The 288358-nt window shown below is 34.0% G+C and overlaps 18 protein-coding genes and 2 long non-coding RNA genes across 54 annotated transcripts; 12 read left to right on the forward strand and 8 right to left on the reverse strand.

The window, feature by feature from the left end:
• Positions 1–330: 330 nt before the first annotated feature.
• LOC105347391 (ATP-binding cassette sub-family G member 1) lies at positions 331–13532 on the forward strand. 2 transcript variants are annotated; one of them, XM_034447136.2, is made up of 14 exons: positions 331–644; positions 1874–1991; positions 2434–2623; positions 3543–3688; positions 4318–4441; positions 4778–4892; positions 5146–5429; positions 5788–5805; positions 8064–8162; positions 8385–8553; positions 8727–8827; positions 9076–9231; positions 10562–10680; positions 11166–13532. In XM_034447136.2, exons 1-14 carry the CDS (start codon positions 428–430, stop codon positions 11389–11391), a joined length of 2082 nt encoding a protein of 693 aa, XP_034303027.2. In that variant the 5' UTR covers positions 331–427; the 3' UTR covers positions 11392–13532. The 2 variants fall into 2 exon arrangements, with proteins under 2 accessions (XP_034303027.2, XP_034303028.2); XM_034447137.2 differs by lacking the exon at positions 5788–5805 and having other exon boundaries at positions 332–644.
• A 7135-nt stretch (positions 13533–20667) lies between these two features.
• LOC105347333 (abasic site processing protein HMCES) lies at positions 20668–29935 on the reverse strand. 2 transcript variants are annotated; one of them, XM_066074649.1, is made up of 10 exons: positions 29797–29935; positions 29539–29698; positions 25371–25508; positions 24861–25088; positions 24388–24701; positions 23844–23908; positions 23601–23681; positions 23179–23244; positions 22890–22999; positions 20668–21526 (listed from the first exon to the last, which is right to left on the reverse strand). In XM_066074649.1, exons 2-10 carry the CDS (start codon positions 29556–29558, stop codon positions 21415–21417), a joined length of 1134 nt encoding a protein of 377 aa, XP_065930721.1. In that variant the 5' UTR covers positions 29559–29698; positions 29797–29935; the 3' UTR covers positions 20668–21414. The 2 variants fall into 2 exon arrangements, with proteins under 2 accessions (XP_065930721.1, XP_065930723.1); XM_066074651.1 differs by having other exon boundaries at positions 29539–29716; positions 29797–29917.
• A 78-nt stretch (positions 29936–30013) lies between these two features.
• On the forward strand, positions 30014–46211 carry LOC105347392 (serine/threonine-protein kinase N2). Its single transcript, XM_034447138.2, has 21 exons — positions 30014–30155; positions 31373–31688; positions 33299–33390; positions 33843–34011; positions 34525–34679; positions 34998–35242; positions 35554–35705; positions 40507–40616; positions 40827–40970; positions 41076–41151; positions 41236–41367; positions 42034–42191; positions 42337–42548; positions 42788–42860; positions 43146–43325; positions 43442–43593; positions 43977–44196; positions 44551–44658; positions 44750–44830; positions 45004–45063; positions 45344–46211. Exons 1-21 carry the CDS (start codon positions 30123–30125, stop codon positions 45485–45487), a joined length of 3012 nt encoding a protein of 1003 aa, XP_034303029.2. The 5' UTR covers positions 30014–30122; the 3' UTR covers positions 45488–46211.
• An 8303-nt stretch (positions 46212–54514) lies between these two features.
• Positions 54515–56996, reverse strand: LOC105347334 (large subunit GTPase 1 homolog). The gene has a single exon (XM_066074655.1). The coding sequence runs from the start codon at positions 56938–56940 to the stop codon at positions 55033–55035; it is 1908 nt and encodes a 635-aa protein (XP_065930727.1). The 5' UTR covers positions 56941–56996; the 3' UTR covers positions 54515–55032.
• Positions 56997–57233: 237 nt separating this feature from the next.
• Positions 57234–69929, forward strand: LOC105347335 (hyaluronan mediated motility receptor). Of its 2 annotated transcripts, XM_020074966.3 has the most exons (20): positions 57234–57394; positions 57589–57684; positions 59867–59943; positions 60073–60162; positions 61252–61440; positions 61528–61729; positions 61901–62013; positions 62500–62678; positions 62768–62854; positions 63627–63743; positions 63901–63971; positions 64157–64305; positions 64425–66409; positions 66554–66667; positions 66784–66918; positions 67110–67201; positions 67498–67631; positions 67776–67938; positions 68408–68512; positions 69458–69929. In XM_020074966.3, the coding sequence occupies exons 1-20, from the start codon at positions 57349–57351 to the stop codon at positions 69502–69504; spliced, it is 4191 nt and encodes a 1396-aa protein (XP_019930525.3). In that variant the 5' UTR covers positions 57234–57348; the 3' UTR covers positions 69505–69929. The 2 variants fall into 2 exon arrangements, with proteins under 2 accessions (XP_019930525.3, XP_011454666.3); XM_011456364.4 differs by lacking the exon at positions 68408–68512.
• Positions 69930–71026: 1097 nt separating this feature from the next.
• On the reverse strand, positions 71027–83122 carry LOC105336004 (centromere protein J). 2 transcript variants are annotated; one of them, XM_066074652.1, is made up of 3 exons: positions 83007–83112; positions 82203–82269; positions 71027–76787 (listed from the first exon to the last, which is right to left on the reverse strand). In XM_066074652.1, exon 3 carries the CDS (start codon positions 76654–76656, stop codon positions 72550–72552), a length of 4107 nt encoding a protein of 1368 aa, XP_065930724.1. In that variant the 5' UTR covers positions 76657–76787; positions 82203–82269; positions 83007–83112; the 3' UTR covers positions 71027–72549. The 2 variants fall into 2 exon arrangements, with proteins under 2 accessions (XP_065930724.1, XP_034303033.2); XM_034447142.2 differs by lacking the exon at positions 82203–82269 and having other exon boundaries at positions 83007–83122.
• A 139-nt stretch (positions 83123–83261) lies between these two features.
• On the forward strand, positions 83262–104217 carry LOC105317975 (uncharacterized). Of its 2 annotated transcripts, XM_066074653.1 has the most exons (10): positions 83262–83346; positions 86410–86619; positions 88556–88747; positions 92659–92841; positions 97918–98335; positions 98933–99344; positions 100532–100730; positions 100926–101033; positions 102106–102207; positions 102581–104217. In XM_066074653.1, exons 1-10 carry the CDS (start codon positions 83344–83346, stop codon positions 102866–102868), a joined length of 2115 nt encoding a protein of 704 aa, XP_065930725.1. In that variant the 5' UTR covers positions 83262–83343; the 3' UTR covers positions 102869–104217. The 2 variants fall into 2 exon arrangements, with proteins under 2 accessions (XP_065930725.1, XP_065930726.1); XM_066074654.1 differs by lacking the exon at positions 100926–101033.
• Positions 104218–104760: 543 nt separating this feature from the next.
• On the reverse strand, positions 104761–106084 carry LOC136272608 (variable charge X-linked protein 3B-like). Its single transcript, XM_066074364.1, has 3 exons — positions 105975–106084; positions 105205–105530; positions 104761–104924 (listed from the first exon to the last, which is right to left on the reverse strand). The coding sequence occupies exons 1-3, from the start codon at positions 106082–106084 to the stop codon at positions 104761–104763; spliced, it is 600 nt and encodes a 199-aa protein (XP_065930436.1).
• Positions 106085–107434: 1350 nt separating this feature from the next.
• Positions 107435–109766, forward strand: LOC105317976 (neuronal acetylcholine receptor subunit alpha-6). Its single transcript, XM_011414798.4, has one exon. The coding sequence runs from the start codon at positions 107959–107961 to the stop codon at positions 109372–109374; it is 1416 nt and encodes a 471-aa protein (XP_011413100.2). The 5' UTR covers positions 107435–107958; the 3' UTR covers positions 109375–109766.
• Positions 109767–110575: 809 nt separating this feature from the next.
• On the reverse strand, positions 110576–124065 carry LOC105317977 (uncharacterized). Of its 13 annotated transcripts, none has more exons than XM_011414801.4 (18): positions 123930–124065; positions 122196–122417; positions 121914–122058; positions 121469–121678; positions 121230–121335; positions 120681–120704; positions 119674–119777; positions 118578–118643; positions 117914–118263; positions 117467–117586; positions 117209–117354; positions 116918–116968; positions 116278–116331; positions 115712–115738; positions 114303–114582; positions 114028–114048; positions 111487–112392; positions 110576–111374 (listed from the first exon to the last, which is right to left on the reverse strand). In XM_011414801.4, the coding sequence occupies exons 2-18, from the start codon at positions 122371–122373 to the stop codon at positions 110857–110859; spliced, it is 3306 nt and encodes a 1101-aa protein (XP_011413103.3). In that variant the 5' UTR covers positions 122374–122417; positions 123930–124065; the 3' UTR covers positions 110576–110856. The 13 variants fall into 13 exon arrangements, with proteins under 13 accessions (XP_011413103.3, XP_011413101.3, XP_011413105.3 ...); XM_011414799.4 differs by having other exon boundaries at positions 117467–117589; XM_011414803.4 differs by lacking the exon at positions 120681–120704 and having other exon boundaries at positions 117467–117589.
• A 28-nt stretch (positions 124066–124093) lies between these two features.
• LOC105317978 (endophilin-B1) lies at positions 124094–142916 on the forward strand. 7 transcript variants are annotated; one of them, XM_011414810.4, is made up of 12 exons: positions 124094–124244; positions 127412–127553; positions 127901–128029; positions 130668–130801; positions 133662–133751; positions 134552–134593; positions 136062–136088; positions 138304–138321; positions 139110–139199; positions 139478–139578; positions 140705–140918; positions 141534–142916. In XM_011414810.4, exons 1-12 carry the CDS (start codon positions 124167–124169, stop codon positions 141639–141641), a joined length of 1173 nt encoding a protein of 390 aa, XP_011413112.2. In that variant the 5' UTR covers positions 124094–124166; the 3' UTR covers positions 141642–142916. The 7 variants fall into 7 exon arrangements, with proteins under 7 accessions (XP_011413112.2, XP_011413113.2, XP_011413114.2 ...); XM_011414811.4 differs by lacking the exon at positions 138304–138321; XM_011414812.4 differs by lacking the exon at positions 136062–136088.
• Positions 142917–144377: 1461 nt separating this feature from the next.
• Positions 144378–150531, forward strand: LOC105317979 (fibrinolytic enzyme, isozyme C). Its single transcript, XM_011414819.4, has 6 exons — positions 144378–144504; positions 145056–145248; positions 149016–149103; positions 149347–149515; positions 150047–150195; positions 150332–150531. Exons 1-6 carry the CDS (start codon positions 144393–144395, stop codon positions 150482–150484), a joined length of 864 nt encoding a protein of 287 aa, XP_011413121.1. The 5' UTR covers positions 144378–144392; the 3' UTR covers positions 150485–150531.
• Positions 150532–152019: 1488 nt separating this feature from the next.
• LOC105317980 (uncharacterized) lies at positions 152020–162910 on the forward strand. 2 transcript variants are annotated; one of them, XM_011414820.4, is made up of 2 exons: positions 152020–152221; positions 161843–162910. In XM_011414820.4, exon 2 carries the CDS (start codon positions 161843–161845, stop codon positions 162650–162652), a length of 810 nt encoding a protein of 269 aa, XP_011413122.3. In that variant the 5' UTR covers positions 152020–152221; the 3' UTR covers positions 162653–162910. The 2 variants fall into 2 exon arrangements, with proteins under 2 accessions (XP_011413122.3, XP_011413123.3); XM_011414821.4 differs by lacking the exon at positions 152020–152221 and adding an exon at positions 155856–156139.
• Positions 162911–171299: 8389 nt separating this feature from the next.
• LOC136272666 (uncharacterized) lies at positions 171300–171564 on the reverse strand. The gene is made up of 2 exons (XR_010710658.1): positions 171459–171564; positions 171300–171361 (listed from the first exon to the last, which is right to left on the reverse strand). It is a non-coding gene; the product is annotated as an uncharacterized lncRNA (long non-coding RNA).
• A 330-nt stretch (positions 171565–171894) lies between these two features.
• LOC105317981 (uncharacterized) lies at positions 171895–205765 on the forward strand. 4 transcript variants are annotated; one of them, XM_066074659.1, is made up of 21 exons: positions 171895–171960; positions 178381–178472; positions 179009–179120; positions 179376–179506; positions 179649–179690; positions 180486–180559; positions 183692–183815; positions 185112–185223; positions 185385–185515; positions 185637–185687; positions 187114–187220; positions 189428–189551; positions 190403–190514; positions 193076–193206; positions 193328–193369; positions 198096–198169; positions 199895–200018; positions 202610–202721; positions 202871–203001; positions 204140–204213; positions 204373–205765. In XM_066074659.1, exons 2-21 carry the CDS (start codon positions 178385–178387, stop codon positions 204475–204477), a joined length of 2001 nt encoding a protein of 666 aa, XP_065930731.1. In that variant the 5' UTR covers positions 171895–171960; positions 178381–178384; the 3' UTR covers positions 204478–205765. The 4 variants fall into 4 exon arrangements, with proteins under 4 accessions (XP_065930731.1, XP_034303042.2, XP_065930733.1 ...); XM_034447151.2 differs by having other exon boundaries at positions 185637–185678; XM_066074661.1 differs by lacking the exon at positions 193328–193369.
• LOC105332963 (uncharacterized) lies at positions 173852–177566 on the forward strand. 2 transcript variants are annotated; one of them, XM_066074656.1, is made up of 5 exons: positions 173852–175333; positions 175661–175813; positions 175996–176164; positions 176472–176774; positions 176906–177566. In XM_066074656.1, the coding sequence occupies exons 1-5, from the start codon at positions 174103–174105 to the stop codon at positions 177216–177218; spliced, it is 2169 nt and encodes a 722-aa protein (XP_065930728.1). In that variant the 5' UTR covers positions 173852–174102; the 3' UTR covers positions 177219–177566. The 2 variants fall into 2 exon arrangements, with proteins under 2 accessions (XP_065930728.1, XP_065930729.1); XM_066074657.1 differs by having other exon boundaries at positions 176868–177084.
• Positions 205766–212510: 6745 nt separating the features above from the next.
• LOC105319256 (centrosomal protein of 164 kDa) lies at positions 212511–233254 on the forward strand. Of its 7 annotated transcripts, none has more exons than XM_066074664.1 (36): positions 212511–212652; positions 214650–214765; positions 214946–215057; positions 215176–215306; positions 215458–215499; positions 215638–215711; positions 215810–215941; positions 217569–217730; positions 217928–218002; positions 218193–218279; positions 218398–218534; positions 219294–219332; positions 219773–219887; positions 220083–220180; positions 220868–220999; positions 221629–221746; positions 221837–222013; positions 222511–222630; positions 223415–223537; positions 223870–224013; positions 224780–224863; positions 225005–225073; positions 225189–225382; positions 225485–225669; positions 226003–226061; positions 226155–226249; positions 226604–226757; positions 226908–226955; positions 227631–227801; positions 227962–228094; positions 228402–228560; positions 228678–228798; positions 228884–228972; positions 229107–229176; positions 230771–230935; positions 232128–233254. In XM_066074664.1, the coding sequence occupies exons 2-36, from the start codon at positions 214681–214683 to the stop codon at positions 232261–232263; spliced, it is 4035 nt and encodes a 1344-aa protein (XP_065930736.1). In that variant the 5' UTR covers positions 212511–212652; positions 214650–214680; the 3' UTR covers positions 232264–233254. The 7 variants fall into 7 exon arrangements, with proteins under 7 accessions (XP_065930736.1, XP_065930737.1, XP_065930740.1 ...); XM_066074665.1 differs by having other exon boundaries at positions 218404–218534; XM_066074668.1 differs by having other exon boundaries at positions 231529–232270.
• A 7674-nt stretch (positions 233255–240928) lies between these two features.
• Positions 240929–242411, reverse strand: LOC105317983 (putative ankyrin repeat protein RF_0381). The gene is made up of 3 exons (XM_011414825.4): positions 242009–242411; positions 241716–241814; positions 240929–241583 (listed from the first exon to the last, which is right to left on the reverse strand). The coding sequence occupies exons 1-3, from the start codon at positions 242322–242324 to the stop codon at positions 241207–241209; spliced, it is 792 nt and encodes a 263-aa protein (XP_011413127.2). The 5' UTR covers positions 242325–242411; the 3' UTR covers positions 240929–241206.
• A 15021-nt stretch (positions 242412–257432) lies between these two features.
• LOC136272667 (ankyrin repeat-containing protein DDB_G0279043-like) lies at positions 257433–261668 on the reverse strand. Its single transcript, XM_066074671.1, has 3 exons — positions 261063–261668; positions 258765–258863; positions 257433–258166 (listed from the first exon to the last, which is right to left on the reverse strand). Exons 1-3 carry the CDS (start codon positions 261361–261363, stop codon positions 257799–257801), a joined length of 768 nt encoding a protein of 255 aa, XP_065930743.1. The 5' UTR covers positions 261364–261668; the 3' UTR covers positions 257433–257798.
• On the forward strand, positions 261195–263526 carry LOC136272668 (uncharacterized). The gene is made up of 4 exons (XR_010710660.1): positions 261195–261325; positions 261781–261879; positions 262358–262439; positions 263366–263526. It is a non-coding gene; the product is annotated as an uncharacterized lncRNA (long non-coding RNA).
• Positions 263527–288358: the final 24832 nt, after the last annotated feature.

Below are 288358 nucleotides of genomic sequence, written 5' to 3' on the forward strand. Positions count from 1 at the left end.
ATAGGCACAAATTAATTCTTTTATAAAAAAGGAAAATCGACTCGTGATAAAACCCGAAAAGCCTTTATTCTGAATGATCTCGACCGAGGCCTTCCGAAAGAGATCACCTGACATTTGTTTTCATTTTCAGACTATTCCATTTTAAGGTGGCACAAAATCTACATATCGAAAGAATTATTTTTCTTTTGAGTTACGAAATTGTTATTACATTCAATGTTTTGATACAATATCATCTTTATAAAAATCAAAGAAGAATATCTTGTTAAAAAAGAAAAAAATATCTTTAAAATTTATTTTTAATCCTAATCCCCCCTGATATTTGGAATAACACGTGTACTAAAGGGTCTGAAGGACAAAGACGATATGGTCCAATATGGCCTCTGATTAACGCCTGAACAATAGTGAAATCTTATAAAAAGGATAAAAGATGGCAGAGTTATTGTCAGTTCAAGTACATATACCCCCGACGTCTAAATTATTCACCGAAAAAAGTAGCAAAAAATCATCATTGGACAGCGTTAATCGTGCTGGACGAGACAGACCCGTTGATCATGGAACTTTTGCCCAGTTATCAAAGAAAAGAGCCGCGAGTGTGGAGTTTAAGGACCTTATTTACCAAGTCAGAGATGGGGGAAGGCATACAGGTAAGTTAAAGTTTGGTCTAAGACACAAAGTGTAGGTAAAACGTACGATATGTTAAAACCATACCGAATCCTTCAGCTGATCCTTATGTGAAGCCCATCAGCCAGCTGTCAGCTGTTCGGGATTTGTAAATTTATAATTACTCAGTAGTGCAGATTTTTTTCAAGACATTGATTTAAATTACCAAGGTGTTTGCTATTTAGTATGCTCTCTCTCTCTCTCTCTCTCTCTCTCTCTCTCTCTCTCTCTCTCTCTCTCTCTCTCTCTCTCTCTCTCTCTCTCTCTCTCTCTCTCTCTCTCTCTCTCTCAGTATATAGTATGGGAGCTGTTTCAGGTAGAAGTAGTATGTCCCAGGTTACCGGCCGTTTCTGTCACATTTTGTGAAATAAAACACATCTCTGTCAAAAACGTACAATTACAATAAAAGTCCTCCCACAATTTTTCAACATTATGATACAGGTTATATCAGGTACTTTCATGTTGGAAATAAAGAATCCCCATAGACATTTTATATTTAGCTACATTCTTCAACCAGACAAACACAAGGGGGCATTTCAATTAAGAAATCGTGTGATTTTTTCATTCTAGTCAGTAGTGTATGAATATTTTTTGTGCCCTGATGTATCCCTAATTCATTTCTCCTGCTACAAAGAAAGATTTACTTTTTTACTAGAGAAAATTATTAAAAAAACAAAACTAGAAGGTTTTTCAAAGCATGTGAATATGTAAGTCTATGGGTACATATAGAGCTACAAGTATGTTTACATGTACACGTACCAAAACTTGGTTACTAGACAAGTGTACATATACAAGAACATGTAAAATAATTAGATTTAACATTTTCAAAATGTTCATTTTACTCTCAATGTATGTTAAACAGACTGTTAAACAATTTCAGTTTATGAATTTGACCAAACCCAAAGCACAGTAGTCTTCATTTGCTGAACATAAATAACGTCTAATAAACACTAAGTCTATATCTTTATTTAAAAATCTTACAAGTTTTTACCTCTGTGTACTTTTGATTTTACAAGTTATGTATAACTTGTAAAATTATGCGGTATGCAGAAATAAAGATGTAATACACAAATAGTTTAACTACTCATATCCCCCTCTCCCTGGTTCGCCTCTCGGGAGAAAAATAAAAAAAATAGAACTTGAAACATTTCATTTCAATTTTTATTTTGCTTTAGTTGTAACTTTTGGAATTAAAACTTTGTATTTTCTGCAGGACCAAAGACCATTCTGAAGTCTATATCGGGGGAGTTTCGTTCCGGAGAACTGACGGCCATTATGGGACCATCTGGAGCAGGCAAATCGTCTCTCATGAATATATTGGCTGGATATAGGTAACCAATCTCTTGCTTTTATTCTACTTCTGTTGTTGACAATTTGCCAATACACACCCATAATTCACTAGGGTATACTAAAGTTGTTCAATGTTGATGAACATTGCCAAGGAGTCAGCTTACCACCGAATTATTTTTATAATCTGCCTATTAAACTCTACTTTCATTTTAGGAATCAGGTTTTTTTAAAAAAAAATTATTTTATTATAATGATATAAAAAGAATTAGATCCTGCTTATTGTTGGGCCTTTAACAATTGATTGGTTATGGTTAAACATGCAAGAATCATCATTTCAAACTTTGAAATTGACAATAGTTTGTCAATCTGCTACTTCTTTTTAAATTTCATCAGAAAACAAATTTGCAGTACCAAATATGTAAGACAGATAGATATCTGTGTTTTGTCTCACAACAAACTTAAATGCGACTCTATTTTATGTAGAACTCTGAACGTGACTGGAAAGATTCACGTGAAAGGCAAGGATCGAGATCTACGAACGTTTCGGAAGATTTCTTGTTACATCATGCAGGACGATCACCTGCTTCCTCACCTGAGTGTGGAGGAGTCCATGATGTGCTCAGCCAACCTGAAACTGACCGAGAAAATGTCCAGCCGTGAAAAAGAGGAGAGGGTCAGTCACTGAATGAGTACAATAAACGGATAGAAATGGATTATCATGAAGGATAGTTATCCATCGTATCCAATCAAGCTTTCTTTTATAACATCCCATTGGCTAATGAAGAATATATGGTAGATTAAGTACATGAATTGATTTATAAAACATGTTAAGTAATGATATGTTGATAAGATCGCGGAACATTAACTGGCAAGATTGGAAATATACAGCTTACGTCAATTTCACCTGTTACAGTCAAAACATATGAAATGGGTGGGAACAAATTGACGCGGACGTCTGAGAAAACATTGGATTGAAATTGTAGCTAAAGTAAGTGTATCAGTGAAGACTGATTCTCTGAAGTCATCGGACAACACTTTGCTTTGGGTATAATCTCTCTCGAATTTGGATCTTCTCATATTTGCTGATTATATACTTATTAATTAAATGAAATGTTTTTCAATCGCTTTGCTGATACTAAATAAAATGCGTTTGGATCGCATAACTTATATAGCAAGTTAGAAACACTGAGGTGGATTGAAAATACACTTCCTGTAACTACAGTTTCAATCCAATGTTTTCTCAGATGTCCACATCAGTTTGTTCCCGCCCATATCAAAAGTTTTGACTGTAACAGGTGAAATTGACATAAGCTGCATATTTCCAATCTTGCCAGTTAATGTTCCGCCATCTTATCAAATAGAAATAGTGGTTGAATAATTTCTTAAAATGTACTTGTATGGAAAAATGGTGCTAGTCTGAACTCAAAAGGTCAATCTTTATGTGCACACTTACTGTAGTGTGTTTAAATACAGGAAGTTTGAAAGAAATAGAAGCTCACCAGGATCTATAGCAACAGGGAAGAGATGTCGGGGGTTAACACTCACATTTACATCATTTCCTAGGCTTAATGTAATTCCTCTGATGTTTACAGGTTGACGAGATCTTGGACACTCTCGGACTGCTGGAGACAAAGAAAACAAGAACCAGCAACTTGTCCGGAGGGCAGAGGAAGCGCCTGTCCATAGCCCTGGAGCTGGTCAACAACCCACCCCTCATGTTCTTTGATGAACCCACCAGGTCCGTACTATATAACACAGTCAGTCAGAAAAAACACCTCATTTTCAAGTACTTGTATTGCATAACAGACAGCCCTAAATATCAATTCTGAGATGTACCTGTAAATATAGAGTATTATTAATGAACTCAACATTTAACTTCCTAGAAATTAAGTCTTTCTGACAAATTTTTAAACAAAAATATATTCAGTTATTTTCCTTCTAAACATGCTAAACAGTATTTAAATTAATTTAGTTTAATTAATAGAATATAAATCATACTTTAAAGTCATGCATTTTGAACCGTGTTATAATAGTAAACAAAACAGGAAATTGACTTTGGCATGCTTTAGAAACCCACTTGAAATTAATACGCACTTGTTCCACCTTTTTTTCAGCAACACTGATATGTTCAGAGGTTAATAATGGGCACACCTTTTAAGTACATGTAGTAGTAGGTGTCTGAATAAAAATCGAACTTCTGTAAATAGTCTATTTTCTTTAAATCTGTTGTTATTCAATGACATGAAAAAACAATTTTTATATGAGCTTTGTTGAGCCAATAACATCTTTTGGTATAGAATTGCCTTCAAAGCCTTGCTTCTTCCTCTGTGTTTTGGTGTATTGTAGCATTGTGTTATTGTGTTTCAGTGGGTTGGACAGTGCCTCCTGCTTCCAGTGTGTGTCCCTCCTGAAGTCACTAGCAGCCGGCGGTAGGACCATTATCTGTACCATCCACCAGCCCAGTGCCAAACTCTTTGAGATGTTTGATCATGTAAGGACATCAATACATGACTTAAACTGATGTTGATGTATTATAATTGAGTTATATGTAGAAAAACACAACAGAAATTATTTATGTTGAATACATATGTAGCAAGTCTGTTATTTCTTTGTAATAAAGCAACTGAGAATCCTTGTTTATAAAATCATTCTATTGTACCGTGAAACAGTGATCCCTTCCTGCATAAACTGTCACACACTAATAGTGCTTGTACTGTATACCTAGTGCTTGTACTGTATATATTTCTCTTGAAATGATGTGCAAGTAGAGAATGGCAAAAACAAGAAGAGTTGCATCCTCCTGATATAATGGCCTGTTCTGTTACAGTTGTACATGCTTGCGGAGGGAAACTGCATCTACCGTGGAACCACCAAGGATCTGGTCCCCTACCTCTCCTCCCAGGGGCTGATGTGTCCCCAGTACCACAACCCAGCTGATTATGGTCAGTGTCAGGGAGTCATTAATTTTCAAACCCAACAGATTGATTAAGGGTCTTAATAAAACATTTAACATGTAAATTGTTTTCTAGACTTCTTAGAGTTTGCATGTAAAATGTTTTGAAAGCCTGTAATATCTCTTGTTAGAGAATATCAAGTCTATAGTCTGAAGATGATATAGTGTAGAATATCCAGTCTTTATTCTGAAGATGATACATAAATAGTGTATAACCACCAGTTTACTTTTTTTCAAAACAGCCATGGAAGTGGCTTCAGGGGAATATGGAGAAGAAAAGGTATCGAAGCTGATCAATTCAATACACAATGGGCATTGTGAGGAGATAGCGAGGAGAAACGCCAAACTGGAGGAGGGAAGCAGGACCCCCTCACCTCCTGCCACCCCCAACAATAATACTCAGGGAAACGGGGTCATTCCCACCACACCTCAGGATCCGGAGAAACAGAGTCTACTTGAGAGTGAGAACTTCACCAACGGCAAAGTGGTCCACTACAACGGGTCACTGAAGGGCAAGAAAGACCAGGTACGTGTACCACTTCTCTTAGTGAGAAAATGTTTCTACTATAAGAGTTCTGAAGTTCTACACAGGAAAATGGACCACTGACAAAAAGAATTTGGTCTATGTAGAATTGCTAGTTGGAGGATAGGAAATAGTCCTTAACCAGCTTACTGTGGCAGGCATTTCTCTGCCTGTTTTGTTTGATGCAGGTGATGGTTTTAACTTCAAAACATTTCATGGATTTTACATAGACTGACTCAAGCATTGACTTATAACCAAGAATGCTTATTAACTGATTTTATAATGTGTTAAAGTTTGAGAAAATATATCTGCAAATTGCTGCCGACTTTGAGTGCCTACCTAATTTTGCAAACATTTACAGGACTCAGATTCTACGGAGGTTTGTACCGCCACATGTCTAACTCAGCTTGGTGTTAGTAAAGCATTTTCTGCGCTCAACTCTAACTCTAATCCATTGTCAAACTAAATGGTGCTGGTTTAGTTTCCTGTCTCAATTATTCATACTTTACATAGAAATATGTTATACCCAATATTTATTAATTCCATTTTCATCATTAATTTTCCACCCGAGAAAGTGAGGGTTTTGTTTGAAGTTACATGCATTAGTATATTTTATGATTTAGTTTAATTATCATTATCTCCTCCTAAAGAGAGACTGACCTTGTATGTTTCATGCATGAACAGCTTCCACCTGTAAATAGCTATAGTAGCAAGATGGTCCAGAGTAAGTAGCTGGTGTTTGTAGCTTTATATGTGAATCCTCAGAGGGTGGCAGGGATCTAGAAATATTTGTGAAGGGGGCACCTAGTACTGTCCCAGACTGTACAGAAATGTCTTTGACTATTGCAGAATGCTAGATCATGTAGATCACCTAATTAAGACGCTCAGACTGAACCAAATGCTATATTGTTTAGATCTTATCAAGTAATGTTTAGTTGTAAATCTCTGTAGCTGTTAAGTTTACGTTAACAATTTTGCATATATCAGCCTGACATCCACTGTAAACAAATGGTTTATACTGAAGCCATAATCACTAATTAACGTGACACTTGCACTTGTCAATGTCTAATTCCATACATAACCTGTACAGGCACTGTCTATTTATTTTGATGTTAATAAAACAAGAAATACTTAAACACAGTGAAATCTGTAGAAGTGTTAATGAGTAAAAACAAACATTTGTTTTGTTTTGAGCTGCAGAATTCAATTTGTGTTTATTCTCTGTGATAATTTTACATGCACTCTGATAATTTTACATGCATTACATGTGTAGTGATTCCCCAGTCAGATTCATCCCAGAATAAACATGATGTCATACAGTCAGCTGGTGTAACACCTGTTTTGTCTCAGCTAGCAATGTAGATTGGACCATTCATTCTATTGGGCCTCCCTTTGTTTTATCTTTATATTGTCCCACAGTTGAAGCTGCTGTTATATTTTTTTCTAGTTTGTCTTAAACTGCATTGCCTCCATTTTTTTATTGGCTAGCCAAAAGCTGTTCTTATGGTGTTTTTTTTGTTCTTGGATTGCCCCTATTTAGTTTTGCTGCAGTAGAGTCTGCATGTGAATAAGGCTCAGTGCATCTGCTGCCTTTTATTGATTTTAGTGTGATGAATTTTTAGCATGTACTCCCCTCAGAAAACTCGAAGGAATATCCCCTGCCTTAATCTTTATCACCGTATGTATAGGGTATTCCCAGCATTAATCTTAATCACAGTGTGTATCGGGTATTCCCTACCAAAATCTTTATCACAGTGGGTATGGGGTATTCCCTACCAAAATCTTTATCACAGTGGGTATGGGGTATTCCCTACCAAAATCTTTATCACAGTGGGTATGGGGTATTCCCTACCAAAATCTTTATCACAGTGTGTATTGGGCATTCCCTACCGAAATCTTTTATCACAGTGGGTATGGGGTATTTCCTGCCCAAATCTTTATCACAGTGTGTATGGGGTATTCCCTGCCCAAATCTTTATCACAGTGGGTATGGGGTATTCCCTGCCCAAACCTTTATCACAGTGTGTATGGGGTATTCCCTGCCCAAATCTATCACAGTGTGTATGGGGTATTAGTTTCTAGGTCTCCCTGTTCTGCACAATGCCTGTATTATCACTGGAAAATACTGACTAGGTGAAGAATTAACAAAGTTATATACCTAGCCCTAGTACATGAATTTATATACCTGGTATGTTACTAGATCTTTAACAGATTTGTATCCTCGAGACTTATTTATACATGTATTATAAAACGCTTAAGATTTGTCATTCAGTAAAGAGAAGCTAATGTAAAGAACTTGAAAATGAAAAGTTTGAGGTCAGGAAATTCCCTCTAGAGCTGTAGTGTTTTACACTGAAGACACGCTACTGTCGCATCACTTAATCAATGGGTCTAAAGTACATATCCACTCAATTGTAAGGGAGTAGGTTTGTACTTTCATTGTGACAATGAACAGTAGGAATTATTTCAGGTTTTGATATTTTATTCTTATTTCTTAGTGTGATATAGCATTAAATGTTTTGTCAAAGAAAATTGAATGTGCATCATATTATAATACAATTGTTCTTGTTACAAGTTAAAATGATATCAACAGATCAAAGAATTTTGAACATGAGGTGTGAATCTAAATCTTTGTAGGATGTACAAGACTTGGAATGTCACACCTTTGCCACCAGCTGTTTTACACAGTTCAGAATTCTGTTTGTGCGGACACTCCTGTCCATCCTCAGGGATACAGTATGTACAGTTTATACAAATTCATGTCCCAAGTTTGATTACTTAACAACGATGTAATGTGGGTTATTTTCTCCGGATCATATCTTAAAAAGCCTCTGCATGCCCTTTTTATGTCTCTTAGCAAAAAAATATGCAAAGACACATTATTTTCCATTAATTAAAGTCATCTTGTTTTAAAATTGCCTCTTAAGAATTTTCATTAATGACCTGTACAAATTTTAGACATTGACTCGGCTGCGTTTGATCTCTCACCTGACTGTGGGCATTCTGATTGGTCTGTTGTACCTGGGGATTGGGAACGAGGCCAGTAAATGGCTGAACAACGCAAGCTTCCTCTTCTTCTGCATGCTCTTCCTAATGTTCACAGCACTGATGCCGACAGTCATGACTTGTGAGTAATTCCTGGTTACTACAATGCAGCCATGTGATATGATTAAAAGTTACTGTACCTGTATTAGAAAGAACCTGATTTTCAGTTATATGTTGATGTCAAAATAAAATCTGTAAATTAACCGTAATGTGCTGGAGGATAATTCCTAAGCAGTCTATGTTTGTGTGTTTTAGTTCCCATTGAGATGGCTGTGTTTGTGAGGGAACATCTGAACTACTGGTACAGTGTGAAGGCCTACTACCTGGCAAAGACAATGGCCGACATGCCCTTCCAGGTGGGTGTACACCTGTATAAGTCATAAGCAATTAGACAAATTGGTCTAGAAAAGAGGGTTTGAATGTGCCAATTCCTTTAAACTACAATAAACTTTTAGTCACAAAATGAATGCATGCTTTTTTTTATATTTGCTCTTTGATACAGAATTGATACCCTAGATTATAGTTTTGTTTTCATCATGCTTGAATTTTAACCAGTCCGAGATTCCTGTTACTTATTAACTCTCTGGCCCGTTTATGTTAACAGATCGTCTTCCCGCTGGTTTACGGCAGCATTGTGTACTGGATGACATCCCAGCCGAGCGACTTTTCACGGTTCGTCATGTTCCTGACCCTAGCCACACAAACGTCACTGGTGGCCCAGTCGCTCGGACTACTCATTGGGGCAGCCACCTCACTACAGGTAATTTACTCAAACCTAGAGCAAACATTGCACCTTTACAAAGCTAAGTTTAAACACCTATTTTTACACTGTAGACGTTTATGTAAAATCATTAATTTTCATGGGCTAAAATTTTCATATGATTGATACATAATTCTACAGCTTCAAAAAAGAATAAACGATACTGAATGTTTTATTCTTAGTTGGTGGAAATCTAAGCAGCCCTTATTATTTTCCCTTTTTCTGACATATTTACCTTACATGTATTTACCATTTACATCAAATTTAAGATGTTTGCTATACCAACATCTTGTAAAATTAAATCATTGTTTAAAAACAGGTTTTTCTTGACATACACATGATAAGCTTGTATAAAAAATTAAAATACAAAAAACAATGAAGAATTTGAATACCTTAGGTTTTCTTTAGGTAAAAAAATATAATGGTCAATTACTTTCTCACAAATGTTGCCTTTGATTTTATATGATATTATATAAATAGTGCCTGGTTAGGAGGGTAACTGTTGAAATTGACACCCCGAGACAACCATTGTAAACTGACGTGAAGCGGAGGTTGACAATGGTTTTTGAGGGGTGTCAATTTCAACAGTTACCCTCTCAAACAGGCACTTTTTTTTCATTATACTAAATTTCTTAATTTTAAAGAAAATTTTACTGCTTTTATTATAGCATTGAATCATGATTTTTTGAAGTATACACTCTCATAACTGCAGCGGTGTGTGCATACAAATTGAGTAACGCGCGTTAGCGCGTTATGAAAATTTGTATGCACACACCGCTGCAGTTATGAGAGTGTATACTTCAAAAAATCATGATTTGATGCTTATATTTACATTTTTTTAACTTCTTGCCTTTTCTGCAAATGTGATTCATACCTTAGAATTCCTCTCTTATCCTAAGGGTAAGTTAATATTAATGGAAGAGCCACAGTAACAGCCACAAGCGTGAACTTTGATTTTCGCTTGTGACGTTGCAGTTTACAGCGTTCAACGTTTGTGACGTCATAATAAAACTCGTCAATTTGACCTTTGACTACTTGTTGCATTTAGAGGCATTTAAACATCATGGAATTTAATGGAAAAACACAGTAGAATGTAAATATATAGAGATGAAGTGAATTCTACGGTGAACCGTACATGCATAATTTACGCTCATGAAATATTTCGTTGTGTTACCCGTTGCCAAGTGTGTTGCTTACGCTGAGGGTAATAAAACAGATTACCAACTGCGTCTAATCCAATCAGATTTCAGTATTTAACATGAAAGTATAATATAATTTTTTGAGATTAGAACATGTAACTGGAGCTACATGTGTTAGACTGTGTTTGTAGGTGTCAGTGTTCCTGGGACCAGTTACAGCCATCCCCATCCTGCTGTTCAGTGGATTCTTTGTCAACTTTGATACAATACCAGTTTACCTCCAGTGGCTTTCATATATATCCTACGTCAGGTATATCAATTTCTTATTCAGCTACATATTAATATAGTGGGTGGCTTAATTTGATAGCATATTGGTGATTTTATCATTGTACATCTGTGCCCTCAATGTTTTTAATATCACCTTTCATCAATATTGATTAATGAAACATGATGCTACATGATGTCACAAAAATGAATTATCCTTATTTTAGAATAAATTGTTTAAGACAAAGAAACATATGACCTGCATATATTTGTAAATTTTCTTCGGAGATGAAGGATGTACCTGTACCAGATTGAACCTTTTCACTCAAATATGTTTTCGAAACCATTATTTTATCGATGTCTTTATTACCCCAAAACATTGCTTGTTAAATGTAAATATGTCCTTTCCTTGATCTTTGATCATTTGCGCAAGGGATATCATTTATGAGCTTGCTGACAGTACCTCTAGTTTGAGACAGGTACTCTGTAGATGTTAGGCTTGACCTTTGACCTGTTTTGGTTGTTTTATAGGTACTCCTTTGAAGGAGTTCTGCAGGCTATTTATGGATTTGACAGGGACACTTTGGAGTGTGAGAAACAACCCTGCTACTTCAGTAAACCAGAGGAAATTCTGCAGCAGATGGATGTTCAAGATGCCAAATTCTACATCGACTTCATTGTGCTGTGTGCTTTCTTTGTTATCCTCAGAATCGGCTGTTACTTCGTATTGAGATGGAGAGTCAAGGCTGAACGATGAGGAACCAAGGGGATTTTTATTCAAGACAAAATCGAAAAGACACTGTGTTGTACAATGGTGATATATTGTTATTTGACAGAATTGTTTTACATATACATGTATATTAACCTCATGTTTAACAAGATCATTACATTTTGTTTATAATCGGAGGAGAAACATGTATGTAGCTACAAACACACAAATTGAACAGTGTTAATTGATGTGTTTAAATAAGGGTTGGAAAATAAGAAATCAAAGTATACAATAAGGATGAAATATTTAAAAGCTATGAAATACATTCTTGTTTTGCTTATGTCTCATCATATTATTGATTATCATCCCAGTAATTGTTTTTTGATAAAAAAAATTTAGGTAGGGGGGAGGGTTGTCAGTATGAGCTTTATTCATTACATTATATAATTGATATTTTTTTTTCTTTTTGTTAAGATTTCATGAACTGTTAACGAATGGCATATCTTCTAGTCAAGTGCAGTAACACATGATATTGTTTTGAAAAAAAATTGCTAGTGGTAATGATAAGTTATTATCTTATCTTTAATAAATTTCAATTTTCATCTCACATTTGAAATCATTATATTAATACATGTTGTATCTATGTTTTACTTCGCTTTGCAATTTGTGTACAGGTCTGTCTCTGTATTACATATGTCAATCAAACGAAGCACTGGCGCGCGAGGCCAATTTTAACCGTCATCGTAATCTTGAAGAGAATCATGTCTGTAAACTATCTTGTTTAATGTTTATATACATGTGCATGTGTGGTTATTTTGATATTTTTGCAGTGCTTAACATATAACTCTTTTTTAGTTGGAAGATTGGTTAATTTTTTATATTGTTAACTATTGTGTTTTTCTTTATTTTCATTGTTAAGTTATTTTAAATTAAAACTTATTTCTTGGGTTAGCGGAAAAAAGACATATACTCATTGGATCTTTGTTGTTTGTGTATATTTTCTGATAACCAATGATTGTTTGATGATTTTGATTTAAGATAGTTATTGATATTGAATTGTAATTGATTAGTTAAGGATATGTCACCATTCAAAAAACATATATAGTTTAATACTGCATGGTTAATATCACAAAAAGCAATTATTGTAGACGCTAAACAGGCATGGATTTGTTCACACAACATAACTATCTTGTCATTGTACTCCACTTATTGTTTCGATGTAGACATCATGTTTTTGTGGTCAGCCGGATTGACTACATGTATTACTTGTCTTTTGATTTTCTAATTATTTGTCATTACTCTCCACATTTCAACCTTACATTCAGTATTATTGCTTCATTTTCATGCTCTTCACCAATTTGATTTATAGTTGATTTTACCACAGATACATACAAATTTTTCAGAATGGTTGATTAGAGATTTTACACACTTGATCTACCTTTTAAAGTGACAATGACAAAATTTTTTATTTGCGTATGATGATGTACATGTAGAAAAGAAATCTTTATTTTTTCTTGCTGTATTGATTTGACATTTCGATGATTCTTTCTACATGTATTAACTATTACAATTTAAAGGAGGGCTAGTTTCAAGGGTTGTCAATTTTCCACAGGTTCATAAGGACAGAATTAGGCAGATTTTCTTGAGAATGCACCATTAGTAAGATTTGACTATTTCACGATTTGTTGTTAGGGTGTATGTGAAGAATGAGGGTATCCACAAGTCTTTGACAAAGAAACTGTAGTTTTCCAAATCAAGAGTAGCTTAGAATTCTTTTTTCGATCTGCTGCTTTTATGCCAGTCAGTGTGTCTTAGTTCAGGAAATAGAATGATATCTACACTTTTAGATTGTAGCTGTTAGTTGAATTAAGCCTGCTTCCATGTGTTGAGCTTGGAATATAACTCAAAATAACAAACTCCCAGAAGCAGCTTGTGATACATACACACCTTTACTTTTTTCATCTGAGTGTTGTCTGTGATAACAAAAACTGTTATAAAGTGCAATCTTTTTATAAGGTTTCTTTTGTTTATTTTCAACTTGAAATCATTGTTTTCAGCAAATGTTGAAATCTGTTAATGTTAACAGGTCATTTAGAAGTGCTTTTGAGTTAAGACAGTGGTTCTCTGAGAACTGGATATTGAAAAAAATTCTGTATTTTGTCTTTTCAAATAAAATGATAATAATGAAATATGATGTTGTCATATTTTGAGAAGATCTAACTTCCATACTTGTGATGGATGACTATTGAGATGTTACTTTTATGTACTGGAAATAGATACAGCAAAACTTGTTTAGTAATTTCGGATGTATATAGTGAAGTTTTATTAAGTTCCTGGCAAAATTCATAACAAATCCTAGCATTTTTTAATGCTATAACAAATGTGGTTATACAGATGCAGGGTATTGATTTTGAGTCCCGTAGACAGAAAAATAACAAACTTAACACCTTTTGCAGCTAATTCAAATTGGTTTATAATTTTAAAACTTAGGATACCAATTGACACAGTTGTTTGGAATATTACATAAATCCTTCAATTTTTCATTCGATTATTTTAAGTTTCCAAAGAGAATTTTATTTTATGCTTTAATTAGCAGAAAACAAAAAACATTAAGTAGTGGAAATGAACAATCCCCTGCTGCATCAAGTTCTGAGGATAAATAGTTAAAAGTTACTTCAGGTTTTGGTGATGAATATTAATTTGAGATGTAACTCCAAATAATGGGGATGAACTCTGAGAAACTATATCAAGCAATGGTGATGAACAGTAAACGTTTACATCAAGTCAGATTATGAACACTGCAATGTAACATCAAGTATTGATAATGAAAAGTGAGATGTAACATCAAGTATTGATGATGGCCAGTGAGATATAACATCAAGTACTGATGGTGAACAGTGAGATGTAACATCAAGTACTGGGGATGGCCAGTGAGATGTAACATCCAAGTACTGGTGATGAATAGTGAGATGTAACATCAAGTACTGATGATGGCCAGTGAGATGTAACATCAAGTCCTGGTGATGAACAGTGAGATGTAACATCAAGTACTGATGGTGAACAGTGAGATGTAACATCAAGTACTGGTGATGGCCAGTGAGATGTAACATGAAGTACTGGTGATGAATAGTGAGATGTAACATCAAGTATTGAAGATGGCCAGTGATATGTAACATCAAGTACTGGTGATGAACAGTGAGATGTAACATCAAGTACTGGTGGTGAACAGTGAGATGTAACATCAAGTATTGATAATGAACAGTGAGATGTAACATCAAGTACTGGTGATGGCCAGTGAGATGTACCATTAAGTACTGATGATGAACAGTGAGATGTAACATCAAATATTGATGGTGAACAGTGAGATGTAACATCAGGTACTGGTGATGAACAGTGAGATGTAACATCAAGTACTGGTGATGAACAGTGAGATGTAACATCAAGTATTGATGATGGACAGAGAGATGTAACATCAAGTACTGATGGTGAACAGTGAGATGTAATATCAAATATTGATGATGAATAGTGAGATGTAACATCAAGTACTGGTGATGAACAGTGAGATGTAACATCAGGTATTGATGATTGACAGAGAGATGTAACATCAAGTACTGATGGTGAACAGTGAGATGTAATATCAAATATTGATGATGAATAGTGAGATGTAACATCAAGGTCTGATGGTGAACAGTGAGATGAAACATCAAGTACTGGTGATGGCCAGTGAGATGTAACATCAAGTCCTGGTGATGAACAGTGAGATGTAACATCAAGTACTGATGGTGAACAGTGAGATGTAACATCAAGTACTGGTGATGGCCAGTGACATTTAACATGAAGTACTGGTGATGAATAGTGAGATGTAACATCAAGTATTGAAGATGGCCAGTGAGATGTAACATCAAGTACTGGTGATGAACAGTGAGATGTAACATCAAGTATTGATAATGAACAGTGAGATGTAACATCAAGTACTGGTGATGAACAGTGAGATGTAACATCAAATATTGATGATGAATAGTGAGATGTAACATGAAGTACTGATGGTGAACAGTGAGATGTAACATCAAGTACTGGTGATGAACAGTGAGATGTAACATCAAGTACTGGTGATGAATAGTGAGATGTAACATCAAGTATTGATGATGGACAGAGAGATGTAACATCAAGTACTGATGGTGAACAGTGAGATGTAATATCAAATATTGATGATGAATAGTGAGATGTAACATCAAGGTCTCATGGTGAACAGTGAGATGAAACATCAAGTACTGGTGATGAACAGTGAGATGAAACATCAATTGTGATGAACAGTGAGATATAACATCAGGTACTGGAATGTTCAATAAGGAACTGGTTATGAACAGTTAGAGGGAAAATATAGTACTGATGATGTTACATCTAGTACTGATGATAAACATGAGAGGCAACATCAAGCACTGATGATAGACAGTGAGATTTATCATTAGGAATGGGTTATAAACAGTGAGATGCAAAATCAAGTACTGATGATAAACAGTGAGATGCAACATCAAGTATTAGTGATGAACAGTGAGATGCAACATCAAGTATTAGTGATGAACAGTGAGATGTAACATCAAGTACTAGTGATGAACAGTGAGATGTAACATCAGGTACTGATAATGAACAGTGAGATGTAACATCAAGTATTGATGATGGCCAGTGAACATTTATATACTGGTGATGAACAGTGAGATGTAACATCAAGTACTGGAATGGACAGTAAAAATTTATATCAAGTACTGATGATGGACAGAGAGATGTAACATCAAGTACTGGTGATGGCCAGTAAGATGTAACATCAAGTCCTGGTGATGAACAGTGAGATGTAACATCAAGTACTGATGGTGAACAGTGAGATGTAACATCAAGTACTGGTGATGGCCAGTGAGATGTAACATCAAGTACTGGTGATGGCCAGTGAGATGTAACATCAAGTATTGATGATGGACAGAGAGATGTAACATTAAGTACTGGTGATGAACAGTGAGATGTAACATCAAGTACTGGTGATTAGCAGCGAGATGCAACATCAATACTGGTGATGGCTTGAGAGATGTATCATCAAATTCTTGTGATTAACTGTGAGATATGACATTTGGAACTGGTTATGAACAGTGAGATGAAACATCTTTGGGTGTCATTTTTAACTGTTACCCTTCCAAACAGGCACTTTTATATATTGGTGATGAACAGTGATATAATACATTAAGTAAAGGTAATGAACTTTGGGATGTTACAGCAAGTACTAGTGATGGATATTGATAGATGTACAATCAAGTACTGGTGATAATTGTGAGAAATAATTTAAAGTGCTGGGAATAATTGCGAGATGTTACTTAAAATGCTTGAACTAAGCCTATAGTGCACACTATCACATTAATAATGAATGTTCCTGGTGCAATAATATTTTCATCACTGGTTCAAAGGCAAGACATTGGACTTTTTTTTTCAAATATACCCTGGTAGTTCTTTAGTATGTTTTTTATCAAAATGCACAACCAAAACTGGTCCACGAAATTAGTAGTTTTAATTCACTATTTCTTGACTGCTGCTGGAAAGCTTATCAGGTCCTGTATAAAGAAGTATATGTATACAAGAACCTCCTACATCAGAGAGGCTTCTCAAACACCTGTATATGTATACAAGAACCTCCTACACCTGAGAAGCTTCTCAAACACCTGTATAAGTATACAAGAACCTCCTACACTTGAGAGGCTTCTCAAACACCTGTATATGTATCCTCGGAGGTCCATGAGTCGTTACCCTAAGAATGTCTTCCACTTTAATCACTTAATGAAAATTTTGACACTAAATTATTAATAGCATATCTAAAGTACATCTATTTCTTAGTAAATAAACAAAACTATGAGGCCAAAACAATCTAAACATTAGTTAATAATGGACAATAGTGCTAACAATAACAAATTGCACAATATAGCAAATTATGAAAATAAATTATAAATATTTTATAACAAATTGAACAATATAGCCTAATAAACCGAAACACATTAACATCGGACGCTTTAAAAAAAACTGTAGTCTCTGGGTCAACTTTATTGATGCCTTTTTCACTGAAATTTTCATGTTCTTTAACCATTTTGTATGCATTTGTGAAATGTGTTGGGGAATACATTCTGTTATTGTTTCTTTTTGGAAACGGGATTAACCTAACAATAACACAAAACAAACTTCAAATGGTATAAGGAACTTTACTTCTTGTAACTTAAAATTATCCTTGTTTGGCCTTGAATATTTAAATCAGATCACATGAATTTCATTGACTGGATGTCAAGAAAAGAGACAACCGCTGTTATATTCTTAAATTTTAGGTTTAGACAAGTATTTGGCCATTTTCATCTGTAACTTTATTTGGGAATAAGAAATCTCAGCAATAGTTGAAAATAAAATTTGAAATAAAAAATGTTACCTTTTTTGATCACATTATCGGCTGATGTATAGTAAGAAGTGATGTCACATATCGTAGTAATTTTTTTTTTTCACGGAATGCCTAGCCTAGAACCTAATCTCGAGAAATACGCGGAGAAAACAAAAGGGACACGACTCAGGGACTGTAGCGAATTTAGGACCTTCGACGATATACAAGAACCTCCTTCACTTTAGAGGCTTCTCAAACACCTGTATATGTATACAAGAACCTCCTACATCTGAGAGGCTTCTCAAACACCTGTATATGTATACAGGACCCTCCTACACTTGAGAGGCTTCTCTAACACCTGTATATGTATACAAGAACCTCCTCCACTTGATAGGCTTCTCAAACACCTGTATATGTATACAGGAACCTCCTACACTTGAGCGGCCTCTCCAACACCTGTATATGTATAAAAGGCTTCTCAAACACCTGTATAAGTATACAAGAACCTCCTACATCTGAGAGGCTTCTCAAACACCTGTATATGTATACAAGAATCTCCTACACTTGAGCGGCTTCTCAAACACCTGTATATGTATACAAAAACCTCCTACATTTGAGAGGCTTCTCTAACACCTGTATATGTATACAGGAATCTCCTACACATAGAGAGGCTTCTCAAACACCTGTTTATGTATACAAGAACCTCCTACACTTGAGAGGCTTCTCAAACACCTGTATATGTATACAAGGCTTCTCAAACACCTGTATATGTATACAAAGCTTCTCAAACACCTGTATAAGTATACAAGAACCTCTTACATCTGAGAGGCTTCTCAAACACCTGTATATGTATACAAGAACCTCCTCCACTTGATAGGCTTCTCAAACACCTGTATATGTATACAGGAACCTCCTACACTTGAGCAGCTTCTCAAACACCTGTATATGTATACAAGGCTTCTCAAACACCTGTATAAGTATACAAGAACCTCCTACATCTGAGAGGCTTCTCAAACACCTGTATATGTATACAGGAACCTCCTACACTTGAGAGGCTTCTCAAACACCTGTATATGTATACAAGAACCTCCTACACTTGTGAGGCTTCTTAAACACCTGTATAAGTATACAAGAACCTCCTACACCTGAGAGGCTTCTCAAACACCTGTAAAAGTATACAAGAACCTCCTACACCTGAGAGGCTTCTCTAACACCTGTATATGTATACAAGAACCTCCTACACTTGAGAGGCTTCTCTAACACCTGTTTATGTATACAAGAACCTCCTACACCTGAGAGGCTTCTCAAACCCCTGTATAAGTATACAAGAACCTCCTACACCTGACAGGCTTCTCTAACACCTGTATATGTATACAAGAACCTCTTACATCTGAGAGGCTTCTCAAACACCTGTATATGTATACAAGAACCTCCTCCACTTGATAGGCTTCTCAAACACCTGTATATGTATACAGGAACCTCCTACACTTGAGCAGCTTCTCAAACACCTGTATATGTATACAAGGCTTCTCAAACACCTGTATAAGTATACAAGAACCTCCTACATCTGAGAGGCTTCTCAAACACCTGTATATGTATACAGGAACCTCCTACACTTGAGAGGCTTCTCAAACACCTGTATATGTATACAAGAACCTCCTACACTTGTGAGGCTTCTTAAACACCTGTATAAGTATACAAGAACCTCCTACACCTGAGAGGCTTCTCAAACACCTGTATATGTATACAAGAACCTCCTACACTTGAGAGGCTTCTCAAACACCTGTATATGTATACAAGAACCTCCTACATCTGAGAGGCTTCTCAAACACCTGTATATGTATACAGGAATCTCCTACACCTGAGAGGCTTCTCAAACACCTGTAAAAGTATACAAGAACCTCCTACACCTGAGAGGCTTCTCTAACACCTGTATATGTATACAAGAACCTCCTACACTTGAGAGGCTTCTCTAACACCTGTTTATGTATACAAGAACCTCCTACACCTGAGAGGCTTCTCAAACCCCTGTATAAGTATACAAGAACCTCCTACACCTGACAGGCTTCTCTAACACCTGTATATGTATACAAGAACCTCCTACAATTGAGAGGCTTCTCAAACACCTGTATATATACAAGAACCTCCTAAAGAACCCCCTACACTTGAGAGGCTTCTCAAACACCTGTATATGTATACAAGAACCTCCTACACTTGAGAGGCTTCTCAAACACCTGTATATGTATACAAGAACCTCCTACATCTGAGAGGCTTTTCTAACACCTTTATATGTATACAAGAACCTCCTACACTTGAGAGGCTTCTCAAACACCTGTATAAGTATATAAGAACCTCCTACACCTGAGAGGCTTCTCAAACACCTGTATATATATACAAGACTTCTCAAACACCTGTATATGTATACAAGAACCTCCTACACTTGAAAGGCTTCTCACACATCTGTATATGTATACAAGAACCTCCTACATCTGAGAGGCTTTTCTAACACCTTTATATGTATACAAGAACCTCCTACAGTTGCCAGGCTTCTCAAACACCTGTATAAGTATACAAGAACCTCCTACACCTGAGAGGCTTCTCAAACACCTGTATATGTATACAAGGCTTCTCAAACACCTGTATATGTATACAAGAACCTCCCACACCTGAGAGGCTTCTCAAACACCTGTATAAGTATACAAGAACCTCCTACATCTGAGAGGCTTCTCAAACACCTGTATATGTATACAAGAACCTCCTACACTTGAGAGGCTTCTCAAACACCTGTATATGTATACAAGAACCTCCTACACTTGAGAGGCTTCTCAAACACCTGTATAAGTATACAGGAACCTCCTACACCTGAGAGGCTTCTCAAACACCTGTATAGTGGCTTTGTTTATCTGTGATAACACTGAAACACATTTGAAAATAAATGTTTATTGCATTTCAACAATTGGTTATGTACTTTCAGAACAACGGGTTTTTTAACAAAGAGCTTGGCCAGGCAACCATCAATTGAAAGTTTCATTTGACAAACACATTAGTGACAATACCATCCTGTGGAATTGATGTATAAACTAAAAACAGTCATTAGTACAAGTGCATGTTCAGACACACTTAGATTACTTGATAAACAAGATTCTTGTCCCAGATATAACTGTATAAGTCATACAAATACTTATGTATAATACTGAAGGAAAACTTTCAATCATTTAACAAATGTAAACTGTAGAAAAGACAATGATTGCAAAGGAATCCTTATGCTCTGGCCAATACAAAATGAAAAACAGCACCGGTTGTGCCTACATTTGAAATAACATATTAAAGCAAATCAACATACATACATGTAACAATCTTGGGAACACCTTTTTTATTTAACACTGGATTGCCAGTCTGATGGATTGCCAGTCTGATGCTGTATAATACATGGTTGGTCCAGGCCATTTCACAGGTTTTACATGAATGCATTCCTTTTCTTTGTTTTCCTATCGTTAGTCTTTCAAAAATGTGGAACAATCACAGCCTCACTCTGGCCCCATTTTCATCCGTTTAGATGGGGGTTCCCTCTATCGTCACTGAGGCTCTGTTTTGATCCGTTTAGATGGGGGTTCCCTCTATTGTCACTCTTGCTCCGTTTTGATCCGTTTAGATGGGGGTTCCCTCTATTGTCACTGAGGCTCTGTTTTGATCCGTTTAGATGGGGGTTCATTTGACTGTTCCTTTTTCCCCTTGGAGAGCCACTTCATCATCAGGTTACTGCTCGGGGTAGACTTGGGCTTCCTGTGGCAAGTAAAGGTACACACTAAGATCAGTCCAAACCTCAGAACTACTCACAAAAATATGTGATCTGTATGTTTGGTACAGAGTAATAGACTTATGAAATGTCTATAGATTTGATAGTCTGTTGGTATAGGGGTACTTAACATGCTTGAGGTTTGTTCGATCTTTGTTATGTGGTAATACACTTACATGAGATCTATAGGTTTGTTTGTTCTTTGTTATGTGGTAATACACTTACGTGAGATCTATAGGTTTGTTTGCTCTTTGTTTATATGGTAATACACTTACGTGAGATCTATAGGTTTGTTCAGTCTTTGTTATGTGGTAATACACTTACGTGAGATCTATAGGTTTGTTCGATCTTTGTTATGTGGTAATACACTTTCGTGAGATCTATAGGTTTGTTTGCTCTTTGTTTATATGGTAATACACTTACGTGAGATCTATAGGTTTGTTTGCTCTTTGTTTATATGGTAATACACTTACGTGGGATCTATAGGTTTGTTCAGTCTGTGTTATGTGGTAATACACTTACGTGGGATCTATAGCTTTGTTCAGTCTTTGTTATGTGGTAATACACTTACGTGAGATCTATAGGTTTGTTTGCTCTTTGTTTATATGGTAATACACTTACGTGAGATCTATAGGTTTGTTCAGTCTGTGTTATATGGTAATACACTTACGTGAGATCTATAGGTTTGTTCAGTCTGTGTTATATGGTAATACACTTATGTGAGATCTATAGGTTTGTTCAGTCTATGTTATGTGGTAATACACTTACGTGAGATCTATAGGTTTGTTCAGTCTATGTTATATGTATGTGGTAATACACTTACGTGAGATCTATAGGTTTGTTCAGTCTGTGTTATATGGTAATACACTTACGTGGGATCTATAGGTTTGTTCAGTCTTTGTTTATATGGTAATACACTTATGTGAGATCTATAGGTTTGTTTGCTCTTTGTTATGTGGTAATACACTTACGTGAGATCTATAGGTTTGGTACAGTCTTTGTTATGTGGTAATACACTTATGTGAGATCTATAGGTTTGTTCAGTCTTTGTTTATATGGTAATACACTTACGTGACATCTATAGGTTTGTTCAGTCTTTGTTATGTGGTAATACACCTAAGTGAGATCTATAGGTTTGTTCAGTCTTTGTTATGTGGTAATACACTTACGTGAGATCTATAGGTTTGTTCAGTCTATGTCATGTGGTAATACACTTACGTGAGATCTATAGGTTTATGTGGTAATACACTAACGCGAGATCTATAGGTTTGTTTGCTCTTTGTTTCGGGTAATACACTTACGTGAGATCTATAGGTTTGTTCAGTCTTTGTTATGTGGTAATACACTTACGTGAGATCTATAGGTTTGGTGCAGTCTGGACTCTTATTCCGGGAATTGTTCACTATGTCAGATACTGGATGCATCTGAATTTCTTCAGTGGCTCTGATATTATTGACAGCCTTAAAGAGATAAATCAAAATTCTGTAAACATATCTCTTAAAGGTGTTTCCAAACTGCTAGTATTCAATTTCAAACAATGAAAATCACTCAGTAATCTGGGATATAAATTTACATTCATATGTATACTAGATATTTCTGAAGTGCCTAAGAACACAGTCAAGAACAATCAGACTTGTACCTTTTCCAGTGGAACATTCTCCGAGTCTAACCATTCTTGAACTTCTTTGTCGGTCAGCAATAAAGCCTGACAATAAATCATGAGGCTCTCAATATTCAAAAGAACTTAACAAATTTTCTCTATCAAAGTTTCATATGGGTAAAACATGCATACTAATTATACTTTCATGTTAAATACTGAAATCTGATTGGTTCAGACACAGTTTATAATCCATTCTATTACTCTCAGCGTTTGCAACAAACTTGGCAACTGATAACAAGAATTGTTACATGCGCGTAAATTATGCAAATACAGTTCGCAGTAGAATTAATGTCATTCATTTTTTTTTTTTTTTATTAAAAATTGACATTCAGTATCATTAAATAAATTTTTTTTTAATATGTTCCATGCTCTATGCACAGATTTCTGGTTCCAAGACTTACTGGCATTCTGTGGTGGACTTTCATCATTGCCGGTGAAGACTCGACAGTGATAACGCTATAGGAGAGGACTGGAGGAGAGCCCTGTAATACAGACAGGGGTCATTTGTTGTTTTTTAAATAGAAAGGGGCCTGTGGCATCAGAATCAGGTAAAACCAGCATTTGGTCATTTGGGAAAAACTAGCATAGTATATATCGATTATGGGCTATAAAGCTATAAATCATAAAGGCCCTGAAACACTCACATCACTGGATTTCCAGACATCGAACACCCCCGCCATTGTCATCAGTCTCTTTGTTTTATCCCCTCCTGCAAAGAATGATAAAACACACATTAAAAACATCTGTCCAACATCTGCAGCCACCTCACATGTTGACCAATATAATAGTTGTGAAAATCTTTTGTTAATGATCTTAAACTATCTAGTCTGACTTGTAAGGTTACGGTATCTTGGATAGTTCAAATGTTAAGACTTAGTAGAGTCTATAAATCAAAGTCGTATGAAGAACAAAATACTGTAACCTTCATTGTGGGTGTACAGATAAATGCACATAATTTCTTTACGCAAATGAATATGCATACAATGTATATTTTTCATACTTGAAAATTCATAGCTATAGAACATGTAAACTTATCTCCATCATTAATAGCCATTGGAAGATATGGTATCAAAACATCTTGCAGCTCAGGCAAGATACATGTAAGTACAATGAACTAAGGATCTTTTAAAAGTTCTAAAGAAAAGTCAACATGCAATGTGCTTTAACTGATAGAAGATAACTGCTGACCTTTGTGTGCCTGGTGGTCTTTATCAGTTCCATTAAGTTCTGTCTTTATTTCTTTTTTCAACAATACATCAGCAGGATTAAGGGAACTTGTGTCTGCTGGACATTCACTGCCTCCTTCCTGTTCCAAGTTTTCTTTTTCTTCTTTTACAATGCCCAGATTGGAGTCTCTCTCCAATTTTACACTAACCCCGTTTTCTTCTTTCTTGACTTTCAGACAGGAAGAGTTAGTTTCTCTTTCATCAGTGTCCTTTTTGTCAGGAAAATAAATAAAGTAGGGCTGTTTCTTTGCCTGGTCCCTCTTCCACTCAAAAAATCTGAAGAATGGGGAAAAAAACTGGATGAAAAATAAGAAATTACATACATATTTAATATACTTCAGCACTGACTTCTACAGCTAATATAATCTGTTTAAACCTCAGTGAACCTGTATGTGAGATAAGACATGGACATTAAATTCCCTCTGATTCACTTACCCATCGGCCAGCACCACACATCGCCGCCCTCGCTGCAGTGGAACCTTGTAAGTCGGTTTCTCCAGCATGCTCTCGGAACGACAGTTGTTGGTTTCATAGCTAACCTTTTTTGGGGATCCTTTGTGCCAGGAAGGGATCAGTCCCCACTGCATGGGCTGAACCACCCTCTCTGTGGACACTGCATCATCCTCTGTACCAAATCTATGATGACTGGAGATGATAACTGGTCTAAAAAACACATGCTCTAGTCATTAGCAAACATGCAATTAAAACATCATTCCTTAATGCACATAATTTATAGTCACAGATAGATACATGTATAAATATCCAATTCTTCTTTTTTTTGGGGGGGGGGGGGGCTTACCAAAAGACACTTTTATCATTTAGTGTTAAGCTTATTCTTGAAATATGACATTAACACCAATACATAGTTTCAATGTGGTGCGAAGCTCTCCATCTATTTCTTAAAGATTTTTATCAACATTCTTTCGGGACACTTGTCAGACTTACGTGTGGGCCCCTGGAGCCACATTGTGACTGGGGTAATATTTCTGACCCCCAGGTGGGTCCCTCCACTGAGGCTCCTGTCTGCCCCCACTGTGACTGCTGTAGCTACATGACCGGCAGATCTCATCAGGGGCCAGGGTACTGAAACCAGAATAAGGTGGCTAGAATCACAATACATATGGATAGTACCTGCTAGAATCACAATATATGTGTATAATGGCTGTTTGAATCACAATATTGTGAATAGTGGCTGCTTGAATCACAATACATGTTGATATTGGCTGCTAGAATCACAATGAAAGTGTATAGTGGCTGCTAGATTCACAATAAATATGGATAGTGGCTGCTAGAATCACAATACATGTGGACAGTGGCTGCTAGATTCACAATAAATGTGGATTGCGGCTGCTAGATTCACAATAAATGTGGATAGTGGCTGCTAGAATCACAATACATGTGGATATTGACTGCTAGATTCACAATAAATATGGATAGTGGCTGCTAAAATCACAATATATGTGGATTGTGGTGCTAGATTCACAATAAGTGGATAGTGGCTGCTTGAATCAGAATAAATGTGGATGGTGGCTGCTAGAAACACAATTATATATATATATATATATATATACATATTGATGTTAAAAATAGGAGATTCATGGGCTCTATTACTAACCTAAACAACAGTTTATTTGACCCAAATATATATTGCTACCTAGCTTAACTACAGTCAAACTTCATGATCTAGATGGGTCTCTTTAAAAACTTGGATATCCAAGTATTCGAGATATCGAGGGTAAAATACTTAAAAATAAGTGGTCGGGACTTACATATCACTTCAACATATCCATTGTATTTGGGATATCAGTTCAAGTGTATATCAAATACAATACAATGGTATGACAGAAATGGATTTTATGTTCTTTTTGAGAATTGTTTTGTTAATTGTATTCATTTTTATGATGAATTTTGACCCCATTAGGATTCTTTCAGACCTCTGGGGGAATCATGGGTTTAAATAAAATTAAATCCATGAATTATAAAGAAGTTTTTGCAACAGTTTGGATATTAAAGATGGGTTCGTTCAAGAGAGGTTAAAAAAAACAATCAACAACCTTTTCAGTCATTTCCAATCATCTCCCTTGCCAATCTGTGTCTGAAGTTTAATTACTGCTCTAGAGAAATGAGCTGACTATCACCTTAAATGGATATATATATATAAGAAAACCTAGTTACTTTGAAAATCAATTTATACCATCCATTGTTGAATAACAATGGGCAAACTGTATCAGATTTTTGGTGGCTGCCATTGACAGGCCTCTCAAGCCATTGATTGGGCAACAGCTAATAACCAGCTACACATAACACTGATGGCAATAGCAGACAGTAACATTACACTTATCTCTAAGCAAGGAAGAATCGGGAGAAAATTAGTTTATCGCCAATTACTGACCAGTTATCTTTACAGTGATAATTACCACATCTTACTTTCAGTGTTTACACTACAATATTTAACAAATATCTTCAACTGTAAATTTATTTCTATTTCGTGTTATCTAAAGCATGTATCTCAAGACTACTCCCCAATCTAAACATCCCAAGGAGAACACGCTGTCTATCATACCCACTTTAAGAGGAAACCCATGTAACCAGGGGGAGCTGGGGCTCTGATGTACAGATTTATGTCAGATAGAAATGGAAATATACTCCTATATATAAGATAAAAAACAGTAGCAATATAACAGCACTTCCTTTCTCCTTCATACATGTTCTATTGTTTACCTGTCTTGGGGAATATAAAGCATACCAACTTTTCTAGCACTTTTACATCTAAGTGATGGGTGCTTCAGAGATTGTGATTCTTTGCACTTTCCACATAATTACTGCTCCTGCATGACCCAATTTTATTGACCTTGACAGAGACAGAGACCTTGACCCATGATTACTTATTGTCTACCATTATTCAAAAACCAAATAAAGGAGTTGTGATTAAAATAATGATCTTGGGTTTTTGGAATGAATCATTCTCAACAGTGATGGTCATCTCTGTCAGGTCTCAATCAGATATATGACATCATAATTTGACAACCACATGATGTATCAATACAAGAGAGTACAAACTATAAAGAACAGTCGGTTCTTATTGTTAGTCAATATAAATCAACCATCACCAACTTTCTCTGAACTATTAAAATATTAATCCTTTTAAGCTAAGACAGCTCAACTGCCCAACATATTTTTTGAACCTGTTATTTCATCTGAACTACCATTCCTTCATCACAGTAGGAATTCTGACCCAGATTTAATTCTTATCAGTTATTACCAGTAGTTTTTGAAGGATTTTATTAATGATAACGGAATGATAACTTTACACTACATCAATTGCAATGGAACCAAATCTTCCAGTGGGGTGTATATAAACAATCCCTTGTACATCAAATACAGCACAATTACACACATTGCTTTCTAAGTTGCTCTCTCATCATCAAAGTTCTCCAGCCCAATTACTTTGATGATTTCAAGATAATCAGTGCAAGCATCACAATGGATTATCTGCTGTATTCTTTTATGCATGTAACAAAGCTTTGGAATGCTGAATACAAAACAGTGCTTACAGACTTCATTATAACTGACTTTGTCTGAGTATCTGGAAGCTAAAAGGGTTCAAACATATATTCTCAGCTTCAGTACACTTAAATTAAGCCTAGCTGAATGTGTCATTATACCCGAGACGGTTGACCTAGAAAAGAAGAGGGTCATCTATAGTACCATTACATATCTGAAATTGGAGGACGAGCAGAAGTTCTAAGGAGAGAGATCACAAAGGACACAAATTAAACAGGGGACATTACCCAAATAATCAGATGAAATATAACTAACTGTACCATAAGAATTCAGTCAATTCCATTATACAGAAACATAGCCTGATATTTCAAATTGGTTTTCTTGAATAAATTAATGTTACACTGCACTTCTTAAAAATGGACAATGCATGTGAACAACCAATGAAAATGGCTCAGGGTTCATTCAACTGGTTTGAGGTCTATTTAGTTGGCGAAAAAAATTCTAAAAATAACATTTTATGAACTGAAAAAATCATTATACATTTAAACTCATCATATTTTGGTTTGCTGGTGTATCTTGTAATCAACCTTATCTCTGTTTAGCAACACACTCATATAAATAATTAGATTACTAACAAGATATCTGTGAGCCAATGCTCACTAGTGAGTAGTGATACCCCCGCCCTGATGTGAATATACAAAATAAGCATAGGCAACATTCAACAACAAGTTGACATTAAATTTGGTAAAAAAAAAAAAAAAAAAAAATCCCACCATGTGGCATGCCATAACAAATGGTGTGTTAAAATTTCAAGCATATGATATGCCATTTATAGTTGCTGCGAAACCATTGACAACAATTTAGACAAAAAATAAAATTGTCATTTAACAGGAAGTTGATGGCTTATTGGTCCATTAACGAACCCCATCATATGGCAAAATTTGGTTGAAAATTTAGGCCAAAAAAAAAGTCATCATTTAATTAATAACAGGTAGTTGATGTCTGATTGGTAAAAAATGAATCTCACCATATATGGCATTTCTTAACACAGTGTGTTAAAATTTCAGGCATCTGTGATAAATAGTTGCTGAGATATCTTTAAAAAAAAATCTGTTACAGACAGTGGGTGGGGCAATAGGCTATTCCGTTTATATTTCTATACCACTTATAAGATCGTTGTCACTATAAATGAAAAATAATTGCAGGTCTGTATATAATTCCCTGTTTGAGAAAATATCAAACATTGCTACAATATGTTTAAAAAATAAGGTTAATCTATCCAAAACTAACACAAGTTTTTGTGCACCATAATTGCAGTTTTTACTATTGGAGGCACTGTCACCGAGCTCCCAACTCGGCTCTCCGAATTATTTCAGACCGCGAGATACAGACCTGCAACTAAATAATAGAAATTTCCTTCTCTTGGCTTACAAAGTTTATCATGTTAGGGAATAGATATCTTATAGGGCCTGCTCTGTGTAAAGCTTTGTTATTCCTTTGAATGGATTACAGTCCTGGATAGGTCCTTTCTAAAATGACAGGTGGGGCACCAATGTTTAAATTACCTATGACATGCAATGATATTTCATACAAAGAAAGTTCAATATACCATGCAGTCCTCCCACACATGATACGCTTTGCTACTGTGTAGGATCGAAGGATTACTCATCAAATCCAATGATTCACCGTCCCAATCAGTCAGCGTATGAAAATTTCCCGCCAAATTTACTTTCCATAAACTGACCGAATCAATCTTGATGAAAATAGCGCTAGAAAAACAAAAAATTCTGTCATCATTCTATGCCATGTGTTCTGATTTCAAATATTGACATATATATTTACAAAAACACCAAAATGTCCATCTCACTTGTTTGTTGACTTCGCCCACGTGTTTATTCCCGAAGCCTAGCATAGATGTAAAATGAATTGTGATTGGTTTACTCAATTCGCGACCTTGTCACGTGTTATTGCATGTCGGATCAGTGGAAAATGTCTGACGAGAGGCAAAGAAGATGAAATATATTTCGCGTCCTTACGCTTGCAGATTTATATTATATTTGTAAATTATGCATGAAACGAAAATACATAATTGACGGTTTCATGATTAAAACCGGTCTTTGAGAGGGGAAGTTTCGTTGCCTAATATTTTACCTCGTCTCGGAAACTCATTTCCTTGTCAGAAAAACAACAAAGATGGCGACAGACTCGGGCACCTCCTACTATCAGGTAAATACAGATTTAAAGTTCGATCAGTGTGTGACTTAATTAATTCGTAAACTATATAAACAAAAATTCTGGAAACTGTGTATAACGGCTGTTCTAAGAACCGTGTTTACCTCTGATGACTCCGCCCCGACCCTCCCTAGCTTAGGCCTACGTACGTTAGCTTATTTTGGAACCACCAGAGCGCTGTGGGGTAGGGGGGTATACACATATCACGATGTTACGTGCATCAAATAATCTTATATTGAGGGACTGGAAGTGTTCAAGTTTTGTGTGAAGACAAAGCCAAGATTAATTTGATGATTTCATAAAGTGAAGGTGTAAGAATTGCTTTTCTACTGGTTCATTTGCTTTAGAAATTAAACTATGAATAATTATTATATGTCTTTAAGATGACACTTCCTGGAATTGGTAAATAAGGTGATGATGAGTCAATTGAATTCCAATGTACCATAATACTACATAGATAGATTCATTTCACTGTTGACTCATTTTTTAAAAGCCATTCACAGTACTTCAGGATATGGATTTACATGACCAGTGAATTGTTAGATTGGTGCAAGGTGATATAGAGAATTGTTCATTCCTTATCAAGAAATAATTTTCCATACATGTTGAACTGAGCTGAAAGTTGAGATAATTCTATGAAATCAAAATCAGAAATATGATAAATATTGTGAATATGTACTTGTCACATCCAAACATTATGCTTGTAAATTAGTGTATTATTCAGTATTATTATTTATTGACCTTGCCTAATATAAGGAAACAGTGTGTTGTATCGTGTATTTAAACACAATGATATTTGAACCGCTATTTTGTATACTTTATTGATATGATACAACATGACACTGATACTTTGACACACCATGAACGACTGATACATGTAGATATAAAAGACACTTAAGTCAGCAGGAAATATTTGGAAGAGTCGCTCTAATTTTTATCTCTAAGAGTATGTGTCATATTAAATGTATTTCCTTAAAATGTTAAGATATTGGATAATTTTCTTTCTGAACTAAATGAATTAAAAATTAAATACATGTGCAGGACAAAATTTCTGTTTTAAGAAAAACTTAACTCAGTATCATGTTTTTCCATTTTAGTATGTTAAGAATTTAACATCACTGATTCAATTGGCAGTTGAACCAAACATTTTGTTCAGATTTAGTCAGTAAAGTTACATAAATAGTTATGTCATTGTTAATTGTTTTAAACAGGGAGGTGCCGTGGTCAACTCGTACACCGAGATAGGAAAGAGGTTTGGGTTTGACCCCAGCTTAACTGAGTTTGACCTTCAGCAGAGGCTGGAGGAGATGAGGGAACATCTCAAAAAGGAAATTAGAAAAGAGATGAAGATCAAGGAAGGGGCAGAAAAGTTAAAGGAGGCCACCACCGACAAGAAGAGTTTATCTGATGTCCAGAGCATCGTGAAGAAGTCAAACAATAAGCTGAAGGAGCTTCAGACTGACCTCCAGGAAATTAACGCCTATCTATTGGTGTCCAACAGTACCAGTTTTCATGATTCTCTCGCAGGTAATGTCTGAAATCTAACATCTACCATTTCTAGTCTATTCTTTGGAGTGAAAAATTATTTCTTCTTAATTAGAACCATTTGAACAAGAGCTTGGACTTTGGGTAGTTGTTTCAAAAAGCAATGTGACTGACATAGGCCTGTCTATTTCATTGTAGGCCACTCAGTCATATATCTTTGAAATCAACAAGATTTGTCTGGCTTTTTAGCTATGACTATGCAATCAGTGTAAATTTTGCTTGAAACCAGTGTCATTTTTAACTTGCTTTGAGGCACGATATAGATAGTTTTGTGCCACTAAAAGTCCAAGGGCTTAGGCCTGGTTAAAATGGCTCTAATAATCTTCTGATCAATTAGCCAGGGTCAGTTTTTCATTATGTTATTAATAAATTAATTTGTTTCTCTGAATCCCTGCAGTTAATTTACCATTTGCATTGTAAAATGTAATAAAGAAAAATAAATTGGAGATAGATATGTATATAGGTGTTGCAAACGTTGATATGTGTACATCCAATAAGATTTTAATAATATACAGATTGAATATTTCCATATTTAGACACCACATGAAGTATTTTAACCGAAACCTAGTAGTTGTTAGTTAAACATGAGAGAATTGCCGGTGTAAGATATACTGATTCCCTAAGAGGCACTGACACACAAGCTACTTCAGTTGTCTGTAAATAACACTGCATCCTTGCTCTGTTTTATTTTACTCCTTATGTTTTATTACCACTTGAGCGAGTTAAAGTCAATAGATGTCCATAAGACATTAGAGGGGCTTAAAAACATCATAGACAGCCCACTTTGATAGGTCAGCACTGGTCAACAGATTATAAAATTCATTGTGGCAAACTTTTTTTTTTACAGTAATAATATGTGGTATGCAGAATGATTATATTGGGATTTTATCAATATATTATATTTTGTGCATTGTTGCAAGTTTGGAAACACAAGTGTTGCATCCACTGACATGTATTGATCCTGTATGTACTGAATAGATGCTTTGTATTGTTGGAGAAGACACTATTGGATTTTTAAAAATATCTGTTATGCAATATGACGATCCTCCCATTTTTCGTCCGTTTGTGACAGATTAGCTAGTTGTGTCTGGTGTTGTCTATTGATTGTAAGAACTTCTTAATTGAAAGTTTGATGATTATAGCATTTATGCAGCCTAAGGAAAATTTCCTTTTTTCACTCTTCCCCATGTTTTGGAAGGAAAAAAAAAATCGGACAGCAAATAAATGTCACTTTGAAATGTTTAGATATAAGATTTAATATGGATTTTTTTAGTTTCAAGGTTTACAGGATAAACTGATTATAATTCATAAATTTTACTAAAATCAGTACTTAATCACCTCTAAATTGCCTTCCCAATACATGCACTATGTGCCCTTAAAAAAGTGAGAAGAGTTATAATGAAAAAGAACCACTTAGTGACTACCAGTATGCAATGATAACAGAATATTTACAGCTAATATATTCTAACAGCAAATACATTAATGAGAGAGTTTTCTGTAGTAACTTGGTAGATACATTTATAAAGTAAATATAACCCCATCTATGATGTGATATCTGTTTCAGTGTTATAAATCTCTTGTTTTATATTTAGAAGACAAAGATCGAGAAAAAGATGCTGGTGATATGGACCCCGTATCTCAGAGGCTTACATCACTGCAGAAACAGTACAACATTGAAAATAAGGTGAGTCCTGAAGTCATAAACACAGTGACATTACAATCAAGATCAATCTCAATGCATAACGATTGTGTCATCAAAATCAAGATGAGAACTCTGACATCATCAGAACTCACAACAGAAACATTTAGATATCAGGATAACTTATAGCAGGTACGTTGTGACATCAAAGTCAAAATGGGGACTTGATACAATTAAGGCAGGACATAAATCGATACAGAAATATTTGCAATCAACTTAATAGACCTTACATAATACAATGCCAGTTAATTTTATTTAAAAAGAGGTCATCTCTAAAAGGGGTCTCAGCAAGATTATTGACTTAAACTGCATCGTGTATCTTTTTGTCATCAAATTACATACTACAACATTGACTTCAGGATCTACATAGCTGGGAATAATATGATTAACATTTACGTAGATATGAGATGTGACAACATGTTTTGATTTGTTGACAGGTTAAACAGGGAGCAGAAAACATGATCAATATGTACAGCAGTGGGAACTTCCGGGACAAAAAGATGCTCGCTGAGGCCCAGCAGATGTTGTCAGATGCCAAAACCAAGATGGAAATTATCAGAATGCAGATTCTGAAAGTCACTCAGGATGCAACCAATATGGATGATGGTAAATTCTGTCTGGAAACTGATATTGATGATTGACAAACTCTTCAATTAGTCTGAACTTTCCCCTGTGAAATACCTAAATATGTAATGGCATTCAAAATTAATTAGCCTGATGATTGGTACAAATGAGCTAACTCTTCCATCCATTTCCTTTTATGAAACACATCATTTTTGTCAATACACGTACTAGTTCTTTAAGGTATTCTGTCTGATACAAATGATTTATTAATTTTCCCATCCAACTCCTTTATAAAATACTCCAATATGTACAGGTATTCAAAATTGATGGTGTTAATTGAGTGTTGACACATGGCTCTCTATTTTAAATAAGCTCTAAGCATCTTCTGTACTGTGCATGTAAAATGCACATTAATTAGTCTTTGACATTGAATGTGATTGGGTTCTAATCCCATATCCAGAGTAACCCCAGCATCAGTATACAAACCTGACAGCACAATTCAAGACTTCAATAGCCTATGACCAAGTAAATTAAATCGGTTCCCTCTGATTGCAGCAAGTCAGCGGTGCGAGGTGCTGTCTCCTCTGGAGCTAAGAATCGAGGAGTTGCGACATCATTTCAGGATCGAGTCAGCTGTCCAGGAGGGAGCTAAGAACGTGATGAAGCTTCTTCAGAACAGCAAGTCGCCGGACAGCAAGGCCCTGAAAGAGGTACAGCAGCAGCTACACCATCTCACCAAATCACATAGGATCTCACACTCACATTATAACATTATAATAGTGTTACATCATATATTTCTTTGTTGATCTTTTGTATAAATCCATATTCATTCTAAACAAATGTATATATAAGTACATGTATATTCATACATATCAGTTTTCATGAATATTTAGTTTATTATTCAAAAGTCAAAATAAAATATTGTTCTTTGGTTTAGATATTAATTGAATGTGACTTTAAATACAACAGATTTTTTTTAGTTTATTTATTATATGTAACTTTTCATTGTCATCATCATTAATTTTCAGGCAACCCTGAAATTACAAGAATCAAGTCAAAAACTTGAGCTGTTACGAATCTCCCTGGAAAATCGGTGCAATGAACTTGAACCCAAGTCTAAAAAAATTGAAATGTTAAAGAAGGAGTTGGACACTATTACTGTGTCCCCTGGTTACGCGTCCAAAGACAACACATTAACGCGGGATTCCTCCAAGTCACAAAATTCCTCGCCATTCTCCAAGGCAGCGGCCATTACCGGCAAATTGGAGGTTAGGTAAGTGCCCAGAGGGAAGATTAGGTAATGCAGCAAATGATGCATTATCTTTCTCACGCGATGATATTCATACTACATGTAGTACGTTGTTTTCAGCCTCTATTATTGAAAACGTTTTTATGGTTTTGCTATTGTATGGTTTTTTTATTTATTCGTGAAGTGCAGTTTTTATATGCTCCAGTTTTAAATTTATCAAACAGAGTATTGCAAATGGAGACTGTGCTAGTGTCTAGCACTGACAATGGCTTCCTCAGACTTATTACCTGTACATTGTACATAAGGTCCAACTTAGTCCTGTATTTTGTCCATAGGCTTGTGGGGTGCCAAGGTTTACTAGAAGACATTCCTGGAAGAAAAAAAGACAACCTTCAACTTCTCCTGTCAAGTCCTGGTGAAAGCAAAAGTTTACTCAGGTCCAAGCGTAGCAGCACCAAGACCTACACTGTCAAAGAGGAGTTGTCAAGTTAGTGTTGTATAGAACTAAAGTCGAGTCAATCAGTATAAGATATTAAGGAGGTGGGATGGTCATTATATCAACCATCACATCTACCTTAAAATTTTAGATCTAATTTTTTATCCATATACTATAATTTCATAAAAAAGCAATTTCTGATATTTGATATTTAAAATTTAAATGTTCTTCTTCATGCCTACCACTCATGATGAATATATATGCTAACAGTTTTGTTGTTCTCAGAATTTGATTCCTCTATTTATGGGTGGGATTTTATTTTGGGTTATGTAATCAGGAAATTTGTTACAAAATATGTGCACTCGACACTTGATATTGAGAGTGTTTACATGTGCCACTACAAGGAAGCATTTGTTCACGTAGACATACTAGTAATGCATCCAGTATATGCTCAAAGTAGAGTGGGACAATAAGACTAGTTTTACATACACATACATGTATGTAGTCTAACTATGCCAAAAAAAGGCTACCTAAAGAGGAAGCTGGAGGGATCAATGGCATCAAGTCGGTGCTTGTCATTTGATATTACTCTGGAGTGTGTCTCCTTCTGAGTTACATAATTTGTGATATCTGATTATCTGTGCAACACAAGCTATATCATGCTGAAATGTACGATGGATAGGAAGGAAAACTATGTACAGTCTAACATACTGCATTTAATTAACCAGTCAAGTGATTTCTAAAAAGCCTATTTATACCAGGTGGTCTCTTAAAGGAAATCATTTTCAGCAGTTGTATACGAATACATAAGCATTTTTTATTTAACAAAGTTTTAAATCATTTTTACACATATATTCATTGGTCAGAATGATTTTGTTCTGTAAGTTTTTTTTTTGTTTTTTTTTTAATGTTTTTGAAATTTTTTTTTTAATAAAGTATACACAACCCCAAAAAAAAGTCATGCTCAAAAATTACATGTTTCATGTCTTTATCATATCATTTTAAAGCTTATTGGTTTCAGGGATCGACATTAACGGTTGTCCGATTGCCCGGGGCAAGTAAAATCTCTATTCGGGCAAGTGAAACTCTGGTTAGACTTGTCCGATCGGGCAAGTAAAATTTCTGATTAAAAGTACGTCTTGTTTTGGTTACAAATAATTTTTATCATAAAATCAACATCCTTTCCGAATTGGAACTCTTCAGTCTTCTGTTACCTTAGCGTTTAACTTTAAGTAAGTCGTTCCATATGACATTCTTGTTACATTGATTTACAGATCGCGCGAATTTATATCCATGTGCTCGATGACAGTTTTTTTCTTCATATTACGGTATGTGCTGTCACGATAAAGAGCCAAACCATGTGCATGTCGCGATATTATGAATGCATTTGTCGTACGACTTAATTATTTCACAAACACGTGTGTTGATGGAAACGAAGATAGTTCGGTTTTATTAAACGTCATGGCATTGCAGTCTTCTCTTTTTAAATGTATTGGGGGAAACAAAATTAAAGTAAATCAAAAGAATCAAAAGAGTCTACTGAAAATTAAAAAAAATACGAACTTAAAAGAAAACGGGGATTTGTTGATTCTTGGAAAACTGATTATCAAGATCCACTTGCCTATGTACTGTAGATTAACATTATTGGCATATTACTACTTGTTTATATCAATAAAATTGATTTACAGTGTGTTTAACTTTTTCTTCTTACTAAATTCGGGCAACCAAGTTTAAGATTCGGGCATGTCAAAATTTGAGTTCACTTGCCCGAAGGGCAAGTGAATTTAAAAGTTAATGTCTATCCCTGGGTTTACATATTATATCAATAGTTTAATACATATAAAGTCATTATTTTCATGTGATTATAATTGGCACAAAAACACTTTTTAGGGTCTTCCGTTTCCAACGGAAGACCCTCTTGTTATTCTATTGTTTCTTTTTATTATTATTATTATTAAGGTCTTCCGTTTCCAACGGAAGACCTTCTTGTTATTGCTTTGTTTCTGTTTCCCTTATTATTATTCTTCTTTTTTTTTCTTACGCATTTTTGTGCACGCGAGTTCTCGGGAACGGCTTGACTGATTTTAATGAAACTTTCAGAACTTACACATATTGATCTGAACCTTATTGGAAATTTTTTATATTGATGACGTCATTTCCGTTTTAAAGATATTGACGTTTTTACGATATTTAAAGGGTTGGCTTGTCCGGTGATTTTCTCCTAAACGAAAACAGATATTTGATTCAAATTTTCAGGGTTTGTAGACCTATGATTGTAGATATGACAGAAGCATTTTCATTGTTTTGTGACAAAAAACACCGAAGCTCGCCTGAGCCTAAAAATTGAGATAAAAAGCGTCATGATTTTTTTGTGGTTTTCTTTGAATATCTTTTTTCTCAAAAGTATTTTGTTAAGACTTGTAGAACAAAAAAACTCTAAAAAGTCAAGAGCTTTCATTTGACATCATGGAAAAGGGGCTGGCCCTTTAAATTAAGGGCCGAAAGGGCTCTAAAGTATTCAAACAATATCTTTTTACTGTGAAATATTTTGTAATACTTTATAGAAGCAATTATGTTCATCGTAATGTTATGTACCTATACATGACAATTGTTTACTCTTTTGTTACGTAATTACGGATTTTAAGGGGCCGGCAGTCCGAAATTTTGATCTTATATATCTGAAAATGGAGAGAAATTTTGAAAAGCAATGTTGAAGAAAAGATGCTCCAAATAATGTCGTTAAGAATTTGCAACCATAATTTGTTTGTTATTCGGTCCCTAACAGGAGTTATAGGGTCGGCCCCTAAAACGATTTCTTCCAGATATCTCTAGAATTGTATATAATTTCTACATACTTGTTGAAAAAAATGTGTTTGAAATGACAAGAGCTTCCTTTTCACACCAAGAAAAAGGGGCTGGTCCTTCAAATTAGGGGCCGATAGAGTTCTAAAGTCTTTTAATCATAACTAATAATTGTGAAATATTTTGTAATACATTACAGAAGCAATTATGTTAATCGAAATGTTATGTACTTTTACATGAAAATTGTTTACTCCTATGTTCCTTAATTAGGGATTTTAAGGGACCAGAAGTCCGACATTTTGATCTTCAATATCTCAAAATAAAAAAAAATTTGAAAAGCAGTATTCAACAATATGTAACCATAACTTTATTTGTTAATAACTTCCTAAAAGGAGTTATAAAGGTTGGCCCCTAAAATGATCTTCTCCAGATTTCTCTTGAACGGTACATACTTTCTAAACACTTGTTGAACAAAATGTGTGTAAAATGAGTAGAGCTTTCTTTTCACATCAAGAAAAGGGGCTGGTCCTTCGATTAGGGGCCGTTAAGGCTCTAAAGTCTTTTAACCATAACTTTTAATTATGAAATATTTAGTAATACATTACAGAGGCAATTATGTTAATCGAAATGTGATGTACCTATACACGAAAATTGTTTACACCTATGTTCCTTAATTAGGGATTTTAAGGGACCAGAAGTCCAACATTTTGATCTTCAATATCTCAAAATAAAAAAAAAATTGAAAAGCAGTATTCAACAATATGTAACCATAACTTTAGTCCGAACTTATTATCAACGTCCCAAAATAAAAAAAATAAATGAATTTTAAGAAGAAATATTGAACAAAACACGCAAAAAAAAATGAGGTTAACAATCTGCAACCAAAACTTGTTTGTTATCCATTCCCACGATCTCTTCCAGATAAATCAAGAACGGTAACAAATTTTTAAACTTTTTACACAAAATGTATTGAATTCAAAAGACCTCTTATTTGATATCAAATAAAATGGGGTTGGTCCCTCAGTAGTGATCCAATGGGGTGTATAATCCTTCACCCATCGCTCTTTTAGATCACATCTGCATTTCTTGATATGTTTCGTTGATGAAGATGAAAGGCAAGGTCATTTCCTCTTCTAAAAATCGGACGGAAGACCTCCTCGTTGCTCGCAACGAGATCATGTCTAGTTATTATTCTTTTTCTTTATTTTTCTGACTTTTTTAAACCTTTATACCTCAAAAAGTTTTCAACGGATTTACATGAAACTTTCAGAGATTATGGAACATCAATGTCCCTCAAAGATGTTAATTTTTTAACAACAACGTCACTTCCGTTTTTACGTTACGTCAATTTTTAAATTTTAAAAAAGTGATTTTGTCCAGGGCGTTTTTCAAAAACGCTTCAAGATAGAGACTTGGAATATTCTGTGTTGAAGCATTGATCGTTTTTATTTGGACATAAGGCTGGATTTTAGTTTCCGTCATTTCCGGTCCAAACCGGAAGTGTTTTAAAATTTTCGATTTTTCGAATTTTTCGTTTTAATTTCAAATGTTTACGAGATTTGTAGAGTTGGTCATGCTGAATACGAAACCCGAAATCCGTTTGAAAATCGGACGATGCATTACAGAGATATCGGGGTTTAAAAATTGATTTTTCCGGAAATTTTGATTCCGCGTCCTTGGTTTAAAAAATAGCGTAATGTTCAAAGCAAAATTAACTCGTACCAAAAATAATTGCTAAGTCGTACTTGAACACATTCGGATTTTTTTTGTTAAGTCGTTCTTAAAATCGGAAAGGTTTTTGTTAAGTCGTACTTTAAATCATTCGTATTTTGTTAAGTCTTACCAGGAATATTCGATTTTTTCATCTTTTTATCTAAGTAATTCTTGTTATTGGTTTAAGAGCTCTGCTTCTTACAGGAACTTCCAGCTTTACTTCCAACATTAACGGAAGACCCACTCGTTGCTTTGCAACGAGCTTTGCTCTAGTTGCAGTCAAATATTGACTTAATAGTTATTTAGTAATACTTATTATATATATGTGATGTTTTAGGTGAGGTGATGGCGGTTGTGAAACTAGACAACCTACAGGTGGCCCAGACTAGCTGGAAGTCTCACAGTCAGCAGTGCTGGGATAATAGAATTAGTATAGAACTTGATAGGGTAAGCCAATCATGTAAAGCAGTATTTGTATAGAATAGGCTGGATAAAACTCAATTCCTTACTATAACACGCAAGTTTATGAATTAGGTTAATATTGTAATAATGATTTTGACCAGTATACCAGAAAATTTTATTTGTATGTACACTGGACAACTAAACAGTGATTGTATGAACATTACATTGTAATAACACACCTTTCTCTGTCTGCAGTCTAGAGAATTAGAAATAGCAATATACTGGCGGGACTGGAGACAGATGGCAGCTATCAAGTTCCTGCGTCTGGAGGACTTCCTGGATAACCAGCGCCACGGAATGGCCATCCATCTGGAGCCGCAGGGAATCCTGTTCGCTGAGGTCCGTCTCTTACTCTTGCCAATACCCGTCTTATTCATGTTTCAGTGTTTGATTTGCATGTTTTGAGTGCTGTCCCATATGCATGTATGCACATTATCATTTCAGATTACATTTTTAAATCCTTCTTTGTCCAGAAGGCCAAAGCTACAAAGACAGAGAAAAATATTCCCCAAGCACAAAGGTAGAGATAGTTTGGTTTATACAAAAACACCTACTTAGATACGATGTCATTGATGTGTACTGTAAGATGTGGTTTTGTATTTAGGAAAGGATATTTTGAGAGCTAAGCAAGTGAATATCAATGTGGCTACTTGGGGTCGTCTCATGAAAAGGTCGCTGCCTCAGCAATGTGTGGACTCCAATGCACTCACCCCACCTACACAGATTACCTCCCCTGGTATGCATTCAATATCCAAGTGAATCAATTTGACATTACCTTAAGATACATGTACTTTTTCAGAATATGCTCAGGACGTTGATTAGATTTATACAGTAAAACTTGGTTTTAGCGAAGTCCTAGGGACCAATGGAATTACTTCGTTATATCCGTAATTCGTCATATCTGTATGACGAATTCGTAATAATATATACAGCGAATTCACTATATACATGTTCTTTCACTAGACAAAAATGTTTGCTAATTGAGGCTCAAACAGAAATACATTACGTTAATACCTTCAATAATCGGATTGTGAATTGAAAAAATTGTATGAAAATAAGTTCATTCAAACTATTTTGTTAAATAATAGTGCAAACTTTTTTAAACTGTAAAGTAATTCGTTATAAAGGTGTTAAATATTGTTATTATTCACCTCTACGGGACTCCAAATCAGTTCGCTATATCCATAAATTTGTTATATCCGAATTCGTTATAACCGTAAAATTTTGCACAAATTTGTTACGAATTTCACCGGGGACACACAAAAAACTTCGCTATATCCGAGAATTCGCTATATCCGTGTTCGTACTAATCAAGTTTTACTGTACATATATATCTGATGGTTGATTGTCACAAGGTGTAAAGGTGAAGACTCTGCTCTGTACTGTCTGTATATTTTGACAGGCATTATGGCATCAGACAGGGGGCCCCCTATTCACCAGATTAATTTTGAGCCAACTGAGGAGAGACCACCACGGATGCCTGATTCTTCCCCACCTTCCATACTTTATGCACAAAAAGAATTCACCACACCCCCTCACCAGCAGGAGCGAGCTGTACAGGTACTGCAACAAGAATAAGATAAATAGAAAAAGAGAGATACAGAGAAACTTACTCAATAGTCCTAGCAATCTTGTCAACAGACAATCTTATCATGAGAAACGGAATAAATTACAGTTTGACCAGCAGATTTACTTGTTATTACAGGACGCCTTGAAATCTTTTGATTTTCTGCCCGACGACCAGTCCAGTGTGATTGATCTGGACAACTTGGAACCTAAACCCTCTAATGCCCGGCCCGTGTCTTACAAGGACTACCGAGCGCCCTCACCCCCCACAGCCCAGCCCCGCCCTGCCTCAACGGCGGTGATGGAAACCCCCAAGTCTTCCAGACAACAATCTTATGCAGTTGAACCAGAGTAGGTTTACTTTCACTTCTTCACTTGTGAAGTTCTGTATTTATGCTTTTTATTATTTTATTCTTTCTTTTGTGCTTATCATCCTGTCACTCTTTGTCAGAAACTCACTACTCCATGCATGCTGATTTCCATGACCTTTATTTGCTATTACAGTGACTGTGGTTGTTCTTTGATCCTATTATTGTAAGGAACTGTACCAGCACCAACTTATCTTGGCTACTTTTTTTTTTATTACGCAGCTATTCAAGCCAGCATGTGAACATGGATGAGTTCAGGCCAATAAGTGTACTGGGAAGAGGGCATTTCGGAAAAGTAGGAATCTTTGCTACTGAATGCTTTCTTGTGTGTTTGTTGATGTCTTAGAATTTATAAAGCTTCTTAAATAGTAGTATATGTATAAATGTCTGTATATAGATATATGTCTTTGTCATTCTTAAATATATATTTCATGAGTTTCCTGATTATGATTATCCACTGAGTTATTTTGTGGTAAATTCCATTCTTTATTACGGTAGGAATGGATAGTCTTTAAATCGGAGGCAATTGAATTACAGGTGTCCTTAATGATTTTCTGAAATATTAATTCCTCTCTGATAGGTTATCTTGGCGGAGTACAAAAATACCAATGAATATTATGCCTTGAAAGCTTTGAAGAAACCAGACATCATCGCTCGGGATGAAGTGGAAAGCTTGATGTCTGAAAAGAGAATATTTGAAGTTATTAATTCCATGCGACATCCATTCCTTGTTAATTTATTTGCTTGTTTCCAAACTGAGGTAGTATTTTAAATCCCAAAGTACAATGTAAAACTCACATCTTACTCTGAATTTTATTTGATCAATAAATGATTACTTTGATATGTAGCCTATAATGCTGTGAGGTTTGATTTCAGGCTCACGTTGTTTTTGTGATGGAGTATGCCTGTGGTGGTGATTTGATGATGCACATTCACAGTGACGTCTTCTCAGAGCCTCGGACTGTGTTCTACTCGGGTTGTGTGGTTCTGGGGCTTCAATACCTACATGAACATAATATTGTGTACAGGTAAGTCAACACCTCTCAAAAAAAAAATTCATAGAATAAACTGCAGTATAGATTTAACTTTGTTTTTGTCATTTCTCATCAGAAAGAGTAAATGAGATTTTTAACAGGAAATATTAGAATGTTATTCTTAAGTCACTATTTAAGAGGTGATTAGGGAGACAGTGGTCAAGTATCCAGAACTTGGGGAGAGAGCTTAATAAGTTTTGGAAATTGTGCTCGTCCCATTGAGTTTTATACAATAAAAAATATTTAAACCAAACCATCAGAACTTGTGCCAGATCCCAGTTGTTTAGTAGTTCAATAAAAAAATGTTTTTACAATAAAGTTGTTTTTGTGTTGATTAGGCTATTGTAATTACATATCATAGGTTCTCTACTTTCCAGAGATTTGAAATTAGATAACTTACTGTTGGATCAGGAAGGCTACTTAAAAATTGCTGACTTTGGGTTGTGCAAGGAGGGGATGGGTTTTGGGGACAGAACGAGTACGTTTTGTGGCACCCCCGAGTTCCTGGCCCCTGAGGTGCTGACGGAGACCTCCTACACGAGGTCTGTGGACTGGTGGGGCCTAGGTGTTCTTATCTTTGAAATGTTGGTGGGAGAGGTAAGTGAAGATTGTAGACCAGGAACTTGTTACTCTCACATAGGATTGATTTATGTAGACCAGGAACTTGTTACTCTCGCAAAGGATTGATTTAAACAGCTGGATGGCTGTGGCTCTTCTTAACAAGATGAGCATTGTTAAAAAGTATAGGAAAATATTGAAATTTCAAAGCTAAAATATCTTAAATATTATTTTAAAATTTGATAATAGTTTAATAACTTAAAATTCATGCCTTAAATGTTAATGTAGATCTGATGGGTAGTATTTTGACCAGTGTTCACTGTAAATTATAAACTGTTGTTTGGTTACACATATGGGTTTGTCGTTTGTATTTCTGCCTGTTTCACTTTTCAGTCACCATTCCCTGGAGATGATGAAGAAGAGGTGTTTGACAGTATTGTGAATGAAGAAGTCAGATACCCCCGCTTCTTGTCAACAGAATCCATTGCCATCATGAGAAGGGTGTGTGCCATTGTATTGTTCGCTTTATGTATGTTCTTGCTTCTGTAATTGGTCACTTTGTGAAGCAATCTCTTTGTTTTTCCCATTGCAGCTTCTAAGACGGAATCCTGATCGCCGCTTGGGATCCAGTGAGAGAGATGCAGAAGACGTCAAGAAGCAAGCTTTCTTCAGGGTTAGTTTTGTTACTGTGTACTATCCAAAATTTTTCTTAATATTGAAGTAATCTTGCTTTACACTAGATTAGTGGATTAAACATCTATAATGCTTAAGGTGAATCCTGGATTTCCTTGTTGTTTTATTCCATTGGAATTATTAGATATGATTTTGTGTTTGTATCTGTTGTAGAATTTATCTTGGGATGACCTGCTGATGAAGAAAGTCAAGCCTCCATTTGTTCCCACTGTGGTGAGTTTATGATTGCAAAGTACCGGTACTAATACACCGAGTAGTACATTTGTATTCTACTACATTGTGGTGGTCAATAACAGAATTACTATAACATTATCTTATCAATATTGTTTTAATGCTCAATTTTTATGTCTTAATTTTATGCATTCAGAATTTTTATTTAACTTAATTCCATTTATTCTTGTGTTGCAAAGTATCTTTAAATAACTGTTGGACATGGCATATAATTCATTTTATATTTTATACTTATTTTGACCTGGATTTTCTGTTTTTGTAGAAATATTCTGAGGATGTGAGCAATTTTGATGAAGAGTTTACTCAAGAGAAACCCGTGCTAACTCCTGCCAAAGACCGCAAATCTTTATCTGCTGAAGATCAATTACAGTTTAGAGACTTTAACTACATTGCTGATTGGTGCTAGCATTGTGACAAAGTTCAAAGGTCACTTAGCCTCTGCTTCAGTATTTCTTCCAAGATGTATGTTGCCAGCATTTTTCACTGGCATTGATCAAGCAAGTAGGGAAAACAGCAATAAGGATTAATATATTGCTAACACTGTGAATGATGCTTGGATCTAATGCCTCTAAGTATTATATGTTAGGACAAAAACTGCTTTCATGTTGAAGATAAAATAACAAGCATATGTGCACTTGACATTTCTCGCTCCTAAACCTGAACAAATTCACACTGACCCCTCTGTATCATTGTCATTAGTTCTGGAGCAGGGATGTCCATCGTTACTGTATGTTTATTTCTGTATCTACAGGGAATAAATTAACTCCAAAGAGTTGTGCAAATCTACAAGGGTTTAAATGTTGGTGCATTTAGTCATAATATAGGTAGGGACTATACAAGAGTGTGAGAGGGCCGCCCCTGGGTTAGATGATCCCTGGGTGCATGGTCTTTGTGAGGAATTCTTCCCCCCTTACTGTGATATTTGTGTAGTCTTTGGATGTGTGTGTGTGAATCACAGTATCTGTGTACTTACACGGGAGCCAACTAATGAATGAAGTGAATACCTGGAGATATCAACAGACAAGTAGAGCATTAGATTTGTACACACTACATTATGATTGTTGCTACTGAGGGAATTCATTGCCCAGTTATTTTATTGGGAATTATTATGAATAAAATAAATAACCTTATTCAATTGTTGTCTATTATTTAATGCGACTGGAGACCAACTGATTGCGTTGTGACAATTAGTTCTAATTAGGCAGTACCATGCACTGGATGTTTATTGGAACACACCGTTTATTGATATATATTAATTAATCATTATTGTGAACACATCAAGTTCCTGAAGAGAGATTTATATACTGTAGGTACAAAAATAATTCATGCATTACAATTCTGAAATTTGCATTATTGTTTTCTGGAATTAAAATAAAAACAGTGTTCGCCAAATGTTACGAACGTCGTAACAATCGTCGTAGATTGTGTACTTCTTTACTTTTTCTGAGTACTAAATATGAACACCTAAGAAGGGGGGTCTACATATTACAAGGTTTTATAATGAGTCTTCAGGCACGTAGCACCGTTTTTGAAATGGGACAGAGTTGTCCAAAATATCTTTACAAGCAAAAATAATTTTTTTACGAAAAAAAGCAACTTGTCTAAAATCATGAAAATGCTAATCTGAGGTTGGGGTAGCGTAGTATACCAATAAATTTAATTTCACTGTTCATTTCCTTATTTTTTTTCAATTTTAAAGGGTCCCCAAAAAGGAGGGGCCAACTTCATAATTAATAAAGAAAATGTTTTCTGCGACGGAAAGTGCATCCAGCCGCCCCTCCCCCCCCCCCCCCCGAATTCTACGTGCCTGATATATATATGCATGAAGATTTAATTCGGGCTTTTTATAAGGTTGTAGCATGTTTGTCCGCGTGAGGTGTAATGAAAAATAATAAAGAATTGAAATCGTTCATCGGGTGAATTGACAAGTCGGACCCCTTAGCTGTAATGAGTATTATATGCATCTGCGTGACACCATGTACTGACCCAAAGTATGTAAATGGTGAAAATTTAACAAAGTATCTTTTTTTTATTGTTAAATGGAGTGTATTTTTAAAGACTAATAATATTACATATTTACCAACAAAAATGGCAAATTTATGATACAAACAAATAATTGTTCCCTAGGATAATTTAGGGCTATCGGATCAACAGCTTTAATGTTGAAATATATATTTTTGTGTTATAAGTGTACTTTTATATTAAGGTGCTGGAATATATGATTTCCAAAAGTTGGACTTACAAAATATGAACAAAATTTCCACTTATGAAATCATACATATGTACTTCAATATAAAGTTGTGATATAATTAGGTAAAAGGTTCCAATATGAACTTGAAACAAACAAAAAATAGGATGAAACTAACAGTTAACACAAACAAAATTAAAACAAAACAGTATATCGAGTACGTGTTATGCGGAAAGAGTTAATAAAATTGATACCGGTATTAAGAGCTTAAAATTGACATGATTAGATTCATGTTGCTCAGTGGGGATTCTGCGATGTTTTAACAAGAAGGCTTACAGCCAACAACGATTGGCATTTATTTTAATATTAAATTTACTGCTACGAAATGTTGTGTCGACATACGGTAGACCATTGTTGCTTACGGTACAATGAATATAATATATTTAAAACAAGAGGCCCATGGGCCACATCGCTCACCTCAGGAACACTGGTAGATAAAATCAGCTTATGGAGTCATAATACACATTATCTGGACAATGTACAATAATACATGTAGATCCTGTATGAATAAAATCCATTTTTCCCCCTGGATATTCTTATGTTTATAACCATTAGTCTCTTTTCTAACAGGATGATTTTATAGTCATATCACATGTTGAGCATTGCAGTTCTCAAAAAGATCCTTAACAATTGTTTATATATGGGATATAAAGCTACATCAAACTCTGAACCTTCTTATGAGGCCGAAGCTTGTCCTGGAGCCAAAGTCTTAACAATGATAAAGAATCATCTGGCTGATTAGTTTCTGAGAAGAAGATTTCTAAAGATTTACTCTATATATTCCTATGTAAAACTTTGACCCGCACCCTACACCTGGGGGTCATGATTTTCACAACTTTGAATCTACACTACCTGAGGATACTTCCACACAAGTTTCAGCTTTCCTGGCTGATTAGTTTCTGAGAAAAAGAATTTTAAAGATTTACTCTATATATATTCCTATATAAAACCTCGACCCCCCATTGTGCCCCAACCTATCCCCAGGGGGTCATGATTTTCACAACTTTGAATCTACACTACCTGAGGATGCTTCCACACAAGTTTCAGCTTTCCTGGCTGATTAGTTTCTGAGAAGAAGATTTTTAAAGATTTACTCTATATATTCCTATGTAAAACTTTGACCCCCACCCCATTTTGGCCCCACCCTATACAAAAGGGGTGTGGCCCTTCATTTTCACAACTTTGAATCCCCTTTGCCTAAGGATGATTTGTGTCAAGTTTAGTTGAAATTGGCCTGGTAGTTCTTGAGAAGATGTTGAAAATGTGAAAAGTTTACGGACAGACGGACGACAGACAAAATGTGATCAGAAAAGCTCACTTGAACTTTCAGCTCAGGTGAGCTAAAAATACATTGACACACATAGGCAGTGATGTAAACTGGGTCAACTTTGGGTTGATTTAGGCTTCACAAAGAAGAGAACATTTATTTTGTTGAGCCAATTGTGCATAATATATAATGTATCTATTATTTATGGTTTTCCGATGGGGCCACTTCGACCTTCGCACTTTCGTCTTTAGGTTGAGGTGCGAAGTTGCGAAGGCGAAGGTGCGACGGCGAAGGAGCGAAAGTGCGAAGATGCGACGGCGAAGCACGAAGATGCGACGGCGAAAGTGCGAAGTTGCGAAGGCGAAGAAGCGATACTACTATCGCTCCTTCGCCATCGCAACTTAAATTCGCACTCTCGCCTTCGCATCTTCGCGCTTTCGCCTTCGCCTATTTATAATTGTGGAGCTCTCTATCGTTTAAAGACAATTTTAGCTGTATAAAAGGACATATGAGGCAGACGATGAACCTTTTAGAATTTATTTTCAACAGCCTACGCAGATCTATAACTTTTTCTAAGGGGGGGGGGGGGGTGTCGATGGATAATTATATTTGTTAGGGGGGGGGGGGGGGGTCCGAGACATATTTTGGAGATTTTATTATATATAATTAATAAAATTAAATTTCCCGGGCGGATGGGATCCGGATCCTCTTTCCCCCTTTACTGCATGTGTGAAGTTATTAATATTGATTTTTCCGGGGGGGGGCTCTCCCCTTCTTGATCCATACATGAGCAAGGAGTGTCGAATAATGAAATTAGAATGTTACTGTGTTTGATCCACGGTAAACAGACAGCTGGTAAGTGACAGGAGTCTGGAAGTGCATATGTATACATTATGGCGGACATTACATTTTATATGGAGTATATAATGATTAGGCATACACATTAAATATATATAAACATTCATAGTAAGCACAATGGCCTAGCGCATGCATACCAATAATATCCTAGATTAATCGGAAAACCTTGGCGAGTACGGTGCCTGCATCAAATTCTATGTAATCGACCGAGACTTTCTGAATGCTATCAAAAATGGCGAAGGCGAAAGTGCGAAGGCGAGAGTGCGAAGTAGCGAAGGCGAAGGAGCGATAGTAGTATCGCTCCTTCGCCCTCGCACCTTCGCACTTTCGCCGTCGCATCTTCGCACTTCGCCGTCGCATCTTCGCACTTTCGCTCCTTCGTCGTCGCACTCTCGCACTTTCGCCTTCGCAACTTCGCACTCTCGCATCTTCGACCTAAAGGCGAGAGTGCGAAGGTCGAAGTGGCCCCATCGGAACACCATAATTATTGTTCAATTACATATACATGCTGTCAACATTAAAAGGCATATAGTACTAATTATTTAGCAGCACATGATGCGAATATAAAACATATTACGATAAGGTACGTATCACTTGGTAAAGACAACATATGCCCATTTGATCAGAATAGTCAGCATTTGAAGACGAATTTACTTGAGCATAAAAAGACAATATTTTTTAGGAAAGATCATTCTAAGTTTTAAGAACTTGTGCCTAATCCCTTTGTTCACACCAGAAACAATTAAATATGTTCAAATCACACAATATACCGGTATCACCATATAATGAAGAAGTAAATGAACTCATTAAATGTAGATAATTATCATTCCGCGGAAAAGTATCGTAAAAAATAATCCATATAAGGCAGGCACACGGTGATTACAATTAAACAGTATTGAATGATCATCTTTTTTCGACACCGACCTTTACAATGACTTTGATTTCATTTCAAATTTAACTTTTTAAGGTAGCTTGATCAACATATAACATAGTTGAACTGTCATATAAATAACCCTTTGCAGATCTTAAAACTGTCAAGTTAAATGAACTACGTGTTTTTTCATTATTTTCCGGTTTCGACTTTCCCTATATGAACATGACTTCACTATTCCTTAATTCACGATTTCCATTTTCACCAAACTTCACTTACTGATACATGTATGTGCGTAGAATAATTAAGACAAGGTGCAGTTTTTATTCTAATATTGGACTAAAAATCAATGTATCATATTAGGCAGGATATTCATGTTTTATGGGAACATTTAAACAATAAAATGCTTTCAATTTTATTGTTTATATTAACATATTTCTTTAACTAATTAATAAATTGATTATGAAAAGTTAGTAAAATTCACTAAATTACTGTTAATGTACATAATACGTTAGCTAAAAGAAACAGCCAAATCGTCTCTTGTGAGACTTTGAGTCTGGCATCATCATGATTATTTCGTGCAGTCCGTGAGTTTACTTAGGTCGCTGTAGATTCAGACCAATCGATAAACAGGGCGTGTCAATTTCAGTCCTGTCACTTTCAGCTGCTGTAGATTTCGACCAATCGATAAATGCATGGGCGTGTAAATTTCAGTTTGGCTGTTTCTATAGAGCTATAAATTGACTATATTTTTCCGTAAGAAAAAGAGGAAATTATACATGGTAGATGTAAATATTTTTAGTTTAAATACTTTTTAAATATGTATATACGTTTTTTTCATACGCAACAATTTTCCTGTGTTGTGTAGTTGGAACTTTAGACAAACATTCTGAGTGCTGTGAAAATGATTGCCCGATACTATTGTTTTTGTCACATTACTGTGACCGATTAACTTGAGACCGTGCGTGGACCCCCACTGTGTCCCATCTCTTCGTCCCTGGAACTTTACCGGCCCTCACTCTCCACCTGTGTTTACCTGCCAAGTGATCACAATAGCATCACCTATGTGTTACCTTGACATTAGGAATGAAATAACATCGTCCTGGTCCCGAACAGCTGTTAGTGCTAGAGTGTTTTATCGAAGTTTCTAAAGATTCTAAGCATGTCGGAAACTTTAATCTCAACGCATGTATTTTAAAAAGGCAATTTCAAATCGAATGCAGTGCAATTTACAGTTTTTAAGACAACTGTGTGAAAGTTAGAGCCCTTTGGGACCCCTTTATGAGAGTTAAGCGTGAACTGTGGCACTTGGACACTGGTCAAACCTGGGAGCTTCTACTGTTACGGCAAATGCGCACCTAGCGCACCCTTTTAATATATTAAATTTTTCGAAGCTACTTCCGAGAACAAACAATATTGACCTGGGTTGAAAATTGACCTGGGACGATTTTCAACGTTGAAGGTTGATCCAGTGGGTACTTTTTCAACGTTGAAAATTGAGACGAAAAGTAGTGTAATTAATACCCTATATCAAATGTTCAACAGCTTGAATTTGTTCCCTTATATCTGATAACCTGCACCCGTTGAGAAGTTAATGACCTTGTTGAAAATTTCCAACTACAAAGTTTTGAACTGTCAGCTTTAACTGATCTTAATAAGTCTCTTTGAAAACTTTAGACAAGAACATGGATGAATAAGACGTGTAAACTGCTATAAAATTAAAATATCAACAAATCTCATACATTTTTTTAATTAAATTATTAAAAACAATGTAACTTTTACCATAGCATCGATTTATAATCCCTAAATGGAATAGGTTGATTCAGACTGGCGTACGTATGCGTGTCAAAACCTTAAATGTCATTTATAGAATGGGTCTGAGCTCCATATTTTTGCCATAGTCTATGTAAGGTTTAAAGGAAATCAAACGGATTTCAATCAACAAAAAATTTGGAGAGGTGACCCACTATACTTTAAAATGTCATTTTGTATCCCAACAATTGAACGTTTAAGATAATAATACAAGACCGTAAATTCGTGGTCGAAGTCGCATAAAGCATTTAAACGATAGAGTTTCAGTGGTTAGAGCACCGGATTTTAGGTTGTGAGTTCGATACCACCAAAACGTTAGAATTTATTTTTTTCTTCCCGTTTTTTTTAAATATTCAAAACTGAATTTAGTTATAAATTTTGCTTTTCTAAACTTGTATTATAACATAATCAAGTATATTTAGTCAGAAGATATTGAATTTGAAAATGTATTTTACGACTTAATTAATGGGCATCTGCGCTATCTTATTCCCCCATCTTCTCTTTGTGGTTAAGGGGGTATCATACATTTTTTAAGCCCTAGATAAAGCATTTGCATTAACGAAATTTTAAACTCTGAAAAATCAACAGGGAGGGGCTGCATTTAAAAAATGACACAGGGATAATTTTCAACCTGGGTCAAAATTCTTCGTTACGAACCCCCCCCCCCCCCCCACACACACACACACACATTTTCCACATAACACTTCAAACATATTATGAGGAATAAGAGACCTCAATGTTATGACGTATTGTAATCGTTGAAATAACCAATAAATTATTTATGTTTATACCCAGATGTAAATCTTGTTCAGTACGATATATCTAAACACAAATAAAGTAAAATTGTGTGGAATCACTGAAAAGATTAGTAACAATTCCTTTTAAAATGTGATGGTAATAACGAACTCTGATGAAGTAAATAGTCCGATAAATGAATTGGTGTTGAGAAATGAGTAAAAATAATAAAATGTACGACCTTTAAAACCAAATGTTTTAAAGTCTTAGTCCTAAATCTTTAAAATCATATTAGGTTTGGAAGTACATGTATTTGTCTTCACATAATTTCTTTAATTTATTGTTAATAGTCAATGGGTACATCTTATTCCTCTTAACTTGTCATAGGCGTTTTGCAAATTGTCTATATTTATTGTACCAATTAATTAGTATATATAAGAAATAAGGAATCATTCTTTGAGTATTATGAGCAAATAACTTCGGTCGGGGCGTGGTCAAATCCAATAAAGCCCGAAGGGCATTATGATAGATTTGACCACGCTCCGACCGAAATTATCACCTCATTATATTCAAAGAATGATTACTTATATTTGTATTATTTCCAATTTGTACACTTTAAAACACAATATTTTAAAACCACTATTTTTATTTAGCACATGCTATGTATTTCTACGCGGCGCAGCCAATACCGTTTTCCGCGCCGGTTATGCTATTATATAATAAGACACGCCCATTTTGTGCCACTCATGTTTTATTAAGTTATTGGGTTTTAGGTTTCAAAATTGATTCGTAATGTTATTACAGACAAAGACAGTTGAAAATGTAAATATTAGGGAATAAAGGATATGAGGAAATAAATCAAGGGGTTTTTAGGACTTTGTTATAACTAGGTTCTACTGTACGTGTGTAATTATTGTCTTCCAATTACTCTATTCTTATGATTTAATACAAGAATGTTTTAGTTTTCTACTGCTTCAATATTTGCCTATTTGTCTGTCTCTAAATTGTTCAGCATGCTGTGTGTTAAAAGTACAATGTATGGAACAGTAGTTTATATATCCATATTGTGAAATATTTCTAAACTTTGTATACTATTTTCCTTTTACAATTTTGACGTTTAACAGCATAGCCCAATAGGTTCAAGTGCCATATACTAAATCTGCAAGTCTTCAGTTCAAAATATGCTGGGGCTTTAACATTTTTTGTATTACAGTTAACTTCAGTAACTCAAACACAAACATCTCAAATAAAATGGATATGTTATCAGCCACATCAATATAATTTCTTGTTCATGGTACATAAATAGAATTGTGCAGACGATTACATTTTTGTTCTACTTGTTTCTGATTTATAAATTAAAAACCATTTAAAATGCGAAAAACAGCAGAAATAAAACAGCACAGAATTCCCTGGATGTGGGAAATTAATAATATTATTTGTATGGTTTTAATTAAAAACGAGCGTGCAGGGTCTCGATGAACAAGAAATTATACTGGTCAGTAGTGTGACCTTGATAGTGATTTGTAAGTCCCAACCACTTATACTTTCAGTCATTTACCCTTGACATCTCAAATACTCTGATATCTGAAAGTTTTTAACCAGTCCCATCTAGTTTGAGATAACAAGATTTGACTGTACTTATGTCAGAATTTTTCACTGATAAATACATTGTAAGGTCAAATACTATACAATTCAAAAATTGTAAGATGATGATTTAAATACTTCCATCAATATATTTCAAATCTCAAGGTACAATACCACCTTCAACATAATGAATAATTTAAATTATTACTTTTAGACAATCAACAACAACCGCTAAATAATGATTTCCAAAATATAAGATTTTAAAAGTATTTAACATGTACCGGGTAACTTGAATTTATTTTTTAAATGTTGACTTTTATCTATGCACATTTGATAAACATGTTTTGCAGTAAATATAAGCTATTTGTATACATGTAATTCAAATTTTGACAAATTGCCCTTGTCTCAAAATAAAATATCTATTAACAGTGCATTAACATGTAAAATTCAGTCATGTTCATTTAGCAATATCAGTGTCAGATAAAAAGCACTTGTTTTGATGTTCAATGAGTTTCTCCTAGTTTCATTGAACAATTATTTCAAATTTTACAAGTCAAACTGTCTTCTTAAGAAATTTCATTCTCCATCTTTGTACACTCTGCGCAGTTTTTCTCGTTTGCCTTTGTTATTGTGTTTCTTCCATGGTTTGCCGGCTATTGAGGTCATGCTGCCACTCATACTTCCTCCCCCCATACTAACTCCTCCCGTCTGACGTATGTTGACGGAGCCCTTTGAATGCATGCCCACATTTAACTTCTTAAAGAAGTCCTTATCCAGCTTGCTTTGGGAAGGAGTCGCCTCCTTAGGTTTCTTTTTTAACAAAGCACTTTGCTTCTCCCTAAGGTCTTTTGGAACTAACCCACAATCATGGAAATCTTCAGGATCTACATCAGGTGGAGGATGACAATAGAGCAAGCGTCCATTCACAAAGTCCTTGAGGATGTATCTTGCAGTTCGCGGGCAATCTGGGGTCCCATTTACAGCCATGTACCCCCTCATACTCCCGTAGGTTGTCAGTAGTTCCTCCGCAGTAGGAAGTCGATTAGGGTCTTCTCCTTCTGATGGAGGTGGAAGATTAATACCATACAAAGCCTCAAAGGTTGATCTTGGAATATAACTGCACACAAGGTTCACTGGGGGCCAATGGTCCCGCATCTGGTCAATAGGTAGAATTCCATTCACAATCAGTTCTGCTTTTGTTGACACAAATGAGGGGAATACAAGACCGGGACAATCACACAACATCAAATCACTCTCCACATAAAGCGTCTGGAAATGCTTGGTTCTCCCTGGGGTTGAAGATACAGGGACTTTCTTGGTTTTAAGGATGGCATTTATTGTTGAACTCTTCCCAACATTAGGGTAGCCTACCATTCCCACTGTAGTCTGTCCTTCTGTAACCTTTTCTCCTTGATGGATGCTCTTGAAATAATCCAGCAACTCCTCTGCATTAAAGACTTTCACATTGTTATTTAGACCACCAGATGCTTCAGCCCTAGTTGAACTATGGCTGAGTGCTGTTTCTAATTTGTCAATATCATTGACTTCATTGATTGCAGGTGATGCTGTCTCAGCTGATAGGACCTCACTCTCAACTCCGGTTTCTTCTTGTTGCTGATTTTCATTCTTTATATTGTTGGGGTCGTCCATCTCTTCATCTTCTTCTTCCTCTTCTTCCTCATCATAATCTTCCTCAAATTCCGGCTCTAAGATATTTTCTGCCTCTCTCTCTTCCCTCTCTGCTTTTTCATATCTCTCTGTTTCTTCTAGAGCAGACCAAAATGCCACTCGAGTTCCAGCTTTATCAAAATGTTCCTTCCACATTTCTCTCTGACTGTCACTCAAAAAATCTGCTTTATTGATCAGCAAAACATTAACTTTTCTGGAGTCAACTTCCTTGACATACTCTTCAAGATCAATACATTGGTACAGAAGAGGATTTCTGGCATCCACTACTTGAACAATAATGTCACTTCGCTCGATAACTCTCCATAACTGTCGCCAGAACTCAAGATTCTTTTCATATGGAGTCATGATAATGCCTTCAATTTCTTGCAAGGAAGACAGTCCTCTTCTCCATTGCAGAAAAGCTTCCTTCTCCATGTGATCCAGCTGTTCAGCTGTGGTACTCTCATCCCAATGGGGTCTTCTTGGAATCCGAAGTAAGGTTTCATGTTCCTTGTGTAACTGTTTAATTCGTTCCAGATCCTCGGGTTTTAGTCCTGTATGCTTTTGAGGATCTACAAATTGAATGTTAAGTTTCTCAGCTGCAAACTCTGTGCCAGCGAGTTCTGCAGTTGCCAGAAAATCGTCCAAGTTACTCTGTTCTGTGACGGACTGGAGGTTCAGTCTCCCCCAGTCATACCCATCCTGAAGCTCGCTGGTATGGAGGAAGGAGTCGTCACTCTTAACAACATTCCGTTTACCAAAACGATCCTTTATTATGGACCTTCCAAGATTTCCACTAGTTTTCTTTCTCCCCATTCTGTATATTATTTCACAACTACAACTACAAGTACCACATGTCAACAATGAAGATTTACAAAAAAAGAAGGACAACTCTTGTGGTTTAAAATTTTCTATTAATCTAAATAATGAATCTGTTTATTTATTTATTTTTTACTTGTATATGTCTGTTTTCAATTAAATTAAAGCCTTGATTATGATAGCTAAATTTACTAAACATCATATATTACACAATATTGATAATTTACGCAGCAATGTGTAAATGTTTTCGGAAATATTATCGTCGCCGACAGGTTTTAACAATCACTTTTATTTTTCCGGTCGCACCTGATTGGCTGAGATGAACAACGAAGGATTAGGTGATGGTCGTATTTGAACATTGGCGGCTACAATCACCGATGACAAAGTGAAGACCAGATCAGAAGAATGTCTTTCCCAAAAGCCAACCTCAAAAGGTTCAACGAGGTGTCGGGTAAGTCTGGAAAAGTTTGCATTTATTTGATAATGTTGATCTAGCGTGAAATCCATCTCGTAAAAATAATCACAGGATTTAAGACCCTATATAGAGGCTTGATCACAGGCGTTCACAGCTAAAAGACGAGAGTTTAATTCAATGACAGAAAATATGTTGATGATCGGAAATAAATGTTGATATGATTTTTTCAGGATGCGCCCCTCCTGTTGGTAGTTATGACCCAAAATTAGCACCAAAACAAGCAGGAGGAATCATTGATAAATCAGAAAGATTCAGACCTCCAAAAGGTAATTATAGATTTTCTTAGGTATGTATTTGATTAAGATAGTTGGTATAAGGACTTAAGTCTTGAATTCTGAATAAGGTTGGACAAAGTCTCAGCAAAGATTTCAGCTCGGCTTGATTATTCCATGTCTAAAAATTCAGCCTTAACATTGGTCGCTTGTTGAGTTTAAAATCGTAATGTGTATGTCTTGTCCACTTCAATTTTGCAGCATAATCATCCCTCCAATGAATCTTTTAATTTAAATCTGCATTTCTTATAATTATCTTATGACTCTTACATAATTTATACTGCTGGTATCTATGTATTGATTCTACCGTGTGTTCATTTTCACTCATTACCCAGTAGGGAAGCTTGAATGATGCTGGTGAGCAGTACTAAGTGCACATTAAAAATTATTGTTATATTCAGAAGTATATTCTCACTATATAACTCTCTAGAAGAATAGTCAATAACTGTAAGATTTTTAATATTGACCATCTAGGAATAATATCTAGAGAAAATTCCTTCCATTTCAAATGATTGCTTCTGATTCGTTGATTTGTACACGGTAACGTAAACAAATCGTTTCGTCTCCAAATTAAGGTGACGTAATAATAAGCAATCAGTCACGGCAAGTAAACAATGGACGCACAATGCGATTGTTTGCTATCATAACGGATCTAAGGATTTGCGAATTACTAGAAAGTAAATCAGTAGAACCTCTGAAGCTTGATTCCTATTGCGACAGAATATCAGCAGTGACTGGGTGATGCCAAGGTAACTTTGGAAATGGACTTTGCTCATAATTGAAGTGTGGATTTTATGTTCAGCTGAGTAAAATTATGATAATCTGCTTTCAAATCCTCTTTTAGTTTTAAGCTTGTTTCTTCATATAACAAAAAAAAAATGTTGACTGTGCTTTTCGGGAAAAATTGATTATATTAGCCCCCTTGGGTGGAATATATGCCTTCTTCTTCAAGTCGGGAAATATTTCGTTCCTCAGGGCTAAACTATATTGTGTATTCTCTTATACTTACAAAAGGAAATATAACTTTTAACCCTTATTTATTAATTTATCGAGGATGTTAATTTGTGGATGAGAGGTACCCTTAATATCCAGGAAAATTGAGCGACCATGAAATTGAATGATTCCACAGTAATCAATGTTGCACTCAACTCCAGTCAATATTTGTATAAAATAAAGCTTTCAAATGATTCTGAGGGAACTTTTTTTTAATAGAAAGGTACAATATAGCAGTTTAAATCAAAACAAATACCTGCTGGATAATTGTTGGAATAATCCTTTTCCTTGAGAGAAATGCACATAATATTAATAGTAATGATTGATAATTAGAATAATAATATTTGATCTGCAAAGTTAAAGTGAGCAACACTTAAAGATATTATGATTTTAGCCACAACAAACAACCAATGTTTAGGCTGAATTTTCAAATATGAATAATGAATGACTGTCCATGATTGGGCACAGCTCTCTATATGGTTGGTTCACTTGTGTTTGAGGGTCATACACATGAATGATATGTCTTCTATTTTACCTATCAAACAAAACTCAATTTTCATTTATTTTGCCTCACACTGTGGCTCCTCTGAAGAAAAACTGAAAGAACACTTTAAATCAACCAGTTTGGCATATTTTGTGGCAAGTTTACTGTATGAGACAACTTTTTTAAAACAATCTATGAGTCAGTTTGTGCTTGTGTGATCATAAGGAAAAAGTCTGAAATCAAATGCACCTATAAAGTTGCAAATTATTGACATGTTTTAGTGAGTCTTAAAAAGATTGATTTGATTCAAAATAAATCATGGCTTCATTCTTGGGACTCTACTTTTGGTTCTATCACCCATCTGTGCAAATGCAAAGCAATGAAACACTCTATTCGGTAAATAAAATATTGGTCCCATACAGGTGCTTGACCATGCAATGGAAGTAAAACAAAATCAAAACTTGCACACATAAGCATAGAAGAAAAAGGTCAATCACTGGCAAGCTTTACAATGGTCAACTTAGGATCTATTCTACATTGCTCATGTGTTTAGCATTTGCTTACATAATATACGAAGACAGAAGATATGGGTTGTTGTATGATTGTTTATATGCTTTCAATATCAAAAATATAATTGTACTATGTAATTTTTGGTAATGATGCATCAAAAATTTTTTTTTTACTTTTTTTGAATTCAAGATGGAGGATCAGACATGTTGGATACTCCCTCCAAGAAAAGAATCCCAAGTGATTCTATGTGCATCAACACCTCTGTTGTAAGTCAGATCTAGCATCATTTATTGCATTCTATAAAAGCACATCAATATTTTGTTCTTTGTTTAAAAAAAACCCATCAATATTTTTCTTCTTTGTAAAAATCATGATTTGAATCTCTATTTCTCAAGATTGATACTAGCATCCTGAAAACTAAAGCAAAGAAACCAGACCAGACTCCATCAGCTGAATTGGCAAAGATCAAAGAGCTTGAAAGAGAGGTAGGGAAACTGGGCATACAAAAGGTGGATAACAGTGTATGTTTTTAACTTTTATCATTTTCATAATGTGTGTTGTACTTTCATCAACCTACGGTTAACAGGACTCAAAGTAGGCTTTTGGTCACAGTCGCCAAATGACGACCTACCATAAATTTAACTTGCCATTTTCGAATTTATGTCCCCAGTAGTAAAACTCAATATAACATTCAGGCCCCGCCGTCACCAACATTTTTAAATCCCTCAGCTCAGTCCTCAACTCAAATCCTCAAAGGAAAAGTGCATGAATTTAAAGTAAAAAATCAGACTTGAGGCTGAGTAATGACTTGAGGAAAGTTGGTGACGGCAGGGCCAGATATTTGCATATTTTCATTAAAGAAACTATAGAAAATATTAAAAGAAGTGTATTGTTGGAAAGGTTTTATTTGTTGCATGTTTGATGTATGGCAAAAAATCAATGAATTTCCATCTATCCAATCCTATCCTCTATAAATGACACAACGAACTCTTGATTTTTATTTTTTCTGGCACTAGAAATTTTCTTTAACTTTGATTAGGAGATTAACTAATCTCCAATATTGTGTGTTGTTTGGAGTTGATACATGAAACGAGTTATTTAATCAAACAAAATCATTTTACCTTCTTGTTATGTTAAAGTCTCACAAACATAACTAAACATGTTTGTCTCATGCAGTTTTGCATAAAAACTTCTATTTGACAAAATCTCTTCTTTGTATACAACACTGAGACAAACCACATTTTTTATATAGTCTGCCATTTTGTCTTCTTTGACAGAATATTGAACCCAATGTAAAATTAGAAAAATGATCCGGGTGGATATATTTGGTTGCCAAATGGCGACTGGCTTTTAATTTAAGTTGAAAAACCTGAATTTAAGATGCAAATGTGACCTATTTAGTCGAAATTTTGAGCCCTGGTTAACAGAGTGTAAGTTTTTGTGTCAGTCAATTAAATGCGAAAGACTTTTCCTTCTTAGACATTCTTTGAGTCAAAATTTACAATGACTTTTAGTTAAAATGTTGTAATACAAATGATAACCAAATTGGTTAATGCTGGCTTTTGTTATTTTAGATTCGTGTACTGTTACAAGAGAGAACCAACCAAGACAAGCAGTTATATCAGCGAGAAGAAGAAATAACAAAATTGGAGGGTCGTCTCAACAATGCCCAGACTGACCGCAGTTCTCTAATAGCTAAAGTGGCCAGCCTAGAGAAAACCATCAAGGATGTCAGTAAAGGCAACGACCTTCTCAAAACAAAGGTTGTAATTCTCTTCCATAGTCCTAAAATGTTGAGAGGATCCTGGGTTTTTTTCAGTGTTTCAACAATTTTCTCCTATTTTATTTAGATTGCTGCAGCGGAAAATTCGGGGAAGAAAAATGAGGCGTTGCAGTCTGATCTGTCTAACCTCAAACATCAAATCGAGGTCAAAGACAAAGAAATTCACCGCCTCCGTCAGGAATTAGATGCCCTGATGAAAACCCAACTCTCAGAGTTTGCTATGTTCGAATCTATCATAGTTACTTTGGAAAAGAAGGCTGCAGATTTTGGTAAGAAATTATAGAACAGCAAAAGAAGGCATGTTGGATGTATTCGATTGAAAAATGTAGTAATGACACAGAACTTTTTTATTCCACACTGTTACTGTTTTAAAAAGCTTAGCTTACAAATTTCTCGTGCAAAACTATTCAAATTATAAACTCTTGTTTCTCTGGTTACAGAGTATAATGGTTCTCAGAAGCGTGAAGCTTCAAAAACAGAGTCCAAGCCCAATAAAACGGAAGGAGGAACCATGTCAAATGAGAAATCTGGAACATCAAAGAAAAATGCAGAGGTAACTTTGAAGGGTCATTAGATGAGACAAACATCGGTTTGTCATATTTTATGGGGGCATACTTGAAAAATTTGGAACTTCCCAATCTTGTTTGATTTGATGAAACAAATCTAACTATCCAAACATAATGTATTTTTGCTAAAAATGTTTAAATTTTTCTGTCATGTTATTCATCTAGTTACTCTAAATTCCTTATATTACACGAATACTTAATTCCGCAATCCCACTGGTTTGTATCAAACCGCAAACGTTGAACTTTTCTCCTTATTTCTTATAGTTTTCAACTCTCAGAAAATAATGGCAAGATTTAAAATCTGCGAAGGATGCTTCTCGCAATTTTACGCGGATATTAATTTCTCTTGTTTAATTAGGAATTTACAGTACATTATGGGGGCAAGTGTAATGTTTTCAATGCGTTTTCCAGATAAGGCATGTACAATGTGATGTTGTTTGGTTAGTATCTAATTTTGTGTTTGTTTCTGACAGAAACTAAGGAGGAGGTTTGAGGAGGTGGTACAGAGCTATGGTAGTAAGGTAGAGGAGCTGAGGCAGGCAATGGAGGAAAAGTGTAGCCATGCCCAACAACAGTTGGTAGATCTGGAGTCAGCACTGAAGAAAGCTGAAGAGGAGGTGCTACGAATCTCCAAGGAAATGCAGGCCGAGAGGTAAAATGTCTATCAGATCATAACTCTAGAAAAAAATGTCGTGATATTTAGGATTTTGTTGGTTAATTGGCTGTGAATTGTTTAATTAGAGAAAAGGGTAAAGACCAGAAGAGACAGTTGTATAACAAGATCAGAGGTTTGACTGACAAGAACTGGACCAAGGAGGATGAAATCAGGTAAAATGGCATGCACTGTGGGGTTGAATCAGTTATCTTTGTGCTCATTTCTAGCATAAGTACTGTACATGTAATAAAGTATCAAGGGGTTTTTGTAAAATCCAAGCTGTGATGCTTATATAGACAAAACATGCATGTACTATTTTCCAGAAATGATCTAATGGTTGTACAGTAAGTTGACCTTTAGACATGGCTTCAGGCTATTGTGTCACATATACAAATGCATGACGAGGTTTTTATTAATTTAGACATTTTAATATTTTTATTGACTAAAGTAGAATACACCCAAGTATTCCTGATGTCCAGTGTGAGAGGCAGTGTTGACTGATTTCTTCAAAACATACACATTTTGTGTTTCTTAATTCATCCTCAACACACACACATTTTGTGTTTCTTAATTCATCCTCAAAACATACACATTTTATGTTTCTTAATTCATCCTCAAAACATACACATTTTATGTTTCTTAATTCATCCTCAACACATACACATTTTGTGTTTCTTATTTCATCCTCAAAACATCCACATTTTGTGTTTCTTATTTCATCCTCAAAACATCCACATTTTGTGTTTCTTAATTCATCCTCAAAACATACACATTTTGTGTTTCTTAATTCATCCTCAAAGCATACACATTTTGTGTTTCTTAATTCATCCTCAAAACATACACATTTTGGATTTCTTAAATCATCCTCAACACATACACATTTTGGGTTATTTGAATCATCCTCAAACACACATTTTATATATTATATATATTTCTGTGACTCAGGTATCTGAAGGGTGAGGTGGTGGCAGTGTCGGGTGTGGCCGGGGAGATGGACCAGGAGGCGTTTGAGTTGGAGGCTGAGGTAGCAGTACTGACAGAGAAAATGGAGCAGTTAGAGGAGTAAGTCAGGGAGATTCCCTGTACTCAGAGTTGTTTAAGAAAGATAAACACTTACAATATTTTTCAAAAAATTAATTATAATGTTGTACATGTATATTTTATTCTAATGGAAAATGAAATTAATTATTATATTCTGTGTTTAATGTTCCTTTTTTAGAGAGAAAAATACTTTAAATGAGAATATAAGGATTCTTATGGATAAATTCCAGATCCTTGAAAGAAACCATGGTATGTTTAAATATTGTTTAAGTAGATGATATTCTCAAAGATATGTTTTACTTTAGCATGTATCTTTCTTTTTACTGCCAGTGAAGGCAGATACACAATAAATTGCACAGACTTAAGGCATATTTTGTATATATTGATATAAACTTAAATGAATATATGCAAATTTTCATATTCTTTCCCTTCAGGGCAGGAAAAGAAATCTAGTAAAGAAGTGATTGAGAGTCTAAGTATGCAGCTGGAGATATCACAGTCAAGTCTTGGCAATATTCAAAAGGATTATTCTTGTCTGGAAGGAAAGAACAATGAACTGATTCGAAAAATGCACGAACAAATGGTAAGTTAAAGATATCATTGAAGATTGCTTGGAAACTTCTCAAAATTAGATTTAACTACATGTATGTAAAATGAAAACTGCTTTTCTAAATTCTTATTGTGATATAATGTTGATAACAGGAAGAAGTGGAAAAGCTCAGCCGCCAGATACAAGATAAAGATCAGGAGTGTGCAGGCATGACTGAGTTGATAAAGGAAAAGGAGGACCGAATTACGGATCTGGATGTTCAACTGGTGGGCGCTCGAATAGAGACACAGCACCTGAAAGAGGAAGCTGAGAAACAGGAAGAGGAAGTCAAGAAATTAAAGAAAGAGATTAAGGAAGTAGAGGAATCTTTGAGGAAGCAGTTGAAAGAGGAGGAAGAAACCCATCAGAAGACTGCAAGAGGGCATGCTGACCAAATTATTGACTTGGAGAAGAGGGAAATCTGTTTGATGGAGGAAAATGAGGCCCTTAAGAAGGATGTTGAGGGGGCTGCCTTCAGGTGTTCGGAGATGAAATGCATGGTTGAGAAACTGGAAGCAGATCTAGTGAGTGTACGTAAAGAATCTGAGCAGGAAGTTGAGCACTTGTGTGAAGCCAAAGACAATGATCTTAGGATTCTGCAAGAAAATATACAGCAAGCAAAAGCTGAGAATGACAATCTTCAGAAAATTATTTCAGAGAAGGATGACCAACTCTTACAGCATCAAGCCACCGTCTCTAACCTTGAGGAGAAAGAAGCAATTCTGAGGGCGGATGTGGAATGTCTGGAGAGAGAATATGCAGACTTTAAACTGAATCAGGAATGCTCCGTGGAGTCTATCATGCAGAAGGAAGGAGAAATGAGGGGAGAAAATAGTCAACTGAGAAAAGATTTAGAATCTATAATCAAAGAGAAGCACGAACTGTTCTGTAAAGTGGCTGAACTACAAGTAAGCATCACTGAGAGTCATTCCTCTCTTGCTGAAAAGGAAAAACTCATAGAAACTCTTTCAGTGGAAAATGGCAACATAGAGGAGAAATTAAAGACTATTTCTACAGAAAAAGACCAGCTTGATTTGGCTGTTGCTGAGCTGAACATCAAACTTAAGGAAACAACAGAGGAGATTTTAAATGAAAAGGAATTGTTATTGGAAACAGAAAATGCATTTAAAGCTGACATTGAAAAATTGCAGCAAGAAGTGGAAGAAAACAAGAATGCGTGTATACAGAAAGAGAAGAGTATTACAAGCCTAATGGTGGAGAATAGCCAGCTTATGAAAGAGATTGATTACCTGAGTTCTGTAAGGGAGCAAGATCAGGACCAAATGTCCAGTGAATTAAACAGCTTTGAGGAACGAGTGAAACAACTGATTGAAGAGAAAGCCGGTCTGTACCAGAAAGCAGCAGATATTTCATCCCAGAAAGAAAAACTGGAGGTGGAGATTCTGAAATTAAAAAATGAGAAAGAACAAGCTGTGGATGATCTAGAGAGAGAGAAGGTAGCAATAGGGGAGAGAGAGAAGTCCATGTCTGTTCATCTCAATCAGCTGGAGGAGCAGAAGCAGTCCTATGAACAAGTGATTACATCACTGAGTCAACAGGTCAAGGAGCTGAAGGAGACCAATGATAGGCTAGAGGAAGACCGCCAACAGCTGTCCAGTATGTCCCATTCTACACAGGCTGAGCTGGAGGGTCACATTCAGGCACTGGAATCAAAGCTCTCATCTGTTTCAGAGGAAAATTCATGTTTGACAGATCAAATGGGTCAGGCTGAGCAAATTAAGTGTAAACTTAAAGCAGAAGTGGAGGATCTGAGGGCAAAGATGGTGAATTTAACCCAGTCACATGATGGTGAGATTCTAAAACTGACAAACAGCATTCAGGAACTCCAGAAATCCCTTCACATCTCCACCAACTCCAACCAGAAGGAGCTCCACCAGCTTCAGGCAGAGCTGTCCAATGTTGTGAAGAAGAAAATGGAGGACAACCTATTGTTTACGGAGAAGATCAGTAAGGCTAAGTCAGAGCTACAGAGTGAGAGACAGATCCGACAGACTCTGGAGGAGGACTTCAACAACCTGAAGGGGAAGTGTTCAGACCTGGAGACGACCAGACTCACCCTCACAAAGACCATAGACAGGTGAGTGCTGGTCCATGTACAGCTAATGTAAAGGAAGACTATTCCTGTACTGTAGTTTCATTTTAAAATCCTTATGATTAATATCATTTGTGTGATTTTATTCTTTGTCAACCATTACAGTTATATTGTTTGTTTCTTTTGTAGACTGGAAGAGGAAAGAGATTATTTAAAGTCAGAGAATCAAAATAACAGTGAAATGGTGTCTCAAAGAGAGATTGAAAAGGAAAGCTTGATGAGTGAAATCCAGAAACTTCAGAGGTACATATGTTGAAATAATATATGTACTTTTTATTTAATGTACCAAATTAATCATGCATGTCATTTTGAGATTCTATTCAGAGGAGAGACACTATAAAATGATTATTTCCTAACAGTGCTCATAGAGATTTGGAAGTCAAAAGCTTAGAAGAAACAGAAAAACATGCTCAAGAAATGGAGGTTCTAAAAGAGTCTTTACAATCTCAGGCCAACACCGAAGAACTGGATCGGATGAGTGCTGAAGCTGAGAAGTAAGTCGTTTCAAAATTCAGGATCACCCTCATTTCTAAAAGACTCAGTAGATAGGTTTTACTTGAGTTGCAGTGAATTGTGGGAACTGGGAAAGAGGCCAGAGTAATTTTTTACAGACTTAAAATTTACGGGTATACAGTAAGCATGGGTGCATTTGTAAAAGATGACAAAAAATGACTCTTTATTTCAGATGGCAGAAACTGTTTGAGGATCTCCAGGCAAAGGTGGAACCTTTTATGGAACAACTGGATGCTTTTGAATTGGAGAAACAAGCTCTTCTGGGTAAATATAGAAATAGAAGAGTTGATATTGGTAATGGTCACTAAAGTATATCATTAGCTGTTCTGGCAATTTTTAAAAAGAAATTAAATTATATTTGAAATAAAAAATAAAATGAAATAAATATTATTTCAAACAGAATATCTGGTGATAACATGAATTAATTAACTGAAATTAGGTACTTTGAGTTCCAGTATAAATTGCAGGGAAACATCTACCTTTTCAAGTTAAAATATATTTTTTATGATTTACGTGTGTGTGTAACAGAATAATTTAATGCAATGTTTGGTTTACTGTAGGACGGAGTAACCATGCCCAGGCTGAGATGGATAGGTTAGCCAACCAGTATGCCAAACTTCTTGGACATCAAAACCAGAAACAGAAGATCCACCATGTCGCTAAAATCAAGGAAGAAAATATCAACCTCAAGAAGGTGGGCTTTGTTTTCTTAATGACCATTCATTGTGTTGGAATATGTATATGTCATTTCATTCTTGTGAAATGGAATTTTACAATAAATTTGAGTTTTCTGAAAATGTACAGGGTTTAGCAGGTTTAAATTATTCTTTGATATCAGGAAGTGACCATTTTAAGAGAGCAGATCACCAAACAAAAGAGAACCATCCAAAAACTTGAGGACAAGGTTGGAACCAATGATGGCAAGACAAAGTTTGACCCCAGCATAGCCTTTAAACACAGCAAAGAGAATCTAGTCCCTGCCGCATCGCCCCTGAAGGATGGTGGGTGTCTGTAAATCTAATCTTTGTCTGTTGTTTATCTGTACTGCATGTATCTCATTGTCGTGAGACTGCTGCAAAGTATTATAAATGTGATCATTTATCGTTCCATGTTGTCTGACCTGTAAAATGGGTTGTCCTTAATCAGTATCATCATTAAAACCTGAAGCCATTTATTATACACTTATTGACAAGACGGTAGGCCTACTCAATGACATATTCAAACTCAGCATTTTTACACTTTTATAAGGAATTTCTAGCTTATAATGTTTGATTGATTTTCACTCTCATATCTTCAAAACCTTCTTTTGCAACCAGTTTAAGTTTATATTCATAAAACTGACACAAGGCCAACTATCAGTAAGCATTCATGTATGTAAGACAGACCTGATGATATCTGACATTGTATTCTTGTATATTCTTGTCTGTATTTATGTATACCTTTGTTATTATACCATTACCAATATTGCAGACTATTCCTCAAGCATTCAACATGTTGAGCCCTCAGACTCTGTATCTGAGCCTTTGACAAAGGTTAAGACTTGTCACACCTGTGGCAAGCGTAAACAAACAAAGGGTAAACAGCTGCATGTCCCGAATCCTTGGAGCAATGCCTCAGTTGTTTTGAATGGCAGTTTGTCTGAGGCCACCAGTAAAAAATAAAATTTGCTTCCCCTCAAATCTGAATCTTTTTTGATAAATACAATAGGCTCATCATTTTGTTTCTTACAGTCAATGTGATAAAGACAATTTTTGAGAAAATTTGATATCATAAAATGTTTTTACTTTAATGAATTGGTTTGATTTAATTGGATTATTTGAAAAAGGGAAAACTAAGATATTTTTTACTTTGGCCTCATCAGTTTTGTGTTTTTCCTTGTCACAAAGTGATATCTCTCGGGTTTGTGACTGAGATAGCAGCATGTCCTATACTGTTTAGCCATCATCAGAATGCTATTGTATGCTTCTTGATTCAGCATGTTTCATTCTATTGTCTCATCCTGTAAAGGAATCCGGAAAGTTCTAAAGCCAAATAGCAGCATGTGTTTGAATTTCTTCTCACTTTTAGCCTGTGTGACTGATACACATGGCCTGAATCTTTTATCAGTCAGAGAATAGTCAGAGAATAGATATACAAGCGACAACTAGATACATTTGTAGTTGTTCTAACTTAATGTCTTGACAGCTCCACTGGAGATTTGATTACATCAGCTTCTTTATTTTATCAATATACATGTATCTACTGCAGTACGTAGTAAACTTTATTTTGGTTGGACTTTTAAGAACTCAGCATTGAATACATTTTCTATTGACGAACTTTCATTAATTGCTTTTAATTAGACCAAATACTGGTCCATTTCATTCCATTCAGGGTATACTAGTAATAGAGTATCTATTTGTAGCTATTGAGGTGTATTTAAGATTGGATGAAACCATTTGCAAATGTCATGAATGTAGATGGGCAATAAAAATATGGGCCGAAAATATACATGATGTAAATCTCTAATCTTCTAATATGCAGGTAATCGAAATAGAATACTGGCAGATGCTCAGACAAAGAGGAAGTAAACAACAACTGGTACATTCATGAAGAGGAAGTACCTGGTACACAGTTTGTACTCATGAAGAGGAAGTGAACACCAGTTGGTACTCATGAAGAGGAAGTGAACACCAGTTTGTACTCATGAAGAGGAAGTGAACACCAGTTGGTACTCATGAAGAGGAAGTGAACAACAGTTGGTACACTCACAAAGAGGAAGTAAACAACGGCTGGTACACTCATAAACGGCAGCTTTCCACTCAGGATTTTATTAACTAAACTTGATGTTTTATTTCAGCATGGCTTTGTAATTTTATATCTCCTGAAATTTTTAATGAAGTCTCTGCTTATTAGTTGAGCATTGTTAGCTACTAGTGAATTGTCATTAGATTAGTATGGTTAGATTTGAACACATATCAATTATGTATTCAATAAAAGTTATATTATTCTTGTATTTTGTTTTTTGTTGTTTCTATAACATAAATGCTTTAGTGTCTTATGTATTGGGAAAGTAATTGATTAGCCCAGATATTGGAGTTGAGTGCAACAGATACAGTAGCAGCGATTAACTTCAGGATCACTAAATTTACATGGATATTAATGTGACCAAAGTGTCTGTAAATCTCCTATTAATCAGCCTATATATTAATACCGGTATTGAGGTATGCAGGTAGTAAATCGAGTCACTGCTACAAAGTTCATCAAGACGCAAACATTTCAAAAGTTGCATCAATAATTTTTTTGGGGTATTAGGCCTACAATTTATACCGGTACTACTGGTATATCAAACTTCAATGCCACAATTTTATCTTGAAGGAAAATAAGTCCCTGGTTTTGTCATGAAGCTCACAATTCCCACTTAGAACCTTTTTAACAAGAGCTTGGACTTCCGGATGGATGTTACTATCTAGTTTGCTCATCAAAACAAGCTGTCAAACAGTGTCCTCCTTTCTTCTATTTCGCTAACAGAACCTCATTAATATTCATAGACTGTCAAAACTGTTGCTCTGCTGTGTGAAACTGTGTTTCACTGAAATATACATCCCTGGATGAAGTTGGACGAGTATCATTGCGTTCATTGTATGCATATCTATTATCCAATGGCTGGACAGTAAACCTTTAGTAGACCCTGCCTTCATCAAATCGTAGTTTATTACATACTGCCCAAAGTCCAAGCTCTTGTTTAAATGGTTCTAATACTGTAAATACATGTAGATAACATGTAGCTGTGTATTCTGCATGTAAAAAGGGAAAGGGCTTCAGCTAAATCATGAACATTGCCTTATGTCATGTGTTAATTGGTATTTTCAAAGATAAGTTAAGAAGGCTCGATAGTCGTGGCCATTTTTAGATTGTATTGACCTCCTTTAGAGGAAGAGCTCGCTATAGTTTATCGCTAAACAAATCGTACCTTAAAATTTTACACAGATCTGATTGTTAATTTGTTGACTATCCAGCCTCCTTAATTAAAATTTTTGAAACTCTATTTTCAGCAAATAATTTACAGGCCAAGTAATATTACAGTTTACAGTACTTTAAAAACAAAATTCACTCTTTTAAAGAAATTTTATTAAAAGTCACAGGGGAATGAGCAACTTAACACAGAATATTCATTAAAATAAATAGCAACATCAGATCTATCAGATCTACAAGTAGCCGTGGAGAAGCTGTAGAAAGTTCACTGTTGAATATCAAATACCAAGAAAGGAACCTGGTGGCCTAAATTTGAGTATGTCCCTCCTCTTTATCAATGTCATTTACCTTTTAGAAAAGTTCATAACTTTCCAGTAACAACAGCTAGGATTTACATACAGAGTGCATTAAACAAAAATTTATATAGCCTACTGAAATAATTTGATTAATCTTTGAGTTTATATCCCGATATATAATTATAAATTGATTTTTGATTCAGATTGATTGATACACGTATGGGAGTAAAATTTAAATTTTTTAATTTAATTTCATCACGAATATAAAAATAAAGACATGGAGAAAATTAATATTGAAACATAAGGATTACTTTAGAGAAAAACTTTGTGTTTTAGCATAAAGCTTACACAAACTGTTTTTCAACTTTCCATTTTTTTGAGTAAAACATGATGATCCACTACCTTCTAATCTGACATGTACAGTCATCTATATTATTCATCTTATTTATTTTACACCCTTGGCACTTCATTTATGATAAGAGGTGGTTGATTTATCTACCTACTGAATACAGAGAGGGAGTGTTATAAAAGTTTGATATTTTATATTTATATCAAGGATAAATGCATTCTCTTGATAACAACTAATTACAGTTATCTTTCACTACAATGCTAAATATTTGTCAACAAGTTTTAAAATAAAAAAATACCAAGCATAAACATGGAAATTGTTCCACATACAGTACTAGATGTACATGTAAACAAAAATTAGCTGCACATAGTGCAGTAAACTCAATTGCATATGAATAAATGACAAATCTGTAGAACACAATACTAAAATGAAAACAACTGCTGTATGCTCCTTGTTATGAACCAACCTTATAAATATACACAGTTAAATAAATACAGATGATATAACTCATTAACATAGTAGCACTAAACTAACCACATCATATGTCTTGTTCAACCTATTTCTAGCGTTTAAAATTATTTGACTATTATTTCTGAATTATAAAAATTCTATAAATGACTTTTAAACACAAATGTAATTCTTTGTTTTATAATAATTCTAAAAATTCTTGCATCCTAAAAACAAGTTCATTCCTGTGGTTTCATCAATGTTAAACTTTGCTGGATTTTATTACCCATTTTTGCGGATTTTGCTGTTGAGTTGATCCTTCAAAATTGTAAGTTCATTGGAGTGCAGTATTTATTAACATATTGTATTGTTGGGATCATTGGGAACAAATTTATGTAGCCTTGAAACTGTGATTTTTACTAAATCTATGGAAATTGGTGCCCCCTAATACCTACTGATGAAACCACAGTACTAAATGGAATGTTCTTGTCAAGTTGTCTTTTGTTGTATTAAACAAATTAAAGTGGAAGATAACAAAATTAACAATTCAAATTGACAATAAATAAGAATTATGATCTCCTATCAATAATAACATTTCCATCACGGTCTTTCACTCGGATCCTACCATTGGAATACTTCGTTTCCTGCCGTCCATCTGGATACACTGTCTTCACTGTCCCATCCGGATATTCCCTCCGCTTGTATTCCTGAGTGTGAATCTCTTTCTGTCCATTCGGAAATTCCATTGTTTTGGTCCCATCTCTATCTACTCGAATCACAGTTCCATCTGGAAATATGCTTTCCTCTGATCCATTTAAAAACAGATACTTAATAGTCTGATCTGGAAAAATGATTTCTTTAGTTCCCTCTGGATAGTGTTTTTCCACTTGATTGTTTGGAAACTGTATAATTTCAAGTCCATCTGGATAAGTGCTGTGTGTAGTTTGTACTTCAGCGTAGTAATAAATGACTCTTTGATCGGCAGTTACTTGTTTGACATCACCATTAAAGAAAGACACAACAACAGATTTCCCATCAGCGGATATTTCTTTTCTGGTCCTATTAGGAAATAAGATTTCACGTACTCCAGTACTGTAGATTTTTTCCACTTTCCCATCAGGATGTTGGATTTCCCTGAATCTTTTGTCCCCTTTATCAATGACCGACCGATCAATAGAATATTTCTGGGCAGTCTTTCTGGGAACACATTCCAAGTAAGACCCATCCATGCCTCCTTCTGTGTAAATACTGGTGTCCTGGGGAACCGCTGAAACAATAGGTTCCCCCCTGGGTACCTCCTCTTTGATCCCCTGGGAGCCATCACTCTGACTGGCCCTGGGGTTGACTGCAATGTCTGGCTGAGCTGAGTAGAGATTCCCTGAGCTGGTGACGGGTCTCTGTCTAGAGGCAGCAGGAACCTCGCCATTCTGCTGTCTGTTTCTGCCCGTCTGCTGAGGAACATGAGAAGACATGAAGCTGCCTGCCTTGTTGATGGGAATATCTCTGACAGGGTCCTTCTCCTCGTCAGAGTCTGTCATCTGGAACTCAGCAGAAGTAGAGATGGCCTTTGGAATTGCTGATGTTTTAGCTGCAGTATTCGTTCCTTGTGCACCCTTTTCATGCTGTGAATTTCTTTCAAGTTGTGCATTTTTCTCCTTCTGCAGCCACTCAAGGCGTTTTCTCTCCATTGCCTTGATCTCTTCCTTAAGCTGTAAATTTTCATTTTCAAGCAGTTTGAGTTTTTCTTTAGTTCGAGAATCATTTGAGGCCCACCTGAACTCTTTCCTCTTGATCTCCTCCTGTAGTTCTTTTAACTGAGTTTTTAGCATTTCAATTTCCTCCCTCTCCTTCTTGTCTGGGTTATTTCTTTTTGCCTTTTGTAACTGTTCAAACACCTTTTTCTCATGACGTAATTTCTTCATCTCTTCAGTTTTATACTCCTGTATTCTTTTCAACTCATCAGATTTTTCCTTTTCAAAATCAGCAACTTCCTTTTTTAATTTTGACAACCCATCTTCTCTCTCTATTCGAAGTTTATGAAGATTGGCATTTTCATTCCTAAATTTCTCAATCTCCTTGTCTAATTCTGATAATTTTTCCCTTAATAACTTTGACTGAAGCCCTTCAGATGGCATAATATTGTTGACTTGGAAGTTTGGCTGATTTTGCGTTTCTTTTGATTCTGCCTTCTTCAGTTTAGGAAACAATTTGGCCATTAGTTTGGAGGTAGGAGGAGTGCCTCCCTGTTCCTCTTCACTTTTCTGATTGGGAGGGTGAGGTGAGACTGCCTTCAATGTTGTATCTCCCCACTCCTCTTCATCATCGTATACGTCTGATTTCCTGGAGGTAGTTTTGTTTTTCCCTTCCTCCTGTTTTCTCTTTATATTGAGATCTGAGTAAGACACTAGACTTCCTTCACTGTCACTATCATCCGTATTCCTATCCAACAGTTTACTGTGCATTTGAAATCCTTTCTCACTTTCATCTGAATCACTCTGCAGTCCACTCTGATTAATGTAATCAGTCTTAATTTCAATTGTCTTTTCAACACCTGAAGACTTGAACAGATGCAGGACATTCCTCTCCCTTGTGACTTGAGGAACTGGACTAGATTTATCTCTTTGTGCTATCTTTCTCTTCATGAATTTTGATGGAGACACTTCAGCATTTTGATTGGCGTTGTAGTCTTCATCATTGTGTATACCAACAAAGCCTTTGTCTCTATAGTTATCACTGTCTCTCTCTATATCACTTGTCCCACTCTCCGAGTCACTGGATTCAGAGTCATCAGAATCTGTCTTATCTTCTTCACTTTCTTCTAATTTATAATCATATCTTTCTTGTATTGGCTCTACTGGTTCCCTGTTTGGCTGCATAACTGGTTCCCTTTTTTCTGATTCAACTGGAACAGAGTTCTCCGCTAGTTTGACTGTAATCTTCTCGTGTTGGGATTTTTGAGCTTCACATTTAGATTTCTTAGAGAGAGGTTTCAGTGTTAATTTGGATGGTCTTTTCTTTTCCTTCACTCTGTCCTCCAGTTTCCGAACCATCAGTGATGTGTTACTGCAGTATGACATGTTGTCTGCCAAGTTCTCCAGAAGTTCAAACTCCTCCAGATCTCCTTTCTCCAGCTCCTCATTTATCTCTCTTTCCCGCAGTTTACCAACGTAAGAGGCATCATCTGGGAAGGAAGGTTTTCTTTCAAAGTTTTTCTTCCTGACAGGATCTGGTTTTGCATTACTTCCCTTGCCTGTTTTGTTTGATAAGGACAGACTCTGGGTGTTGTACGGTTTAACACTTCTACTAGATTCACTAGCCTCTCTTGACCCTGATGGCTTGGTGAATGCTGGTTGTCCACTTCGGAGCCCTTTATCATTCTTCTTTAATTCATCTGGTTTTTTTGCATTTGCCTTCGAGGACAATGTCTTTGTATTTGTTGGACGTGAAGTATTCCCTGAAGTTGGTCTCTCTGAATGTTGATTTGGTTTTTCAGATGGGGGTTTATGAGGGGGTCTCATATTAGCCTTTTTTTCTTTCAAAGCACCAAACCTTGCAATACCCTCTCCTTTTTTCAAGAACTGGTGTTTCGGACTTTCCACATTTCTTTCAGTTTCATATTTTTGGTTTTCACTTTCAGCTCTTAATTGTTCTTCCAGTAGTTCTTCAAATGTCTTGGTGACCATAATAGGTCTGTCATCTGGATCAATGATTTCCTTCTCCATTTCATCCTCCTCCTCCTCCTCATCATCATCAAAATCTCTTTCCTCTAAATCATAATCTGACAATTTTTCTATACTTTCTTCACCTCTGTCTTCTTCAACTTCATCATTGTCATCCTCATCTACCACTTCCTCCTCTTCTTCGTCTTCTTCCTCACTGCTGTCAGTTCTATCTGGTGACCTTACTCTTCTCTGAGCCATTTCTTCTCTGTATAGCCTCTCCTCTGTCATTTCACTTGTGTGGGAGTTGGTGTCACTGAAAAGATCTGGGTTTGTATTGGCTTCATCATTATCCTCATTGAATGGGACATACATGACAGGGACTGGAAGCTGACCACTAGCTAGCAGTGACTCCTGTTGGGGAACAGACTTGGAGTCACGAGCTTCTGATGGTTTGAAATTGGGTTCAAACCTTGATCTCACAAACCTTTGGGAGGGTGGAGGAGTTCTAGTTAGAGCATCATCATTCAATTCCGATCCTCTGACAGAGTCTTTGTTTTTGCCGATCACACTTTTGATCGCCATCTGCTCTTTGCGTAAAAGTTCTAGTTGCTGTTTCTGTTGATTCATTAACTTTTCCTGTTGCTGCATTTGCCACTGCCTGAGCTCTTTAAATCTCTGTAAGAGCATTGCTTGCTCCATCACTTGTTGTTGTTCCAAAGGATTAACTTCAGTACTTTCTTCATCTTCTTGGTCACCATTTGGTTGTAATGAGGACTTCCCTCTCAGCCCTAGCTCTTGGAAAGCTGCATCAAAGTTAATTGTCTGTAGGAACATGTTTGGCAGGAGTCCAGTGATGTCTGCAGCACTAGATGGGCCCTGTAGAGTGCTTTGAAGAGAGGCAGGCAATGAAGTTGGTCCATTGTGTTTCACAGCAGTTTTCCCTGCTTGTTTTGCATCATCAAAGTCCACTACAACCCCCGACCTTTGTGCATTCTCTCGCTGATTTACATTCATTGTCTGGAGTTCACAAATGTCAGCACATCCTTATCCTGTGTGTATCAGACTCAGCATTATGCAGATGAATGCTGGTCGGTTATATCATGCAGTTCATAACTTTTCTTTTCTTCAGAAAGAAGGATTCATCACTGCAAAAGATGAAAAGAAAATTATAGTACAGTGTACATGTAATACATATACGTAAATATAAAGGACACACCAAATGCTATTCTGATGAAGCCAAAAACAGCAATATTTGATTGAACAGTTACTTGTATGTAGTCATTTTTTTTCTTAAAAGAAAAAAAATGCATAATTTAATACCTTTTAACAATCACATAGAGCAATAGATGTGAATCTATATTTATTTGCAGACAGATAAACTTAGATTATCTTTCGTAAACTATAGTTTACAACCGTGAAATATGGTTTTGCAGATGAAAACTATGGTTAACTGATTGTTAATTATAGTTAACAAATCGTTAACCAAGGTTTAAGGTTCATTAACTATTTTTAACAATAACCTATTGTTAACTATAGTTAACAGTAGATAAACCTAGTTTATCTGGTTTTTGTTAATCTATTAATATTTCACATCTGTTAATCAAAGCTAACGCAATCATCTATGTTTCAGAAGTGTAAAACTATAATTAACACTGAAAAAACCATTTGCGATTGGAAAACATAATTTATCAGATAAATATAGTTTTACGATTGTGAAACTATGATTTATCAACTCTCAACTGTAGTTAAGGAATGTAAATTATAGTCTACAGATGTGAATCTATATTTATCAGCAAAATCTATTGTTAACGTTATATGCTGACAGATAAACTTTGATTATCATTCGTTAACTATAGTTTACAACCGTTAAATATAGTTTTACAGATGAAAACTATAGTTAACAAATTGTTAACTATAGTTTGTGGTTCGTAAACTGTAGTTAACAGTCGATTGACAATTTATTTTCTGTGAAATAATGTTTAGCTCATTTTTGTGAATTTGGCGTGCCATACATATAGAACTATTATACCATAATATCTATTGTATCACAACTACTATATAATTCAATTTTTTTTTAAACATAAAGCACTTAGTATCACAATTATTTTATACAAAAAACAAGTGAAAAGCTGTCAATGTGACAGCAAACCGGGTTTTCTTTTATGTAAACTGTATCCATAATCCATGTCAACCCTTATCCAGTGAAATGGAGTACCCTACATGTATATGCAACATTTTGCCAAAAAATGACTAAGTTCAAAAGCTAGTATTTTTTTTTATAAATTATCGGAAATCAAAATCCTAGCAATATGCACACCTCTGATATATGAACAATTGATCTGCAAAAGAACAACTTCCTATCTTGAGAACTGTAGGAGGAGTTATTCGTACAATGAGGGTACCCTATATGCAATATTTTGCCAAAAAATGACTAAGTTCAAAAGCTGGTATTTTTTTCATAAATTATCGGAAATCAAAATCCTAGCAATATGCACACCTCTGATATATGTACAATTGATCTGCAAAAGAACAACTTCCTATCTTGAGAACTGTAGGAGGAGTTATCCGTACAATGAGGGTACCCTATATGCAATATTTTGCCAAAAAATGACTAAATTCAAAAGCTGGTATTTTTTCCATAAATAATCGGAAATCAAAATCCTAGCAATATGCACACCTCTGATATATGTTCAATTGATCTGCAAAAGAACAACTTCCTATCTTGAGAACTGTAGGAGGAGTTATCCGTACAATGAGGGTACCCTATATGCAATATTTTGCCAAAAAATGACTAAGTTCAAAAGCTGGTATTTTTTTCATAAATTATCGGAAATCAAAATCCTAGCAATATGCACACCTCTAATATATGTACAATTGATCTGCAAAAGAACAACTTCCTATCTTGAGAACTGTAGGAGGAGTTATCCGTACAATGAGGGTACCCTATATGCAATATTTTGCCAAAAAATGACTAAGTTCAAAAGCTGGTATTTTTTCCATAAATTATCGGAAATCAAAATCCTAGCAATATGCACACCTCTGATATATGTACAATTGATCTGCAAAAGAACAACTTCCTATCTTGAAAACTGTAGGAGGAGTTATCCGTACAATGAGGGTACCCTTTTGGCAGCCGCCCGCCCGCCCGCCCGCCCGCCATCCTCCCGCCCGCCATTTTCACCATTTTAATAACCGGATTTTTTCGTTGGAAAACCCGGTTAATAAAACACTTAACAGAATCAATAAAGGGTATACAGTACATGATTTTCTGAAATATCAACGCAAGGGGCATTATTTAGTGTTAAACATATATGTCAATTTTACATGTATTATCCGTATAATACATGCATAATCTTTAATCATATACATGGATTGCTAAAATATTCAGCATGGTAAAATAATACTTTTAATTGATAGCACAGGTCCTCAATCAGCATTTTTTGGTGAAGTTACATTTCTTATAAATCAATAGAATTATCAGTATATCATTTTATGCAATTAGGAAGTCCAAACAATATGTACCGGTATTAACTTCTTACTTTTATCATATTGATAATTTTGAATTTACAGAGTGTGTGTAAATTTTAGTTGCCATTTAGTAAAGTTTTTTCATATCCTCATAATTCACAGTATGACAATTTTCTGACCTTTGTCACTCTTAGTCATTGTGCATTTTAATGGAATTAAGCCAAACTAAAGCATTTTTGTTAATAGTAATTTTGCAATGGTTTGCAACATAATGTATTATTATACATGTACCTTTCAATGGACAACTCTGTATCTAGTATTTAAAAATAGTAAAGGGTATTTATCAAATCAGTTCGAATTGCAAATTTGTCAAAACTGTTCTGTGTTACCACTAAATTGGTAATACATTGTATATCTTAACTTAAAGAAGATATGAATAGTGCCTGTTTGAGAGGACAACAGTTGAAACTGACACCCCGAGAAATCCATTGTCAACCGAAGTGAAGTGAAGTATAATGACCAAATTTTCTACCTAATAAATAAATGATCTGATATTTCAAATCTTGGTTCCATTTTCAAGGTGATATCGATAATACCCCATCAAAGCAATTTTCATCAAAATTTTGATCATTGTCCAATCAATTGCACCTTGAATTTTACATTAAAGTCTAAATGCAGTGCCTGTTTTATTAAAATATTGTAAAAAGTAACTGTAACTTAAATTTCATACAAATCTCTTGGTGAATATATATGCGTAAACTCTCCTTTTTTCAAATATGAAATAATTTAAAATGATTCAAAATTTTTCAATATCCCTTTTTTATACATTGAAAACCTTAAATTTTTGTATGTGAATTTTGCGGCAAATCGTATGTGCATATAGCAATTTGTTTTATTATACTTTCATGTTAAATACTGAAATCTGATTGGTTTAGACGCAGTTGGTAATCCGTTCTATTACCCTCAGCGTTAGCAACACACTTGGCAACGGGTAACACAACGAATTGTTACATGCGTGTAAATTATGCGCGTACGGTTCGCCGTTGAATTCACTTCATTTCTATATAAAAGCAGTAAAATTCTCTTTAAAATTAAGACATTCAGTATAATAAAATAAATAGAGCCTGTTTGGGAGGGTAACTGTTGAAATTGACACCCCTCGAAAACCATTGACAACCTCCACTTCACGTCGGTTAACAATGGTTGTCTCGGGGTGTCAATTTCAACAGTTACCCTCCCAAACAGGCACTATTTATATAGTGTAACCCTTTGCCAAGTGTGTTGCTAACACTATGGGTAATAGAATGGATTATAAACCAATTATAAACCAATTAGATTTCAGTATTTAATTAACATGAAAGTACCGTATTTTTTCGAAAATTAGGTCGATACAGTTTATTGGGCGAAGGAGGCCGTTTTTAGCCAAAAAATAAAAAAAAGTATAAATAGGTTCGACTTCGAAGAATTGGTCAAAAAATTACCGCTAGTTCTAATGAATAAATGGTTTAAACCAATAACGTTATCATATAGTAACCTTTAATCTTATTTCACAGTTTTAAACAAAAGGGAAATAAAATGTATTTCTTGAAAACATCATAAGAAAATGTCTGAAATTGCATCAACATTTTCAAACAAATTAATTCAGTACGACCGGTTTTAATTTAAGATCGTTTTTTATTATTTCCCTGCCATGTGTACAAACTGGTGTCAACCGGGGGATAGCAACCTAGCCTTGAGGCATGACTTTGGTAGCACATGCCACCCTGTGTCTCTGTGTGACTTTTTACTGTGTATATACACACGAGTCAACCTCTGATCTTATTGAAGCCTGCGGGCATGAGTAGCACGTGCAGAGAGTTCAACTGTGTATAAACAAAGTAAGCGCTACCCAGACTGATTTCAGAGACACCTGGCTAAAATTTCATCGAAAGTTTTATGTTGAATATGCAAAAAAAAAACTTGTTCATGTATTCTATTATGAAAACAAATTGTTTTTTTATTTCTACCCAACGATATTTCCCCCCCGTAATTACCCTTTGTACGGTTCTCATTTTACTTTTACCGCGAGAAATCGATTTCCTGTTTATCGTAAGCACACGATGAAAATGCATGACAGCATATAATAATGATCGAAAGATTATTCAGTCAGTGATCTCAGTAAGAAATGTAAGAAGAAATAAATCTATTTACATTTAATTTTGTTTAAATGATAAATTACTACAGTATATTGATTTAAATCCATACGATTTTTACACAGAAATTCAAGCAGTATTATAGTAAACACTCATGATTTTATTGGAGGGTTGCATTAATTTTTGCAAAATTTCATATCAAATTTTCCAACCAAAAAAAAAAAACATAAATTGGGCGAAGCGATGAATAGGGCGAGGTCCACGTGTCAGGGAAAAAAAGTATCGACCTAATTTCCGAAAAATACGGTATATTAAATGTAAATCTAATATGAAGGTCTTTGATTACATGTAACATGCTTTGTAAAAGATCTGTTGAGAAGTTCAAAAAAAAAAGGAAAAAAAAGAGAGGCACCTTGGTTTCTTTATATATATATTTAAAGGTAAATGATATTATATATTATGTATTTCTCACCTTAAGGTCAAGATCTAGTAAATGATAGGTGCCTACAGGTTTATGAAATTCAAGATATAAATTCTTTTAATGATGCTTCATAACAATATCTTTGTTTCATAGGGTGTACCGGGGCTTAAATTTTTGGTAAATGCAATAAAAAATCTTGGTTTAAACAACCATTTTCTATGAAGTATGAAGGATAAAAGCAACATATCTCGGAGTTTTGTCCATTTTTGACTAATGAAATATATCTAGAATGCCTACAGTCTCTCTAAAAATAGCATTAAACAAGCTCTTGACCTCCTCTTTAAAGTGATGTCAAATTGAATATAGGTATCGGGATTACTTTTCCCGTGATTAAATATCGAATGTCAAAATATTGTTTTATTTTCTATATAATTACTTTAAAGCCGTAAAATACGGGAAAAGATTCATCAAATCAATTATGACGTCATAATGGTTCCAGCACCAAAAAGATACTCTGGAATCATTTACTAGATCTTGACCTTAAATGATATGATCTCTCTCTTTCTCTCTCTCTCTCTCTCTCTGTAGTTTTATTTAGACTAAACCCTGTGACAATCAAATCCAGAACTTAATTAAAAGTATAAATTGTTCTTTTTCAGTACCTAAGCCTGACAAGAACTTAAAATTGCAACAGTGATAAAATACAATTGCCGTTTAATATATATGCTTAAATATGTTTATGTCCAAACTTTTGACAATCTATAACTTATTAAATAGACATAAAATTTTGGCTTAACTTTAGTTGGACATAAAAATGCACTCTTTAATGAGTGCAAATATTTGAACTAGTCCTCTATTTATACTGGCATAGCGCTAAGTCTTGGCATACCACCCCTTTAATATGAAACGAGCCCCAGATATCTATGGGTTTATTTTTTTCAGCCTAATGAATAAAAATAGTTTGGATACCGATGTTTAATTGAAAATCAAAACATCAAAGAAAAGGTAACGGAAAAGGGGACCTAAGGTTGGGCAGAAATTGAAACGATTTTGGAAAAAATTCACCCCAGAGGTGCTCAGATCCGAAGTACAAAATTAAAACAAAAAGAGCAAATCCTTATATGGTCCATTACTCCCAGCACTTTCAAATAAATTGAAATGAATCGACGACTTGAGGCACAATATCATCTTTTAGAATGAATTAAATGTACTGCAGTAGAGCCCTGATCACCTTTTTTTCTGATTGTTTACATAACAACACTTACACAAATTACTTAATATCAGATATGAAAATAAATTAGGTATTATTCATTACATATGTATATTATACAGTCTATACATACCATCTGATTTAGCCTTTTGGTTCATATGGGACTAAACTTACATAAAGTAAACGCGATTAAAACTTGTTCGTATCAGTTTGTTGATGCCGCCATTTTTCCTTAAATGCATATCAAACCCGATGGAATTTTAGGAATTGGGTTCACAAGTTTACTGATGACAACAAAATTGAGATATCAATCCCAATTTTAATAATACCTTTTCATGCATATTTTATTAAAAAATTATAGAATAATTTTATACAACATTTTATTGATCGGGTACGGATTTCTTAGGAAGAAACCGAAAGTAGAGTTTTCTAAAGAAAAACATCCATAATATCGGATATATCAGTTTAAAATGGTTTGTTATTTTTATTTTTTGTAAGAATCAACAAATGATGTATGAATATCTTTGATGAATTTCAATTTAATTTAAATCATCATTATAGTCATAGATTGTTACAATTATGTTTTGACCCATTGTTTAAGTTAACAAATAAAGATCAAGAAACTCCTTCCACAAATATTCAACAATATCATCGGGTACTTTTCATGTCGTTTGCGATGCAACATCACCTTATTCTAACTAATTTTGGTGTTGTAATTAAAACATGAAGCAATGTAGTCTAAGACGTTTCAAATCAGGAAAACAACCGTTTTTCACTCTATAGTCTGTCCCAGGATTTTAATGCAGCACAAGGATAATCCCTGTAGAGAGGGGGCGTTTCAGAAGAGAAATTTTGCAAAAAAGTCATGGAAACCATAATTTATGACTGAGTATATGATATATTAATTTGTCAAACCACCATAAAGGCAATGAACATTGAGCTGAACCGTGATGTTTAATGACCGACTGATTTAACATTTTTAACTTTTAACTTTGTTTAATTATAATGGAGTTCCATGTGGCATCACCCATGAGGTTGAAGAAAATTTCTTAGAGGATATTATTTTAATTTTATCTTTTTTAGAATTGATTTATTCAGGATTTCCATGTAATATGATCTTTTATGATTGCAGTTTTATATTGCACATTACAGGTTTTTAAGCTCACCAAAGCCAATTTTAAGGCTCAAGTGAGCTTTTCTGATCAAGATGATCCGTTGTCTGTTGTCGTTGTAATCTTTTCACATTTTTATCTTCTTCTCCAGAACCACTCGGCCGATTTCAACCAAACTTGGCATGAATCATTACTGATTTAAGGGTATTCATATTTGTTCAAATGAAGAGCCAAACCCTTTTTAAAGGGGAGATGATTTAGAATTACTAAAAAAAAATTGGTATTTTTTCAAAAATCTTCTCCTCAAAAACCATTTGGCTAGAAAGGCTCAAATTTGTGTGGAAGCACAAGGTCTCAGGTAGTGTAGACTCAAGATTGTTCAAATCGTGGTCCTGAGGGTTTGGTTGGGGCCTCAATGGTTGGGGGGATGAAGATTTAAAATGAAAAATATATAGAAAATCTTTAGAAATCTTTGCCAGAAAATCTCTATCTTGTGTGGAACCATCCTCAGGTAGTAAAGATTCAAGTTTGTTCAAATCATGGTCCAGGGGGTAGGGTGGGGCCACAATGGTGTGAATTTTTAATTAGTAATATATTGAGAAAACCTTTAAAAATCTTTTTCTCTAAAACCATTTGGCCAGAAAAGCTTATTTTGTGTGAAATCATCCTCAGGTAGGGTAGATTCACATTTGTTCAAAATATGATCCCCAGGGGTAGGATGCGGCCACAATAGGCATTAAAATTTTTACATTGTAATATAAAGAGAAAAACTTCTGCTCAAAAACTAGTCAGAAAAGCTGTTACTTGTGTGAAAGCATCCTCTGGTAGTTTATGTATAAGTTTGTTCAAATCATGATCCTTGAGGGTAGGGTGTGGCCACAATGGGGGGTCATATTTTTACATAATAATATATGAAGAAAAATCTTTAAAAATCTTCTTCTCAAAAACCAGTTGGCCAAGAGAGCTGTAACCTGTTTAGAAGCATCCTCAGGCCAGCATTTTTTTATTTTTAGGTTTACGAACCACAAAATGATAAAGTTCCGTAGGAGGAGGAAATAAAAAAAAAAAAAAATCTCTTTTGACCTACAATTTTTTTACTTTTAGGTTTACGAATCACAAAATTGTAAAGTTCTATAGGAGAAAAAAAACCTTTTATGACATCATCTTTATTCTAATATAAATATAATGAATGACAACTTCATGATAGTGGTGTGTAACTGCATCAAGTGTAGCATGTGAAAAGTATGTCATCTGTGTAACATATCTCTGAAATAGTACAATAGAATATTAGACATACAGCTTTGATATTACATGTACATATAGCAATGTCAGGGGTGTGCAATTACAAAATTTGGCCACAAAGTTACTAGCCCAAGATTCAAAGTTACCAGTCAAACTATTGTAGGACATGTCAACATTTCATTTAAAAAAAAACAACCTAAATTTTATGTACATAAAGTAATAATGTTTTCTCCTGTATTATACTAGTATTTAATTATTAATATACAAAATATTTATTACTTTCATGTTTTCTGCAGTTAAAAAATATTCAACTTCATTGATCTCTCACATTTTTTTTTACAAAATTGGTTTGGGTGTTTATATGTGAGAAAACTCAAACATAACATTGTGAATGTGAACAGACTCTATAAAATCACTGCAACTATATGTGTGCATGTATTTTATCATGTTGAATTTCCATGTACAAAGTACAACTATGCAATTAATTATGTAATGGTAAATTTTAATTGAAAATAACGGAAAATGCACAAACAATAATATGATTTTTTTAGGCAGGTCACTTTAAAATGTGTTCATGAGAATAGTTACTGCAGAATATCTCTAATACATCTCTCTCTCTCTCTGTAAAATAAATTTTTAAAAAAGCCAATGAATACATATGCCAATTCAACACAAAAAGAAAGGGAATCATTTTAAGGTGATGTACTTGAAAACAGCTGCACAGGTAACTATCGAAGCCATGTTCAGTGAGGTGTGACTATCTCGTCTAGCCACTGGTCAACACTGTCGGTAAAACTTCAAAGTATGAAACTTACAGCAGAGTGTTTGTAGAAGCTTCTCTTAAGAACGTAGCACGAGAAAAAGATGTGTAAGAAATTTTTAGGCTATCATGACACAAAAAGAGCAGATTTTATGCCTCTGTGATAACAATGACGATACACTTTTCCTACTAGAAAAAATTTGCTGTCGGGGAGAAAAAAAAGATCTTTTTTGTAATTTTATTTTTTTTCTAAAAACTCAGAAAACCGAGCGGCGGGTTTGTAAACCTAAAAATAAAAAAAATGCTGGCCTCATGTAGAGTAGGTTCAAGTTGTTCAAATCATGAATTCTGCAAAGGGGGGGGGGGGGGATTTTACACAGAATTGATTTTAAAAAAGTCTTCTTTTTTGTTTTTTTTCCCAGTCATTCAACAGATCTGCCTCAACCAACACTTACACATCAATGAGGATCCAGACGTTCAATGAGAGACATTCCAGAGATAAAATTGAGAATTTTCTCAAGGAAGTAGAAACAAAAGATGGAATGAACAAAATTCAGCTTGCTAAAGCTTGGGATGAGTACAAAAGTTTAATGAAAAGTGAAAAAACCTTAGCATACAAGTATCCAAAACAGGTGAGTAAAATGTTGAAATGTTATTATTTGATACTGAAAAAGATATGATTAAAGAAAGATGCAATTTTTTAACAATGCGGGTATGTTGCATTGTAAGTTAGTGTGGACGGTATCAGGTATATTGACGTACAAAAGTTGAGAACAAAAGGAAAGAGAACTTGGAATCTTGTCATTAGTATTGTGATACATGTATCAGTAATTTCAAACCCATTTTAAAAGTTATTGCTGAATCATTTCTCCAGGTATCTGATATTTAAACAATGAAATGCTTCCTCTGCTGGATAGAAGGGTGTATAACAATCACTTGCACTGCTACATACCTACAGAGCTAAAATGAACCTTCAAATAGAGCATTTTACTGTTCATATTCACTTCACTCATAAATTGTTTTTCACTCATCAAGTATGGTAACAGTTACTGTTTGTGAATTTTCATAATTATTGAACAAATTACCGTAACTGCATGAGAATTTCGACTAGAGTGTATGCTTGGTAAGCATCATTCAAGAAAAAATGTTAAAGGTATAATTTGGTGAACAATAAACTAGCTTTATGTTGATAAATGTGTATTGCATTAAAAAAATATACATTTTCTGCTGCAAGAGGTCACATACTCAGAATTCATAGTTCTTAAACATCTGATATTTCAATGTTCATTCACTTATGCCCAATTTTAAGAATTTAACACTCTTAATAAATTCTGTTTGGGTAGTCCCTATTACCATAATTTATTAAATTGTGGAGGAACGCAACACTGTTAAGGCTTACTAGGAAAATAGCAGCGGATTTAAACGTTCATAAAACAATGCATCTTTTATTGCAAAATATTAATGTAAAGTAATTTTATCACGATATAAATGTGTTATTAAATGAAAAAGTATAGTAAATGCTACTTTGTATGACACTTAGTGTGGTCCCCTGAATTCATAGTCACGTGACATTTGTTGATAATTCTCCCGAATGGAGGTCATAAACAAATTTCAATAATACAAGGGCATACTTTTATTTGAATTAAAAATTTAAATGATAATTAAATTCTTCTTTTCTGGTAGATTCTGAAAAGTGCTGCTGCTTTGTATAGAGTTCATCTTTTATAAGAATGAATATCAAAGAAATGAGCTCCGGTTGAAATTTATATGACCTTCGCTTAATATTTTACGTATTTATTAATTCATTCTATAGATTTCATCGAAGCAGCAGCACTTTTTATTAAATTAAACATTCCCTTAATATATATCCAAAAAATTGTAATGATCTGTTTAGCGTATGCCCTTGTAAAAGCAGATTAAGATAGGCTTCCCGGTGTCAAACACCTAGAACTTGTACATTAAACACTCTAGAAAAGAAACAATACACCCTCTAAATAATAATCACATGCGGAATCAAAACAAGCATAATAGAATGGATTTAATGGTATAATATTTGTTTTAAGGTAATGTTAATTTATAAAATGAATTTTTCCATGTTAAAAAATTGATTGATCCGCCTCTCTCTACACAAAATATGTGTAAAAATTTACAGTATGACGTATGACATCGACAAGTGCACCGCGATCAGTCAATTTTTATATTTATCGTTGTTGGACTCTTTTGACTACAAAGTTGCACGCGAAGGTAATTTTTAATGTAGTTTAATGTTTTTGCCCCCATAATGATCGGAAATTACATTATTTATTAGCATTTTTGACGACTTGTTGTTTTGTATGATGTCATAGTTAACATTTCCCGTACTTTCTGGTCGGTGCGACCACAAAGTAAACCTTACCAGTGCTGCGAAGTTAATTTGTGGATGAGAGGTACCCACAAATTCCAGGAAAATTGAGCCAGTACATGTACTGTAAAATCTAATGATTACGCAGTATAGAAAACAGTAAGTGTCTTTTTAATCAGGAATATAAATTAAATGTGTTTTATTAAAAGAAATGACTTTTGTTTCAGTTTTTTGATACATTAAAAGACCCGCAGCATCCCAAAAGACACATTGTTATGAGATTAGACCAGTCTCCACTGTCCAAATTAATAGGGACCAATATCAAATCTGTTTGGAAGGAAGGGGCAAGGATACAGTTTGAATCCTTACAAGCTTCAGATCAGCAGCTCTCAGATATAGAGAACTATGATTCTTATGAGGTACATGTACTTTGCATTTTTTACATCCTTGTGGTGTTTTACAGTATGATTATCACCATGATTACAGGGTATGTATACCCCACAAGGATCACCAACTTTATTACGTTGTTCAAATGAAGGGGGGTCATTGACAAATGAAGGGTCATGTCCCTCAATCCAAGACGAGTTACTAGTAATGAAGAAATAATGATAGGGTGAGGAGTTTTGAAAATCTTTTTAAAATTCAAACACATTTTGCTAGTACCGTATATACTCGCTTATAAGTATTGTTCGCCTATAAGTCGGTTGCCATTTTTCAGGTTTATTTACAAGATTTTGCCATTGACCCTCTTATAAGTTGGTAATTTTTTCTGGATAATCAGTCTACAGATTGTCAATCAAATAAGCACATTTTATCAAGCATGACTATATTCTAGATTTAAAAATATTGGTGTTTGACCCCTCTGTTATCATTTCTAGATGCAATGCATTTTCAAGGTGTTGTGTTCAGTTAAGACATCTATCCTGGATGAATAACTTTCGATTTTGGACGCTAATTTTTTATTGATACACTAATGAAAACTTGGTGTAAGCTGTAAAAATATTTTAAATATTAAATTAAAATACTATTGAAAATAAAATAGTGATTTTGATCCCCTGTTGACTGATTAAGATGGTATAGCCCCTTTTAACAGTGGCGTGTTAGCTTGTTTTGGGGTCTATGACAACTCATCGAAAAAATTCATTGATGCGACAACTCACCCAATGGACAGTTCATCGATACGACAAGTCATGGAATAGACATCTCATGGATACGACAATACATTGATACTCATCGAAACTTATCGAAAGTGAAAATGAAAGTGAACAAGAGGCCCATGGGCCACATCGCTCACCTGAGGAACAATAGGTATGATAAAATCAGCTTAATGGACTCATAATACAAACATTCTGGACAAAGTACAATAATACACGTAGATCCTGTATAAATAAAATCCATTTTTCCCCCTGGATATTCTTATGTTTATAATCATTAGTCCCTTTTCTAACAGGATGATTTTATAGTCATATCACATGTTGAGTATTGCAGTTCTCAAAAAGCTCCTTAACAATTGTTTATATATGGGATATAAAGCTACATCAAACTCTGAACCTTCTTGTGAGGCCGAAGAATTGTCCTGGAGCCAAAGTCTTAACAATTATAAAGAATCATCTGGCTGATTAGTTTCTGAGAAGAAGATTTTTTAAGATTTACTCTATATATTCCTTTGTAAAACTTCGACCCCCCATTGTGGCCCCACCCTACATCCAGGGGTCATGAATTTCACAACTTTGAATCTACACTAGCTGAGGATGCTTCCACACAAGTTTCAGCTTTCCTGGCTGATTAGTTTTTGAGAAGAAGATTTTTAAAGATTTACTCTATATATTCGTATGTAAAACTTCGACCCCCCATTGTGGCCCCACCCTACCCAGGGGGTCATGATTTTCACAACTTTGAATCTACACTACCTGAGGATGCTTCCACACAAGTTTCAGCTTTCCTGGGTGATTAGTTTTTGAGAAGAAGATTTTTAAAGATTTACTCTATATATCCGTATGTAAAACTTCGACCCCCCCCATTGTGGCCCCATCCTACCCCCGGGGGCCATGATTTTCACAACTTTGAATCTACACTACCTGAGGATGCTTCCACACAAGTTTCAGCTTTCCTGGCTGATTAGTTTCTAAGAAGGGGATTTTTAAAGATTTACTCTATATATTCCTATGTAAAACTTTGACCCCCCCCCCAATTGTGGCCCCACCCTACATCCAGGGGTCATGATTTTCACAACTTTGAATCTACACTACCTGAGGATGCTTCCACACAAGTTTCAGCTTTCCAGGCTGATTATTTTCTGAGAAGAAGATTTTTATAGATTTACTCTATATATTCCTATGTAAAACTTCGACCCCCCATTGTGGCCTCACCCTACCCCCAGGGGTCATGAATTTCAAAACTTTGAATCAACACTACCTGAGGATGCTTCCACACAAGTTTCAGCTTTCCTGGCTTTCTGGTTCTTGATAAGAAGATTTTTGAAAAATTCTCGGAAATTTTTCATTAATTTCTAATTATCTCACCTTGAAAAAGGGTGTGACCCTTAATTTTCACACTTTGAATCCCCGTTGCCTAAGGTTGATTTGTGCCTTTTTTGGTTGAAATTGGCCCAGTAGTTTTTGAGAAGATGTTGAAAATGTGAAAAGTTTACGGACAGACGGACGACAGACAAAATGTGATCAGAATAGCTCACTTGAGCTTTCAGCTCAGGTGAGCTAAAAAGTAGACACTAAAAGTGAAAAGTAAAACACAATAACTATTAGCCTAAGGTATCAAATATTTTAATTGTATTCGCACTGATTAACATTTACATTACTACCTTATATTGTTTAATTTTCGATTAGTTGACTTTCGATGAGTCGTCGCATTCGGCGAGTTGTCTTTCGATGAGATGTCCGGCACCGCTTGTGTTGTTTTAGGTGACATACCACCTACAGCCACCAATATAGCTATTACTACCTCAGGTGTAATTAATTATGAATAATTATAAAATGATCTTTATTTTTTTTAAACAGACCAACAATTATTCTTGTGTTTAATTTTTAAGTATTAAACAGAAATTGCTGTTCTGTAAGCCCACTAGATCGCTTTTAGACGCCATCTTTTTAAATAGTTTTCTGTAAACAGAGTTATCTTTCTTGAAGTTTGTAACTTACAATTTTGGACGCCATTATATTTTTTAAACACTCATTACAACTTGATTATAGCTCAAAAACTATTTTAAAAGCTACTGGAAATAAAATGACAGTGATTTTATCCTCTACTGACTGATTAGGGTTGGTAATTAGCCTCCTAAACTCAGTGTTGGCTTGTGTTGTTTTAAGTACAGTTATACCTACAGCTATTATCACCTCAGGCGTAAATAATTGCCTGTTTAAATAAAAAATACTATCAAATAAACCTTGTTCATATTTTAAGAAATACAGTTGAAACTTTCAATGTATTTATTAAGTGTTTATCTTTTTTAGTAATTAAAAACTAAAAATGTCAAGTATAGGGATCGCAAGTCAAAAGTTGGAAGCAAAATGGCACCCAAAAACTAAGTTTTACTCAGTGGAAAAATTATCTGATTGTATGTCATGCCTATAAGTTGGACCCCTACTTTTTATTCAAATTTCTACTCCCAAAATATCGACTTATAAGCGAGTATATACGGGTAATATCAAAAGATAACTTACATAAGTTTTCTTTTGTTCATGTTGTTGCATGACCCCTTGAGGTTAGATAGAGACTTCAATGGATGTTTAAAATTCATCATTTTATTCCATTCTCCTTTAGTCAGAAAATGGCTATGTTTAATTCAAATCATATAACTCAAACTAATAAACCAACAACAATCTCTGAATCTGAATATCCATGCATGGCAAGTCAACATGATCCGACCCTTTGATGAAGTTATGGTACTGTTATGATAATATATGTATTTTTTGCAGTGTTCAGGTGAGTGAATGGGCTCACAGGCCTCCTGTTTTATCTTTCTAAAAACTCATTTTGTTTTTTTTAAATTCATATCTATCACAACTTTGCAGCAAATTGTGATGGATTCACCTCTGTAATAATCTAAAGCCTATAAAAATAGATATTTGCCAGTAGACATAAAAACAGGCTGAAAACATATGATAAAATAATCATTCATACCATATTTTGTGATGGTATAAATTATGAATGATGTTTTTATCCCCTTGCCAAAACTCTCATGGAATAGAAACTCACAACTTGTAGGTTTAATAATAAGATCATATTTACTATAACAAATCATAAAAAGATTGATCCTATATTTGTAAAAAAGATCTATATAGGAAGATACTGATTGAATTTAAATTCTTGACAGAAACCTTCTGATGACCTAGATGTACAGTTGTGGCCAGAAGGATGTGACGATTGTGCAAAACAATCAATTATGCACTTATTTGAAGTTTCTAAAAACGAACCAATCCTCAAACCTGAGCACATGAGAGAATATGTTAAACTAGTGTGTAAAGAAGCAGCCCTTAAAAAGGATTTTCCAAAAGAGGTAAGGACGGATAAATAATAGGTAGAATGGATTGGTGGATATTTGTGTATTTTATTGAGAAAGCTGAATGTTGATTTTATACAGAAAATCAATTAAGATTTACTCAAGACTTAATGTAGAACTTTACTGGGATATGGGACCCTTCTCTGTAGATATGTTCTAATAAGACTTGGTATTTATTAGTCCCCTACCGGTTTCACCGGAGGGGACTTTAGCTTTCCTCTGCGTCCATCTGTCTGTCCGTCTGTCCGTCCGTCTGTCTGTCCATCCGTCCGTCCGTCCATCCATCCGTCCGTCTGTCCCTCTTCAGTTTTCCACACGTTTTTCCTTAATGCGTTTGAGGAATAATATGAAATTTGCTGAACAGCTTCAAAATGTCAAACTACAGATCAAGTTTACACTTTTGTAGTGTCTGGTTGACATAAATTTGAGAAAATAAATTTTTTATATTCCAATTTTTTAATGTTCGGGTTCGTTATCGGGTTCGATGTGTGTTGAATAAACGGGGAAAGTATGTAGTCTGTAATGATATCGTTCATTATTAGTACTATTCCTTTTATTGTTTCTAACAAACAAATAATTTCTGTAAAATAGTGTCAAACATTGTGTTGTAAATTTAATCGACAGGGTTTTTTGTATTATAATTTACAATCGGGTTCGTTATCGGGTTGGTCTGTTTATTCGGGGTACAGAAGACGGTAAGAAATGATATTCTGCATAACAGTGCATTGTTTTCACAAATTACTTAATGGGACAGGAGAAAATCAAATAAAGAGTATTTTACCCATTTTTTATTTCATTTCCATATCAACAATGTAGTTTGAATTTCCTCTGGGTTTTTTATCTCTGATTAAAGCATAACATCTCGTTTATAACAGTTTTGAAATAGATGTATGCTTCGAAGCTTTCATAGAATAATACAGACCAGTAGGGGACGTGTATTGCTTATGCAACGATTTGCGGTTGCCCTATAGTAATCACTCTGTCTGTCCGTCTGTCACGCTTCCGTCCACAAATTTTCTGTTTTTTTCTAATAACTTTTTTTATGGTTGCCCAATCAAGTTCAAATTTGGTATGGTAGTTCAGTAGGCAGACATACATATTTTGATGCTAAGTTTGGTTCTCTATGTCTTCTGGGTTGGGAGTTGGGGTGGTGGGGTAGATTCCTTAACTATGCATAAGAATGAATGGGCAAAGAGGGATAACTGCTGAGAATGTTACCATTGTATACTTGGAAGGCTGTGCAACATTTGTCCTTTGGGATTAATTAACCTTCCACAGGAAGAAAATCCTAAGCTTTATCTTTATCTGTCATATTGAGATTAATTACTGCACTGCCTGTGTCTGCAAATGAACTTTGTTTTGAAGTTAAGGTCAATTTTGAATGATGTGTAGTATTGTGTACATTCTTTGAAATATGGATTTAAAATATAATATTCATACTTTATTTTGGTTAAAATACCGTACACAATGATTTATGATAATTTTATTGAATTCTAAATTCAAGATATATGTTAAGATATCCTTTTTCACTATTTTATTTAAGAATTTTTTATTTTATTTTTTTCTGCCTTAAAGTAGTCCGAGTATCGCACTACGTCATAATACGGATTTTACAATATTGGTTCGACTTTTACAAAGCGTTTTAGATACCCGGTATTGATTTTGCTCTACATCGCTGTTGTTAACAATGGCAATAATAAGCAATTAGAATGGTAATATATGTATTCTATGAGAGATAGAAATGATTAATGTTGAGAAACTCGATTCTGTTAAAGTAAAATGAAAAACGGAAGTTTCTGATTAACTAGGATCTCAGGTATGCTTATATCTTCTTTGTTTTGATGCCCCCCCCCCCCCCCCCATTTTTAATGAAAAAAATATTTATCAAACAATGAATTATTGCATATTCGCTGATTTGAAAGCTTAAGTCTGTCTGTCGATCTGTCCTTTTGTAAACTGTTAACATTTGATTTCTCAAGAACCACTGCATCAATTTCAACCAAACTATAAACACACAGCACCATTGGGTTAAGGAGAATAAAATTTATTAAAATGAAGTGTGATGCCCTTTTTCAATTAAGAGAAGATAATTAGGAACTATTGAACATTTGTTGTTTTTTTCTTTAAATCTGCTTCTCAAAATCCATTCAGTCAGAAAAGCTGAAACTTGTGTGGAAGAATCCTGAGGTAGGGTAAATTTAGGTTTGTTCAAATCATGAACTCTGGGGCAAGGGTTTGGCCATAATGGGGGGTGGTCAAAATTTTACTTATGAATGTATAGAGAAATAAAATTGAAAATCTTTTATCAAAAACCATTTGGCCAGAAAAGTTGTAAGGGGCCACAATTGGGTGGGGGGGGGGGGGGGGTGAAATTGTTACAATTCAATTTCAATTTTTTTCAATTTCTTTATTAACCAATTAAGGGCCCTCAAGGGGCAACATGAAGACTGTACATACAACATTCAATGTACACATAAAACATTCAATGAACATACATGTATACAAGAGGGAAAGAGTTGGATGATTGAAAGAGCTAGGACAGACATGAACATTTAATTCGTATATATATGTATGTTTATTTATGTTAAACACCATACATAAATATGTCAAAATACAAATGTACATACAAATTTGAAATAGTTTATCAAATGATTGAAAAGTTAAAAAACCAATATTTGACTAGGAAATACAAATTAAGGCAATGCCTTTTGTAAAAATTTACCAAGAGAGTTTAATATATCTAATTCTTCACAGTTTAAAATCCAAAATAATTTTTGTTTGTCTTGTAAACTAGTAAAATGTTTAATGCTTTAGATGAAATTAAATCAAATAGTTCCTCTCTTTCTTTTGTAAATTTGCTGCATTGGATAAGAATATGTTCTTCATCTTCAATTTACATGCAATTGTAGAAGTAAATAATGATGAATATTTGGAAATCTTCCTTTCAAAGATCATTTGGCTAAAAAATCTGCAACTTGTGAGGTAGTGTAAATTTAAGTTCATTCAAATCATAATCCCAAGGAATTGGGTGAAGCCACAATTAAATGGGGGGGGGGGGGGGGGGGGTCAACGTTTTACATAGGAATTCCTCTAGTACTGTACAAATCTAATCAGTCACAGGACTATAAAATCATCTTCTTACGAAAGGGGCTCAATATCTAACGTATGAACATTTACAGAAAAATTTGAAAATCGTTTTATATACAGGTAACTCGAGACAGCTCGAAGTCCATGGGACCGAGAAAAAACTCTGAGGTATGAAGAGTTCGAGTTTTCAAGAGTTCAAAATTTTTCGGGTTGACCGATGGGTTTCAAAATTAGTCTTATCGAATGTTATGATTAGGCCATTTATTTAGTGCTAACCTTACGCACATCCTTAAACAACGTTTTCTTTCCAGTTAAATATACATTCAGGATGTTTTGAAAACTTAATAGAAACTAAATAATATTGAATAAATTAATGATACACTGTAATTATTTATTTCATGCATCATATTATGATCAGATTCCTTTGTACTATTGGACTGCGAGACGACATGTTGTAAATTAGATAACGTAGTATCATCCATTGTTCCCACTGTATGGGTCCTTCACCGCTGTAAGAACTTGTCAAGCAATAATCATTTAAAATAACAATAAAGCTGATAAGCATAATTTCTACAGTTTATAATTCAAAAAATTTGACCATGGCTCAAAATTCTCGTTTCGTCTCAATTAATTTCTCACTTTCACTGCGTCTCCAACGTATCGTTAAATGGTCGGTGTTATTTATAGATTCAGTATCAGTAAGGTCAATCATCATGCAAACAGTAATCAACTTGCAGGACAAGTGTTGCCTAAATAAACAACCTGTGACACAGGTTCTGCGTTTAACACCTGGAGCTATTTAGATGACCAAGTAGGTTTTAATTAGGTAATGCTTGGATATACACAGACACTTTGAGGTATCGAGAGTAAAAACTATAGATTATGAATAATGGGACTGCAGTTTGACTTCAAGGGATCAAGGGTATTGAAAGAGCAAGAGTTCGAGAAATCAAGAGTAAATTTGCCTATAGTTATATAGGGAAAAAAATTAGGACTAGAAGACTCAAGAACTTCGAGTTACCTGTAGATCTATTCTTTTACATTGTACAGATATCTTGTATATGCATGATCCAGAAAACTCACTTTATTATCAGTGGCTACTGTAGAATCATTTAAATTCATGGGGGTCAATTTTCATGGATTGTGGGTTTTTTGCTTATTCGAGAGGATTTAATTTCATGGATGTGTTAGTTTTCAGTTTCAATAAGAAAAGTTACTCTTTTTAAATTTGTTTTTGTCAAAAATGTAAATTCGTAGGGGAGGGCTACCCACGAATACCATGAAAATTGAGCCATCATGAATTCTAATGATTCCACAGTGTATGTGTTGCTCAGGTGAGCAATTTGGCCCATGGGCCTCTTGTTGTGAATGCATATATAACTAAATGTGAATATTTTAAAAATCACATTGAAATAAAATGTAAATGCTGGACATGGTAATGGAGTAAATAAATTGATTTAATGTCACAAATATACTGATATAGCAGTTTTATTGAATTAGTTATTTCTACAATATAAAGCTATCAGCTGCTTTATACCGGTACTTGTTTTTTGATAAGATGATACTACTGTAAACCAACTTTTATTCGCATGCGAGAAATTTTCGCGAGGTTAGCGAGAGCCTTGTCGTCGCGAATCTTTCTTGCAGTAAACCAATCCTATGTCTATAGTTTTTATAACATTACAGGTCTGGATAAGGCTTGGTCACAAACTTTAGTTGTCGCAATCCAGTTTATTTGCAGTTAATCGCGAAATAAAGTTGCCTCAAATAAAAATTGGTTTACAGTATTATATAGTCTTATAATTTGTTTGGTAATTTTGATATTGTTTAGATTTCCCTTAATTAATGTTTCTGCCACATTTATCTGAAATCACAGAGTGTATTTCGGCTAGACATCCAGGATGGGGGATAAGGAAAATAACCCAGAGGGAAAACATGTTAAACAAGAACTATGTACACTAAAATATTTTTGTTACTTTTTTCCAGCATGAAAAAATTGTTTATGAACTTCAAGAACCCGAAGATGTTCATGTGAAAGAGTTTGATAGAAAAGTGCCTAAGAAAGGACCTCTATATGAATTCATAAAACACTACACTGTTGGGAACAAAGAAAGGTTAGCTAAGATGAGTTTGCAAGAATACTACATCTTAAGCTCAGCGGAAGACCTACTACATAAGTGTGATCCTAATTCAGAATGGACGTACAGATATCCAGAGGACATTCCAGCATCCACAGATGTACCCCCAACAGGGGCATCACCCTTCAATGATCAGTTTAGAAACAATATTGACTGTAACAGGGTTTTAGATTCCAATCAGATGGCTGGAACATACCCACAACCAAGCAGAAAATTCCCTCAAAAAGAACCAGACGAGAGGACAAAAACTATCACCGAGATTCAAGGTAGGCAAGACAGTAACTTATTCAAGAAAATAAAAATCTGATAAAACCATTAGGAGATGTTGTTTTCTTTCATAATCTATACAGAAATATAGATATCAAAAGAACAGTAGTTTATATACATGTTCTTTGCCAGAGACAAATTTGAATATTTTTGGGTCTATTTTTAAGTATAAGTATTTGAAGTACCGGTACAAAAATTCATAATATTGTTGCTAGTTCTTGATGTCATGTGAATTTATTAAGAAAATAAAAAATGGAACATAATACAGAGTTTGTAGTTTATGTTTTAATATATGTATACACACAAAACATTGGTATGATGAAACCTTATAAGGTCAGATAAAAGTATGGAATGGAGAGTTAACTTATTGGAGTTATATAATTGCAGATATTGATCAGGAGTCAGTTGTTGTTTGATTACCCTGTATATGTTAAATGCATCCTGAAAGATAAATATATTTGGTCAGGAGTCAGCAATTGTTTAAGTATATGTTGAAGGCATCTTTTGAACTTTCAATAGAGTCACAGTGTTTTATCGTATCCTGTCCGTTATGTGATTTTTATATCCTAATTCAGTACAAATAATGTCTTACTTAGGTTCTGAGTCAGGGAAAAAGGTGCTGAAAAAGCAGAGCAACATAATAAACGAGCCCATTTCTCTTGAGCCAGAGTCTCAATACTCAAAAGCAAGACTCCCTGGGAAACATAACTCATATACACAATCTCCAAGAACACAGGACTCCAATACAAAACCCTTAGAGACACAGAACTCAAGTATGAGACCCTTAGGGACACATAACTCAAATAGGAGACCCCCAGGGACCCAGGACTCACAGACCAGACCAGTAAAACGTACTGTAGAGCGACAGAACAGTAACAGTCAAGACTCAGCCTTTGGAACAATTGTAGACCCAGGGGACAAAAATGTAACCAACTGGAAAGGTGCTTACTCAGACCTACACAAATCATGGACTTATCAAAATTCACAGATAGAGGAGCTTACAAACAGGCAAGTATATATCAGTAATCATTTTAGCTCACCTGAGCTGATAGCTCAAGTGAGCTATTCTGATCACATTTTGTCTGTCATCTGTCTGTCTGTCTGTCCGTCTCTCTGTCTGTAAACTTTTCACATTTTCAACATGAAACAATGGGCCAATTTTTACCAAACTTGGCACAAAGCATCCTTAGGCTAAGGGGATTCAAAGTTGTGGAAATTAAGGATCATGCCCTTTTGCAAGGGGAGATAATAAGGAATTATTGAAAATTTTTGAGAAATTTTCAAAAATCTTCTTCTCACGAACCATAAGGCCAGGAAAGCTGAAACTTGTGTGGAAGCATCCTCTGGTAGTTTAGTTTCAAAGTTATGAAAATCATGACCCTTGGGGGTAGGGTGGGGCCACATTGGGGTGGGGGGGTCGACTTTTTACATAGGAATATATAGATTAAATCTTTAAAAATCTTCTTCTCAGAAAGGAATCAGCCAGGAAAGCTGAAACTTGTGTGAAAGCATTATCAGGTAGTGTAGATTCAAATTTGTGAAAATCATGACCCTTGGGGGTAGGGTGGGGCCACATTGGGAGTCCACTCTTTTACATAGTAATATATAGAGTAAATTTTTAAAAATCTTCTTCTCAGAAAGCAATCAGCCAGGAAAGCTGAAACTTGTGTGGAAGCATCCTTAGGTAGTGTAGATTCAAATTTGTGAAAATCATGACCCTTGGGGGTAGGGTGGGGCCACATTGGGAGTCCACTCTTTTACATAGTAATATATAGAGTAAATTTTTAAAAATCTTCTTCTCAGAAAGCAATCAGCCAGGAAAGCTGAAACTTGTGTGGAAGCATCCTTAGGTAGTGTAGATTCAAATTTGTGAAAATCATGACCCTTGGGGGTAGGGTAGGGCTGCAATGGGGAGTCAACTTATAACATAGTAAAATATAGAGTAAATCTTTCAAAATCTTCTTTTCAGAAACCATTAGGCAAGAAAAGTTGAAACCTATGTTGAATCAACCTTTGGGGCATAGGGTGGGGCCACAATGGGGGTCAAATTTTTACATAAGAATATATAGAGTAAATCTTTAAAAATCTTCTTCTCTAGAACCATTTGTTCATTATTTAAGCGGGACCCTTTGAGATGGTCACCATCTCAATATTTCTAGTTCTTGGTTAATATTGTTGTTGTGTTTTTTGAACAGATTAAGCAGTTTTGCCAGTAAACAGTTAACTGAGGGTAATGCAGCTTTTACAGACCTCAGTGACAAGAACCGGCCTACAAAGATTGGGGAGAGGTTTGGTCTGATCTTTGACGATGAGTGGTCCGAAGCATTCGAAGAACTCACAGGTGGCGGGATGGATGATCAGAGTGTCATTTCTAACCTACTGCAAATAATTCAGGTAAGGCAGCAGCTGGAAGTATTGTTTGAAATCTTTGTAAGACTTCCATGAATACTCTCCATTTCTTTTACTTTTTATTACAAAAATCAAAATTTTAAGCGTAATCCTTACTTACATTTGTGTAAGATTTGCTTGATTATTGATTTTTTAGTGTTACATGTATATGTATTGTTCATCATTCATACCATTTTTCAGCATGGTTATGAATATTGCATGAAGAAGGCTGATGAGCAATTAGAGGACCTTCAGTCTGTCATGAAGATACCGATTCTTCAACCATTTCAAATAAAGCATTCACTGCATGTAAGTCTATTTTACACTTGTTTTTAATACATAGCTTTCACAACATTTTTAAAAATTAAGGTCATAATTGAAAAAGCTCATAATTCTTCCTATAGCGATTATTAATATGTGTGGAGTTGGTGTCATTTGATTTCAGTCATCATCATGCTCAAAACTGGGAGTTATTTCCAACCCAACTTCATTTTAATTTTGATTGAAGCAAATGAATAATTGAAAGTTTAAATATTTAGCCTGGTTTTTTTTTTTCAATCTCAGTGACCTTTTGCAGAACATTTATTATGAGAGACCTTCATGAATACATGTATTTGTCAATAAAAAAAATTCAAATTAAAGATGTTGAAATAAGAAATTAAGAATGAATTACTTGTATGGATATTTGCATTCAGATTCTTCCTCATAGAAAAGTTGTTCAATAAGTCATGTCAGCGGTGGTTTTTGTTCTTTGTTTTCCGAGTCATGTCAGCGGTGGTTTTTATTCATTGTTTTCTGAGTCATGTCAGCGGTGGTTTTTGTTCATTGTTTTCTGAGTCATGTCAGCAGTGGTTTTCGTTCATTGTTTTCTGAGTCATGTCAGCGGTGGTTTTTGTTCATTGAATTTCTGAGTCATGTCAGCAGTGGTTTTCGTTCATTGTTTTCTGAGTCATGTCAGCGGTGGTTTTTTGTTCATTGTTTACTTTCTGAGTCATGTCAGCGGCTGGTATTTGTTCATTGTTTTCTGAGTCATGTCAGCGGTGTTTTTGTTCATTGTTTTCTGAGTCATGTCAGCGGTGGTTTTTGTTCATTGTTTTCTGAGTCATGTTAGCGGTGGTTTTTGTTCATTGTTTTCTTCCTGAGTCATGTCAGCGGTGGTTTTTGTTCATTGTTTACTTTCTGAGTCATGTCAGCGGTGGTTTTTGTTCATTGTTTACTTTCTGAGTCATGTCAGCGGTGGTTTTTGTTCATTGTTTTCTGAGTCATGTCAGCGGTGGTTTTTGTTCATTGTTTTACTTTAACCACAATGGTTACTGTGCTTGATTAAACTTACAATTTTCACCAAAGTTCTGTTCAGTATCTTTAATTTACCTTGCAACAGGTCCCAAAGGACATGGTCCAAATACTCACAACAGCTACCTTAAAACATGCCAAAGACTACAGAAAGGTCACTGCCTCCATTTCATCTCCAGAAGTGTGCAAGGTTTGTTTTGATATAGTCACTCTAATTTTCTCAAGAGAACCAAAAACTTCTTATATTTTGATTTTAATTTATGTATTATCTAGCTTAGATATAAATCTTTGAGAAGGTATATGAATAGACCTGAAGTTTAATGCATTCCTTACTGGTAGGTTTATAGAAAATCCTGTGAAAAATGTACATTTTGATTATTGTCCAAACCTTAATCTTACATACCAAACAGAGTTCTAAACCAGTCTGAGATACCATGTATAAGATCATTTTTATCCCTAAGTTATTTCACAAAACCAGGTAATCTTCGAAGGTAATTTGTAAAATATCTGCTTCATGTTAGGTTCAATGAATGATCTGAAGCTCATTTGTTCTATACATTTAGGTTTTCTTACGTGAGGAATCCGACTTTTTGAAGAGGAGACTCCAAACTCTGAGCTCTGGTGAGAAACTAAGGGTATATATCCAAGTCTGTATTGAACAGCTGTGGCTGATGTGTGTACAGGACCCCCAAATGTCCCTGGAGTTTGCAGATCCCAATACACCTATCCAGAAAGACTTGTACAAGTTCCACGAGAAGAAGGGGACCATTGTCCACTTAACCGTTTGGCCCGTGGTGTTCCTCCACAAAGGGGGGCCCCTGATCAGCAAGGGATATGTGTTGCCAAAATAACCCACCTTAAATATTGCAGCTTCTATAAACAAAGGGTCTTTATTTTTGTATAACCTACACATTTTCACAGCTAGAATATATCATTTGCTTCAAATATTTTTTGTTAATTTTTTTTTTCCTTTTTCAGAGTCTATTTTCATAATCAAAATTTTAACGTTTGGTATAGATTGTAATGTTATTAAAAACACATTATTTAAAAATGATTTTTTAAAGGAATAAACAGTATTATAAAAAGCTTTATGTATTCTAAAGCATTGTTACCTGGGTTATGAACATATACCTTTTAACCCATAGAAATGAAACACGATCAGTATGGCATCAACTGAGATTACTTAAATTGTTCAAGCAATTATTTTGTCCATTTTCCATTTATCATTTTTGAGACATTTTCTCAGATACATGTTTGCTGTTTGTAACACATTCTTACTACCAGTAAGTTAAACATCAGTGTTATATATATATTGTCCATGGTTGATCCACCTTTATATCTGTGAGTTTCTGTGAAACTTGGCATTCAGAAATGATGTAGAGTATATGTACTCCCAGTATAGTAAAACATGGTTATAGCGAACACGCTTATGATGAATTGACATTTACAGCAAAGTGATTTTCATTCCCTGTGACAATAATATATGTTGTAAACTTAATGGATATAACGAATTACACTTATAACGAAGCAAAATTGCCTGTCCCTGGCACTTCGTTATAAATGTGTTTTACTGTAGTAGTTATAATTAGTAAGCAGTAAATGAAGATCTAGTCAGTTCAGATTCACTTCAGAGAGCAGGCAGCTTAGGTTGAGTTTTGTTTGATATTTTTATACTGAGTTAGAGGTAATATGGCATTTACAGCTTTTTTCTTATGCCCCCGGTATAAAGGAGAGGGGGTATGCTGTTTTACCCTTGTGTATTTGTCTGTCTGTAACAAATTTCTTTCACATTTTCCTCAGGAACTATTTATTCCAGATGCTTGACATTTTTACACACTCTTTGTGTAGGAATGCCATACATTGGGATTCATTTTTGTACCAATCAGATGTCATCTTCTTGTTGAATGAAAACTTCATTTTTATCCTTAATCGTCTGACAAATTTTCGTCAACGATTTTTTAGCAACTATTCATCACAGATGCTTGAAATTTTAACACATTTCTTTGTTAAGGCATGCCATATGGGGGCATTTATTTTCTAACAAATTTGATGTCAACTTTCTCTTAAATTATTTGGCATATTATTCACATCAGAGTGGCGGTATCACTAGAGAGCATTGCATTGCAGGTATCTTGTTATTTGTGTTTACAATATGTACATATTTAAATAGCTACACTATGCAATAAATCATCAGAATCAATGTGCTTGCTAGAATGTTTGTGTCATGACATCCTTATGTGTTAACAGCTTTCTAGAATATTTTTTTGTATGTGTTCCAAACCTTTATTATTCAATTCAATTATTTGTCCCATTTGAAATTAGCCTTGCGGGGATATTAGTCCCATTAGGACAGTTCTAGTTCAAAGCCAAATTTTGTGTTAAAATACTGCAAAGTTTTCATGATAGTTTCATTGATAATTTTGAATCATTATAATGTGAAAATTATATTGAGGAACAGCTTCAGAATTGTGAATTTTGTTTTAGATTTCAATTTTTTTTTTGAGGGGACCAGAGATTATGCATAAATTATCAACCATCTCCTGGGCACCCAGCTGACAAACTAAGTCTAATGGATATATGATTTCCAGTGATGTCTCATCCAAACTTGAGAAATTTATTACCCAATTGGTAGTGGGTTCAGGACAAGGCGTCTTAAAACTTACTTAGATAAATAAACTGCGATCGAGCTCTTACTTTTCAACAATATGATCTTGTCGAAGTGTTATGTCCACTTGGCCTGGAACTAGGATACTGATTCTGTCCTGGCGAACTTGTTGAGTTCTGATTCTGTACTGGCAAACTTGTTGAGTTCTGATTCTGTACTGGAGGACTTGTTGAGTTCTGATTCTGTACTGGAGAACTTGTTGAGTTCTGATTCTGTACTGGAGGACTTGTTGAGTTCTGATTCTGTATTGGAGAACTTGTTAATTATAGTTCTGATTCTGTACTGGAGAACTTGTTGATTCTGATTCTGTATTGGAGAACTTGTTGAGTTCTGATTCTGTATTGGAGAACTTGTTAAGTTCTGATTCTGTACTGGAGAACTTGTTGAGTTCTGATTCTGTTTAGGAGAATTTGTTGAGTTCTGATTCTGTACTGGAGAACTTGTTGAGTTCTGATTCTGTACTGGAGAACTTGTTGAGTTCTGATTCTGTTTAGGAGAATTTGTTGAGTTCTGATTCTGTACTGGAGAACTTGTTGAGTTCTGATTCTGTACTGGAGAACTTGTTAAGTTCTGATTCTGTACTGGAGGACTTGTTGAGTTCTGATTCTGTACTGGAGGACTTTTTGAGTTGTGATTCTGTACTAGAGAACTGGTTGAGTTCTGATTCTGTACTGGAGGACTTGTTGAGTTCTGATTCTGTACTGGAGAACTGGTTGAGTTCTGATTCTGTACTGGAGGACTTGTTGAGTTCTGATTCTGTACTGGAGAACTGGTTGAGTTCTGATTCTGTACTGGAGGACTTGTTGAGTTCTGATTCTGTACTGGAGAACTTTTTGAGTTCTGAGCAACTGTTTATTACCCGTTACCTTTTCATTAAAATGTATCCATTCTTATTATATCACCCACAAACAAAGTTTGTATAGGAATCACCTGTCTGTCCATCCATCTGTGCAATCGTGCCTGATCCATATCGTTCTTATGGAGAATCATTAAACGTTCTTACTTATCATAAATATTGCTTATGTGTGACCTGAAAGTGTGTATTGATTTTGACTAAAGTTCATTTTGGCAAGTTCAAAGTCACTGGAAGGGAAAGTGCAAAATTTGTGTCTGATATAAAAACCTTTCTTATGAAGTTTACATAAAGTTCTTAAAGATTGCTTATGACCTGAGGGTGTGTCATGATTTTTACCTTAGATCATTAGAGCTAGTTCAAGGTCATTGAAAAGAAAAAGTTTATAATTTGTGTCCAGTCTATACCTTTCTTATGGAGAAACATTTGGCGTTCCTACTTCACATAAGATTGCTTATGACCTGAGGGTGTGTCATGATCTTGACCCAGGTTAAGTTGTGCAAGTTCAAGGTCATTGTTGAAAAAAGACATATTTTCTGTCTTGGCCATATTTTGAATTGAAAATGATTAGAAGCTAAAATTTGACACAAAGACCTTGTGACCTGAATATGTCCTGATCTTGAGCTTTGGTCATTATACAATTACTTGAAGATTTCCCATGACCACAAAAGAGTGTGGGGGTGCAACTCCTTGATATTTCATTTTTTATAAGTAAATTAGAAAAAAAATCTTTGCTGCCCCCCCCCCCCCATCCCCCCGATGCTTCGTGCATGCGAACTTTCTTTTGAAAACAGACAGAATACCCCAGTCCCGGCCGACGAGATCGCGTATTGTTCGTTTTGGTGGGTTTTTTTATTATTAAAATGATGTACTACTTGGTTGATATGAAAAATCTCAGTCTCTATTCTGTGCAACAGTGCTCTTAGTTTTTGTAAAGGTAAATGAAGAAGAATTAATGAACATCAATTTTAATACTGCTTCTGCATCCAAGTCAAGTGGCTCGACTTTGTATGACTTGTCGGGTTCAGTAGAACTAGTGCATGCTTGATCTGAGAAAGAAACAGATACGGGGTCTCACCCGGACGGTCACCAGGTACCGTGTCTTTATGTCAGACCACTGGCATCGATTTAATTGGGGAGGTACGAATTTAAATTCCTTTTTGATTTGAATCAAATGGCGTGATTAAGAAAATATCACAGCCAGAATGAAAGGAACCAACAGCGTGAACTCATAGCAACAGCAAACTTTTTTAGTTTATTCTCCTTTGAAAAGTTTTATGAATTCGAAGTGCAATTTTCCTGTTTGAATTCGTCGTGTAAAATTATAAATAGTTATTGCAATGACAGAATAATTCAATAAACCATAAGAATCTTTTACAGAAGCAAAATAATGCTATTGTCAACCATGTACAAATATGGTGCTTTGTATTCAACATAGAACAGAAAAAAATCAACGTTTTTGAACTGAATATATATTGATAGAATATTATATAAATGTGTAAATCCAACAATATTCAATTAAGTATACTTGCAATATACTCGTGTCTTAAGTATGCTAATTTCATATAATATTTAGTTATTATCTAATCAAATTTCATTGGAAGGTAATGAATAAATAAATGAGAAGAAATTGAATTGTAAACATATTACGGCTTACTCTAATCATGCATGTTTTATAAATAATGAGGGTATCTTATTTAAATAAGTTTCGAATCAATGTTTGCTTATCAAATACAAGTGTAGTACGATGGTCACCTCGTTCACACAATCTCTTTCAGACAAATTCGTCCATGTACTACTTTTCCTATACAGCAAAAAAGAGTCAAAATATTAATTTGTGTTTTAAGTCTTTATTATGCTAACATTTAATGAAATCTATGATTCTGACCAACATGGCCTCTAGATGAACCCAAACCCATACATCAAAAAAATAAAATGACTAATCAGAACGTTAACAAACCTGTCCAGAAATTCTGTGGTAAAAGTAAAACAACCCCAGTTAGATGTTCGATGACCCTTTGAAAATTGCTTCCAGTATTATTTATTTATTTTTGCCTTTAATCAAAGTTTTACAATGCGTGTCTTTAAATGTCAGTGTGATATGGGAAATGTGTTCTAGCTCGGAACAACAACAATCCCTGGCCTGTAGATAAACCTCATTTAAATCTATTTGTCCTTTAGGCTTGGTCAGTGTGACATCATTCCTTGTTCTAGGACAAAAATATTTTTTCATGGAATGTAATCGCTGCGAAAACACACGGTTCTCGGATTTGCAGGGGCCAGTGAGTAGCTCGGCCCGGGAAAGAGATGGTACCATTTCAAAAGCGTTTTGTTTATGATCGAAGATTCATTTGAATGATAAAGTCTGCAGACATGAGTGTGCTTATACAGTGGTCAGCATCATCGTGTCTATAACCAAATCAATGACGATGCCCCAGTGTAAGACAAGACCCTTGCAGTGGTCTGCGTCCTGGACAATTTTAACCGTTTTATTTAACTATACATCCGCAAACAGAACGTCAGTGGAAACACTATACAAGGGTCTTCTAAGTAACTACAATCCGTACATCCGACCAAACGACGACCAGGACCAGCAGACGACCGTCAGGGCCACGCTACACCTGATCGCCATTAACGACGTGGACGAGCTGTCCGGCACTATGTCGACGGTCGTTTACGTAGACGTCACGTGGAAGGATCCCCGGATGATGTGGGACAAGGCGGACTACAACAACGTGTGGCAGATCCTGGTCCCGCAAAATCTCGTGTGGAAACCAGATCTCGTGGTGACGAATCCGGTGAAGAAAGTCCGAAAAATCGGATTTGATGACATCATGATCCGTTACAATGATAACGGAGTGGCCCTGTGGTACACAGGAGACTACTTAGAAACGTCATGTGATATTGACGTCACACACTTTCCGTTCGATCGGCAGGTCTGTACCATTGTGATGATTCCCTGGAACTACCGACACCGTGAGCTCCAACTCTTCATCGTTGAAAACAACATCAAGTTGGACAACTTCACAGAAAACGGGGAATGGATTCTGTACGATACGGCCGCGGAGAGAGTCGGGGACGGACCGTTCGAATACATCTACTTCAAGTTGTACCTTGAGCGCCGGTCCTCCTTCTTCATCATCAACCTCTTCATTCCAGTGGTGCTGCTGGTGTTCCTGAACTGTATGGTGTTCCTGCTATCGGCGGACTCTGGGGAGAGGATCGGGTACGCCATCACGTGTTTGCTGGCCATCACTGTGTACCTAACCCTTGTGTCTGACACCATCCCCAAGTCCTCCAAACCCATCTCCGTGCTGACCTTCGTCCTGATGGTCCTATTGATCTTGTCCACCCTTATTTGTTTTCTGACCATCATCGGCCTCAGGTTCCATTTCCGAAGTGAACGGAAACCTTTACCAAAGTGGCTTTGTAAGCTGAGTCAAATTTTAAGGTGCAAAAAGATAAGGAAACAATTTGGAAGAATTTTTAAGTCGGATTGTAGACAACGTAGAATAAGGTCGGCAGAAAATCAGCACAGAAGCCCTGAACCCGAGTCGCACCCAGGTGTTTCTCAGCAAACTGAATTCAGTAAGCCCATCGTGTCCATAGTCGGTTCCTCTGATGGTAAGGACGCGTCCATCTATAGACAGAGTTTTCATCTGGGAGAGTCGTCTGAGGTGATCTATGAGGACTGCGATGAGCTTCCGGAATACGAGTTGGAGACGTGGAAGACGTTCGCCAAGTTGTTTGACAAGTACTGCTTCATTTTGTGTGTCAGTGCAGTGATTATTATTGGGGCTTTGTATTTCATGATTTCCAGCGGTCGTCTCTCGGTGTAGTCTAATATGGTTATGATAAGTTGTCGTAACCTAATTTGTGTGTGATGCTGCACGAAGGATGGACCCGTGTCGTACTGCGGCGGTACATTCAGTGAATCCTATAACCTCGGCGAGATCACGTTTTTCGGAATAACCGGACTTACGCCGTCAACTCATAGGATCACGGGAGAGTCAACTGATAAAACCCGAAAGTTTTCCAAATATTCATGCCATTTACATATGTATAGTGATAATTAAACTGTGGGAATAGAACGTGTTTTGTTTCGCTACCCAAAGTCAATCTGATTGAAATACAAAATAACCCTGTGTATAAACCATAGTTTTTTTTTCTTTTGTGTAATCATCAGTAAATCGATTTACGTTTGTCGTCATTATGTCGTCATTTACATATTTACTAAGCATATTCTGGTATATTGTCCTAACTTTATGGTGGTATGGGACACCTATCGACATTAATGTGGATATTATTATAAAAAATACTTTCACTGGTTTAGAATTTTCAAGTCTAACAATATTTGACTAAAAATATGTTTCAAAAGGTTTTGGAAAGGTGAAAATTATACAAGTCCCAGCGGGATTCGAACTCATGAATCACAGTTTCGCAGTTGCAGCTCTAACCCATTGGGCTACGCTGTTTGGTAACAATTTAGGAAAGAGACAATTTATTAATTTTCTACTGAATTTTATTGTTTATTTTGATAGGAAGCTCGTCACAATATGGATGTGTTCCATACCATCTTAAGGTTTAGTCTGTGGTTCCAAAACAGTCAGATCTGTGAGCTGTTTTGAGCCTGTTACCCTTAATCCATCGAATTCATATAGCCGAAACAAAAACAGTTTTTTTCTCCATGGATTTATTTACAACATATATCACAGCAAAGTACAAGTAGAAAGCCGACAAGTACAGAGGAATTGCACGACATTATTGCAGATGAAGAGTGCATGCATGATTTCATTTCTCTAACAAAAATTATAGTATTTTATATGATGTTAATTCTTTATAACAGTGGAGCAAAATTTACAAATGAGGCGAACGTTCATGTCCGCATTGTCTGTGACATGCTTCAAACACTTCTAAAATAACGTAAGTATTTACACATTTACAGAGAAGCGCACAAAAAAGAAATATAGCTCTAATTTTGTAGGAATTAAAAAAATATTTTTGGCAGGTGAAATATACTATGTCGGAAAAATATTGTCGCATGATTCAATGGATACATGAATATGTAACATTTGTAACCAGCAAAAACACTGAACATTGGTCCAGAATACAGGGATTTATTCATCATTTAATGCAACAACGTATCCCAAAACGATATTCAAGTAAAACTTATGTATGCACGTTTTTCACAAAAAGTTAAGTTTATTATACACGTACAGTATCACAATACAGGAACACCTATCGCAGACAGGTGTCTCCCTAGGCATCGTTTGTTTATCACAGATATATTATCACAGTATCACTGCGCCTATTGAGGCGGACTAGTCCTGTTGATTTATCCGGGCCAGTTCCTCCGCCAGCAGAGACTTGAAGGCGTCGTTATCCCCGCCAAACTCTGTGATCTCCTGCTCGCTCCGTTGGGTGACGTTTCCCTCCGGACCCCCGTCCTCCTCCGTCTCTGCCCCCTCTGTCTCCCTCCTATCACCCTGTGGTTCCTGTTCTCTGCCTCTTTCCTCTGTATTCTGTTCCTCGCCGTCTGGCATGTGTGAGTCGCGAGATCCTAGCATCTCGGAAGAATCTTTCCGGCGCTCGCTGGATTTCGGTTCATTGTCTTCCTCAATTTTTTCCGTTTCCGCTTCCTGGTGTTCTATAAACTGTCGCAGATCGGTGTTGGCGACTCTCTCGTTTCCGGTGATAGTTGACGTCGGTGAGACGTTCCCGCCAATGGAAGGATCCACCCCCGCGGATCCAACATCTGTCTCCGTGTCTCCATCAGCCGTCGTCCTACCGGCGACGGAACTCTGTACCGACAGATTCTGCTCCCGTGTGTTAATGGTTTCTAAAAGACAGAAAGAAAAATTACAAACTGGTCTTGACCCCCCCCCCCCCAAAAAAAAAGAAGAATCCCCAACGAATTTACGTAGAAAAAATGAACGAAATACGCTGTATACCTCCATCCACTGTGGAGTCCTCCTCTCTTTCCTCCAACGGCGGCTCAAGTCGTCTGCCTCCCTTGCTGATCAGCTGTCTTTTGCCGTTTGTGGTTTCACCCTCCGCTGCCTGCTGAGCTGGTATGTCGATACTGACGAATGTGTCGGTGGTGCGAGTTTTACCTTTAGATTTCTCCTTTGGTTCTCTCTGACCCAGTGGTGGCACCTCAATGATCAGAGTCCTGATGTGGACATCCGGTGATGCCGTGTCCTCATCCTTCTCCTCCAACAGCGGTGTCATGGTGGTGGACTCGCGGGATTTAGAGTCTCGTTTTCGTGCCGACCGTGGCTCGTCGTTCCGATCCTTTGGTTCCGGTGACGGTGGGGGTGGGCCCGGGGACTCCTCTTTCTGTGTCATGTAGCTTCGCGTGGAGTCTCTGCTCGTGATATCGGCACGAATTGTGCTTCCGGTACCGACAGACCTATCGGAATACGGATCCATGTGCGCCAGTCGCGAGTCGTTCACTTTAGACTCGTTACTTCCGTGCAGAGTCATTTTTGTATGAGCAGGTGTTACATCATAATCAGCCTCATTTACCTGGGGCCAGGGCTCAGGCGTGGACAGCAGAGAATCGCGTTTTTTGGCGGACTTGATTTGGATTTCATCCTGAGATAGCTCTTTCTCCATCGTATTGAAGGTTGGCTGGTTAGTAAAGCCTGTTTGGCGGGAAGCAGGGACGCTGGGGCCCTCTCTTTGCTGTTCCACCCCTGGCGTCGATTCCTCAGGGTCGTCTGGATTTTGGGGTGAGGACGGGGGTGGAGGAATTTCTGGGACTTCCTCAGCGAAGCGCACGCTCCTCCCACCACGTGACACAGGATGTGGCCCCTCCCCCTCCTCATGTCCCGTCTCCTCTATCGTCCCTAGTCCTGTAAAAACGAGTCATGGAGGATGAGAGTTACAAATAATCAAAGCACACCTAATTGGACATTGCATTGTAATTTATAAAAATACGGGTTTTATCTGGAATGAACTTACGTGTACCAGGTTTAAAGCTGAGATATATCGTACATGTTTTTCAGAACATTGTATTGTATTCTTATAGTTTCATAATAATCATATTTGTATGGCGATCTATTTACATTTTACATTTTCCAATTGTATTGTACAACTAATTTCCATTTGTATGTTGCCGTAGTTTCTACTTGTGTTTTATTTTTTTTTCAATCAACATTGTAAACACGAAAATGACGCTCCGCCAGTATTTGACATGCATCATGGTAATTATGCAAGCATAGCAACCGCAGTTCAAAATGCACTTCATTACATTTGCTTACAAAAATCAAAAAACGTCATTTCTGTTTGAACTTCTTATTGGGTCAAGAAGACATAATTTTTACGGTTTCATTGATTTGATCACGTAAACAAGTTCATATTTAAGTGAACTTTTTAACTTGCTGTTTATTTCTTAATTGTTCACAAAAATTGATTATTCTTTGATTAGTCGGTAAGTGGCGCTTTTGTCTTCCATATGTATGAATTTTATAGGCACGAGTATTTTATAATCGAATAAAAAAGAAAGGTGTATGTACATGTTTATGGTGTTCAAATGGAAATTTTGGACGAAATATAAGAGTTCTAACTTAAAGACCAAAGTCAATGCTAGACTGTGCCAAAAAACAGCTATATCAACCAATGTTTGTCATTTTAGGTTAGTTGTCTCCTAAAATAGCTTATTTAGCTTAATTGAAGAGCTTACAGTGCATGTAAATGAAGACTATACGATTAGGATCAATTACTGATGTCTGCTTTATATTTCTTGTTACGTTAAAAGCAAGTTAATTAGAGCAGGAGGCCCGTGGGCCACATTGCTAACCTAAAAATAACGTCTCTTTACCCAAGATAATTGCTGTCTCATACTGCAGTTTACTATAGAGATACAAGGATAAAGGATATTAAAAACGTTAAAAATCTGTATACTTCTTATGTGGCTTTGTTTCAAACTCATTAACACAAATTGTAAGCATTCCGTATCCATTTTCTTGAAAGGATTAGATTAGGTAAGCTAAATCGTAATTAAAATTTTCCAAGGACCAAACATTCAGAATATCACATTGATAATACTAGTAATGTTTTGCATGAATTAAGGTCACTGCACATGTATCATTCTGATACTGAATTCTAAATGATTTATACTATGGCTTCTCTCATGGTAATACTTTAATGAAGTTGTAGGGAGAGAAAAAGATGGATGTTTATTTTCAGAATTATTCAAAAGTGTTAATTTTATTAAATTGAGATCCAAAGGGTTTTGCTATAACTGGGTTTTACTCAACATGCTTTTATTTTTAGAAATTGATGGTACACATAATTTTAGTAAGCTATAAAGCTACAGGAAACTGAATGCAATGGTGAGATGTTCTACATTTCAACTTTAATAAGCTTTGTCCTATGGCAGTAAAAAGGTGAAAGAGATAGAGAGAGAGAAAGGGCAGTGATGAGAAAGAGAGAAAATCATAGAATGATGTCTAGCAGTCGACAGTAACTACCAATGGTCCACTTACCAGGCAGTCTCCTGAATTTTCCTATGAAGTTAATATGAATTAAAGCATGCAAACTATGAAAATTAGATTAGTTAAAACAAAGAGATGTATACATTGTAAACAATGATTTAACATGCTATACAGCTAGTTAAAGTAAATAGGAACTTTGAAAAACAATTGTTAAGGAATACTATTAAAGATTACGGAAAATTAATTGATTATAATACAAAAAGGAAGGAAATGGTAATTAAATGTCAGATGTGAGAGTTCTGATGGTGAGAAATGTGTGGTGTTACCTGTCTGTTCAGGTGTGAGAGCCCTTGGGGAGTTGGTGGGGGCCCTAATCTCGGCATTGGGGGACCTGGTATTTTCTCGGGAGTGATTCTGGCGGGAGGGGGTGGTTGCCTTCTTGTGGGAACCTGTGGACAGTCCTGACTGGTCTCGGTACAGCTTCATGGGGGACATCTGTCCATGTGTGGCTGGGGTGGTTGCTGGGGCCTGGGGCACACGTGTTGACTGGGCAGGGCTCACGGCATGCAGAGGGGTACGCGGGGCAGACCTCTCGGATTTGGAAGACTGAAACGAACCACAAAAATAACTCTCAATGTTTCCCTAAAATCAGCATCTGGAATAACTGGTACGAGTGAAAATTAAAATGGATGAAATTCCATGAAAGATGAACTAATAAAGGCCAGCTTTTAAAACTTGTTGTGTGAAGTATTGTTTTTTGTTAATAAGTTTTTGTTGATGATTTTTTTTTTAGAAGATGTCTAAACCAGTTATAGATAATGAAACAAGATCAAGACTCCCCAGCCATGCTATTCCATTGTGTTATGATACATGTAATAATCAACTCTATTTGTAAATACTAAATGGTATTATGGTTTCTTATATTATATAGGTGGTCTACATGGTTATTTTGTTTCACATGTTATCAATGTAAGGTACAATGTAGTATGCTGTCATTTCTTTCTCTAAACATCTACTTGGGCGTTAAATGTAAGGTCTGTATAATGTGTGTACTCAATTTGTATTATTACGTAGATGTGTATCTCAAAACTTCCAATCCAATTTAGATTATAGTTTTTAAATAGAAGATGCAAAAACACCTAAAATACCAAAATACTTTTGTTTTTGTTTTGTTTAATTCATAAAGAGATCACAGACATTTGATTTAGTCCTTTGTGAGTTTGACATGTTTCTACACGCTATATACACACTAATTTAAGCTCCCATTTGATGTACAAGTAAGATGATATATTGCACATCATGAGTGAAGGGATTACATAGTTAACACACATTAAGGTTTAGAATTTGCCATGCACCATATTGTTTAAATTTAACCTCACACTGTTCCCTAGGTATCAGTAAGAACTATAAAAGGTTTAACATGCAAGTAAATCTTAAACCATCAACCTGTACCAGTACATCATAAAATCAATGTCTCTCCAAAACCTATATGTATATCGTGACTGTTAAAATCTACAGCAAAGCATGACAGGTTGTATTCAGTGTTTTTAACTAAAATAAAAGAAAATTATAAGTCAAACCCCCATTTAAGATTAATTAATAGAGAGATTGTTTAAAGTAACACTTGCTGTTTTTCCAATGGTGAAGACAACCCATCATGCAACATTTGGATACATTTATTGTCTTCCTGTCACCTGAGTTGCTTTTATATCTACTTGGTGGTAAAATACTTTACCTCAAAATCAGTGTACAGCCCGTAGTACTAAAAAAAAAATACTAAATACTGGATCACTAATGTCAACATTTAGGTCAAAAGTACCACCACCTATTCAAAAGTTCCCACAGTCTGTGTAAATACAATGTCCCCTAGCCAATGGCAGCCAACACCAACAAAAAGGCTCACATGAAGAAAGAAGTCACTGTTTGACATTTATAAATGCAAAAACTACTTTAAATCTTTCGCAAATTTGCTTAGAAAGTTTCAATTATTGATATTGAAATAATTTTTTGGGCATATACATATCATATGCATGCATTAACATTATTGAATCATTACAATTGGTCAAATTGTGAAAAATATAATTTGACAGTGTATTCTTATTATGTTCTATGATGAATATTTAAACCTGGAATAAAAAAATCCTATTTAATCGGAAACCTAGCCAAAAACAGAGTATAGATGATGAGCACTACACCACAAGACCCCAGGTACTCTCTGTGTGGAAGGAGAAATCCCGGGGTTTCCTCGCTATTCTAACACCTCCAGTCTACTACAGGATGTAACCACACCCATACACTTACTGCATCATGGAAACTCGACCACATTCTATACCGCAACTTTTTGCTAACCTGAAACTATTATTCATTAGAAACTGATAACCAATTCTCAGTAAAACCTTCATACATTCAGAAGACCACAGTTTATTTCAAACTACAAAGTGAAAGCAAGCTTTTTTAAATTTCTTTGCAAGAAAATACAATAAGATCAGTTTAATATGCAAATAAAAAAAACTTAAACATTTATGCATATGATTGAGTAGATATAAGTAGATGAAATTTCAGTGATGATGATATCAGCTGAATTAATTTGCTTTACAAATGATTGAGGGCGGCAATGCTCATTAAGCACAAATCAGGCATTACCATCAGCCTAAACTCCACATCACACTAATCGCTCTCAACCAAACATTTATAACCACACCCATAATGCAACATTCTTTAGGGTCCAGTTTGTATTTTATCCTTTTAAGTTCCTTAGGAAACCAATATTTGATACCATACTTTACAGTTTTAAAGCTATATAACATTCGTTCAATTTCATGCCAATAATTTACTTTTGCTTACCACAGGTACTAAAACAGCTTTAGTTTTGTAATTGTAATATTTCAAAACAGAAATGTTTGGTAGCTTTACAAACTGGACTCCTGATCCAAATACTTACAGCCAATGCATCAATAAGATCCCGAGAGTCGGTGGTCGGGCGTGATTGGTTCTGATCAATTACAGTCAAAACAGTTGTCAAGGAATGTTTAAATCATATAAAAATCGTTTAAATATATTTGTTGTTCCAATAGTAAAATACTCTTAGGTGGACATTGACAAAATACCCTAGGGTTTATCCCTCTTAAAAAAGTCATATGTCCTCAAAGAGAAGAGAAGACAGCCTTAAGGTTCATAGCTGAAAAAAAATAAAACCATAAATTGAACAGCCGACTTATTGAGTGATACGTACAGCTAGCTCAGCTTGTTCAGCTGCTGACTGAGGCACCCCGTCCCTGACTGACTCTGCAGACGGGATGTTGACATGGACAGTGGTTCCGTGGTCAGACCCGCTGGTGTCCTCTGTCCTGTAGCTGGTGGGAGGGGTAGGCACTGGGGCTATAAATAAAACACTGATGTAAGTAAAACCATCTGACACCTTTCTAAATTTAGCTGTCCTATTACTGATTTCACAGTCAAACATCTGTTGATGCAATTCATTTTAATTTACCGATGGTAAGGTCCAAATTTCTGTAGTTTCTCCTGGAGTAATTGAATGTTCTGGTCTGCTGAACACCACTTGGAAGTTGTGGCAGGCCCAGGGAAATTGAGGGAATTTTGACCTTGTCATCTACTAAACAAAAAAAACCCCTTCAAATAATTAAACATTGGCAAACTTGGGTTCATCATCCTCAGGACACTTAATATCAAAAGGGCAGATTATATAACTGTGGATTCCTTATTTTGCACTTAATTCCACAATTCAATTGTTTAGAATCAAATTGCAAAATTAAATACACATGCTATAAGTTCTTGATAACCAAGACTTCCTGATATCAAGGTTCCATGTATTTAAGTGAGTTTTACTGTATGATCGATTTCTCAATATTCAATAAAATCTCGAACATGATTGTATTTACATATTGACATTATAGCAATTTATGTTAACTTAATTTACCTATTCCACCAATCGGTGGCAGAGGTTTTTTCAGTTTTGGGAATTCCCTAGTTCCACTCATGTACAGATCTCGATACGACCCATAATCACTGTCATTTAACCTATGACCCCGTGACATCCTGGGTTCAGGGAAGACTTCCTGTTCTACGCCATCCTCGTCCAGGTAATAGACAGGCTTGGTCTCCATCAGATGGGACTCGTTGTGCTTCTTCTCCTTCCCTTCGTAGATGTTCATTTTCTTCTGCTGTAACAAGTCTGTGCTGTTTGCAGTCATGTCTGTAGGTTCTCGGTCCATGATAGGGACAAACTTACTGATTAGTTCGTGAAGTTTCTGACTAGATGCAAAATCACTGAAAGAGTAAACAAAATAATATTGATATTGTTTCTCAAACCTCATATTGCAAGAAAGGCAACAAAACTATAAAAAATACCTATAGATTTCATAATGTCTGGTAGGTCAGCCTAATAAATCAAAGTGAAAATCTTTTTATGATTAGAAAGATAGTGACATTTATCAATAAAGATCTAGATATCAATCTGCTTTAACCAGAATTAATTACAGATTTGTATTTATCAGTTCTTATATAAAGATCTATGACTCTATATTAGTAACGTCAGCCATCCAACGCCCAACTCAATTCACAAACTGGTATATGTTCCTTACCTCTGTTTTGCATGATCCAGCACTCTTACTAAAATATCCCTCGGAAGATCTAGTAACTCCTCAATGCTAAAAAACATCACAGCAATCAAATACAAGCCAAACAGACCAGTTCTATATGATTAGAGATTACACTTAAAAAACACCACACAAAATTAATAAGATATGAAACATTTGACAGACAATCCCTGTAAAAAGATCACCTCAGCAACACTGGTCTAGACAGCCTTTGTTTTTGGAGGATAGACATTTTCCTCAAAAATATTGACAAATTATATAAGCTATCCCCTCAGATTTAATTTTATAAAATGAATTAAGACAGTTAATTTCTCTTTATTATGTGAATTGTATTGGTTAATTCCAATTTAATGAATCATCTAAGAAGATAATCGTGGTAAATGTTTTTTTCAGTCCCCTGATATTAATTTGTGCCAAATTCAAGTCCAAACACATTCAATATGTCCATTTTTTATGAATAAATAAATTCTTGTTTGAAATGGATTTAATGCATTCACAAAAATAAATCTGATGTATGTACATGTACAAGTACTTTCTAACATCAAATCAGAACTCTGGATGTCATGAAAATTATACACAAATTCTTAAAATGCAATATATGATTAATAATTTTATTTTTCATTAATTAACTTCCATAAATAGTCAAGTGTTTATATTCAGAGTATTTGCAGTGTCTCTAAAATAAATTCATCAATTTATTATCCTCCAAAATGGAGAAAATTTTCACCTGCAACATGATGTATCCTAATACATGTATATGTGGTCAAAATTTGATCATCATCTTAAAATTGATTTAGCCTCCAAAAACAGAGATTGTTAAGACCGAATCAAATCATTCTCTCCCATCCACCAAAACATTCAATCATTTGTGTTAAAATTACCTATATGTGGTATTACCAGTAACAGTAGAATAAAAGAAGTAAAAAATTAAATAATCAAAATATCTTGTGTTGATCATAACATGGAATGAGGTAAATGTTATAAAAAACATTCCATCAATTTCTAGAACTTGACAACAATGATTTAGAGATAATTATTGACAGATGATAAACGATGAGTGCACAAGGAACTCTGGCCTTACCCTGATCCTCCGTAAAAATGAGGTCCAGCACGCTGCCCCGCGGAGGAACGGGAATAAGGAGTTCTGTAGCGGGACGAGGCAGGGGAGTTAAGTCTTCTCCTCATCTATAAAGGGCCATTAAAAAAAATCGAAAAAAAAACACTATTAAAACTAAAACATTTCAAGTTCTATAAAGCTTGAAGCTCTGTTCATTTTTCTAATTTATTTCCCGGACACAGATTAACATACTAGTATCTATTTTTATGAAATAAATAAAATGCAGCATCTTTAGACTTAATTATGCAATTTAATATTAACATTATTTGGGAGAGCTTAGAATTTAAAACATTTGATATTAGTAATGAATAACTTGATTCTCTAGCTATTCATAGAGAGACCAATCAATCACTCTGAAATCAAGTCTACAACAATTAATCTTATTTTATAATTTAAAAAAGAAATTAAACAGAAAAGCATTTTCATAATACATCATTACAAAGATTAAACAATACAACATTAAATGAACTAATGACAGTGTGTCATGGAATTTAATTTGTCCAAGTTTGTGAAAAAGGTAGGGCAAGGCATTGTCATAAATAAAGGAAAGAAGTTAATGAGAGGAAATGTACAGGGGGACGGTAGACAGAACAGTACAGAGTATTTAGTACAACCAGAGGAATAAGGAAGCTAGGGTGATGAAGTAAAACAGAATAATGCACTCTTACCTTAAAAAGTATAATAAACTTATAATTAGGGTACTCATATTGTTTATAATGAATAAAAATAAATAATGACACTAGAGTATAAATTCAAAAAAAATTCAATGAATAAGAAATATGTTATAGCAATCAGATTACAATTGTAACAAAGTATAATATGATTTTAGAGTCTTGTAGTATTTTCCATAGATAAAGGGTAGGAAACTTTGCATGCATAAATTGAGTATGAAGCACAAGATAAGAATGTTTGTTGTCACAGTTGATAGTTATTGAATATATCTACATAAGGCTAAATCTACATGTTGATACCTTGATCACTGGCCCATCATATGGCTAATGTATCAAAGAAAAACAAACAGTTACAACATGCACCTACACACAGCCAAATCTGCTGCCCTCCCATATATTCAGTACCAGTGTTAAGATTATATTTTTTTTTTTGCAGCTTTAAAATGGATATCGATTCTTTGCAACAAGTTAGTAATCAACAACAAAAAAACAACGCTGTTCTAATGAATCGTCATGTTAGGTGAAGAGATCATGCTTTGCACATAATTTCTATTTCAACAGAGGAAGATGTAATCATCACACAGAGTGCAGTTTCTGAGATTGACTATTCATCCTTTATTTGTTTTCATTAAATACTGATACTCATACAATAATAAATAGACTCCATACGACTCACAATAAAAAAGTACCGGTAAGTCTTTTTGAAAATTAATTTAATAAGTTTAAATCTCAGCATCCTTACACGTAACACATCAGGCAAAATTTAAGTGCTATCATCAAAATTTGGTTAAACTAAATGATATTATCCACAAAGGTTCTAGGGGGGGGGGGGGGGGGAATAAAGCTTACCTTAGTGGTCTGCTCATACTCAATGTGGCGTGGGATCATGTCCTCTGTCATGTCACGCACCAACACTTTCTGGGGACCACTCTTGGCTAGCTCACTAATTGATGCTCTATTAAAAGATATTCAACAATTATTTTATAACAAAATTCATTATATCCTGATACATGCACAAGTGTTATTATTAATAAGATTTTCATCAAACTAAGGTATATAGTCCTAGGAATCAGTAACTATTGACTTACACCTGTTCCTGCCTCTGTTTCCTCCTGGGGTTTGGCACCCACACATAGAACTTCTTTGGGAGGAAATTGTCATCCCAAGCCTTGTTTAGATCCTCGAGCTCAAACATTTCCTGGACCTCCACCAGCTGAATGGGCTTCCCTTTGGGCGCGCTCTTCACCTTCTTCTCACTGACGGGTGTCTGTGTGGGTGGGGAGGGCACTTTCAAACTACTGAATTCCAAAGTAATTTTCTCTTGTAAGATTACAAAATGATCAACACTCTCTAATGTACACAAGTTCTAAAATCTGTAACATATGAAGAAACTTGATAAAAGCAGCCTATTAAATGATTCATTTTCATTCTGATACATCTTCAAAAGTTTGGTAGTTTTTTGGGGTTTTTTTCATTTTTATTCTGGTACATCTACGAACATTTGGTAGTTTTTCTGGGATTTTTCTTAGTTACCTTGGTTTTCTTGACTTAGGAACATGCATAATGTTTACACTGGATCGAACATGCTGGGGCTTCCCTGCAAACTTTGCTGGATAAAGATCTCTAGGATCGTCTCCATAGTCATCCAACATGTTGCATACTTTAAGGGTAGGCAAGTCTAGAACCATACATTATACACATTTTAGAAAATAAGAGTTTTATCACATTAGAATAAGAATACATCTTATTCTAACTACAAAGAATTAAATCAGCAATTTTTGTGTGATTTCTTTCATGTCAGAAAATATTACAAACCTGTTTCTATCTCCTCTTTTGGTGGGATTTCAGGAGGAAGGTCCTTAATTCCTTTTACCTTCCTCATGTTGGACTGCCAGCAGGGAGGGTGCTGACACAGGGGGGCACAGGATGCATCCTTCTCTGGGATAGGAGGCCCCCAGTCCGCTAAGGACCATGGAGATCGTAAGTCCCACATATCTACCTATCCTAGATCAGCATAAGAGCTTTTCAAACCTATACCTGAAATAACAATTAAGTTTCTTTCTCATCATTTTGGTGCATCTAATAAGCACTTATCAGATGCACCAGTTCAGTTATTTGAAAAAAAAATTATTGATATAGATATGATGTGTGCCTTATCAAAATATCAAACAAATCAAATTAATAGAGCTTAAATATATAAAACATAAATACATGTATTATTATTCTATCCAGTTTACCCAAACTTCCCAAAAACCTCATAGTTTAGTGATTATCACATGGAGTATGCCTTGACATGTATATATAATTAATACCAAGATACATTTGAATTTAACTTCGATATCTCGAACACTGATATCTCTAATAAGATGGATTATGTCAAAGTGATTTTTAAGTCCCAACCACCTATTTTTAAAAAAGTATTTTACCCTCAATATCTTAAAGAATACTCAGATATCTTGAAGTTTATAAACAGTCAAATCTTAAGTTTGAGATAATGAAGTTTGACTGTATTTTACAGAATTGACAAACTTGTCCCATTGAAATTCATAATTATTTATTAACATATCATCTCTTTTTTAACCACAGAAATTGACAAGACCAAAGTAAGATTTCTTACATGATTTAATGATTATAATTTTATAAACAAAATTGGCAGCCATTTTTTGTATTAGGAATAACTATGGACACCTAAATGATTGTTCAATATTACTAGCTGGGTTCTATCAAATTGTTTGCAATGCGAAATCCCAGCTGATATGTTTACCGGTAGTTGCAACCTATAATAAGCTAGAAGAATCTACTCATTTAAAGGTAAAATATTGAGATTTTTTCATACTACATTAATTAATGCATTGAATAAACATAGTTTGAACTCTCACAAGACGCATTGATATTTCTTATCCAGGCGATCTTTAATGCCTCTTAAGTTGTGGATGCTCCTACAAATTATTGTTGAATTAATCATCTTGATATTAATTAAAGTATGCCGTAAGGTATAAATAAATATCAAATTATCAAATTATTATGTGGTGCAATGATATTTAGAACAGAGTTATTTACATGTATTTATTTTAAAGCTTTACCAATTTAACAACAGTTTTTGTGTGTGCAACAGAAATTGTGATAATAGATCCAAAAGGTTTTTAATTTTAAAAATTTGACATTCTCATATTTAAAAAAAAAAATAATAATAAAAAACTTTCAGTTTTAATTTTGGCCATTAGGACACAGAGATTGAATAACCATAGCATGCTTAAAATTGTTTTAAGTATAATTTTGGCTATTTGACATTGAACGCTGTAGGCCTATATTACATTATTCAAGTCAATATGTGTATAATGTTGACAAAACAAACTTTGTGACCTTATTTTTTTTTAATTTTGATTTTGTATAAGTTTAGAAAATAAATTGTAGAGAAGAGATTTGTTTATCTGATTTTTTAAAATAAATTTTAAGAAGTATTGTTTAGAAAATATAATTGTACAGCTTTATGTCAGTGGGAATGCAAAGATAACGTTACGACTGTAGTATAACTCGATTCTGGCTTACCTTGGACGCCATATTGAAACTTGTTCTTGGCAACTTGAAGGCTCGCACTTATTTTTTGTTATTTTCTTTAAAAATAAAAAGAGAATTTTCACAAAGTTCCAAATTAATAAATCATATTGATAAAATTTCCTGGGTGACGATCTTTGTAACCACTTCTGTTTAATTTTACAATTTTATTTTGCCTCGGGATAGCATACCGGAAGTATTTGTCTGTCAGTCCGACCAATCGATCAGATTATGGATGCAAATACAGGACTATTCAAGATGAAGAAATTTGTGTCAGACGCATCTACAGTGTTCAATAGGGCAGTTCAGGTAATTAATGGTATTTTTATATAGAAATTGATGTCGTGTTTCACAGAAATTTACAGAGACCCTTAAAATTGTCTCACGCCCCTAGAAACTTGACTTTCTTTTTAAAAGGCCTTTCCCATTTGAGCTGTAGGTAAAAAATGGATGTGTATTGAATTCCCTTTATACCCCCTCTCTCTTTCTCATTCGGTATGGAAGTTGGAAACTGCAATTGGGTGGTAAAACTTGACCGTCTTTGACGATGACTGAAATAGATTGTGTGAAAAAATACAGCTCACTTTATACTGACTTGGTTAGTGTTGGTCATATACATTAGTCACTTGTGTTTTATGTACAATTACCTAAAGCCTTAATAATGAGGGAGGCTGTGCATTTCTCTTGATTTCTTTTTAAGAATGCTCTTCAAAGTGATGCCTAATACTTATAATTATTTGCAACTTTCACGTGGAAGTGAAATGGGGCATTACAACTATAGCATCCTTTGCATCACAATGTGCTTTTTGTTTATTGTAGGAAAATACAATAATAATTAGATGTATTAGACTCGCTAGATAATTGATTTTTTCAGTCTAAGGGATTTTGCACCATTATTATGTTTTGGTGTCATAATCAAAATAAATGTATTGCATACACCAGCTGAGATGGAATTATAATTTATTTCAATTGATAAAAATACCCAAAACCTTTTGAAACTTAAATACTTCAACCACCAGAAGAAAGTACTTATTTATATTAAATTAGAAGATATAGGTATGACACTTTATGTCAGGAGCTACATGTATCATAACTATTGGGGCACAATGAATTTTAGTGGTAACCGATGTCATTGTTTGATGATTATGAAACAATATTGTTATACAAGTCAAAATTTGCATTGTCAATTGCACACCATTTAAATGTTGTTTAATGTGTCCTTTATGAATATTTAATTTGGAAAATGGCAACATTTGTTTTATTTTATTTTTAAAGAAACATCATGCCATCCTGTGTTTAGGGATGTGCAATGCAGTTCTTATAATTTGATTTTGGTTGAGATCTTTTTTTTTTCAACTTTATGAATTACCAGGTATAATTAGCGATGCTAGCAATTAGAATATTAGCGGTAAAAGAAAACTTCTATTTTCTTGAAAAACTTGAAAACACGACAAAAATGTACCGGTAATAATGGTGTATACATTATGTGGCACCATTTAATTACATGTATGTATCTGTAGTCTGATAGGTATAAGAAACTAACATGTCATCTTTTCATAAAGTTTATCTTTGTCATCATTATGTTAATTAGGAAATCAATGAAGAGGTGAATTATATCTATCAAGAATTTAGATTTTTATTTTGAATTGGATTTCACAAATTTCTCATTTTTATTGAGCGTCTACATTGAAGCAAGCTCTTCTTAAAAAAACTGGATACAAAGGAAAAAAATTGTTATTTGGGTACATGTACTAGTATTGGGACATGTATTGTAAATAAACACATTTTTGCATTTGTTAATTTGTTCAATCAGTGCACACTGCAGTAATTTAACTACCGTATTGTCAAAACTTTTATTATTAAGTAATACAGCCTGCACATTACATCAATATTATCAATATTTCAATGTAATGTCCTAGCCCAAGTTAAACTGCTACATATTTGTAAACACAGATTATTCTATAAACAATCTTCGTCTGTTTTTCCAAAAATGCTTCCCATAATATACTGTAAATTCCTAATTAAACGCGAGGAATTAATATCCGCGTAAAATCGGGAGAAGCATCCTTCGCGGATTTTAAAATCTTGCCATTATTTTCTGAGAGTTGAAAACTATAAGAAATAAGGAGAAAAGTTCAACGTTCGCGATTTTATATTCTCGCGATTTGGTAGAAACCAGCGGGATCGCGGAATTAAGTACTCGCGTAATATAAGGAATTTACAGTATTATGCATTTTGGTGTTGATCTTGACATGTAAGTCCCAAAGACTAGGCACTCATATTTATTGCCTATAATTGTTTAAGATATATTGTAACTTCTAAAATCTGTCACTGTGTTATACACAGCATTCTATGGTTTCATCAACATCCGTTGTTAATTCAATCCCAAAAATCAAATGCTCATCGAAGCAAGATATACAATACAGATATGATTGTTGAGATCATTGTCCATGAATTATGCCTCCCCAATACTGTGAAATTTACTAAATCCATATAGACTTGCAGTGCTTTGGATGGTACATTCTAGGCACAAATTAGATTGAATGAATAAAAAAGTGAAATACACAGTGCTATCATTCTGTTAAGTGTTAAAAGTAATTTAAGTAACACTTGGAATTTGTTGAATGTCATGACAGGTAGGTTCATTCATAAGCCCAGGTGTACTCATCCAGTGCATGCCTGAGTCATGGATGTCACCCACAGAAGGTATGCAGTGCATGCCCTTGGGTCATTGTGGGTCACCCTCTCACACTCCTATAGGAATAGGAAAGGTGGGATGTCTGGAAATACTTGTTTTTTGTGAATTTTTTGGTGTATCAAATATTTTTGTCACAGTCTGTCACAGAACAAACAAGAGCAACCAGTTTAGATATATCGGTCGGTTTGTAGAGTATATATAGCCTTAAGCCGTCATTTTCTAGACAGGACTTGTGAATTACAGTCATAACTCATAACTCATAACCAAACTGACTCCTACCCACAGACTTGTAATCAAACAGTCCGAGCGAAAAATGACGTCAGTTATATTAGACGAATTATCAAATTTGTCTATATAATGAATCAGTTTTTTAAGATAAGATTGCATGTAAACAGAAATTGTCTGTCAAATATTGATATTGAAAAGTCTTTGGCAAATTTAAAGGAGATGACATTAAACTTTGTTACAAAATATCCAAAATTCTACATTCAGTTATCTCAAAATTTCTAAATTATTTGTAATTATATCAAAACATTAGCTTAAACGCTTATCTGATATTATTAACAATCCAAATATTATTGTTAACAATTGGACCAATTGATAACAAGTCTGTTTTGGTACGAGTCAGTTTGGGTGCGACTTAACTTGATTCCGGATTTTTCATAATAACACATCATTTTTTTTATGAAAGTATTTGAAACTAAGTTTTGATGTTTGTTTATTCTGTCAATTCCCAGACCTTATTTTCAGACCATTATTGATTCTTTTTCCATTGCAGTTCACTGAAGAGAAACTAGGGTCTGCAGAAAAGACAGAGCTTGATGCTCACTTTGAGAATCTCCTTCAGAGGGCTGATAAAACCAAAGCATGGACGGAGAAAATCCTGAAACAGACCGAAAGTGTGTTACAACCCAACCCAAGTAAGTCGGCGGCACTATTGTTGGCCTGTGTGTTATCTAACACTACTTTATGATGTCCATGGGCACAAATATCAATAAAATCTTTTAAAAATTATGCAAGCTTTTAAACTCCTAAAAGGAGCTTTGACAGTGAAGAGCTGTTGTTGTTTGGTAAACTAATAAAACAGAAGTTATGTCCTACAGACATAATACTGTATAAAAAAAGGTCATCCAGTACTTTTAATAATGCACAAGTAATTAAAAAACATGTACCTATATGTTTATTTATGTATATGAAAACCAAAATAAGTTTTATCATATATCATAAACTTGTTACATTGATGTTTTCATGAAATGTTGCATTTTAGATATACGAATGGAAGATTTTGTATACGAGAAGTTGGACAAAAAGAAGAGAGACCGGGTGAACCACCATGAAGTCCTGGGGCATGTGCTTGTGGATGGGGGCAATGACTTTGGTCCGGGCACAACTTATGGTGAGTGTGGCAAGTCGTCATAGACATGTTTCAATATGATGTAGTGTTTAGAGAGGAGATTAATATTGTGTGACCTATTGTGTTTGTGTGATCAGTGATCTAACTATATAAAATATATAGACATGTACAATACTTTGTCCTTTTCTAACACATTAGCCTTTGTCAGCAATTTGTATGGAATAGTATGCACATGTATATAAACAATGCTGCTCTCCCCTATTTTCTACCCACAACCCCAGAAGTAAATCAGTAAATGGTGGTCATTGACCTTGTTCAAGTTTTTTACATCAGAGGTCAAGGTATAGGTCAAAGTAAGGTACCATTCTCTCCACTCCATTTAAGAATGTGATGGGTCAAGGACACTTATCTTACACAAAAGCAATTACTATGATCGTTGTAGATACACTGGTCTTAAAAACAAGATCAATACTTATTAAGGATTGTTTTACCTTTCACTAATACAGATAAGAATGTTTTTTTGTTTCAAGTAATACAGGGAAGTACTTTATTAAATCAGTGTTTTTTGAGAAAAAATATTGAACAATCAAAGAGATATTGTTTACATTCAGTTAGATTAGGTAACTGAAGCTAGGTCCAGAAATTTTGCAAAATAAAACAGGTACTGGCATAGAGTATGAATTGCAGAAATGAGAACAGTTTTGTGTGGGAATGGTGGTAGTTTCACACCATGAGTTTATTTGTATCCTGTTGGTGTACTGTGTATTTTTTCTGCGGTTGCTGAATTATTTTGGATTGCTGTCTTTCTGTATCAGCTTCAGCCTTCAGCATTTGAACTGTCAGGAAGTCAAACTGGTGGGCTAGATGCCTTAAACCGAATACTCTCATGAGACTGAGGAATGTTTTCAAGTTATCGAAACCAACACATGTTTATTGAATATTCATACCACTTGATATTTAAGAAAATATATGAAAGAGAATTTATTATGTGCTTGTAAAAATCAATGTTTGAAAATCAATGTAAAGGTACTATTTTCATGTTCATGCATGTCATGCATGAACATGAAAATAGTTATATATTGAGAAAATACAAAATGAATCTTATATAACTACAAGTCATTGAATTTGAACCTGATACTGAACATGAACCTGTAAATATGTTAAAGAGTGTTTTTTATTTGAAACATTTTTCAAAAACTCTTTTATTTAGCTTCACTTTTTTAAACCAAAGTAATGGTAATGGTAATGCATTACTTTACTCATGTAATGGTAATGGTAATGCATTACTTTACTCATGTAATGGTAATGGTAATGCATTACTTCAAGAAAATCAAGTAATGGTAATGGTAATTTAATGCCCAAATTCATGAAGTAATGGTAATGTAATGCATTACTTTACAATGTAATTCGCCCCAAGCCTGATGCATGAATATATACCGGCAGAATACATTCAACATCTGTCATTCCCTTACCAAGATTGTATTATCTCTAAATGAACTTGATGAAGAGTTCTGAAATTTGTTTTTTGTTGAATAAAACAAGATTTTAAAATTAAAAGCATTGGATATAATCCAAAATCAATGACCTCCCACAATGCATGTAAAGTAAATCTCTATTGTGGACAAGGGAGTAAACAGTATCTAAAAAGTATGTCACTGGGTCACATATTAGAATGGACTAGAATCCAGACAAGTTAATCAGTGATTAATTACTTCTTGTAATTGTTCTGTTAACCAGAATTAATTGAATCTGTACAAGTTAATCAGTTGGTAATTACTTCTTCTAATGTTTATAGGTTAAGCCCTGAATGACATTTGTAGAAATAATTAATGACATCTAGTGGACATTTGGTAGGTTACATGTACTTGCCTAAATCTTCCTGTAATTGTGTTAAATAGTGGGGTGCTAGCACTGACTGGTAAACTGTTGAAAAATGATTGTAGTGTTGCTGTTCATTGTAAAGCAAAGTTAAACATCCATATGCTGTAAACTCTTCTTATGAACAGTTAAGGAATATTGTAGTATTGAATTAATGGTCATGTAATGAGAGTTTGGAATTAGGAATCATGTGCAAGAATCAGGACCAAAGTTTCCCATGCAAAAAGAAAAGAATTCAATGAATTGAAAATTACTATCTAGCATATGTATTAAATGTAATTAGTGATTTTACTTGATATGAAGCCAAGGTTATTAATTGTGCATACCATGCTGTTTGAATTATTGTGATTGTAAATCAAAACACGGAAAATATAAACTGCCATGTTCTTAACTCTCTCCAAACTTTCAAACAATAAATCACTGTATCATGAATCAGACAAGTGTTGGTATGACATAAAGTCCCTGTTGTTAATAAATGAATGTACAAGTATTATAAGCAGTAAATGTTGTAATGGCATGAACGGAAATTGTGCCAGCAAAGCAACTGCAATCATAATGCCCTGTGCACTGAAAAATGTTTCTTATTGCATACATGTATGTTTATATTTTTAACCAGAAAGCATTGAAAGTTATTCTCTTTTGAGAAGTGGACAGGCATAACCTACATCCACGAATTGGATGTAGGCTATGCCTGTCCACTTCTCCAGAGAGAATACATTGAAAGTTATAATTGAATTGGAAGAGCACAAATAATGTGTAGAAACATAATCATGCACATACAATCTACTGTCATTGTCTGCAGGTAATGCCTTAGTAAAGTGTGGGCAGGCCCAGCTTAGGATAGGAAATGCCGAGAGGGAGTTCATCCAGACCACAAGTAACAACTTCCTACAGCCACTCCATAACTTCCTGGAGGGGGACATGAAGACAATACAGGTAAGCTGGGGGCTGGAGGGGGAGGGGGAGGGGGGGGGCACCTGCTTAGTCACCTCAACTTACCTCACTGTCTTCACTCAAACTGATGATACTGTGGTTATCTCAATATCTTTGGGCATAAATTACTAGGGATTTAATGAAGATCGAGTCAAAAGTAATATATGTAATGAAAAAAAACCTTATGACCTTTCTCATGTTTTAAAAACTTTTTATAGTGTTCTCTTTTAAATATTTTACTGAAAAAATGTTGAGCATTAAGGCTCCTCTACCCTTGGTGACATGTTTTTGTAACAGTACACTATTCTTGTGTCAAACAAATTGATGTCTAACTTCGTAGGTTTATGGATTCGGCATCAAACTAACGGTACTGAATCATGGTCTTCAGGTTCACGGTTTTAATTGATGCAAAAAATTATTTTTTTTACAAATGAGTTTTATTAAATTTTTCAAAAATTATGTTATTTCTTCATAATGTACATCCTGTCTGTCTCCTATCTTTGATTATTAAACTAAATCATTTTATGCTGATTAAAAAGGTGTTAAGTCCTCTAATATTGCAGTTTAAAGTCTAGGCTGTTACTAGATTTATAGATATTATCCTCAAAATTGCTTTTTCTGTTGTCTAATTTCAATGGTCTGCATAAGGATGTTGAACTCCGAGACATCCAATTTGGAGAAGAGTTCAATTATGCCAATTTGGTTTTGTAGAATTGTGTAAGATCACAAGAATAATCCACTGCATGTTTTAAGATATTCCTGACTCCTATGGTACAAGGGGTTGTTCTTTAAGTTGCTCTGGTCTGTGTCAAGTGTAGCAGTTATTGGTTCTATTTTATTGCCCCCACCGTGCAGTGAGAGATGAGTACATCGAACCTTGAACCACTAGAGGTACAGACAGTCCGTGATGTAATCATTCTGAACTGGGTAACCTGTAAGACTAAAGCATCAGGCTCAACTTACAGAATCCTGAAATTAAAAGCTGCGTTTATTAAAACCAATAAAACCAGTGGACTGGATTGCCTCCGCATGAGTATGTTAGGTATTGAGTGAGGCAGAGTGTCGTGTAGATTTAGAAGCTGCAGTAATACTCTGGCTTGTGTTGAGTGGACTTGATCAAGGAAACAGAATCCAATAGGAGTTCATTAGCAGGCATTCTGTCACTCAGGGGTATTTTGTGGGATATTGATTCTCAGACATGTTTTAATCTGTATTGAAGGCTTACAATGGGCTGAGAAAGAAGCTGTAATGACTAACAGTTGCTCCATAGAGACCAACATCTTTTGGAGCTTGATAGAAAATTAGGATAAACTTTTTGGAACATTTAGTTTTTAATTATTTTATGATCAGAGAAATAAAAAACCTGTTAGGCAATAAGTTTTTGAAAAAATTTGAAATCAAAGTAATTTGTGAATGTAATTAGAATTATGACAATGAAATTAAAATTATGACAATGTGCATTCATCTAGTATGTTATAGTGAAGAGTTTAAAGATGAGTTTTAATAATGTGTATTTATTTTTTTTACCTAATTATCATATTCTCCCTCTTTAGCACCCTGGTCCTGCACCACCTTTCTGCATTGAAATACTTAGCATCAAAGCCGAGGATTGACTTCAGATTTATGCACTCTTCTTTAATTGATCTGAATTGAGAACTTAGTTGGGTAATCAAAATGTTGGGGACAGTGAGGCTCGAGTCTTTAGATTATGAAATAACGGCTACAGGGATAACTCTTAATATATCGGCTGTAAAAAACCAAAATCTTTTGATGAGTATTCTTTTGCAATCGAGTTTTGAGCATCTCAATCCTTTTCAATAAAGAATGTTAGTAAGAAACAGCATAAGGATGATTTGTTACAATGATCATCATGTGCCAAGGTTCTCACAATCAGCATGTGATAGGTTCAGATGGAAGCGGACTGCCTGAAACTGTGTTGACAGTATGCCCCTAATCGATTGCCCCTCTCCTCCCAGGCGGCACCCCTCTTACGTTTATCCTCCCCATCGAGTCTGTTAACAGTATGCCCGTGATCAATCGCCCCTCTCCTCCCCATTGGTCTCCCCCGTTGTATTTATCTTCCCCATTGATTTTTGGACTGTACATCAGCTGTCCCATACTGTGTGTCCAAGACAATGAGAGTAATACCACAGGCGTCTGTTACCAGATAATTGTATCTTTCCACATGAATTAATGGACAGGAAATGAGGAACACAGTTTTCTATCTTCCTAATCCTTGTCAACAGACTAGGAATGAGACCTCCAGTGCTCTGTGTTATTCAAACAAGTGTAGCTTTGCTGCAGATATATTCTACAATTCCTTCAATAAAAGAAATTGTTCTATTAATTGGTACTTTTTAAGGTGGTATGGCACACCTCCACATTTTGTTGTACTTCCAATCTAAATGAACAACAAAATCAAGCATAATTTTATAAACTTTTTCTTTCCCTAAAACTATTACCTAACAGGGTTACGCAATGTATTAGACCTTTAACTAAGAATCTTTGAATCATGAGTTAAAATTCCGCAGGGGCTTTTAAAATTTTTACCTGTCCAAAAATTTCAAAAGATATTTATCGTCAAATATTGTAAAATTTTAAATTTTCAAAATGGTGACGGTATTTTTACTATAATGTACTATTAATATGGACAGGTGTCCCATATCACCTTAAATGTAATGCAGTTATTGGAAGTTTAAGAAAGGTTCAAACTTTCACTCTAAGGAAAATAATTATTAAACATAGGAATTAATTTAAATTGGTCTTTGACTGTGCTTCTTTATTCTTCTTTGCTTTTGGAATCATACATATAAATATGAAAACAAAAGTTTTGGAGTTATAATTTTAACTGTTATACTTGCAGAAAGAGAAGAAAATTTTGGAAACAAAGAGGTTGGATTTGGATGCGTCCAAGAACAGACTGCGTAAAGCCAAGTCGACATCCCAGCCGCAGGTAACTACCGAATCATTATCTCTGAAGTGTTTTGTGACGGGATATGATGCAGACTTGTTAAAACACTTATAACTATTTCATCAATATTTCACTGCTGCTCTTTGTTGGCTGTTAAAGTTACTGTATTGGAAGTGTAAGATTGATTTTGTGGTGTGAGCTAAAGGACATTAAGAGAAGAAGACTGTAATGTTTGTGTGTGTTAATGAAGGGAATATGAAGAGAAAAAGTTATAGGGCAGAGAGGGAAAGATAAGCAAGGGCAGAAAAAATGATTTGGTAGTAAAATGTTATGACTAAAATTAAGTATGGGAGGGGGATGATTTTAGACTTTCTTTCCTGATATTCATTCCCAATCACTGGAGAAAGAGATTTGTGTTGTGTGACAAACACCACAGCTCTCTAGGCTACTACATCTGTCCCTTCAGGGAATCCACCATTGTAAAACAATACACAAATTTGAAGCTTGACTTGACACTGCCAAACTTGATTATAGTAGATCTCTGGGTGCTTGTCTCTCAGATAGATTGAACAGATAAATTGTTGATATTGCTTTGCGGTAAAGTACAAGAACTTTTGCAAAAGAGAAAATTTGGTTTAATTTAGTCCATGTATTATCCCTAGTTCTGTCTATAATATCAGAATGTAAAGTATGGAATACAAATTTGACATGCAAAGAGAAAGAAAAAGAAAGACTTTAACATGCAGGAATGATGAAGAATGAGCCAAAAAATGGCAGGAGAGAGAGAGAGTGAGTGAGATTGTGCTGTCTTTGTTTACATTGTGTGTTTGTACCTGTTCCAGTCGTCCCAGAATTCCCCACAGAATGTGTTGATGATGGTAGAGGTCAGTCTACACTGTTGTCTATTGTAAACCCCGCCAAATTTATTCATTTACAGTTTTCTAGTGATTTATGTTTTGTTTCGCCTAGGTTTCCCCAGAGTTATCTTTCTTTCATTATCTTTCATTAAAATTTTTGGGAATCGGAAAATATTTAAACTCTTCTTCTTTTTTCAGTATGAATGTTGCATGCTACATCTTTTCAAAATCTAATATTTTACAGATAAAATAAATCTACATTTTATGTAACATCCAGTTATAAATTTCTTATGGCTGCTTGATCAGGTTTTTTGGCAATCAAAGTACATGAAGCATCTGGTACAAAATATATATCATATTAATTCAAAAGATAGAAATGTTTGAAGGATTTCATATAATATATCATTTGAATTATGCAAACCTAATGGATAGAAAAAGGATAGAAAAAAGATATGTACTGGTACACAGGATTTTATCTTTAATATTTACATTTTCAGTGTCTTTGTCTGTGATAACACTATGTATAGATTTTGTAACGTACAGTCCAATAAATTCAAATGACGTATTGTTGGGGAGCAGATAGGGCTTGTGTAACTAAAAGAAATGAAAATCATATAAATATGTCAATATTCTAATATTGTACAATTATTGCTGAAAATTATGTAAATATATAGTAATAAAGAATCATTCTTTGAATATTATGAGGTGATAATTTTGGTTGGGACTTGGATCAAATCTATCATAAAGCTCTTTGAGCTTTATTGTATTTGACCACACCCTGACCAAAATTATCACCTCATATAATAATCAAAGAATGATTCCTTATTCCTTAATTAGCCAAACACTTGTGAAATCTATTGGGTATGTCATTGTTGGGAAAGGCCAAAGTCTTGTTATGAATAAATCGTTCTCCACATCAGAATGAATCTTTATAAGGGACGCAGTCTTATTTAAGTTACCCACTAAAATATTCATCATATCATTCCTGTTTTGTAAATGTATTTTGTACACCATTTTTTTTAATGGAAAAATTGCTTAAATGATGGAAAAATTAATGCAAAGTGCATTGCTTATTATTGATATACATGCCTTTATATATTTATGAAATTAATTCATTGTTTACAAAAAAAATGTTATTTTGAATGGGATCAAGCAGCTTCAATTATATACAGATACTGATACTGTTGTTTCATCAATATTCATTGAATACCAATTTTCTTGGATTTCATTGTTAAGTTTATCCATGAAATTAAATTTTCATTGAAGTGCAATTTCTTCTAACAATTTGTATTGATAGGGTCATTGGCTACAAATTTACGTATCTTTGAAATTGTGATTTCATTGGCTACAAATTTACGTATCTTTGAAATTGTGATTTTCTCTTCATCCACGAAAATTGATACCTTTGAATATTAATGAAACCACAATATAATACTAGGAACTAGGGTTTGCAGTTTTACATGCTAATTCTGTACATGTCTGTTCATGCTTCCAGGAAGAAAACCCTGTCAGGTTTCATCTTGTAACTATCACTTTTTTCTTTGCTGCTTAAATTTATGATCATTCCATCTGTCAGTCTAGCACATACATGTACTTTAGAAAAATGTCTTATAGCAAATGTCCCCATGCTGTGTGTTTTGTGAAGCCAGCTGTCTTGTTACATATATTTTATGTTTCAGCAATTTCATTGGTTGGTCATTAATCTAATTACAGTAAATCCATATATTTTATAGTCTGTGTAGTAAATTACTTTGATAAACTGTATACATGGAAAATAATTTGGCAAAAAAATATTTTATAATAGTGGAAAAATAGTTCTGCAAATTCAATTCCAACATTCTAACAAATTCGCAATTATGAATTGAAATGAAATTATTTTATGACAAGATAATTGATAAATATAGTAACTTCAAATAGTTAAGGATAGAAATTATCTAAAGCTTAATTTAAAACTAACTCCATGAAATGGATATTCCTGTTTGACATATTCATTAGAAGTGTATCCAATAGAATATTAACCCAAGTACATGTCACATAGATCAAATAATATTAACCCAAGTACATGTAACATAGATCAAATAATATTAACCCAAGTACATGTCACATAGATCAAATAATATTAACCCAAGTACATGTCACATAGATCAAATAATATTAACCCAAGTACATGTAACATAGATCAAATAATATTAACCCAAGTACATGTCACATAGATCAAATAATATTAACCCAAGTACATGTAACATAGATCAAATAATATTAACCCAAGTACATGTCACATAGATCAAATAATATTAACCCAAGTACATGTCACATAGATCAAATAATATTAACCCAAGTACATGTAACATAGATCAAATAATATTAACCCAAGTACATGTCACATAGATCAAATAATATTAACCCAAGTACATGTAACATAGATCAAATAATATTAACCCAAGTACATGTCACATAGATCAAATAATATTAACCCAAGTACATGTAACATAGATCAAATAATATTAACCCAAGTACATGTCACATAGATCAAATAATATTAACCCAAGTACATGTAACATAGATCAAATAATATTAACCCAAGTACATGTCACATAGATCAAATAATATTAACCCAAGTACATGTAACATAGATCAAATAATATTAACCCAAGTACATGTCACATAGATCAAATAATATTAACCCAAGTACATGTCACATAGATCAAATAATATTAACCCAAGTACATGTCACATAGATCAAATAATATTAACCCAAGTACATGTCACATAGATCAAATAATATTAACCCAAGTACATGTAACATCCATGAAATAATATTAATCTGTTTTGTGCAAGTAATCTAATGCAGGTTTCAATACTGATTGATAATTTAATCTTGCATGTTTGCATGAATTCATGAATTTAATCAAATTTCTGATAACTTTTAACCTCCAACCCCCCCCCCCCCCCCCCCCGAAAAAAAAGAATCAGCCATGACCTCCAACCAGAGACCGGACTTGCATCCTTATATAGCTGTCCAATGAATGATCTCTACCAAAAAATTCTAGATTCTACGATCCAAAAAAGACTTACAGTGTTATATTTATCTAGACCCCCACCATCCCTGTTTGATGTACCCCTCCCCAAGTTTGTTCTTCATTAATTGTTTCCCTATTGTACCTGAACTGCTTTTCTATTGAAAAAAAAAATCAATTATCTATTGTGTGTTTGAATATACAATGTACCAGTAGTCGACGTGGGGGAGAGATAATTTAGTCTTGTTATTAGGGGAAAAGGGTATCAAAGAAGGATTAAGGAGATCTGTGAATGTGATGGGTCATTATACCAAACCATGTAGCTCACTCAAGTCATCCCCAACATGGGTACTTCCCAATTTGTCCGTATGTCTGTAGGTAGTTTGTCATATCCCTATCTTAAAGCTGACAAGTATAAACCCAATGTTTCAAAAGTACATTGCCTTTTATCGCACAAGCATCACATTTTGGGTTTTTACTAGAACAATGCTGGTAATTATTTACATTGTCGTATTGAAATTATTAAAACTATTTATATTGTTTGTGAAAATAAAGTTTTCCATAGGATTAACATAAGCGATAAGAGAAATTATAAAAAAAAAAAAGGAATTATTGAAATTTTAAACAGACAATGCATGTAGTATTATAAAATGAGATTGAGAGCAGTGTGTGTATTGAACTGTTATAAACTTGCTGATTGTTTGTTTACATGCTCACCAGGACGATGCAGTGGCTAGAGTAAGATTTAATTAATGCATGCTCTTATCTCTTATTTTTTATTTGAATAAAAGAGCTTGAGATCGATTTGTTTCATGTAAAATATGCTGGGGTTGGGTTTGCATGTGGTGAAGGCTCATTGGTTCGTCATCATTGTACACACTTGTCTCTTATCCTAGCTGTAATCTGGCTGAAATATTCCAACACAGCATAAACATTAATAACCAATAAGCTCACCTATCCTCCTTATATTATCTGGAGACATTATGACATTTGCAAGCAGCATTGTGATTTTTACCATTGAAATCATAAATACAGTTACTGAATTTTGAGAATCTGAACCTGCATGTACACATCCATATCTTTTAAACAAACTGGTTAAAGACATATCAAAACTAGCCTTTTATGGTGTAAATGCACATTCTTTGAATTAACTGTATTAATCAAATCAACAGTAAAATGATGAAATATTTATCCCTAAGTGTTAAGCTTGAGTATTTACCTAATGGAGGAACAGAGACATGACACTTTCATTCTATCAGTCCATGATTTTTTAGGAAATAGTCTTAGATTAAAAATAGCCTATGTTATAGGTCTTGGCTCATGGTCCTGTAGAAACAAATCATGACTTACATTTAGCAATTCAGTAGTGTTCTCTTTCTGTTGGCGTAATTGCATGATAACTATAGTTTCTGAATTAGTGCCATTATTACAGCCTTGCTTGACTGACTAATGATTTGACGCGTGAGCTGTCGGATCCATTTTCTTTGTCGTGTATAGTTTTGTCAGACTTCTCGCTGTACTTGCAGGCTGAAGCAGACCTACGCGTGGCCCAGGCCGAGTTTGACAGACAGGCCGAGATTACCAAGCTACTTCTGGAGGGGGTCAGCAGTGCACATGTATGTCAACATATTATTTTTACCAGTCACTTTTATATGCCATGAAATATACGGTAGTTCAAATTTTGCATTGCAAAATTATACATGATATAGCATCTTTACGAAAAATTTTTACTTGTTCATGAAATGTCTGTTTAGTTGTAGAGATGATTTTAAAACACATTTAATAATTCTTTGTCTTCAAATTCAAACTTTTTTTAAACAAGTAATCCAGGCACAAACTGTGCTGTATATGTGATAGCATGTGTCTGTATAAACCCTGACCATTCTGCCTGTAGGCCCATCATCTTCGCTGTCTGAATGACTTCATCGAGGCCCAGTTAACCTATTACGCTCAGTGCCAAAACTACATCTCTGAACTGCAGCAACAATTAGGAAGGTAAGTTTAGAAACACCCTGTATCCATATATGCATGTTTTAATCTATATTTTGTTTCTTTAGTTGGTGGTATGCTCAAATTGAATAGAAATCTAATTAGTGCTATATTGTTTATGCCTTTTTAAGGTCTTAATTTTTTCCCTGAAATACACTCATCAGGTAGTCAGGTTTTAAAAATTTGCAGAATCGTTCAATTAATGAGGCAAAATTATAACAATATAGGGTAAATATGAGTAGTATATATTATAAACAGAATATTACAGTACTTGTAATACCTGTACCTGTAAAATTGGCAGTCAGCTACTTCTAAAGAGATTAACAGTTGAATTAGGTCATATTACAATCTAATCCAAATCATTTTTGTCAGGCAGTCGTATACAAATGGATATTTTTATGGTCTCAGAACAAATTTTAAAAGTAAAATGCAGAAAACAACTATCTACAATGACTACAGAACATATCAATTGTAGAATTCAACCTTGGCATTTCATGCTACTATTTACACTGTTGTCAAAACATTTTCAATTGTAGAATTTTATATTGGCATGATTATTACCAGTACCGGTATTTTTTTTTTAAGGGGGGGGGGGGGGGGGGGCAAAGCCTCTACCTGTTATAGTCAGTATCTTTGAATATCTTTGCATGCATGCTTTCATTTATTTATTTTTTCTTCAGTGAATTTCTTCAGTCAGACAGATTTCACCCTTTAATATCCCTTAATACCCCGAGTGAAGTGTGACATTAATTATTTAAAGTTTGCATAAACCCTATATAAAAATGTGTATTGATATCAATTTGAGAATGCATATAACCATTACAAAACAGTCACCAAGGAGATATTTTTTGGTGTAAAAAGATGATTTGTTGTTTATATTTTGAACATTAACGTCAACATTGATGTACTAAAAAATCATCTAGGTTTAATATACATGTATTAGAAATTATTTCTTCCAATTGCATATCATTTTTTTGAAAGTTTAACATGTTTCAAGAAATTGTTTTCTGTTGAATTTGACATTGATCCAAATCAAAATAGTTAGAAATAATTGTTATGATGTATAAGACTGAAGGTGCGGGGTTAGGACTGAAAGTGTGGCTCGTGTCTGACTGCTTTTGTTTTGTTTCAGCTATTCTCACACGTCCGGTGTCGGGAACAATTCCTCCAACTCCTCGGGGGCAGGTATATCCTCCGGTATCCCCTCCTCCGTCCCCCTCCAGGCTTCTGCACCACCCCAGATCAATGTCATAGCGGCCACGCCCAATATAGAGAAAAAACAGGCCCGCGTCCTGTATGACTATGACGCAGCAGATAGTTCTGAACTTACCCTCTTAGCCGATGAAGTAAGGCATCATCTGGCACTCATTCTCATTTGAGTTGCATGCTTTGGGAATCAGTTTTCTGTAGACAGTTTATTGATCATTTACTGTAGACTTCTTAGACAGTTTAACTCTTTGTTGTTAAGGTTTAAAGCCAATGTTTCTTCAAAATAATTCGTACAACCCATACTTTTGGTGTATACTAGTATCTGCTACTTATCATTTATTTATCATTTGATTTATATCTATTGCTCATTTATTATATCCACCTTTTCCTTTACATGATAAAATATTGCATTCCTCCTATTTTATGCTAGTTTTTTCTGAGTTTATTGGTGTTTTAAAGCAAACTTTTAAAACTCCTTAAGGTACTGCTAAATCACTTTTATAGGTGAAATCTGTATTGCTTGAAAAACACTTAATTTATTTAAAGATTGATATAACTTCAGATTGTGGTTAAGAACTCATAGGAAAAATTAATAAAATTAAGTTTTATTTGAAATTCACTGAATTACGAAAACTTCAATCCTCATATTTTCAAGTATAGTTAATCCTTGCTGTTAGGTTTTAGGGAGGTGATTTTGTTTTTCTGTTCTCTTTAGCTTATTTCATTAAATCTGAAATATTTTATTTTTTCAGCTCATAACAGTTTACAAAACCCCAGGTCTGGACCCTGATTGGTTGATGGCAGAAAGAGGCCCCCAAAAGGGAAAAGTTCCTACTACATATCTGGAAGTGTTAGAATGATAGTTGCTTTGACTGTAGTATAAAGAACTTACGATCTTTTTTAATTTTTGTGAATTTTTAAATTTACTTTGAATGTTGCAATATGTAATTATTAAAAACAGAGCTGTTGGCTATATCTGGTCATCTGGAATCTGAAGTAGACCAACCCGATTAATTTGTAAATTGTTTGGGATATGTGTATAGACGACAATTTTATCTGTACTGAGTATAGACAGCAATTTTATCTGTATATTGTGTAAACACAACTTACTCTATATACCAGGTATGTGATAGATTGTATATCTCACACCTGTACCACGAAATCTTTGAAATGAAATGCTGCTTGACACTTGTATGAAGATTTCTTTGAAAAATTAGTGTCAACATTGTAGCCTTTTCCTGTTATAGCGAGTGTATAAGATGTAATTTTATGAAACAAACTGTTTTGTTTGATGTATACACCTTCAATGCAAACATCGATACTTTTGTTACAATGTTATAATGAAAATGTTCTTGCACAGTATTTATTTCCTAACTCTAATTATTTTACATTGTAAATACATGTATAAAAAAGTGACAGAAGCTAATTTTCCTCTGTCTTTACACACACACACATTGGGTCACTGATTTCTACTGCATTAAGCTCTGTCCTGGTCATCCAGGCTGTCACTTACTCTCACAATAACTGTGCCCTACTCTTGTGATGGAAGTTATTTCTATCAAGTACTAGAAACAACTATGTTTGGTCACTTTTGTGGTTTTTCTGCAATCCTTAGTTACAACAGACAACAGTATTATTGAGTTTTTAGGTGGTTTTTTTCCACAGTGCACGTTTATTTTTGGTCAAGTCTTGTTTTTTTTTCCTGTAGGCTGAATTAAATTCAGTAAAATCAGAAGTGGACTTATGTAGTTACTATTTGAAGATAAAATATTTGTGGGTTTTTTTCACAGACATTGACATTTTAATTGATCTGGTGTATGGGGCATTTATATTCTATGAAATCATTTATATTCTGTAAAACCTCAGCAAAACTGTACGATGTTACCACTAAATTGCATCATTGTCAATGTTTTTTTCGACCTCCTTGTAAAAGAGAGATGTGTCCTTTTAGAACAATTGATACATGTGCTCATTGTTCATTTGATTATAGAAGTGGTTACTAGAATTGACAAGTACCCTTACTATGTGATGAATGTTGTACAGTAGGTTTGTGGTGCAAACAAAACGAGCACAACAGTGCTTCAAACCATTCATAAACTATTCATATTCGTTGGAAATAAAGTTTATTGATGCTATCCAGATCTTATTAATGAGAGAGAGAAGAGAGAGAGAGAGACGCGAATATCTTGTCGCAACTGCGACTTATAGGTGCGAGAATACGCAATAAATCCAAATGGTGATGATAAAAGAAGTATGCTTTGTGAGTAGAATTTGATGCCCGTACGGGAAAAAAATCGGAGTTTGAGGATAAGAAACAAAAAACATATTTTTTTTTTATACAGGACTGTATCAGGCACATACCCAGTACAGAAAACACTGTCTTAAAATTCATCAGTTTATTTTTTGATTCACGTTAGGCAGTCCGATTTTAAATAAAGGACATCAGTACTGAAAGAGTGACAATAATTGTAAACTCGGACTTATATGGAGCTGACTAATGCCGGACATTGTCAGACTGCAAAGACAAGGGGGATGTCACAGTAATTATGATCAAAGCTGTATGAGCTGCTATTATCACGTTGAAATTTTTTATTGCAAAATCATCATTGACCTCATGTTTAAAAATGTTCATGTATTAAATTTTCTGCAAATCATATTTTTGTTGAAAAAGCTACTAAGCGAACTTAACCATCAAAATGTCAACATTTCTTGAACTGGCTTGTTTCTGCCCAAAGCTGACCAAAACCGTTGTCAAAAGATAAAAAAAAAAGCAGTAACTAGGAGGTTTTACGTGTTTTTTTGAATCTCAATGTACAAGATGACCGCACACTCCCCTTGAATTATTGTCTTTCGATCAAAATGGACGCTATATATTACTTTTAACAAATATATAAATATCAGTTTCAGATTTATTTACGATCGAGGTTTAAAGTTAAATGCATATCAAAGATTGGGTACCTGGGTTTTCTCCGGGCATTCCGGCTTCCTCCCACACCAATGACCCCCTTCGCGCTAACATCCATGCTAACGAGAAATCTTACTTAATATGAGTTGTAGAACTTGTTTATCAATCGTTGTAAAATAACAATTTAGTTACTTTAGAATTGGAACAAAAGCGGGTTTTTTTAAATAAAACAAAATTATATGAAAAATACATCTGGTATTTCTTCAAGGAATATAGCTGAAGTTAGCTGACAGAATCACAAATCAATGAAATATAAAGTAAAGTATAATAAACTGACAAGAAGAAAACACACAAGATAACTCCCTGCATGTAACGTTGAATTAATGAAAAAAAAAACCCACAGATTGATTGTATAATATACTATCGATTAAATTGAATTTCTCTTATGGTCTCTCATCATATTGAATTAATACACAAGAGAATCGACAGCCTGTCTGTGTGTCTATACGTCATAAGACGGGTTCATGCTCTCTTTTAATGACTTAGTAATTTATTGTCTCTTTGAAACTGACCACTTTATCTATAGTATTGTGATATCAAACAATCGTATTAAACAATAAAACAATAGAAGTATAATGTGAGCACTGTCCCTCCGTACATCAAAAGACCGGGGTCTGAGAATGGTGACAGGTGTGGTGGGCGCTTTATGGAGGGGACACGACCAGTGCCACATAAATACCCGGATCTATCTGTTACAGGTAAGTCATACCTGTCCAACATGATCGCTATCACCCTCATCTCTGTGATTGCCGCGGCAAGTAAGTCATACATTTAGGTGTTAACAAATTCGTCGTCAGATCGACAAAAATGTCTTATTTTTTAAAATTTGTTTTACGTTTTCATTTTCACCGTTTTCGTAAAATTTAAGTTTCAAAATATATTTAAGAAATGAACTTGATGTCTTCCAAAGTTATACGAGTATAACCAGACTGGGGCAGTTTACGTTTTAAGGAATGAATTCAATATCCATCCAAGTTATCCTCGTATAACCTGGGTTGGAGCGCTAGCAATTTACGCTTTTTTATAATTCGCGGTTTATAATATTTATTTTTTTATGTACAAATTGAGTGTTTTTTATTTTTTAAAATGGTATTAATTTGTTCAAAATTCAAAGGTAACGTCAAGCGAATAGTTCGTCTTTGAGGTTTGTGCATTGTGACGTGCAAACCAGGTTATACAAATTTAACTAAATTTTTCTATCCAATCAAATGCCGCGTTATTACCAGAATTAAATGATTTAAAAATAATAAATAAATAGATACTAGTAAATAAACAAAATTCTATGAACTGATCGTAAATTTCATTCTAGGTGCCACCAAGTATCTGGATCCCACCCACGTGCGAATTGTGGGCGGGGCCGAGGCGAGTGAGAATGAATGGCCGTGGCAGGTGTCGCTGCAGGCCCAGCCCTACTCCTTCTTCCCCTGGTCCCACTTCTGTGGGGGGTCCCTGATAGCGCCCAACTACGTCCTCACCGCCGCTCACTGCGTGGACGGACAGAGGTAAGAAGATTCCAAATATATCACACTATGGTATAACATAACATTTTTTTTTGTGTCACAAAATTTGCGAAACAGGAGAAAAATTGTACCTATTTTTTATTTGCGTCTGTCATTTTTTGCGATTTAAAAAAAAATAGATCACCGCTAAAATTACCGAATACACGGCATTCTCTGTAGTGGATGAAGGCTTTTCCTGTTTACTTCTCTAAAGAGAATAAGTCAAATATTGAGCATGTGTTAGAAATCTGAATGACTTAGATTGTTGACTGATTTGGTCTATATAGATATAAGTATGATTTGCAAGACTACTTTGTTTTGTGTACATGTATTTTTTTGTACAATGATTTTTTGTTAACGTTTACAATTTGCATAGTGTAAGTATTCCATATATCGTATTATTGTTACATAAATGGAAGAACCTCTCAGCTGGGTTGTTGATTTACTAAAGGTCCAATCATCAATAAATTCAAATTAATAATTCAAAAGATACACAGCGTATTAAAATATACAGATGGTGTTTTTATTTTATTGTGTTTTTTTTGGGCGAATATCTCATTCCTTTTTTGAGTGTTTTAATACATTGCTTCGCGAGATATGAAAAATTAAATGCGCGTTAAAGATGATTTGATAATAGAAACACAAGTGTTTGAATTTGTACCGGAGCTCCATGTAAGTAACGATTGTCACGTCTGTTCCAGCAAAATAAATCGCTGTCTGGTCGTATAGATTTTTTTATCCTCAAAAATCCAGAAACTTATATGGTTGATTTAAACATAAAGTTGTTTCGTCGAAAATAACGCTCCACCAAATAATGAAAATCCAATGAAATTTGTCAACAAATGTTGTTTTTTTTTATATATTTTTTTGGCAAGAAAAACAACATATATAATTATTCATTTCGTTATTTCAATAGAATAACAAATGATATATTTTCCATTTATAAAACATCTTTTTCCAATCTTTATTTGGTTACAGTACGTGTCAAGTTGTGCAAAACATACATCGCAAAAATTGTAAGCACTGCTTGGTGATATCGCCAACGGCTCGCGGTATTGGTGTTTGATGTTCCAGCACGCATATTGATGGCACAAATAGAATATCATCAATTTATTGTGAAAATGGATTGTAATTTACAATAGCAATTCAATTTTTTCAACAAAGGTTATGGAAAATGTTTCTAAAAGTAATTGTCCGTGCTCTAATTTTAGTGACTAATTTAATTGTTACAGTTTTCGCCTTTGTTGTTAGTATCTTTGATATTTTTCAATAAATTCTCGAATTTCAATAACTCTTTTAATGATTCCAATACTAAATGCCAGACTGTCAAATTGCATTAAAAAGATAAAATCTTTTTTGCTGATAGAAATCCGACATAGTGTTAGCTTCTCTTTATTATACTTGAAATGAACGATAGCCGCCTGAAGCCATTGATGATAAGAGTAAATTAAAAAAAAAAAGTTAACAAATCTAAAGCACGACGATGGTTTATCTTGATAAAATTAAGTAGGATTTTTCTAAACGAGGAAAATAATAAATACATGTATAAAATACGCGCGTTGAATGAACATTCATTGTGAAATAATGTAGGGTATACACACTTGAAATAGATTAAATTTCAATAAACTTGGAAGGATCTACGTTTGAAATTCCACCAAAATATTGAAATCAAAATATACGCAGTTTATTTATACGTCCTCATTCACACTTTCTTTTATCTAAAAAATGCATGATTTTTTTCATTTACCAAATACAACGTTGTTTTACATTGTCTAAAATGCGGCATTGATTTATATTGTCAAAAAACAGCGTTGTTTGACATTGTTTTAGTAATGTGGCTTATTTTGACATTGTCGAAGAAATGCAACGTAGTTTGACATTGTCTGGTAATGCAGCATTGTTTTACAGTGTCTCCGTAACGCACCGTATTTTCAAATTGTCTTAGTAATTCAGCTTTATTTCATATTGTCTAGGTATTGCAGCATTGTTTAACATTGTTTAAGTAATGCATCGTAGTTTAAGCAATGCAGCATTGTTTTACATTGTCTTAGTAATGCAGCATTGTTTAACATTGTTTAAGTAATGCATCGTAGTTTAAGCAATGCAGCATTGTTTTACATTGTTTAAGTAATGCATCGTAGTTTAAGCAATGCAGCATTGTTTTACATTGTCTTAGTAATGCAGCATTGTTTTACATTGTTTAAGTAATGCATCGTAGTTTAAGCAATGCAGCATTGTTTTACATTGTTTAAGTAATGCATCGTAGTTTAAGCAATGCAGCATTGTTTTACATTGTCTTAGTAATGCAGCATTGTTTTACATTGTCTAATTAATGCAGCATTTTTTTTTTTACATTTTTTAAGTTTTACATTGTCTAAGTATGCAGCATTGTTTTACACTGTCTAAGTAATGCAGCATTGTTTTACACTGTCTAAGTAATGCAGCATCTTTTTTACATTGTTTATTTAATGCAGCATTTTTTTTACATTGTCTTGAATGCAGCTTTGTTTAACGGACAGTACAACCTCACGATTCTGTTGTATGTAGGAAATCAGTGGCAGATTTATGTACCATTTGGACTTTCCCTACAGCAGCAACAAACTAAAATCTAGTTTAAATTGTTTAACAATAGAATCATTGAGTGTTTAACTAAATGATGTATAGATGTAGGTTAAATCAATTATCTGTGTGAAAATGATTTGTGATCTTATATACAGTTACTGACGCGAAGCTTTACATAATTAGGCTATTATGAAGACGTTCTATTCGAACAAAATTTAAAATGCTGAACGAATTAACTATATTATTCATAAATGCAAAATATTGAGTCTGGAAAATTAAATAAAAATCTGCAGTGAAAATACAGTACCGTACTCTAGATTCCAAGCTGAAAATTAGAGTGAGTCTAGAGTATAAGATACTTTTGATTCTTTATAAAAGTTTACAGTGATAAAGTATTTCGAGGCTATATACAGTTATTACTCATCTTCCCATTTTCGTTAAACTTTGAAAGTGAAAGATCATGTTTTATAATAAAGATAAACACTCTTAGAGTAAAAGTTTTAAATTCATATCAAACGATTGATTGACAATGACCTTGATACGTTGCAAATAGCACTATTGAAGGCATATCTAAGAATGACTAAATGAATACAACCCAACCCCTATCAATCCAAAAGACCGGTATCCTTAAACAAGAAATAACAAGATCACAAACTCATCATTGTAAAGTATTGCTGCAGCGTTCGATTGCGAACCCGTCAACTTCAGGTTTATATCAAGTCAGCTGGCGAGAGAAAGATCGCAGAATCCAAATTATTTTTTAAGGAACGATCGCCCACTTTTTTGTCTTAGTATAGAAGTCATCAATCTCTGTATGCCTACGGTTGGGTAGAAGTGAGAAGAGTTCCCCAAGGATAGGGTCAGTCCGTGCAGAGTGGCGTGTTAAAGTACAAGCAAAAACCAAAAATTAAAATGACTAAGAATGCACCAGAGCCCCTATAACACTAGAGCCGATCTCTTAAATAGAGGACCGAGAACACGATAGGCAATCTTCATAGTTTGTGGTTTATTCTATATTGTTCATTGCACTGAAAAAAAATATAATCTGTAAATTTAAACAAATACAGACACAGAGCACCGCCAGGAATAGTTTTTCCGGATAAAAACTGATTCTTAGACTTTGCTTCCATGTGTACGTTGTAACGATATTTTGTATTTGATTTTGCTTACATGTTTACCATGTAATGGTATTTTTTGTATTTGGACAGAGCCAGAAATATCCGCGCCGTGGCAGGCTTACACCGTCAGTCCGACACCACCACCTCGCAGGCCCTGGCTGTCAACAGAATCATCATGGTCAGTGTCGCCAGATTAACTAACAACAACATACTCTCAGACACATGTGTCTTTGATAAAAATTCTTTTACTAACAAATCTCTGCGATCATACCTTTAATCAAGTTTCAAACAGCGAAATAGGAAAAAAAATCATTTTCTGAAGAAAAAAAACCGAATTACACAAAATGACCTCAGAGTCGATGTCACAAAGATGTCAAGGTCATTTTGAATAATTGACAATTTGACTTACCGATACTTTTAGCACCCAGACTACAACGGTAACGGAGCTGGATTTCCTAACGATATTGCCCTGCTTGAACTGTCTGGAGAGGTTACCTCTAACAGAGCCGAGATTATTGGCCTCGCCCGAGGGACCAGCAGCTTTATTGGCAACCCCGACTGTTGGATAACAGGGTGGGGAAAGACATCAGGTCAGTCTAGAATAGAACTTAAATCAACCAATTCAACCGGTACATATACATGTAATAAAAATTCTACAAGTAAAAATTAAAAAGAACATGATGAACGTGGAAAAACAATCAAAACCGGTAAGTACCCTAAAGACAAATAATATTTGTTGAGGATTTTCTTTTGTGTCCATTCGTATCTGGGACAGGATCATTTAAAAGTGGACTGTCCTTCAGTTAAAACAATGAAGGTTCCATGATTGTCATTATCAGTTTTGCATTGTCTTACAACAAAAAATGTAGCTCAACACTTAATTTCCGTAGCCTAAGTCGATAAACTGAAAGGACGAGCTTCGTATTATCCTTGTCTGCCTTTTTAATATTGACAGACTGATTCTGGTCTGACAGCGGTCTACTTTATCCATACATTTGAATTAAATGTTTGCAGGTCTACCCTAAAACCAATGCTTCATGTTTCACCCATCAACAGTGTGCACTCTTTAAAACCTGTTGAGAGTCTCATGTTAATAATGATTACTTTAATTATGTAATCAGCAAACAGCGGTACAGCTGAGGTACTAATGGAGGCCCAAATGGATGTCATTGACAACGGAAACTGTGCCGACCAATGGAGAGCGGTTTCCGGTGCATCCATATTTGACACGCACATCTGCATAGAGGCAGAGGGCAGATCAGCTTGTAATGTGAGTTTTTTGCAATCAACAGCCATTTTCTATTATGATGAAACATTTCCATTTGTCTAAGAATGTAGCAAAATACTGATGTTGCTGTGATTGCTTTTAAACAATATGTCATCTCATGTTTAATTTTTATACATAGGGGGATTCCGGAGGACCCCTGGTTTGTAAGGATAACGGAGCTTACGTTTTGGCGGGAGCTACGTCATGGGGAATCACCACGTGTGAAGGATTCCCCAGCGTTTACGTACGAGTCAGCAAATACCTTGACTGGATCAACGCCAATATGGCCTAAACGTTATTCATTCTTTTAACCAATCTAAATTAAAATATATTATAAACAACAAGATATGGTTGTTTCTTACCCGTTATTAAGTCACAGTTACGGGAAAGGCTATAGTGTGAAGCAACATTTCTGGGTTTTCTACAGACAAGTTTTGGTTGCGATTCCTTTAAACCAGCAATATATCAGAACGCACAAAATAATTTTCTGGTTTTAATTGCTTCATTATGGAAGTTAAACAGAAATACTGCGTTTATTTTGCATTAGTGAGAGGATATAAAAGTATTTGGTGGTAATGTTACAATAGCAACATATTACGTCTGTATTACTTGTTATAGCCACACGTTTAACCTGCTTTGTCATAAGCACACGTCTAGCCTACTTTGCCATAAGCGCATGCCTAACCTACTTCTATAACAGGACCAATCCCCGCGGGGTACATAAACCCACGCCTACTGTCCTTACATGGTCTTGTTTGCTCTAGAGTCCCACAAAAAGAAAATACTTATTTAGAAATTGAATACACGTCAAAGATACTTGCGCAAGGTCCATTCTTGTTTTTATACCCAGGGTTTGTTATGAATGAAGGGACTGATGTCATCAATTTGGTTTCAGGAAACAATTTCAAGTAGATGATACTTTTAGAATATCTATACCGTTATCAGCTATAGAGATCAATAGTCTTTTCAAATCGTCGAGATTTTATATTTGTATGAAAGTGTTTACAGTTTAATGATCTTTGATAACAGATAGCCAAAATGGAATATGCTGCGATTCTTTACGCCTTTAGAAGACCGAACCGCATTTAGAACAAAGAATCTATAACGGCAGAAAATTACATCACGGGGAGAATAGACCATTCTTATTTCTCAAAGATGGACTAAATTGCATCTTAATGTTTGATATCGCCCCCGCCGGACTAAATCTGTAACCCGGACCTATTTGATTTGATATCTGCCTTGCACTTCATATATTAATCATCATGCTCTCCCAAAAGTGGGTTCACTGACAAAAATAAACACACGGAGTGGTTGGACATTGAGTTAAACATTGGTCATTGATTTGGCGAATGGCTTTGAGTACGAAATCAAATCTGTTTTGAAATCATTCCACCATGTTCCCAACAAAAGTGTTCCTCTGAGGTAAATAGCCATTCCAGTGAGCAAATATTTCAAATGAGTGTCATAGAACGTGTCCGTTGATCCCCGGGCAGATTGACTTTCAAAAGATCGCCCCATACTCCCTGCACTTAGTTTCACACAATTTAAGCCAAAAAAGCGTTGACTTAATTGATAAATTAGATAGCACTCGCAATGTTTTGTACAGTAGTCGTTATACAAATTTCAAAGTAAATTCATTTGTCTCGAAACCAATAAATTCCATTAGCAGGGCATTGATTTGTGCGACATTAACTCGCGCAATACCAACCAACAAGTTAATCATTGTTTATGAGCGTAATTTCTCGTGCGTTTATTTTCTTTGCTACATAATCCTGGAAATATGTTTCACAACTTTACACGTTTGTTTGCAAACGGTATTCACCATTTGTATTTCGTTTAAGGACATCAAATGGACCAAGTATATCGAACAATAGATTGTTTGTAATGGTCGGAAGTTGTGTAGGAATACAACGCGTGATCAGTCGATAGGAAACTAATCCGCGAGTAGCTATTTAATAAAGAAGCGGCGCTATACTATCCATTCAAAAATATTAATGCATATAATTTGAAACACGTTTACAAGTCGAAGGTAAGTTAAAAGTAATCTGATTTTGATTTTTTTGCTATTTGTTTGTAATCTTTACTTTTTGCATTTTTCTGTTTCATTTCATGGCACTGTAAAAAAAAAAAATGTAAAAAAGAACTTCAATAAAAATGATAAAGATGTATTAAAGGTATCGCTGATTTCCCAATAGGACGTGAGGGTTGAGGATTACTCTTAAATTCAATAAAGTTCGGCGATCGTGAATGACAAGTCTATAAAGCGCCGCTGTCGTGGTGATTTCTTCCAGGAAGCGCGTTTTCGTAAATCTCCTGAAAATTCAGGATAAGATTCTGATAAAATTTAATTTAGATACGATCGAATTGATTAACAAATAACAAGGCTATTGATGTTATTTATTTTTGCAATTATATATAAACCTTTGTAATTTTACTTCATAAAATTAATCCCTTTTTTACTTAGAATATAGAATTTAAACTTAAGTTACAACAAACACCCATAAGGTCTACCGTAACTTTCAAATACTCCATTTTTTGGCCATAAACTAATATTACGTTAAGAAAAAAAGCAAAATTTTTTAGCTTTAAATTTAAACTTTTTTTTCTACATCTATATACATATCTCTTCTTGAAAAGGAGGTACATATAGACTCAAAATGGCACTGACCATCCGGCCCTCTTTATTGAAATGCTTCGTTATTTTTTTACTCTCTATTACTAATATTCAATTGTCTATTACTATCTTATTTTTTTCAGACTTTTGCGATAACTTGTGTACTTGAAAATATTAATGTAATCCTAGTCCACGTGCCCTTTAAATATAACGAATAACAATTTTAATTAATTGATGAAAATATACATATTCAAGGATTATTGTTGTTGTACATACCGTTTAAGGTGAATATCATAAAAATCGAAAATATTGTTCACATTGACATTGATTATTCACAATTTTTTTAAAATATAATATGCATTCATTCAAAACTGTACAGATCAAATTCATGAGATTGCGCGGACTTGAAAGATGATTCACACCATGCAATTGTATTAAGGTATTTTGCATGTCAAAAAATATACGTAGAAAGAAAATATTAAATCATAATCCTTTATTTTTTGTGATGAGTCTTTCTTAACAAACTGTTCTACAAGAGATTAAAGAATCAAATAAAACCATAAAAACACGTGTCCTGATGACCCTAATGTCTGCCACAGCGTACCTGTTATTCATCAGATATATGTGCAATCATATCTCTTTGTATTCATTCTACAAAATGTGAGTGTTCATACTCAGTGCAGCAATTCTGTCAATTCTCTGATTTTATTGTCAATGGAATATGTTCAATTCAATACCGTTTATTACTAATTAATCGACACTGAAAGTCATTTTAGCACGTCGATGACTTTCTTTCAAGACTTTGTTAAACAAAGTCATGTACTTGGATAAAGACAAAATACAGTTTGCACTGGGATCGGAAATAATAAAATGATAATTTGGACAATTGATAGAGATTAGAATATAAACCAAACTCAACATCCGTCGATCCCCGGAAGTAGCGTAGACTTGCGTCACTATGCTGCTAGACACAGTTCTAATCATTGTACAGAGCGACTGCAAAATAGGTAGCTAAACCTTTCATGAAAAAAAAATCAAACTAACCAAATTTAATTATTGCACATTGCGCATGACTTCGCGCAGCTTTCTTGTTTTTGTGTACTGTGTGGTATGCCTGTAGTAACATCGTTTATGAATACGTATATGATCTAAAGTATAAAATAAAACTATATGGGCTGACACAATTTTGAACAGGAAACTTGTTTTGGTAATCTAACTCGTTTTACAAAACGATTCAGCGTTGCTCAGACCGAACACCACACACGGCTTTCGCTGGTATGTAATCATTTCAATTTTAAGTTAAGGACGGACACCACATACATTGGCACATTATATCTTGGCTATTGTAGAGTTCACTTGATCTCTTTTACAATTCATAAAAGAACAAAATCGCGCTTTGAATTTACAACTCCGGTAATAAATTCGGAGAGAAATAAATAATTAATGCGATAGTTTAGCTCCAAGACTGTCCATTAAATAGATCAGATGGTGGCTTTGCATTTATTTTTCACTAATCTTTGATAAAATGCGCGAACTTTCATAATCATACAATATGGTCCTTTTTAAAATCAGGATTGTAAATAAATATATAGAATTTTTGTAGATAAAAATGTTGTGTCATATTTAAAGGTTATGAATTAGACTTACTCGTTACTAAAATTGCCGCGTTAGATTATTATGAGCAAGATTTGTTTTATACGGTTAGCGAAAAAACATTATGCTAGCAATTTGCAAAGTTGTTGTAGGAGAATTATCTGCACAATATAAAACATATCTTTTTAATGGTGAATAATGAGTTGTTGTGTTTCTTTTACAATCTCTAGTGAAAATAGCATTAAATCTGTTGTTTATGACCATTAGGAGCCGGACTATGCAAATTTACAGGAATTCCATGAAAAAATAATCGAGTAATTTCCGCTTATTAATCGGACGCATGAGCTACGGGATGGTTAGCGGGAGAATGCAAGATAGTTCTTACGCTGCGGAGAATGGGCAGCAAGGCGAGACGATGATTTGGCTGACAGAAGCCGGTCCCGGTAAAACCGGGAAATTGCCGTCGAATTCTGTTACCACCCTAAGAAAATGAGCGACAATTGACACCAAGGTCACCGGAAAAAGGATAATCTTGTTTATTGGCGAAGCATCCGCGCCTTTAAATGTAACACTTTCTTAGAAATTAAGAGATTACAGAATCAAATTGACCAGGGTTAGATGTTCTTTTACATCCGCTGGTAAAAGAAATAATGGTGCAATCAATTAGATTGCTTTAATACATGTTATTTTTATTTGACTATGTATTCAGATACATTAAGAGATTTAACAAAATGGAAATTTCCAATGGTTTCAAGAAGCTTCCATATTAAAATTGTAATAGAAAGGGAAAATCTTTGCAATCAGAACACAATTTTAAACACCCCAAAGCAATGGTACTTTTCCGGCGAAAAATTCTTTTATGTAAAACAAAATTCGGTTTGATTAAATTCACCCCTCAACACATAGGCACTAATGTTCGTACCTGCTCCATACGAGGTTGACAGTACGGTGTGTTTGCAAAACTGAAGAATAATTACTGCATAGAGATAACCGTGAAATTGTTTTAAAGAAACCTTCAATTTTTTCCCCATTTGTTTCAATGTCAATTCAAAATGTATGAAGTAGTACATTTTGTGATTAGGAAAGCTACTTCATGTAGATATAATGCATTCATTATCCATTATGATATCGAAAAAGTACCAATAAAGTGTTTTCTACCTTAATCCTTTGTTTGGTCTTAAAGAAACAATAAAATATTTTATTGATATGAAGTATTAACAGGCCATTTTGTGATTGAGGAAGCGCATCAGTTAAAGTGATGAGTACTGCTAATTGTAGTGTAAATTGTCAATGTGTAAAGAAAATCGTTAAATGGAGCCAGTTGCAAATGAAGGACAAACGAATCTATCTATCAATGATAAAACCAAAGAAAACATGACGAGACATTAGTGTTCCCACTTTATCATAAGCTTCCAGTTCTTCTTGTTCCGCCTTCAAACTCCGACTCCATGTTATCACAGGAGGAGCTCCTTCCGTGACAGGCAGTTGGCTATTTTGTCTTCTGTAATTTTCTCATTGCATCAGATCTGATATAAAAATTTGAATAGTGTGTGTGATATCGCGATGTAGAAAGTTGTCTGTCAATAAATCTTGGTGTTGGCCACTTAAAACCAATCGATCGAAACGAAAGTGGTGCAGAGAATTGCATAGGCAAAACGCTGAGGAGAAAAATAGTGTCCGAATAGTGTTACTTACCCGAGGAGTTCTAATCTCAATGTGAAGACTATTAATTCGAAACAGGTACGTTGAATTAGAAGAAAAAAAAAATGACAACGGATTCATTATAAGCATATCAGATAAAATTCACAGATTTTTATAAAGTAGATAATAGTCACCAATCTTAAAAAAAAATGTATTAAAAAGTTCGATTTCTGTTAATTTATAATAAAAATGTGTCATCACAAAAATAATATAAAATACAACATGAGGATTATACAATAATAATAGATCGTTTATATCCGTATAAGAATTGCTCATACGTCTATGAAAAGTATTCTTTGCAGTTAACAATGAGAACTTGTTCAAATGGTTTCAGACTATTGGAGAACGTTAACAATTTTTGCATTTTAATTTTTTTAATCTTTTTAATATTTTAATATAATGTCACTATTGAACAAATTAAGGTCTAAAAAAAAAGATTGTGCAAATTCCTTTTTTTTAATTGAATTGAAACTCGGAGCCAGATCAATCCATGTTACCCCCTCCCACCCTTGTCTCAAGAATTGACCGCCGTTATGGCTAGTGTGCGGATTATGAATGGATATAAGCCGTATAACGCAATGGCAATGCGGTGTTTTATCAGCATATCTTTTGTATACGGCTTTGTCTTGGCATCCCAGATGTAGATTTTCGCCAAAAATGAAGGTTTTTCGTGATTAGGTACTTTTTGGTACGTAATGATAAAATGATGTATGACCCGTGGTATGAAGCTTTGTGCTTAAATCACTAACAACGCAGCTGATCTCTCTCATTAAGAGATGAAATCATCCACTGCGTGCCTTAAACCAAATGACGAGTCCGCATAATCACTTAAAGTTTTGCTCATTGTTTTTGCCCGTTACAAAATTCCAATATCATATAATTAATATTATCACTTCTTTTTTATTTAAAAAAAAATAAAAATCGTCATCTAAATTCATTTACTTCTTACAAAATTTGGTATATACCCGGTATGGCAAACTGAGTATGGAGTGACATTGTAAATTTATTTTTGTAAATTATCTAAGTGAATGTATGTACAAAATGTAGAATATGACAACTAGGATATGATAACGCGGAACATCTACATTTTAAAAAAGAAGCACATACAAACACGTGTAATGGCATGATAAAATACTTCTATGGTGATCTTGTCCCATTATTTTTATAAATTTCGATTTCACTTATAAGATAAGGGGTTTTTTTTCTTTTAAAAAGAGTAGATTGTTTCTTTTTGCAAAAAAAGTGTATAGCTCTTCATAAGAACTGCTAACTGCTATTTGCCAGCTGCTTATTTCTCAAACTTGATCCATACTTTCAGTTATTGTTTTGCTTACTGCAACCTGTGGCCTTGAGTGACATTGTGCACAAAAACCTATTAAGGTCATTATGATATACAACAAAAATGGATGCCTCCAAACTATATCTCAGCCACATTGGCATAATTTCTGTCATGCAGTTAGTGAAAAAAAAAGTTTCAGCTGAATAGAGTGCGTGCTGATCAATGCAACTGTTTATTGAACAAAAGCCATGGCGAATAAAGTGTACGTGATTCTGTAAAATAAATATGGGTAAAAAATAACTATATGATGTCCTAATTCACTGACTTCTTAGAAGCGGTAGTGGTTAGAAACAAATAAATACTGGCTAGGATCCAAAAAAAAGTTGTTTAAAGAGGTTCGATCCTCTGGTTTTGGGTAGCCATTTTGGGTCACCTCTAGTCTGGAAATTCTGTGTCATATATGATTACTACTTGTAAATTCCTTTTTTACAATTCCAAATAAACTATATTGAATAAAATAGTGAAGGAAAAATTCCATATTTAGAGAGTGTAGTAAGGGACTATATTTTGTGGCGGAAGGTTTTTAAAAAGAAAATGAACATTTTTCATTACTCAGTTGTTTTAGAGTTCCGTCATTTTGGCTTTCTTATTTTCCGTGCAGACCAAATTTTCAGATAGTTTATGCATTGGGATATCTTCGTGTTGTTTCAAAAAACATATTTCAACAATATTTCAATGTTTCTATCAACATATATTGGCATGTTTAAGTGATATTTCATAAAGGTAAAGAAAAAATCAACTCCAATTTCCCCCTAAAATAAGCTTTTTTTCTTGCCATATCTCAAAATTTACATTATAGACCCATACTTTTGCTTTTATTTTCTGAATATTTAAGTTTCTTTTGACAAGTCTGTCAGAATTTGAGAAAAAGTTTGAGACTTTTAAATTATTTAATTGCATGTTCAATCGTTTATGAATAAAAATAGTATTTTTTCAGTGCAAAAAGGTCAAAATATCCATAAGGTGAAGAAATTGCAAACTTTTTCATTAAATTTTAATTTTATTAATTCTAAATAATGTAAATTTGTATTTGATACCATGGTTCATTTCGATAAAAAATTATTGAGGGAACAGCGATTTATGTGCAATTTGCACTTTCAGTGCAGAAAGGTCATATTAAATACACCGTAGCACCGAACGGAGCATATAGACCTCAAAATTTTGTTTTGAATTTTGGTTTAGATATGTGTGTAGATGTTAAAAAAATACTTTAGAAAAAAACTTAGAGACTTTCGATCGCAGGATCCAACGTCCTTTTAAAAGTCCGAAAGATTAGTGAATGATCATGCAAAGAAATTTCCATGCTCTAGGAAAATAATATGTATTTATGTTATATTAGTTGAATTTGTTTCGCTAATACATGTATACTATATTTCAAGCTTGTTGCATTTTATTACTTCATATGAAATTATTGAGGTCATGTGGTTTGATAGATATAAACGGTTGCGTAAGTGCTTTTTGTCAACGTAAACTATTATCTTTATTAGTTAAAAAAATCACGAATTGTAGAGGAAAGTTTTCTTATTTCATGATTATTTCACATCAAAATATAATTGAATAGATGATCCAAATTACTGAAATTCTATAATTTATAACATTGCTTACTTGATTTCGACAACTTTTCTATAATTCTTCTTCATTAAATGACAAATGTTTTGGCCGTCATGTACATACAAATGTCAGTAAACAGTTTCAGTAAGTGTCGACATGTCCAGTAAGTTATCAACAGTTTCAGTATGTTGTCAACAGTTTCAGTAAGTTATCAACAATTTCGGTAATTTATCAACAGTTTCAGTAAGTTGTCAACAGTTTCTGTAATTTATCAACAGTTTTAGTATGTTGTCAACAGTTTCAGTAATTTGTCAACAGTTTCAGTAATTTATCAACAGTTTCTGTACATTGTCAACTGTTTCAGTATTTTATAAACAGTTTCTGTACGTTGTCAACAGTTTCAGATTTATCAACAGTTTCAGTACGTTGTCAACAGTTTCAGTATTTTATCTACAGTTACAGTAAGTTATTAACAGTTTCAGTAATTTATCAACAGTTTCTGTACGTTGTCAACAGTTTCAGTATTTTATGTACAGTTTCAGTACGTTGTCAACAGTTTCAGTAAGTTATCAACAGTTTCAGTAATTTATCAACAGTTTCAGTACGTTGTCAACAGTTTCAGTAAGTTATCAACAGTTTCAGTATGTTGTCAACAGTTTCAGTAATTTATTCACAGTTTCAGTATGTTGTCAACAGTTTCAGTAGGTAATCAACAGTTTCAGTAATTTATCAACAGTTTCAGTATGTTGTCAACATACTAAGTAAGTTATTAACAGATTCAGTATGTTGTCAACAGTTTCAGTAATTTATCAACAGTTTCAGTAATTTATCAACAGTTTCAAAACGTTGTCAACAGTTTGAGTAAGTTATCAACAGTTTCAGTAATTTATCAACAGTTTCAATATTTAACAACAGTTCCAGTAATTTATCAACAGTTTCAGTACGTTGTCAACAGTTTCAGTAATTTATCAACAGTTTCAGTAAGTTGTGAACAGTTTCAGTAAGTTATCAACAGTTTCAGTAAGTTGGGTAACAGTTTCTGTACGTTGTGAACAGTTTCATTACGTCATCTACAGTTTCAGTAAGTTATTAACAGTTTCAGTAAGTTGTCAACAGCTTCACTAAGTTATCAACAGTTTCAATTGTCTACAGTTTCAATAAGTTGTCTACAGCTTCAATAGGTTGTCTACAGTTTCAGTAAGCAGTTGGGATCTGACAGTTGGCTGTCGTACAAATTGAATTACAGAGAAGTGTGCATGATCCAATCTCCTTTTATGATGTCCTTTTTTATCTTTGAATTGGTAGTAAGAAATCTTTGCAAGAAGATAGTAGCAAGTTTTAATGAAACCGAGAACTAGTCTAGATATGATGTTTAAAACTAGAATAAACAATATATCAATGTTAAAATTATAACACAGAGCGAATTATTTGACGTCATGACAAACTGCTTATTTCCATATTTATATATCAAAGCTTACGCCCTTTTCTAAAATCATTTCTTATAATAGGTAGACCATTTATCTTGTTTCACCTACAGTGAAATGGTTTTGGGGAATAACGCCAAGTACCTGTCATTTAGACAAACGTTAAGGTGGAGTGATCCTCTGATAAGAGAGACAACTTCTGTAAAAAATAATCTCACTTGTTTCTGTTTTCTCACAATTATTACAGCATGTAGCCACAAGGGGGACCGGGGTTTGGTGGTGGTGGTGGTGGTGGGGGGGGGGGGTGATGGACCCCATTTTAGTTTGGAAAGCAATATTTATTTGAAATGAATTTTGAACGAAAATTATGGAAAACCATTAAGAGAGAAAGCTGTCAATGTGACAGCAAACTAGGTTTTCTTTTGTGTGAACAGTATATCCATAATTCATTTGTCGACGTGAATTGATAAATACTAGCTATTCAGAAAAAGGGATTCCATCCTAAGTGAATCGCATTTAAATTATAAAGTTGTTGATTGGAATAAATGCTTTTAAATCTCTCTGATTTGTTTTCTCTGCGGCAGATTCCGCAGAAGATAATACCGTCCACGAGAGAGGCCGCTCAATCTGTATCACTCCGAGCCGCGGAACACGAGCCCGATGCAGATTAATTGAGACTATTTCCATTTACTATCTCGATTAAATAAGACACCATATAAAACATACCCAGCGCTTCCATTAAAATATTGACTCTTCTTACTTCAGATAAACAACTTGTGAACAGTTGGTCTGGTCCCCATTTACCTCGTCCTTCCATCCGTCTAACTGAGGTCATTACCGCCCTTTGTGGGATAACATCGGTTCGGGCCAGTGATGCGTGACCTTAATAGATCCCTAACGAGTTCCCAGTCCGGCCGTATTGATCCCCTACTAATGGCTCAAAACATAAACCTCCCCAGCTATCGCCTTACGTTACAAATACAAATTAACGTCTTATGTTAAAAGTCGCTCTACAGTATTAATAACAATACGATGAAAACTCACTTAGTGTACATATCAAACGAATACAAAAATTGACTGGTTTCCTACTTGATTAGGTTGTATAATTTTTGAACTAGCGTAACTATGGTAGCAGTTTCTTAATGTAAAGGAATTTAATAAAATAACACAGTCTTTAAGATACAGAATCATTTACTGTATTTACTTGCAGCAAAACTGAAAATATCAAAAGAGCCATAGTTTTGCAGGAATGTATTTGCAGAAGCTCAAGCATTGGTCGTATAAAATAGTCTGCTATAACTATTGCCTAATAAAAATTGCCTCGCACATGCCATTTTTCTGAAACGGTTGTTACTTTGTAATAAAAATAATTTAATTGTGGCCAGTCATTTATCAAAATGTGACGTTTCTTTTTCTCTCCCTTTCCAGATGCTGATGTTAGTTTTCCTCGGGATGTTCTGCCTCTCCGCAGCTGACAAGGAGAACCCGATTCCTGTAAGTGACACGGGGGAGGGCACGCGCTGTGACGCGGACCTAAACATCGCGCAGACGTGCATCGCCTGCTCTAGACTTCCTCAAATTATTGCTGTAAAATTAACAGACTGTTGCAGTGAGGACAAAGCTTTTCAATTTTGTCAAATCTGCACAAAGAATAGCGACGACTGTTTAAAGGAAGCGTTCAGTATCAACAATCTAGAGAAAGGGGTTGTTCTGGACGGCTACAGTGACGTCGAAGACGTTCCGCCGGAAGCTATTGCAGATAATGATATGAACAAGAGGTTCGGAACGCTGTCGATGGGAGGATCGAGCGGTTATCTCTACGGAAAGCGGGACCTCGATAAAAGATATGGACGGCTGGGTTTTGGAGGATCACGGGGATTTATTTACGGAAAGCGCAGTGACGACAAGCGCTTCAGCCGTCTTGGAATTAGTGGATCAAGCGGGTACTTCTTTGGGAAAAGAGACATGGGTGTGGACAAGAGGTATAAAAGTTTGGGAATGGGAGGGTCCACCGGCTTCTTCTACGGCAAGAGAAGCGATGACGAGAAGCGGTTTGGGACCCTTGGTCTCGGTGGATCCAGCGGTTACCTGTATGGAAAACGAGACAGCGACAAAGAAAAGCGCTTCTGGAGGCTAGGGATCAAAGGTTCCAATGGATATTTGTATGGAGGAAAGAGGAAGCGTTTCGGACAACTTGGAATGGATTCTTCCAGTGGGTACTTCTACGGCAAACGCTGAAGCTCGATCACGACATGCAATGACACGGTGTAATATTTATACGTTTTGAAATGATGTTAGATGTATTCATCTTGACAATCAGACTTTTGTTGTTTCATGTGATGTATCTATGAGAAATTTCTTCGTAACGGTATTTGTATTGTCCATTTTATCAGTTTGTTTGTATTTGTTTCCAAGAGAAACTTTTAGTGTCGCAAATTCTTGTACTGTATTTTCTTATCAGGAATTTAAAAAATAAAGATCACAATGTTTATTTTCCCTTTGTGTGCTGGGATTAGATTTTCCTTCGGTGTAAAGCACAAATCGGAATTACCCACTTGCATGTTTACATGCTTCTTGTTTAAATTTTGTTTAATTTAAGAAACGAATTTAATAATAAAGGTGGCGACATTGCAAGAAATTAAATGTAATTTTTTTTCTGCAATGATTGCCACTTTCATAACCCGTATGAATCAAGAAAAAAAAATGCATTTTATTGTTTACTGTAAACGAATTACATTTGGCTGTGTATTCTATTTAACAACATGGAAAATCTCATATTTATTGTTTTTTTTTATACTTTGGCAACATTTTTGGCCAGTTTCAGTCAGAAACAAACCAGTTCAAGATATGTTATCATTCTTATCCTCAAATGTACAAGATGGCCGCATATCCCCCTTAAAATGATGCCAAATTGAATATAGGTATCGGGATTACTTTTTCCATGATTTAATATCGAATGTCAAGAAATTGTTTAGTTTCTACATAATTCCTTGAAAGCCGTTAAGATCGGGAAACATTTTTACCAAATCAATTGAATCAACGAAGTCATAATAGTTCTAGCACCAAATAGACACTCTGGCATCGTTTAGCAGATTTACAAGATTTCAATCCTGAATATAAAGATGTCATCACAGTATATTATAATGATGTTAACAGAGCATACATGTATGTTGATATTACCACTACATTTAATAATGTTACCATTCCATATGAAAGATGTACCAATATTCATATCATGTGAAAATTGATCTTCAAGTTCAAGTTCAAGTTCAGTTTATTCGCTCAAACGAAATAATTTGGTACAAGAGGAACACATATATAATACACTCAAATACAAATCGTCAGAGGTACATACAAACAGGTACATTTTCATACAGGGAAAAAAATAATAAAAAGGACAGACTATAGAATAACTACTTATGTAAGATTTTGGTATAAAGGATCCTAATAGGAAAACAACTAAGAAAAGCAGACAGCATCAAAAATATTTGAAATAAATACACACAATTTTCTTAGCGATTTACAATTGCAATTAGTCATGAGTTCAGAAAACTTAAAATAATTTGGTCTTTTCCAATATTTTGTGTTAAGGTATTTTTCCCTTATTTCTTCTAGTGCCGAACATTCTAAAATATAATGAAATTCATCACCAACGAGACCTTTATTACACAAAAGACATAGCCTCTCATTCAAAGGAATGTTATACCATCTGCCTGTCTCTACAGGAAAATGATGGTTTGATGTACGAAATTTAATGAATTTTTTTCTTAGTTTTACAGGTAAAACATCAAGATACTTCTCAAAGCCAAAATATGGTTTTAAAATTTTATACACATGACCTCTGGAAGAACAATTTATATCATTGGACCATATTTGCATAAATTGGTCTTTTAATCTTTGGTTTACAGTAGCAGATAACCATTCTATATTGACAAAATTATGGTTCTGCCAGACATATTGTAGCCCGCACATGTTCAAAATTCTTTGGATACAATCAATCCATGGGCTTTTACAATCGCTATTAAAATGTTGTGAAATAAATATCTGTACACTGTATATATACAATTTTGTTCTGAAGGCTTATTAGCATTTTTCACCAGTATGTAATTATTCTTATATAAACATTAATATACAACGGGTAGCGCCCTGTTTCTCCATAACATTATATCATAAAATTCGGTGTTGTACTTCTTTTTTAAAAATTAAGTACTGTTTTCAGAAATTTCCGATGTACACGTTCAATAATATCTAGATTTTCAAAGCCCCAAATTTCGCAGCCGTACAATAAAACTGGTAAAACAACCTTATCAAACAAATCAAATTGACAATTTACTGGTAAATTTAAAATTTCTAATTTTTCTTATAACACCATACATAGCCTTTTGAGCCTGTTCACACAAATGCTTTTTTGTTTTAATAAATGAACCAGTTCTTGACAGAACGATACCTAGATATTTGAATTCTTTAACATTTTCAATAACTTCTCCTTTATAATAAAAAAGCTTTTTCGATGTTGGACCTTTGGAGAAAACCATTATATTTGTTTTACTAATGTCACGGGGTCGTTATTCCTCGTACAAAATAAATAAATAAAAGGATGGTCCAGTTTCCAACATTACTTTATTATGGCATTCGTGAATAATAATGATGATAAGAAGGTGACCTGAAATGAAAACACTCATACAATTGACGCATACATTTTTATAATATTTAGATATTTTAATTTTAAGATAAAAATAATTAAAGAAAGTATTTCTCACCAAATTCGCCTTCAGTAAAACTTAATAGTAATAGTTTGAAACTAGTGACAATCTCAAACTATTAAATCAGACCAGTTGTAAAACTGTCGCTGTCTGCTGGCAAACGAGATATGTTCTAAAATTATGGTGTAAAACATTATAAATTAAGTGTTATCACTCACACTTGCGCACTGACCATACACACCCATGAAAACCTGTTTTTCCACTACCAAATATAGACATACAGTAGTAATTACCGTATTTGGTAAATCACAACCCAAAATAACACAATCACGTGACAGAACACGAATACCAGTCAAACACGAGTAAACTATGAATGAGTTAATAATGAAATGTATGGATGAATGAATGAGTAAATAAATGAATTACTAAATACTAAATTATACTCAATTGTAGCCCTGTGACATTCTCCCCCACTTAAATAAAATGTCTCCTGACATTTCTTAAGGGAGAATACTGAAAAGAATAATAACCTCTCCAAATCATATAACTTAACACTGTTACTAAATATTTAAAATATATATAATTCATATTAGAATAATATCATGTTCTACCGTCTATGACATATTCTATCGACAAAATCTAACTAAATCATCTTATCAACACTAAAATAATCATACCACATTCTACTTATACTACAAAATTAAAAAACAAATATTCAGGAAAATATGTAATTAAAATACAACACAATATGCGATTCTGTCTGCAGAATTTCACTATTCTGTCTGCAGAATTCCACTAATCTACCTGTGACATTCTCTCCTTGTCATACATACCAGACCTGAGTTTGTTGGGGAGATACCCAGGTACCATACCTTTCTGGGGGTTTTCTAACCCTTTCAGACCTCCTTGGTTCCGTTATTTCCGGTGTTGGCGATTCAAACGTTGTTGTTGAATTCCTTGTGATAGATGACCGACCTGTTGAATGAGATGATCCCATTGTGGAGTACTGCCGAGAACTATCATATGAATCTGCCGTTGATTTTCTTTCTGAAATACTCAAATTTCGTTTAGTTTTACCTTTCCTTTTTCTAATGATAGTTCCTTCATCACTGGATTCTGATTCTGAAATATCTGATTTCTCTGTTGATTCTTTTTGCTCTGATCTTGGCATCTTCTCAGTTGACTCTATATTTGAACTAGAAGATTCAGTTATGCACATAAAAGGCAATAAAAGATTTCTATGTAACGTTCTTATTTTCCCAGACACCTCATTTTTGACTCTATAAACTGGAATGTTTGAAACAGGCTGTTCTACAACAACATACGGATCTCTCTCCCACTTATCTGAGAGTTTAGCTTTGCCTGAAAACACTAACATTTTTACTAACACTCGATCACCAATATCTAGTTTCTCAAACCTAACACCGTGATCATAATTCTCTTTATACCTGTTCGAGTTCCTTCCGATGTTACCCCTTGCCATCTTGTAAGCGTAGTGTAATCGTTTCTTTAACTTCTGGGCATAGTTTTCTCTACTTCTTACCTTTTCTTGTGAATCCTCTAATCCAAGATAGGCATCGATGGCTAATCGTGGATTCCAACCAAACATAAGGTAGTGCGGGGAAAAGCCTGTAGTCTCGTGCTTTGTCGCGTTATAAGCGTGAACTAATGGTAAAACGTAAGTTTTCCAATCTTTCTTCTGCTCATCGTCGAGTGTCCCCATCATTTTGAGAAGCGTCTGATTAAATCTTTCTACCTGACCGTTACCCATTGGGTGATATGGCGTCGTTCTACTCTTCTTTACTCCGGCAATCTTGCAGAGCTCCCTAATAACACTACTCTCAAAGTTTCTCCCTTGGTCGGAATGTATACGCTCTGGGAAACTATAGTGGCAGATAAATTGCTCATACAGTACCTTTGCTGTTGTTGATGCCAGTTGATTCCTGGTCGGAACAGCCATTGCGTATCTCGTAAAGTGGTCTGTTATTACAAGTATATTTTCATACCCACCTTTTGACTTCTCCAGAGTAAGAAAATCAATACAAACAAGTTCCAGAGGTCTTGTTGTATGAATGGACACCAATCCAGTTTTTGGTATATCTCTTGTCTTGCTTCTTACACACCTCTCACACTTTTCTACCTTGTCAACCACATCTGCATACATATTGGGCCAGAAGAATCGCTGTTGAACTAACCAGTAGGTTCGATCTCGCCCTTGATGACCCATGTCATCATGCAGTCCTATGAGTACACTACTCCTATACTTACCAGGAAGAACTAGCTGACGAACTTCCTCTCCTGCAATCACCGCCTTTCTTACCAAGATTCCTCTCTCAACCACCAGTTGTCTCCATTCCCTTAAAAGTAACCTGACTGGTTCTGATTCCTGTTGCAGATTATTACCAGATGGTTTGACCCCGCCGTTTAACAGATCCTTGACTCTACTTATAACTTTATCCTTACCTTGTTCCTCTCGCCAATCGATGTTGCTAAGCTTCTGCGGTGTTTCATCGACTTCTTCTGACTTCAGCTTCATTGACTTTCCAATTACACAGCTCTCCGCTAAAGGGTTAACCTTTACCAATGCAGCTAGAGAAATAGCTTTAACCACATCCGAAAACAGTTCTTGTTGTGGTGGATTTCTTGATAACCCATCTGCATCTCTATTGAGCTTACCTGATCTATATGTAATCTTAAAATCGTAAGCTGACAATGATGCCAACCAACGATGAGAAGTAGCATCCAGCTTGGCTGTTGTAGTAACATAGGTTAGAGGATTATTATCAGTCCTTACCTCAAAGTGATTACTATACAAATAATCGTGGAATTTGTCTACTACAGCCCATTTCAAACATAAAAACTCCAGTTTATGAGCTGGGTAATGTTTCTCTGGTTGTCTTAAACCCCTACTTGCATAAGCAATAACTCGCTCAATACCATCATGTACTTGATATAAAACAGCCCCCAAACCATCTGAACTCGCATCTACGTTCAAGACAAATGGTTGGGTAAAATTGGCATAAGCAAGAATAGGAGGATTTGTAAGCTTCTGTATGATCAAACCAAAAGAATCCTGTTCTAACTCACCCCATTTCCACTCTGTCTTCTTTCTCTTCCTTGCGTTTTTCTTTGCTGCTTTGTGTGTTGGTTGTCCAATCAGTAGGTCATTCAAGGGCTTGACTATTCTGGCATAGTCCTTGATGAATCTGCGATAATATCCTGTGAAACCTAAGAAAGATCTTAATGACTTCACATTACACGGAATCGGCCAATTCTTTAAAGCAGATGTTTTATCAGGATCAGTCATAATCCCCCTTTCAGACACTACATGACCTAAGTACCGAACTTGACTTTTAAAAAATTCGCATTTCTTTGGATTTAATTTCAACTTATAGTCATGCAATCTCTGAAAAACAGACTGTAACCTCTCAAGATGTTCCGTGAATGTACTGGAAAATATAAGGATATCATCAAGAAAAAGTAAACACTCTTTGAGATTCATGTCCCCCATGCAAGTTTCCATAAGTCTTTGGAATGTTGCAGGAGCGTTGGTCAGACCAAACGGCATCCTGTTACATTCAAAGAACCCTAGTGGACCTACCGTGAACGCCGTCTTTTTCTTGTCCTCCTCTCGGATCTCCACCTGCCAGTAGCCTGACTTTAAGTCTAACTTACTGAAATAAGTAGCCCCGTCTAACCTGTCTAGCGTGTCCTCAATCCTAGGTAAAGTGTAGGCGTCCTTGATTGTCCTGTTATTTAACTTACGCAAATCGATACAAAACCTTAAGGACCCATCCGCCTTCCGGCACAAAACAACATTGGAGCAATATGGACTACTGGACTTTCTAATAGCGCCAGCCTCTAACATCTCACGTAAATTTTGTCTTACCTCTTCAATCATTCCCGGGGGAATTCGCCTGTATGGTTCTCTGAAGGGTACATCTGTCGTTAAGTGTATCTCGTGTTTCACCACATCCGTCCGCCCGAGATCGGTCGGGGATGTAGAAAACAACCCACGCCATTTCTCTAAAACACCATATACCTCCTTACACTGCTCTGTAGAAAGATTATCTGTATTTACCTTCACTCCTAAATCTGTTAATGGTTTGTGATCTTTCGTCTTGTCAGTAGTTGGTGTTTCCGGATTCCAAGTATCCATTACTCTAACCTGACTTACCTGACACAAATTTGTTTTCGGCAGAATCTTGATAACACTTGCCGATATGTTACATACCTTAACGTTGACCCTTTTGTTTCTACCTGCATTCTTCATGGATAATAGCCCTGGACAAACTATCACTCCTTGTTGCCCATTTTCAGACTGTTCTGGTAACACTGACTCTACAGAGGAATCTACATTACGAACAATACCTCTAATGTACTTAACTTCATTAGGTTCTAACTTAATAGGAAATCTGTTCGTAGTTTTTACAGGTAAACAACAGTTCAAATTCAAATTTTCAATTGCACTTTTCCAAGCACTGTCGGACCTATCTGAAAATTCTTTACAATATCGAATTACATTGGTACCCACAATGACAGGGATCTTAGAACTGTAGTCTGAAGTCTTTGTCACTAGAACTGGGACAAAAAGTGGTTCTTGGAGAAATGGTAGCTTAACAGAAGCCTCAATATAACCAAGAAATGGTAACTCACTGCCATTTGCGCCGTACACATTCAGCTGAAATTCTGAAATGTTATGTAATTCAGGCTTGTTAGTCAGAGAATTATAAAACTCTTCTGATACCGTAGTAACCATAGATCCACTATCTATGAGACCAATAACCTCTTTTTCACAAAAATTAACAGTACTTGTATTTGATGGACCAACCATTCTCTGTTCTAAAGTTGTAGGGCACTTACTTTTCTCTTCCATTTGCCCTGCAGTGGAAGAGACTACTCTTTTGGGTCACTCCTGATCCAAAGATGTATTTGTTTTTGACAATCCTCGGCCACGCCCCTTCTTTGGCTTCGCTCCCGCTTCTTGATCAACACCTGTTAGGTTTTCACCTCCTTCTGCCATATCAACAATTCAAAATCTGACAAAAACAAACTGCAAACTGATGAATTTAAAGCTGAAAATAAATCGGCACTAGAGTAAATACTTAAATTGCTCTATTGTTTTCGACCGACACTCTAGATACTTTTAAGCAACACTTAATGCAAACTAGTCTACTCACTACTGCACTAACTAATCACTACAGTTATTAATTAATCTAAGCTATATGATAAGTATAAAATCATGCAAATGAATGATAATGATAGTTGTAATAAGAACAAAAAACAGATGACAAAGAATTTGAAGTTGAACTCAGTACAAACACTTCAGAACTAGTAAACCGACTGAAAAATCAACTCAAACTTGAAACCAAAATTCAAAATGAATTTCACCGATTTTCTGCAAGATTCTCACATTCTGTAAACAATTAGTGCTTGATATGCTCAAGTAAGTGCAGTAAAGGGTTAGTAACAAATCTGATTGTCTTCGTCTGGATCTGTCAGCTGTCAATGGCCCTGAAATTTAAGTAAAAGTTATTTAGTTTACGCGAGGTTACTCAAACTCACTAACTAAACACGCAAGCTCTATCACACATGAAATGATGAATGGTACAATAGCAACATGAGAAATGAAAGAAATGATAAACAGTACAATGATAGAAATGAGAATAAACACATAAAATATATTCAGTGTAAAATTATATCACTCGCAGTCGGTCACAATAAGTTCACTGAAGTCACTCAAGCGAAACTGAGTGTTCGACTTTCCTCGCCGTCCTAGATTTTGACCCGATAACAGTCAATCCCGCACGGATCCTGTATATACGGTCGCTATCTTCCGGAATTCCAATGGCCTGGCCAGAATATTCAATACATGAAGTAGAAATAACAGGAAATACAGTGATGTATTTCACACAAAATCAAATATTTGAGCGCTCACATGAATATATATATACCGGTATTTCTGTTTTCCGGATGACGGTTTTATATTTGGAATTCGGTCACCCGAGTCGACTTTGTCGTACGCACGTGCCAGATGAAACTCCCAGTGTTTTCCACAAGTAAGGCCTATATCATGCTGGGACAGAAGTTGGAATTTACGTTGGAATATTCGTTGGATACGTTGGGCGCCATTTGTCACGGGGTCGTTATTCCTCGTACAAAATAAATAAATAAAAGGATGGTCCAGTTTCCAACATTACTTTATTATGGCATTCGTGAATAATAATGATGATAAGAAGGTGACCTGAAATGAAAACACTCATACAATTGACGCATACATTTTTATAATATTTAGATATTTTAATTTTAAGATAAAAACAATTAAAGAAAGTATTTCTCACCAAATTCGCCTTCAGTAAAACTTAATAGTAATAGTTTGAAACTAGTGACAATCTCAAACTATTAAATCAGACCAGTTGTAAAACTGTCGCTGTCTGCTGGCAAACGAGATATGTTCTAAAATTATGGTGTAAAACATTATAAATTAAGTGTTATCACTCACACTTGCGCACTGACCATACACACCCATGAAAACCTGTTTTTCCACTACCAAATATAGACATACAGTAGTAATTACCGTATTTGGTAAATCACAACCCAAAATAACACAATCACGTGACAGAACACGAATACCAGTCAAACACGAGTAAACTATGAATGAGTTAATAATGAAATGTATGGATGAATGAATGAGTAAATAAATGAATTACTAAATACTAAATTATACTCAATTGTAGCCCTGTGACAACTAACATTAAGTTTCCACCGAGATCTTAAGGCAACACTGGCGTTCCATAGTAGGTTTGGGATTTAATCGTTGTTAAACTGGTTCTCACAACAATAGTAAGTTTTACAGCTATTCTTTGATTGATCAATAAAGTAGGATTGATCTCGTTAAAGTAATGTTTTATTGAGTGAGTTGGAGTTAAAGTGACTAACGTATTCGTGAAATTGATAACTTTACCATACTCTGTATCAGTTCGAATTATCTCTATTGTTGTTTACCTTAACTCCCAAGCTCTTATTTAGCAATTTGACTCTATTTAGTTTTTAAAGTGAGTATTTTTAATATTGTTTGATCAAGCTATTAGTCACCAGTGTTAGGTAATTTAGGAGACTGTACCTTTGTATTGCGGCTTCGTGCAATTTGTCCTGGTGACTCCTTGTATTGTGTACTCTGATCGGAGACCACTGTTATTAAAGCACCATCGTAAATTGATTCAGCGTTTCCCTGTGTTTAATTTTATAGCAATCGTCTTAAACCTTTTTGGACTGGACATTGTAAAAATGGTCCTCCACTGCAAACGAGTAAACATTTCCTTATATAACTAATACCAACGTCCGAAGACCGACACGGTAATAGTTATCCGACTCTACACCACAGTTTATAAGGCATTTACGTTGAAGTTCATCAAATGTCATGCAGGTTAAAATGAATAAGAACTGCTTCAAGTTTATTATGCACTAATGTAAGGTAAACTACTCGCGAGCGGTACGTGAGTATGCATGCTCGATGTGTCACCTCGTCTCCTCCGCCAAAACGTTTTTAAGATTGACAATATTGTCGACAGGATGTCGAAATAAAATATCAAAAAACCAATGTTTACCACTAATTTGCATTGTAAACATTGATCTTTGAAATAAAATCATTAAAAACTGAGTTTAAATTATGTTGCATGCCATGTTGGGGTTTGCTTTAATGACGAGAGAGAATCTATCTATCTATCTATCTCGGACAAATTGCACTGCCTTTGCAAGTATCCTCTAGTGAAACATACAAATTTTAGAGCAGCATGCTTACAAAATACCAAATAAAAAGAATAACCGTTGCGCAAAAAGAATTTTATTCCATGGTGCCAACAAAGTAAACAATCAATTATAGTCAGTGTCAGTGTTCCGTAACTTTATTTGAAGAATCATCTGCGATAAGTTGTTTTTTTTTTTTTAATTTCGTTTATAACATAAAAATCATTTAGTACCCATAAGACTTTTTTATCATTTAATTTTTAGGTCACCAGAGCGACTCAGGTGACCTATTGTAAGTGGCCGTATTGTCCGTCGTCCATCGTGCGTCGTCCGTCATCCAACGTGCGTGATGCGTAAACAATTTTACATTTTTAACTTCTTCTAGAAAACAACACGACCAATTATTACCACTTTTTGGTTTGATGCATAATAGAAATATAAATTGTGAAATTTATGACCATACTTCCCCCGGGGCCTCATTGGCGGGACCAAAATAAGCAAATATGAGTAAACTTTGCAAAAATCTTCTTCTCTTCTCCCACACATGTTGGGGAAAAACTAAAAGCATAATTATGATGTCAATGAAGCCCTTTATCAAAATTTTAAAATTCATTTTACAGGGTCAGGGGTTTAGGCCCTAGGGCAGGACCAATATGAATATATAGTGAAAATGTATTAAATCTTCGAATATCTTTTCTCTATCCATAGAAGTGAAAGATAAACAGATTACAGGACTCTGATGTTCATTAAGGCCTTCATAAAGATTGTGTCAAAGGTTTAGGCCCTTATGTGGGGCTAACATGACCAAATAGCGAGATTGTATCTAATCCTAGAAAATCTTCCTCTCTTCGTCCACAGCAGGAGGGGTTAAGCTGAATGGATAATTGTTATATATTCATGAAACGCTCTACCTAAATTGTGAAATTTAAACCCCTAGGTCAGGAATTCAGGACCCTTGGGTAGGGCCAGTGTGACCATAATAATGTGACGCGTCATGAGACTTTGGGTCCAAATGCGGCATTTGCAAAACAAAGAATTGACGTCATAAACATCGCACGTTTTTAACAAGCCGCCGATATTTTACCCCCCAATTTATTTTTTCGCCGGAAAAGAAACAAATTGTTAAAATAATAAATAGTATGCTGTTTCTAGATTTTAGCCATGTGAAATAAAACCATTGCATATCAAGATGTAATTCATGCCTTTTTAGACCGCGTTATATTGTTTAAATACAATGAAATGAAAGCGAAAGTAGCTGTTAATGTTATCTCCCTTTTCATAAACGTAACTTCCGCTGTCAATGTAAATTATCTTCTGCTCGTTATTTTGCCCACCGTGAAATGTGTTCGTAATGTCATCATGAGTCAAAGCAGCGTGTTGTCGAGTGCCAGTACGATCCCCCCGTCAATTATAGACCAGGACGACAACGATTTTAACGACGAACTGTCGCATGTGAATGATTTGTTTTTCGGAAATGTGGAATTAAATGTCGGCGCCGAGTGCTCAGCGGTAACTAGTGGTTCTGATGAAAGTGACTGTGATAGTGAAGATGTGTGTAATGATCTGAATAACAACGATGATAATGACTTTGAAATTTCTGATTCTGACAAAAGAGAGGCGCAGTGTGTGCATGATTTTTATGAAAACACTTGTGGATGCAGCAGACTCTATGGTAAGCCATGTAGCTCCATTGTTGACAGAAATGTGATCAATGATTACAGAAACGTGTGTTTAGAGACAGACAAATCTGAACTAGATATGCTGATAAAGGTGCAGCTCTTCCATCATAGAAATAATTCTTCAGAAACATCTGCCAAGAAACACAAGACAAAGGAAAGAGAAAGGGTGAGACAAGTTTATCATTTTAGTGGAATCCAGGTGTGTAGAGAGACATTTGCTTTCGCCCATGGGATAAGTAGGAAAACCATTGATTCCATTGCTAGATCCCTTGATCAAGATGGGTTTGGTGCTAGAGTTCATGGCAACAAAGGTAAATCCCCTAAACATGCCTTAACAATGGAGGATGTGAAGAGAGTCAAACAGTTTCTTCTTAGTTATGCCAACAAATATGGACTTCCCCTACCTGGCAGGCTACCAAATTTCAGAAATGAGAAAACTATTTTACTGCCCTCTGACAAAACCAAAGCAGAAGTTCACCAGGAATATTTGACACTTGCTGATGAGATGTCATTGAGAAAGATATGCTTATCTCAATTCAAAACAGTATGGCTTGAGCAGTGCCCTCATATTTTGATCATGAAGCCTGCCACAGACCTCTGTCACACCTGCCAGTCCTTTTCGTCAACTCTTTCATGCAGCGGCAATTTGAACGAAGAGGAAAAAGAGGATATTCTATCAAAATATCAAGAGCATGTTGGACATGTCAAAGAACAGAGGGACCATTACAGGGATCAGTGTGCTGCGGCCAAATCAACATTTGTCCAACTCACCCCAGAGCAAAAAATAAGAGGTATTGCATATTCATTCTAAAGTAGGATCATGCATAGTTAAATGTATGTGTAAAATACCTAAATAATATTTGTAAAATATATATTTTTTTACATGATTTAAGAATAAGTTAGTATCATTTTGTATGTATAATAATAAATAAAAAATTTATTTTAACCAAAATATAAGATAATTACAGTGTTTGATGTGGACGTGTAATGAATTCTTTCTTTGAACTTTGCAAGTAAATGAACTCAATTTTTTTTAATATAAATTTGTTATTGAAACACTGCCAGTTTAGTTTTGCAAAAAAATAATTAAGTTTTAATGTTTTGTTTCTTTTTCTTAGGCCAGCCCCCCTGCACATTGCTGTCTGAGTTTCATTATAGCTTTGACTATGCACAACAAGTGCATTATCCTCACTATACACAACAAGTTGGGCCATTGTTTTTTAAAACACCTAGAAAATGTCAATGCTTTGGGATCTGCTGTGAGGGATCAGGTAGTTGACTATGATTCTTATCAATATCTTTAAATATACACCCTATGAGAATACATAATTATGTAACATAAAATCAAATTTATCTGAAGAGGTCTTTTTTTGTGATTTTAATGATTGCAAATTACATAGTGAAATAATTACTTTTATTTTTTATGAATTGAATGTAATGATTATATTTTTAGGCACCCAGATATTTTATCTTGTGGATGAAGCTCAGCACTCAAATAAAGGCGCAAACACTGTGACCAGTATGCTGCATCACCATTTCATGTACCATGGTCTTGGTGAAACAGATGTCAAGCTTCACATGGATAATTGCAGCGGGCAAAACAAGAATAACACAGTCATCGGGTAAATATCTCATAGAAAAGTGTAAATTAAAAAAAAAACCTTGCACTTGTTAAGTTTATGTAAAATATAAGTTTGGTTTAAGTTGCCATTTAATCTATATGTACTGTATTTGATAATGTCAATGAAACTTATTATAAGGTGCCCCCCCCCCCCCCCCCCCCCTATTCAAGGGTAAGGATCAAATGATTAGCAGATCAGAAATCTTTAACTAATTAGGAAGAAAATTGTCAGTTTGTAGTTTATTAATGCATTAAGTGTTCTCTATAACAAGAATGATTTTGCATGCTAATGATATTTTTTGCAATAGATATGGTATGTGGAGAGTAATGACTGGTCTCCATGAGTCAGTGGAATTTTCAATGATGGAAGCTGGCCACACCAAGTTTAACCCAGATTGGCATTTTGGGTTATGGAAAGTCAAATGGAGGCACTCGAATGTTGAAACCTTAGCGGAGATTGCTGCCAGCGTTTGGAAATCCTCCAGGAATGGCCACAATGTCCCGCAGTTGGTGGATGATCCTGTTGCTCCTCTCTTCTTTTATGACTGGGCAACCTTCTTCAAGAGGATCTTTAAACCAATACCCAGTTTAAAGTCATATCATCATTTTAGGTAATTTTATAAATAGATAGACTAAAGTTACACATAATACATATCAGTCTATGATTTGTATCCAATGGTTTTTTTTTGTTTTCTATCACCTAGTTTGTGGGTAATTGTAAGAATTGCTTTGAATGTTTCAGAATGGACAAAGATCATCCTGGTATTGTGTTTTTAAGGGAGTACGCAACAAGTCAGGAAGTGGCAGTCAACATCCTCAAACCTGGTGCAGCAGTTGACCCTACTGTTCTTCCATTAGTGATTCCTCCATCAGGGTTTGATGCACACAGACAGTGGTACCTATTCAATGAAGTTGCTCCCTATTGTGTCAACAAGGAAAGCTGTCCAAAGCCAACCATGCCAAAACCTCTCGTCAAGATAGACTCACCGTCACTGGCCAGGAAATGCAGCAAATGTAAACTGACTGGACACAATAAAACAACATGTAGAATATAAACTAAGTTATATCTATCCATTTAAAATGTGATGATACTTCAATGTTCACTTAAATATTGTATTTGTTCAACTTCTTTTCATATTTCTTCAATATTGATTGATGATTGGATGAATGAATGAAGGAATGAATGAAGGAATGAATGAATGAATGATTGAATGCATAAATGATTGTTTTAATTGATTAATTGATTAAAACATGATATTCAATTGTTACAAAGTTTCATTTCTTGATTTAGTTTTAAAAGTGGTTTAATTTTTTTAAACACGAATTACTTTTTCCATTGATTATCATTTTACTATGATCAGTTATTTAATAGAATGCTAACAACAATAATTTTTTTTAAGGTACTGCATACTGTACTTAATTTATCTGGTTACAGCTGGTTTAGATGGGTGAATATATGATATAACTAAATTGAAGACTGCTAAACAACAAAGAATGCATTTTAAAGTGTTTTGACATGTAACTTAATATGTGTTACATGTAATCAAACAGATGCAGAATTTATGTAGTAATTGCGCAGTAGTGCACATTAAGCAGAAATGCCTACATAGTACAGCAATCTTTGTGACGTCATATCTCAAAAACTAGCTTGTATATGAGAGTAAAATTTCATAATATTAATTTTGGACATATAAGGTGTAAGAATAAGCAAAAATCTCATTTTTGAAAATTTCCTCATTTGGACCCAAAATGTCATGACTGGTCACATATAGTCATAGGTAACCACTGAGTCATTTCGTTAATAAACTCCCAGAGAGTAGTTAAAGAACAACAAGAACAATATCTCTTAGTCATGTTTGCAAAACAGAACTTTATATGTGTTTAGATTGATTTGAATCCCATTAATTTGATCACTTTAGCACATTTATTTACTGGTGGTGTGGGCATCGAAGGTGGGCAAGTCTGAGCTCACGTATATTCACAGTCACTGCTGTCAGGTTCATTTCATGATGTACGTTAATAATTAGTATTTTCATTTTTTTTGTCATAGGATTGCCAATATCTTAAATTGAAATATAAATTGACATCTTAGTACACCCCCTTCATATAAACAGATCTGAAATTTAAAAAATCAATCATTATTATTATCAAAATAATAAAATAAAATCAAACGTGATTATTTTGAATAGAAAATTATGCAAACTTTTTTTTCATCAGGGGGATGGAGTTAAGAAACAAAAACACCAATGGTAGGCCTAATTTGGTCCTTGAGGAAGAGTATGATGAAAATTATCAACCCAGTGAGGAGGGTAAGTCACGTTTGTATAAGTGAATTTTAAATCATAACACACATTATTTTGTATCAATATACAAATACGATATAGATATATGAATAGGCATATTGTGCAATGGGCAGGAAATAAAAAAAAAACTGTCAAATTTGATTTAAAAAATGTCATTAAAATGTCACTAAAATATTAATCAAGCGTTGTACATTAAATATTTTGTATTTCCTATATTCAATCTTTATCTGATCATTGCCCATTTCTTTGAACAATATTCTATGCAATTTTCCCGCATATTAAAAAAAGACAACAAATATCAATAGAGCATATAACATTTTGAGTGCAAAATGTCAAACCAAGTGCGCCATTACTCAAATGGGATAAACACTGTCTGAGTAAATTAAATACTGGCTTTCCGCAGACCAATCGGATTTTTTAATTTTACAAAGCTGTACAATTTAATGTCGTAATGGGATCTAGTCATTGTTAATAAAGGTAAATGTTTATTTCAATCAGACTATCTCAGATTGTTGATTGATGTGCAAAAATATTTTTTTCAGAAGTTTGTGATTATGCGCAAATTATTGGGATTGATCCTAAAACAGAGCCCCACCTGATGTACATCGCTAGGAAGGGGATATGTGCCCCTCTACCAGACGACTGGAAACCATGGTAATTCAAAATGAAATAAGAAAAGATCATTCAGATACCTTATAACACTACAAAATTTAGATGACTTTAAATTTAGTTGATTGAAATTATAGAAAATGAAAAGTTCTAGCTGCAGCTCTGTAGCTCCCAGACGAACAGGACTGTAACTCCCAGGTCGTCCATCTGAATGCCCCCACCCCCTTCCCCCGGGAGCTGCAGACCTGCAGCTAGTTTAGTTCAAGAATATGATACCTACGTTAATGCTTCACTTTTTAGTCAAGGTCCACATGGAAACATATACTATTTCAATTTTGCTACTGGAGAGAGTATTTGGGATCATCCCTGTGATGAGTTATACAGAAAAATGGTCATGGAGGAAAGAAAGAAACTCTTAATAAATAGAAAAGGTAAGAGTACTAATCAAGAACTTCAAAAGAATGATTTGTATTATCAAATGCTGATAAATGATGTTCAGGCTATTCAGATATAACAGACAGACGATTAAAGGCGTAGAATGACCTCAGTATCAACAATCTTGTCCATTTACAGGTCCCAAAGCATGCAGCGGTCCCACAGCAGGAAAAGCGCGAGGTAGACACAGACTGTGTGGTACAGATGTATCAATTTTAACATGAATGAAAAAAATTCATTTAACTTCTTACGACCTTATACATGTACTCATCGTCGCAAACCACGGTTTTGAGTCCATAAGTTTCGGAGAGAATCGATGTGAATCACACGTGGGTCACCGACGATGACATGTACTATTTGAACAATGCAATTTTCTAAACAAGTGTTTGGCTGTGTTCATATGAGGTGTATAACCCCTTGTACATTGGCAAAAACAGACCATCAGAAAATACACAACTTGAACTTAAAAATAAATTGCCTATTACATTATCTATGAAATACTGGAATAAAGAATGACGTTTTCTGAATTAATCCTTTTATTCACTTCCAATGTCGGCATAATATGTAAGGGTAAGTTTACATTAAAGAGATTTTTGAAATCGGCATTATCCATGCCTATATGTCATTTTGAAACATTGATTCATATCAAATACAATAAACCAAGAGCTTAAGGATACAGCAATTGAAAGCATACATTTTTATTCACCAACTATTGAAAATTTGCCGCAAATACCATAAATGTTGATTTCATTTGTAACAAAATGTGTTTGTTTTTTGAACACATGCAAAATGTTTTATAGCAAAGGCCTCCTCAAGAAAATAATAAGTTTATCCCATTTTTTCTCAATTGAGTTATAATTATAAATACCATAGTTGCCCATACATGTTTACGCGAGTGAACACTAAAATGATTACTTTCTTAAAATAGTTAATTTATGATATTGTCTTTAATTTGTAAATTTGTTTCTTATCCAGGGGCAAATGAAGAAAATAATTTCAAATCAAAAGAAAAAAAGACAAAAGAGAAGAAAAGCGACACTGCAGAAAAGGTAAAGAATATCGGTATATCGGTTACAAATTAAGTGGTTGAAAGTTTATATGTTTGATTAAAAAGTACATGAGGTACAACTTTTCAAATTGCTGTTTAAAGAAAATCAGTAATAAATTAATTGTACAGCAAAGTCATTTAATGTTCTCATTAAAATTCATAAAAATGAAAATCAAAGATTCGTAAGGTATACATCAAAACGGTTGCAATCGGAATGTGTATCATTAGTGAATTGTGAATTTGTTTTGTTTTATACAATCAAACTTATATTAATAGTGGTGACCTTTGAATAATGAATTTGCGATTATCAAATACCTTTTTTTTCAAACAACTATTAATTTTTTTTTAGATCACCTGAGTCACTCAGAAGGCCTGTTGCTATCGGTATTCGTCCGTCTTTGTCTGTCTGTGCTTCGTGCGTTAACAATTTTACATTTCTAACCTCTTCTTGAAAACAACAAGGCCAATTGCTACCAATTTTGGTTTGAAACATTTCTATGATAAGAGAAATCTAAATTATGATATTTTATAACTTTACCACCCTGGGCCCTCATGGGCGGAAACAATTAGCAAATAAAAAAAGCAAAATTTTCAAAAAATCTTCTCTAAAACTAAATTTATGGTAATTATCTCCATGAAGCCCTTTACAATAATTGTGAAATTCATGGCCATTGGGTCAGGGGTTCAGATTCGAGGGCATTACCATATTGGCCATATAGTGATTATGTATTTTATCTTTAAATTTTCTACGCTACATATATATATATATATATATATATATATATATATATATATATATATATATATATATAGTGAACATGTATAAAATCTTAGAAAAACTTCTTGTCTACTCTATATATATTTGAGATAAATAAATGCATGGTTATAAAGTCCATGAAGCCCTCTACCAAAATTGTGAAATTTATGGTCCTTGGGTCAAAAGTTGTTCAGACCATAGGGCGGGCAAATATGGTCATATAGTGAAAATGTCTTAGAAAACATTCTTCTCTTTTCCCATATATATTTTAGAAAACTAAATGCATGGCAAAAAACCTCTACCTGAATTGTAAAATCAACGACTCCTGAGTCAGTAGTTCAGGCCATAGGGCAGGGGCAATAAGGCCATATAATGAAAATGTATCGCGTCTTTATAAACATCTTTGCTACTCCCAAATATATCTTAGAAAAACTAAGTTCATGTCTATGGAGCCATCTATCAATATTGTAAAATTCATGGCCCATAGGTCAGGGGTTCAGGCCTTTTGGGTAGGGCAAATATGGTAACATAGTGACAATTATTCAAATATTATATACATATTTTTTCTGCACTTTCACTGTCTTTGGAGTTAAACTGAATGCATTGTTATGGTGTTCATAATTTCGTCTTTTTAAATAATGAAAATTACTGCCCATGGGGCAGGTGTTAATGCTTTTTGTTTAGGAGGGAAGACGAATATGGCTGTATAGTGACGTGTATTTTTTAGGTCACTTGAGACATTTGGGTAACCTATTGCCGTTGGCCCTACGTTGTTTGTAAACAATTTTATATAGAATGTATTTAACTTCAAAACTTTAAGGTTAATTGTCACATGGCCATATTAAATTAAATATGTTCTATTTTAGAAAATATACTTTAATTTTCTGTGCATTGTATGCTAGTGTTTTTTTCGTTAAAGGCCCACAAGTCTCTTTTTACCAAAGTGTAAAGAAGTGTAAATAATTCTATTCGAGATTTTCCTGACTCTTGCTCCCACCTTTTTATGTTTTTTATGACAATGAATTGATGTAGTCTTCTGTCATCACAGCACCAATATATGTAACTTTACTCAAATGGTATCTTGTTACCATTTCCAGCATATCTTTTAATCGTTTGAGGAGTGTGGATCTGTATTTTTATCGTATTAATGTTATACTAGTATATGATGGAATGTAATACTATTGATCATGATTTTTTTTTATCGCAATTAGATACAAATGCCTGTAAGTCTTTGGGGGGAGGGGATATAGATTTGTAGTAATCTTTTACAGTGCTTGTTCATCTAAAAATTATTTTAAAAACTACTTACCCTCATCTTCTTTGAATTAGGGTTTTCATAAACTTTAAGTAGTGTCTTGTATACGGAAAGTCATATGTAACTCCAAGTCATTTTGCTGAATCATACAAGTGCACAGATGCAGTGCGAATGAATGAACTTTTTCATTTTTGTTTAAAAAAAACCACGCAAAATACAGATAGTATTATAGAGCAGCTTGAACAATAGCTGATAGGCTGCTCGTGTTAGCACACTAAGGTGTTGTTTGTATCGAAGGTGGGCAAGTCTAGGCTCATTAGCTTTATTCAGTGTTTGAAAGTCACCTCGAATTTATTTCAATTTCATGGTGTGTATTAAGTATTGGTATTTTCACTTGGTTGTCATAAGATCGCTCATATCATATGCATAAAATCGAGATACGTTTATACATTTACATCTTGGTGCCTCATCTACACTAGTTGTAGAACTGTAGCTCCATGGAAAATTCAAGGTTGACGGATTATGAAGCTACAGTTCCATCCGTACAAAAACTGTACATTTATCGCGCACATAAAGTTGCGCTGGGGTTTGGACGTACTAAACTAACTTAAAATATATTGTTTAGAAATTTTCATATCAAATAAATCGTGAGATATATTACTACTAATTCAGAACTTTGCCTGCCTCAATAGTTGATTAAATACGCTAACTGACCTCTGAAAGTGTAGTGTGTTGAATTCCCGTCAAAATCAAGACGCGTTACTTTACTTGTAAGCAAACCACACCATCTCACTTTACGGGACTATTGGGGCGTTTTAAAGATAATTAGATGCAAACAAAATAATGACATTTTAGAAATTGAGTCAGAAATTTGTTGATATCAACACTTTCACACAATATATTCCTAAAGTAGGTTGATAAGTCCAATACCGTGCACAACTTTTTGTGCGCAATAACTGTACAGGTTTTTGCTTGGATTGAACTGTAGCTTCACGATCCGTCAACCCGAATTTCTCTTGAAGCTACAGTTCTGTAGCTACCTCTGTACATACTCACATTTGAAAAAAAATCATTATTATATTACATAGAAAATTATTGCATAACATACTTCTCTTCAAAAGGTGGATGAAGGTTTGAATGCAAAACACTCACAACGAATGAACGAGAAAAAAGCTGCCATCAGTGATAGGCCTGATTTGGTCCTTGAGGAAAAATATGATGAAAATTATCAACCCAGTGAGGAGGGTATGTCACGTTTGCATTATCTAATTCTAAGTTAAACCATATATGATTTTAAAAGACGAAATTGCATGTAAAGAATAAAAAAACAGTTTTTTTTTACCTTGTAATTAGACAAAAATATTAACTATAGAATGACGCTTATTAGCATGACATATTTAACAGACACGGTCGACAGTTACTAGGTTAGAGCGACATTAAGAGTTACGAAAACAGTAATCGGTTAGTCGTATAAATGGAAAAATCTTTTAATTTAGTAACAACATTAGGCCAGGGTGTTTATTCCACAACTCCACCAAATCCTCGTTATTTTATTTATTGAAATACAGTTATTTGGGGATGTTTTGAATCACTTTTTATAATTTGGTTACAAAATCTCTATCATGCTTTCAGTGGTAATTTGGTCACTAAAGAATTATATATCATAGATTTGTATAGATACGACTAACCGGTGTATTGGTCTAAATGAGTTGAATTTGCCGATGAACAATTTTGCTATCGATTACAAACCTTAATATTGCCTGTAGAGTGAGTTTATATTTAATATAGTAAATTGGAAAGTTCGGAGGGAACCAGACAAAAACACGCAATTTTATTGAAATTATCTTATAGTAAACAAAGAATAAACAATTTAAATGTTCGCTGGCAGACTAATTTTGAAATATGATTTGTTAATTACTATTTTTTTTGTTTCCCAGAGCACCTGATAAATGAATAACAAATAGCTTAAAATAGAGAGATTTATTGTTATTGATATGGCCGCGGTGATCTTCTAAATGAGGTTGCTGCAGTGTTGTCACTCAAATATTAACAAATAATTACAAAATGTGACGACACATCAATAGGTATATTGTGCAATGTGCAAGAACAAAATAATACATAGTTCTGATTTCAAAATGTCACGAAAATGTCACAAAATGTTTATCCAACTTTGACAGCAACTCTTTATTTTTTCTACATTCAATCTCATCACTTGCATATTATTAAATTTTCCGCTTCTTTGAAAAAACCCTCAAAACAGGCAAGAAAAAACCACCAAAAACTCAATGCAAAATATCAAATCAAACGTGCCATTACTCAAAGGAATAAACACCGGTCTTTTTAACGTCAAAATAAATAGAAATAATGACTTTAAATAGACTAATCAGATTTCTAATTTTTTCGATACTTTAGACTATTTTTTCTTATGAGATGTGGCTAAACATTATTGATAAAGGTTTAAAAAGATTTTCAAACGGATGATCTGGTATTTTTAATTCATATTCATTCATCTTAGTCAATTTGCAACAATAATTTTTTCAGAAGTTTGTGAGTATGCACAAATTATTGGGATAGATCCTAAAACAGAGCCCCACCTGATTTACATCGCTAGGGAGGGGATATGTGCCCCTCTACCAGACCACTGGAAACCATGGTAAGACATGCTTTGAAATAAAATAGAGATATATTTTATAAAATATATTTATTTCATGAATATATATATTAAGATGGCTTAGTCTTCAAACTTAGTATATTGAAGTCATACAATGAATAGATCAAGAAAATAAGATCTATATTAGTGTTTCTTTTTTTTAGTAAGGATTCACAAGGAGAAATATACTACTTTAATTTTGATACTGGAGAGACTACATGGGATCACCCTTGTGATGAGTTATACAGACAAAAGGTCAAAGAGGAAAGGGCGAAACAATCAAGGAATTGTAAAGGTAAGAGCCCTGATCCAGAACTACATAAGGATATCATTAAGGTATTAAATGGTTATGAATAATGCTTTGTCCATTGGGAATTATTCAAGGGTTACTTACGCAATATGTTTATCTGTTTCAGGTTCCCAAGCACGTGGCGGTCTCACTGCAGGAAGATCTGCAGGTAGACACAGTGTGTTAAAGATTCTTCTTATGAAAATGAAAATTTTACTTCCTTATTTATTTTCTAAAACAATTTCTAAACAGTGTGTGATTGTCTCTATATAAGAGATTCAGATACCCGTCCTCTGTACGTTGGTCATAAAAAGGGCACCATATAATAAACAGCTCTGTCAGAAATTACCCAGAAATAAAGTGTCTATTAAAGGGACTTAGACAGGATTTGAGCTAATTTTTTCATCTTTTTTTTAACCTTTATCAATAATGTTTTCAAGAATGTTCAATATGGATGTTAATAGTCAAAATTTAAAAGCCAAATATCTAGTCAAAAATAAGTTACAGAAGTGAAAATTATTTGTTTTGTAATCAAAGCTAGAGTCCTGTTATTGTTTACATGTGTCTTGTATTGGTAAAATTTTCAATCTAATGTTGATTTTTGATGTTGATAAAATTATTTATGAACACATTGAATCAGTGTATCTTGTTTCCACAAGTCATTTTGTCAAAGAAATGGGATTTTTTTTTACTTTATATTATTTTAAACAAATATAGGACTCGAGCTTTGTTAACATAACAACAATTTCTTTCCTCTGTGTCTCGCTTGTAACATAACTTCTAAAATTCAGATTTTGGTAAATCATTCAAAATACAGTAAACTATTTTATACATTAAACATAAAATTTTATCTGAAATCGTGTCTAGGTCCCTTTAATTTAGAGATTAAATAGTAGAATAATAGACAGGGATGGCTTATGAGTTAATGTTTTTATGTAGATCTAATGTAAGCATAATACGTAGGGAAAAGTGTACAGATAAACATTTCTTAGATTGCATTCATTCCCGCCCCCTATATCAGTGAAAGTTTAATTTGAAATAAACAAACAAAGAAATCAATACAGCAACGCTTAAATTTGTATTTAAAAACAATTGAAAATGCAAAAACTCTTTATATTTATTGAATAGTTGCAAAAATGTCTTATAACTCATGCGAAATCTTTTTAACTTTAAAATAAGAAAATGTATGGGCAAATATAGTTCTTATAAAACGTTTTGCCAAAAGTGATCCTGACCTTGGCGGGAATGACTTTGATTGTCATTAAGGGCTTCCTGTTAAATGAAGTGTGTTTTTGTATAGTTTTAAACATAACGAGATTATTGACCGCCTACAACGAAATACAACACATCCTGTATTTGGGCCTTGGTTTCCTACTTTTGACTACGTTGTTTTACATGTAGCAGGAAATGTTTGTTTTTATCTAGATATAATAATCTCTATGGTGCAAAATAAGAAGACTAGTTTGGTAATGTATATACACTGCATTATGCTTAGAAAGGACTATTTCCAAACTTGGTTACGCATGCAAACAATGGTTCGTACTTGTTTACGCGAGCAAACACTAAAATGAGTATTTTTATGAATAATATTGCTATCACCATAGATGATTACATGCTACAAAAAGCCATAAAAACTTGGACAAATAAAGAAAATGGTTACAGGATAGATGGAGGAGAGAAAAAAGAGAAGAAAAACAAAACTGCAGAAAAGGTACAGAACATATTTTATGTATCAAGTAGTTGAGTGTTAATATGTTTGTTAAAAAAACCTACGTAGGATGCATCTTGTAAAACTGTCCTTATATACATACACTGTAGAATATAATAAAGTAATTGAGCCAATAACCTTTTATTCTCACTTAAGTTCCGCTTCTTAAGGTGGTATGGGACACCCGTCGATATTAATGTGGATTAAAGTACATGATAATTGAAATATTTCCACTGTTTTAGAATTTTCAAATTTTACAATATTTAACCAAAAATAGCTTTTAAAAATATTTGGAGAGGTAAAATTGTAAAACTCCCAGCGGGATTCATGACTTACAAATTAGTATTATACCCTTTAACCCACTGCGCTATCCACTTAGGTGACAATTCTTGAAAAGAAACTTCTTACATTGTTACACTTCATTTTATTGTTTATTTCGATAATTAATGCGTAAAATCACAAACGTGTCCCATACCAGTTTAATCGTGTTTATCCAGATAACAGCCGAGTAAAGTTTGAAGTGAACTGCAATTTATGTGACTTCATGGTTACATTTCCAGTTGAATTCATCGCATTCATCAAAATGAAAATAATCTAACATTTGTTCAGTTATTAAATTTTAGATAGTTGAAAATCGTAATGTGTATCTTTAGTGAATCGTCGAACGTTAAGTATTTGTGTTGTTTTATATTTTGTTTAATCATTGAGCGTCTGCATTAAAGCAGAAGAAACATTACACATGACAGAATGTGATTTTACTCAGGATTGTTTTTATTAATTTGAAGGAGTCACTTTAGCAAATTCATGGTAATGTTTGCATCGAAGTTAAGCAAGTCTGAGCTAATGTCATGTTCATGTGAATGGTAAGAAATATTTGTTTTTAGCTCACCTAATCCAAAGGTTCAATTAAGGTTTCCTGGTCATATACTGTTCGTCATCCATCCGTCTGTGCGTTTGTTTTTTCGTATACCTGTAAATTTTTTTCTTACTGTAAACCAACTTTTATTCGCGGCGACGTTATTTGGCGATTAACTTCCGATAAACTGGTTCGCGACGACTAATGTTCGCGACCTAGCCTTATCGAAACCCGTGTTGTTCTAGCAACCACATGACAAGGACTGGTTCGCTGCGAGAAATATTCGCGTCGACGAGGCTTTCGCTAACCTCGCAGAAAATTCTTGCACGCGAATAAAAGTTGGTTTACAGTATTTTGATTTCTTTCGTAGAACCACTGGGACAAATGAAACCAAATCTGGTACAAAGCATCATTACTTGCACGGATTTCTAAGTTGTTAGAAAAGGGCGCAAACCTCTCTAAAAGGAAGATAATTGCGAAATAGCGCAAATATGGTGTTTGTCTTAATAATATTCTTCTCAAGAATTACTGCACCAGAAATACCAATATTTACTCCAAAGATGGTATATATAGTAAAAATTATAAATTTCTTTAATCATAATTACTTCAGGATTAATACTTGGGTCCCAAGAGGGGTTCAAAGTTTAACAAAGAAATATTTTAAAGAAATTGTTTAAAAATATTCTTCTCAAGAACTACAATGCTACAGTTTGTGATATTTCTATGCAAGCACCATAAGATAGCGTAGATACAAATTTGTTAAAACCATGGCCCTACGGTCAATCTGGTTCTCCTTAAGGGGTTCAAAGATCATTTTAGGTCTTAGGATATGATCTTTCTATGTATCGTTAAAAAAAATGTTTCTACGTTGAACTTTGAACTCTTATTGACCCTAGAATTGGCATGGGGCACGGTTTTGAACAATTTAGAATATACGCTATATTTAGATGCGGTCACGTCACACTATACAATTTTTTATCCGATATTCAATCGACTTCCTCGCGGATAATGATTGGAGTTGATTGTTGAGATGGTCACACGATAGAATTTCACAATCGATTTTCAGTTTATAAAACCTATTAAATATTATTGTTATTCTACTTGAAAAAGTTCTTGTGACATCATTATTCTCACTAATGAGTCGATTGAAAATAAGATTTTCAATTTTATGGGGTAAATCAGTTATCTTTTTTAAAATTTTGTCGTCAAAGGATCGCCCACATTTGAAATCGAAGTACATGTATAATTTAACGTCTCGGTGCCTTTTCTGTACATACACACATCTGAAAAAAATATAATCACCATAATGTTACAAAGAAAATTAATGCATATTAAACATACATTTCTTTATAAGGTGGATGGAGGTTTGAACGCAAAACACTCACAACAAATGAATGAGGAAAAAACTGTGATCAATGATAGGACTGATTTGGTCCTGGAGGAAAAACATGATGAAAATTATCAACCCAGTGAAAAGGGTATGTCACGTTTGCATTTTTTAATTTCAAGTTATACCATCTATGATTTTTAAAAACGAAATTGCATCGTGTATGAAATAAAAGAGCAGCTTTTCAACCTTGTAAGAATACCAAAAATATTTACTATAGACTAACGTTTATTAACATGGCTTATTAACTAGGCTTCTTTGAAAAAATCCTCAAAACAAGCAAGAACCCCCCCCCCCCCAAAAAAAAAAAAAAAATCAATGCAAAATGTCAAATCAAACGTTTCATTACTCAAAGGATTAAACACCGGTCCTTTTAACGTCAAAGTAAATAGAAACAAGCATTCTGAGAGTATTGCATAAGCAATACACGTCCCCTACCGGTTTGTGGAAATTGTGAAAACAATGCACTGTTATGCAGAATATCGAACCCGAACATTAAAAAAATGGAATATGAAAAATTAATTTTCTCGAAAATATGTCAACCAGACGCTACAAAAGTATAAACTTGATCTGTAGTTTGACATTTACAAGCTGTTGAGCAAATTTCATATTATTCCTCAAACGCATAAAGAAAAAAAGTGTGTAAAACTGAAGTGGGACAGACAGACGGACGGACAGACAGACGGACGGACGGACGGACAGACAGACTGACGGACGGAAAGGAAAGCTATAGTCCCCTTCGGTAAAAACCGGTAGGGGACTAATAATGACTTTAAATCGACTAATCAGATTTCTAATTTTTTTATACTTTAGATAATTTTTTCTTATGAGATGTGGTTAAACATTGTTGATTAAGGTTAAACAAGATTTTCAAACGGATGATCTGGTATTGTTAATTCATGTTCATTCATCTTAGTCAATTTGCAACAATAATTTTTTCAGAAGTTTGTGAGTATGCACAATTTATTGGGATAGATCCTAACACAGAGCCCCACCTGATTTACATCGCTAGGGAGGGGATATGTGCCCCTCTACCAGACCACTGGAAACCATGGTAAGACTATAAGCTTTGAAATAAAATAGAGAGATATTTTATGAAATATATTTATTTCATGAATATATATATTTAGATGGCTTAGTCTTCAAACTTAGTATATTGAAGTCATACAATGAATAGATCAAGAAAATAAGATCTATATTAGTGTTTCTTTTTAGCTCACCTGAGCCAAAGGCTCAAGTGAGCTTTTCTGATCACAATTTGTCCGTTGTCTGTCGTCGTTGTCGTTGTCGGCGTCGGCGTTGTAAACTTTTCACATTTTCATCTTCTTCTCAAGAACCACTGGGCAGATTTCAACCAAATTTGGCACAAAGTACCACTAGGTGAAGGGGATTCAAGTTTGTTCAAATGAAGGGCAACGCCCTGTTTAAAGGGGAGATAATTGAGAATTATTGAAAATTTGTTGGTATTTTTCAAAAATCTTCTTCTCAAAAACTGTTCGGCCTGAAAAGCTCAAACTTGTGTGGAGGCATCCTCAGGTAGTGTAGATTCAAGTTTGTTCAAATCATGGTCCCCAGGGGTAGGGAGGGGCCACAATGGGGGGATCAAGTTTTACATAGAAATATATAGACAAAATCCTTAAAAATCTTCTTCTAAAAAACTATCAGGCCAGAAAAGCTCAAATTAAAATGGGAGCCTCCTCAGATAGTGTAGATTCAAGTTTGTTCAAATCATGGTCCCCGGGGGTAGGGTGGGGCCACAATGGGGGGATCAAGTTTTACATAGAAATATATAGACAAAATCTTTAAAAATCTTCTTCTAAAAATTATTTGGCCAGAGAAGCTCAAATCAAAGTGGAAGCTTCCTCAGGTAGTGTAGATTCAAGTTTGTTCAAATCATGGTCCCCAGGGGTAGGGTGGGGCCACAATGGGGGGATCAAGTTTTACATAGGAATATATAGAGAAAATCTAAAAAAATCTTCTTCTAAAAAATTATTAGGCCAGAAAAGCTCAAATAAAAGTGGAAGCTTCCTCAGGTAGTGTAGATTCAAGTTTGTTCAAATCATGGTCTCCGGGGCTAGGGTGGGGCCACAATTAGGGGATCAAGTTTTACATAGAAATATATAGACAAAATCTTTAAAAATCTTCTTCTAAAAAACTATCGGGCCAGAAAAGCTCAAATTAAAATGGAAGCATCCTCAGGAAGTGTAGATTCAAGTTTGTTCAAATTATGGTCCCCGGGGGTAGGGTGGGCCACAAGAGTTTTACATAGGAATATATCGAAATTTTTAAAAAAAATCTTCTTCTCAAAAACTATCGGGCCAGAAAAGCTTAAATTTGAGTGGAAGCATCCTCAGATAGTGTAGATTCAAGTTTGTTCAAATCATGGTCCCCAGGGGTAGGGTGGGGCCACAATTAGGGGATAAATTTTTATACAGGAATATATATAGAGAAAATCTTTAAAAAAATTTCTTTTCAAAACTTTATGGCCAAGAAAGCTCAAATTGTAACCATCCTCAGATAATGTAGATTCAAGTTTGTTCAAATCATGGTCCCTGGGGGTAGGGCGGGGCCACAAGAGTTTTACATAGGAATATATCGAAATTTTTAAAAAAAATCTTCTTCTCAAAAACTATCGGGCCAGAAAAGCTTAAATTTGAGTGGAAGCATCCTCAGATAGTGTAGATTCAAGTTTGTTCAAATCATCGTCCCCAGGGGTAGGGTGGGGCCACAATTAGGGGATAAATTTTTATACAGGAATATATATAGAGAAAATCTTTAAAAAAATTTCTTTTCAAAACTTTATGGCCAAGAAAGCTCAAATTGTAACCATCCTCAGATAATGTAGATTCAAGTTTGTTCAAATCATGGTCCCTGGGGGTAGGGCGGGGCCACAATGGGGGATAAATTTTTATATATAGAGAAAATCTTTAAAAATCTTCTTCTCAAAACTATAAGGCCGTGAAAGCCCAAATTTAAGAGGAAGCATCCCAAGATCGTAAAGATTCAAGTTTGTTTAAATAATAGTCATGGGGTATGGTGAGGCCACAATGGGGGATGAATTTTTACATAGGAATATATAGAGAAAATCTTTAATATCTTCTTTTTAAAGACTATTTGGCCAGACAAGCCTAAACTTGTGTAGAGGCATCCTCGGATAGTGTAAATTCAAGTTTGCAAAATCACAGTCCCTAGTGATAGGGCTGGGCCGTGATGGCGGTTTGAATTTTTACATAGGAATATATAGAGAAAAATCTTTAAAAATATTTTGGGAAAGTTTTCGGTCCAAAACTCGGTACTTAGTGTGAAAGCACAGGTTATGCAGATTTAAGTTTGATGAAACCATGATTCCCTAGAGAAAAGGGGGGCCACGAAATGGAGGGGGGGGGGGGTAAATTGGAATAGAGAAAAATCTTCTTACAGGTACAACAACAAAAGGGGCTTGGTATTTACCAAAAAAAAGAGGTGGATAAAAATTGGCAGATTTTCTATTTTTTTTTAGCAAGATCTACTGTACTTAGTTGTCAAGATATTTTGATACTGTAATGCTAATTTGATCAGAATTAAGGCAAGTGTTGCTCAGGTGAGCGATGTGGCCCCTGGGCCTCTTGTTTTTAGTAAGGATTCACAAGGAGAAATATACTACTTTAATTTTGCTACTGGAGAGACTATATGGGATCACCCCTGTGATGAGTTATACAGACAAAAGGTCAAAGAGGAAAGGGCGAAACCATCAAGGAATTGTAAAGGTAAGAGCACTGATCCAGAACTACATAAGGATATTATTAAGGTATCAAATGCTTATGAATTATGCTTTGTTCATTGGGAATTATTCAAGGGTTACTTACGCAATATGTTTATCTGTTTCAGGTTCCCAAGCACTTGGCGGTCCCACTGCAGGAAGATCTGCAGGTGGGCACAGTGTGTTAAAGATTTACCGATTCTTCTTATGAAAATGAAAATTTTACTGCCCTATTTATTTTTTAAAACAATTTCTAAACAGTGTGTGATTGTCTTTATATAAGAGATTCAGATACCTGTCCACTGTACGTTGGTCATAAAATGGGCAACATATAACAAACAGCTCTGTCAAAAATTTCCCAGAAATAAAGTGTCTATTAAAGGGACTTAGAGAGGATTTGAGCTAATTTTTTTCAAAATTTATTTTTTTATTCTTAATGTCAAGAATGTTCAATATGGATGTTTCATAATGCTTTGTCAAAATTTGAAAGCCAAATATCTAGTCAAAATTAAGTTACAGAGGTGAAAATTCTTTGTTTTGTAATCAAAGCTAGAGTCCTGTTATTGTTTACATGTGTCTTGTACTGGTAACATTTTCAATCTAATGTTGATTTTTGATGTTGATAAAATTATTTATGAACACATTGAATCAGTTTATCTTGTTTGCACAAGTCATTTTGTCAAAGAAATTGTACTTTCTTTACTTTATATTTTTTGTAAACAAATATAAGATTCGAGCTTTGTTTAAATAACAACGACTTCTTTCCTCTGTGTCTCGCTTGTAACATAACTTCTAAAATTCAAATTTTGGTAAATCATTCAAAATACAGAAGTAAACTATTTTATACATTAAACATAAAATTTTATCTGAAATCGTGTCTAGGTCCCTTTAATTTAGAGATTGAATAGCATAATATGTAGGGGAAAGTGTACAGATATTACATTTCTGATATTGCATTCATTCCCGCCCCCTATATCAGTTAAAGTTTAATTTGAAATAAACAAACAAAGAAACTAATACAGCAACGCTTAAATTTGTATTTAAAAACCATTGAAAATGCAAAAACTCTTTATATTTATTGAATAGTTGCAAAAATGTTTTTAGCTCACCGAGACGAAGTCAGGGGGAGCTTATGCTATACCCTCGGCGTCGGCGTCGGCGTCCGGACCTGGTTAAAGTTTTTGTTGCAGGTCCTGTATCTAAGCTATTACTTGTCCTATCTTCACCAAACTTGCATGGATGATGCATCTGGACCTACTTATGGACTTGAAAGACTTGGATGCTGAATCTGAGTCCTAAATTTCAGATGCTGGAGGAGGTTAAGGTTGTTGGATCAGGTTAAAGTTTTTGTTGCAGGTGCCCTTTGATAGCAATATTTAAGTTACTGTTGGTCCGTACTTCACCAAACTTGCATGGATGGTGTGTCTTATGATACTGATGCACCAGACATGCTTGAGTGCTGAATCTGAGCTATAGGTTTCGGATGCTGGAGGAGGTTAAGGTTTTTGGACCAGGTTAAAGTTTTTGTTGCAGGTGCCCTCTGATAGCAATATCTAAGTTACTGCTGGTCCATACTTCACCAAACTTGCATTGATGGTGTTTCTTATGATACTAGTACTGATGCACCAGGCAGGCTTGGGTGCTGAATCTGAGCTATAGGCTACAGATGCTGAAGGAGGTTAAGGTTTTTAGAGCTGGTTAAAGTTTTTGTTGCAGGTGCCCTTTGATGATTATATCTTAGTTACTACTTGTTCTAACTTCACCAGACTTCCATGGATGGTGCGTCTAATGATACTGATGCACCAGACAGGCTTGAATGCTGAACCTGAGCCATAGGTTTCGGATGCTGGTGGAGGTTAAGGTTTTTAGAGCTGGTTAAAGTTTTTGTTGCAGGTGCCCTCTGATGATTATATCTGAGTTATTACTTGTCCTAACTTCACCAGACTTCCATGGATGGTGCGTCTTATGATACTGATGCACCAGACAGGCTTGAATGCTGAACCTGAGCCATAGGTTTCGGATGCTGGATATGGTTAAGTTTTTTGGAACAGGTCACATGTTTAATAGATAATAGTACTTTTTCAAACTTACATAGTTGATTAAACTGTAATATGAATGAATCACAGAGGAAGCTTTAGATGCAGAGCTTGATCTCCATTATCAAGGATGCTAAAAAATATATCTTAGTAATTACAGGTCCTAACTTCACAAAACTTGAATGGATGGTATGTCTTATGATACAGATGCACCTGACAGGCATGGATGTTGAATCTGAGCCAAAGGTTGCGGATGCTGGAGCAGGTTAAGGTTTTAATTGCTAGTGCCCTCTGATGATGATATCTTAGTTACTACTTGTTCTAACTTCACCAGACTTCCATGGATGGTGCGTCTTATGATACTGATGCACCAGACAGGCTTGAATGCTGAACCTGAGCCATAGGTTTCGGATGCTGGAGGAGGTTAAGGTTTTTAGAGCTGGTTAAAGTTTTTGTTGCAGGTGCCCTCTGATGATTATATCTTAGTTATTACTTGTCCTAACTTCACCAGACTTCCATGGATGGTGCGTCTTATGATACTGATGCACCTGACAGTCTTGAATGCTGAGTCTGAGCCATAGGTTTCAGATGCTGGATATGGTTAAGTTTTTTGGAACAGGTCACATGTTTAATAGATAATAGTACTTTTTCAAACTTGCATAGTTGATTAAACTGTAATATGAATGAATCACAGAGGAAGCTTCAGATGCAGAGCTTGATCTCCATTATCAAGGATGCTAAAAAATATATCTTAGTAATTACAGGTCCTAACTTCACAAAACTTGAATGGATGGTATGTCTTATGATACAGATGCACCTGACAGGCATGGATGTTGAATCTGAGCCAAAGGTTGCGGATGCTGGAGCAGGTTAAGGTTTTAATTGCTAGTGCCCTCTGATGATGATATCTTAGTTATTACTGGTCTGAACTTCACCAAACTTGCATGGAGATGCGCCTTATGTATACTGATGCACCTGACAGGCTTGAATGCTGAATCTAAGCCATATGTTTTGGATGCTGGATGAGGTTTAGTTTTTTTTGGAACAGGTCACATGTTTTATAGATGATAGCTTGCATAGTTGATTTAACTATATTATAAATGAAACGCAGAGGTTGCTTCAGATGCAGAGCCTGATCTCAATTATCAAGGATGCTAAAGAAATCTCCTACCTCACTCAAACTTGCCCGATAGATAGATGTGTTTTTTGATAAATGATATAACATGATTCCTATGATATAGTATTGTATGGTATGAAACAATATTGTTTAATATGATACAATATAATATCATATGCAATATTATAAAAAGTTATATGATACGATATGATATTGTATCAATTTTTTTGATATTTTATGTTATGATATTGTATCATGATATCCTTATATATGGTATTGTATATTATGATACAATATTGTATAATAGTATATTGTATTATTAATTTATTATTTTATCACATTATACTATTACATAAGATATTGCAAAATATAATATTGTATCCTATGATACAATATTGTATATTCTATAATATTGTATCATACGATAGTGTATAATATGATATTAATTTCTGTAATATAGAATTATATCACATGAAATTGTATAATATGATAATGTAATATTATATAATATCGTATCATACGATATTGTATAATATGATATTGGTTTATATTATGATATATTATCGCATGAAATTGTATTGTATGATATTGTAAAATATATTATTGTATCATATGATACAATATGTATAATATAATATTGTATTATATAATATTTTACTTTATCACATAATATTGTATCATTTGATATGATACAATGTTGTATCAAATTATATTGTATCATATGATACAATATCATATTATGTATCAAAAATGATACATTATCATACAATATCATACTATATTATACAATATAATATCATTATATTGTTTCATTGTTCTGATGTATTTTGTAATATGATATTGTTATAATATACTATATTGTTTTATATATTATGATATTGTATCATGTGATCAAATACAATAACGTATAACACAATACAATGTCATATCATACGTTACAATATCATATCTCATCATTGTTTATTATGGTTTGTTATTGTATTATATGATATATGTTGTATATATGATAGGATGCAATGTTTAATTTTATATTATTTAATTGATTAACATATGAACATATGATTATCATACAATTTTTTTAACAGATGATATACGATATTGTGTCAAAACAGAATCCATGAATATCCAAGATCATAAAGTATGATTTTCATTTAATATGATAAAGGTGGTCTCATAAAGGTGAAGTCTCATAAGGGTGATGTCTCGTCTCGGTGAGCTTTGTAATCTGTGATTACCTATGTTTTAACTCATGCGAAATCTTTTAAAATTTAAATTAGAAAATGTATGGGCAAATATAGTTCTTACAAAACGTTTTGCCAAAAGTGATCCTGACCTTGGCGGGAATGACTTTGATTGTCATTAAGGGCTTCCTGTTAAATGAAGTGTGTTTTGTACAGTTTTAAACATAACGAAATTATTGACTGCTTACGGCGAAATACAACACATCCTCATTTGGGCATTGGTTTACTCCTTTTGACTACTCTGTTTCTTCTGTTGCAGGAAGTGTTTGTTTTTATCTAGATATAATAATTTCTATGGTGAAAAATTAATAGACTAGTACACTATATTTTGTTTAGAAAGTACTATTTCCAAACGCATGCAAACAATTGTCCATACTTGTTTACGCGAGCAAACACTAAAATGAGTACTTTTATGAATAATATTGCTATCACCATAGATAATTACATACTACAAAAAGCCATAACAACTTTGACAAAATGTTTAAATTTATGTCTAATCAAGGGGCAAATAAAGGAAATGGTTACAGGGCAGATGGAGGGGAGAAAAAAGAGAAGGAAAACAAAACTGCAGAAAAGGTACAGATCATATTTTATGTATTAAGTAGTGTTAATATGTTTGTTAAAAAAAAAGTACGTAGGATGCATCTTGTAAAACTGTCCTTATATACATACACTGTAGAATATAATAAAGTAATTGAGCCAATAACCTTTTATTCTCACTTAAGTTCCGCTTCTTAAGGTGGTATTTGACACCCGTCGATATTAATGTGGATTAAAGTACATGATAATTGAAATACTTCCAATGTTTTAGAATTTTCAAATTTTACAATATTTAACCAAAAAATAGCTTTTAAAAATATTTGGAGAGGTAAAATTGTAAAACTCCCAGCGGGATTCGAAATCATGATTTACAAATTCGTAGTATACCCTTTAACCCACTGCGCTATGCACTTTGGAGACAATACTTGAAAAGAAACTTATTAATCGTGTTAATCCTGATAACAGCTGAGTAAAGTGTGAAACGAACTGCAATTTATGTGACTTCATGGTTACATTTCCAGTTAAATTCATCGCATTCATAAAAATGAAAATCATCTTACATTTGTTCAGTTATTAAATTTAAGATAGTTAAAAATCGTAATGTGTATCTTTAGTGAATCGGCGAACGTTTGGTATTTGTGTTGTTTTATATTTTGTTTCATCATTGAGGGTCTGTATTAAAGCAGATGAAACATTACACATGACAAAATGTGAATTTACTCAGGATTGTTTTTATCGTGTTTTGATTAATTTGAAGGAGTCACTTTAGCACATTAATGTACTGGTAATCATGGTAATGTTTGCATCGAAGTTAAGCAAGTCTGAGCTCGTGTCATGTTCATGTGAATGGTAAGAATTATTTGTTTTTAGCTCACCTAATCCGAAGGTTCAATTAAGGTTTCCTGGTGACATACTTTTCGTCATCCATCAGTCTGTCCGGTTTTTTTCTGTATGTCTGTAAATTTTCACATATTTTGATTTCTTTCGTAGAACCTCTGGGCCAAATGTAACCAAATCTGATAATTGCGAAATAGTGCAAATATGGTGTTTGTCTTAAAAATATTCTTCTCAAGAACCACTGCAATCGAAATACCAATATTTACACCAAAGATTGTATAAATAGTAAAAATTATAAATTTCTTCAAACATAATTACTCCAGGATTAATACTTGGGTCCCAAGAGAGGTTCAAAGTTTAACAAAGAAATATATTGGGAAATTGTTTTAAAATATTCTTCTCAAGAACTACAATGCTACAGTTTGTGATATTTCTATGCAAGAACCTTAAGATAGCATAGATTCAAATTTGTTAAAACCATGGCCCTACGGTCAATCTGGTGCTCCTTCAGGGGTTCAAAGATCATTTTAGGTCTTACACAGGATATGATCTTTCTATGTATCGTTTAAATGAATTGGTTCTACTTTGAACTTTGATTTCTTCTATTGACCCCAGAGTTGGCATGGGTACGGTTTTTAACAATTTAGAATATTCGCTATATCTAAATGCGGTCAAGTCTCACTATACAATTTTTTATCCGATATTCAATCGACTTCCTTGGGGAAAATGATTGAGTTGATTGTTGAGATGGTCACACGATAGAATTTCACAATTGATTTTCAATTTATAAAACATATTAAATATTATTATTATTATTCTACTTGAAACAGTTATTGTGTACATACACACATCTGTAAAAAAAAATTAATCACCATTAAGTTACGTAGAAAATTAATGCATATTAAACATACATTTCTTTATAAGGTGGATGGAGGTTTGAACGCAAAACACTCACAACAAATGAATGAGGAAAAAACTGTGATCAATGATAGGACTGATTTGGTCCTAGAGGAAAAACATGATGAAAATTATCAACCCAGTGAAAAGGGTATGTCACGTTTGCATTTTTAATTTCATTTTACCCATTTAATTTTATACCATCTATGATTTTTAAAAACGAAATCGCATCGTGTATAAAATGAAAGAGCAGCTTTTCAACCTTGTAAGAAGACCAAAAATATTAACTATAGACTAACGTTTCCAGCTGAGAATACAATTTCAATTTCATCTATCCAATCATTAATAGAAACATCTGATTTTGACATTGGGCGGCCTCAAAGTCTTCAATTTTCTTGTTTCGAGTGTAAAAGTTTGTTTTTCAATAACTTGTTTGGATTGTGATCTATGTTTTGCTTCTAATAGTTTGATTTCTAATTGATGAACACGATACTGCAATTCAGCTTTCTTCATGGTGATAAAATAACAATGGTAACAACAGTACTCACGAACAAAATTCACACCGCGGAAAATATAAGGACTTTAACACAGGAAAACATTCAACTTGATATCTTCTCACTGCCACAATAGAAAGTCGAACAAGTTCTTTCAGATAAATTCACTACTATGATTGAAACTTATTTTTTTTTTATAGCTGCATATTTGGAAAATAAATTCCTACGGTATGCTTGAAGATGTTTTCTTGCAGCGCCATGTGTAATCGAGCAGTAAGGAAATCCAAAAGACAGCCGTTTTGTTTAACAGATTTATTAAAGGGTTTAAAGCATGGACCTATAAACAAAGAAAAATACATTAGACAAAATACAAATTTACATGTACGTTTAATATGTTTTAGTTTCGATATTTCGTTGACAAAAAGCAACCGTTACTTCAGTATTCATTTATAAGGTAAAACTTGTTTCGTGACAATTTAATATTATAGAACTTACAAACAAGTTTTAAAAATTGCTATGGCAAGTTTAACTGCAAAAATACGATTAAGTATAAACCTTGCAATTAAATTAATATGCCCTAATCACTATCATGTTAGTAAAGAAATATATAACTATATTTTTTTTTATAAATATAATATTAACATACCACAAGATGCAGCTGATAAACACAGGATTGTCCGACGTCGTTGAAAATGAAATATTGTCCAATTTTACTTAGTTTGAACGGTTACTTATACTTATAGAGAATCAAATATTGGATAATACTATTACTTATTAGGTTATATATTGGGTTGATCAATCTCATAGATGGAAAGGCGAAGCCGAGCCGTCTATGAGATTGATCAACCCAATATATTTCCGTAGTGAGTCAGTAACTAACCTAATAAGTGTTTTGTTTTCCCGAGGACTATCAAGCGACATATTTATTCACAAATAGCGATGATCTACGCAAAGCCATGTACAAGATACCTAACACCTCGTCCAATTTAACTCATTTAAACTCTTCAAAATTTTCAATCTCACCTTTCAAATACTCTTTAAAAATCTTTGCTTCACCTATGTTCACTTACAATGTTTTGTTGCTATTCAATTTTAAAAGTTTTCTTCCTATCCTCTGCAGAGATTTGATCAAATTTTGACGCTGCCATTTTGTTCTGCTCCAGACAAAACAATGTGACGTCAATATTCGAAGGGCAACTACTCTAATTTTAAAGAATTTCAAAGGGCAACTACTCCAAATACGCGCTATGTTTAAACCAATGAAAGTGTGACTTTTCAGTCCAATGGAAAACAATATGAATTAATAAAATTAAAGAACCATACGCGCACGTACAATAAAACTGTAGATGGATAATATTCATGAATATACTACACAAAGCGAAAATAGAAAATCCAAAAACGAATAAATATATATAAAATAGATAGTAATAAATCTGTTCTACCACAAGTGCCTGTAGAGTAAGTGAATATTTTTGATATATTAAATAAACATCTGGAAAGTTTGGAGAGAACAAGACAGAAACACACAATTTTATTGAAATTATATTATAGTATACAAAGAACAATCTGAATGTTCACCGGCAGAATCTTGAAATATACGATAGGTTAATTGTTTGTATGGTTTTTTTGTGTGTTCCAAAGCACCTGATTAATGAACAAAAAATAATGAATAAAATAGAAATGTTTATTGGAGTTAATATGGCGTATAACTGACCGCGGTGATCTTCTTACTGGGGTTACTGCAGGAATGCCTTGCAATATTTACAATATAATTACACAATGTGACGACACATCAATAGGTATAGTGTGCAGTATGCGAAACCAAGAAAAAATATCTAGCTTTGATTTCGAAATGCTAAGAAAATTTCACAAAAATATTTATCCAACTTTTATAGAAATTCTTCGCATTATTTTTTATATTCAATCTGATCATTGTACATATTATTAGATTTTCCCGTTTTTAAAAAAAACGCAAAACTGGCGGAAATTTTCGTGCAAAATGAAAAACCAAATGCGCCATAACTCAAAGGAATTAACACCGATCCTTTTTACGTCAAAGTAAATAGAAATAATAATTTTAAATGGACCAATCAGATTTCTAATTTTTACGACGCTGTTCATGATTATTTCTCAATGTCATCTAGTCAGATTTTGGTAATAAACGTAAAGAATTATTTTGAAACGCATTATCTTGGATTGCGAATTCATGTTCACTTATCTTATTCAATGTACATCAATATATTTTTAGAAGTTTGTGATTATGCAGAAATTATTGGGATTGATCCTAAAACAGAGCCCCACCTGATTTACATCGCTAGGGAGGGGATATGTGCCCCTCTACCAGACCACTGGAAACCATGGTAAGACTACATGTCTTAATAAAATGAAGAGATATTTTATAACACTGGAATATGTAGACAGCTTATTCTTCAGACTTAGTAGATTGAAGTCATACAATAAATAGATCAAGAAAATGATATCTACATGTATACTAGTGTTTCTTGTTTAGTCAAGATTCAGAAGGAGATATATACTACTTCAATTTTGCTACTGGAGAGAATAAATGGGATCACCCCTGTGATAAGTTATACAGAGAAAAGGTCAAAGAGGAAAGGGCGAAACTCTCAATGAATAGAAAAGGTAAGAACACTGATCAAGAACTATATTAGGATAACTTGTATTATCAAACGTGGTTAGTCCATTCAGAAATTAGAATCAATCCATTAAAGGGTTTGATCAGCAATCTATTTTTGTCATGTTCCCAAGCTGGAAGATTTGCAGGTTAACACAGTGTCTTAATGATGCCAATTCTTCACATAAATGGAAATTAATCTTCTTTAAACTTTCTTCCACCTTATATTTTCTAAACAATGCAATCGTTGATATGAGATATAATTCACACCCCAGCCACAGTACGCTGGCCATAAATAGGGCACCATATAATACACAGCTTGGTCAGAAATTACCCATTAAATCAGAAACAAAGTGTCTTCTAAATTTGAAATTAAATGTTGTAATAATAAAATACCGAGATGTTTCATATTCAATCTTGTTATGCATTAATAATATAAGGATAGTACGTAGGTATGATACATGTTTGACATTGGCTTCAATCCGACCTTAAATCAGTTTAAGTATTAATGTACATATAAAGCAACCAATACAGCAAAACATGCATTATTATCAAAGTACTTTTTTAATTGTTGCGAAGATGTTTTTGAACGCATGCAAAATATTTCAAACTTAAAAATTATAAACTGCATGGGTAAATTTAGTTGTTATAAACATTTTTGCTGGAATTGGTCCTAATCTTGTCTAGATGGACTTTGAATGCCAGTGCGTCCTCTTATTAGATCAAATGTGTTCTTATAAAGTTTTTAACATAACGTAATTCTTCAATAATTGTTGCCTTTTGGTTATTTTCCACACTGCTTACGGTGAAAAGCAACACATACTTGATGTAAATGATATCTGTTTTACCTGTTGCAGAGAGTGTTAGTTTTATCTAGAAATAATCTCTATGTTGCAAAACATGTAGACTAGTAGGTTGATCAATGCACATATAATTTGCACATTTTAAAAAGTGCAACTTCTACACTTTTTATAAAAGTGTTACTCGCCATTTTCCATACCTGTTTACACATGCAAAGAATTGGTTATATTTGGTTACGCGAGCGAACACTAAAATTAAATGTATAACATTGCCATTACCATAGTTTACGTACTGCAAAAAGCCACAACAATTTGAACAAACTTTTAAAATTTATGTCTTATCAAGGGGCAAGTAAAGGAAATAGTTACAAAGCAGATGGAGGGAAGAAAAAAGAGAAGAAATACAAAACTGCAGAAAAGGTACAGAACATCTATGATATATTTCAAGTTGTTGAGTGTTCATATCTTTGTCACGAACATAAGTGGGACACAGCTAGTAAAATTGTTTTTTAAAATAATAAAATATAAATTAGACAGATTTTGATTCCGTTTTAATGTTTTATCAAATATTATTATTAGGAAAACGATGCCAAACTACAAAGACTGGAGGAACTGCTGAAAATAAGGAGAGAATTAGAAGAGGAGAGGAAAATAATGAAGGACAAAGATCAACAAGTCAAGTAGGTGTTAGTAACGTCAGTGGTGTTTATCATCTCCAAAAAGGCAACCATCTGGATGATATTGAGGAATGTGGGGAAAGGACAGACGCAGAAAACGTGCATGCTGCAAAACGTATTTTTTTTCGAATGGAAATAATACCGGCAATAGTGTGCTAGCTAAATTTTTGATTTTACTTGTATTTATGACATTTTGTTGTTGTTTTAACTCTATGATAAAATTAAGTTAAATGTTGACTTTTTCTTAATTTTTATAAAATGAATGACTGACAAGTTACTTCACGTGTACCATGCACGGATCGAAAGGGATCGGGGTCCATCCTGGAAAATCAAACTTCTTAATTTCATTGTAAATTAACACAAAAATGCCTCAGACCCCTCACCCCTCCCGGAATCACTTGTCCCCCTGGGCAACATTTCTGGACCGCCCATGCCTGCATTATGCCGACAGAGAGAAGTTTTGTACTGTTTTGCATACAGGCGTCTGATTAGTCAGGACAGTTATTACTCCTATAGAAGTCCTTATTGTATTGTTTATTAATACCAAGAACAATTCATTGGTCTAACGTATATACATAAATAAGTTGCACAAACATGTAGATATTTTTAAAAATCACGATCTTAAATTAGTCTGCGGGATATCAGTGTATATATAGTACAATGACAATGGTAAAACAGAGATTATACATATTCTAGTAAATAAGAAAATGGAGAGCATATTCTCAAGACAAAACAAAAATAGTATGATATTGTTATCTTAATTTTAAGCATTTATAAAGGTATTTGCACAAATTACACAACTCTTTGATATTCTTTGTTGGCAGTAATTAAATGAGTTCAAAGACAGAATTCGAAGTGTTATCATAATTGTGATATTGCAATTGAACATAGTTTTCAAACTCTCTCGTTTCTTTGGATATTATAAAACCTACCACGCTCAATCTCAAGTTGATGAGAAGATAAACGATATTTACTTATTATAAACTATACATGTACATTTGTTATTGGTTTTTCAAATATTCTTTGAATTCTTGTGAATTCATTTGGAAAGATTTAATTAGTTTTCTGTGATGATGGAAGCTAACAGCTTATGCGTGTTGAATATATGTATACATTTTTACAATCAGGTTTTCGGTGTGATTTATATCTAAACATGTATGTGTGTATCTCAAATACGTTTTCACATTTTCCAACATAATCAATGTATGTGTATATTTGTTTCAAAAGACAAGTTATAATGTTTTGAAAAATATGCATCATATTTTGTCAGCAGATTAAAATTAAAAATCAAAATATATTTCTGCTTTCTTGTTAATATATGATCTACGAAAAAGGATCGCCACCAATCAATTTAATGAAAATTAGATTTGTATTCTTTCATATGCCTGTGAAATTTGGGGTTTCCACAAAGCACCCGATATAGAAAAGGTACATCTCAATTTTTGTAAGAGAATTCTTGGGGTCAACAAAAAAACTACAAATAATTTAGTGTATTATGAACTGGGTAGATTTCCTTTGTAAATTAGAAGAAAACTACGAATTTTCAAATACTGGTTAAAAATTAAAAATACAAATAACATTATCTTGAAGGAGGCATACGAAAGCATGCTTGTCAATAACGATAACTGGATGGTTTCCATACAAAGCGAGTTATCTAGCATGGGTCTAAAATATTTGTTTGACGAAACTTGTTCAAATCAATGTAAAACCTACAAGACAATTGAGTGTAGAATATTAGATATTTATAAACAAGTTTTAAAAATTACTATGGCAAGTTTAACTGCAAAAATACGATTAAGTATAAACCTTGCAATTAAATTAATATGCCCTAATCACTATCATGGTAGTAAAGAAATATATAACTATATTTTTTTTATAAATATAATATTAACATACCACAAGATGCAGCTGATAAACACAGGATTGTCCGACGTCGTTGAAAATGATATATTGTCCAATTTTACTTAGTTTGAACGGTTACTTATACTTATAGAGAATTCTATAGAGTATTCTAGTAAATAAGAAAATGAAATATTGTCCAATTTTACTTAGTTTGAACGGTTACTTATACTTATAGAGAATTCTATAGAGTATTCTAGTAAATAAGAAAATGGAGAGCATATTCTCAAGACAAAACAAAAATAATATGATACTTCAAAAAGATTTATAAGTATTTTTCGAACTTCATCACACTCTTTAAATATTGAAAAAGATCGACACAACAAGGTGCCAAGAAATGAAAGATTTTGCAATCACTGTAATAAAAAAGATTTAGAAGATGAGTTCCACTTTATACTCATATGTCCTTTTTACGCTGAATTACGAAAGAAATATATAAAGAGTTTTTAATACAAAAAACCAAGTGTTTTTAAGCTAGCTAAACTTTTAAGTGTTAACAATACAAAGGAACTCAATAATTTAGAAAATATTTATCTAGCGCTTCCAAAATGAGAGCGCAGCATTGTAATAATACTACAGTTTAAGCTACTTATACATTTATGTTCATTTATATCTTAAGATATGTACATGATTATATTGTCTTAATATGACCACTCACTTACTGCACATTGCACATTTGTATATAATTTTATATTTATTATAATTTGTATTCCGATGAGTTGTAAAGCTCAAGGATAATAAATTGAATTGAATTGAATTGTAAAACCTCTCTTCTACGATAAGCTTGTATAGGAGCGGTGTAGCAACCTCTAATGATACACCGTCCACTAATGATATAATGTTGCATTAGTGGTCAGGATGTTAACTACTAATGATATAATTTTTTCATTAACGAAGTACCGAACCGTCCGCTAATGATATAATTTCAGATTTATATCATAAGCGGTCAAAAATCGTAACCTCTAATGATATTGACCACTAATGATATACATTTGCACACATTTTCAATTGCATTAGAGGATGGATTTGCAACCTTTAATGATATTATACAAATATTGACTGGGGTTGAGGGCAACATTGATTATATTAGCCCCGAGGGACGAAATATTGCCCGACGCGAAGCGGAGGGCAATATTTTCGTCCCAAGGGGGCTAATATAATCAATGTTGCCCGAAAACACAGTCAACATTTGTTTTGTTATATGAAGAAACAAACCAAAATTTAAGAAATTAATTAAAAACAGATCGCCGTAATTTTCTCAGCTCAACAAAGAATTCACGAATTCAATTTTGTGCAAAGTTCATTTCCAAAATATCCTCAGCATCAAACGGTCACTTGTGATATTCCGCCGACCGTAAGAATTATCAGACAGGTGTTCTACCTGATTTTACTTCACAGTAATTCGCAAATCCTTATATCCGTTATGATAGCAAACCGTCGCATTACGCGTTCGTTGTTTACTTGCCTTGACTGACTATCTATTATGACGTCACCTTGTTTTGGAGTCGCGAAGAATTATTTACGTCACCGTTTACGAATCAACAAATCAGAGGCGATTATTTGAAATAGAGGGAATGTTCTCTAGATATTATTCCTAGCCGGTCAATATCTGAAAAATATTGACCGGTCAATATTTTTCGGACGAGCTGATATTACAATTATTGACTATTCGTCTATATAGAGTTATATATTGAGAATATACTACTGAATATAACAAAATATGATATAATTTAATTCTGGTTGTAATGCGGCATTTGATTGGATAGAAAAATTTAGTTATTTGTTTGCACCTCACAAGACACGTCACAATGCACCAACGTCAAAAACGTACTAATCCGCTTGACGTTACGTTTGAATTTTGAACAGATTAATATCACTTTTTTTAAAAATAAACGCTCTTAATTTGTACAGTAAGTTACAGAAAATTAAATTATAAGGAATAAACTCAATGTTTACCCAAGTTATACTCGTATAACCTGGGTTTGAGCAATTTATGCTATTTTATAATCGTACTTGAGTATACCTGCACTCTATACTTACAAAGGCAAAATATCAAGGAAAAAGTGACGACATTTGCACTTACAAACACAATCTACTTAAGTGATGTCATAGATGGACATGTCATGGACAATGGTGACTAATGTTGAGTCTAATATGTTTGACAACCTCGTTTGTTTACTTCAAAAAATTCAAATTGATCATCATTAAACAAAAACGAGTTGTGCTATATATTTTTAGTTGATGAAAAATTTGAAGATAAGCAATTTTATAATATTAAAAAATTATTGTAAAACTTCGAAAATTGAGACCAAAAGTCGTGAAATTTATACCCGGGGTCGTTTTTCCACAGCTTGAAAAATATAGTTCAAACCTCTTATGACATCAACACGTTGAAAATTGACCTTGTTGAAAATTGAATCCGACTTCAGAGTTTTAAACTGTCTTTGAACAGAATTGTAACTTGATCCTTGCGGTCTAACTGTAATATGTACTTAAAAGTTTCAGTTTCAAAACTATAACTCTTTCATACTGTCCGCTATATTTGTCGACTTATGTGATTTGACATTTCAAAGGATGATTTTTCCGACTTCAACCATTTAATGTTTCATTTGATTGAAAACGTGGTATGTAGCAACCTCTAATGATGCACCGTCCAATAATGTCAATTTTCAACCCAGTTTCTTGAAAAGCCAGAAATTATTTTAACAATCGCCAAGCAACGTATTTTTGATAATTTTAAACAGTCTCTACTAGCTGATATAAATGCCTCTTCCAAATGTACAATCTATAGATATTTAGTTGATCATTGTACCTTGCAGTCATATCTAACAAAAAGAATTCCTTTACAATATAAGAAACTTATATGTAAATTAAGATTATCATCTCATTGTCTTACCATCGAAACTGGCAGATATAACAATGTTCCATTACAAAGACGTTTATGTCCTCTATGTACTTTAGATATAGAAGATGAAGATCATTTTATATTGAAATGTCCCTATTACTGTAACTTAAGAGAAAAATTCCTTAAGAAGTTTTATTATATTAAACCCTCTGTCTTTAAATTAATTCTATTATTGTCAACACAAAATGTAAAGGATTTGTGCAATTTAGGTAAATATATTAAGACTGCTTTTGTAATCAGAAAACTTCATGTATAAACTTGCCTTTTTTCAAGTGACCAGTATATGTATTGTAACATGTGTATATTAATTGTATATGTCTATGAGCTGTACAGCTGTTGACCAATAAACAATACAATACAATAAAATGATGATCATTCATCGGGATAATTGTGTTGATTGACAATCTATTTAAAAACAGACTTGTAAAACCGCTCTGTAGCAACCTCTAATGATACACCGTCCACTAATGATAAAATGTTGCATTAGTGGTCAGGATGTTGACCACTAATGATATAATTTTATCATTAACGAAGTACCTAACCGTCCGCTATAATGATATAATTTTAGATTTATATCATTAGCGGTCAAAAATCGTAACCTCCAATGATATGGAATAAAAATGTGAAATAAGCACTACCTTGACCACTAATGATATACATTTGCACACATTTTCAATTGCATTAGAGGATGGATTTGCAACCTTTAATGATATATCATGATATGATATAATATACCTGCGCTCTATACTTACAAAGGAAAAATATCAAGGAAAAATTACGACATTTACATTTGCAAACAACATTTACAACCTCTGTATAATGTTGGATAAAGATTTGATTTTGATTCGATACTACATAAGAATTGGTTAAATTGGGGGGGGGGGGGGGGGGGGGGTTCAAGTTATTTGATCATATATATAGTCCTTTATTGTGATATACACCATTCTTGAGATGAAATAGTCGCATACAGACAAAATACATACAATTTATATGACTTCGTTTGTTTACTTCAAAATCCAAATTGATCATCATTAAACAAAAATGAGTTGTGCTAGATATTTTTTGTAGAGGAAAAATTTGAAGAAAAGCAATTTTACGATATTGAAAAATTATTGTAAAACTTTTAGAGGGATTACATTAACATAAAAAGGTCCAATTGATAAGACTATTTGCTATTGTGGTCTGTAGTACAACTGAATCACTAATCTGTTGTTAAGTTGAATATGTGGGTTTGTTAATTATAGATAAGAACAACAAAGAATATCAATTAAAGTTGGTTGAATTAAAACTACTTAAAAACAATAGTGATCACTTTTCAAAAAATTGGATTTCCCATACGTTCATTAGCCCAATACTTGTTAACATGTTCTTGATCCCTGCAGCCCAGTTTTTACATTTGTTTTTACCTAAAGTTTCATTATACATATTAACATAACATGAATTCAAAATGCAATTTTTTGATGATAAAAGTTTCAGCCAGTATCTTAAAATACGTATTTTTCTGATACATTGCAGAGGCATTCTGCCCAATTCACAATAAATAACTGCATTAGATGTGCCCCTTTTAACATTAAGTATGTTTTTACAATAATTAAGATGCATTTTTTCTATATCTGGGGCAAAATGAAAGCCCCAGACTTCACAACCGTAGTAAGCAATGCTTCCTACATAAGTGTCAAAAAGGGACAAAAGCGTAGTAAAATTAAGACTCATATTACAACATTTCCTTTTCAGTGCAAAAAGCGCCTTCATACATTGTAATGACAAATGTTTTTGCGTAACGTAAACTTTGCCATTGTAATTCAACAAAAGTCCGAGATAACAAAAACTGTTCACTACTTCAATTTGTTCACACTTATAAAACCACACATCTTCTGTTCGTAAAATTCCCCAATTTCTGAAAACCATTATTTTTGTTTTGTTTTCATTAACCGTTAACGACCATTTCTTGGCGCATGATTTTAATCATATGCATGTAATGTATCGCTATTTTTATAAATGTTCTTCTGACGGTTCGTTTATGCGCCCATGGTTGAAATGTGTGAGAGATATACTCAGCTCATGTGGTCTTTCCTATGTCTGGATTAATCAAAGTTTTTCTAGTATCAACTGGCTAAAATCTATTGTTAACGAAACGCTTATAAATCAGTTTTTACAAGATTGATTTAGAAATGTAGAAAATTCAATCAAATGTTTGATTAAAAGAATTTTCATGGAAAACTTTGAGCAGGAAATTTATCTTAAGAAACTTCCAAACGATTTTAGAGTCATATTTACAAAATTTAGAACCTAAAATCATAACTTGAATTACCAATTTAAACTGGAGGATCGGGTAACACAGAAAGATGTTAGAAAATTTGTTCAATAAGTAATAAAAACACTTTGGGTGACGAATACCACTATGTTATGGAATGCTATGCATTTTTTATTCCGCAACTTAATCGAAGAAAAAAACTCATCAAATGTTAAAAGTGGTTAATACTTATGAATTTGGGACTCGGAATCTTAATATGAATACCATAGATATCGATTCATTAAAAAAAATGGTCCATATTTGTTAAAAAAAATAGTAGCTCGATTTATTTAATTGCTTACTTGACCCTGCGTTTGTACATTTATAAATATTTTTGTTTTTTGTACCTCATGCACATGTACCATAAAAATTGATATGGTTTGAGAGAAATTAACATGATTCATTCAGACAATAAACTTATCCACACATAATAAATTTCATTTTTGGGGGGTTAAATTAAATACTACTGAAAAATTCTATCATAATTCATTTTAGATATTTGAATAAAACATGAACGTTGTATTGACAGTGAACAGGTGAACTGGTGAAGAGTTGCTTCGATGATCGATTTTTAGTCGATGACCAGTTGAAAATTAAGGATTTACATGTACGATAATCGATTTGAGATTTTATATTCGATTATAATTGCTTTAGTACGTTAATGATATATGTAGAATTTTTTTTAATGTACTGTATTATTTTTCTGTTATATGAACCGAAAACTGTTGCAAACTCTGGCGTTTTTTTTTTATCTAAAAAGATATGTAACGCTGTAATTGATACCAATACAGTATGCCTCTTACAATCTTTAATGAAATAGTGCACCTATATATTTTAAATTAAACCATAGTATTAAATTTAGTGTCCAATTTTGAAGCATTTCAAACTAATTGCGGCTAATCTCTCTCCCCCTTTTTAGGTAAATTTAAAAAGCCCGCCAATTAACATACTTACCCACAATTCCTTGAAGCGTCGAGGAAGCAAGATGGCGTACTGGCCGCGGTTGGACAGGAGTTGACGAAATCAGTATAAAAGATTTACGTCACAAACAGAAACAAAGTAGCTATGCTTTCTACATGAGACAGGTAATAAGTCATATTATTAACTCTGTATGGTTAGAATGATTCTAAATAGTCACTTTACCTTGATTAATACTGGCGGTGCTTGCATCGAAGGTAAACAAGTTTGGGCTCATGTCATGATCATGTTATCGGAATGGTATTTTTCGTTCTTTATAAATCATGACTATATGAATTCCATTTTAATTTATGGTGTATGTCTATTGTGATATTTGATGAATTGATTCGTCATGCGATTGTCAGGTATAACTATTGTAATCGAACTTGCCCCCCCCCCCCCTTATCCCTTACCGCAGTTAGAATACATCTATCAAGCACAGGAGCTCGGTTGTCGGATAGTGGGGTTCTCTATTATTTGTTCCCGAGCACAACAGTGATTAAAATTAGAAATTGTAAGTGTTTTTTTGTTTATTGCAATAAAACCAATGTTTCTATCATTTAAAAAAGGGTATTCTTATATAGTCTGTCCCAAGATATATCCTGAATTCATATTTTGCTTAATTGTTTGATATTTATAAATACCTCAGGGTTCAAACAATGTTCATTCAAAAGTATGAAAAATTTCCAAGATTTCTCAGTCGAAACGCCCCTGTTAGCTTATCAGGTTTCGATACAATGCTACATATTGTGATGTCTACTGGGATTTTGTATTGCAGCACTTAGCCTGATTGATAACGTTGTAAAATTGCGCTATGTTCTCCAAGTGTATTCCAAATGGAGAAAAGATGTAAACATTCCCCATTATAAATCTCCGTAAAGAATCTTTTTTTGTTCCTGTGAATTTAACGAGTGAAAGATGATAATGTGTCAATGAAATTATCCCTTTCAACTATGTCAATTGCACTTCTTTCACAGGTATGTGTTTTATTTTTATTCAAAATCTTCCAAATGTGCTGCACAAATATCTTTGGACAGATTATAAAGAATCCTTGCACCAGCGTAACTGCTTACACCTTTGGTATTTGATCACTTGTTTTATGATGTCAGTAAGCTATAGACTTGAATTTAACCTGATAAGTAATGTGGCAGAATCAATATATATATAATATATATATGATACATGATATTGGATTTTAAGGGTGTTCCCACCATGCTATGTTTTAAACAAGTTCTCCAATTTCTATAACAATATCTGATGAGATCTAGGTTGAAAAATTATCAAATACCGGTAAGTTGCCTATATCGTCTGACTACATCTGTGTGCTGCATAATAAACGCATCGTATCAAAATGTACTAGGTACTTGCCAAGCTTATCAAAAGCAATAGAAGTTGATGCAGACTCTCCATATAATCACTTAGGAGATCCAAAGCATATGATAAAAAGAGGAATCTTTAGGCGGGATTTTTGCTCTCTCTAGACTTATCATATGTTTCAGAACATCTCAGTGATTATATAAATGGAGAATTTACACAACTCAAATCTAAACTACTTGAATGAAATATATAAAAGGTCAGTCATGATAAACAAGATAATTGATTGGTAATTTTTTTTTAACACAATTTAAAGAAATACTTATCCATGTCTCACTGCAGACAAGGTGTAGGGCAGTTACCAAAACAATGGAAATATAATTTTTGCTTAAAACTGTTAAAAAGTTACATCTATTTTTAAGTAGGGGTGTTAAATATGATGGGTAATTAACTTGTGATTTTTTTTGCATATTTCTTATAATTAATATTTTTGTGGAAAACTGCATATAAAAATATAAATAGCTTAATCAAGCTATTCTGAATAGCTTTATTAGACTATATAGCTGTTTTAAGCTATAAAGCTAAATCAAGAGATTGTGCTGGACCTGTCTATAAAGTTGAATTGTGACAAGTTAAAAAAAATCTACTGCTATACAAATATTGAAAATATCAGTGATAAAAAGATGTAGATAGGAGAATATCATTTTAATGATAGAACATCCTACCTCCTACCCCCACCAGCACCTCACGCACAAATCTCTAAAAACAAAATTATTTGTATGTTACATTACTGGTTAATTTTTTTCATTAGGTGGATGAAGTTTTGAAAGCAAAAACTCAAGATGTATGAACAAGGAAAAACAGTGATCAATGATCAGTTGATCCTTGAGGAAGATTACGATGAAAATTATCAACCCAGTGAGGAAGGTATGTCATAACTGTAGGATTGGACATCTTTTCCATTCTTGAATATCAAGTTATAAATATCTTAATCATTATTGTATATTAACTGATAACATCTCTTTTATTTACACAGTTAAAAAGTTATTTTCACTTTTGTTATCTGAAGTTTTTGATAATATCAATATCTAATTCAATGTTTTTCAGAAATTTTTGAATATGCACAAATTATTGGGATTGATCCTAAAACAGAGCCCCACCTGATTTACATCGCTAGGGAGGGGATATGTGCCCCTCTACCAGACCATTGGAGACCATGGTAAGTCAACATGGAATGCAATTTTAAATTTTACCAGAAAATTTGAATATATCTTAGAAGTGTGGATACAGTAAAGTTTCCAAGCAAAATATAACTATGTTAATCTTTCACTTTGCAGTCAAGATCCAAAGGGGGACATTTACTACTTCAACTTTGCTTCTGGAGAGAGTATATGGGATCACCCATGTGATGAGTTCTACAGAAAAATGGTCATGGAAGAAAGGAAGAAACTGTCCATGAATAGAGGAGGTAAGACCACTGACCAGGAACTATATATAAGGATAAGTTCACAAGTTTTTGAACAGAGTTTAGTAAAAAACGGTGTTTTAAAAAAAGATGGAAAAAATAATTGCATTATTATATCTTATGGATAATGCTCAACAATCTCTTCCATTTACAGGTCCCCCAGCTCGCGGCGGTCCCACAGCAGGAAGTTCTGCAGGTAGATACAGATTTGATCAGATTTACACGTACTGCTATAAAGACAGTTTATGAATGAATTAGTGAAATCACACACTTAAAGATGCTGCAAATAACCAGCTTGATGTCAATGACATTTGATAACTTATATTTAATCAAGGGGCAAAGAAAGGAAAAGGGGGCAAAGCAGATGGAGGAAAGAAAAAAGACAAGAAAAACAAAGCTGCAGAGAAGGTACAGGGCTTACATGTTGTATGTTAAGCAGTTGAATATTTATATAAATGTCAAACAATCGCATGTTGTACCAATTTTAAAATTGTCACTTATTTCAGCTTGGGCCATTGAAAGCTGAGCAGAGTAAAGGAATACCCTCCATGCACAGAAACTCCTCAGGGCTGGAGCCCATGATGTCTTCCAGTGGCCAGTTAGCTCCCCTGAGGGGATCTGCTGGAAACAGCCAGCCAGTATGTATTGTAGAAGTCTTAATTTTATATGTATATATACCTACATACATGTACAATGCCTTTTTTGCCTTCTCAGAAAAAAAGTAAAAATAAATGACTGCTGTACATGTATATTTGAACCTTGCTATTTGGAACTCGATGAGACTAAGAGAGAACATCAAGATATCTTAGGATATGAGATAGCGATTAAAAATACATTAAGCTTAAGGGATAGGAGTTTGGACTTTCAACTCTATCGGCATATCCATGGTATATTTATCATGAGATACATATAATGGTGTTAAGATCTGTAGTTCAACTGTATTTAAGATCAAAATGGAAAAACAACATTTAAAAAACAAACATTTAGTTTCCATATTTACAGAAAATGGGTCATTAAATTTTGTGCTAAACCCTTTTTTCTTTACTAGAGTTCCTCTTCTGTAAGTGTCTTTAACCTGCTGATTAGCATGTAGAGTGCATTGGCAATTCATGTCATTTCATGATGTGCATGCCAGTTCAATTCATTGCCTTGATGATACTCATCCAACATTTTGTTGTTAAATTTGTTTATTTGTTAAAAATTTAAATATAATATCAGTGAATTGTTGGAAGTTTCCTTATTTTTTGGTTTTATTGCTGAAGAACCTGGATCAGCGTTTAAATAATTCCATTGCAACAAATGATTTACAGTAGACTAATGTTTATCCAGTGTGTTTTATTTTATCTTGCTGGGATTTACACAACTTAGTGGGGAAAAATTTGTATTATAAATATATAGAGATTACATTGGTCTTTTATATCACATTTTATATCGCACAATTATTTTAAAATAATTCAAAAATTAAAATCCACTAACATTCATGTCCTTGTGAATTGGAGCAATTAACATTACATTAGTATCTTGTATAAGGATTACTGGTGCATATTAGTCAGTTCTTTAATTTAATGAACAAGTGCACAAAACCTGTGCAAATTAAATTTCCCTATGTATTGTTTAAAGGATATTATGCAGTGTAGCAAAACATTTAGCAGGAACAATGTCAGCTTATTGTGTATTCCATAAAGAAAGTTTATTTAGAATAATGTTAGAAAATGTCCACTGAATGCAGGGAAATATTCGCCCGTTTTTTATTTTCACCATTTTTGCCCCTTTCGTCCTCATTGTCAGTGAGTGATTTTAAGAATGGGCAAATTTCAATGTCTCAAATTATTTCTCTTTTTAAAGCACAACTTTTGTTTGGGTGAATTGAAGACAGGGTGAAATCGTTCACAAGTGAAGAAGGGCAAATTAACATTGGGCGAAAAATAACTGTTTAGAGTATATTGACCATTTAATATGTGTATCTGTACATGTATGTACACATATGATTGAGCTTAACTTTCATTTTTCATTAGCGTATCATGCAATGTAAATACATGAACACTAAGGAGTAGCAGAAATATTTACAAGTATTGTAAACATATAAAGCAGTAGTGTAGAGCCATTACAAATGTAACTTAATTGGAGAGTGTAGATAATGCTTCGAGAATGATTCAAGTCTTTGAAAAGAAAGACATAGATGCAAGTTCCTGTAAATTTTGAAGAACTTTTACTGATAAGTAAGGTGTGACTTTAAAATTTAAGGATTAACTTCTGACTGTTTAGGTGAAGTCCAGTCTCAACACAACAACAGGTTCCTTTAAGTCCAACAATCCTAATGCTCTCAGTAAGAGTGGGAACCTGACCAGCAGTATGAGTATACCCATCTACTCGACAGAGTATGAGGAGGACGAGATCGAGCGTCCGGTCCATGAGGTGGATTACCAGGTAGTCATCAGTTCAATGTGTAATGGTCTAATGGACCCCCTAAACAAGTAAAACCAGGGCTCACTCTGTAAGATTGGCTTTATTGATGTATTTATGAACATAAAAGTATCACCCAGTATAACAATTGTAGAATGTACATGTATGTGATTGAGAAATCCCATTGTGATTGAAAGAAGTTTGTTTCGTTTGAACAATAGGAGTCTGATGAGGGGAGTGAAAAGTCGAAGCTTGAGACAGAGTCAGAAGACAGCGAAGATTACGGCAAAGATATTGTAAGCCTCCTCTAATGTAGATTTTCCTGAGTTATAGTAATTCATTTTATATGTTCACTTGGTTGATAGCCTATGGAATATGCAATTATTAGCAAATTGTATACATGTGTTTTAACAAGTATGAAATCTCTGGACTAAGAGATTATTGTTGATGATTAGAGTGTGAAAGGAAAGTATAAAATTGTTGCAGGATTTTGGGATCGATAAGAACCTGTCAGAGAGAATCATGGACATGGCCATAGAAAATTTAGACCCAGTGAGGGGCTCCCTGGAAAAGGTAAGATCTGCTTTGTACATTTGTTGTCTGTAGAAGTGAAATCAGGGTAATTGGACTTAATATGTCAAAGTTCAGAACATATGCGTATATCTGTAATGGGAACATTTTTATTCTTAAGTTGCAGGATTTTGAAGGCACAATGTCTGCTATGTCCACAGCCAGGGTTGAGTCCCCTGGGGGTAAAATCAGCCCTTTGGATAGAATGGAAGAGGATCGGAAAAGACGGGCAGAAATAGCAGCCAGTGCTGCAGAACGGTAAAGGAATATTCTATGTGATTCACATGGTATAGACAGACTGATCTTATCATTGCACTAATATTTCTATGGAATTCCAGTCCTTGGCATGATTTACAATTTCATCTTCTGTTAAAACAATTAAACTAAAAAGTTAATAAATTGTAATTCCTGAATAGCATTTAACATTACCATAATTTGCTGAATATAATATGTACCTTTTTTTGGAAAAACTTCTTTAAGTGAAAATGGCACATATACCCAAAGGGTAATACACCCAAAAGAATTTTGACACTTTTTTTTCAACAGGTAAAAAATTAGCTATTGTAATTCAGTACATATGCTTCTTATAGAAATGCTACTTCTGATTGGTTACTGCATTTTTTAAACAATTAACCCCTTCACGGTAACTGCGGTACTGCTCTTTTGCAGGGCAAAATGACATAGTTTGGTGAAATATGACGTAACGTCAATTGTTTCAATTACGTCATTTAATTATCTACCTAATGAAATTTCGGCAAAGTATATCATTTTGCCCTGCAAGATAGCAGTACCGCAGTTATCGTGAAGGGGTCTATTGAAAATAAGTGTTGGGGCGTATTATTATAGTATTATTTGCACATTTATTATATTCAGCAAATTACGATATGTTTAGTTTTAGATCTGTGATAGAAATAGATTGATTATTATTTTTTTAAATTTTGATCAAATAAGAGATAGGTAATGTGGTCTCAAAGAGAATTTGTGAATAAGTAAGCTTTGTGTATATTTTGCACACAGGCGTCTGATCGGTCAGGACAGTTATCATTCCTATGAGAAGTAGGTCCCTTGTGTGAGCTTTAATTGGTGTGTTCAAGGAAACTCCTCTTCCTCTGGCTTGGTGCTTTCCTCTTTATGATCTCAATCCTCTTCTTTTAATTAATGCAGTTAGTTTTGCTCACAAAGATGGAATATTACTTTATATTATTCATTTTACTGATCAGCACAAACACTTAATCTAATAACTTGTTTGATCCTGATATCCTATATAATTGTGTAATTAAGAGACATGTACGTCAGTGTGTTTTTGCTATTTACATGGAAGTACATGTGACAGTCTTCCTTTCTAATGCTTTTAATTTTTGGAATCTCTTTATATTGTCGCTACCCCTAGAAAATAGCACACACATGCTGTTATTCACTGTTTGGCAATTGCTTTTAAATTTAATAATCATTAGTTTAAATAGAGCAGAGTTAATGTTGATGTTTGTCTGTCACAGGAAATCCGACCTTCATGATGAGAACCAGTTAAGGGCCAGCTATGACAATTCACTGATGGAACTCGAGAAAAAGCTTCGCCAGGAACATGATAATCGAAAACTGGAACTATTTGAGGTAAAATTCTGTGGCTTCAGCAGCTACTGTGGCTTCTGTCACCTGTTGAACTTTTACCATCAGTCTGATAAACAGGTTGACCTGTTGAACTTTTACCATCAGTCTGATTAACAGGAGAAATTATACCTCCGTATGTCTGCTTGAAGACTTGAACAGTTTGGGTTCAGTTTTAATGTATTATCAAATATTTTTTAGGAAAAAGATATCAAATTACGAAAACTGCAAGATGAAGTAAAGAGAGAGTTAGAAGAGGAGGAGAGGAAAATAATGAAGGACAAGGAGCAACAAGTCAAGTAGGTGTCAATAAACTCAGCAATATTTATCATCTTTGGAAAGGCAGTACTTCAGATTTTCATTAGAAAAGTTACTATGTAAATTAATATTCTGGATGTACTATCTTACTGAGTGTACAGATATTTTTTTGCAAGTTGTGATTCGTAGTATAAAGTTGGTAGGAAATTTGAGCTTCTGATATATATTTAAAGCTGAACACCGCTCATAAATAGCCACTGTCACACAGATATCTGGTTTATAAACCCTTCGATTTTGTTACACCCGATTGCACACCTGAAACTCGTGGCCGACGTGTTGTTTTCCTTTCATGGTTTTTGGAATTTATGCATTTTATTCTTATTTTATGTGTATATTTTGTTTGTAAATTATATTTTGACCAGTTTAATTGATGTTAGTATTCTCCTAGCTTGAAAAAAGTGCGTAAAACTTGATAATTTCATCGCGACCGAGTAACACAGCGAGGCAAGATGTACGTCCACACAGGTGAGACCTCTACAGCAAAATACTTTAAACTACTAAGAGGTCTCCAGCTTATATAGGGGTTGTAGGGATAACAGTAGTGAGAGAGAAATATGGTGGACAGTGCCTATTTACGAGCGGTGTTCAGCTTTAACATTGTAAGAGAGATAGGAGAAGAAAGAAAAACTGTTGAATATGATTTGTTTACATATTGTGTCCCTTATCAGAGAGTTGGAGGAAAAGGTAAAAAAGGAGTTAGATAAACTGCAAAAGGAACTAGCAGACAAAAATAGTGAGCAGATTAAAGGGCTTCAAGAGCAGATAGAAAATGAGCAAAAAGAGAAAGAATTGGAGCTGCGGTAAAAACATGCAATAAATGTTGTGTTGCATGCTCCCTCATGGGATCATTGTAGGATGTTTGTTCTCAGATGGGATCTGATATTATTAGTGTCTAATGACAGATGGGATATGACTTGAATCCTGTCAGATTGGCCTAGTTTGTGTTGCATGCGTTGTAGAAGTACAGCTATGGTGTTTTCTCTCAGATGGGATCTGAATTATTTTGTTGTTGATGCAGGGTGGGATTGATGTTGTAATGCATGCTGTATGAAGGAATCAAAATTGTGCTTGTTGTTAGATAGGACATTGTGTGTGTGCATGCTCTCAGATGGGATTAATGTGGTGGATGTGAAAGGAGATGTATGGAAAAGCTGTGGTAGGGTGTGTGGTTTAGGATTGAATATGGAATCAGTATCTCAAATAAGATGGGGGGGGGGGGCAGGGGATTTATTAATAGGATACATGAATACCAGTGAAATTGTTAGAAATTGTTAAGAATTTGTATAAAGATGTGCGTCAAGGATCTCAATTCTGTACGAATCAGATCTTAATTGATGATGTCTATTAAAAATATGAAATTAGGAAATGATCACATGTGAGACACATTACATGAATATGATGCATAACCAGGTTTCAACTCTGACTTCAGGCAACAGATGGAATCTGCCCTAGAGAAGTTGAGGAATGAGGTCGGATCTCTACAGAGAGAGGAACAGACCAAACTGGAGGAGGAGAAAAGGAAATGTCTGGAGAGGCTTCAGCAGCAGGTAACATACACACCATACATTACGAGGCAGCAGCCAGTAAGTGGTAGTGACTAAAAGGTGATTTAGAGCTGTCAAATGTGGTTTATTAAGGTGGATCTTGCGACTGCCAGTGAACAAAAGCGACTAGAGAACCAGAAGCAGGAAGCCATAGAAAGCATGCAGTCCAAACAGAAGTACGAGCTGGACAACCTTAAGGATGACCTAGAGAGGAAGCACCGGGAGAAAGTGGACCGACTCAGGACAGAGCAGGCGGAGCGGCACGATGAGGTGTGTACACCAGGGGGGTATATACCCTATTTTGTTGAAGTTCAAGACTTGACAAAGGGTAATTAGTGTGTTAAGGCATATGATTGAGCTGTTATATATAAGTATTTGACTGAGAAGACTGTCCCAGGACAGATAAGGTGGTTTTTTTTATCCTCATGCAATAAAGTGGGCAGAGTTGCATGAATGCAATTGTATGTTGGTTGATTGGGATTTTGGTGTATGCTAAAATTGAATAGAAGTAAAAGTTCACATCAGATTTTCTCTTGCATCCTGAGTGTGAAATATGCTATTTGGCCCAAATTATTTTATTAAAAGATGCTCCACTATGTGAAACCCAGGTATTAATTGTTTTATATCAAATTGGATGTATAAAGAAGATGAAAAAAAATGTAGACATATTCACTTTGAAAGAACAGAATCAAGATATAAGTGATATTTTAATACATGTATCTTTGAAATGAATGCACTTGTTTGTAACACTGAAGTTGATATTTCAGGACATGAAGAGGATCAAGGATGAGATCAAGCGTCTTCAGGAGCAGGAACGAGAGCAGAAGGAGCAAGAGCTTGAAATGGCGAGACAGCGACAGAAAGCCATCGACGACCTGGACAGGGGGGTAGGTGTATATAATGGAGGCGCTCTAACAAAGATAGGGGGGTAGGTGTATCTAATGGATGCAGTCTAACAAAGACAGGGGGGGGGGGGGGGGGTAGGTGTATCTAATGGAGGTGCCCTAACAATTACAGGAGGGGTAGGTGTATCTAATGGAGGCAGGCTAACAATTACAGGCGGTTAGGTGTATCTAATGAAGGCAGGCTAACAAAGACAGGGGGTAGGTGTATCTACTGGAGGCAGGCTAACAAAGACAGGGGGGTATAGGTGTATCTAATGAAGGCACTTTAACAAAGACAGGGGGGTATAGGTGTATCTTTAACAAAGACAGGAGGGTAGGTGTATCTACTGGAGGCAGGCTATCAAAGACAGGGGGGTATAGGTGTATCTAATGAAGGCACTTTAACAAAGACAGGAGGGGGTAGGTGTATCTTTAACAAAGACAGGAGGGTAGGTGTATCTACTGGAGGCAGGCTAACAAAGACAGGGGGGTATAGGTGTATCTAATGAAGGCACTTTAACAAAGACAGGAGGGTAGGTGTATCTTTAACAAAGACATTGGGGTAGGTGTATCTTAGAAGGCACTCTAACAACAACTGATAAAACAAGTTCAACAAGTTTTATTAATGCCTTTCCTCCCCATGGCTGTACACTGTGGAGGAGATTGTAGAGCTGGTATGTTTGTTTGAAACTTGATGAGGTATTGTTACTTTAGCTTGATGAGGTATTGTTATTTTAGCTTGATGAGGTGTTGTTATTTTAAACTTGATGAGGTGTTGTTATTTTAGCTTGATGAGGTGTTGTCAGAGAGACGGCAGGAAATCAAGCAGCAGCAGCAGAAGGAGCTGTCTCGTGTCCAGGAGGATCACTCGGGCCGACTACGCAAGATACGACAGGAGTATGAGGAAAAGGTCAGTTCATTACGCAGTCTGCGTATAGACTGGTCCAGTGATCTTGTATTAAAAGCTACCCAGTAATCAATGCTGAGAGTATGCATATTGTATTAAAAACTGCCCTCTAAATCTTGCAGAGAATAGTGGATATTGAGTATAAGAAACATTTTATGTGTAAAGTTATTGAAGTTGAATAGCAGTTTTGAAAATGTTATGAAAATGAAAAAGACGATTAGATATTAAATAACATAGCATACTTAATTTCTTATGTTCTGTTGATGAAAAGTTAATTTATTTAATTTTGCTTCAGTTGTAATATTAAGCAAACTTTTTTTCATATGTTTTTTCAGGAGGATGATGAAAAGAAATTGCTGAATGAGAAATTAGATGCAGAAAAAAGAAGAATGCAGAAACAGTATGAGAAGGAATCAGATGATCTCCGGCGGAATTATGAACGCAAAAAGGAAACACTGGCCGAGCAGCTAGAAGATGAGGTACAGTTCTTGCTTATTTTGTTACAATGTACATTTTTAGATAAAAGCTAGCTAGAAATGAGGTAGTCCTTGATTAATTTGTAATTGTTACACATTGTCAGATATCTTGTAGCAATAGCACTATGCTTTCAAAAAACAACATTTTGAAGGAGAATGTAACAATGGATATTTCTAATTGTCAATTTAAGTTGAAACAAGCAGTAGTAGTAATGAAGGATGAACAAAACCAAAAAGTCAGACAGGTAAACCCAGCATGAATAGACATGTAATGTGAATGATCGGTGTATTTAAGTCTGAATCCGTCCATTGAATGAGGTGTATGGACAGTCACTTGGCTTTTATGTTATACCGACACATGTTTATATGTACAGCATGGAATACGAACCACAGCTGATTAAACTCTCACTTTTTTGTTCCTAGATTTTTTTTAAAGTAACAGCAAAGCAAGCATGGACATGTACAATTTAGTTAAGCTATCTGAAAGATACAATCTAGCTATGCTAGATGTATCTGAAACATCAATATTGTGATTATCATTGACATGTTATAGTGAGTTAAGAAACCACTGTTTGTTAATTTTAAAAACCCATATCTTTGTGATTTGATTCATAATTTTTTTTTCCCCATCCAATCAAGTTTTAAGACTGGGTGTGTGCACATCCTGTATTTCTTGAAAAATTAACCACTAGTCTATTGATAGAAAATTGTTTTAATTAGCAGCAAGCACAAACGTAAGCATCTCATTACATGCATATTCATTTCTCAGGAAGAGGAGTTCCAGGATAAAAGAGCTGAATTAGAGAGAAAGAAGCTTCAGATTGAAAAAGAATTCAAGAATTTGGACACTCAGGTACAAGACAGAAAAAATCTACATATTACAGTAGACATATTAGCTTCCATTGAAATTTGAAACAGGATATTTGTTATTTATTACATATTTGGGATTAATGATATAGATTGGATACAATATTAATTTTGAATTCTATTGTAGGAAAGAAAACTAGAAGAGAAAAGAAAGGCGTTCAGAGAAAATACAGCTAGCTTTGACAGAGAGCAAGATGTAAGTCTTGTACAGACTGTTACTGTCTCATTATGTCTCAGTGAGAGGAGTTAAAATGAGACTTTGTGATTGGTTTGTACATTGTGTCTGATTTGTTGATACTCTGTGTTTTTAGGATGCGTTCAGCAGTAGAAACACCAATCTGAGTGCCAAGGAGTTGGAGAGAATGAAGGAGGAACGTCGCCAGTACCAGGAGGAAATCCGTCAGGAGCGAGAGGAGCTCGACCAGCTGAAGGCTGAGAAACGAGCCCTCGAAGCTGACATCACCAAACTCAAAATGAACAAAGAGCAGCTCACTCGTAAACTTAGGTCAGTTTTAGTGTGAATTATTGGAAGTGTAAGAAATATTGATTCTATGACTGAAGTTAACCCTGATCAAATGCATCATGAATTTTAAATTTGTTTGGACAGTGACCTCAGGGATCGAATTGATAAGAAAGGTAAGGATATTGAGCACCTGAACCAGAAGATTATCCAGGCTGCTGAGGAGACCAAGTCTATCGCGGAGGAGAGAATCCGTGCCACCCACACAGGTCGACGCCCTCCCAGTCAGGCCAGGCAGGACAGTATGGAGGGGGAGGAGGACCTTATTAGTGGTAAAGTACTGTACTCACACATTGTACCTTATCTGTAGTAGGGGGTCAAGCAGAGTAAAAAAGATAACCACACTGTAATCAATTGTACAATAGTGGAAGCTATTGTACCACATCAGTGGTAGGGATCAGGCAGATAAACACAAATAGCCACGCTGTGCTCAAACATTGTATCTCTTTGTGGTGGGGTAAAGCAGAGTCACACAAATAGCCACACTGTATTCAAACATAGTACCTGTACCTCCATAGTGGTAAGGGAGAAGCAAAGTCACACAAATAATCACACTACTGTTCTCCTGCACTTGGTCTGTCACAATAATTTTCATTATTTTGCAGATGTTCCTGAAAGGCCCAGGAAAAAGTACAGCTTTGCCGAGGATAGAACTGATGATGATGTGAGTTAAAAGAGTTACCTTTCTTTGGTTGTAAAGGTACTGACTTTTCACTAATAGGGAGCAGTGTTCTGATAGTTATATTGTGTTTGACAGGAGTTGTCCTCCATGACTGGCAGATACTGGCAGGACCTTCTCACAGAGGAAGACAGTATCTTGGATTACGCTCCTGTTGAGCGACAGAACTATGGGTAGGTAATCCTCTGACTATTATTGTTGCTGTTAATAGATCCACAGTTTAACAAAATCATTTTGACAAACAGCAATGTGATGTAGGTCAATGTATATCATTGTTGGCCATTCAGTTTAATGTAATAGAAATCAAAAAGTTTTCCCAATTCTATGTCCTACCTACAGAGCTAAAATAGTTTACTTGAAGGCAGCATTATTTTCAGCTTATTTTAATGTGTCCGCAATATAGTTACCCGGTACTAGATAGTTACATCACACTGAAATCCCATGGTCATATTTAGATACACAAAACCAACTGATTTCTCAACTCTTATTTTCAGCTTTTCATCATGCTGTCTTTGTTTTTTTTTTAGGGAAGTAAAAGTCCAGATTGCCAAGGAGAATGATTCCATCTTGATGGCCAAGGAATTCCTGAGGAAACAGAGGCAGTCTCTGAAGAGAAGGCAAGCTGCCCTGCTGGCGGCCAAACAGGAGCTAATGAAGGACGTCATCAAACAGAAACAGGGGGTGAGTCATCCCAGGGATAGCGACACACGCCTCACAGCTGGACAGGGGCTGTATGTAGGGCATTAAAATGCAGATTTTGCCTTCGTTTAATCTCAGTAGCTTTCGAGTGTTTTTATAATGACAATATTATTGGGATTGTTTTGTTTGCAGAAAAAAATTGATTCACCCTCTAATAAGTCCAAAGGACAAGTGCGATTTGTAAGAAATTTGAAGTATTAGCTTGTGGTGAATTATGCCTGCATGTCATTTATTGATGTGCAGTGTGTTTCCAAAATGAGTCTCATTTACCAGAGGAAACCTAGTGTTACATAGCCTGAGAGCTATATGTCTGGTAGTGGACGATTAACCTGTCTTGTGTGTGGTCCATAATACATGTTATGTTAACTAAATCTGATTATACCATTGTCCTGTCTTTACATATATGAATGTTTCTTAAGTAAAAATATTTTATAAACCAACATACATGTACAACTGTTGCTAGTGCTCATTAGTGCATTAAAAAATGGGAGAGGAAAAGATACTAATAACATATATGTGCATGACAGAAATATGATTTATAAAATTTATAATGGAAATCAAATGTATATGCTATATAATTTATGTGTACTAACCAAAAAAAGTTTTCAAAATTGAAAACTAAATCAATTTTAAAATTACATGTGGCCAAAATAAATGAAATATTGTAAGTGTTATGTACATGTACTGAATCTTGACTTTAATATCATAAATCTCAATATTCATACCCCGGTATATATAGTACATCTATCACCAAGCCAAATGCATGTACATTTATCATGATGTACTGAATTGATAAGGTTTATAAGGACTAAGGAACATGAACACTGAATACTGAGTTCCAATTTTGTTTGACAGAATCTGACCTCGGAGAGCCCCCATGTTCTGGAGGAAGTGAAACAGAAACTAGAAAAGGAGTCCCTGGACATTGACCACATGGAGTCGCAGGTCAAGACGGGGTCACGCCTGGTGAAGGAGAAGGAGAAGAAACTCCGGCAGATGTCCACTCGCCTCCACCCCGACAACAATGTCAGTAGCCTCTCCCTCAGTTCATACTTGTCACTTGGGTCAAGATTTTTTATTTCAATTTTATGGTACTCACAAAATAGATATGATGCCGATTATGGATTTTAGGAAATGATTTTTTTAGATTAATTAGTTATAGTTTTATGTTGCGATTGCTTTTCAGTCTGGAAGTGAGGAAGAGTACTCTCCCTTTGAGCACCACTGGCGACCTTCCAAAATTCCAACCTGTGACCTCTCTGATGATGAGAGTAGTGGAGTCAGTAGTACAGACAACAGTCTCGATAATGTTCTCAAAGGTACGGCTGCTACCTGCCTAATGATGACACAGGGTTGCTTCTGATAAGAAATGTCCACATATCTAAAGAAGAGTGAAAACTGTTTCTATGTGTTCAAAGTTATAAGAAATTTGGTGTTTTGATATGGACAGGACTTAACTATGACATGTATTCATTTATGTTTTAAACATGAACCTTCTTTGAATGTGAAATGTTAAGTGATACCTTTATAAATTTTTACATTGAATAATACTTAAATGTAACAAATATACATGTATGTGTGCAAACTATATTGGAATTTAAGATTGATTTATAATTTCTTCTGTAGCTTTACAGAAACAAAATGCCCGGATACAGAACGGCACCCCCTTGATGTCCACTTTGCGGTCAGAGGGTGATCCTATCGCCCAGTCTCTACAGAGAATCAACTATGACTTGGCCAAGGTGATCACGATGATTGGAAGCAGTGGGAACAACAGTATGCAAGGTGAGATATAGCCCAGGTGTGCTGCTAATAGTCACTTCCAGCAAGTGACCATTATTTGTTTTATACACACATATACCAAAGTAACTTGGGTGTTCAAAGAATTACATTTTTTTGTAGGAACTACAGAGAAACCAGCCAACTATGTGCCAATCTACGCCCCCTCAGCCCCTCCCAGCCTCCTGGGGAGTTCAGTTCCTGCCTCCCCTCTACAGGCCTGGGCACCCAGCAACCCATACATGTAAGCTTACAAGTAATGGAGGATTTAGTCGTACGCTTAGTGACTCTCTTTCTCCGTGTTTATTATTGAAAATGTTTCATTGTAGACAAAATCCTCAACACAAGGTGGATTACTCCACTCTTGTCATGAATGCTGAACAGTCCTTGGAAAGAAAATGGAGGAAATACTTTGGAGGTAAATGTTTTAGCATTCATAGGACTAAAAAATGGCTATTAAAGAGATATATTGTAATGGTTAAAATGCATGTTGGTATGTCTGGAATACCACAGAATGTTTCTGTGACACTGATGAATGCTGTATTATTTCAGATCGCCGCCCCCCTCTCACTAGTGCCGTACCTGGAACCTTCTCCATGACCACAGGACCAACACCTGTAAGGTATGTATCACTAGCAGGTGGACAGCATGCAGTTTGCAACAAGATGTTAACAACCTTACATTGCCTAATGTGAAGTTGATATGTTTGTTGTGACTTATAGTGGTGATTTAACCCTAATGGTTGAAATGGCTGTTACAGAGAACAGGTCAAACAGCATCTGTAATTGTAGGTGTGATTTAATGCTATAAATGATTGCATTGACAATTACAGAAAGCAGCTTAGTCATTACCTGTAGACTTGTAGTAGTGATATAGTCATTACCTGTAAACTTGTAGTAGTGATAGTCATTACCTGTAGACTTGTAGTAGTGATATAGTCATTATCTGTAGACTTGTAGTAGTGATATAGTCAATACCTGTAGACTTGTAGTAGTGATAGTCATTACCTGTAGACTTGTAGTAGTGATAGTCATTATCTGTAGACTTGTAGTAGTGATAGTCATTACCTGTAGACTTGTAGTAGTGATATAGTCAATACCTGTAGACTTGTAGTAGTGATAGTCATTACCTGTAGACTTGTAGTAGTGATATAGTCATTACCTGTAGACTTGTAGTAGTGATATAGTCATTACCTGTAAACTTGTAGTAGTGATATAGTCATTACCTGTAAACTTGTAGTAGTGATAGTCATTACCTGTAGACTTGTAGTAGTGATAGTCAATACCTGTAGACTTGTAGTAGTGATAGTCAATACCTGTAGACTTGTAGTAGTGATAGTCAATACCTGTAGACTTGTAGTAGTGATATAGTCATTACCTGTAGACTTGTAGTAGTGATATAGTCATTACCTGTAGACTTGTAGTAGTGATAGTCAATACCTGTAGACTTGTAGTAGTGATAGTCAATACCTGTAGACTTGTAGTAGTGATATAGTCATTACCTGTAGACTTGTAGTAGTGATAGTCAATACCTGTAGACTTGTAGTAGTGATATAGTCATTACCTGTAGACTTGTAGTAGTGATACTCATTACCTGTAGACTTGTAGTAGTGATATAGTCATTACCTGTAGACTTGTAGTAGTGATAGTCAATACCTGTAGACTTGTAGTAGTGATATAGTCAATACCTGTAGACTTGTAGTAGTGATATAGTCAATACCTGTAGACTTGTAGTAGTGATATAGTCATTACCTGTAGACTTGTAGTAGTGATAGTCAATACCTGTAGACTTGTAGTAGTGATATAGTCAATACCTGTAGACTTGTAGTAGTGATATAGTCATTACCTGTAGACTTGTAGTAGTGATATAGTCATTACCTGTAGACTTGTAGTAGTGATATAGTCATTACCTGTAGACTTGTAGTAGTGATAGTCAATACCTGTAGACTTGTAGTAGTGATATAGTCATTACCTGTAGACTTGTAGTAGTGATATAGTCATTACCTGTAGACTTGTAGTAGTGATATAGTCATTACCTGTAGACTTGTAGTGATATAAATGTTATATCTATGATTGCATTGACCCGTACAGAGAGCAGCTCAGACATGTTACTTGTACTAGTGATATATTTATTATGTTGACTATTAGAGAACAGCTCGAACAGAATTGTTACTTACATGTATTTTATTGATATATTCCTTATGTTGACTATTACAGAGAACAGCTCAGACAGTACCGCCTCAGCCTACATCACCAGCTCAACACGACTAGCACCACCCAGGACAAACTAGCCGAGCAGAAGGAGTGGCTCAAAAGGTTTGGTCAGGACCTGAACCTAGGGTCCTCGTTCATCCACCCCCCACAATCGGAGCATGGCTCTGTGTATCCTTCTGATAGCTAACTCATGGTAATAGGGAGGAGGGTACAGCTAGAATTTTAAGTGATTGCTAGATAATGTAGGATAGAGCTATTAGAAGTAATCAAATATTCCAAAATCAGAAATTGCCAGAAACTTGATATTGGATGTAGGCTCTATGTCAAAGAAATAAATACATGGTAGGGCATTTAAAGTGGTATGGGACACCTTGCAATATTGATATGGATGAAACTACTACATCATTTTCAAATGAAATTTCAAATGTAGAAATTTTTTTACAAAGGTAAAAAATGTGAAAAAAAAACCCCTCAGCTTGTTTTGAACTAATGATTTGCAGATCATTGATGCATATATAGACATATTTATATAATAATTCATCCTAAATTGTGTCTGACACGTTTAAAACATTAAGTCATTGTTCAGTGTAAAACTTTAATATGTGTGTTGTATTATAACAGGGGGCTATGCGGATTATGAGTGTGGAGTTTGGCTGCTTGCATTAATGCTATCTATACCATATGTATCATCATTTACATTACCAGGTCATCATACAGTACATGTACTTAGTAATAGTGTTTCTTTAGACCTTAACCTGCAGTAGTATTCAGTAGACTGCCTGCTATCTCAGACTCTGGCTGCTGTGTTGTATGACATGGTGCTATGTATACCAATGCCAAGACTGTCTAGTTCTAGAGCTTACTAACAGTGGAGCTCCAAGCTGTCATTAATATTATCAAATCATTTGTAACTAACTGTAACAGTTCCAAAGAATGTTTTGTTTTATAATACTATTACAAGTATGTTATCACATATATATCAAATGTTACCAATAGTCATTTTCTACCTCTAAGTAGTGTTGTTGTGAAACAACAGAATTGTACATTGGTTTGTGGTGCTCTTTCAAGATTCGCTGTGAAATGATTGCAATTGTTTTGTCTTTTTAATTTACTTAGCTTTGCTGTAGCCTCTTTTCATGTTAACACTATTAACCAAGTCATGCTGCATGTTAGATAACAATAGCACAGGCAGCTTATGCTGAAGGTTTTTTTCACCTGCAATTTTTTAAACACTGGTCACAAGATTTTATTGATAAATGGGTGGATCCATGTAGGAGTTTCGGTTTTTCGTAATCCAGACATGGATCTGCTCTGTCGCACAATGTGATTCCCCCGAGTTAGCCTTAACCTACTAACACAGTGACAGCATGATGCTGGGCTCCCACGTCAATGAGACGGAACCGCTGTCCTCCACGCCTCAGCGACGACCATCAGTCCCCGGCGCTGTCCGACTTGAACTGGACGAGTATGATGAAATCAGAGTGAGACAGTTCTAGGTACCACCTGAATACTGCCATGTGTTGGTGGTCGCTCACTAGAGATCATACAGCAGTTGACTGGGCGATAGATCAATTGTCAAAATGATTGCATAGCTGAGAGAACTTGTGGTAGCAAATGGCGTCCCTTTGAAGTACTGAATGTTTTATGTGTAAGAGTATTTTGTACAGTGTTTGAAAAAGTGTCCATTTTTTCTAGATTGATTAAGTGCTGCATATGTAGAGAATTCTCAGTAAATCATGATTGTGATGAATCGTCTATATAGAGGGGAGCTAGATGGACCAGGAGTCTTGTACTGTGTTCACTATGTATTTATAGAAGTATTTATTGCACATAAAGTTCTTCCTTCAGAATTTCCTGATTGGCATACAATTTGTTTGTATATATTATGTAGACTCTCACAGAAATGTTATTTTTATAATCCATGGTATGAATGGTTAACATCATAATTTTTGACTAGAGGTTCTATAATTTTACAATTTGCAACAATTTTACACTCCATGGTCCATTATTCATATCAACGAAATACTTGGGATTTCCGTCCGAATTATGAATAAGAAAATATTTTTATTTACAGTATCTCCTATCGTTGATCTGGGTTGTGACTGACAACTATTTCTGAAGAATCTGTCCATTGTTCTATGTATATTTTATGCAATGTACATGTATATTCATCCACTCAGCATTATGGAGTTTTTTTATTCTCTATTTTTAAATTTTTACATTTCTGATCTGACCATAATGTAACACAGTTTTGCTTGAGATGAAAATAGACATGATGCAATATGTAAAATGATAAATATTATGATATTACAGATTGCAATGGAGGGTCTAATTAAGCTTGTGTATAGGTTGTGTCCTTTACTAGGCCTCCCTCTGACGGCCGCTGTAGAGGGCTGTTTTTATTTATAACTCAGAAACACTGTGATAGCCTGTTGTTAAATATCATTATATCTCATTTGTTATGATACAATAAATACACCAAACGTGTGTTTGTTTTGGTTTTATGCACAGAAAAATATATGACCATTCTCAAAGTGAATTACATGTTTGAAGGGTCCTTTTCTACATTTGAAAGGAAGAGGCGGAATTTAGGCAGAAGTTTATAAATACCAATATTTCACGTGTGTTATATTAAGTAACTAAAAAAGGGGGACAAGTGAAGTGAGATCAGTACATGGTGTCTCCTTTTGTGTTGAACAACACAAAGAAAAGATTGGGCAAAGAAAAATATTAGTACTTTAAACTCAGGCATGTTGATTAAACCAATAAGGAAATGCTTGAAAAACATTTACTTCAATTTTTTAAAATTTGTGGAACTTTGGTCAAGAGGGAACTATTTTCTTTTTAAAAAAAACCTGAACTTTATTTGCAACGTTTGTTAAGTTAGACAAGATAAGTTAGACAATCAAATAGATGAGTTTGTGAATGTACATGCGCATTTATTGCGATAAACTTTTTTTTTTATCGGTTTACGTAAAACAGTTAAAAATCGGAACGGCGAGGCGCGGCGACATGTAGACCATAATCGTTCATTATTTTATAATCGTCAGAAGTGCTACTATTTCATAGAAGAGTTAAACTAGTTATCCCACTAAAGTTTTTCCTCGATCTCTGAACATTACTTTCTAAAGCCCCCAAATGTTAAAGACTTTGTGAAGGATTGGAGAGGATTTCTCCGACATGTATGACGTAGACTATACAGATTAACACATACGACATGGTATTAAAATCTAGTTACTATTGTCATTGTACCGCCCACTTATACAGGTCAACACATACGATATAGGTATCACATCGGTAATTGTTTTCACTATAAAACGCTATAGTTTAAAAAACCAGTTTGTATCTCTCGACAAAATATTCAGAAAAACTGTTATGTTACCATTCTTACCAGCTAAAACCAAAAAGGGGTACACCTGATACAGCATTTCTTAAGATATCTAGCTCGGGACAGATCTACCCAAAAACTAAAAACCACGTGTTTTCTGTTTGTATATAAACAGACATGCACACTCCCTAGGAAGCTGCTGCATGTGGCTTGGAAGAAGTACTAGTAGTTCCTATGAAAAATGATTATCAACAAAAAACATGAAGTTTCCTTCTGAAATGTACAATCTTTTTTTGTTTTTAAACTGGATAAAGGTAAAAATTCAGTATAGGAAAAAATAATTCTGTCAGAAGTATGCAATGGACTACAATTGCTAAGTTCTTTTATGTTGGTCGATAACCGATGTAATAGCTTATATTACAATTTGCTATAGCACTTGTAAGCTGAGAAAAAAGAATAATACAAAGATTATTTGGCCAAAATTAAGGACAAAGATGCTTTTTAAAACCCAAGATTAGCTGTAGTCAGAACTCCAAACTATTTTGAAACCAACGAAAAAAACCTCCCAAAACAAACCAATAAATTACATCAAATCAAATAAAGTTTAAGCAATGTGCCACCAGGTGTTTTTCTTCTATTTGAGCGGCATATTTTATGGACGGATAACAGTGTATGATGTAGGCCTATGTGCATTATGTTGCACCAGGATATTGCTTGGGTGCAGTCCGTTTAGATGACATTTTCTGTGTGTGCGGTTCTCCATTACGTTACAAAGTAATTCAGGAAGTTCTCCACAATCTGCCCTTTCCAGAATTGAACGGTTCCACCCGCATTCATTTATTAGATTGAGAAACCTTGAAATTCGTACGAAGTAAACAGTATAAAAAAGCATGCTTATACATATGCCTTCTAATTTGGTTACACAATTCATTAATTTCAACGGCATGGAAATAAGACAGCGAAATAAGACAGCGAAAAGGATATATATATATATATATATATATATATATATATATATATATATATATATATATATATATATATATATATATATATATATATATATATATATATATAGTCAGTATTGAATTTTTAAAAAGAATGACCAACCATAAACCATAATTTGCCCGAAAAATTCGTCTTTTAATGCCCCCCCTCTTTCAGAGGAGGGAGGGCATATTGCTTTGCGTCTGTCGGTCGGGCGGTCGGTCCACCAACAGTTTCTGTTAATATTTTTTTTTCGCAGAGGTTGCAATATTGAAAGAAAATTTGGTATAACGTTACAGATTTATCATAATAATATGAAATAGGGATATGTCAACTATTTTTCACTTAATGATTGTGAGAGTGACTTTGAACATTACAATCCCAATCACCCAGTTATCTCGATCAATTAATTACTCGCGTCTGATATGATAAATACCCTTTACCCTTTTCCACACCACCCGAAAGTATAAAACTTTTAAACTTTTGTCAACAGCTTAAATTAATCGGAACTTTTCGTCTTTTAGATTTGATGTCTGTTAAAAAAGGGTATTTTTTTAGTTAGACATCCAAGAAATTCAAGTGACGCCCAAGTTTTTATTTGATGAATTGTTTATTTTATTTTATGATATTTGTAATTAGACGATTTCATTAAGTAAACAGTAAAGTTTTTAGGTCTTTTGTTTGTAGGACCTACAACATGCAGTTTCTGGCTACGATTGTCATGTTTTATGCACGTCTCAGCTAACAATGAGCATTTATATCGATGTTAAAGACTCAAGGTAAGTAACGACATTTCTCAGCAGTGCTCACCTTGACCCTTCTTGGTGATGGTTATCCGCCACACATCTTGGGTTATTTCACGACATCCCACAAAGTGCCCGTTTTAATTTTTTATAGGTATTTTTGATACTGATATAACAGTTTTCTAAGGAATAAATCAAAGAAGTTCTACATTTGAAGCAGAATTGCATAATTATGTAAAGGAATACATGTAGAGATGTATTTGATGTGTGCGCTAGTTACTGTAGCTAAACAAGAGGATGAGGGAAACGAAGACTATGTTTCATCTTGGGATCAACAAAAGAAGGCAAAGAATTAAGATATTCCCAGCACAAAGAAAATATTTTGATAATAACATTTTTGAACAGTTGTTGTTATTAGAGTGTTACCTTTGTTTTCTGTAATAGTGATACAAATCAAGACCATGCTGATTAAATCAACAAAGAATTCGTGATTTACATGTACTTCATCTTAACAAAATAAATCACATTATGGAAACTCTGGTCTAGGGGAAATGTTTTCAATGATTGAAATATCTGGTAGCAATCTACAATGTGGACAAATGACAGTATACGTCTTGATTTCTGTATCTTACAGCGGGTTAAATACATAGTAACCTCAATCCTGTCTGCGATGACTACGACTGAATCGTATGAACTGTCGTTTTCATTTATATTTCATTTTACTTTTAGACATTGTTTACTTCACCTTATTTGATAAAAAGTTCAAATTCAATTCTTTTTATTTTTAAGCTCGCGATTTTTCTTTTTATTTGTTACAGTACGAATTGACTCCTTTGAGATGTGATAATAATAAAAAAGGATAAATTTTCGATAAAAATTCGGTCAACATAAAATTTTGTGACGAAAGAAAAGAAATTTCTATGATTCGCCTAATTCTATAAAACGTTCCATGTCAATTTTTTTATTTTTTGTGCTCAAGCTTTTTCTTTTTATTTGAAACACTTTTAATTGACATTTTTGAGATAAGGTGATACTCATCCAAAATGTGAAACTTTTAAGTATACGTACACCCTACGCATGACGATTATCTTTGCTTATCGATTTACGCAAACTGTTATAAATCACCGACTAAAAGGGATGGCTTGGTGAGGTGACCTATGACTACCACAAAAAATCCAGACTATTATCAGCCTTTCCCTAATAATCATCATAATGCACTCATTTTTGAAAGTTGAGCAAAGGCCCAAAGAGTTAGGAACTCTTAAAGAATTGGAGAGGGGATTTCTCCGACATGTATGACGTAGACTATACAGGTCAACAATACGCTATAGTACAACACACAGTAGAACCTGTTGTTATTGTCGAAAGGTCCCGCCTACTTTCCCATCAAAAGCTGAGAGAATAAGGTACGAAAACAAAGATTGTCTGGCCAGAATAAAGACAAAAATGATTTTTTTTTCACACATCCACTCAGTTTTAGTTATAACCAGAACGTCAAACATTTATAAAACCAATACAGCAAAAAGACAACAAACGACATCAAATTGCAATGTGCTATCAGATGTTTTGTTTCTATTCGAGAGGAATTTTTGATGGACGGACTACAGTGTACGATGTTGCTTGTGCAATACGTTGCACCAGGATAATGCTTGCGTGCAGTATTTGCATTTCTGTTCGTTTAACATTTTCTTGGGGGTTCTCATAATGTTACAAAGAAAAAGAGATACCCTTATTGTTTGATATCCATTCTAGCAAACCAATCCAGGAAGTTCTCTTTCCAGAACTGATTAATTTTATCCACATTCATATATTAACATTGTTTTTAAAAGTTAAATGGAGAAACCTTGACATTCGGACGAAGTAAACATTAACAGACTAAAGTTTTAAAAAGCTTTCTTATCAATATGCATTTTACATAAATTACATAAATCTCCGAGTAAAGTAAAAGGCAAGGGGAACTGACGTCCGAAGTGCTATTACTTCCTAGGAGACCCGTTGAGCAAATTTTACTACACGAGTTTTCATCGATCTCTGTGACTTGTTAAAGCCCCCAAAGTTAAGAACTTTGTATATAAGGTATTGGAGAGGGGGGTTTCTCTGACATGACAAAAACTATACAGATCAACACATACGACGTAGTAGTATAATCTAGTCACTATTGTCATGGTACCGCCCACTTTCTCATTCAAAACTGAGGAGAGATATGCAAAAAAAATAGACCGATGAAAATCATCTACGAGATAAAAATCCCCACATCTTTAGCTATAAAAATAAGATATAAAACAGAAAAACCAATAACCTACATTAACTGAAGTAAAGTTTAAGCAGTGTGCCAACAGATATGGTTTTTCTATTCGAGAGACATATTTTATGGACTGATAACAGTTTTCGCTGATGTATGTTCATTGCTGTTCACCGGGGTATTGCTTGGTGCAGTCCTTGTTTTCAGATAAATTTTTTTACATGTAGTTTGATGTTCTCCTAATGCTTTATATAAACTGAATACCATTACTCTTTGATCTTCAGTATAAATATAGTATCAGGAAGTTTTGAACGTTGTATCCTTTTTTCTAGAACCTATCTCGTCAATCCGCTTTCATTTTACTCCTTTTTAAAATTTGAATTGAGAAACTTTGAGATTCGTAAGAAGTAAACTTTAGGATTGCATGACTCTATGAATTCCTTGAATTTCAATAATGATAAAGAAAACAATACAGAAAAAAACGTGGTTTAGACCCAGTATACATTGGAAACAAATTCTGATATATTTTAAACTTATATTTATTTGCCTTTCAAAATTGTTATTTCTAGAAAGTTTTTATTTTCGTATCAGAATAATTTCATACGTGGGATCATGTAAAACTCAAGTTTCTGTTAATGAGTGATTTTTTCATTAACATCCCACTTTTAATTTGCTTGAGGTTTGTAAATTCTATTTAAGAACAGAATGAAAGATTAAAAAAAGAGATAATTTGTTATAATTTTTTTTTTATCTTACATTGTCATGAAAAAGACCATCTTTATGTCATTCATAGAGTTAGGCTTTTTAAACTTACGAATCGGATTTGATAATTTTACCCTTGGATGTTCTTCATATTCATAGTTTCATTTTGACTGCAAAAGGTGTCTAGTCGAAAAGTATCCTCTTTTTGTTTACAAACGATCTTAAGATATTAATTAATTTAGTCCCCTTTAAAAATCCAAAAGGATCCCAAGGTTTCATGTGATGATTTGTTTGTTTTGTTTTATAATATTTGTAATTAAATTATAAATCATTTAGTAAACAGGTAAGTTTTTAAGTCGGCCTACAGAATTCAGTTCTTCGCTACAAAAGTCATGGTTTATGCACGGCTCAGCAGAATTGTGTGCATTTGTTTAGACGTTTAAAGGCTCAAGAGTAATTAAAAGCATTAAACTGATGATATCGCCATTTCTCACCAAATATTGTTTACCTAAATTTTTGTAGGCAGATGAAACAAGTTATTGGTGTATACATTTTACAAGTGACCGCGAAAACGTCTGTTTCTCTTGTAACAATGTCGGGATGTTGGGCGGTATTTAATCCATCATTCATCTTGGTTTGCTTGCTTCACAACATATTGACCAATCACCGATCCGTGTTGAAAACACTCGTTTAATCGTGTATATATATATATATATATATATATATATATATATATATATATATATATATATATATATATATATATATATATATATATATATATATATATATATGCATGCAGGTAATATGATATATATATTTAAAGCCGATATTGGTCTCATTTTTGTAAAATCATAATTAATTAAAGATTCTTTATCGATCTATTTCAATAAAGTACTGGGTGGTGTGACGAACATCCTTAATTGAGGATACAACTAATTGCTTTCTAACAAATACAAACTTGATGTTTTAAAATATACGTATTTTATCAGTAAAAAGCTGGGATGAAAATCATTGATTTAGATTTAAATCCATAAATTACAGTGTTAAGGAAGTCAAAGCCATGCCAAAGGTTTTTTTTTTGAAATTTTAGGTTATTGTTGCACAAAAGTTTTAATACAAAATGTCTAAAACCGAAAGATACTGAAATCTCCGCTGTAAAAAAAGGTGAGATCAGAAAGGATCCGGGTTTCATATCGTTATATATTTCTTAACAATGCGTCCGTTCCTTTTACACAATATTGATTTTTCATACATTGTAATCCACTGTCTCGTCGCTTCTGATTTATCACCGGCAAAATATTAACTGCATTTGTTGAAGATTGCTGCAAAACAACCGTAGAGTGGCAAGTATATCTATCCAGTTAAGAAAGTGTTTTGATTGATGCAAGATCAATATCACAAATTTATTTTTAATATTCGGTGGAAATTCAGCTTTACTCTGTCTACAAAATTAAAAAAATATCGGAACGAAAAGGGGATTTCAGAAAAGAAAACACGAATGGCTATCAAAAACCTAAATTTCGGTACCCATTTTATGAATTGTTTACGAGTACATGGATGCATTTGAATTTTTATGCCCTTTACAACAAGTTTCACATTTATATTGCTTGACCCGGTTTTTTATAAACAGTATACGTGTATTCTTCAAACCAGAGAGAACCCTATCGGTGCCTCACACTAATCTTACTTGCTATCTTACACCGCCAGTGAAAACTTAAAAAGATGTAATCGGAATTCTATAAAGTTTTATAATTTACGTGTAATTTAATTGATCTTACATTTCAACCAGCAATTCATGAGAATAATTTTTTTTCTTCTAAAAGTTATCGAAAAAATGTTACCAGGAGTGTATTTTGATGCCAGTGTTTGTATAAGCCAGTTTTGATCTCTTTAATTTCGTTATAACTGAGAATTAAAGGTAAATTTATATTAGCCAAATTCTTTAATTTGTATGGACAATTTTGTTAGAATCTTTTCCATTAAAAATTATCACTAAGACTATTTTTGAGACCCCCTATCAAACAATTGGACATATCCATGAATTAATTTAATTTGCTATTATCGTGTTCGTATAACACGAGAATTACTAATATAAAGCTAAAATAATACAATAGAAATAATAACTGAAGATTTTGAATCTCTTTGCGTTTTATTATCTAAGTTCTTGAATATTAAACTATATCAACACTTCATGATGAAAAAAAAAACCGAAAATCATCAAAAAGTGCAAGATGGATTAGGAATGTACATGCTCAATGAATATAAATAAAACATCCCAGCTAAAATCCACGACATCATCACTAGTTCGACTACAATTTAATCATCCAAAATTTGTACACAGTACATACACAATAAATTAAGACATCACTAGTTGTAATAAATACATGTATATAAGATGGATTTCCTTCTTTCTTTTACAATAATTCACAAACGTTTAATGAATGTTAATTATGTCAAAACTGGGAAGCTTAATGTCTTGATAGCGTGAAGACTCAGCCCTTTTCTTCTTTAAAATGTTTTTTCTTGCGAACTTCAGATTGATTTTCAATAAGGCTACGTTTTGGGCTTTCTCTGTTAGTTTGGTGTGGATCTTTCCCTTCTTTTTCTTAATTGCAGTCAGGAGAGAGGTGAAAGATGTTAGCACGCCTTTGGACCTCTCCGACATCTGAAGGTGACTCAGGTGTAACTTGTCCTGGGTCAGACTGTCGTATCCATTCTCTAGTAGGTAAAGGCAGGTGTTCTCTCTACCTGTACTTATTGCGTACTCGAAAATATTCTGACCCGAAATGTCTTTTTCGTAGGGATCTGCACCTATAATGATATAAAGACATTAAAACTGACCTTTAAAAATTGTAATCAACATATCATGGAAAGTATACAGAAATGATAGTTAACAGTAGAATACAAATTAGATACAAGAATGCATGAATTTATGGTTATTACCTGCTTTAAGTAAGACTTGCATGATGGGTACATCATCAAACAGAACAGCTCTCATTAATGGAGTCTGCCCCAACATGTTCTTGACATCAAGGCGGGCACCTGCAATTAAAGATTATACCAACATGTAAAAATCAGATTTACCCAATCGGACTTGAACTACAGTACTACATGTATTATTAAAGTTGGCTAAAAATTTTAGATAATTTTTTTTTTACTAAAATAATCTGTTTACCAGCTAGCAACCTGAACTGCATAGACACTTAGGTAATCATCATTTTTGTATGTTAGCTTACCGTGTTCATGTAGAAGACTTATCATGGCAGCATCAGACTGATCCACGGCCTCGTGTAGGGGATAGTGACTCTCAGCATCAGCCTCGTTTGGGTCACAGCCCTTCTCTATCAACTCTTTAGCGAAACATTTGTGTCCAAAACGAATGGCATAGAACAGCACTGTCTGTCCTTTGGCATTCTTTGAGGTGATCTCGTCTCCCAAGGCAAAGAGATTCAGAGGTTCAGAAGCAGCTCGTCCACGCGTTATCCTTCTGTCCAAAAGCGGCGAAAAAGAAGGTAAACTGGACGAGTGTTGGAAATTCTGCTTGCTTTGCATTCTTCCCTTCTTGCTAAAACTTAGTAGAATATGGGATGCTGAATAGCTATGCCTAAAGTTAAGAGGACAATGTTTAGTGAGTGGGAACTCACGTGGATTTATATAGGTATTCTTGTATTAAATCGTCACAAGGTTCGGCCCCCTTTTCTCACGATGGCGTGACGAAATAGCGCTGGCCTCAGATCTCATTCATAGGTAAACTGTTTACACGACTAAACACTAAGGGAAACGACAAGCGAAAAAGGTAATAAAGCAAGTCTGATGTCCAATAACATCGTGTGCGTAATATTTAGTGTTTACTCATCAATATGATTAACAAATACATGTATAAGTAATGCGTGTTATTGGCTGTAAGGCCTTCCTCGAGATTGATAACCAATAAACAGGACGAACACTCTGGGAAAACATTAAAAAAAAGATAATAGATCGATTTGACAAAATTTTTTGGTTTACCAAAAGACATCATAGGTGTATGCTATTTTCTTATAAATGTTAAACAGACACAAATTGGATGCTTTTTGTAGAGAAAAGTTTGCAAATTTTCGTTCTTTATGTATCAAATTATTGGACAATTCTATAATCGCCACGAATTTACGAGAAAGTATACGAAATAATCTACAGTGCACATAGAATTTTCTTTGAACTCTATTTTCGAGAAAGAAAGAGAAATCAATTTGAAAATGCAAATCATCGTTATATAATATTAACAATACTTAACAAAATAAACAAAGTCAGATGTTAATCTTACATTTCAAAGTACAAATCTGTTTGATTATTATGATAAGTTGCACACCTGTGAGAGAAACATGCTGACGTCATGAAAGCAAATGGCGGATTTAAGAAGGCACTGTCGTGACAAGAGAAACAATAATAAGAACTATTAAATTAATTAATATCACAACACCTTTCTCGTCATACGGTGGTAAACATGCAAATTAAAGACACTCCTATTGCATTGCAAAAGACATGATATTTCATTCAAAGTTAAATATCCAAATCTGAAATTTATGCTACGTTCATATTATATATTGCTTCTGAATTGTTTCCATTATTTTATATGCAAGTGAAATTAAAATAAGCGGTTTAAAAATGTTAAAAGTATAAGATAAGATAACAAACAGTCAAACATCAATATAAAAACACTTAATATCTGTCTTAAAATGACAAGATAGCCAGTTGGATATTTGCGTTGGACAAGAAAAGTCCTTTCAAAATGACAGGAACTGAGAAAAACATCATAAATGTGTACTAATACTAGAGTATATCTTTAAAAAAACCATGAATGAATCATTATACAATTTGGTAAGGCTTGGTTTCATCATTGATGACGACATATACTCGCTATAACATATTCATTCAAGACGTTGCTAACAACTGCAAATAAGGTTATAAACAACTAGGACTTTGAAAGTAGGATACAATGGTAGCACCTATTGACATTTGACATATATGTACATGTACATGTAAGCATGCGACTCAAACGTGATTGAGGTTTGCATGGTAGTTAACACTAGGTCCCACCTGATCGAAATAGTATACCAAGGTATAGAATGTTGAAAAAGATACATTTTTTCTTTCTTGAGTTTTGTTCTATGAAAATATTCGGTTTTTAATACATCGCTCAAAACAAAGCGGCGATCAAATGAAATTTCCTAATAAATGCAAGAGAGTTCATTACATTTTAATGGAAGAATATATTAACTTGAACAATACATAGGACCCGGACGTGGATTGAGGCGATATTTCATTTGATGCCGTGAACAAGTTAATAGTTCATTAACCCCAAATTAACCTACATGATTAAAATCCCAGACTTTTCAACGATGATTCATTCAATGTATTCAATTAAATCGTTTATTTTTTTTGTTTTTGTTCCTTTCTGAAATTAATTTGATGCTAACAGAACAAATGGCAATATTAATTCATTCAGTTAGAGCCGAAATAAACCAATAAAGCTCATTTAATAATGAGCATTGAATTGAAAATCGTAAGGCGTATCATCATACAGAATAGACTTGATCTCTGATCAAGAAATCCAATTTTATTTTGCTAATAAATACGTATGAACCTTTATTATTAGAAAATAAAGTATAACTTTAAATTTGTAGAGCTGGACTGTTGAATTGAAAGTAAATAAGTTTTCTCAATCTTGTGATCATATTCCGTTAACGAGACTGACTCCAGTCAATGCTTTGTTAAAACAGCTAGGGTATCGTTGATTGGATAACTAAAATTGTTTTTTTAATTCTGAGATTTAAACTTTAACTGTTAACGGTGTGTGTTGTATCATCAATGAAATGTAAACTGATAAAGATATAAAAACTGGTTGAAATCTTGATGTAATGTTTCTAAGCAGTAAAATCGTGTTGAAATCGTTACAATATATTCACAACCATTCATCTGAGATAGCACAATTTAAATGTATATGTGGTATGACTTTTCTAAGTCAATGATTTTTATGATGATGAATGATTTCAAATTTCATTTTTCGTAAGGAGCAAATTTCAGTGAGATATTAAGAAAAAACCAATCAGGAAATACTACATTGGTCAAACTTCAAAGCATTAAGATTGAGATTGTATTCAAGTTTCTTTGTTACTGACCGTATCAGGAGAGGTGTCACATGTTACTTTATATGTCGCATGTAACTTAACGTGGTTTTGTATAGTTGTTTTGTTATCCACCATCCATTTTCTATTCATTATGTACTGTGGTGATATATAATAAACAATAATAATTTCAAAAAAAAAAAAAAAAAAATAATACAAATAATTAAAGTGAGGACACCTTTATTGCAATGTTCATTTGAATATAAGACAGTTTGATAATTAACCTACTGAGGAGACATTGGACAAAGGACACGGTGGCAACACATCATAAAGGATATTTTATACCACTTTTTAGAACAGTAAATGCAAGAAGACACATATCAAAGACATCTAGTTGAAATCAGAACACAAAGTACAACTGATGATTAAAATCTCTAAATTTTCCTCAGCATTTGTATCTTATGCTTTAATGTTTTATAAAAAGAATTCTTGCCGACTACTGCCAATTATTATTACTTTATACCGCATCAGTTCGTGGACGAGTACTTTTTTACAGATACAATAGATAACGGCAATTTTGTCCAATATTTGATTGTCCTTAAATACTTGAAAACAAACTTTGTACGACCAGTAAGTGTCAAATTGATAACAGCATTCTCATTCTCCCATTGTGATTAACAGTTGATGAGAGATGAGTTTACGAAGACAACATGACTTTGCCACGACCTAAGCGCGCTCCTTACCGGTGAAGTTTTGTGATAAACGCATCATGTTACATGTGATGGGATATGCAGCATATTCTAAAAAAGCATGTGTGCATGTTAGTGAGAAGGTTAAGATATTTTTGGATTTCACCGTCTCGGTTAAAATGAGGCATGATTTATAATTTATTAAATGTAGCTGGCTTTAATTGTAATTGACGATCCAAGCTCCAGCAATGACACCCTTTTGAGACATTACAGTTTTAACGTATAGATCATAGAAATTCTATGAAATAATATTTTAGAAACCTTTGAATGAATATTAACCTTTGAGCAAAAAAGCCACCTTTTTAGGCATATTTATCCAGCATAGTGCCAAATACTAAAATTTACGAACACACTTCACTCTTACCAATAAACTTAGATATCGAAAAACACATATGCGATAGCATATAAGAATACTTAAATCAATAAATGCAAGTATAAAACATATCTAGCGGTGGTAACATGAAAACTATGTACACACAATAAAGAGGGAATAGATTTTTTTCTTGCCATTTGTGTCTCGTACTTTTCCAATATTTGAATGACCTTAAATTCAACTGCTAAAATCTTCTTTAGAACACATATTCTTCAGAAAGCATATGTATATGTTAATGAAAAGGTTGAATTACTTATAGATTTTATCGTCTTAGTAAAAATTAAACATATCTTATATCTAAATGTTGCTTGCTTTTACTTGTTGAACCAGCAATGATATCCTTCTAAGACATTGCAGTTTTAACATTCAGGTGAAAATTCTAAGATATATTACCTTCATTAAGGAAAGATATTAATTATTAACTATTGTTTTCTGATCTGCAGTTATTCGTGCATTGGGTCTTTTTGGACAAATAAGGCTTTCTTGAAACAAAAAAAATCATTCAAGATGCAATTACTTTGACTTCATACAAAATTCATTCTTTCAATAAACATAGAAAAACAAACTTTAACTACTTAAGTTTTAGACTAAGACATGTTGAATTAGTCGTGTATATAACGTGTTTATGCATAACATGTAAATGTATCTCAAATACATTCTCAAACTTGTTTTGGTATTAAAAAAGAAATGTAAATATGTCATTTTTGCAACGCATTTTGTATTTGGAAGTATTGAGAGAGCACAGGTATGCTCAAGTGCGATTCTTACATATGTTTTTGTTCATATTTATATACACATAATAGCAAAAGATGGTACTTGAATAAATATGCGCTCGATGTTTCAAAGTATAACAAAAAAAAATACAGCGTTAAATTGTTCTGAAAAAATATTTCCATATAATGTAAGTCATGACTCAAAGAAGACCTGTACGTTTATTTTGAATATCTTTAATTTGAAAATTGTTCTTTTGTCATAAAATTGACAGCACATTAAGTAAAACTGAAAAATGGACCAATAAATGCTTCAGTAATATGCTAATTAATGATTTTTAAAAGGTTTACTATCAAAATACTATCCAGATATTTTGTTTTAGACCAATCCAAAGAAAGACGATTAAAATTACGTTTACTCACCATTTGAGATTTCAAATAATATTTTGTCAACAAAACTCAATATTTAAAGTTAATTCTTTTTTAAAATCAAGAAAAAGCAATGTTATCAAAAATATCGATATTGACATCTATGTGCCGTTTATTCAAAAATATATGCTATGACCAACGTAGATTTAAAGTGTAACAAAGAAAATTCTGAGAAAATTTCTGTTTGTTTTTTTGGTTTTTTGCTTATTTTGTTATCAAACATTGTCAACGCCAAAGTTATTAAGGTCTTCCGTTTCCAACGGAAGACCTTATAGTGATTGTAATGTTTCTTTTTATTATTATTATTCTTATTTTTTTCCCCGATTTTCTCAGAGATGACTGGATATATTTCCTTGAAATTTTCAGGAATAGTAGGAAATGGTAAACACTAGGGACGTTTTTTTCATTTTTTCAAAAATCGTTTCCGGTCGTCCGTTTCCTGTCCCACAACAAAAAAGCTTGTCACCTCAAGATCTCAAGAATGGTAAAGACTTGAACAACGAAACTTTGTACGATAATAGACCTGTGTATGTAGATGTGTTTAAACTATTTTGTTTTGTTTGTCGTTACTTCCGGTCGTCACCGGAAGCACTTCATTAAATAGTCATTTCACGTAATAAATTTATTTTCCACAAATTAAATATATAAGTATAAATCTACACATACGTTATCTATGCAATTTTAAATCAACAAAAAAATTCTACTTCCGGTGAGATATCTCAATCATCTCAGGTAGCTGTTTTAAAACACATTTTGTACCCGCGAGATCTCAGAAACTATAAGTGATCAAGGCCCGAAACTTTCATGGATGATAGACATTTGATTGAAGATGTGTTTAACCGGTTTTGTTTTGTCTTCCGTCACTTCCGGTCCACACAGGAAGAGTTCAAACAAATCGAGCTGTTTATCAGTTAAACTTTTTGTCTTTGATATCTGTAGTGTGCTCGATGAACAATAAAATGCAAAGGGCAAGTATACAAAAAATATCTAATAAAATTTACATTAAGCACTTCCGTTTGTCCGTGTCCTGTCCCGAAACAAAAAACCTTGATTCCTAGAGATCTCAAAAACGGTGACTACTTGAACAATAAAACTTTGTGGGATGATAGACGTATGTATGTACATGTGTTTACAATATTCTGTTTTGTTCGGCGTAACTTCCGGTCGTCACCGGAAGCTCTTAAAAAATAACTATTTTTACGCATTAAATTATTTTGCCATAGAATAGATATATAAGTATAAATCTATACATAAGTAATCAATGCAATGCTATATCAACAAAAAAATTCTACTTCCGGTGAGATATCTCAAATATCTCAGGTAGCTTTTTTGAAACTCATTTTGTACAAACAAGTTCTCAGAAACTATAAGTGATCAAAGCACAAAACGTTCATGAATGATAGAGATTATATTGAAGATATGTTTAACCGGTTTCATTTTATCTTCCGTCACTTCCGGTCCACACAAAAGGAGTTCAAACAAATCGAACTGTTTATTAGTTTAACTGTTTTTCATTGATATTTGTAGTGACTTCGATGAACAATAATGTACAAAAGACAAGTATACAAGAAATATTTAATACAATTTACATTGAACGTTTCCGTTTGTCCGTTTCCTGTCCCGAGACAAAAAACCTTATTTCGACGAGATCTCATAAATGATGTCGACCTGAACAATCAAACTATGTGGGATGATAGACCTATATATGTACATTTTTTTTCAAACTTTTTTATTTTGTTCGGCGTAACTTCCGGTTGTCACCGGAAGCACTACAAATAATATGTTTTTTCTTTATTTATTTCTTTCACATGGAATGAATATATCAGTACACAATCTTAGATGTGTCATCTTTATAATGTTAAATTTTCAAATAACTGTTCCTTCCGGTGAGATATCTCAAATATCTCTGTGTAGCTTTCCCTTTTACAAATTTGATGCCCGCAAAATTTTTGTCACTGTAAGTGAATGAAACACAAAGCTTTCATGGATGATAGACATTTGATTGATGATATGTTTAGCGGGTTTTATTTTGTCAACTGCCACTTCCGGTTTTCACCGGAAGGATTCAAATAAATCATATTTTTAACAACCAAACTTTATAACCTGTTTTGTTTAGTTCGGCATTACTTCCGGTCGTCACAGAGAGTACTTCAAAAATTGATTTCTTTTTCAATCTCGTTGTTTTACATGGAAGTAACGTCTGGATATATCATTTACAATACTTATCATATTAACTATTTTCTCTATGTAAGAGAAGCAATGTCTACGGTTAAATTGATTAATGTATATCAAAACGGAAGACCTTTTTGTTGCTTTTGCAACAAGAGTCTAGTTATTATTATTATTATTATTATTTTTTTTTTCCCCGATTTTCTCAGAGATGACTAGATAGATTTTCTTGAAATTTTCAGGAATAATAGAGAATGAAAAAGTGTAGGAATGATTTTTTCATTTTTTAAAAATTCATTTCCGGTCGTCCGTTTCCTGTCCCGCAATGAAAAAGCTTGTCACCTCGAGATCTCAAAGATGGTAAAAACTTGAACAACCAATTTTTGTAGGATGATAGACCTGTGTATGTAGATGTGTTTAAACACTTTTGTTTTGTTCGTCGTAACTTCCTGTCGTCACCGGAAGCACTTCAAAAATAGTTATTATACGCATTAAATTCATTTTCCGTAAATTAAATAAATAAGTATAATTCTATACATAACTTATCTTTGCAATGTCAAATCAACAAAAAAATTCTACTTCCGGTGAGATATCTCAATCATCTCAGGAAGCCTTTTTAAAACACATTTTGTACCCGCGAGATCTCAGAAACTATAAGTGATCAAGACACGGAACTTTCGTGGATGATAGACATTTGATTGAAGATGTGTTTAAGTGGTTTCATTTTGTCTTCCGTCACTTCCGGTCCACACCGGAAGAGTTCAAACAAATCGAGCTATTTATCAGTTTAACTGTTTTTCTTTGACATGTTTAGCTAGATAAATGAAATATAACGTACAAAAGGCAAGTATACAAAAAATGTTTTATACAATTTACATTGAGCACTTCTGCATGTCCGTTTCCTGTCCCGAGACAAAAAACCTTATTTCGACGAGATCTCAAAAACGGTGACGACTTGAACAACCAAACTTTGTGGTATGATAGACCTATGTATGAACATGTGTTAACACTGTTTTGTTTTGTTCGGCGTATCTTCCGGTCGTCACCGGAAGCACTTCAAATATTTTGCTTTCTTCATATTTTATTCATTTTACATAAAATGAAAATATCAGTATATAATCTTACATATGTCATCTATATAATGTTAAATTAGCAAATAAATTTTACTTCCGGTGAGATATCTCAAATATGTCTGTGTAGCTTTGATTTTCTTGAAATTTTCAGGAATAATAGAGAATGAAAAAGTGTAGGAATGATTTTTTCATTTTTTAAAAATTCATTTCCGGTCGTCCGTTTCCTATCCCGCAATGAAAAAGCTTGTCACCTGGAGACCTCAAAGATGGTAAAGACTTGATCAACCAATTTTTGTAGGATGATAGACCTGTGTATGTAGATGTGTTTAAACACTTTTGTTTTGTTCGTCGTAACTTCCGGTCTTCACCGGAAGCACTTCAAAAATAGTTATTTTACGCATTAAATTCATTTTCCGTAAATTAAATAAATAAGTATAATTCTATGCATAACTTATCTATGCAATGTTAAATCAACAAAAAAATTCTACTTCCGGTGAGATATCTCAATCATCTCAGGAAGCCTTTTTAAAACACATTTTGTACCCGCGAGATCTCAGAAACTATAAGTGATCAAGACACGGAACTTTTGTGGATGATAGACATTTGATTGAAGATGTGTTAAACTCGTTTCATTTTGTCTTCCGTCACTTCCGGTACACACCGGAAGAGTTCAAACAAATCGAGCTGTTTATCAGTTTAACTGCTTTTCTTTGACACTTTTAGTTAGATAAATGAAATATAACGTACAAAAGGCAAGTATACAAGAAATGTTTAATACAATTTACATTGAGCACTTCCGCATGTCCGTTTCCTGTCCCGAGACAAAAAACCTTATTTCGACGAGATCTCAAAAACGGTGACGACTTGAACAACCAAACTTTGTGGGATGATAGACCTATGTATGAACATGTGTTAACACTGTTTTGTTTTGTTCGGCGTAACTTCCGGTCGTCACCGGAAGCACTTCAAAAATTTTGTTTTCTTCATATTTTATTCATTTTACATAAAATGAAAATATCAGTATATAATCTTACATATGTCATCTATATAATGTTAAATTAGCAAATAAATTTTACTTCCGGTGAGATATCTCAAATGTCTCTGTGTAGCTTTCCATTTTACAAATTTGATGTCCGTGAGATTTTTGTCACTGTAAGTGATTGAGATTATTCACAATATTTATCATATCCACTTTTTTTTCTATGTGAGAGAAGCAATGTCTTACAGTTAAATTGATACATGTATATCAAAACGGAAGACCTTTTTGTTGCTTTTGCAACAAGTGTCTAGTTTTATTATCCTAATTTTACAATATTAAATGATTTATTTTTCCATTCCAGATTACTATAGCTGACAGGCAAAGTAAAAAAATAGTACTACTAATGTATAACTAGTACAATACGTAGTTTTTTGTTCATAACAGTTGAATTCTAGCGCCCCTGAGTAAACGTAATTCATGGTTAACTAATTTTGCCTATCAAAAATTAGGACATAAATACCCTTAACGAGCATTTAAAAAAATATACCATCCTCGTTTAAACATTTGAAAAATGAGTCAATTACAAGCATATCATAAGGAAAATGTTGGTTATGTGCATTATGCATAAAATGAATGAATAAAGAAAAATGAAACTGTCGTAAAAAGCATTAACAATCTTACTACATGTACATTGTACAAATTAGGACTGCCCTTACTTTTGTTTAAATAGTGACCTTCACATAGTAATAAGTTTTCTGAATTAAACTTCTCACCTTTTACTTCTAGACCTTTATTATAAAGCAGTAAATGTCATGTAAACGTTTCAAACTAATAAATTGTTCGCCATCCACTTGCATCATGTCTTGCAATTTATGATTAAAGAGAAGATGCCTTTAAGGATGAAGGCTGATGTGTTCATTCACACTTGGTTTTGATTTTTTGATGTGTGAGTCTGTCTCTGAGTGAGTGATCCTTCTCCGGTCTGTTGCATGAGACATAAATCGCGGTTACCGAGGATGAGAGTCCGTGGAATTCTGAACTCTCTGTGTCTGTTGGACCAGCGAAGTTGAAAGGCCGTGCGATGTTCTCCCCCACTCTCAAAACCTAACGCAGCGATTCAAAGAAGTTTGAAGATTTAATGTTGGTTTTGATTTTTTGATGTGCGAGTTAACCTTCTCCGGTCTGTTGCAGTAGGTAACTAGTGCAGACTGAAATGAATAAATGCAGAAAATTTAAAGAATAAAATAGATTTGTAATAATAGTAAAAAAAATTTAATGCTGTTGATTTCAGAATGAGTAAAAAATGTGTCTGTCAGAATCAATAATGAACAACAAAATACAAAGGAATTTATCATAAATTCAAAACAATGATGTTTATTTAATAGTGCAGCCTCATAATTTTACGCACACAAAGTACTAATTCACAATAGAATTAAAAAGGATTTTTTGTACTTTATTATGTCATTTCAGATAAACAACTGAAAACAATTTAAGTACATAGCTGAATATATTAAGTGCTTCATTATCTGTTGTAAAGTCTCTCTAGAAGTACTATAATTGTTGTCTGTCATCTGGAATGGACAGCATTAAACTACAGCCGCAGTGAATCTGTCACAAAATATTCATCATTTGATAATAAAACAAAGTTAATGCTCAAAATGTGTAAACACAATAGAATATTTAATGAATTCAATGCATTTCGATTTTTTGAAAATATGACAACATTAAGTACTGTTTAGCAGTTTAATTGTATTCAGAGAAATCGTTTGTCCTGATCATACTTATAATGATGGTATTTCACATGATCAAAAACACTCCATCATATACCACAGACAACATCATAAACATGTTGCATAACTACATGTCAAGGTAAGTTGGCTATAATGTTTAAACGATAATCAATCATTCATTAAAAAGGAAAACTTTTACCAAATTGTAGTTATCTTTCTTGTCAACTATGTTATGTTGTTCGATGAATATATATAAAGACAATCATGTGAAGGTATGGGACTAAAAATTGTCGTAAACTTCAACAAAATCTGATTTAGGTAAACCCTGCAACAGCTTTATATTGCATTTGTTTAGTGCAACAGTCCCAAACAACAGCTTATTTTTCTTTCTCAAGACATACCATAAACCATTAAGGTATTGTAAATTTTGATTACAATTTTGATGCAGACTTTAATTAAGACGATTGTAAACACAATTTCTTCACTGCCCTTTATTTGTATTCTAATGCAAATATCAAGGATAAACACGATTCATTTTTTCTATTGATGATTTACGGTGTGCAGCTTTATATGCAGTCTTAAATGCACATTACTGATATAAATATTCAATATCATTTCTTGTACAAGTATCATTTTCATCGACCAAAGACAAACGACCTTGAAATTTACATTATTTTAAAGGTTTTAAAAAAAAAGAAATTATAATTGGAAATTCTGTTAAAGTTTCATAAGTTATGATAACACTCTTGTTGGACAATACTCATGTAAAAAAAAAAACTTTGTTCGAGAAGTGCATCAATAATTTATTGGTGTTTACTTTCAGGTAACTTTGTGATTCATGCTAAGCTGCAAACAATAAAACAGTTCATTTAAATTTATGTTATGCAAAGCAAATTTAAAGATACTGCCAAAAAGCTGAAGGAGGGATATATCTAAGCACAAAAAAAGAAAAAGAAAATGAATCGAAATTTTTACCTAAGTTTTTATGTCATCAGAAGCTTTTGATAAACATGTATAAGTATGAAAAACGGTAATCACAAAATATGTAATAATATTTAAGAAATATCTTAAAATCTAAACAATGTATGTAATGTCTTTGTATTTTTTTTCTCAGAAGTTTTATTAATCTCAGTATTGTCATATTGCCGTAAGTCATTCGAAAACAAACATAATGTTTAAAGTAAATGTTAAATTGATTTGCTTTAATGGTCAATGTACTGATAACCATTTTCATTGTATCATAATATCTTTATTAATCTTTATTGAGTCGAATAATTAAAAAAGAGACTTCTCTCTCTCTTTCTCTCTCTTTACATATTTTTGATTGATATAATTTATGCTTAAATGTGATAAATGAATAATTCTGACAAACTTTCATACAAAGTTTAAACTATAACATGTCATACTAATGCTATAAAACTGAATAAACCCGTGAATGTTCAACAAAATGCGGTTAACCAATATGTAGTAATTTTGTTTTTGGATGAAAGATAAGAACGAAGACTAGGATAAGCTGCTTTGAACTTGGTCAGTTGTGTGTAGTAAATGGTAATAAATCCCCAATCAGGATTTGAAAGATGCGAGTTTACATGCAGGTCATGACCTGGTTATTGTTAAAAGCACGCCCCACCTCTGTCATATTGCTTTGCAATGTTTGAATAAACTACCGATTTTATTGGAGCAATTTTCGGATTACGTAAAGAAAAATAAAGTTGTTGAACTATTGATTTATGAAATGAACTTGAAATAAAAGATATCATTGAATCTGCGTCATCTGTTTCATATTTATTTAAATATTTTACTGGAAATGGACATTGATTGTAACCTAACAATAAAACTTTATAATAAACGCGATGATTTCAATTTTTCTATAGTTAACTTTCCTTACTTATGTAGCAATATATCTTCATCACCTGCTTATGGTGTTTTTGTCTCTCAGTTAATTCGATACACAAGGGCATGTTCGTATGAACAGTTTCTGAGGCGAGGCAAGCTACTGACAAACAAGTTGATGAAACAGGACTATCACCAGTCTCGTTTGAAGTCATCTTTTCGTAAGTTCTATGGTCAGCAAATGCAATCTTCCACTGGGTAGCATGCTGACTGACGTTTTTCATACTAATTGTTAAACCATAATTACTCGCCTAATTGTCTACGGACTTTTCCGTTTGTCCCCAATTACGACAAAGAGCACACGGCGGGTGTAACCGGTCAGCAGAGGATGCTCACTCCTGACCTTACCTCAATCATTTTAGAGGTCCGCGTTGCTCTGCTTTGAATTTGTATTTCGTTTCATGGATTTTTGAGATGGTTGATGTTTGTTATTGTCATTTTTTCATAACGTATCGTTTTGTAAAGAGTGTGGTAAACTTGAAAAAGAAAAGGTATATCAAAATATTATTAATTCTCTATATAAACATTTTCTAAGAAATTCAAGTGGATAATGTATTAAAGCAAAATTTTTTTAAGGTTGCAAAATCGTTTGAAAATTGACCTCCGTGAATTTTGAAAGTGTTGAATCGGTTTTTGGATTTTTGTACGAATTTTAAATGAACCTCGGCTTTGTTAAAAAAATATAATTAAAACCCCAGTTTGCTAAGCAAGCTTAAGAAGATACATTGATACTTTTGAAGTGAAAAATTTTAAAAGCTACCCATCTATTTCATTGTTAACAAGTTATCTCTATAGGTTGGAATTTTTACCAAAATTAATAATTCGTTTCCAGAGAAAAAAGGTTAAAACTACTAAAACGAAGACAGCCAATTTTCGATCAAACAACTGTTAAGCGGTGTCTAAATTTGTTTATACGAAATACATGTAATACCACACGTGAAGGACAATTCCTAGTAAAAAGTTGCCATTTCATCAGGTATTTTTTTTATTAGGACCGGATTTTTTAGGCTCTAATCACGACCGATTCTTAAAGACAGGCATATCAAACGAATCAGATCAGGTGAATAACATTTACATGTATATTTAATTAATTGGTTTTTGCACTTCATTGTAAAAAGAAGCCTGCTACCTTTCTATATAATAGTCATGTAGTGTATATAAGTATATGTATTTAGGTGTTTAAAATTGACAGAATTATTATCAAAATATATACATCATCTAAAAGAGCAAAGACAAAAAAACTTCAGCAGTTCTAACGATAAAATAAGAAGGACATGCAAGAATAGTGACGTGTCTACGGAAGGTTTGATAGTCTTGCTAGTTAACGTTGTCATTCATGTAATAACATTTCTGCTACATGAAACAAAGAATGAGCATTCTTTTCTTTTCAGATGATTACACTTTAACCATAAGCCGCTAGTTGTCCATAAAAAAGGACAGGTATGTTTTATTAATTATATTTTGTCACCTTTATTTGAACTTACAATGTGCCTATGTTAATTCTTAAAAGTAAAAATATATTTTGGGGAATTTAACTTTCCAACCAATGCCGGATGTCCAGCAATGCATAGATTTGTCTGCACAAATGAGTAAATTAGCTCATTATAATCCTTACATAATCACTGTGTTGTGTGCGTATGAAATAATATTGATTCCTAAAGATTTTGAATAATATATTGTGTTTACATGTTTGCTGCTGCATCTTCACATATATGTTGGAGTGTGCATTAACTTCATATGTTCAGATATACTGAAAACTACACAGTTGAAGTTTCATACTTTATAATAACGTGTCTCTATTTATTCATATTTCTACATGGAAGCCTTTTTCAGCGCCTAATGGTTCAAGTGGCAGTAAGAGATGCACCCCTAGAAACACTTTGAATAACTCCGCCTAAAATAAAGTTCTAATAGCTGCTGTTTCTTCTTTGATGTACAAGGAAAGGAATTGCAGTCAAATGTATATTAGAAACCCCCACATACGCCATTTAAAGCTAAAAAGGATGTCTTTCTTAATTTAATATTTATGTCATATGGGCATAAAAAAATGAAACATGTATCTATTATAAGTATTTTCATATATACCTAACATAAATTGCCAGACATGCTAGATTTATGTTTTAGAACATTAACTGTTTTGACACAAATGTAGAAAATTCCTTTAATAGCATCTCCGAAGTACATTAACAGTTAAATATGAAGTCAACAAGTCAAAAATGGCTATTGCTATGTAGCATATGGAGTGTTATATAGTAACACAGTTAAATGAATGCTATGGTGATTTGTCACAATATTATCTCTGGTTTATAACTCGTATTTTCTCGTAAATATCATCACGACAGTGCTTCAAAATCTGGGTTCTTTTCACCAGCAAAAAGCATCCATAAAGCAAGTGAAATCTATGTCAAAGCAATGATATCCTGTTCCTTTTAACCTATTGCCTTTGCGTCTCCGTTGTGTGGATGATTTGTTTATTTTGTTTGTGTGGATGATTTGTTTATTTTGTTTGTGTGGATGATTTATTTATTTTGTTTGTGTGGATGATTTGTTTATTTTGTTTGTGTGGATTATTTATTTTGTTTGTGTGGATGATTTGATTATTTTGTTTGTGTGGATGATTTGATTATTTTGTTTGTGTGGATGATTTGTTTATTTTGTTTGTGTGGATGATTTGTTTATTTTGTTTGTGTGGATGATTTGATTATTTTGTTTGTGTGGATGATTTGTTTATTTTGTTTTGTGGATGATTTGTTTATTTTGTTTGTGTGGATGATTTGTTTATTTTGTGGTTGTGTGGATGATTTGTTTATTTTTTTAGCGTTAGTTCGAGTTGTTCTGGTCCTTTTTCCCGGCGCTGGACGAACTCCGTTTCAGCGTTATCCCTAACTTAGAACAGATCTTGTCCACCACGTTAGGTTTTACATTCACGGCTTCTAGTTCCTCTTGTGTAATCCATTTCTCATCTTTTTTCAGGTCATAGCCATGTTTTACAAGTTTTCTTCCTATGTAATAATTTGGCGCTTTATTTCCCCTCAAAGCTATCAACATGGCCGTGTGTCCCAAACGATTGTGAATGTTTACGTCACATCCAGCTCTGATTAAATATGCACAGGCTTCGTTTCTGTTTTCTTGAATTCCTAAGAGTAACGCAGTTTTACCAGTGCAATCTCTTTCGTCCAACTTTGCACCTAAAAACATTATTAAAATTTTATCTGATGAGTCATGTAACCGTTCAACAAAGACTTGAAATATTGATCATTGTAATGGATTTAATCATGGAATATGGATAGTAAACGACTCATAGGTTAATATAAAACTTAAAATAAAAAAAATATATATATTGTAGACAGAATTTTTTCAGCACAGAAAAACGTCTTGAAAGTTTTGAAATGCAACAATTAATTATGTTTTAAAAAAAAAAATTCTACAAAGAGCTTTATCTAGAACTTTTATTGCGTGTCAAATTGGCCTTAACCAATCAGCCGTTCTGTATTAAACTTAATTGAAAAAATGACTTTAGTATATATATATATATATATATATATATATATATATATATATATATATATATATATATATATATATATATATATATATAATCTTACAAATATATAAAAATAATCTTCAAAGATGACTAACTACATTTATTCAAGTTCATAGAAGATCAGGTGATTTATGTTGTTTGTTTACCTTCCTGCAACCTTACCAACACGCACAGTAAACACGCATGCCATCCCGTGACCTTAAGGCAGCCCACGCAGTGTTTTCTACCTATATCATTCTTACCTGCTTTATGAAGGTATTTGACAAGGTCAATGTCATCGTACAGTACGGCTCGCATCAAAGGTGTCTGTCCCAGAATTGTTTTTGCATTCAAATCACACCCTGTAAAAAAGGAGAGCAATTTTAAACAACATTTTTGACATTAAGAGGGCTCGAAGGTCAGGACCATTTTAGGCTATATTTACCTCCTTATGAAGAAGAACTCTGTATATTAGAATTTTTCTTAATTAAATGTTAGTTTATAGACAAAAATATCACATGTCAAAGTTTAAGGCAGATTTGATGGTTAAATTGTTGACCACCCAGCCTCATACACAACATCTTTGCCCACACAACAATAACTGAACTATCTATCATTTCATATTTGTTTAGTTATTATAACAAGACATGTAATTGAATCTATTTAAATTTGTATGCGTGTCTTGATGATAAAAGATAATTACCACTTAAATGTATAAATTTAACCAGTGTTTCACTTTAACTGAGTCATTTTGCTGTCATATGGATTTTCCGTCCATTTGCATGACTACTAATTGATATAATACAAACAAAAGAAAATCTGAAATCTGTCTATAGCCTATATTCAGAGCTTTTCTTTATATCTCTTATATTTGTATTCTAATTGGTTTAAAGGTTCTTTGTCTATGATTCAAAGGCTGTCAAAACTGATTGCTATTGTAGTGGAAGAAGAAATATATTTTTGATTTGCGACGACATATATTGCTTCAAAATCGTGACACATCTTTATGAACAGCTGTCAATCGAAATAAGAGATAATCAGATTATGTTAATAATTCACAAAATAACAAAACTTCCTCTCACTCATATAAATGGAATTGTCAAGCATTGAAACAGCCTTATTACGATGTAAATTCATTTTGTCAACTGCCAATTAGCGACCGAATCCAAACATGCATAACTAAAAGATTAGATATGATGATGACCAGATGTTGTACATAATTTTATTTGGTAACACTCTGTGACTACGCTCTAATGTCAAATCCACCCATTAGGGAAAAAATATTCGCGGAAAACATGACCACACTATTTAGTAGAGCATGTTGGCACTGTGTGCTATTATAGGGTAATCGAGGGTTCTAGAACGACATGGACTGGCTGATCAACTTAATGTGAGTCTGAAGAGGTCGACTCTGACCATCAGCTCATGACCTGGAAAGAACTTGCACTTGCCCAACAGCACTCGGCTTACTGCGACAATAAAAATGTCAGTCCTAGATAAATTGTCAAAATCTCCATTAATGTCCGGAACGTACTTATGGAGGGGTAAACAGTTTATCCGCAGTTGTATGGCATGGCATGCCCTATGTACGATGCCGATAAGGATGATTCTGCAGGAAAGGTTCATAATGTACTATGTACGTTCTTGATATTGATACGGGATGTTGCCTGCCATAAAAGTCCTGCTTATTAGAAGTTAGCTTTTGTCCACTCCAATCGAGTGGATATGAGAGTGGGTTTATGTTTCTTTTTTATTGTTTCCGAACACGTATGTAGATCAAAACTACACTTTTGACAATAAAATGCAGACACTAGGAAGCAGAGACATTTTTTTGTTTATTTATCATTAGATGTTTATTTAAATTAAAGATACGATATATCTACTAGTACACCAGCATAGTCACTGAGACAAAGCAAACGAAAAATACCACGTGATTAATGCCGACTGCGATAAAGACCAAAAATGAGTTCCAGGTTTTGCATATTCTGGTACGCTACACTGACGATGACTTTGATAAACAAAGGGTAATTAGGATGAGTAACATCAACGACAGGCTAATTTTAGACTGCTACATGATAGGTTAAAGAGATGCAAGTACCACCTAGTTTACATAAAATGAGATATCGTATATCTCGTCACCAAAGGAACGTTCACCAGATTTGATAGCTAAAATTACAAGACGTCTTTAGATTAATTTTCCTTACACTTTCCTACAAAGGGATTCATAACACAGTTCTAAGATTTGAAAACGCTGTGACGTCATAATAATAAATTTAATCTTAAAGACTGACTTTGGAGCGTCATGAAGTAGTTTTGAATGACCTCCAAATGGCATTTCCGGTTACATAAACCGAATATATAGAGTAGGAAAGTTTTGTACAATGTAATTGAAACTTTACACTATCTAACTCTGAGACATTGTATTTTACTTTGTTGGCCAGCTGAAAAATTATCATATTTTATCGTTCTGATGTAGTGTAAAATAGGTTATTTTCCATATCAATCTCTGTACGAGGTTTACTAGACCAATACTTATAATGGTTAACATTGGTGATAAATACCTTTTGCGATCAGAAACTCGACGACCTCTAGGTTTGACCTCTCTACGGCCTCATGGAGCGGAGTGATCCTGTAGATATCCCCTTTGTTGACATCTGACCCCGCGCTAAACAAACGTTTCGCCTCCTCAAGATCACCGACCTTTGTGGCGTTGAAAAATGTGGTCCGACCTTTGGCGTCTCTTTTGTCCAATATGTTATCCGGGAGTGATCCGGCGGAATCCGAACGAGTGAGACGTTTCTTATTTATGAGTGGGGATTGAGAGGTTAGACTCCAAGAGGAGGGGTATGACGTGAGGGTCATGTCCCCCTCCCCTCGCCGATCCTCCCGTGGGGTATCCGTGGTGAATTAAGTCGTTAATCCAAGACAAAAAATCACTGCTAAACCTGAAATATTTCACTGATCCGTCCTCAAAGGATAATGAAGAAAGTTTGATTAAATTTTCTTTTCACGAGGAAATAGAGAGCGTTCGTTAACACAAACCGCAGTATATTTCAGGGCAAATGAATGCAACAAGTAGAAATTAATACAACGCTTACGGCATTTTGTCGTTCGCCGAACGTAGATTTAGCCACGCGGAACTGGTAACTGTCATAATTTAATCATAATTTATTAGCGACTTCTTTTGTCTTTGTTGTAAAATAATGATACGCAATAATCCTTTGGTTTTAACTTATAAAAATATGAAAAATTGATGTATTTTTTCTTGTCTTAATACAGTAACCTGATTTTGATCGATATGATAAGGACATGCGTATACATACATCACTTCAGATTGTTACAGTCCTGCCCCGGGCAAAGCTGTGGACATATCATAAGGTAAAGCTAAAGATGTGCAAACCACTAAGTGGAAAAATAATTACTTGTTCTGTTAACATTTGACTGGATGAGCCCTGATGATAAATACTGCCCTGAAAATAAGAGGCAAGATTGTTCAACAAATCATTAATTTTCCAAATAATGATTTTTTCAAGACGAAACGTTTTAATTCTCATATTAATATAAATATGAATTGTGAAAAATTATAAATTGACAAAGTTGATCGATTGATTTTATTCCAGTTCAATCATTGCGTCGCAATTACGAAGAATCGTTCAGAAAATATTGCATCATTACAGCTCGTGCGAGCAAACGGCCTGGCCAAATATTCATTTTATTCTTGAACCGATGTTGTTTGTAAATTTTTAAGACTTCCTCTTCCTTATTACTGTTTTCTTTTTAAAATCTAAATTTATCTATTAACAAAAAAATCCTTTTCTTAATTTTATGGTTTCAATCACAATGTTTATATTTTTAGACACCACTGGGAATCCAGGCACACAACATGAAGTAAATAAATAATCCGGTTCCGGTTTTTGAGTTATTCTCTCCAACACCTCGTGAGTTATGAGAGTAATTTCTAATGCTTTCAACCTCACGTGGTTTAAGATAACATACTGTGTTGAATTAAATTTTGTGTCCGTTTTTTTTATGGAATAAGCTATTATTCTTTGAATAAGATTAAATGACAATTCTGGTCGGGCGTGATCAAATCCAGTTAAGTCCCATAGGCCTCGGAACCGGGGGGGGGGGGGTGGGGGCTGGGGGCTGGGCTTAGCCTCAACCCCCCACTTTTTTTGCAAAGTTAGACCTAACCAATAGACACATAGCATCATAGAGGGTTCAGCACCCCCCCCCCCCCCACACACACACTTTTTGTCACAGCAAACATAATTGTTCTTACCTTGAAAAGATTGAAATATTGAGAAGTTTGACTCATTGGTATACGGTATACTTCCCCCCCCCCCCCCCCACCACGGATTATGAATTTCATGATTTTTTTTTTTGGATAGGTAAACAATTATTTTTGGAACTATAGGTATACCCCCCCCCCCGGATTAAGATTTTCATGTTTTTGGAGATTAGGTTTTGTCCAGCTTTCTGAGGATTAGTCTAGCCCCCCCCCCCCCCCCCCCCCACACACACACACATACACACTTTCAATTGGCTCCCGACGCCACTGAGTCCGAAGGGATTTGAAATAGATTTGATCACGTTCAGACCATAAATATCACCTCATAATAGTTAAAGAATCATTCCTTTATACTTATATTAACTGATTTTTTATCAATCATACAATTAAATATCAACATTTGACATGTTTTTTTTTATTTTCATTTCGTATAATTATGCAAACACCGCCTACGCTTCAACGGTTTGTCGTTAACGTCATTGATGAAATGTATTGAACTATACGTTACAAATATGATTTGTTGTGTTATCACAAAGACACAGAAAAATTATATATTCTTACATTAACTTGCAGAAAGAATCTTCCATTGCTTGAAAATGTAAACGAATCCTGGCGTTGACAACACCACTGAGCCTCGGCGCATATAGATGCATTAATTGCTCCAACTTTGGTATTGATCTTATTATATAAACAACCTTGTATTAATTTTTTTAGTCTTGAATAGATATCTTCATTCATGCCGCCTTCATTTTTGTTGATTACATAAACAAAGAATCAGGTGGAGTTGTAAACATTAATATTGAGGTGGATTGGTACTGATCATGATTTGAATAGACTAAGGCTGATGTTTATTGAGGATTTAAGTTGTCAAATTCGGATTATTATAAAGCTCAATGACGTGAGTACTAAGTGTTCTAAACACAAAAATTTTATATGATATAAATTATAAAACAAAACAATCAATATTTTTACTTTATTATACTTTCATGTTAAATACTGAAATCTGATTGGTTAAGACGCAGTTTATAATCTTTTCCTTTACCATCAGCGTTATCAACACACTTGGCAACGGGTACACACTATTTATTTTATTATACTGAATGTCTTAATATTAGAGATTTTTTACTGCTTTTATATAGAAATGACGTGAATTGTACGCCGAACCGTACGCACATAATTTACGCGTATGTAACAATATATAAATAGTGCCTGTTTGGGAGGGTAACAGTTAAAATTGACACCTCGAGAAAACCATTGTCAACCGACGCAAAGCTTTTATTTTGTTTTTTGTTTTGTTTTGTTTATACCTATAGTTCCAAAAATAATTGTTTACCTATTCAAAAAAAAAAATCATGAAATTCATAATCCGTGGTGGTGGTGGTGGTGGTGGTGGGGGGGGGGGGGGGGGGGGAGTATACCGTATACCAATGAGTCAAACTTCTCAATATTTCAATCTTTTCAAGGTAAGAACTTGTTTTGTTTTGTTATACTTTCATGTTAAATACTAAAATCTGATTGGTTAAGACGCAGTTCATAATCTGTTCTATTACCCTCAGTGTTAGCAACGCACTTAGCAACGGGTAACATTACAAATTGTTACATGCGCGAAAATTATGCGCCTACGGTTCGCTGTAGAATTCACGTTATTCCTATATAAAAGCAGTAAACAATTTTTAAAAATTAAGACATTCAGTATAACAAAATAAATAGTGCCTGTTTGGGAGGGTAACAGTCGAAATTGACACCCCGAGAAAACCATTGTCAACCGACGCGAAAGTCAGATTTTGTTTTTCCGCTTAAATTTTTTAGCGGTACTATGATAATGACAGTTAAAATTTAATTTGTTGTCAATATATTTGAGAAGTAAAGTACGAGTTTTCGTGAGTGTTGCAGAATAACCTCCGATGTCGAGAAATGTTGTATTGAAATATAGAAGCCGAGGCGTTAGCCGATGCTTTTATATTTCAAACAACATTTCGAGACCGAGGAGGTTATCCTGCAACATTCACGAAAATTCGTACTTTATTTCTATTCTACTAACAGCCAAGTATTTCTACAGATCGTTTCTTCTATAGAGGGACGATCTAGATAATTTTGACGGCTGTTCCGTGTAACCCCAATGGTTTTGTTATACTCTGTCCCGAGTTTTTGCTTCCACCACTTTTTGCTTGATATTTCAATAATAGTAAATACCTTTGTGCTCAAACTACGTTCATCCACTAATATGAAAAATGTCCAGATTATCTGTTTTGAAACGCCCCCTCTACCGCTTCAGGTTTCAATACATATCCAAAAATTGAAAGTCTACGGAGATTTTGCATTGCATCAGCCATTAATAAGCCCGGATGATAATGTTAAAAAATTGCGCGAGTATTCCGAGTGTATTCCGAATGGAGAAAAGATGTAAACATTTCCCATTACAAATCTCCGTAAGAAAATTGTTTTCGTTCCTGTGAAATTTTATGAGTGAAAAGGGATACTTGCTCAATGAAAATATCTTGGATATATTCCCTTTCATCGATTTCAATTTTATTTCTTTCACAGGTATATGTATTTTTATTAAAAATCATCAAAAAGTGATGGAAACAATAACTTGGGACAGAATATAGTAATGTTTTTATGTGTATCGATCAAAGGAATCACATGCAGACGACATAATTTTTCTTTGGATTTTTAATACTCTTTACTTATTTATAAAATATCTTTGAATCATGTTCCTAATATTTTAAGGGCAATTTAATACGATAATTACTACTACACGTTATATATTTTATGTAAAAACACGCAGTGAAAATGTGCTAGGAGGTGCTATGAACAGCCGCATTGATCTCTTAAAAATAAACAATTGAGGCAATACACATGTTTTGACTGGAACTAACACGTGAAATTGACGTAATTTTAAAACTTTTTACGATTTGAAGTTGTACTTTTTAATGGTCAGCGCAAGACAAATAGGTATTTCCGATCTGATAATTTACTGATGACGTTCGTGGTGTATTGGAGAATAATGTCCGCGGCATCTCTTTGATCTCGCCAATAACTGTAGTAGAATCTTGCATATTTGTTTTTGATTTAACCCACTTATTCATTATGATAGTCGTATGGCACGCAATGCAAAAACATTGACTTCATATGAATTTCATGCCAGCAGAATAAGGTGAATATAAGTAGTTTTATACTGCAAATGATTTATCATCATGCAGTTTTAAAAAAAATTAAACCGAATAAAAAATGGGTAGTAGTTTGAAAACCTATAGAGGAAATTCGGAATTTTTGAAAGACTGTAATGAAAATTGAATGCTTTGTGTTTATTTAGTGCTAGTGTCATTCATCAACTGTTTTTTTCACTTTCTAAAGAGTTTGATTATTTGTATATTTTCTCAATAAGAGCATCTCAATCATAGTGAAAAGTTTTAGGGGATTTACCTGAACATTTCATAAAATGCTAAATGGCCATAACTTACAAAGTAAGTAATTGACCCACTTTTTTGAAAGTGAAAAATAAAATTACAGTCAAAGGTTTGAAACATAGAATAGATGGTTTTTCATAATCATCGGAATTTTTTTTTACTTCTGAGTAAGCGCCAACTTTAAGAAGGACTGGCTGATCGTGGATATTGGACAGTTATGGAACATTTTAATCTCATTGAGAAGAAAGCGCTGTTAAGATTTAGGAAAATCATATCGAATTTTAAAGTATAATATGTTTTTCTTTTACTTAACGATATTTTAGATAAAAAAAATATTATCTAAACATTCAAGTTAGACATCATGGGTAATTTATGATCACTTAGTTTCAAGTATTTAGATTCAATTTTACAACAAACCAACAACTGGGATTCAAAGGGGCATAACATTTACTTAGAGCCAATTAAAAAAAAAGACTTTCTTGTTTTTTGATTATGCATGCAAACCAATGTAACCCACTTTTGATTGAATCTGCAATTAGGCTAATATCGATTGACGAAAAGAGTATGAAGCTCATTGAAAATGAATGAAGATGAAAGAAAACATCAATGCAACACTACAATTCATGATGTCACAATGCAAGCACCCTAGTATAATCAGATTTATGAACAAAATGCTTGCAAAGGTAAAAAACAAGTACCTAAAAAGTTAAAGTTCTTCATTAGAATATATACCGTACAGGATGTTAAGAAAGTGAATTTTTTAAACAGTAGTCCTTTGGTTGAGTTTAAATTTAAAAATGTGGTCTTTATCAATTGTGATGGTCTTTCGATTTAAAATATATAAAGCCTTTTGCAAAAAGTGTTTTGTGCCATGTTTAGTGCAAGTAGACCCAAAACTTGCAGAAATTGCTTTTACCAAAATTAGTAACGTCTAGTGTTCTTGTTGCATTGTTTTGATATTGAAAAATTCTTTTAATTTCAAGGTCATTGCCAAAGATGATTAAAATATCATTGCATGTGTAAGGGTAATCATACATTTTCTATCGTCAATGATATTTCGACCCTTCACTCCAACAATTCTTGAATCCATGACCCCTAGGATTTCAGAGAGGTTTTCTTTTATTTCTTACCATATGCTGATATTAAATAAGTTTTGTTGTATTTCTATCTAAATGTATAATGTAGATTTAAACTAAGATTTCGTATATTTCTTTTTATTATTAATTTTGAACTTTTTTTCATTTATCTCTATAGTGTAGATTTGAACTGTTTTCTTGAATTTTTCCTTATCATGTAGTGCGATTTTTATAAAAAAAATTCTAAATAAGATTCTGGGTAAGAAATCAATGTAGCCCCCAAAACCCCCTCCCCCAAAACCACATAGCAAACTAAATGGATAAAACATATCACAGTTTTGAACTAGTGCTTCCATTCTAGTCTTATCAATATAATTTCTTTCGATTTAAAAGCTTTCATCGCACTAAATCATAATAGACAAATTCTACTTAAATCAGAAAGACGAAAGATTTAGAAGCTTTTTACAATATCAATACAAGTCTATGTCAGTAGCGCTCATCCACTACTGTCTGACTGACTTAATGATAATTCTGTGCTAAAAGTAATATTTTCATAAACATATATTATATGAAGTATACCTACCAAAAAGGTCCTTTTATTTAGTGACATATTAAAAATGGAATATTTTTTTTTCTAGTCAAAAGTAGTGCAATAAAAAAAGCTTCAAGGACGAAGTAGTTTAAAAACATCGTCGTGAATTTTAACATCCGCATCTGGATCAAGTCATTTAAAAAAAAAAAAAAATTGGCTTATAAAAGAAAAAAGAATATATATATTTCAAGTAACCAAAGTTGGTTACCTCGCGTATATAATTAATAATTTACAGAAATGGTACACCACACATATGCTTGAAAAAGAGCAAAACAACAGTTTAGATCAGAAAGGAAAGGGAAAATTATTGAATTTATCATGGTGTATTTCCACGTATTGGGGAGTAGTTATTTCGCTGACAATGTCATTTGGACCAATCTGATCGACGCGCTATTGTCTTCTCTTGTTAGGGCCATTAATCGTATGAAAACCACAAACAGAAAATCACACATGACAACCAAAAATACATCGCGTTAATTTTGTTTTTAATAATCGTGTACCTTTTTGTTGATTGTCTGAAGCGCAAAGTTGAATCAAAATACAGTTCTTATGGCATTAAGCGGAACCCACAAAAAACTTTTAGAGGGGGGTTTGATATTTGAACCTCAAATCAGTGTAGCGGTAGTGGAAATGAAGGTTCTAATATCTAGCCAAAGACGTTGATTGGTCGAATGTTTTTTCTAAGTCATCAGTTGAATATGGCTGTCAATTACCAAAAAGAAACGAAAAAATGACGGAGTATCAGCGATTGATTCATGAAAGTAATCCTAAATTCATGAAAGATTTCCTGAAAGTTCAATTCCAAATGATAAACAAAGATTAGGTTATTTACTTTTCTTAAAATGTTTATGAGAGGTAAATTAAAAAGTTATTTAAACTCTTCAATTTTGCTAAGCATGTTGGTTACATGCAAAAAACACTTGGCACGATATTAACAATCAAATTTATTCTGAAGACATCAACAGAAACCAAAAGTCCAATAGTATGTAATGAGTTAGTATGAACTTGCTGTTGACATAGCTAAATGAAATTATTGAAGGAATGAGGACACTGATTATACTGTGTATAGTGAATAAACTTCTGACTTTAAATGTTTCTTAATTCATGCGCCAATTGATGCGGAAAGGTTAGACAATCGGTCATAATGTGTCAATTTCGACCAATCCAACAATTCATGAAATTAAATTGGTCATAATGTGTCAATTTTGACCAATCTTATTAACAAATGATTCCGATTCCTAATAAGACAATTTGTATGTCCAGATGAAAAAAAAACCAGCAAATGAAACCATTATGATAATTCTAATCTCAAGGGAGCTTAAATGACTTTAACCTTATTGAGAAAAAATATTGATCACAAATAGTATTGTAGATACGGTAAAAGTCGATTGGTGTTATATTATAAGAACACCCTTTTCTGTATAAAAAATTACAATAACAAACCGTCAAACATCTCAAAAATCCATAAAACGGAATACAAATTCAAAGCAGAGCAACACGGACCTCAAAAAAGATAGACGTAGGATCAGGTGACTAGGAGGAGTGAGCATCCTCTGCTGACCAGTCACACCCACCGTGTGCTGTTTGTCATAATCGAAAGAAAAACCCCCCCGAAAAGTCCGTAGACAATTAGATGATTAATTATGGTCTAACAATTAGTATGAAAAACGTCAATGAGCATGCGACCCAGTGGGAGATTGTATTTACTGACAAGGTTGTTGTAAGTTCTATGGTCGACCATAGAACTTACGAAAAAATGACTTTACACGAGACTGTTGATAGTCCTGTTTTATCAACTTGTTTGTCAGTAGCTTGCCTCGCCTTAGAAACTGTTTATACGAAGAACATGCCCTTGCGTATCAAATTAACCGAGAGATAAAAATGCAAGTGATGAAGGTACATTGCTACATAAGTAAGGAAAGTATCTGAATTAACCTCACCCGGTCGTATCTCAACACCCCAAATATCAACAGTATATTTTTGAGTGCATAATGTAGCGATTTATATTGATTGATTTGTAGGAATGACATAATATTACATAATGGGACGACTAAAATATTTTGTTAAACATATTGCATTTTCCATGAAGCTTCCTCTTTCTATACTAATTTCCGTAAAGCAATAAAGCAGTCAGAATATAACTTCCATAAATAAAATAAAATGTTGCGTAATTTAGATACCAAAATTGAGTTTTCGAAATCGATAAAGTTGGTGTAAACAAGACATAAGGGATTTTTATACGAGGGTCAAACAATTTTGATTTGATGAGAAAAATTTAATTTTCTTGTCATGATATGTTTCAACATTTCAACATATGTCATCGCGTCATCGTTGCGGTGATGTACAGCACAAACTGTCAATCATCTTAAACCTGTCAATCATTTCTAACTAGTCAAAGTTTGATCGATCTTTATGTTGAACAAAATGGCTTATAAATAAAACTGTATCTTTCATCAGTACTAATCTTTCTGAACTTAATGTCGGAAACAATATTGACGTGTCGTCTTTGCTTGCACGATCTTGCAGGAAGGGTTTAGAAGACAGTGACACCACACTGACTTATGCAGCCCACGGAGTTCAATTAAACAATAAAACCCCCACAGAAATCACAGTCACTTAGACATGGAGTGTGCCAGACAAAATGATGTCTAATTTTTAGGAAATAGTTACAGTGGATTCCAGGAATGTCCCTTTGCAATTCTTACCTGTGGTGAACAATCTACCTTTCTTAAATAACCTTTAATTTTAAAACAACCAAATGATTTTCAAAGAGAACAACGGCAACAAGAAGTGATTATTTGGAAACCAAAATAAGGAAATAAAAGTAAAGATAAGATTGAATGAGAATAAGCAATAATAGAAATAACAGCAAATAAAACAACCATGGAAATTTCACATAATTATTATGATTATATATAATTATCATAGTATTTTTTTCTGTATTAATTAAATGTATGCCCAGGTTTTCCAGAGGAAAAATCCGGTTATTAAAATGGTAAAAAAGGCGGGCGGCTGCCTCTATTGTACGAATAACTTCTTCTACAGTTTTAAGATAGGAAGTTGTTGTTCTGCACATTAATTGGACATATTATCAGAGATATCATATTGCTTGGAGTTTCATTTTTGAAATTTTATGGAAAAGATACCACTTTTTGAACATAGTTATTTTTTGGTAAAATATTGGATATATGAAACCCCATTTTTCTGGATAGGTAGTGTTCATCAATTTCGGGTCGACAAACTTATTTTGATCTGAGTTATTAGTAATTTTTTTTTTACCTTTTAAATGTTTAAGAAATTTTTTCTTGGGAGGTGTGATAACATTTGAAAATTATTCATTTTCATGTTGATAGGCTTCTTCTATAATGAGAGGACTGTTCAACTAATCCTATTTTAGTTTCCTTAAAAACTGACAAAGAGGTTTTATAATATATATATATATATATTTAAATTCCCTTTTGCGGAGAAAAGTGATGTGAGAAACAAGGTTCGAGTTTGGGCTAAAATAGTGTTTAATAAATAAATTTTTTTTGGGATTTGATCAAGAGATAATGAATGATGTAATCGGCAAACTTTTATATATTCTTTTTTTATTTATCCTAATGTTTATATCTTTGTTATGTTAAATAGTTTTGTAGGGTTTCTTTATTACAGATATGCTATCAAAACAAACGTGTGCAATTACATGTAAGATCACAATACATTAAATGTATAAATATTTTCGTTTTCTTTTTTGAGAAAACTATTAATAATATTATTTGGACCGGACACTAAAGGTATTAGGTTTAACTATGTGAAAAATTATTTATTGTATGGGTTACCTCTTTCTAGAGCATTATTTAATCTTCAAAGTTATGTTGAACAAACCGAAACAGAATCAGGAAACTGAGTTAAAGAAGCTAATTCAGTTATTAGAAATTTGCTTCGTTATATTCCATTTAAAACTCCCAGTGTTTTGGGATTTCATATTTTTAAAATGTAGGTTATCAGTTATAAGCATCATAGAATTGTTATAAACTTAAAAAAACTATCCACAAGTTCGTGTAGGTAACACTATTTCAGATCCTCCCTTCTGAACACTTTAAGTTGAAACTGTTTCCAGTGATTGTTAATTCTTATCACCGGTAAAGAGACTGATCACGGTAACACCAGAGTCTTCTACAAGCAATATAATCCGCTGGGGCTGATCCACACCCTCCATTTGGTTTGACACATAAAGCAAATACAGTTAAGCTCTCCCAGAGCAGCAAGAAAAACTTTATATAAAAATAGCAGAAAGCAGAACCTCAGACATTTTTTCTGACAAATTAACAAACCTCTGTAATGAAATGATGAATCGCTAGACCATTGGAGAACGTCTAGATAACTAAAGAGACATAAATAAATCAAGTTATATCGAATATGTTAATTATATTTATATGTTTTACCCGGTATATCTGAATCATTTTGAAATTACCGTATATATGCACGTATTCGCTATAATTTGTAGTAAGACAATAGAAACGAAGGTCCACTTTAAAATCTCACCTCAAGGTTATAGTTGCAGGCATAGAATTAGAAAGATGATAATAAAATGATGATGGATGAAATGGTAATTCTTGTATAATATCTCATGTTTATGTTATCTATCGACCTTGATTCAAACTAAAATAAAAAGTGACATAATAGAAGGTTTACTCTAAATTCATCACTATTTACTATTTTATTTTATGAGTCATAGACCACCAACATGCACAAAAACCATATTAGTAATTATCATAAAATTTACTTCATGAATATATTGCATTTGACAATTTTTCTCCAACTCCCAGATTCGCCTAGCAATAAACCTCAAAAAACCAATCATCTGGTAGACAATATGGATTTATCAATTCATACTTGTGTGTGTTTCCCACAACTTTTCACAATAAGAGTCGCTTTTTTCATTCGCCCACACCATGTACTTCTATTTTCAAAAGTCTGCTTTGTGACTTACCTATCACCTAGATTTTACCTCTGTATTACGGAAGGGCGGTTGACATCTCCGCATCACATGTTTGTCAATATCAGATTGTCACGTCCGACTGTAGGAACCATTTACCTGTATGATTAACAACTGACAGCAGGTGTATTAATGAAGCTGACAGATCACGTGTCGGGTGAAATTTAAATCACCTTTCACTTGGTGATATTTAATTCATTGAAAATTTACATTTATAATGTATTTTTAGTAAAACAAAAGATTTTTCTAAACAAATGGCATTTAACCAATATTATTTTTAAAAAAATTTAGTCAGATAATGTATGACCATTATAATTCTGTATAACTCTGGCTTAAAACTAGTAGACTTACATTTTCTACAATTATGTTTGAAGAAACGATTAAGTTATGTACTTTAGACAGCTTATGACTCAGTGAAAATAATATACAGGAATATTCAAAATCTGTCGTAAATGTCTGAAACACACCCACTGTTGGACAAATAATTTAGTCACAGTGTATTACATTTATGCCGTCAATTCATGAAAATCAAATATATTGACCTTGAGATTTTCGTCGATCATGAATAAATCAAAACATATCACAGGACTGACTACATTAAAGATTGTTCAAAGGTATCAGAGAGATTGTACAGTTTTATGTATTCCTCTATAATATGTGTTCCTGTATAATATCAATGCACTCTTAAAAAGATGCATTATACTACATGTACTCCCAACATACGATAGACGGTCATTATAAAAAAAGGGAAAAATGAGATAAAATACAGGCATGAATGAAAATTCTGTTAATTTTATCTGTACTGCTGTGTTTGTATAATGAGAATTAAATATAATGCGAGGATATACAAGGGTGATACATGAAAGTCTTTTATTTAAAAAGTTCCTCTATATCCCATAACCTAAGTTAAATTTGTTTTAACGAGATAATTAATATAAATGTGAGCAAAGAGGACCATCTGCAAAAAGGATATAAATAAAAAATGAGTGAATAACTGAAAAATATAATTAGATTTATGCATTAATCAAAGTTCACTTTGGGCTACACTACATAAAAAAGTTGAATCATACTGCTGTAAAATTACTAAAATCGGATTTCCACACTTTATTAATTTGTTATGAAAATGTTCTTGCAAAAATCAACATCGAAATTTGAAAAGATGCTTAGAAAATCGACACAAATATACATCACGAACGTTTCGGTCTGACGATCTTCAGAACATCTTGAGTAATAAACTATACATATCCTTTTTATCTAGAACATTATTGTGAGACACGTACCGTTGTATCTCTGACTCTTTAGGATCATTCTACACACATAAAGCACTGTGCTTTGAAATGCATCTTGAACTTTCGACAGTTATCTCATCATTGACCGATTTTGTCAAGATTCCAATATCTGTGAGCAGCACCAATTTGGGAACAAAATCAACAAATCGTCTCCATCGAGTGCCTTAATTTGGCCGGTCTTTGTCAAAACTGGTCATTCAAAATCTATGTCGTAGCTAATTCCTTGCATAAGTTAGATTCTACATCAGATTCCAAAATTAAACGGAATTGCATCATCGTCTCTAGCAATAACATAACTGTTGCTAGCATAAGCCTAAATGGCCTTTTTTAAAAAATAAATTTATTTTGATTTAAAAAATCCACATTTTCTTCTGTTCATCATTTTGATCTAAAGATATCAGTTACAAAAATTCTCTATCATATACATGAATAGCAAATTCGTTTATTAATCTATTTGGCATTGATCATTAACAGTATACTTTAGGAATATGTGTTAATTTTGATAATTATCATGTGTTTTCATAAAAACTAGCCATGCGTCTCCATTTATTTTAACTTCATGGTGGTCCAGAATGATTTTGATTTTGTTCTAAGTGCATACGAGAGTAAAGATAGAATTTTTGATCATGCAAAGATTACAGCTCATACCGAATAACTGTCCTCTTGTTATCAAATTTTTTTTATCTGATATAAAAAAAACCCCCAAGATGTTGTGGCCGACAATACCTGTAGATGACTCCATTTCAACAATCCGTTTCTTATTACCGAAATGGAACAGTGTTAGATAAATCGTTACATGCAAATTAGAGTTAATTATTAATGTAATATACATAAAACACACGCACATAAATAAATCGACATGGGTGTGTACTTTATCTCTTTCCAACCTGACTTTCGGATATTTTTAGATATTAAGCTTAATTCAGCACATACGGTACTTTGTACACAAGTCTATATCCCTTCACTTTTCTTAAACAGCATAATTATTCTTTATATTCAAATGAGTTCTGGTCGAGATTTTAAATAAAGACACTCATAATGACACCAATAGAAGAACTTTTTTTTCAAATTGAAAGGAAAAAAAATATATATCACGATCAGTATTAGTTAATAAAAGTATGGCTTTAATTTTTCTTATGATTACGAAGAATGAAGTCTTTATCAAATCAAGACTACAAATAATTATTTAAAAGAGTGTATAATAAAAAATCTACTTTATCACAATAATAAACTGTAAAAAAGCTTTGACAATAAATAAATTAATGTATACGTGTGTTTGGTTGCCAACATAATAAGACCATTTATGCTACTTAATGGTTTTCTTTATTTTAATTTGAAGCCATCATCAATTTAAAACGTGGTTAAAAGATCGCGTGATTGCTGACACTGTGACCTGATATTGAAGACGACACGATATGAATTATTCATGTAACACCGACCTGTATCTCTATAAACAAGGTATGTTAACGAAATGTAATTAATCGTCGTATGTACAACAACGTTTTTTGTCCAACAGCCATCAATCAGTCTCTAACGAGATGGAATTAGAGAAATATGTAAAAACAACAAAGCAACAACTTATGTTTTCATACCCTGAAGATTTGTCAAGCAATGCAGCAGAGCATCAATGGTAATGTTAGGTAAGATATCTGAAAAAAAAGTATAACATAGTTATAATAAATAACATTTTAATTTGAAACCACATAATCACGTGATGACAGGGTACTGAGATAATGATGTTAATGTGTAATTAAGTAGAACACTAGAAAAATAATTAACCATATATCTATATATTAAAACTACAGATTCACACAACAACAGGGTACTGGGATAGTAATTAAAGGTGAGGATGAAAGCTGACCCCCTGGACGGCCTGTCACTGCCAGGTTAATTTCTCAAACAGCACGGTGATGATGTCATTATTCAGAAAGTAAGCAATGATTGATTGTAGGCTATTGAAAACAAAGTTCTTCTATAACATCTGATGACTTTTTGATGACTGTGAGCCAGAAAAAACCCACAGATGACATTATATATTTCTTATTTAGTATGTACAACCAAACGACTCTTAATTCAGACATAAAACTGCGTTTGTAAGAATTAAATTTTTAAATATTGTTGTTTATTTATTTATTCAAGATAGAATAATTATTATATGATTAATGTTTGCTATTTTTGGTATATTATCTACAAACTGCTTATTACATGTAGTTTAATCATGTATTATATTAAAAAAAGGAAATTAAAAAAATTCGGTGTGTGGCATCATCATTTTGTATAGCGAATGGAATTTTTTCCAAATTAGGCATAGCATGAAAATTTTATAAGAATATCTTTTTCGAAAGAAAAGTGAAATTGAAAAGTGAATATGCACTGGATGATGTTACAACACACTGTAATGAACTCAAATAACACGCACTTGTTCACTTTTTCAAACCAAATTTCACCTTCTCAACGTGCTTACTTGATATTCCATTTATTACATTTTACAACAAACCAATTTTTCTCAACCCTTTTTGCAATTCTTAATTAATCTATTTTTAACAAGTAGATGTCATCGCGTTTGGGAGACGTCCACGTAAACTTTATTCATAGAACAACAACTGCACCGCTCTGTTAAGTGTTTTCCCGATAATTACATTAAATAGCGACGCGTGTCCTTATTACCTCTGTTCCTTAATTAATAATCAAAATTTGTATAACAATGAGTTGGTGGTACGCTGTGCTTGACCATCTCATGAAGTTGTACCGCTGTAGTTTACCTCCACCGAGTGACATCGTGTTTCTGAAAAAGATGGAGATAGTACAAGTTTATCACTTATTCTTTATTAAGGCTTTAATATATTTATTTATTAATGTTGAAACGTAAAATTGAACATTTTCATATGACAATTTGACGTAACAGAATTAAAATGTTTTTGTTTATGATGTATCAGTCTTACACGGCATATATGAAGTGCAGTCACTGTTTTTTAAATGTAAAATATTTAAAAAATCCTAAAAATATTTCTATTAAGATTATGAAAATATACTATCCGATGTATCTTACATGAGCAATGTGAGTCTAAATGTCTGTTCTAAATAAATACATATGGTGTCATAAACATATCGGTTTTGAGAATACATAGTTTTATTCTAAAACACTTTCTCCAATACTGTTCATAATGTGATGAGCCTAAAGGGCCGAGTGATCAACATATTACCTTCAGATCAAGCTTAATTTTTGAGATATAATTTATGAATTATTATTAAGAAAAGAAAAATTCCATATAATTTTACTTTAAAATTCGAATGTTCTTATATTCTTCTATAAAGCTCAATGCAGTATGAAAATGAACACGGTTACCAACTTCTTAATTATTTCAGATTGTTTAGTCATGTGCATGTTTATCATATCAATTCTGGTACAATTTAAAAGTTCAAACTTCTTGTCATAAGTCCATCTCCAATAGATGTTTACACAATACGTTTCAGACATATGAATACAAAGTTTCAATGATGAAAATTTTATTTGTACATCTGAAATGTTTTATCGCTTTTGTAAGAAAACGGACGTTTAAGATAACAATTCTAAAAGGTTGAAGACAATTTAACAACTTTCATTTGCAGAAAATATTGAGATTGTCAAAAATATTCCTGTCTGCAAGATAAAATTACAGGATGCATTTATGCAGAAATAGAGACATACGATGCTTTTTTTTTTTACATGAAGTTAACATTTACTGTCATGAACACTACAATTTTTGTCGAAATATCTGACATTAGACGATGAAGACGAGGTTGAAATACCGTCGACATATCCTATAAAACAAAGCCATGAATGTAACTGCAACTTTGAATGATTTATATCTAGGATAAAGATCATGGCGGCCTTGATACACATTTCACAATGCGATGAATGTTAAGGTCAAGACAAAATGTAAGAAATAATTAACCAAATAAATCACTGGAGACTGTCTTGTTTCTAGTTTTTTACCAGACATTTATGCATTCAAATAAGATTGAGAGAAAAGATATTTGTCGTTCAATTGCATATGAAGGGTTATATTTTGTACAAGTATTGTTTTTATTTCCCGTTTTGATAGAAGTCGGTCAGTATATACATCGTATATTCACTATGATGCATTTGTAAAGATAATGACTGTGATCCGAGAAATTTGTTTATATATTTTTTTCATAAGTATTTCCCATTTAAAGTTATACAATTTTAAGCAATATTACATACTTTTACACACTTTCACACTACAGTTTCTTTGAAAGAAACAAAATGGAAAGAGGGAGAACAAATAAATCAATTACATAAACCTCAGTAAGCTATATTTATATGCAGCTATTTAGTTTGATAGAAACTACCGATATTAAGTAATGTTCATTGAATCGAGAATAGTCCTGGTGCTGGTTTTCTATTATATTTTCTAGTTTTAAATATCAAAACCCTTAACTGGGTATTTTGATTGATCAACTAATGAACTTTATCAAAATTCATACAAAAGGTATCATATACTGAGTAAGCATTCATTGTCATGGACAACATGTTGTTGAGATATCTGACATTAGACAATACAGATGAAATAATTGTGGAATGAAGACATGACTTTAACAGCAGTTTGAAATAATATACATGTATGTCTAGGATAAAGAGCATGGCAGCAACCTTGATACAAATTTCACCATGCGATGAATGTTAAGGTCAATAAAACATCTAAGAAATTAATTAACCTGAATTCCTCGAAATGTTAAAGTCACTAGATTTGTCTTGTCTATATATCTGTTTTACTTGGTATGCCCTAGATGTACTTCTATATATTGTATCATTAAGAAAAGAAACTAAAGGGTTTCTGTCTGTTAACTTGAAATTTGATAAATAAATACCCAAATTTTAAAATTGCCTGTCGTCCAGCTGTATATGAGAGCTTTTATTTCGTACAAAAAATCTTAACATTCTGTTTATTATAGAAACACTTCTGAAACTTACGACTTTTTATGCAGTGCAATCACCAAACAATCATCATCATTTAATTACATTGTTTAAACATTAAATGGATAAAGATAAACCGTGTATTTATTCAGATTTAGTTGTCTAATCATAAGTGAAAGAAATAGCCAAAATGTTGTAGATTTCTTGAAAAGGAGCATGATAAATGATTTTAGTGATATGTTAAAATGATCATATTTTGTAATTGTTTAAATGTTTAAAAAAAAGATATTTCTTGTTATAAACCGAAATTTAGATTTTAAGATCTCAATAAAATATCTATCATTTAAACAAAGTTTTTTACTAAAATAGGTGTGTCCCATGACAGACAAAATGCTTATTAATATAAAGTTCTGTATCTTTGCTTAAAACTCCAACAGTAGCAATTCTAAGTTTCCTTATTTATTCAAACCTTACATAGCCATTGTATCTATGAAAATAAATTTGATGGGTTTTTTCAGTATTTATCATGACTATTCAACGTTAAAGTATATTTTATATAATCAACAACAATTGGAAAGAATTAATCATCACTAATACTTTAAGCAATATCTAGTTTTAGTTTTTTATTAGTTAGTGTTTAAAGTTTCCAAAAGACATTGTCAAAGATGCCAACTACCATGAAAATATTGATCAATGACTTTTAAACTCTTTATACGTGATTGTTAATCACTGTAATGCTCAATAAAACATTATCAGAAAAGATACAAAGAATAAATACTAAGTGGAAAAGGAAAGTTTTTAAACTCTGCCTTGCCAGTCAACATAGTTCATTAAGCCCACACAGTTCTATTCTTCCATATCAAATTAACATGCGGTTTATTAGCATTGTATTATACATGTAAAATACCGAAATATATACACACCCAGGGACAATTAAAAATAGCTGCCCTACTGACTTAGATAGTAAAGTAAGTTTAAGTTATTAAAATATTTAATCAACAAAAGTTTTCACATGTTTGTGTTAAAATATTGATTTAGAAAATACATAAAAACATTTTGTATCAATACTTTCATGTTTATCTTATTTAAGGTAGCTTAATTAATATGATTTGTATTATTTGTGTCATTCACTTTAGACTGCATTTTGGATTTGTTCTATAACAAATATGTAATAGTTTATGGCAAGAAATGGATCTAATGGTATGGATCTTTGACCAGTCAGCACACTTCTATCACCATTCTTTGAAAATGTTTAAATACGTTTGCAAATGAAAGCCTACTTGCTTTAAAATTTTAGTTCATTGAAAAAAAATAAATCAAAAATAGTTAATTTTCTCGCTATCAGTTATGTATGAACTGTACTCTATTGTGTTGTATCGTAGTTGTACAATAGTTTTTCTGTTGTTTATCTTAAATGATAACAATATTAAATGCATACCTTAGGGTTAACTTCTTCGTACTTGTGAAACCACACAAACGCATAGATTATGCACAAATTGTAATTACTTTTGAATTGATGAGAGATAAAAAATTAATATTAAACAAAAGTTAATTATAATACATTAATTGTTTTCAAACACAGCATTTGGAAAGTTGCATATGACATTTAATGATGCAGACAGGGTTCAAATTACCATCTGCAAATGACAAAAAAATGCAAAAGTAACATTCAAGAAAAATCTGAAGGAACAGAATATCAAGGAAAATTAAATTAATAAACATTTCAATAAATGTTTGTGATGGTAATTATGTTGTGGAGGAAAAATTGGTCCTTTGTTCGAATGAAGTGTTTAATTTATCAGACACAGAGCGGGAAGAATCTTGAAAGATAATGATAAGTTTAAGCGATTTTTAAAGAGCAAATGGCAAAGGCTATAAACGACATTGCACAAGTTATGTTAATTGAATAAATACAAGAAAAATAGGTGAGCAAAAGTTAATCGGTAAAAAATTGTGAAAAAGTAACAAAACACATAAACGTCTTAATTGCAAAAATGGTACATGTATTTCATATATTCTCTGCGACTGCTAGTTATATTATTTACTAGTAAACAATATTCCACCCAAATATGTTCTCATGGTTTTTGTTGATTTTTATTTTGCAAACAAGTTCAATGCAAAATTATGAAATATTCTCTTTGTTAGAAGAAGTTATTTATACAAAAATACAAACCATATTCATTTTACATTACCGACCTGCATGTATGTTATACCATTATTTGCAGTTGATTTAATTACAATGAACATTTGCTCATCGACAAATATTTTGAAAAGAAAACTGGAACATGAGCACACAAAAATAAGTTATATTAATAAATTATTTGAATTTAAGATCCACACAAATCTTAATTCTTTAGATAAAACTTTAAGATTTCTGGTCAGATTTTGAATGGATGGAAGAGCGGCAAAACTGATATTTGCGAATATTGTGTAGCAAACATTGTCTAAACGTTTTACTATGATCAAAGGTTTCGAAGAAAATAAAAGGCCAGTTTAGTTGAATTATGTATAAAGGTATCTTCAATTTCAAGTATAACAAGATATATAAGCTAATGGATTCATGTTATATATTTTTCATAACCTTCTGACAAAGTAATTTTTGAGAAGTTTGCTATGACCTATGCATCATTTTCTGATGACCTTACCGGTACTGTCGATGAACACAAAGGAAGGGTGACATTCGTACGTTTCAATTAGATAGAGCTGACACTAATATCCTAACAATGAAAGCATTGCTTTAATTTTTCTCCCTAAGAATACTGGGTAAATAGGCAACAACTTAAGGTTTTTTTCTTTTGAAAGTTATGATACTCAATTAATGACTTAATTAACAACTTGACTGACATTAAAAGCGTCAGCGGTTGTATGAAAAATTATTTTGTAAATAAACATTGTATTAAAACAACAAAGGCTATTTGTCAATTCTAATTTTAAAACATGTTTGACTCGCTAGATATTCATGGTTGTCCTGTAGTGTCTACAACATTACTTTTTAATGTATTGTTTCTCAAACGTTAACTTATTTCTTGATAAATGCCTTGATAAGGGTATTCAAAATATGTCATTCATTCAGTATTTTGTCCTTATGGAAATGTATTTAACACTTGTGCAAACTGTTACATAGTAGTAAATAGTACCTATCGTACTATCTATCGCTTTGGTGGGATTGGTATAGCCTTCGGTTTGAAAAATTCACGAACAATACTGTTTTAGGATAATTTTACAATCAAATGATAAATTGCTTGAACGTTCTTCACATGAATTTCACAAATTTGTTTAGAGAGAGAGAGAGAGAGAGAGAGAGAGAGAGAGAGAGAGAGTATGTCACCGCTCCTGGGACCCCATTATTGGTTCCGGGCTGAAGGGGAGAGTTTGAATACTTTAGAATCTACTCATCTTATCTTTATCAGAATATTAATGACCTTATTGTAACTTTACAAAATGTAGCATTTAGTTCCAGGGAAAAAGATTTTTTAAGTTTTTCCTTTATTTTTCGATTAACATAAAGGAAATTGAACATGTATTAAAAATTAAAAATCTACACTACAAAGAAAAGCGTTGTTGTAAATATTGGCATTTCTTATGTAATAATTCAAGAACAACATCCATCGTTTAATATTTTCATCATCTTCCCTTGGAAAAGGATGAAGCCAAACTGAAAACATTGTCTATTCTTGCAAGAATTCCTTAAGCGAAAGTAATGTCTAAATGTAATGAGGTCGATATCAATTTTTGCTTTCTAGTATTTGCTAAAATAAAATATACACATATTTGATGAAGTTTGTAAAAAATGATGCAGAACCATTCTTTGTAGCTTATATCAGATTTTTCATTTGATATTTTCTTGTAAATTTATTGTAATAATAATAATAATAATTATTATTATTAAGTAAAACCGGTGTTTGTATTATAAGTGTTTAAAAACGGTAACAAATATATTTTTAGTCAAGCGTTCAAGATTTACAAGATTTAGAAAGATTTGAAAAGAGGTCCATTGTGATATATTAATGTGTAGTCCATTTTAAGTATTCACATGAGTAATGCAGGCTTATCAAGAAAAGAATACGGAAGCATAAATAATAACCTGAATGTTTATAAATATTGAAAATATGTAGCTTTAAATATATGATCTTGGCATACACTTAAGTTCATACCTAATCATTAATTTTTACTAAAATAAAACTCTATACATGTAAATAATTATGTTGAATGCACTCCTGAAAGACACACATAGTCCACAGCCAACCACTGAAATATTGAGTATGTTTCCTATTTCAATGTCATTTCCATCTAAAAGCCTCTTTGCAACCAATTAAATGCGCCCCTATTAAGAAATTCAAATAAAAGGATTTCAATTCTTCTATTGCAAATGTATGGTAATATTATGGAAGTTTGTCCTTGAGACTAAGCGTTGATTGCCTGAATCTAGTTTCCAATTGCTGCACGAATTTCAGATAGTTTATTCATAAGATGACCTTTTGGAATAGTTTCATGTACTTACTGTATGTACTTTATGCTCGTGACTGTTTCTTACGTCATCTGATCTCACGAAGCTAAATGTACAGAAATTTTGTAATTAATAAATAAATAAATTCACGAGCTCGTGACTTAGATACCATAACGATGACTTTGCTTTGCAAAAAAAAGTACAGAAGAGTAAACATTGTGCAGGTAATAATAAACAAGGGTAATTATTCAATACGACTTAGGTCTAAAGGAGCTCGTGTCTAATTCTTTTGACCATACATCTTTGCAGTTATTTGTTATTCAGAAGACAAACGCAAAATTGTAGTTCTGAATTGTTTATGCACGTAAGTTAAATTATAAAATCTCATAGAAAATATTACATCAATAAAAGGACAAACGTATATGTATGACGTCATTCATTATGCAAAACAAATTGCATTGCATGAAAACAATGCATCAAAAGAAATAAAAGGTGGAACTTTGAATGCAAAAAAAAACCCCAAACCAAATAATTCAAATTTTAGAAAAAGATAAAAAAAAATGTTAAATGCTCTAGACTTGGTTTTGCTGAGTTAAGTCTTAGCTTGACCTTCTAAATTACCTCCACACCCTCAAACGCAGCCATATGTATGAGAAAAAACGATTTTTAAAATCTTGAATCATTCGCCTTTTCAAAAATTTTAAACTATTTAAGCATTTAATAACTGAAAATTTACAGTGATGATTAATATGATATCTGTATGTATTGTGCTTTTTACAAGGGTTCTCTAAAACATCTACAATTTAAAGTGATATTATTGTAAGACCTTAAAAAAGCTTCATTTTTGCATATAAAGCTGTTATTAAATACAGTTCTAGTATATCAGAAATACTCATGACTCTATGTAAGATATTCGTTTGCACAAAATAAAGTTTGCAAGACATTTTAGTGACTATTAAATATAAACAAATAATGTTTGCTAAGTCATGACATTTACTGAAAAAATCGCAGGTTGATATTTTCTTACGCTCAGTTTTATGTTAAGGTAACATCTCAGTTTACAAATCGAAAAATAAAATGAAAACGTTTGCCATTCGTGTCTATTGCATAATATGAAAATAAGATATTACGTTTGATATTTGACGTAGGTAATTTCCGATTTCTTGTAACAATAGGTGAAACGTAGTTTATTAAAATCAAAGAGAAGCCTCCTGACCCCAGTCAATCACGCACCGACTGTGAAGTACAGACGATGGCATGGTGTATCATATAATGAAATCCCTAAATCTTATTGATAAGGTCAGCAAACATAACACGCATAATGAACCATATTGAATCATTTTCTGAATTTATATCGAAACATATAAATAGAAATGGTTTATATCGGTATTAAAGCACGAGAAAAGTTCAATGATAAACATAAGTTTGCTATGGTAAATAGAATATTCGAGGAGGTTTTAGAAGAGTTCTATTTGTCAAGTCTGTTGTTTGCACCCACAGAAGGCATTATTTCAATCTTTGATACAAAGCCATGCGATGCTGAAGAAGGTTTCTTATTTTTCTTTCGCTAGTGTTAATTTTCTTTACTCGTTTCAAGTTTAGAAATAGTCTAAAATAATATGCTTCTACCTCTTTGTGCGTAGGTGCCATGGAACCATACACCTTAGCTAGCTCAGTTTTATCTCATTCTCTCTTTTACAAAAAGGATATAAATATATATATTGTAGATTAAATCTGAAACCAGAAGTGGGCTCATTATTCGTGTAGTTTTATAGTGCCAAGGCACGATGCTTTGCTAACATGTTGATTTCACAGACACGTGACATGTACATAGATGTGAACCAGACCGCCATGGAGTTACAGCAAAAACTGTTCACGTAAACATGTATATTCAAACAGCTCTAAGAGATTTAGGATCCCAATTATAAACTTGAACAACTGTCACTGTTTGCTATTCTTTAATAATATTACAGTATGCTTTCATTATACGGTGCCCGGTGACAGTTGAGACCGGATGGACCAGTGGATGATAAATATTATTGCCAATCACATTCATACACAAAATTTGGGCATTTGTATTTACATAGACAATTCATGTAAAGAAAAAAAGTAAAATTAGATCCTAGACAAATTAATTCATGTTCTATTTTAGATATGCTTGAAATGACTTGCAGTTTTCGCGTCTTAATTACCGTTATTAAAAAGATAAATGTCATATTTTGACCCTTTAATTTTTACTTAATCTGGTAAAACTACAAATTATGATTTATCACAATGCATTTGTAAAATCAGATGAATTTGTTCAGCCAACCAGAATCATGTTTGGGCAATGTCGTCCATACATGTTTAGTTTTCTGTTCTAGTATATCAATTTATGAAGTTTACCACTTCTCCGAAACATTAATTGTTTTTGTAAAAACGTGATATTTAGGCAGTTTATTTAACCAATTACATAAATATCATTTTTGTTTTTATAGGTATACAACGTGCGAGATAGGTGATTATTTTTAATATCCATTCAAAAAGTAAATACAACCCAATACTTTGACTTAAACACTTACATAGTTCACAAGTATATCACATGGAAAATCGACTAAGATGCTGCAAAAACACAAATATACCATGCAATTTTCTTTTTGATTACGAGATATTGCCATTGTTTTCATATGGTTTGCCAACTATGCACATAGAATTAAGACTATTTTAAAATCTATTTGGGAACTTGGTATTTTAAAGTTGGAGACAATAGTATCGAGGCATCAGCAAGTATATTTCACCCAAAAACATACTTAGAGATGTCGCCTATTGTCTCGCCATCTGACGTAAAACAGTGAAAAAGTCTTATAATCCCGCTACTTATAGTAATCCCATTTCTTATAATCCCTCCACTTATGGTAATCCCATTTCTTATAATCCCTCCACTTATAGTAATCCCATTTCTTAAAATAATTCGTTAATAATAGACCTCCTGAGAAAACCGTGCCTGTTGGTATTGATAACACATACATATTTGTAAAAATTTGATGGATTAATCAATTTTTATCAATCTTACGTAAATCGGTGTAGACAATGTTTCAAAGATATCTCACTGATCCATCTTTCTGTAACACAAAAAGACAGAGCATCTATCGATCAGTGGGGTTTTTTGGTATTGGGAATTCGTGTCCACGCCCTGATTGAACAGACTCTAAGACTGTACACACCGCTAACCGCGGCTCGTGGTCGTCCAACTATCTAAACCAGACGCCAACCAAGGAAGTGGTAGTCTTCTGATGTGTTCGTGGAAAGTGAAAGATTCTGAGGAATAGCTGGGAAATATGACAGATCACCTTCCCTTCTGGTTTGCGATTTTAAGTTTGGAATTCATTAACTTCCTTGTCAGAGCGTGGCGTACCATCATAATAACATGAAGCATTTCAAGGTGTTGTCAACCCACATCAGTTCAATGAAGAAAATAATGTTGTGATTGTTTGATCGTAAAAACATCACATTGATCATACTATAATAATAGAAAACCGTCTAACTGAGCAGCTTTGATCATCTTTGCATCATTCACGAAAGTGATGTTTTTGCGCGTAACTGTGTGTTACAAACACTCTCAAAATATATAAGCCATTTATCACATGTTGTTTTTAATAAATTGCCAAAAAGAAGTATCTTTTTCCAATTTTTTTTGGTCTGTTTTTTAAGAAAAAATATATTCGCGATGCTTAATAAACTATTATTTATTAGACATACACAAAAACTAAATTCACGAAAAGCAGAATTGCATTAAAGAAAATATTTCGGATAAAAAACATCTCATAGCGTTATTCCATGCCTCTTAAGTTTGGAGATTGTTTGTCTAATGTTATTGTTTGTCAGTCCGTATCTTTATGTTTGTCTTTCTGTATGTAAAAACTTTAGTATTTCTTTACGTCTTCTGAACTGATGCAAGAAAAACTCTTTAAACTCAACATTGTTATTCCCCGAAATATGTATTCAGATCGATGATCAAGTAGACATGTTTTTGTCCAGGGATATATTTTGTTAAGGTCGCTCTACGTTCACCCTCGGGATCAGGATTCGCCATTTTCCCGTTAGTCTAGTACCTGGAAGTAAGTTTCCCGTGAATTACAAAGTATAGTTCAAATCACAAATACACGTAGACATCGTTTTGTGGTTGATCGTTTGATAGTTATTTTCGGCGTTAATTAATACATGCTAATAGCTTAGGATCACTTTCTTCACAAAATTAGAGAATAAGTTTTGATTACCGGTAGTATAGTAGATTTAAATTTTTTCAGCAAATATGTCTATTTTGGGGGACTTGATTTTAAATCAGCTTCTCTATACAATAATTTTACTTATAAATTAAGACATTTTGCCAATAAACTACATACATTTATATACCACGAGAGATTGGCAGTTATATAAATTAATTTGTGAACCATGAACAAATTGTGTTCACGTTTAAAATGATGCAGTTGCTTTTTGATTTCAATTTTATAAAATAGGTTAAGAAAAACAATTAAGAAAATTTTTCGGACACAGTACATACAAAAATGGAAAAAAAATTAAAAATTCAAAATATCAAGTTTCGTATCGTATTAATGTGAATAAGTGGTAATTAGAATATCATCTAGTATATTATAAGAATATATATCTGGGAGACTTTAGATAAACCGTCACAACTGACGCTGAATCAGCAATGTTTAACCAATGGTCGAACAATAATGTTACTAAAAATAAACCTTTATTTACTAGTTTTACTTATTTGAACTATAACATCATTTCAATCCATGTTTTAAAAAAGAATAAGAATACAGAGGTAAAATACAAAAACGCCAACTTTGGAAGAACATTGTTATAAA

The sequence above is a fragment of the Magallana gigas genome, chromosome 2, assembly GCF_963853765.1.
Source record: "Magallana gigas chromosome 2, xbMagGiga1.1, whole genome shotgun sequence".
NCBI classification, from domain to species: domain Eukaryota; kingdom Metazoa; phylum Mollusca; class Bivalvia; order Ostreida; family Ostreidae; genus Magallana; species Magallana gigas.

Coding starts and splice junctions, on each gene's coding strand:
- LOC105317976 (XM_011414798.4), top strand. CDS start 107,959: ATGACGATGCCCCAGTGTAAGACAAGACCCTTGCAGTGGTCTGCGTCC.
- LOC105317977 (XM_011414799.4), bottom strand. CDS start 122,373: ATGTGGGACTTACGATCTCCATGGTCCTTAGCGGACTGGGGGCCTCCT. Junction 122,059..122,195: donor AAAAGAGGAGATAGAAACAG/GTTTGTAATATT, acceptor GTATGGTTCTAG/ACTTGCCTACCCTTAAAGTA. Junction 116,332..116,917: donor ATCTTATTGATGCATTGGCT/GTAAGTATTTGG, acceptor AATGAATAATAG/TTTCAGGTTAGCAAAAAGTT.
- LOC105347391 (XM_034447136.2), top strand. CDS start 428: ATGGCAGAGTTATTGTCAGTTCAAGTACATATACCCCCGACGTCTAAA. Junction 1,992..2,433: donor AATATATTGGCTGGATATAG/GTAACCAATCTC, acceptor TATTTTATGTAG/AACTCTGAACGTGACTGGAA. Junction 10,681..11,165: donor TCATATATATCCTACGTCAG/GTATATCAATTT, acceptor GTTGTTTTATAG/GTACTCCTTTGAAGGAGTTC.
- LOC105317980 (XM_011414820.4), top strand. CDS start 161,843: ATGCTGATGTTAGTTTTCCTCGGGATGTTCTGCCTCTCCGCAGCTGAC.
- LOC105319256 (XM_066074664.1), top strand. CDS start 214,681: ATGTATGAACAAGGAAAAACAGTGATCAATGATCAGTTGATCCTTGAG. Junction 215,058..215,175: donor CCAGACCATTGGAGACCATG/GTAAGTCAACAT, acceptor TTCACTTTGCAG/TCAAGATCCAAAGGGGGACA. Junction 221,747..221,836: donor TGGAGAGGCTTCAGCAGCAG/GTAACATACACA, acceptor TGGTTTATTAAG/GTGGATCTTGCGACTGCCAG.
- LOC105317975 (XM_066074653.1), top strand. Junction 86,620..88,555: donor CATACAAGTATCCAAAACAG/GTGAGTAAAATG, acceptor CTTTTGTTTCAG/TTTTTTGATACATTAAAAGA. Junction 88,748..92,658: donor AGAACTATGATTCTTATGAG/GTACATGTACTT, acceptor AATTCTTGACAG/AAACCTTCTGATGACCTAGA.
- LOC136272667 (XM_066074671.1), bottom strand. CDS start 261,363: ATGACCCTCACGTCATACCCCTCCTCTTGGAGTCTAACCTCTCAATCC. Junction 258,864..261,062: donor CGAGTTTCTGATCGCAAAAG/GTATTTATCACC, acceptor CCTTTTTTACAG/GGTGTGATTTGAATGCAAAA. Junction 258,167..258,764: donor CAAATACCTTCATAAAGCAG/GTAAGAATGATA, acceptor TAATGTTTTTAG/GTGCAAAGTTGGACGAAAGA.
- LOC105317979 (XM_011414819.4), top strand. CDS start 144,393: ATGGAGGGGACACGACCAGTGCCACATAAATACCCGGATCTATCTGTT. Junction 149,516..150,046: donor AGGGTGGGGAAAGACATCAG/GTCAGTCTAGAA, acceptor TTATGTAATCAG/CAAACAGCGGTACAGCTGAG. Junction 150,196..150,331: donor AGGGCAGATCAGCTTGTAAT/GTGAGTTTTTTG, acceptor TTTTATACATAG/GGGGATTCCGGAGGACCCCT.
- LOC105317978 (XM_011414810.4), top strand. CDS start 124,167: ATGGATGCAAATACAGGACTATTCAAGATGAAGAAATTTGTGTCAGAC. Junction 128,030..130,667: donor TGGTCCGGGCACAACTTATG/GTGAGTGTGGCA, acceptor CATTGTCTGCAG/GTAATGCCTTAGTAAAGTGT. Junction 133,752..134,551: donor AGTCGACATCCCAGCCGCAG/GTAACTACCGAA, acceptor TACCTGTTCCAG/TCGTCCCAGAATTCCCCACA.
- LOC105317981 (XM_066074659.1), top strand. CDS start 178,385: ATGGAGTTAAGAAACAAAAACACCAATGGTAGGCCTAATTTGGTCCTT. Junction 180,560..183,691: donor AAAGCGACACTGCAGAAAAG/GTAAAGAATATC, acceptor TCTCTTCAAAAG/GTGGATGAAGGTTTGAATGC. Junction 198,170..199,894: donor AAAACAAAACTGCAGAAAAG/GTACAGATCATA, acceptor TTTCTTTATAAG/GTGGATGGAGGTTTGAACGC.
- LOC105347335 (XM_020074966.3), top strand. CDS start 57,349: ATGTCTTTCCCAAAAGCCAACCTCAAAAGGTTCAACGAGGTGTCGG. Junction 61,441..61,527: donor ACGACCTTCTCAAAACAAAG/GTTGTAATTCTC, acceptor TATTTTATTTAG/ATTGCTGCAGCGGAAAATTC. Junction 67,939..68,407: donor CGCATCGCCCCTGAAGGATG/GTGGGTGTCTGT, acceptor CCAATATTGCAG/ACTATTCCTCAAGCATTCAA.
- LOC105332963 (XM_066074656.1), top strand. CDS start 174,103: ATGAAAGCGAAAGTAGCTGTTAATGTTATCTCCCTTTTCATAAACGTA. Junction 175,334..175,660: donor CCCAGAGCAAAAAATAAGAG/GTATTGCATATT, acceptor TCTTTTTCTTAG/GCCAGCCCCCCTGCACATTG. Junction 175,814..175,995: donor GATCTGCTGTGAGGGATCAG/GTAGTTGACTAT, acceptor TTATATTTTTAG/GCACCCAGATATTTTATCTT.
- LOC136272608 (XM_066074364.1), bottom strand. CDS start 106,084: ATGGCCAAGACAGAAAATATGTCTTTTTTCAACAATGACCTTGAACTT. Junction 105,531..105,974: donor CATAAGCAATCTTATGTGAA/GTAGGAACGCCA, acceptor GGTAATAAACAG/TTGCTCAGAACTCAAAAAGT. Junction 104,925..105,204: donor AGAACTCAACAAGTTCTCCA/GTACAGAATCAG, acceptor TCTCCAATACAG/AATCAGAACTCAACAAGTCC.
- LOC105347333 (XM_066074649.1), bottom strand. CDS start 29,558: ATGTGTGGGAGGACTGCATG. Junction 23,909..24,387: donor AGACCACCAGGCACACAAAG/GTCAGCAGTTAT, acceptor CATTCTTTGCAG/GAGGGGATAAAACAAAGAGA. Junction 23,000..23,178: donor AGAATGTTCCACTGGAAAAG/GTACAAGTCTGA, acceptor TATCTCTTTAAG/GCTGTCAATAATATCAGAGC.
- LOC105347334 (XM_066074655.1), bottom strand. CDS start 56,940: ATGGGGAGAAAGAAAACTAGTGGAAATCTTGGAAGGTCCATAATAAAG.
- LOC105336004 (XM_034447142.2), bottom strand. CDS start 76,656: ATGAATGTAAATCAGCGAGAGAATGCACAAAGGTCGGGGGTTGTAGTG.
- LOC105347392 (XM_034447138.2), top strand. CDS start 30,123: ATGGCGACAGACTCGGGCACCTCCTACTATCAG. Junction 40,617..40,826: donor TTAGTATAGAACTTGATAGG/GTAAGCCAATCA, acceptor CTCTGTCTGCAG/TCTAGAGAATTAGAAATAGC. Junction 40,971..41,075: donor AGGGAATCCTGTTCGCTGAG/GTCCGTCTCTTA, acceptor TTATCATTTCAG/ATTACATTTTTAAATCCTTC.
- LOC105317983 (XM_011414825.4), bottom strand. CDS start 242,324: ATGCAAAGCAAGCAGAATTTCCAACACTCGTCCAGTTTACCTTCTTTT. Junction 241,815..242,008: donor AAGTCTTCTACATGAACACG/GTAAGCTAACAT, acceptor CTTTAATTGCAG/GTGCCCGCCTTGATGTCAAG. Junction 241,584..241,715: donor GCAAGTCTTACTTAAAGCAG/GTAATAACCATA, acceptor ATATCATTATAG/GTGCAGATCCCTACGAAAAA.